At 36.7% G+C, this 288358-nt stretch overlaps 13 protein-coding genes across 28 annotated transcripts in view; 9 read left to right on the top strand and 4 right to left on the bottom strand.

Moving 5' to 3' along the window:
• Positions 1–29641: 29641 nt before the first annotated feature.
• On the bottom strand, positions 29642–36340 carry LOC121735084 (V-type proton ATPase subunit D). Its single transcript, XM_042125767.1, has 6 exons — positions 36204–36340; positions 35998–36115; positions 35605–35752; positions 34985–35200; positions 31728–31858; positions 29642–30427 (listed from the first exon to the last, which is right to left on the bottom strand). Exons 1-6 carry the CDS (start codon positions 36242–36244, stop codon positions 30335–30337), a joined length of 747 nt encoding a protein of 248 aa, XP_041981701.1. The 5' UTR covers positions 36245–36340; the 3' UTR covers positions 29642–30334.
• Positions 36341–39357: 3017 nt separating this feature from the next.
• Positions 39358–42862, top strand: LOC121735081 (zinc finger protein 626-like). 2 transcript variants are annotated; one of them, XM_042125765.1, is made up of 4 exons: positions 39358–39759; positions 39956–40386; positions 41186–41637; positions 42004–42862. In XM_042125765.1, the coding sequence occupies exons 1-4, from the start codon at positions 39640–39642 to the stop codon at positions 42237–42239; spliced, it is 1239 nt and encodes a 412-aa protein (XP_041981699.1). In that variant the 5' UTR covers positions 39358–39639; the 3' UTR covers positions 42240–42862. The 2 variants fall into 2 exon arrangements, with proteins under 2 accessions (XP_041981699.1, XP_041981698.1); XM_042125764.1 differs by having other exon boundaries at positions 39956–40389.
• A 5156-nt stretch (positions 42863–48018) lies between these two features.
• Positions 48019–55636, top strand: LOC121735079. Its single transcript, XM_042125763.1, has 5 exons — positions 48019–48032; positions 48408–48781; positions 52189–52252; positions 52658–52801; positions 54579–55636. The coding sequence occupies exons 2-5, from the start codon at positions 48510–48512 to the stop codon at positions 55443–55445; spliced, it is 1347 nt and encodes a 448-aa protein (XP_041981697.1). The 5' UTR covers positions 48019–48032; positions 48408–48509; the 3' UTR covers positions 55446–55636.
• A 1014-nt stretch (positions 55637–56650) lies between these two features.
• Positions 56651–58136, top strand: LOC121735043 (gastrula zinc finger protein XlCGF62.1-like; the record flags this gene model as incomplete). The annotated part of the gene is made up of 2 exons (XM_042125710.1): positions 56651–57113; positions 57642–58136. Coding segments are annotated over 2 exons (699 nt in total), but the record flags the coding sequence as incomplete, so codon positions are not given.
• A 3742-nt stretch (positions 58137–61878) lies between these two features.
• LOC121735082 (zinc finger protein 502-like) lies at positions 61879–64619 on the top strand. The gene is made up of 4 exons (XM_042125766.1): positions 61879–62118; positions 62278–62645; positions 62943–63394; positions 64366–64619. Exons 1-4 carry the CDS (start codon positions 61996–61998, stop codon positions 64599–64601), a joined length of 1179 nt encoding a protein of 392 aa, XP_041981700.1. The 5' UTR covers positions 61879–61995; the 3' UTR covers positions 64602–64619.
• Positions 64620–65440: 821 nt separating this feature from the next.
• LOC121735085 (heme transporter hrg1-B-like) lies at positions 65441–67736 on the top strand. The gene is made up of 3 exons (XM_042125768.1): positions 65441–65638; positions 65830–66003; positions 66096–67736. Exons 1-3 carry the CDS (start codon positions 65515–65517, stop codon positions 66251–66253), a joined length of 456 nt encoding a protein of 151 aa, XP_041981702.1. The 5' UTR covers positions 65441–65514; the 3' UTR covers positions 66254–67736.
• A 3019-nt stretch (positions 67737–70755) lies between these two features.
• On the top strand, positions 70756–117919 carry LOC121735078. Of its 3 annotated transcripts, XM_042125760.1 has the most exons (7): positions 70756–70881; positions 114314–114489; positions 114873–115041; positions 115823–115927; positions 116196–116365; positions 116640–117137; positions 117436–117919. In XM_042125760.1, exons 2-7 carry the CDS (start codon positions 114321–114323, stop codon positions 117783–117785), a joined length of 1461 nt encoding a protein of 486 aa, XP_041981694.1. In that variant the 5' UTR covers positions 70756–70881; positions 114314–114320; the 3' UTR covers positions 117786–117919. The 3 variants fall into 3 exon arrangements, with proteins under 3 accessions (XP_041981694.1, XP_041981695.1, XP_041981696.1); XM_042125761.1 differs by lacking the exons at positions 70756–70881; positions 114314–114489; positions 114873–115041 and adding an exon at positions 115106–115191; XM_042125762.1 differs by lacking the exons at positions 70756–70881; positions 114314–114489; positions 114873–115041 and adding an exon at positions 115231–115341.
• A 1363-nt stretch (positions 117920–119282) lies between these two features.
• On the top strand, positions 119283–197467 carry LOC121734854 (spectrin beta chain). 11 transcript variants are annotated; one of them, XM_042125485.1, is made up of 38 exons: positions 119283–119570; positions 160432–160592; positions 167431–167582; positions 168343–168516; positions 168802–169090; positions 169757–169928; positions 170605–170733; positions 171149–171361; positions 171707–171904; positions 173378–173657; positions 173965–174104; positions 174431–174555; positions 174690–174820; positions 175202–175347; positions 175624–175747; positions 176027–176277; positions 176558–176717; positions 177118–177256; positions 177899–178080; positions 178599–178713; positions 179437–179561; positions 179919–180109; positions 180306–181468; positions 181775–182036; positions 182356–182560; positions 182999–183193; positions 183936–184115; positions 184483–184727; positions 185115–185338; positions 185691–185887; positions 187822–187954; positions 189494–189556; positions 191226–191321; positions 192514–192654; positions 194382–194475; positions 194909–195088; positions 195458–195625; positions 196166–197467. In XM_042125485.1, exons 2-38 carry the CDS (start codon positions 160454–160456, stop codon positions 196167–196169), a joined length of 7125 nt encoding a protein of 2374 aa, XP_041981419.1. In that variant the 5' UTR covers positions 119283–119570; positions 160432–160453; the 3' UTR covers positions 196170–197467. The 11 variants fall into 11 exon arrangements, with proteins under 11 accessions (XP_041981419.1, XP_041981421.1, XP_041981422.1 ...); XM_042125487.1 differs by lacking the exon at positions 191226–191321; XM_042125488.1 differs by lacking the exon at positions 192514–192654.
• A 336-nt stretch (positions 197468–197803) lies between these two features.
• On the top strand, positions 197804–210185 carry LOC121735042 (brachyurin-like). Its single transcript, XM_042125709.1, has 7 exons — positions 197804–197920; positions 199003–199134; positions 200464–200617; positions 203494–203592; positions 208851–208987; positions 209620–209676; positions 210066–210185. The coding sequence occupies exons 1-7, from the start codon at positions 197804–197806 to the stop codon at positions 210183–210185; spliced, it is 816 nt and encodes a 271-aa protein (XP_041981643.1).
• A 1053-nt stretch (positions 210186–211238) lies between these two features.
• Positions 211239–262232, bottom strand: LOC121734690 (fasciculation and elongation protein zeta-2). Its single transcript, XM_042125289.1, has 8 exons — positions 261765–262232; positions 223495–223603; positions 219166–219297; positions 217824–217944; positions 216190–216314; positions 215605–215736; positions 214041–214116; positions 211239–213780 (listed from the first exon to the last, which is right to left on the bottom strand). Exons 1-8 carry the CDS (start codon positions 262172–262174, stop codon positions 213698–213700), a joined length of 1188 nt encoding a protein of 395 aa, XP_041981223.1. The 5' UTR covers positions 262175–262232; the 3' UTR covers positions 211239–213697.
• A 7037-nt stretch (positions 262233–269269) lies between these two features.
• LOC121734643 (dnaJ-like protein 60) lies at positions 269270–272553 on the top strand. The gene is made up of 6 exons (XM_042125232.1): positions 269270–269432; positions 269511–269604; positions 270350–270531; positions 270845–271018; positions 271968–272070; positions 272484–272553. Exons 1-6 carry the CDS (start codon positions 269371–269373, stop codon positions 272544–272546), a joined length of 678 nt encoding a protein of 225 aa, XP_041981166.1. The 5' UTR covers positions 269270–269370; the 3' UTR covers positions 272547–272553.
• A 2194-nt stretch (positions 272554–274747) lies between these two features.
• LOC121734644 lies at positions 274748–281432 on the bottom strand. 3 transcript variants are annotated; one of them, XM_042125233.1, is made up of 5 exons: positions 281249–281432; positions 278896–278967; positions 277829–278012; positions 277335–277546; positions 274748–275234 (listed from the first exon to the last, which is right to left on the bottom strand). In XM_042125233.1, exons 2-5 carry the CDS (start codon positions 278964–278966, stop codon positions 275030–275032), a joined length of 672 nt encoding a protein of 223 aa, XP_041981167.1. In that variant the 5' UTR covers position 278967; positions 281249–281432; the 3' UTR covers positions 274748–275029. The 3 variants fall into 3 exon arrangements, with proteins under 3 accessions (XP_041981167.1, XP_041981169.1, XP_041981168.1); XM_042125235.1 differs by lacking the exon at positions 281249–281432 and adding an exon at positions 279937–279955; XM_042125234.1 differs by lacking the exon at positions 281249–281432 and having other exon boundaries at positions 274748–274938; positions 274986–275234; positions 278896–279087.
• A 5118-nt stretch (positions 281433–286550) lies between these two features.
• LOC121734642 (arylalkylamine N-acetyltransferase 1) overlaps positions 286551–288358 on the bottom strand; it is a 37939-nt gene continuing 36131 nt past the window's right edge. Inside the window, exon 5 of the mRNA XM_042125231.1 lies at positions 286551–287273. Within this exon, the coding sequence (XP_041981165.1) occupies positions 287090–287273 (184 nt within the window). The 3' untranslated portion in view covers positions 286551–287089. The remainder of the gene's footprint in view (positions 287274–288358) is intronic.

Here is a 288358-nt window from a genome sequence, read left to right as displayed (position 1 = left end):
GAGAAAGACCTGGTGACTCTCTTGAAGACTTTATTAACACTGCACTAAACACTAGGTCACAACACTTAGCACTAAGTCCAAACACTAATCACTAGGTCCAATCACTAAGCACTATCACTGTCCTAGGTCGTAGCCAAGTCGCAGGTTTCACTGGTTCACTCACTATTGATCACTTGATGTCGCCTTGAAGATCGCTCTGATTGAACTGACTCGCCGGGTCTGCCTGCGGCTCTTTTTATATGGCGAGACGAATTCCAGAAATTTCCCGATTTCACGTAAACAAGTAAACAACCGTGGGAAATTTCTAGTAGGCTCGGGAATGTGCCGCAATAAAACTGCCGTCCTTGCGATAAGTGCAGTAAGTTGAATTTAATTTAGACCTTATGGACTCAGTCATAAGGTCTAAATTCAAACACGCTAACAAATAAAGGGTAAATACGTAAACAAACATTGGACCTTTTTAGAAGGTTCGAGTATGTACTTGCGCACCACGTGTCCGTATACCATGTACCGTAACAATATTTTGTTAACAGCCATTGTACGACTTTTAAAGTAAATAAATGATGATTGACATCCATGGACTTCTTAGAAAACAAGATTTCCAAACCGCTGTCTTTCATTTCATACGATATTATATTATCTAATATATAAAAATAAGTCGGGTTTTCCTTCCTGACGCTATAACTCCAAAACGCACGAACCGATTTCCGCGGCTTTGCATTCGTTGGAAAGATCTCGGGCTCCGTGAGGTCTATAGAAAAAAAATCTGAAAAAACTTCAAGAGAAAAGCAGGAAAACAGGGAAAATCGTTTTTAAATGGCAAAACAACTTTTGCCGGGACAGCTAGTTATTAATAGAATTAACGTAGCAGGATAAGTAAATTTCTCTTTAGCAGACAGCATTCAGCAGTACACCTAATTTTTTTATGTCGGGTAACTCCTAATACATTATAAACATGCAACGATGCTTACAAATTATAACTTTAAACCTTAAACAATTTTCTTTTAAATCAACAAAACAGCTCAACAAAATATAAATCCATGATACGAATGCAATGAGCCCTTTGATAAACGTCTGATTGGATTCCGCTCATCACGCATGGATGATGTATCGGTTATGAGTTCCCTTTAGCAACACTTGAATTATTATGTATTACAAAATACGTCTGGCACTCGGGAACTGCCGCGGATAAGCTATTGTAGTAGCTAGTCTACACGCACACAAACACAGTGCCGAAGTCTGCCAAACTGAAACGACGTTACACGAGTGTTAGGTATCTGAGCAAAACCGCGGACAGACAGACAGACCGAAACTATAAGGGTTCCTTGTTGACTACGGAACCCTAAAAATGCTATAAATTATAATAATATTATACATCTTTACTTTCTAGATTTCATGAAACGATTATACTCGTAATATAGTGGTATTAATCCTCAGTTTTGCTTTGGCCTCATATTTTAAATCTGTTTCTTGTTAACTCTCAATTCTGTAGAAACGATTCACTGGCAAGGCGCCATCGCAGCATTCGCAGCTTGTGATATTTTCACAATATTTTACTCATTATCACCGAATTCAATTAGGTAAATGCAGTCGCTTGAGATTAAATGTTTCAGAAATATTCAATTATAATAAACGTTATATTAAAAATACTAGATGACGCCCGCAACTCCGTTGCGCCAAAATTCGTTTATCGCGTGGGAACCGTACGTTTTACCAGCATAAAAAGTATCCTATATCCTTTCCCGAGACTCAAAGTATGTCCATGCCAAATTTCAGCAAAATCGGTTGAGCGGTTTGAGCGTGAAGAGGAAACAGACAGAGAGACAGACAGATACACAAAACCGAATACCTGCTGTATTCGATGGATTGTTATCCTTTTATTTATTTATTTATTTTAAAAACTTTATGCACATATACTATACAAAGGTGGACTTAATGCCTTATGGCATTATCTACCAGTCAACCTTTGGGCGATACAAGGACAAAGTTGTATAGGTGCCAGTCGAATTCAAAGAGGATAAAAGACCTTTTACTGTCGCTTTTGATTGGCTGCCGTCAAAAATAACGAACTCTATTAAATAGAGTTGTTGATTGGAGACTTACTCAAAAATGCATCAGAATCCGAGAATAAACAATACCTAATGCTCGGATTCTGAGGTATTTTTCTCGTATTCTGAGGTAAGAAGGAAATATCCTCTTCTGGAAGTGTGGTGTGGTGAAGAAAAATATCCAAAAACGTCAGTTCAGTTTTTAGTGCAACATCAATAAAACATTCGGACCCTGAGTTTTATTAAGTTCATTGACAAAATATTATAAACCTTCAGTCAAGTACAACACAAGCACGACTTTATCATACCTACTAATCACCGTAGCGTTATATTACTTTGAAGAACATCAAATTGTTGAAGCTCTAAATAGTCCACGCTTAGTTAACACCTGGCTCTTCCCTATTCCAAAGGAACAAGGTATGTTTTAGTGCAGCTAAGGCTCTACTTAACCCGGCGATGACTGCTTCGAGGTGGCCAAGTGAGTCACATTTGATCGGCACGCATTCTCCAGTGCCGTATCCGTTACAAGTTTTTTTTTTCTATTGCATTTGTTTCAACTCACTTAGGAAACATTTAAACGCCTTTTAACAATACAAAGAGAAAAACGTAACTGATGGAACTGCTTTGCCATAGACAATCTTATAAGTTTTAACTTTTTCTATTGGTCTATACTCTATGGTATCAAAAAGGATGGTAGTTTAGCCACTTTTTTCATAAAATTCAGCATTTTGGCCCAAGATGGACGCATTGGACATTGCAATTGGTTCATCAAGGGCCAAAATACTTCCAACGCTGTGGCAAGTGGCAATCATGGTAATTCATTAAGGAACGTGACAAAGTTTCTTCCCATTTGTGATATATCATATTATTATTATTTTACATCTTATATATAAAATTCTCGTGTCACAATTGTAGGCCGCGTACTCCTCCGAAACGGCTTAACTGATTTTAACCAAATTTTATATGCATATTCAGTGGGTCTGAAAATCGGCTACTGGGTACTTTTTATATTGATAAGTGCATTTGTTGAATAAATAATAGTAAATACTAAATTATTACAACTCGAGACTGACGGCGACCATTGTTTGTGCGACGGGATAGCGATGGACGTTACCATGGTGACATACTTATTTAGTCACTTCAATAAAATAATGCGGGCGAAATACTTTATATGGCAAAGAAACGTTTGCCGGGACAGCTAGTACTTATATTATAGAAATTATTATTATTCATAAATATTTAGAACTTAGAAGGTAAGCAGTAAGTACTCGATTTACACTCGCGCGCGAGTCACGACTCACGAGGCGAGCTGCGAGACGCGCCGCGAGCCCTGAGTGTAAACTCGAGCTCGCGGCTCGTCTCGCGGCGCGGCTCGCGGCTCGCAGGGCTCGCGTAGGGAGCGGTTTCCAAAGGAGCTCGAGGGGGACGCGAGCTTTGTGTTTACACTCGTGCTTCGACGCGAGCTGCGAGACGCGCCGCGAGCCGAGCCACGAGGCGCGAGTATAAATCTCGTATCAGTACTTACTTACTTAACTTTTATTTTTAAAGTTTCTGTGACAAAAAATAGCACAAGGCTTCAAAACGCACAATTTTGATGTAACTGTCATAATATAAACATAGTCTCATGCATTTTATTAGTCACTTAGCGTAGGAGTACTCGAAATTAAGGTAAAAATGTCATTGCTATGATCTTGTGACTAATGGCTAATGGGGTCAGAATATTCATTACCAGGACACACTTTTATATGATTTAAATTAAAACAAAAGCATTAAATTAACGCAAAATATATCTGAAGCGGCCTCTTCATGTTAGCTCATAATAATCTAAAGCCCGCTCGCTGTACACATAGGCACAGAATATATTATACATAGGGCCAACGCATTATGCCAGGATAGGGCCAACGCATTATGCCAGGATAGGGCCGACGCGTATAGAGTACGGAATATCACTCCGAACTTATCGCAAACTATCACGAACATGGTGTCTATTGTGTATGATATACAAATACTATGGTCGCAATCATAGCCATCAATCAATCCCCAACGTGAACATACCTGAGAAAATAGGGTTCGTCAAGTTATAAAAGCTCAATAAAGCTATACAGTGTGTAACAAAAATAAGTGATAATACTTGAGGGTGTGTACGTGTTCCTTGTAGAGAGTTCACTGTGAAAGTGGCAGCTCTGAAAGACGAATTTTTTTTTTACTTTTGTATGGGCAAGAGCCCGAGCGTCACGAATTTCCCCATACAAAAGTGAAAAAATTTTTTGGTCTTTCAGCGCTGCTACTTTCACAGTGAACTCTCTACAAGGAACACGTACACACCCTAAAGTATTATCACTTATTTTTGATACACCCTGTATAGTACATCTCAGATCTCCCCAATATTATATTTATTATATAATATTGGGGAGATCTGGGATATATTTTTTTAGAAACGATTCAAAATTCTTTTACCTTTAATAACAATTTTATGCTTAGGATAAAACAAAACTAAAAGTCGGAACGGACCAAGTAGCTTTGAGAATTTCGCAGTGTGAAACCAGTAACGCCATCTGTTAGGTAATGCGAAAACTAAACATAATTTGCTTAATTATTTATTTACCAGACAATAACTAATAAGTTATAATTACTTATGTACATTTTTAATGCTTATTCTAAAGAATTAAATTAATTAATTTTATTTTTGTTATATTAAAATATAAAAAGCCTTACTAGAAATGTAGAGTTATCGAATCACTTCCGTGAACAGGTTGATAAAGTTTAATGTACTTAATTGACAATAAACAAACTTTCACGAAATTTAACTTAACAAAGATCGTTAAATTCATAAGCATCTTGCACCCCAATTTTTTCAATTTGTTATCAATACCGTCCTCAGCTGTTATCTTCGTCGTAAATTCCGTGAACCGCTGGCACCAAATCTTTATTATTTGTTCTGTTATTTTATAATGTGTTCTGTCCTGTGTATGTGTATAATATTATGCTTTTAAAGTAAGAAAATATATTTCTGATTGTGTGTAACCCGCAAGCGAAGTGTAGCTTTTTTTCTTTGATAGCGCAAGCTTGCAACTTTTATTTTTAAAGGAAAATAACTAACATAAAATAATACGTCCTTTCCCGGGTCTCAAAATTTCTCTATAGCAATTACAAAACGTCATCTAAATCGATTTAGTCGTGAAAAGGGAAAAGACAGACAGATAGAAAGATGACTATCGCATTTATATTATTATCATAAATATAATCTTAGAGAATATAGACAAAATATATATACAATATGTATGTCTAGTCTCTGCTATAATAAATATGACTAAGGATATCTATAGAGAGATTTCTTGTTTAGCTAAAACTATCTACAATTAAGATGGTCGTCTACTAGGCATTAGTAGTTCCTTTGTAAGATAAAATGTCTAGCTAATGACTAAACAGGTGTTTCCTAATCATCAAAAATCCCCCAATATTCTATCAAAACTCAACTCAGTAGTCAAGTAAAATTACGGCATCCAAAATTGTACCCTGCGGAAGCAGTTATAGAATTTATTTTAGCATAATGAGATTACCCCAATAAAATAGAGGCTGCAGAGCCCTATTGTTGCTTACGAGATGTAATCTCTTATTTTATTATTACCTGACTGCTACCCCTGTTATTCGATATTGAATTCTATCCAACAGAAGCAAAGTAAATTTTCCTTTGAGGCTAGCATTGTGGTCTATAAACACATGGTCAGTAGCCAGTATATTTACGAGGACTGTGCGCACGCATTGTATGCAAACCTTTTGTTTCGAGAAAATTACACCGCCAAGATATTGTTTGCGAAGAAAGGCAACTTTTCAATTTGTCAACTGTTAATCAAGGGTTAATCATCATCATCACAAGGGGACGAGAAGTCAAAGCACATGCTGGAATATTGTCCAAAATCCTTTTTCATGTTATAATATCATTGCCAAATTCAAAATAATTACACTTAAGTATACTTATTTGCGACAAAAATTGCCCAGACAAAGAATGTCAGACACTTTAATCTTAATAAATGTAGACAAGTGGTTGGTCTATAATACTACTATTTTTTTAAAACATACGTCTTACGATGCAAAGAAAAAACCAATGGCTCATTCAGTAGTAGAGCTGCAGTTGATGAGTGAGTACAGTTTTTTTTTTTGCATAATAAATATTAAGGTGACGCCGCGTTAAAGTAAAAAACCGTGTTGGATATGTTTTAGATTGCTTGTTTCTCATAGAAAACAAGCAATGAAACTGCAAAAAATGGAAAGGCGTAAGCGACAAAATGGTTTTTGTCGCGTAATTTAAAAACAATAAATGCATTTCATGTAAGCTATAGGCAAAAATTAAGTGTATGCTTGAACCAATTTATGTACAAATTTTGGAAGCTTAAGTCACTCTCCTCTGTTGGCAAAATAGGAATCCCTTTTTTTACAGAGGTATTTTTGATTGATTATTCTGTGTTATAAAAATTGACCAATCGTGTTATTTCGTATTAATTCAAAGACAAAGACATGATAAATACTGACAATGAACTTTAATTTCTTAGCTTTAGTAATTGCTGAGAAAAATCGATATCGCTACAGCCAAATTATCAAGGCGTCGCCTTAAGTGTCTTTAACGCCATGTAAAATAATAATCATCACTTAGGTAAGATTATCTAAGTAGGTACTTTTTTGTCCTAAACTAGAACTTTAAAAGATAATATTGACTACTACAAATGCTATTTGGGGTAAAACGGTTTCCTTTAAGAATATTCACCCTTCGCAAGCTAATGGGAGTTGGAAACAATATTGTCACCCCGAGATCTAAAGCTAGGGACAGAATATACCGTATAATTTACATTCGACTTTGATCCTTATGCGGTTACAATAAAGTTGACATAAAACGTGAAATTCGAACTGCGCTTCAATTTATTTTGGATTAAAGCTTGACCAAAATGTGACCTAATATAATATTAAAATTTTGTTTTTTTATTATTTTTAGCAATATTCCACGAAATAAAGTACATATTTCACGGAATATTGCTAAAAATAATAACAAACTAAATGGATCTCCGCAAAGTAACGCCTGATTCCATTAACTATCTAATATAATATTATAAAATTCTCGTGTCACAGAGTGCGTGCTTGAATTCCTCTGAAACGGCTCGACTGGGCTCGACCGATTTTCGTGAATCTTAGCGAGCATATTGGCTAGGGTTGAGAATCGGACATCTACTTTTTATATTAATAAGTACATTTGTCTTAATTTTATATTATTTATTCAAATAATATAAAATTATTACAACTCGCGACTGACGACCATTTCTGCGACGGGATAGCGATGGACGTTGCCATGGTCATGGCCATACTTATTTAGTCACTTTAATATAATAATATGGGCGAAATAATATTTGCATGAACTTTATATGGCAAAACAACATTTGCCGGAACAGCTAGTTTATATTGTTATATAATATATATGTATTAGAAGCATAATAGCATACTTTATGTATTTCGTTTACAATTAGTACAAAATTAATTTACATAATCTATTTACTCATTTCATACCATTTTAATGTGCAACAGTACCGCCATAGGAATTGATAATAATATTATGTAGGCAGCAGACCTACGTTATTTTGTCGGGTTATGTCAATGGGCTATTGTCTAACTAGCTGAGCTTGACTATTGTTACGTGCTAGGGTTCGAGGATTTGGAGAGAAAGACCTGGTGACTCTCTTGAAGACTTTATTAACACTGCACTAAACACTAGGTCACAACACTTAGCACTAAATCCAAACACTAATCACTAGGTCCAATCACTAAGCACTATCACTGTCCTAGGTCGTAGCCAAGTCGCAGGTTTCACTGGTTCACTCACTATTGATCACTTGATGTCGCCTTGACGATCGTTCGAACTGAACTGACTTGCCGGGCCTGCCTGCGGCTCTTTTTATATGGCGAGACGAATTCCAGAAATTTCCCGATTCACGTAAACAAGTAAACAACCGTGGGAAATTTCTAGTAGGCTCGGGCATGTGCCACAATAAAACTGCCGTCCTTGCGATAAGTGCAGTAAGTTGAATTTAATTTAGACCTTATGGACTCAGTCATAAGGTCTAAATTCAAACACGCTAACAAATAAAGGGTAAACACGTAAACAAACATTGGACCTTTTTAGAAGGTTCGAGTATGTACTTGCGCACCACGTGTCCGTATACCATGTACCGTAACACTACTCCCCTCTTAGAGATGCTCGTCCCGAGCATCATTGTTACTGCCATGGTAACGCGCCACGCTGTTTCTACGACTACTCCTGGTCTGTGGTCCCCTTTACAGCAGCGCAAGTAATACATCTGTGGCACCAATCCTGCAGATCATCTCTCCAATGCAACCAGAAGAATCGTTCTCGCACTTTCCTTAGCATCCTCTTGACACCTAGATGACTCCCTGATACGCCCTCATGTATCTCGCGGAGAACATCTGGTACTCTTGCCCTTGGGACAATTATCTGAAAATGGAACTCTCTGCCGTTGGTCTTCTCCCATTTCCGGTAGAGTATTCCGTTTTGAAGTATCAGACTGTCCCATTGCACCCAGTACGCCTTAGTGACAGCGCCAGTGGGTGCAACCTCACTCCAGATTGGTTTTTCATCACCCCGTTTCTTCCATGTGATGATATGCCGAAGGTCGTCATCTGTTTCTTGAGCCTCCCTCATAGCATCATTCTCCCATGGGCCCAAAGGACTTGTTCTCTTTGTTCCGCTCCGTGCCTGGGAGGTAACAGTTACCGGGGCTTTCTCCGCGTCATCCAGTACTCGCCACTTAGTTCTGGATTCTATTCGTTTCCCATGATCCCGGGTAGGTGACGAAACTGCTTGCTTCTTTAACACCTCCATTTGTTCCTCAATCCTTTTCATCCTTGCCATCTGGGTCTTCTTTTGCGGGCAGTTTAGCTGAAGATGGCCCCTCTCACCACACCTATAACACATGCCTTCAAATCTTTTCCTCGTAGGAGCCTTAACTTCCTTGACTTCTTCAGAGACCTTGTGGATCTTATGGGTCTGCCGTATGTCATGGCGCACAGCCTCGACTTCCAAAGCATGCGCTAATGCTTCCTTTAGCGAGGTATGGTGACCAAGTCTTACTGCAGCCCTGACCTCCAAGTCTTTGATTCCGTCGACAAATCCTTGAACAATATTTGTGTCGACCATCTTGGTTTCGGCTCCTGGATATGCCTTCCTGACGAGTTTTTCAATTTCCAACGCCCATTGTTGAAGTCCTTCTCCTGAACGTTGGACTCTGTCACGCAGTTGGGCACGGAACACGTGCTCCAGGTGTCGCTCCCCGTATCTGGATTCCAGTGCCTCCATCAGGTCTTGGAAACCATTTCCCGTATGTGGCAGTGCCTCCAGAACCGACACAGCTTGCCCTCTGAGTGCAACAGTGAGAGCGGTCAAGCATTGCTCCTCCGTCCATCCGTTTGCGGTAGCAACAGTCTGAAATTGCCGACGATAAGCATTCCAAGAAGTAGTGCCGTCGTACGGTGGCACCTTTACTCTTGGTCCTTGCGCCACACCAGTTACTCCACTAGACACCGCAACTCCCGTAGTTTCTAGGCGCACTACTCTCTTCTGTAGTTCTGTGAATCCGGTTTTCAAATTTTCCACAACCGTCTCTAACCCAGTAACTCGTTCTTTCATTACGTCGACATCTTTACGAAGCTTAGTCACCGTGTCACTAACATCCTTTATAGCTCCAAGTGCTTTTTCTTGGAGGTCTTTTTGCTGCTCTTGTGATTCTCGAATCGCTCTGATTTCAGCCTTCTGAAATTCTTGCAAAGCGCCGAGCTTGCGGTCTTGTGACTCCATCATTGCCCTTTGAGAATCTTGCAAAGCGCTGAGTTTGCGGTCTTGGGCATCTTGCAAAGCCTGAATTAACTCAATTATGCTTTCTAATTGAGGAGCCATTTGAGGGGCCGTAGAAACAACGGGTGTGGCTGGATGGATGGAGCTGGTCGACGGGGCCTGAGCAGGCAGGACTTGAGTAGGTGGAGCCTGGTGGGCGGGGCCAGTGGGCGTGGTCTGAGTGGGCGTGGCCTGGTGGGCGGAGTCAGTGGGTGTGGCCAGAGTGGGCGTGGCCTGGTGGGTGGAGCCAGTGGGCGGGGCTTCGCCCAAAGTGGGCGGAGCCTGGTGGGCGTGGTCAGTGGGCGGAGCCTGGTGGGCGGGGCCAGTAGGTGGGGCCTGTCCCTCAGTGGGCGGAGCTTGGTCCCCAGTGGGTGTGGCCTCCGCAACTCCTCTCTCGGAGTCAATGGCAGCAGCTCGCTGCGCCCTTGTCCTGACACTCCCCTTGAAGTCCTCTCTCGGAGTCAATGGCATCTCCAAATCCCACTTCTGACACCAGTGGTTACGTGCTAGGGTTCGAGGATTTGGAGAGAAAGACCTGGTGACTCTCTTGAAGACTTTATTAACACTGCACTAAACACTAGGTCACAACACTTAGCACTAAATCCAAACACTAATCACTAGGTCCAATCACTAAGCACTATCACTGTCCTAGGTCGTAGCCAAGTCGCAGGTTTCACTGGTTCACTCACTATTGATCACTTGATGTCGCCTTGACGATCGTTCGAACTGAACTGACTTGCCGGGCCTGCCTGCGGCTCTTTTTATATGGCGAGACGAATTCCAGAAATTTCCCGATTCACGTAAACAAGTAAACAACCGTGGGAAATTTCTAGTAGGCTCGGGCATGTGCCACAATAAAACTGCCGTCCTTGCGATAAGTGCAGTAAGTTGAATTTAATTTAGACCTTATGGACTCAGTCATAAGGTCTAAATTCAAACACGCTAACAAATAAAGGGTAAACACGTAAACAAACATTGGACCTTTTTAGAAGGTTCGAGTATGTACTTGCGCACCACGTGTCCGTATACCATGTACCGTAACACTATTAACCCGACCAAATCACGTAGATTCGCCATCTGCCTGTAAATCAATTTCAGATAGTACAAAATTCGATTGGGAAACGAAAATAGCTTATCATTTACCCAAAGATCGATACGCACGCAAGCCTCTGCCCAAGACTTGCTGCTTCCCTCTTTGTATTAAAACAATCGAATTTGCATACTGATATCATGAAAAGTTATCTCGATAAGCTTTAGATTAATTAATTATACAAATTAGTCATTAAGAAGGTACTTAAGGAAAGTTAAATATACTTAATTATAGTACTTGACTATTTAGTAGGTACATTTCGTTAAAAAAAACAATAAACTAGACTACGTTGTATTGTATCCAGATTCCAGATGCAATCTAACCACTGATATTAAACTTTAAATGTTATCTCTTGCTCAAATCTGATAAGTCGTTAATAGTTTCTATGACCAAATACTCAGAGACGTTTAATGATGATTTAACCACAATTAATTAATGATGAGTTTGACTGAATATAATGTACATATAATATGTATGGCGCTTTTGTCAAAATCTGAATTTAATAACAGTTAAGTAATTAATGTTGGTCTCTAAACTGGCTGACTTAAAAATGACTAAAGAAAAACTGAGATAAAACTGACTTCTACCATCTAACAAAATATTATATTTACCTACCATTATAAAAGTATGTAGTTGTATTAATAACTCCCACACCGGTTTCGGTGACGGTGGCCAGTTTCATTGAAACCAGGTCAGTTACGCAGGAGTAATTTTATAGTGCCCAAGTGTTTGCGCAGTACACAAGAGCACTCTCTATTCCTTTTTCTCTCATAACCCAGTGGGACAGAAGACCGACACGACTGGCAAGATATCAGGCGCGGGACCGACTTTTTATATGCCCATCTGACGCATGGATCATCTTACTTGTCAGACAATCAGGTGATCAGCCTGCATTGTCCTAACCAAACTTGGAAGTAACATGTTTCCAACGCGGGAATCGAACCCACGACCTCCGAGTCAAGAGCCACGCTCTATACCACTAGACCACGGAGGCGTTCAAAATATGTTCCTGTAGTAGCTGTATAAAAACTTCAACGCATTTCGTAGCAGCTCTACGCGCTCCTAGACGCTTAAAATTGCTATCAATAATCTGTTATTAATTATCATAATATTATAACTATTATAGCACAGTCTATGGAACTTATTACGCTGTGATTATAATAGTGCAAAATCAATCATTGGAATAAGAATATCTTTATTTTTATTCAAATTAAAGAGGCTTTAAAACTAACGAACAAACCAACCATGTTAGAGTAACATAGAGTAAGCCACGGAGATAGAAATCTACCCCGGAAATAATTTAAAAATGTTAGTAATCGAAAATTCAAGATACCACATGGCACATCATCTTCATGTTTTTTTTTCTGTATATTGCGAATTGTATAATAAAATGTATAACAATATACAGGGTGTAACAAAAATAAGTGATAATACTTTAGGGTGTGTACGTGTTCCTAGTAGAGAGTTCACTGTGAAAGTAGCATCGCTGAAAGACCAAAAATTTTTTCACTTTTGTATGGGGAAACTCGTGACGCTCGGGGCCCTTACCCATACAAAAGTGAAAAAAATGTTTGGTCGTTCAGCGCTGCTACTTTCACAGTGAACTCTCTACAAGGAACACGTATACACCCTAAAGTATTATCACTTATTTTTGTTACACTCTGTATATTTCTTTATTTCTCTAGGTCAAGGGACCAAGTCAACATTTTGGTCCAGTGACCACGTAATTGTTATCATAAGGGCTCCTATGTAATACACACTAACTAAACAAGTAAATTATTATTCTGTCCCTCTTTACGTACACTGCACAGTCGATGACACACAAAGTTCATCAATTTCCACTATATGACTAAGGCATTAAGGATCAAAAAGTGTACAACGCCAATGCTCGCGACTGTGCGCTCACAATATATGACTTTTGTTTTTATAGAGTCCTCGTACAGACTACAATTACTCCCTTACATAAAACCTACGAATCTGCTATCTTTACGACCTACATAATTAAGCGTAGGTAGTTGTTTTATGAAACGTTACTTAAGGAATCTTGAATACAGCATGTCTTAACGCAGTATCTATGCTGTGGTTTCAGCGAAAACCATCATATAATTTTCACAATAAATAAAGGAAAAAAAACTTGAGAAGTGTCAAGGGACACCCGAATGGAACGAAGCTATTTCCTGTGTTCAAAAAACCTGTATACATAAATACACTCAAAAAAATTATTAAAAAACGCCCAGGAATACTAACAACGGGTCGCTGTTTTTTCTCAAAAAACGCCATCTAGTTACAGCACAGGAATACTATCAACGCCCTCTGCCCCTACCATGCAGGTACTAATAAAAAAGTGTCGTAACAACTTTTTCGGTCAAGCCCCAGCCCCTGATCTAGGGGGGGGCAAGCCGGGGTCTGTGCCCGGGCGGCAAATTCAAGGGGCGGCCAAATTCATACTTCACGGACCAATGGACAACTCATCATTGACCACGTAATAAAATATAATATAATCCATACTATAATATTATAAATGCGAAAGTATCTCTGTCTGTCTGTCTGTCTGTCTGTCTGTCTCGCTTTCACGCCAAAACTACTGAACCGATTGCAATGAAATTTTGTACACAGTTATTCTAGAGTCTGAGAAAGGACATAGGCTACATTTTGATGTGGGAAAATATCTTATTTCCATGAAAATATCGATGAAAATTAATTCGCATTGCGCGTGGGCAGCGCTCATCCCGGGGTCCTGGGTTCGAGTCCCGCAGGCGGAACAAAAAGTTTTCAATGTTCCTGGGTCTTGGATGTGTATTAAAATAATATTTCAAAAATCTCAAATGTATTAATTTATGTATAATACTAGCTGTTGCCCGCGACTTCGTCCGCGTGAACTTCAGTTTATAGCGCGCGATGTCAACAAAATTGGTGTCAAAAGCTTTTATAAAAAAACCCTGGTACCCCTTAAATCAATACAGCTGTGCAGTGTGCACACAATAAGTATTTCATTTTTTTATATTAAACTTTATATTTTATGCCAAATTTTAAAGCTTATTTAGCCCTCCAATTACACCACTTTACCCATAAACTATTTATCATTGATAGATTTAAGGTTACGTCACTGCACAGATAAAGTACTGAGTTATTTAATACCGTAGAATAGATATAACAATCGAAAAAAATCGAAACTTAAAAAGATGATACCACGTCTTATAGAAAGACTTTTAAGCAAGCGTCAGCGCGATGTAGAAGACGCACGGCGCCATCTATTATGAATTGTTGGAACTAACTTAATTTGAACAAATTTACGCATTTTCACCCCCTTACAACCCTTTTTTCCAGTAAAAAAGTAGCCTATGTCCTTTCTCAGGCTTTAGACTATCTGTATACAAAATTTCATTACAATCGGTTCGGAAGTTTTGGCGTTTGGCGTGAAAGCGAGACTGACAGACAGACAGAGATACTTTTGGCGTTTGGCGTGAAAGCGAGACTGACAGACAGACAGACAGACAGAGATACTTTCGCATTTATAATATTAGTATAGATTATGTGCACACTGCACAGCTGTTTTTGGGTATTTTGATTAATTAAGGGCCGCGCTACACCGGAATGGCAGCGGCGAGGCGAGCACTTTCAGCGCTGCCATTCCGGTGTAGCGCGGCCCTAAGAGGGGTACCACTTACCAGGGTTTTAAAAAGTTTTTAAATTTGACACAAATTTTATTGACACCTCGCGCTATAAACTAAAGTCCACGCGGACGAAGTCGCGGGCAACAGCTAGTATGTATATATAATAGCACAAGTACAGCAATTTCATGCACAAGTACAGCAAGTTCATGGCCATATCAACTTGACCGATACCCTGAGCGGGGACTGCGGAGTGAGACGTGCTTCACGAACATTTATTATTCGCGAGGCGCGTAGGCATAGTTCAAAATACGGGCCCGGGCGGCGGGGCTAAAATGGTCGCTTTGGAGAATCATATAATTAATCATAATATGATTAATTTTTAAACTCCACGTTGCGTGCAATTCATATAGTGATTCGCTTACATCAATGATTGGTCTCTCGCGCGCGGCGACCAATTATTAATCGAAGCGAATCACTATATGAATTGCACGCAAAGTGGTGTTTTAAAATGAATCATATTACGATTCAATATATGATTCTCCAAAGCGACCATTTTAACCCCGCGGCCCTCGCACGCTTTTATACCCTACCCTGTTAATTATATTAGTATATCCTACATAATATTGATAGCTGATATTATATGGATGATAAAGTCGTTATGTCTATTGTGATAAAGGTGAAAATAAACATAAGTAGGTAGGGGGGGCGGCATGGGCGTATATAGGTCCGGACCCCCCCACTTTACTATCCATCTTACTTGTCCAATCGACAATATAATATTATTGTCATCGATTGTCATCGGCGAGGTACATATTGTATTTTTTTTCTATTTATAAAAAATTATACTGTGGAGCGTGTCCGTAGGCAGAGTAGGTATTTAGGCTGCTGCAGAACCCTTCATGGGCGAGTGCACTTGGCCGCTTTTTTACGTTAGGGAAAATAAGATTGTCACATTATGAATGTGAAATATGAACAAAATATCTATCGTTTATCGAAGGGTAAGCGAGTAAATAGACAAACATGATTTGTTTCGTTTGGAAATCGAAAGTTGTGTCGATATTTCGATATTGGATCCGAAATCGAATAATATTGTTTATGGCTGAGGGTGACAAAGCCTCTATTTTGGGCACACTATGCTACAGCTTTAGTATTATAAGGGCCTGTATTCACTTTGATTAGTGCGAGTGCAGGTGATTAGTGCTGGTGATAAGTGCCAGTCCTGTAATTCTTTTAAGTCACGATAATCAATAATCATTAATCAGTAAACATCAAATCAAATCAAATCAATCATGTTTCCTATAATTGTAAATGAATAAAAATGAAAAGTTGCTAAATGCTAACTTATTAATATAAAATTATAAATTTTAACTGTGAAAATTATTGTTACGAAAATATTTGAAGAATGTCAGATGCATGAAATGGAACTTATGCCAATAGAGATTGACACTGTTGAATCGAAATCAAATCGATAACAAGGGCGGCCATTTTAAATCGCCGGCGCCACTCTAAAACGTCAGTACGAAATCGATAATTTCGATTGCAATTCCTTTACGAAGTGATTCGATATTTTTAAATTATCGATTAATTTTCTTAGGTAACTTCCCTTCTATTGTCAATTATAATGTGTCACCCAATCTGTCTGCCCTTCAACCCGTCACTCTTTAACCACTGCAACGATTTTGATGAAATTGTAAGTAATTGTAGTACAAATTGAGACTCCAAAAAAGACAGGATGATTACTACTTATACCTAGTAATCATTACTATCTCGGAAAAAATACAGAAAAAAATAAATTTACTAAATTCCTAATTCTTATACATTTTCTCACAAAAACTAACCGAGTTAGGTGCCTTCATTAGCCCAGTAAATTGTGTTTGTCTACACTACTATTATAAAGAGGAAAGATTTGATTTTTTGTTTGTTTGTTTGTTTGTTTGTTTGTTTGAGTCGAATAGGCTCCGAAACTACTGGACCGATTTGAAAAATTCTTTTACCATTGGAATCCTGCATTATTTCTGCTGAACATAGGCTAATTTTTATTTTGGAAAAATGTAAGGTTCCGTAAGATATTTGGGATTTTCGGACGCAAGGTTTAAAAAATCAACCAGAAAAGTTACTTATTTTGCGTACGCTGCCTAAACTATAAAAGATAGAGGCATAAAATGTTCTAAGTAATTATAGATCTTTTAAATATCTACAAAAAAGTCCGCGACACACTATACCTATCTATGTTGAGTGAGGCACAATAACCATTTTTTTATTAAAAAATCTAGATTTTTTTTTGGACTATATTTAAATGCGTTTATTTAAATCATGCTATTGACCCTTATCAAAATAAATTATTTCATCACTAAGTACAGTTAATGTAGATAATATTTGGTCTTTGAATGATTAAAATTGGACGTTTGGTTTTAATGTTATGGCGAAATTAAAATATTACGATTTCTGCTGCACGTTGCGAATTGGGCGTCAAGGCGCGATGCGCGGGTGTGCGTGCGGTAGGGGAGAGATTTAATTATCAGTGCCACAGACTCGCCCGGAGAGTCCACGTAAATATTACCTCGATCGTGGGAATCGCAGACACAATAGATTTTCAATAGTTATGCGACAGCCGGGTGCTGCTTTATTGATTTGATATAGACTATCGTGCTTCATTATTATAATCCTAATTTCAAAAAAGCTTTAAAAGTTATGACTACGAAAGTAATATTTTTAGAACTTTTTAAAATAAGTTTTGAATGACTATTATTTTTGATTGCTATTATAATTAATTAATTTCTTTAACTATAAATCTCCAATAGCGGCAGCCGGCTGCCAGCATAACAATTGAAGATCTATTGTGTCTGCGATACCCACGATGCCGATGCACGATGGAAGTATTAATGCATATTTTTTAATCCACACTATTTCTGCTGAATATAGGCTATATTTAATGAGAGAAAAAAGGGAACCGTATTAAGTGTTAATAATTGTGTGAAAAATCTACCAAAATATTCCTTCTTGCTTATGCTTTATAAATTATAGACTATACTTACTTATCGCAAAGTGATGTACTATAGTCTTATAGAGGACATTAATATCAACGTAAAAGTCCGCGATATCGTATGTCTGACTACTACAATTATTATTATCTTACAATAACTACTTTTTAATCTAAAAATATGCAATAGTAACGTTGCGCTGGTACAAACCATGCCAAACTACTTATCAGCAGGTATTAGTACTTACCAGAGGAGTTTTTAAATTCGCTGAATCCTTCTGGACTTCCACCACACGAACTGACGTTAAAAATCGGAATTCCAATCATGCTTTTGAGAAATTTATGCCCACCAAATATGTGCAATGGGACAAGGCTGCTTATTAAAGAATTAAAGGACAATTTAATTGTAGCTACCATTATCACCGGCCCAGCAGCTGGTCAACTAGCTCATATACCGAGGATACCGATGATTCCAACTGATCTGCCAATCCCATTTAAACGGCTTCAATTTCCGGTAAAAATATCTTTCGCATTGACTATTAACAAGTCCCAAGGTCAAACTTTCAAATTAGTAGGCATCGACCTACGAAAAGAATGTTTTACTCATGGTCAACTATACGTTGGCCTATCCCGAGTTGGAGCTGCTGATAATCAATTTATTTTGCTGCCACAAAATAAAACAACATCAAATATCGTTTACAGGGAAGCTTTAACCCAATTTTAATGGAATCTTTTACGCAAAAAGAAGTATGGTGTAAAAAAACATAAAGCGCAAAAGTACAACAAAAATACTTTATACAAAAACAAATAGAAAATTTCAAAATGTATATAATAGTAGATGTAGGTAAGCATAAAATAATAAAGCATAAAACTACAAAAAAAAACATAAAATATTTTAAACGAAAAAAAAAACATGAAGAAATTGCAAAATATTATAAATAATAGTATCTTCTGCAGGTAAGGATAAAATAATCAAACATAACACTTAAAATATAAAAATATAAAAAAAAATACAATAAAAATGTGTTATATGTACATAATAATTATAATATAGTAGTTGCAGGCTAAATAATGTAAACTATTTTTATGTTCTGCTTAACTTAAAGATTGACTACCTTTATTTAAAAAAAAATAATTTAAAAACCAATGTCCACCCGTGCGAAGCCGGGCCGGGCCGCTAGTATCTAATAAACTGAATCAACCCATTAATAATATAACGCTAATAAACTATTCATGTACACTTCAAAGGAGACGCTAGACCTGGGGGGTAAATAAGGTTTATAACAGGTTTAAAATAAACTTCATATTTTGTTTTGTGTGACTTTTAGATTAGGTATACTAAGTAGGTATATAATGTTTTTTTTTTAAAGATTTTCATAAAAGGCCTAGCCTTGACTATATTATACTAGATACTTGGTAACTTTCAGAATTTTGAACTTATTTGGTTCATTAATAATCGGCCAAGTGCGAGTCGGACTCGCGCACGAAGGGTTCCGTACCGATACAGAGCAAAAATAGGCTAAAAATTGTGTTTTTTGTATGGGAGTCCTCCATAAATATAAATTTTATTTTAATATTATTATTTAATATAAAAGTGCACATATAACGAAAGAATGTGTGAATAATTCAAGGGCCTACCTCTTGCCATTATTGATATAGAGCGAAAAAGGCCGAAAAATTACGTTTGTTGTATGGCAGCCCCCCTTAAATATTTATTTTATTTTTAGTATTTTGTTGTTAAAGCGGCAAAAGATATACACAATGTGTAAAAATTTCAGAAGCCTAGCTATAGCGGGTCTTGAGATACAGCCTGGAGACAGACAGACCGACAGACAGCGAAGTCTTAGTAATAGGGTCCCGTTTTTACCCTTTAGGTACGGAACCCTAATAAAAAGGCAGCCAAATTGTCTCTTAGCAAGTGCAGATTCCTCTACACAGACTGCTCCCGTAACGCCAGGCTAATCAAATTACTTTCAAGCTATTCTTGAAACATCTAGTCGAATAATAGCTATGCCCACACTATGCAATTTCATCTTCAATTTTCGTCGTCATCTTTTTATCAAAGACTTCTAGAAGTTTTTTTTTTTTTTTTTTTTAATTATGATATAAGGGGGCAAACGAGCAAACGGGTCACCTGATGGAAAGCAACTTCCGTCGCCCATGGACACTCGCAGCATCAGAAGAGCTGCAGGTGCGTTGCCGGCCTTTTAAGAGGGAATAGGGTAATAGGGGAGGGTAGGGATGGAAAGTGAAGGGTTATGGGGGAGGATAGGCAAGGGAATTGGGCCTCCGGTAAACTCACTCACTCGGCGAAACACAGCGCAAGCGCTGTTTCACGCCGGTTTTCTGTGAGAACGTGGTATTTCTCCGGTCGAGCCGGCCCATTCGTGCCGAAGCATGGCTCTCCCACGTATTTTTTTTTATTCAACTTTCGTTTGGCATATTCAATAATTGAATGCGTCAAAATCCACCTGCGTTGGAACGAAAAGTGTCATAGCGTCACGGGCATGCCTCACGTGCGATGTTACTGATGCGTGACTGCGCTATAACGCATGCCCTTGATGAACAATAAAAGGCACAGTGTGGACAAAGCTAATTCACTATTAATACTTTTGATTTAGGCAAGCAAAATATAAACCAATCAACAATGCAGTTCAAATATATCCCAAAAACGAGGCACTAGTCGACCGATTAGTCTAGCGACCCGTCGAGAGATTCTTTGCTCGCAGCTTCCCTAGTCAAGTCGAGATATTGTAGCTTGTGGGCTCGGGATCCTTAAAAGGTTAGAATAATAAATTTGCATTGTGTGTTTTGATATTATGATGGTATTGTATTATTTGGGTTGCAATTTTTCACTAATGGGTATAATAGGAGACGATTTTTGATTTACACAACTTGTAAAGTTCGCTGCTTTTAGATCACTGGTCAGAGTTTCTTTGTTTTTCATGGAGTCCCTCTTAAAAGTAATAGATAAGTACTTTTTAAACATGTATACCTATTGCATATAAGTACACATGTAATGGGCGCCGGCAGAAATATTTCCCAAGGGGTGCAGATTTTAGTTTTCTTTCTTTTCTTTTTACTTTTCTCGATCAACAGTGACTGTCTATTTACGTCAACAGAATACATTTATTAGTTTTTTATTAGTGCCGAAACATTACGAACTATCTTTGCACGGCATGGTTATTACCATTTACAGACGGCTTTTTATTTCAATAATTCCTGTTTATCCCGAGATTCGCAAGGGGTGCAAGTGCTCCATACATTGTACATTAGAAAGAAAGAGGCTACTGACTTTCTTATATATACTTTTATTTATTATAATATATTACTGACCTAGGATACCTACTATAAAAATGTCAGGAGCTTCTATCTTTAAATCAATTCCCTACTACACAATTCTCCATAATAAAAGTACGATTTTTGTTCACGTTTAGATCAAATGAGCTTCAACATATTATAGTGATCGGTCACTAAAGTAGCCAAACAGTAAACACCCCAAGGAATTCCGTGGACCGTGATCCGCCCTAAAACCTCCAAAGTGAATTTTTGATGAGACACAGAGGGTGCGATTTTAAGTTTCCCCATCATTTAAAACGCCGGTCATAAACATTTTTTTGCTTCGCCGCTGAATGTTTACAATGCTCGCCACATTCTTCACGAATTATTAATCTGAGAGTCAAATCAGGCGCGGTCGCAGCCTGAAGTTTTGGAGGGGTTCACTCACTAGTCACTACACAAAAAATTTATCGCTGTTATAGGATAACTAGAAAACTATTATTTTGGAAGATTTTGAGATTTTTCAATTTGACCTTAGATTTGGGGGGGGGTCATGATAATTTTTTTTCGAAATATTGAGAAAATTGTACTAAAAGATTCCATTACATACATACAGCCCAAGCTTATAAAAGTTATATGTATTAATTTTGTCGCCTCCTAAACGGCTCCTGATATTCGACACAAAGTAGCCAGCAGCTGAAAAAGTTCGCTCAGCTTCCAAGCTGGTTGGTACAATTATTATCATTGAAAGTGAAATATAGGTGAATTGACTGTAAATTGTTTAGTGGGCTGCCTGTAGCAAGTTCTCGCATCCCCTCGCGCAGAGTTACACGTATGAATCACACTTCTTTGTAATTCCGCCAGTCCCGCGGGATCCCGCTAAATTTTCGAACGGGATTAGTCCCGCAAAATACATGCGGGATCCGGGAGTATTTCGGGATCACCGTATCCCGGTATTGCATTCCCTAGATTGAAGTGATCATCAGCTATCGTACCTACGCACACCAAATATAACACTGACCCACTGTAGGTATTAACAGCAAATCAGAATTAACGAAAAACGATTTTCTCATACCTATAATATGGGTACTTACGAGGGCTGCTATTTATGTATCCGGAATTAAAAAAAGAAACAAACATATATCATTTAATATGATTTTATTGCTTTTCAAAATATTCGCCGCGATGATCGACACACTTTTGCATACGCTGGAACCAATTTTCATAGCACTTTTTCCATTCTGATTGAGGTATCTCCAAAACGTGCATTTTGAACGCATCAACAGCCTCTTCGCGGCTCGAAAAACGTTGACCACGTAATTTGTTCTTCGCGTATGGAAATAAAAAGAAATCGTTAGGTGCCAAATCAGGGCTGTACGGCGGATGACCAGTCAATTCGATCTTTTGACCCTCCAAAAACTGAGTTGTTTCAGCTGAGGTGTGACAGCTAGCATTGTCGTGATGTAATATGATTCTGCGTTGTCGGTTGTCCTTTCTTATTTCTTCAAAGACTTCTGGTAAACAAATGGTCGTATACCATTCAGAATTAACCGTTTTACGATTCTCTAATGGCACTGTAGCCACATGTCCATTAATTCCAAAAAAACAGGCGACCATTTGCTTCAAAGTACTTTTTGCACGAGTAACTTTTGTTGGTTTCGGCTCATCTTGGAACACCCACACCGTTGACTGTTGTTTAGTTTCGGGGTCATATGCATAGATCCAAGATTCATCACCTGTGTAGATATTATAAACGGCTTTTGACGTACCACGGTTGTATTTTTTTATCATTTTTTTGCACCAATCGACACGAGCCCGTTTTTGATCGATTGTCAAGTTGTGCGGAATCCAACGCGAACATATTTTTTTTACAGCCAAATGTTCGTGTAATATCTTATGTATGCTCGTCATACTTATGCCTAAGGACGCCTCTATCTCACGATATGTAACATGACGATCACGCATTATTAGTTCCCGCACAGCATCTATATTTTGTGGGACAACAGCTGTTTTTGGGCGACCTTCTTTATTTTCATCCGTGAGCATAGACCGCCCACGATTAAACTCACTGTACCAGTGATAAACAGTGGTTTTTGATGGTGCTTCATCTCCAAAAGTTGCGGTGAGTTGAATAAAGCACTGTTGTTGATTTAGCCCACGCCGAAAATCGTAGTAAATCATTGCACGAAAATGTTCACGCGTTAAATCCATGGCAAATGAAGACACGCAATTTTCAAAATGACGCCACAATGGAAAAATAATTGACAGTCACATGAAACAAAATGTATTCATCAACCAAAGAGTTCTATTTTCAAATGTTGTAATTACTTTTTAAATATTGTTCTTGTAAGTGGCCAGTTCCGGATACATAAATAGCAGCCCTCGTATTACTAATCATATTAGTACGATTATTACCTTGTTACATCAACAATCATAACTCCACAAAGGACAATTATTATTTCAATCGAGACAGGGAAAACCTCGCGCGGATATAGCTCGAGTTCCCTGATCGCACTTGACGTTTACAGCGAACAACACTTGGGGGGAGTGGGGGCCCCATCCCCATTCCCCCCCTCACGGCGAAAATGCGGCAGATATCCTGCATTGCTTGAACACAAAAAATGCTTTTTCCACTATTCTTATCTTGAAAGCGTACCTACGCGTAGGAAGTTTTGAATATTCTGTGAGGTTTTTTAAACGTTGTGTCATTCGATCAACATAGTTTCGCTGATTGAAGTTTGTGTTTGGTAAAACATAATGACTTTTAAGTAGGTAGGTACTTCAATTATTATCCATACTACTCTACGAATAATAAAAACCATAGACATAATATTTATTTATTTATTTATAAATTCTTTATTTGCATTATAAACAATATAAAATAACAAAAAACAACATTAGGCAAGGAACATAGCAAATAGGCGGCCTTACCGCTTTCAGCGGTTTCTTCCAGGCAACCAAAATATGGTGGCAGAAAATAATGTTAAAGTGCTAAACTTAAACAAAGAAAAAAAAATATCCTCATATAGGTATTTATAAAATATATATAGTAATATATTTATATATTTTATTATATTATGTGTAATACATCACATTCAACACATATACATACACACACACATACATACATACATACACATACATATAATATATATAAATATACATACATACACACATACATATATACATATATACATTAAAAACCTACATTATAAATAAAGGAACATTAAAATAATTTTACAAAAAAACACCAAGAGTTCTACAAGGACTGAGCCTGATCTAGGTAGTGAGCTTTCAAACGTTTCTTAAAGATGTTAATTGATTCCGATTTTTTTATAAAATCGGGCAAGGAATTCCAGAGACGAATAGCGGAGATGGTGAAAGAAGAATCGTAGAATGAAGTATTGTGAGAAGGAAACGCTATAGTCAGTTTGTTTGCAGAGCGAAGTATAGGATTGTCATGACCGAGGAAATTGAATTTTACTTTGAGGTAGTTAGGAGTAGAAGGACTAAAAAGGATGTTATACAGTAAGTGAAGTATGTGAGAGTTTCGACGCAACTTGATCGGGAGCCATTCGAGCTGAGATCGATAATTAGAAACATGGTCAAACTTTCGAAGGCCAAAAATAAAACGAATACATAAGTTTTGAAGGCGTTGAAGGGAAGAAAGAAGATTTTCATTTATGTCACAGTAGCAGACATCAGCGTAGTCGAGAATAGGGAAAAGTAAAGTAGTAGCAAGTTTTATTTTTGTTGCGATTGGCAAAAAGTTGCTCAGTCGTCTAAGGGAAGCAGTGGCAGCGTTCATCTTTTTGCGGAGTTGTTGGATCTGGATATTCCAAGAGAGAGTGCGGTCAAAATAGACTCCAAGATTACGCACTGAGGAGCCGTAGGAAATGGTAATCCCATCAAGGACAATATTGGACAAGGTATTCCAGTCCACCTTCGCAATTAGCTGTCGGCTGCCAATGATTATACATTGTGTTTTGTTAGGATTTAGGACTAAGCCATAGGCATAGCTCCACCTCAAAATTTCATTCAAATCAGCATTTGTTTGAGCAATACCGTTGGATAGTAAGGGAAGTAGGACATGGATATAGATCTGTAAGTCGTCAGCAAATAAATGATAGGAAGAGGAAATATGGCGAGAAATAGAATTAATGAAAATTTAAAACAAGAGAGGAGATAAGACACCGGCGAAAATATCGCACCAAGTTGACGATGTGTTGTCAACTTTGATACGCTGCCGGCGTCCCTGAAGGAAACTACGGAACCAGTTGAGCACGATAGGAGATAGGTTGAGTGAGCTGAGAAGAAGTAATAGTATATCGTGATCTACGGAGTTGAAGGCATTGCTAAAGTCTAAGAGCGTGAGTATAGTTAAATGATGACTATCCATCCCCAGACGAATGTCATCTGTGATTTTCACCAGGGCTGTGGAGGTACTATGTCCGAAACGAAATCCAGATTGTAGCGGGTTTAATAAATTATGCAAGTTAAGGAAGGTCTGATGTTGAATATATAGCATGATAGGTTTATGATAAAAACTAAGTAAAAGTAACTCCGTCAAATAACATGCTCCACAAAAAATATATATCGCACACCCAATACAACACTGCTCTATGACACTAAGTCAAAAAAGCTCATTTTTCAGAAACGACGAAAACCCATTAACTTTTATAGTTTAAAAGTTTTTGCAAATTAATTTAATAAAATATGTAAAGACTTAAGTTCATTTTAGAAATATGTAGTTTAGTTTATTCAGTATTCATCAATAAAGCAAAAAAAATGCTTTTTTTGACTTAATCCGCTATTGGTGAATGAGCGTATTAAGCAAAATAAAATTATTTTGAGTTAATTGCTTTTTGCTGATTGATTTTGAAATAATGCGCTATGGAAAAAAAATGTGGAATAACCACAATTTTTTTACTTAGTTGTAATATACATTAACGATCTATTTTATTTTATTAGGGAATAGGATTAACATTATACGTGGGAGAGCCATGATTCGGCACGAATGGGCCGGCTCGACCGGAGAAATACCACGTTCTCACAGAAAACCGGCGTGAAACAGCGTTTGCGCTGTGTTTCGCCGAGTGAGTGAGTTTACCGGAGGCCCAATTCCCTTCCCTATCCTCCCCTATTCCCTTCCCTTCCCATCCCTACCCTCCACTATTACCCTATTCCTATTACCCTATACTATTACCCTATACCTCTTAAAAGGCCGGCAACGCACCTGCAGCTCTTCTGATGCTGCGAGTGTCCATGGGTGACGGAAGTTGCTTTCCATCAGGTGACCCGTTTGCTCGTTTGCCCCCTTATTTCATAAAAAAAAAAAAAAAAAAAAAATAACAAAATTGAGACAAAACACAATGTTTTAAAATATCCAGTAGGTTTTTATGTTCAAATTCAAAATTATTACTTACTTGAATACTTAAGCACATAATTAGGTAAGTAGATATATTATATAAAATTAAAAAATTCTTCCAAAATAAGTAGGCACTTAATCAACATTACAAAAGTAGCATCACTTTTAAATTAATGCTTACAAATAATTATTAAAATAACAAAAAAAGGTATTAAAACAATGGCACATTGTTATGTAACATTGCTTTAATATCTTTTTTGTTATTTTGCATGTTTGCAATGCCTACTTTAATAAAAATAAAATCTTTTTAAATAAACATAAAATAATATAAGATTTTATAAAACCATCCTCTGTCTTCTTCGAAATTACTGTATTTATGTACCTATCACAAATACTCAGTGTAGCCTTAAAAATTCTTTGCAAACTCTAATTTTTTCTTTTTCTAGTTTAAGAAATAAGCAGAATTCAAAGCCCTCAGTTTTTTATTTTGGTTTGATCCCGTGAGTATGTCTTACAATATATTCTCTTTGCTTTTCCAAATCACCCATCAGTGCCAAATTTTTAAAAAAAATTTTTAGTCTCATTGTTTCATTTATATTTTAGTTTTACAGTTCATCCTGTATTTATCACCACAAGGCGGACGAATTTTACATTCAGGTATGAATTTTGTAGGGTTTTTTAAAGAAACATAAGATTTTCCTGTATTCCGCAAAATTTTACCAACCTTAGACTTCCAACCAGCAGAATTTCGTACTCGTTTTCTACTATTTTATGGGTTTAATCACTGATGACACAGCTGCAGCGACAGAAGTAGAGGCTACGTTAGTCGGAGTAGTATTAGACTTCCTTTGAGTATCTGCTATAGAAGGCTTATGTCTATAGGATTCATCAACAGATGTACTACTCGAGCTGTTGGAGCTTAACGATGATGTGCTAGAGTCTGACGACGAACTCGACGAGGAAGAACATACTCTTCTAAGAATGACTGGAGGTCGACTGACATTTTTAGCAGGTAAAATAAACGTTGGATCCGTGTTAGGATGATGTATAAATTCATCGCTACGATATTATAGAAACGGGTACCTCCCTTTTTGATGTTTCATAAGATGCTGATACTTGCACTGATGCAGCAACAACTGACGAAACGTCAGTTGTTGCTGCAACGGCTGTGTTTTCGATATCCTCTTCCATGCTTCCTAAATGCAGAAGATGGTGTAGGTTCGTCCTGAGGTTCTTCTGTGGCCCTTTTAAGTATTAAAAGAGCACGATTCCTAGACATCTGGAAAATGGCAATAAAGAATTTGGATGATTCAACAATAGTGTATTATTTTAAAAGAAGTTTTTAATCTCAGTATCAATAACTTTAATTTCAATTTAAATTCGTTGTACTAACAATATGTAATGTAAGCAATAATCCTTACAACTGAAAATTTATTAATTATGATTAAAAAGATAATTAGGGCCTAATTTGTAACTACCATCAATAGTGCATTATTTCATAGATTTTCATCTTTTTCGGACAATAATGAAACATTTTTGAATAATACAAAAAATAATACATACCTTCGTCAACAACACAGAACTATTTCGAAATAGTATCAAACACCTCGTATTACTGCAGTCATCAACACAGAATTAAAATGAAATAATTTAATAAAGTTTAAGCAACTATTTGAATAACACCGTATTATCTCCAAATAATTCACTGTTGCGTGAAGGCGTGGAGTACCGGACAAGTTGCAACTCGAAATAGTTGCATGTTCGTGGTATGGCCTTGGCAGTGCGTCTCGACCAACACAGACTTACAACGCCATCTGTCTGGCAGTTTTTAAAATATAAATACGCCTGTTTTCGTGGTATATGCGGCACATTGTGGGCTATTTAAATATGTAGATAAGTCAATTTTGCGGTTTTTTTACTTAATACAGTGTTGTTCTGGGTGTGCGATATATCCACAGCCGAATATATAACCTCCTCGTTTTCTGGAAGTCGGTTAAAAAGTGTACCTTAGGTACACATTTCAATACATTTGCAATATTTACGTGACCTTGAGCGGTACTAAGCTGACGTTACATGACAGATCAAAAGGAACTAAATTTAAAACTGTAATAGTATGGGAGTTACGATTCCTAAAGCGGGGAATTGACTATCGAGCCGCCCGCTACGGGCCGTCTAACGGGCTCGTCAATTCCTAGGTACGGGCACAGACTCTGTGCCCGTACCTAGGAATTGACGAGCAGACATGCGACAGACCTGCCCGTGACGGGCGGCCCGTAGCGGGCGGCCCGATAGTCAATTCCCCGCTTTAGTTTTTATTATTCGTAGATACTACTTAATATTAAAAATGTCTGTCTGTTATCTCTTCTCGCCCAAACAACTGAACCGATTTTTTTGAAAATTATGGATATAGTTCGAGTCCAGGGTAGGACTAAGGATACTTTTAATCCCGGAAAAATGTACGGTTTATGCGCGGTAAACGTATTTTGGCGCAACGGAGTAGCGGGCGTCATTTAGTTCCTTATACTTAAATTCAGTTTCATAAGAATATAGCTTCAATACAGTTTTCTGGTCGCAATACATACAAACATTTATTTATTCATTTACCATTTATTTACCAGCTATCATTGCGTCTTTTTCACTCATAGGCCATAGGCCATAGCCCATTGGATTTATCACGTTGTTATCGTTTTAAGCGAATTGCGAATGCGAATACAACAACTCTGTCGATTCAATGTAGGTATAATAGGCATGATGACTATTTTTTTTTTCTTATCGGTAATTGAAAGACACTTAAAAAATAGAAACATCGTTGAAAGAATTACTCTGATAGCTTAAAAATTCACCAAGATATGACAATTCAAATATCTCATAAAAAAGACCTGCCCGAAACGCTCCATACAAAGTGCTACGAAAGTATGACGTCAGTCTTTCGTAGTTTCGGGAGACAACTTTGTTCGACAAGTATATCAAATATTGCGTTTATGAAAGTGGTTTCATAACAAAAGTTGCTTTTAATTGCATAAGTTATCGAATTGTATACCAATATTAAGAAATTTAATTGAAAAAGAATTCGACTTGAATATCCAACTTTGAAGGTGCATAACAAAAAAAAATACAAATACTATCAAGCTGAAATTTTGGGAACACTTAATTTTTTACCGTGATTTCTTTATTTTATTAACAAAATTCGCTAATCTTTGACCTTGTCATCATCCCTATTCTCGTGTAGTAAATAAAGTTCAGATTTGAATGGCTCATTAAAAATGCATCACATTGCAACGACGCGTCACATCACGTAGTTATGTGAAGTGACCCATAATTTATCAGTTATCATGATTATTGATATACTTAATACAATAAAACCAAGGATATCAATAATAATAATTATATTTCATTTCACAAACTTGTATTTACATGGATTCACTCTTAAATAATGCGATATTTAACAGTTCAAAACTTCATTAATACTCTTGCTTTGTTGTTATTTATTCTTAAATAATATGGCCAAAACCAAACTAAATAATATGGTCTGACCAAATTTGTCCTCAGGTTTTATTTAAAGTGTTGTAGTCAACAAAATGAAATCAGGAATAATTATTGTATATTATTATGTTGGTACTTGTGCGTCGCAGAACAGTACTACCAACATTTAAAAAGTTTGAGGTTATGTTTTTTTTTTAAATAAAACCCGATTCACACTAAGGACTTGTTGGAATGCTTGCATACAACTACAATAATGCAATACCCAATAAATTTTACCATTTATTGAAAACGGTAAATATACTTTCAACAACTATATGTATGTACAGATTTAACAACACTGTAATATCAATTATATAGTCAAAGTTAGATGTGGAATTCGCTTACAATAGCCCCAAATGTACCGAAAAGAAAATCAACTTAGCTTACGACGTAAGAATGAATATCAGTAACATAAATTATCTTCAATTCTTTTCATAACGTCACATCGACTTAATATTTCTTGGCTGGATTCGATGTCTAAGCGTGGACCAACTTTGACTATAACTACGAGCAAATTAAAAAATCTAAGCTGTACATGAAGTTTAGAATAGCAAATCTTCGTCTCCTTCGTCCAACAAGTTTGCCGAGTCTGCCGCCTCTGCCAGAAGACCCTCCGCCTTGAGTTTTGCTTTCAGCTGAAATTTAAAAAAAAAATTAACCCACTTGCTGATACAATAGTCATTCTTGTGCTTATTAGTAGTAGTAAAATTGATGCACTAAAAAATAATAATATAATGGAACTAGATGTTCCGCGCGGCTTCGCCCGCGTAATTTTGAAATTACGCGGAAACCGTACATTTTCCGCAAAAAAATAGCCTATATCCCTTCACGTGGTCTATTCTTCGTGTGTGCCAAAAAACATAAAAGTTGCTCTGGCAGTAGTTCTCAAGATAATACATTATCTTAAGAACTAATTTCATATAATTTTTTCCTCATTTTCCTCTGTTTCTTCGCTCCAATTTATCTTAGCTTAATAATATATAGCCTTCCCAAATAAATGGGCCATCTAACACTGATAGAATTTTTCAAATCGGACCAGTAGTTCCTGAGATTAGCACGTTCAAACAAAGAACGCTCGCGGAGCGTCTCGCGGCTCGCGTCGAAGCTCGTGAGTTCGTCGAGTTCGCGAGCTTGTGTTTACACTTTACATTCTCGTGGCGTGTTCTTCTTTTCGAATTATCAGCGACGGAGGACGTCGAAGTATTGGTGGCATCAACTCTATGTTTACTGAGTTTTTACAGCTATACTTGAACTAGTTTAGGGTTCCAAATTATAGGCTCTTGTTGCAAAAGTTCTTTGGACTTTATTATGTTTTCTCGAGACCAATCCATTTTTAGGGTTCCGTACACAAAGGGTAAAAACGGGACCCTATTACTAAGACTTCGTTGTCTGTCTGTCTCCAGGCTTTATCTCAAAAACCGCTATAGCTAGACTTCTGAAATTTTCACACATTGTGTATATCTATTGCCGCTTTAACAACAAAATACTAAAAATAAAATAAATATTTAAGGGGGCTACCATACAAAAAACACAACTTTTTGCCTACTTTCGCTCTATAGCGGTACAGAGTCGAAGCAATTCCACAAAAACGGGCAGTCAAAAACACAACCGGCACGGACTAGCGTTTGTAACCGAATGAAGTGTAAACAAAAAGCTCGCGTCCTTGGCGTCCACCGCGAGCTCCTTTGACTCGTGCCCAAAAACCGCTCCCGACGCGAGCCCTGCGAGACGAACCTCGAGCTCGAGTTTACACTCTCTTTAAATCGTGTATGAGACAGGCTGAGGCGAGTGTGTACAAGGCGCTCTCGTCCTCGTCTCTTTCGAGCTCTCGCGAGGAATAACCAGAGCAAGCATGTACGGCCGAGGGTCTCGGAGAGAGGCTCTCGTCGAGTGTGTACAGCCGCCATTAGTGTGATAGTTGAACAATGCACATACCGCCTCAGCCTTATCCTTGATAATCTTCTTCTTGTCCTGGATCTTCTTGAGCCGGTAGAACTCCTCTCTCTCCAGCTCATCAAGCTCCGAGATAATGTAGGCCAGCGTCCGCTCCAGGCGGGGGATGATCACTGAAACACCATGATCACTGATCACCAAATTGCATAAGGCTTCTTCTACTTTTAAGTTATTGCATAGCTCTCTCTCATCTCGGGCTTTGAGTGCGCCGACCAAATTCCGTAGCGAAAATAAACCTAACACATTGTTTAATGATTTCGAGTATCACTCATGATATTATAAGGTTGAAACCTCAGGTTGAAACATTTACGGATTTTAATAAGGGAACAAATATGTATAATGACCACCAAAAAATGCACTGATACCCTAAACTTGTTTACCAAAAAAAGATAATTAACACCAAAAAAATAAAGTCTAAAATTGCAATACTACCAGCTATTTTAGTCATGACAACACTTCAAATTGTAATCGAACACCAAATATAGTAAATGATCACCAAATAAAGTAAATGATCACCTAATATAGTAAATGACCACCAAATATAGTAAATGATCACCAAATATAGTAAATGATCACTAAATATAGTAAATGATCACCAAATATAGTAAATGATCACTAAATCCTTGTGAGCAAATCAATGCGATATTTCTGTCCAAATAAATCACTACGATTGATAAAACATGTAAGCATAATATTATTAACAAAATAGTCGGCTAAGTGTGAGTCGGACATGGAGGGTTATATTAAGGACCGTACCGTTATAGAACAAAATTAGACCTAAAATTGTATTTTTGTATGGGAGCCCCTTTTAAATTATTTTTTATTATTATTACCTAATTATTGAAGTTAACATAATATAATAAAGGCCTTTGCGAAAATATCACGTGCCTACCATCATTATTGCCATTATTGATATCGAGCAAAAAAGGCCAATAAAATAACGTTTATTGTATGGGAGCCCCTCTTAAATCATTATTTTATTTTGTTTTAGTACTGGTTGTTATAGCGGCAACAGATATACACATTACACAATCTGTGAAATTTTTAGAAGTCTAGCTGGAGCGGTTCTTGAGATACAGCCTAGGCCCTAGAGAAAGACAGACGGACGGACAGACGGACAGACATCGAAGTCTCAGTAATAGAGTCCCGTGTTTAGGGTTCCGTACCCAAAGGGTACAAACGGGACTCTTTTACTAAGACTTCGATGTCTGTCTATCCGTCTGTCCGTCTATCTGTCTTCTTCTCTTTAATAGGATATTTGCTAAATAAAAATATATTTGGTTAAAATTTTACATTAAAATGCTAACATATAATGTTGCTGATCGTTTACTACTTTTGGTTTAAATAACAATGATTTATTTGGAGTCATTTTGCATAAACAGGATAGCGAGATAATAAATCTTTGGTGATCATTTTACATTAAAATGCTAGTGTAATGTTGGTGATCACTTACTAATTTTGGTGACCATTTTTCTTTAAAATGCTAGTATAATGTTGGTGATCATTTACTTATTTTGGTGATCATTTACTATTTTTGGCGTTAAGATGTTAAATCTTTGGTTATCATTTTACATTAAAATGGTGGTCTGTATTTTGGTGATCGTTTACTATTTTAAATTTTTGTCTGTGAAATGTTACTATTTCTGGTGATCAGTTAATTATAAGCCTTTTAATAACACATTGTTGTTTCAATTCGGCAGACTTCGGCGCGGTGTTAGTGTGCGTGCTATTAGACTGTGTAGATTATTAGCTTTGCCACACCTATTTTTTTAATAAAGCAGCGTCTTTTTAGACATGATGTTTTTTTTTGGCAAAGCATTGTATAGATTACGGCCTAGGGCGACGCGACGCGCGTGAAACCCTAACATAAGCTTAGGAAGATTTAAACAGTGTTGCCAATATTGGACAGAGGTAATCTGCAGTTCTCAACAGATATCTTTTGCCTGTTTCATACTAACATACAAAATAGTCCCAAGTATAATGAATAAGGCATTCTAACAACAATCTATCTCTTTTCAATTACAAAACCCCAAATAAAAGATCAACACTACATACAAAATGATACATAATATTCAATGTTTTATCCTTGTTAAGCATTTTTCTAATTTCTCCAAGACATAAGTACAAAACATTGTTTTATCATCATCACTACATATTATAAAACAAAGTCGCATTTTTTCCCTCATGTCCCTTTGTTCCCTTTAATCTTTAAAACTACGCAACGGATTTTGATGCGGTTTTCTTAAATAGATAGAGTGATTCAAGAGGAAGGTTTATAAGTATAATAACATTCATGAAATAGTGAAGAAACACTGTTAATTTTGGGGTTTCTAATGTGATGTCGCAAATAATTATATTTTTTCCGCTTACATTGCAAACGCAGGCTGGACCCTACGACATTTATCAAAATAATGTACCAAGTATATTACACATTGAAAAGGTCTACAGAAAACTCCGCGATGGTAATGTCCCACAATAAAATTTTTTTGTCATTTACTTTTTATGACAAATAATGGCTAATTTTCGAAGCAATTTTAATAAATACAGCATTAATCCTTATCCAATTAAATATCTAAAATACATTGTTGATTTAATGTAGATCTATATGGCCTTTTACAGCATATGATTTAAATATTTTGGAAGATATTACAAATTAAAAAATTGCGAGACATAGCTTTTGCGGTGGTACCAACCAATCTGTGCCACGGGTATAGTATAAACCACAAACCAGTAATCTATAATATAAAAATGAGTTGCTGAATGTGTTGCTAAGCGCAAAAATCGAGAACGGTTGGAACGATTTCGCTAATTCTTTTTTAAAAATATTCCTTGAAGTACGAGGAGGGTTCTTACAGAGAGAAAAATTCTAAAAAAAAAAAAATTAAATTTCCTGAAAAAGTCTAAAAACAACACTTTTCTATACTCCCATACAAAAGATTTGTGATAATACTTAAAAGTCAAATATATAAAAATGGAAAACGGCTGAACGGGTTGGGCTAATTTTAGTCTTAAAATATTCGTAGAAGGCCAGGGAAGGTTTTAAAGTGACACGAAGTTCACTGGGACAGCTAGTAATGAATATAAATTAAAACTGGGGAATCGATTTTAATCATTTTTTCAGTGGCTATATATTATTTTATACCCATGCAAAGCCTGGGCGGGTCGCTAGTGTTAAAATAAAGTAATAAATAGCTCCTGTTACTGTTATACAATAAAATAACTTGAAACTTATAACTGACCATGCTCAATAGCGTTGACACGTCTGTTGGTGATCTTGATGACTTCATCCAGGGTCACGAATGACGTCTGCAGCGAAGCAAGCTCTACGAGCAGCTTTACAGCGCTCTGGAAGTTCTTCTTCAGCTTGGACAGCTGTTGACCACCACGAGCCAGACCCGCTAGCTCGTATGTGTCTGAACCGTCCTGGTATGACTCGAAGATTGGGAGTGTTACACCTGAAAATTAGTAACAGAATATCTTTAAACATTTTAATCATATCTAAACAAGTAATTACATTTAAACAATATTAGCTGTGAATTTACTAAAATGTAGTTAGGTATTAAAATTTTATATCTGTAGGATAGCATGACATAGAAAATCAGGAAAAGTATACATTTCATGTTTTTTAACATACAAAACTTTCTATATCTAGATTATACATCAAATTAAATAGTAACAAACAAAATTTTATCATGAATGTCATGGCATAATTTGGTTTTTTTCCAATTTTCTAACAATATTTTAATTAATATTTAAATTTTTTTATTCAAAGTAAAGTCAGAAACATATCTAGAATAAAGTTAATGACAGTAAATACAGTCATAATATAAACTGAAGAGTTATTTAAAGTTATTCTTACCAGCAACATTGTCTTTCTTGGAACGGATTTTAATCTGAGCCTTTGTTACGTTCTGCAGCACAACTTGATTGAAATCACCAGTAGTGAATTTAGCTTCAGCCAAGGAAAAAGCAGCTTCTTTCATCACTTCACCCATAAGAGTTTTGGTCTGAAATCACAATGTGTTGATAAGATATTGATGAACATTGTCTATGACCAAAGGTTTTGTTTCCATAAACTTTGAACAACAATTATAATCAAAATTATTTGTAGAAATAACTTAATATGTAAGTAAAGCTGTAATTGGCTTTATGTAAAATAAAATATAATACTTAACCATTTGTGAAGTTACTGAACACTGCTTTTTAATTTTTTACATCAGCTGATTGGTGCCATTTTCTTAGACAAACTTACCTCAATAATTTTGCTCAGGATCATACGGAACCTAACTTGTAAAGCATCAGCTTTTTTCTTTAAAAGTCCATGGCCTTTTTGTGCTCCAGCCAATCGACTCTTCATCAACATTTGAGCACTGAAATTGAATTAGTTTCATACTGAGTCAATATATTGAACCGACAAGATATGTGACAGGCAAAGACATATATTCACTGAAAACTTACCCCCGAGACGGGAAAATAGCTAGTTTTTCCTTTCCAGACATGTTTACTTATTGATTTTACACGCACAATCCTTTTTCAGGATTTTTACTCCCTATTCGATCACCTGATGACAGAAGACAAGTGGATAATAGAACTTGTCTATGGTTGGTCTTGTGATCTACCAACTCCGACAGCAAGTTTTTGTCAAAAAATTCTCAAATTTTATTTCGCATAAAGTGGCCCTTTCAATATCCGCCGTGCCGCACGCTGGCTTAAGTGGCCCATTCATTATCCTGCATTGCAGTCCATCGCGTGCAGTCCGCCGGCTTATGCCTTATTAGGCCTGCAGGACAATCGCGTTATTTTTAAACGTTTCAATTCAGGTTCACATTTGCTTTGGTTGTGGTTCAGTTACGGTTTGGTTCCGCTGCGTCTGAACAAATTTCAGTATCGTGCTAACGTTCCAACCGTAACTCAACCTTAGATGGAACTCGAACGAAGCACAACGTTTGACCTTTAGACAGACATTGCAGCGGACCAATCAGCGCCCTTCTGATTTAATTTTGATTGGCTTAAATATGAACAAATTTTTTCCGATGCGTTAATTGGTCAATTGACAAATAATTGTTTATTTACATATGGATTATGGAGGGTAGATGGACTCTATAATTGTTTTGGTACCTAGTTATGAAATATGAATGTTATTTGGAGTTTTTAATTTACGTAGGTGAATTCATAATATTGTTTTACTATATTTAACAAACGCCATACTTAAGTGTTAATAGTGACTTACGTATGTGACTTGTGACAAAAGTTTTTTGTTGCGCGGAAAACATTTACGTAAAGAAGTAATGTCAAAATTCAATTTACTTTTGAACGAACTTAAATAGTCCGTAGTGTTATTTTACAGCTTTGAAGTAAAATAGCGTTATATTTTTCCATTAATTTTTGTCAATTTAACACACCCAAATAAGAAACGTTTCATAAACGTGCGAGTAGAAGTAGCACTGTATCAACTTTTTGTTTTGACAGCGTTTGCGCTTGGGCTGAAGTTCAGTAACGTCTCAACTAGCTGTCAAAACGTAAGCGCGATACCGAATCGTACCATAAGTCTATCAATGTCCGAGTTTCATTTGCGCTTCAGTTGAAAAAATGTATCGCGATTGCCCTGCTGCATCATGCATGGCGGCCGGCCTGCGAGTTGCGACTTGCGACACCATTCACTATCCTACATAAGCCGGCTGACTGCACGGCGGACTGCCGTGAATGGGCCCTTTTATGGTGTCGCAGGCCTGCATGGCGGCCGGCCTATGACAATTGACAGTCGACAGCCGAGTGCCGATACCATTCACAATCCTGAATGGTATCGGCACTCGGCTGTCGACTGTCAATTGTCATAGGCCGGCCGCCATGCAGGCCTGCGACACCATTCACTATCCTGCATAAGCCGGCGGACGGCAAGGCGCAAATTAAAAATTTAAATGTTTCCTTTATTCATAATATAGGTAATGTATCATAGATTAAGGATATAAGTAGATGGATTCTTAGCTCGCCAGCGCGTGGCCATTTTATGCTTGTGTGCAATTGTCATAGTGTGCGTGTAGGGATGGGCGTATATCGATAAAAATAAAAAATTAGACTACAGCCATCGACCAATAGTTGATCATAATTTTATGTTATAGATTTTTATCACGTTATAGATTTTTAGGACATCAAAAAAAGAAGGCTATCAATTCGACCCGCATGTTCAAAAGTATATGAAAAATGAAAATACTTTTATATATATAAAATATTTAATTATATAATTACACAAATTGTTAAAAATATACATAATATGTATACTCCATAAGCCACGAAGGCTTGTCCGGAGTGTAATATCAATAAAATCAACAGTTTTTATAAGAAAACAACAGAAGAACAAAAATACTTTATTATACTTAATTACTATTAAACAGCAATTTTGTAGAATAACAATTAATATGTATTATCGAAGAAATAAAGACGTTAAAGCATTGGATACTCGTGACGGGACACATAAAAATATAATATATCCACTGTCCCAACACCAATGTCCGATCTTTCAGTCAATACAATATGCCATACATCATAACATGTAAGGATCGGACACCGGTGTTAGGACACATTGTATAATGTTACACAGTACACAACTACACACATAATAAAAATTAGAAATTAAATGAAAATGAAAAATATTCAAACATAAGGTTTAATTGAATATGTTCTTAGTCGCAGCTTTTGAAGTAAATATAATATTAACTTCCATGTAGGTTCCCAATTGTCATCATCATCACATTGACCTCTTCTCTAGGAGCATATCTTTAAGCTAAAAATAATTTGTTTATTAGTATCAATATTCAAGAAGTATTTATTCCATTTTTTGCACATTATAAAATTTGGACATGTCAAGATTTAAATGAAAAAATATGAAATTAGCAATTTTTTAATTTGCTTTATAATTATTGGACTCTGTTTAATGACTGCATTTGTGTATCATGCTACAAAAAATTACGTATTGCGATATGAATGCAGTCATGTTCTTTAGATCATTTAAAATGGCATCCATAACTTAAAAAATATGGGTTGATCCACAATTAATGACTGCGAGTACATACGAGTATTGAATACTTAAATCCATATTATAAAAATATAAACTTTAGCTAACCTTAGTATGCCTCGAGAATTATACTGAAAACAGTTGACAAAAGTCTCCTTAACGGGGGGGGGGGTCTCCTGAGGGAAGTAGTGATAAGGGGGATTTTCTTCACTTAAACCATCCCTTGTCTCTATGTACTATAATACATAGAGACAAATAGGCAAAAATGATATATTTTTTTATATAATATAAAAAAAACATTTTTGATATCAATATAATATATAATATAACAGGACGCTCATTTATAACATGTTAGTTTATCGATGTCCTCGACAAATATCAACCGAGTGTCCCATCACTATAGACCGCCATGTTTAGTTCTTGGCAATATGGCGCCGGCCACACTTTTTTGTAGTTAAGTCGCCTCCATCTGTTTTCTTATTCATTGGTCGAAAAGCTGTCAAAAATTTTTGTCAAGACTCAAGTCAAAAATTATAGAAATAGAAATTATAAAAATGTCAATTGTCACATCTGTAAAACTAAAACAGGAAAAATTTTACAATTTTTCTCTAATTTTATCTACTTGATTCACATGTGGATCCTATTTACTTTATTTACAAATGTGTGTCAACTTCTGAAAGTAGCAAGGTTATGTTAAATTAGACAACTTAATAATTATTGTTGCTTGTTGCTTACTTGTGATATTAGATCTAAAACATACAAATAAATTAGTTATGTTCGTATATCTAGGACATATCTTATAATTACTGTGCACGAATATCAAACATTATTACAACTTTTTCATACAGTTAAATACGTAATAAGATTACTTTATTATTTACAATGGAAGAAAAGCCATCTACTTTATGTCGAATATGCTTACAAGATGGAGCAAAATATCCCATTTTTGAAAAAGGTGAAGGTAGCATCCTCAAGAAACTTTCTATGTGCTTAAATGAAAAGGCAAGTATACAATTTTCAAAACAAATTAAAGGCAACATTTTCAAATCTTTTCATGATTTCTGTAAAACTCACTTATTTATTGATAAATGTTTCCTTAACTGTTATCTATTTAATGTTGATCGCGAGGAATTAGAGCAACCAACTTCTTTAGCTATACTATTGTATGTACCAGTAGTTTGACTAAACTTTTTTTCAGTTTGAAGATGTTGAAGGATATCCAAGGAATATTTGTGATGACTGCAACAACATTTTGGATACAATATGCAATTTTATCAACAAATACAAAAGCACAAACACAATATTACAAACTGGCTTGCACTTGCAAAGTGGTTTGAATATAAAAAAGATAAAACAAGAAACTGAATACTTTAGCGGAGATGAACAGACGGAGGAGTTAGAAATTAACTTTGAGAATGTGAAATATGAGGCTGACAATGACTATGGCTCAGATTTTAGTGACAATGATATTGAAAGGGAAACATTGCAATTAATAAACATGAGAAAGAAGCCTAGCGCATCTAAATCAACAAAAGGCAACATAGGGGCAAAAAGGAAAGGAAATATGGCAACAAATAAAGTAGCTAGCTCTATGTTAGAAGGTGAATTTGTATGGAATGGCAGATATTGGTGGTGAGTGTTAGACATAATTATTTATCTTTTTTTCAAGTTCAATAATTGTCAATCATCATCAATGAATCTTTTATTGTTACAGAGGAACACACTTTGCTTTATTTTGGGGATACCATGATAAGCATAAACCATCTCATTCATTGTGGTTGTGTAAAAGTCCAAAAAGCTTTGTCCATTTTAATACTTGTTTTGTGTTTGGTGGGTATGAGAATAGGTTAATATCAGTACTAGGTACACTGAGGTTTGTAGAACTACTTTCATTTATATTCTGTTAAAAACATATGCATGTTTAAATATTAAAAGTTCATAGAAAAAGCTTACAATTTTTGCCTGTTTGCCTAAATCACTAAATATTCTACCATTTCTACCAAGAAAAAGTAGAATACAAGAAATAGTAGAATATTTTTGTTGGTATGTGTATGAAGAATTCTTCTGGCTGTTTCTTTAATTCTCTGGATAAGAATTAAGAATTCCTGTCATATTTAAAATTATGTTAAAACATAATTTCTTTTTATTTTCTAATGCATGCTGCATGAAAAATAAAAAGCAATTTTTTTTTACATAACCTGTTCTCATGCTTACCAAAAAAAACAATCTTGGTTTAGGGCTACCTACCATTTTATCATCATGTTTTCAGAGTTCATGATTACATTCACTGTGAGAAAAATAATAGTCAAACCACCATAAAAATATCAAGAAAAAAAACATTTAAACCAGTACTACATTAATCAGAAGCTTAATAATTTCCATATTTTTTTTTGTATATTTACACTTTTTCACTATAAGAAAATTTCAGCTTTAAACAATACAAGGATAACCCTGACATACCTGTGTATAAAAAAACGAAAGGACGACAACCTGCTCTGAAGGTCAAAGTTGAGAAGGTCAAAGAACCACTTCCTCCTAAATTGTGCGACCTCTGTGGAGAAGTGTTCAAAACCCAAGAGAAACTGTCAACCCACAAAAGAAAGAAACACATCCAAAGAGAAATAAAATGTCCCCACTGCCCAAAAATTCTGGCCTCCAACTTCTATCTAGTACGGCATGTAAAGAGGAAACATGATGGATCAAAAGATTTTGTGTGTTCTGCATGCGGCAAAGCATTCGCTTTTAGAGGGGAATTAACGACGCACATCCGAAAGGTCCACGATAAGACAATCAAGAAAAAGAAATACACATGTAAAATATGCAATAAAGATTACAATTGCCAAAAATCTGTGACTATACATGAGAGATCAGTTCACACAGGTATGTCATATCACAGTATGCTGCACATTGTTGTTGTTTGATGTTTTTTTCTATATTTTTATAGGCAAGCTAAAGACGAGACAGCACTAAGCGACACTATGCTGCAGTGTAGCGACGCGACACTTCACATTCACTTCTGCGTTTTGTGGCACAACCACAGAGTACTTTATTATATATAGGAAGGCACGACTCACGTAGCTTCGCCGCTCATACGATTTTATACTCTTTGGCTGTAACGCAGCACATTACCTGCTAGCTGCTGCAGCGTAGTTACGCCTAGTGGGGTCTCACCTTAATTGTAAAATGAGCCGAAAGTAGCACTGAGAAAAATAATACATAGTAAATTTTCGATTTAACCTATTTCAGGTGACCGACCGGCCGTGTGTAATGTTTGCGGGACCAGTTTCTACCACGAGGACTATTTGAAGGAGCATATGAGACTCCATACAGGGGAAACGCCATTCAAATGTCCAGTGTGCGGCAGAGGGTACGCCCAGCGAGGCAATATGAAGAGCCACTTGAGAATACATCGAATATCAGAGCTAGATAGTGTTACGTTAAGTAAAATTAAACCAAATTATTTAAAACTTCTCAAACCTTAGGCTAGGTTTGGTATTTTTAAGTGTTAGGTTAATTAAAGTTACATCTTCTTGTTATATAAAGGCCTACTTGCAAATTTCGATGTTTCCCGAAGCCGAAACATCGACATGCCTACGCTGTGTTTAAGAAGTTTGTCACGTGACTATGATAGACATAAGGTGCGCGTCCACCGCATCGGAATCGGAGCGGACGGATTTGTTGTTTTGTATTTATTTTATATGGTACTTCGTGCATTTCTACGCTTGACAAATTATAAATGACGACGCATTGTCCGCACCGTACGCTCCGATTCCGACCGGGTAGACTCGCAGCTTAAAGGAAGCCCGATACATGTTACTTCAGGGTAAGGTCATATCTAAACTTCGGATGGCTTTCGGACCGATCGGAAGATTGACGTTGCCGTTTCGAAGTAGGCTTTCTGGTTTGTGATAGCGGATGAGGCTCGAATCACAGGTTGCCTCCAACGCGCGTGGATTCCTGTGATTCTCATCCGCTATCACGCGCGTGGACGCAGTTTTTGAATATCGAAATGTTCACTCCCAAACTAGTGAGGCGATGCAAACATTGCGTAAGGATCAATTTATACTAGCGAAGCGAATTTCCAAAAACTGAACACAGAAAATTCAACATTAACTCCAGAGCGTAACGCATACATTACTTCTGCGAGGCCAGTCAACGTTGGTCGGGCGCATTCAAGCGCATTCGCGCGAATGCGCGCGCCTTTTTAAATTTTCAGAAGTAATAAAGTGCGTTAACGCTTTGGAGTTAAGGTTGAATTTGTTATGTTCAGTTTTAATAATTCACTTCAATGCGCTTCGACTCTGCTAGTATAAATTGACCCTAAATGTTTGCATCACCTTAGGCTCGGACTACATCATCCGAAATCTCTCCGACATGAATAAAAAGCTATGATGAAAGTAGAGTTGTACTCGCGAAAGAAAATTATCACCAAATAATATTTAAGATTCGTCATACCTGTTTATTTTTTGATTTGTTTTTAATGTTTTTTCGTCGATTTTGGTGTGGTACGATGCCCAATGTGATTATTATAGTATACATAGATGAGTTTAAATTGCTACCTGATTGCTACCATGTTACCGGAGTATACAGAAGTCAGAACTAAGGTGTACCTCGACTTCAAACCAGCGAATCTACGCGAAGCTCGAGTGGCACTTTCGGCATGCTTCACCATGCTGAGTAAGGCTTCTTACAGACGAACGGTACGTGTCGGCGCCCGGCGGCAGTCGACGGCACGTGTCGGCGGCAGTCGATGGCAGCCGTTGACAGACGCATGCAGGGGGCCTACCACGACCTTCCCTAAAACTATCACGTTTCCATAACACTTTGTTGTAAGATTACAATAACATTACCGTACTCACTTTTTAAATATAATTTTACTAAAAAACAGTAAAAAATGCAAAACATTGTTAAATCCGCTGTGAAATATCAACCTTTTTAAGATCGCTAGCTTGACTTTAAAGTAATATTGCTTATATGTCAAACGGTGTCGCTTAGTAGAGGTGGTGGTAGGCCCCCAGTTGTGACGCACCGCCTAAAGGTAAGCGTCGACGGGTCGGTATCGTACGCAACGGACGTCTCGCATCAAACGGATAATTTTTTCACAGGACGTCCTCTAAATTGGCAGCGTACGGATTACCGACTAGCCTAGTAAATGAATAGCCTAATGGGGGTGTGGATGGAAAAGTCGAAAGCAAAATTTTGATTTAGGAACTTTGTTTGGACTATTTTGAAGATAAACATACTGGCTAGTCGGTAATCCGTCCGCTGCCGATACGGTGGACGTACTGTAAAAAAAAATCCGTTTGATGCGAAACGTCCGTTGCGTACAATACCGAACTGTAGTCGCTTACCTTTACGCGGTACGTCATAACTGCAAGCGTGATAAACTGTCGACGGCTGCCGTCGACTGCCGCCGACACGTGCCGTCGTCTGCCGTCGACACATGCCGTTCGTATGTTGGCGCTCTAACGAATTAGTACGGCGCGCATCGGCCAATATTAGGTATGAGTTATGACCACAGAAATAAATCAAGATAGAACGGCGACGCGCGTGCGTTGCTCGTGTAAATTTTTGCTTTGCTTTTAGTTAGAACAAATAACTTACCCGTGGAAAGAAATACCTCCTTTTGACCGATTCACTTTCGTACTTCTGTTTTTACAATTAGACACTGCACAATGAGGCATTTTTGCACAACTGCTCCGGTGTAATCAAGTCGAGACGTGCGCGCTGACTCAATGAACGTTTAACAAATCTTGCTCACTTGTGCAAAATTGAAACACGCGTACTCCACTCGCTTAGCCGTTCTATCTTGATTTATTTATGTAGTTATGATATACTACGTCAAACGCTTACCTAAGCGAGATCTCTTCTGAGTCGGCCTACTCGTTACTTCTGTTTACTCTGATGTTATTATGTAGTATAAATTAGTAGTATGTACACTGTTGTAACTTCAACTGTTTTGATTAAGTGAAGTACTTTAGAATTCGATTTTTAGCTGCTTTTTCCGTCGCCTCGGAGAGATTTTGATGAAAAATATCCTGCATGTACTCTGTAGGATTTTGATGCAATTATCCTACCTGTACTTTCTTTGAATATAATTATTTTGGACGGTTGTGTATGCTAAGTGATTTCAGAATTTATAGCAGTTGGTTGTTAGTGGTCACATCTTTATATTTTTAAATTTATTTAAGTATTTATTAGATATATAAAAATAATACTTACTTTTAGTTGAAATTGTAAAAGTTTAAAAGAGTTATTTTTCAAGTTTCGATTGTTACTGTGTCTTTCGTTAATTTATTCAAACACAAGGTTGATTTTTGTTACCGGATTTTTATGAAAGTTTAATATTTTTTATATCGGATCGTAAGAAATAAAGAAAATTAACTTCATCTTACTTTGGTTTTCCATTATTTCATAGCCTTTACTAACTGACTAGTGACTACTACCTTTAATTTCCGCCTATGGTTTGTTGCTTGCTCTCCAAAAATATAGAAAATCTAGACGTTCCACGCGACTTCATCTGTACAGAGTAGGTACCTACTAAATACCCAGCGGGCGTACAGGCTTCAATATTTAAAATGCAAGTGATCTTCAGTATTCGCTGTTCGCTCGCAGGCCGCAGCCAAAGAATTACTTCCGAGTGATGGTGATGAATTACGGCCTGTCATCATCTCCACGTCCGCGTCACGACGTCGTGGATATGCCATAAGGCGCGTTCTGTTGTCGTCGTAATGACGGTAACAGAGAAAATAGTAATATGTACATAATATTTTAAAAATAGAAATACGACTTAAAAATTGTACAGCTATGTAAGGCGGGCGCCAGACATGTGATCAAATACGCAAATTCGCCAAGTGTGGCACTGACATTTGCCTATTTGTGCAAAGTTAATTGCTGGCATTTTCCTATTTGTGCAAAGTTTGCTCAAACTTTAAAGCCCATGTCTGGCGCCGGCTTAATAGTAATAAGAATTGAAACTTTCAGTATTCCCTAAGTTAAGCAATACAACAACAAAAAAAGAATTACTAAAATCGGACTTCAAGTACATTTTTCAAATTTGGCATAAGTAGGGTAAATGACTAGTAGATTGGACAGTACTAGTCATTGGAAAAAGCACAAAAACACCATATTTATTAATGTTGATTTAATGTTGTTCAAAGAAATAATGACTCATGCTTACAATACTATAAAGTTCAAATTCCGACCGCGCAGTACTAAGTGCCTACAATTATATTCACCTCAGAATACTTCTAAAATCTGTGATATTCACCTACATGTCCGCTCTCTGTCTATCGCATAACTCGTAAGTACCTTTTCTGACGAAATCAAGGTTTTCGCCTTTTAGAAAACAAAATAATATTTTTTTTTATTACTATTGGTACGAATAGCAAACCTTTTTATAGTAATACTAGCTGTCCCGGCAAACGTTGTTTTGCCATATAAGTAAATCATTTTTGGTATAAAAAATAGATGTTGGCCGATTCTCAGACCTACTCAATATGCTCACAAAATTTCATGAGAATCGGTCAAGCCGTTTCGGAGGAGTATGGCAACGAAAACTGTGACACGAGAATTTTATATATTATACGATGGAGATAAGTTCAAACATGGAATTAATATGTACTACGTAGTACATATTCATTCCATAAGTTCAAAACACACCCAATTTGTCATTTGTGTTTTTGTACTGGGCAGTGTTGCCAACTATGAGGATTTCCCACTAAATTTAGTGGGAAAAAATACTTTTAGGGGGTAAAATATTTTGGGGATATTTTTGGGGGTAAAATTTTTGAAGAATGGAACTTTTTTTTAATAACAACCTTAAATGGCTTTCGTATCTTTGTCGCGAGCGACCGCGACGGACGAAAATTCAAACGAAATGCCATTTTATGATATAGGCTATAGGTTTCATTTTACTCCGCCACTAGCTTATACGCCGCCCGCCCCGCCGGCGGCAGTATGGGTCGCTACGTAAATGTCAGTAGAAAATTATACCTATATTCTATGTAGTAAAGTAGCGTTTTATTTGAATTTTTACCGGTCGCGGTCGCTTGCGGCAAAGATCCGAAAGCCACCTTTAAAATGGAACTGCCGCACAAAGCACAATATGTCTCTATAGTATTTTGAGTCGTACCAGCTGACAGTAGGCTGACAGATAGATATTATATTAATTATTGTCGTTGTAAGTAATGAAAAAAAATATTGAAGTATTTAAAAACTGCTGGCCTGTTTGTTTGTTTGGCCTGTTGAAGGTGTATTTCAGCGTTTTGAGCGCTTAGTAGAACACACCCCAAGTAATTTTAAATATTTTGATTTTTTGGGGAGTTTTGGTTGAAATTTAGTGGGTTTTGAAGTTGCTTTAGGGGAAAAACGTTTTGAATAGTTGGCAACACCGGTACTGGGCAGTGGGCACCATATACAGGTTGCCAGATTGGGGGTTTTTTTCGCAATTCTGGGGAAAATTTTGACTCTAGGCGAAAATTTGGGGAAACAGTATCTTTGGGGAAATGTTTGGGGAAAATAAATACACTATGGGGATTTTTTGGGGTTAGCACTTCTAAAAAATATAACAAACAAATGAAACCAACGTCCTTTTCATTCGATTAACTTCCTGGTAAATTAGTTGTTTGTTTGTTTTGGTTTGTTTGGTCGAGTGCGTAAAAGGCCTGACAGACGTACGAACTTAAATTACGCGGATTTTAAGTTCGCGAACTTACTCGGCTCGCGTCGGTGACACACGAGAATCGCTCACACTGGATTACCATGCCCCCAGGCTCGCGGCTCGCGGCTCTTTGCTGACACACAGGCGATTAAGGCTGGTATAAATATTAAATAGTCAGTACTCAAGATGCATCTCGGTCTAAATTTTGACAGCCAACCAATCACAGAGCCTGAACCGTGTCTTGAGACCGGGTCGCATCTTAAATACTGACCATTTATACCAGCCTAACTCCTAAGCTCGTCGAGCCATAGTCCGCGTACTTACACGCACGTCTGTCATCCTCTTAAAAAAGTTGTCTCTTTGGTCGAGCGAGCGACCATGTGTTGTGTATCTGTTTAACTGTCGAGTGATTGAAACTACTAAATCGAATAAAAGTAGTTTCAATTTTATATTCGGTTTTTTTTCTGTAACAAAGCGATTGGGGATTTTTTTTTGAAAACGTATCATTTTGGGGAAATATAAAAATCATTTTGGGGGAAATCGTAAAATTGCATCTGGCAACCCTGACCATATATTATATTATTATAATTTGTGTGGGCACGTACCGTACTGGGTATAAAAACATTTATTTTTCCTTTTTTTAAATTATATAAGTTTTAGGGCATTTACTAACTAAAGTTTATAGAAGTAGTTTGCATTTTACAATAAATTACCAATGGAACAAAATCCATTGTTTCTATGTAGAATATGCCTAAAAGTTGGGGCAATACACCCCTTATTTGAAGTAGGGGAAACCTGTTTATTGAATAAACTTTGTATGTGTTTGAATGAAAAGGCAGGTATTTTATTAAATTTTCATTAAATGTAATATTTACAATCAAATAACATCTACGTAAGTAATAATATTAACTAATCTGGGGCATGGGAGTGCCCCCGCCAAGATGATCTTATCAGTACGGCAACTAACCAGACACCGGTTTTGTTTCAGCTAGAAGATGTAGATGGCTATCCAAGGTACATTTGCGAAGAGTGTAAAGAAAATTTAGATTTAGTATGCAGTTTTATAAACAAATTTAAAAGCACAAACATTATGTTGCAAAATGACTTACATTTACAAAAGTTGGATTTTGAAACAGAAAATTTAAACTGTATAAGTGAAGAAGAAGACCCAACAAAAATAGAAGTTGAATATGTAGGATATGAAGTAGACAATGACCATATTTCAGATGTTAGCTACCATGAATACGAGGAATCTTTGCTCAATCGAAAAAAGCCTATGAAATCAAAATCATTGACAAAAAATAGTAAAGGAACAATAAAGAAACCAAATACCGCTGCTATTAAAATAATTAAATCTAGTTGGTAAGTTTAATAAATTGTATTCTCAACTAGCAAAATTAGTCGTATTAAAAACTGCAGCATATTTCAGCTATATATTTTAAATGCAGGGTAAGCAATCTCCACATTCTCTCGACGCGATTTGGGCGCACATCTCTTTGCTTCAAATGCTATTCAGAATACTATAAAATCATCACTCAAACAACCAAATAGTTGAAAGAATATTGAGAAATCGCAACTTGAACATATTAATAAATTCTATGAATTGATATCAGACTGCCATCATGCCACTCATCATCTTTTTACAAGCCGGTAAACTTCTCTCATTTGACTTATTTATAGTAAAACAGCAGCCCAATTGCTATCACTCGACTTTTTAATCACATAAAAATTATCAAGCAACATTTTTTAATACAACATTTTATTTTGTGAATTGTGAGTGAAGTGAGTAAAAAAGTAAACTTATTAAAATTAAAGTAAGTATTAACTGCCATTAATAAATTTTGATAAAAGGACTATGCCCAAAAAAAACCCGTAGTCGATTCTCTCTACATCCTCTATCGGTTGTATTATGTGGAGTGTTCTAAGAAATTGTTTGGAATCGACCAAACTAAAATTCTATACTGTCAGATATAAAAGTGGTAAATAATAATTAAATATGAAATCCATGAATATGATAATACTAGACATCTACACTTGCGTGCAAAAAAATCGATCCACCTCTCTCCTTATGATTCAAACTGGTAATAACTCAAGAAATATAATTAGTATTAAATAAATGTTGGTATCGTTTTAAAGGTTGTACAATAAGGATTTAATTAATGCTATAGTTATTGTAACTCTAAATTGTTTACTAATTCTACAGCCTTAAAACAAAAACCGGTCAGTTTGGCATAACATTTCAGTAGGCGATTAACAACATCTTTCTCGTAAAAAACACTAACAAATTGATTTCAATAGCTCGTAGTGCCACCCATTACCCTAATTTAGGTTTCCATCCGGGTTTTCCTTGACCTTATCAAAGTTATGATCAACTCCTGAGCCATACTATGCCGATCTTCTTGTACAGCCACCCGGAGGTCCTGAAGGGTATCTGCGGCAAGAGTCCAGGCCCTGACCCTCCTTTTGAGTTCTCCCCTTGGGTGCTCAATAGGATTAAGGTTAGGACTCCTTGCTGGGCAGTCCAAACCCGAAATTTCTACGTCGGAGAAATATTGACGAACTTTCGTAGAAACGTGCGGTCGAGCATTGTTCTACATCAATATGAAACCTTCATCAATAAAACCAGCACATGGCACCGCATGTTGTCCCAGTATGTAGCGATAGGTACTCAAAGTGCCAAGGCGCGGCCCGGTTACGAACTCAGGATTGGTTTATGCATCAAAAGAAATCTCGCCCCATACAGTCCCCGAACACCTACCAAATGGAAGCCTTTCGTCAATGCACGCCTGCTTAAATCATTCTCCTTATCTACGGTATGCTTTTCTGCGACCATCGTTACCATAAAGACTGATTTAGCTTTCATCAGAAAAGAGCACGACCCGCCATTGCTCCAATGAAAAATCAACATGAGAACGTGCGAAACTAAGCAGCGCTTGACTGTGTGCTGGGGCTAATTTTGGACCCTTAGCGAGTTTTTGTGAAGTCAAATAGCTGCCTGCAAGTCTTCGTCGTACAGTCTACTCAATTACTGTAACTCATTGGAGTTCTCTTGGCCTACGTTGCACTTGAACTGAGATGAGATGTCGATTCCGCAAGGACGTTGACACCTTAAAACGGTCATCACGTTCAAATGTAGCCCAATGTCTTCCTGAACATGGTTGCATGGTAAAGTTTAGAGTCTCTAGAATACTTAGGTATACTCTTGTAACCGAAGTTCGACTTAAATTAAGACTTCTAGCTACAACTCGTTGTCTAAGGCCCGTATTTTTGGTCAGTACTTAAGATGCGACCCGGTCTTAAGACGCGGTTCGGCTCTGTGATTGGTCCAAATTTTGACAGCCAACCAGTCACAGAGCCTGAACAGTGTCTTGAGACCGAGATGCATCTTGATGAAATCATTGACCTAATATTAGGCTTTGGCACACAATTGTTCTTTGACAACTTTTTATTTATTAGTAAAGAATTCGAAAATATTTTAAATAACTGCTCCAAAAATTTGTTCCCTATATTTTATACCCCTGCAAAGCCGTGCGAGGTCGCTAGTAAATAATAAAATTGAAATAAAAATATTTAAGACCATACCTATAAAAAACACGATAGTCCGACTCGCACTTGGCCGATTATTTTAAACTATTATTTATTAATTATTATTAGTGATATTTTGTATTTCACCATATAATAACATTATAATATTATGTAGGTATTTTGTTTCCAACCTAAACACATATTACATATTATAATAAGTATATTAATTGAATAAGGTTACTACATAACAGTAGGGCCTCGATAGTCCGAACACCCAAAATATAATGTACCCTGTTATGTTCGGATGTACGCAGCGTTCGGATTATAGTATGTAATTATTTTTAGTAAAAACGGGACCCTATTACTAAGACTTCGTTGTCTGTCCATCTATCTGTCTGTCTGTCTGTCTGTCCCCAGGCTGTAACTCAAGAACGGCTATAGCTAGACTTCTGAAATTTTCACAGATTATGTATATCTGTTGCCGCTATAACAACAAATACTAGAAAAAAAATAAAGTTAATATTTAAGGAGGTATCTACAAGAAACGTGACTTTTTTGGTCTTTCTAGCTCGTAATCAATATATAATGGTAACAGCTAGGCACTTGAAATTTTCACAAAAAACTTAATTATATTGTTACTTTAATAATTAAATTAAATAAAAGTAAATATTTAAGGGGGGCTCTCATACAAAAAACACAAATTTTTGTCTACTTTCGCTATATACCGGTACGAAACCCTTCGTGCGCGAGTATGACTCGCACTTGGCCGATTATTAAAGGCATTTTTGGCAATAAAACAACCCTATTAAGTGATTTTAAAAAAACTATTTATGTTAATCATGCAAAACTTACATAAACAAAACTAAGGCCGGTATAAATAGTCAGTACCCAAGATGCATCTCGGTCTCAAGACACGGTTCAGGCACTGTGATTGGTTGGCTGTCAAAATTTGGACCAATCATAGAGGCGAACCGCGTCTTGAGACCGAGATGCAATCTTGAGTACTGACTATTTATACCGGCCCAAAAGTACGATGGTACGGTATTTCATTTTAAACTTTCTTAAAGAATTCCAGTATAGTACTTTGACGACCAGTTTATTTTAGTGACATTGAAAACGCTTTATCCCTTAATTTACGCAAAAACAAGAGGGAGGTCGTTCGGATTATAGAGGTATTCGGATTACCCGGGGTTCGGACTATCGAGGCCCTACTGTAGTAATAATTAACAGGAATTTGTTTTCAGCATGCCACAAAGAAAACCCAAAAATAATGAATTAGCTCGCCAATATGCGGAAACGCCGGCTCAGGTATTTTTTTTATAATTAAATACTAGCTTTGAACTTGCATTGCATGTATTAATCGATAATATGTGTTGCAGTAGAGATCGATATTTATCTACTTTCCCCCTTACTAATAAACGCTGTATAAGCTTTGAATAGTTATACAGTGTTTTGTGTTCTTCGATCCAATTAAAAATGTCACTTGTGTGACAGGAACAAAACACTGTATAACTATTTAAAGCTCATACAACGTTTATTAGTAAGGGGGTAAATGTTTTATTTAAGTACCTTCGTGGTGTTAACGGTTTCGATTCCCTGTGATGATAATGGGGATCATCATCACAGGGAATCGTCAAGACTCGAGCTTTAATAATTTTACGCTAAAAATTATATCCGTTTTTGAACTTTCACGACATTTTACTATTGTTTTAGATACATTGCTTCCCGCCTGCTTCAAATATTATGTCGGAGAACTCATCATTACATGCAGCTTTGGATAGCAATAAAACCCGCAAGCGCCTCGTTCCTTTGCCAATAAATATTAAACAGGAAACTGTGCAGCCAGTGCAAGTTCAGGTAATGATAAATTTCATGAAATAAGTACCATTATTTCAAAACTAATTTTAGTGAAATGAACCTTTTTCCAATACCTAACGTATTTTTGTTGTAAGCATTAATATTATTCTTATCGTGATTTGTACAAAAGTTCAGCGTTTAATATGTCGCAGCCAGCTGGTTTAAATAGTCGTTCAATGAAACAGCTAGCCCTTTGACTGAACAACGCCATTCAGTCACACGTCTAGCTTTTTAATTGAATATTTAAGTCGCTCAAAACACTCATCACCGCGGTGCTAGGTGCGTTTTGTATAATATAATATGTCATCAACTAACCGGCTACCTTATCACGTAAAAATAGCGATCAACAATCCACTAGCAATAATCGCGCGAGCGATTGCTGGGTGTCATGAATGTCACAAACGATGGTGTCATGTATTATAGTGATCGATTGCAATCGTATTGTTTTGGCTGATACGTGATACGAAATTACAATTTTGGAGCAATTATCGCGCAACAATTGCTATCGCATTTCTCTTGCAAGATACGTGATGCGGGGGGCCGTGTTTTGTGGTTGTATTAAGGTTGGGTGGCACCTTATTTTCCTGTTCTGAGGGTTGCACCTACTAACTTTAACTATAACTACGGTCAGTGCAAAATGTCAAATCTCTGGTTAAAGTTAAATATGGCGTCCAAGGACGTCATATATAACCTCCGCTCATACGTATATCTAAATTTTTCGTGAAAATTTACTGTTTTACTATATTTTTCCTGTCGATTTTACGGGTAATTCAATTTTTTATACCATCAATACCCTCGCCCTTAAAATTTAAACCAACATTATCTGATGCAGCGATCTAGAAGCGCCATCTAGTGCTCAGTATATCGAAACTTTTCAAAATTCGAAACTAAAGCTGTTTCGTTTTCTTAAATTCGGTAAAAGTACTGTAGTTTTATGTATTGCACTTATATAAATATTATTTGTTTCTTCATAGGATGGAGGATTGAAATTTGAAATAATTAAGCTTCTCGAAAACAATTTTTTCAAGTTGAATAATCACTTACTGTAAATTCTCGTCTTTGAGCACTAGATGGCGCTTTTAGGACTTTCTCCGGTTTAAGTTAAAGCTAAAGGACGCTATATTTAACTATAACCATAACTTTAACCTTAACATTAACCACGCCTCTGGTGCAACCCAACCTAAGGTATTCTTTCGTAAATATTATATAGTCTAGAAATTAAAAAGTGGCAACATCGTAGTGTCATCCCTTTCAAATCAATCTAAGGGAAAAGAAAAAAGGGATGTCACTACGATGTTGCCACGTTTTAATTTCTTCACTTTTTTGACAGACTATATGTTTCAAGTATTTTTAAAGTGACAGAAATTATGGGGGCACATACGAGTGAATCAAAATTTAAACTAATATTCGAGGAGAAATTACGGGATTATGAAATGCATAACCGAGGTATTTATTGCAATTGTGTTCAAAAACGAATAATCTGCTTGTTATCATTACGCGTGTGTAATAATAGCACTAAACTAATAGTCACCTTAGTTAATTTACCACTAGCTATTTGACCGAGCTTTGCTCGGTATTCGATAAAACACGAATAAAGTAACAATTCTTAAAAATTATTCCTAGCTAGATCGCCCCCAAAACCCTTTATAATACGTTAAACGACGTATAGCCGTTTGATAGAATGGCTTTTTTTCAGTCGACTGCGACATCTAATATATACTTCGGCTTTGATATATTTTTATCATATTATAATGGTTTATTTGTAAATTCATTTCAGGATAAAAATATGTATGAAAATAGAGGAAATGCACCGGGAAAAGACATTGTTAATTCTAATGTGCTAACTACACACACTCACAAGGAACCCGGCAAGGAATATGGAGAGCAACAAGTGGCTAAGACAAACACGGACATTTTGATGGCAACTTTAAACAATTTAACTTCAAAATTATCATCTCTAGAATCCAAAGTTGACAACTACGCTGCTCACAATTCTAAAAATCAAATAATTGTCACCCTGAACCAAGAACAGATTATGCAAAAACTATCTGAAATAACAGCCCAATTTGATGAATTCATCAAACGTTCGTCAACTGTTAACTTGTCCCGGACAGAAGATAAAGGTATAAAAAATATACACAATGAAGAAAGTCTCAACGCCTTTGAAGAGTTATTGAAAGATAAACAACAACTAGAAAAGATGAAAAACATTTATTCAGTAGTATGCGGCAAAGGTAAAGGCAGGGCGATCAATAATGCGTACGCATTATGCGATGCGATGTTTGATCGAAAGTTTTTGAAACAATGTTCTTGGGCTGGGGGGTCTCGCGGGGAGACCGCAAAAATTTGTTTTAAAAGTTACAGACGTGTCATTGATTTCTTTTTTTATTTGATCCACACATCAGACAATCAGTTTACAATAATGGAATGTGAAACCTTTCTTAAGAACATACTTAAAAATTCTACGAAAAGGTGTGAATCTCAACATTTGAGAAGGTCAGCTCAAAAAATAAGACAAAAGAAGAAAGAGTTGAAACCTGAAGAAAACGGATCACCAGAACTCGAAAATGAACAAATAGAAGAACAGGAATATTATGTCATAAATAACATTCCAGAAGCAGCATTTGAGATCAGCAGCGATTAAAATTTACTTTTCTTGGAAAAAGATGTATAGAAGATAAAGAAACGTCATGACTAGTAGTAGTAGTAGTATACAGATGGATAACGGAAACAAAACAAGTGCGTTTTGGGCCACGCGACTGTACTCCGGAAGTAGTACTGCTACTTTTTGATAATTTTTGTAAGGTCAATGAATGTATACCCGAAGAAATTGATTCCTAGGCAGTTGACAGACCAACGTCAATTCAATGTTAATTGTGATCTGTCAGCTGGGTTTGACTTAACTCGACCAATTTACTTAGGTCCACCATCTGAATAGGAATCAACTTCTATGATAGTATATTTATAACGTGTTTTACTATACTAACAACATCATCTCAGTTACTTAATACGTTCAAAGGAATTTGAACAAAAAAAAAATTTATATATTTTCTCCGACTATATTTTTTTTAGTTACTCGATAACTTATGAAGTCTTCTTTGCCTCGATAGTTTTCCTTTAAATTCAGCATATTTCCTACTCCCGTGAATTTTTTCACATTTCCAGAAGCAACCGTTTCTCTCTTGTAACTGATTTTAGACTACCTTCAATCATATATGAGACAATTTTGAAGCCTTTTCTCAACTTCGAAATTCAAGTCAAATAAAAGCCTTCTAGAAAGTTATCATACAACAATTGAGTGCTGAAATGGCAACTGTCATGCTGTCAAATAAAAGCCTTCTAGAAAGTTATCAATTATATCATACAACAATTGAGTGCTGAAATGGTAACTGCCATGCTGTTTTGCTATTTAATTAAATTATTATTCAACAATTATGTTCTTGGATATTTGTCGAATAATAGTGTTGTAGAAGATGGTTTGACAATTGACTATAATATGGCAATTTATTTGCTCTCAAAGAATTTTTAAAAGAGTTATGGTAATATTTAAACGTCTTTGAAAAAAATATGTATTTATAGAATTATCGAGAGAATGCAATATAGGTAAATCTGCCGTGTAAACGTTTACTAGACATCTAGAAAGATGTGTTTATACTTACGTCTTTTTAAAATAATGGGACCTTTTATGTTTTATACTAGTGTTTTTCGATCCATAGTCGGGAGAGTAATTGCTGCGATCTTTTTGCTAGTTGGGTTCATTTCAAATACTTTTAAAGACATCAATTTACTTTATACATAATATTACTATATACATATTCAAGTAATTACATTTAAAAAATTTTAGCCTGAAAAAAAAACAAAAAACCTGCTAAACTCACAGATAAGAGGGCAAATGGATTTCAGAAGGAAAAAGTGGTGGTAGCTAAACTACCAAAAGGCAAATTACCAACGCCCCCAAAACTATGCCATGTTTGTGGAAAAGTATACAAAAATAATACAGATCTGGTACTTCATGAACAGACAAAACACAATCAAGTTTCAAACCTCAAGGCAAAATGCCCCCAATGTCAGAAATATTTTGTCTCAAAATATAATCTCAAGAAGCATTTAAAAAGAGTACATGCTAAACAAAAAGAATTTGTATGTACCATATGTAGCAAAGCATTTGCATTTAATAATGAATTAGGTAAACACATGTCTTCAGTCCATTATAAAAATTATGGAGGCAAAAAAACTTTCAGCTGCCAACTATGCAAAAGAGTTTTCAGTATTGAAAAATCTCTGATAATTCATGTGAGATCAGTGCACACAGGTATGTGAACACATTAAACAATTTATTTTTAATGCAAAAATAATATTACAGTGTTTTACAACAAAAGGTTTATAAATTTTAGTTACAAACCTTTTGTTTTATTACTTACTTATATAAATACGATGATTGTTTAGTTATAGGCAAGAGCTCTATAGACCGACAAGGCTTTATATCAGTGTATCCCAAAGTGGGCGACAAAGCTCCTTTGTAGGCTCTAAAGGTTTAAAGTGGGACCCAGAAAAAATGGAGGCGTTGTGTGTGTGTTTAAGTTGAAACAATGGGGGCGCTAAAACATAATTTCTTCTCAAAGTGGGCAGTAGACAAAATAAGTTTGTAAACTTCTGCTTTAAATGAACGTGGCGAAAAAAGGAACTAACGCCGCCATCATACAAAAATCCCATTTTTTATAATTATGTTTTTGACAGTTCTCCTTTACCGGCAGCGCCCCCGCCCACGTTAATTTAAACTTCATAGCCTTGTCGTTCTAATTCTTCAATTTCATTTTTCATAAAATAAAATATATTTCAGGGGAGAGACCAGCCGTATGCAGCGTGTGCGATAGTAGTTTCTATCACGAAGAGTATCTTAAAAAACATATGAGACTTCACACAGGTGAAACACCATTCAAATGTCCAGTATGTGGCAGAGGCTACGCCCAAAGGGGCAATATGAAGAGTCACTTAAGAAATCATAGAAGATCAGAGCTGGACAGTGAAACATTAAGTAAAATGAGACCAAATTATTTAAGATTTCTAAAACCTTAGGTTCAGAATTTTAATAGTAATACCAAGAAAATAATGTGTGTATGTGTGTGTGAAAATAATGTGTTTTAAGCTGTTGCTATTCCATCTGCATCGAGACATACCAAACTAAAGCGACCTACAAAAGTAGGTGTTATCAGTTTTTACAAGACGGTGATGGATTTTACACGCAATACCATACAAATTGATACAAAGCAAACAAATGCTGACGTTCCGTATGGCTCTGTTGTGCAATACATTATCATTTATATTGGATCATTTCTATGATCATATATAGGATCCAATATATATGATCATTTGATCATATCCGCGTATTACATTATCATATTTCATTGATCCTATTTTACGTCATATGTGGTTTCAATAGCCAATGGAGAGCGCTAACGCTGACAGGTATTGACGTCAGGGTTACTAGATCTCAGATAATTCGATTTGTCAAAAGACATGGTCATTTTTAATATGGCTTGTTTTTTGTTATTTCAGCAAGATTGTCCAAGTATATAATTAGAAAAATAATTACATTACATTATTTGAAACATATTAACGAACAAGAAATTAAAAACTCTTTTTTATATTAAATAACTTTTTTTTTGTTAGCCTATAGTGTCCCACTGCTGGGCAAAGGCCTCACCCAGGATCTTCCACTGTTCTCGCTCCTGCGCCACCGATAGCCAGCCTGGCTGGTATGCCTCCAGCTCGTCACGCCACCTTTTTCTAGGCCGGCCTCGGCGGCGGTGTCCATCTTCGGTTGCCCACTCTGTTGAGACCCTTGTCCAGCGGTTGCCCATTAAATAACTGGCAACACCTATTTCTAGGACCGTATTGGATCCAATCTCTCAGCAAATGTCAAAAATCTATGATCAAGGAAGAAATGAATCATATTATGTCTATATTACATTATCCAATATAATTGACTCAATGATCTCGGATCCCCCTTAGGCAATCCAACATTGCCCTGCTCTACTGAGCTAAGGGCCCCCGCGCATTAGGCGGCCAGGTCGCTGCGGCCAACTAATTCTTCTATGATATATGTAGGTGCGCGTATTACGCGACCAGCGGCCACGCTCTGGCCGCGCGACCAACGAAAACATCGCGACACACACGCGGCCACTTGGCCGCCGCGGTCAACGAGATACGGGAATTTGTATGAAAATACTCAATGTGCGCGCACTGGTCGCCGCGGCCACACGTTTTTTGTATCCAGTATTCAGTAATATAATGGTAATATGGGGTTTTTTAGACATTCTCTAACATTTTCTTCAATGTCCATTTTGGAACACGAAGTGAATCCGACTGACTGTGGTCGCAGACGTGGCCGCAATGTTGGCCGCAAAGTGCGCGGGCTGGCCGCAGCGACAGGCCGCGCGACCTGGCCGCCTAATCGCGGGGGCCCCAAGTGAAGGAGTGAGAACTGAGCGAGCAAAAGAGAAACACTTATTTCTTTTGCTCGCGCACGGTTTACGAATTATAGCTATGTATATAGTTAATTTTGATACTTATTACAATAAAGCGTTGACGAAAAGCATATTATTGTTTAGAGTTTATTATTATTTTTACTATCCAAACTTGTCACGAGGACTAGACGGCCGTCTCCGACGTCTCATTAGTTTAAGAAAATAGAAATAGGTGCCTCGGGAGTACAAGATTTTAGTAAAGCACTTTTCTACTGATACACTCTGACTGTATTATGTCGAATATATTATATAGTTAAGTTTTAGAGCGCGTTCAGACGTGCGCGTGTTCTGCCGCAGAACACGCGCACGTCTGAAAGCGCTCTAAAACGCACGCGCTGAACCCGCGTAAAACCTGCGCGCAGGCCGCGCGTGTGTTTTCCCATACGCTATAGTAGATAACGCGCACGTCTGAACGCGCCCTTACACCGGTGGTACACGGTGAGACCGCACTGTGATTGGTTGGCTGTCAAAATTTGGACCAATCACAGAGCCAACCGCGACTTGAGACCGGGTCGTATCTTAAGTAGGTACTGACTAAATATACGGGCCTAAAGTCGCGAGTAGTGCGGCTCGCGACTTAATGTGAAGGCAGCCTAATCGAAACCACGCTACAGCCTACAGCGGATCGACACGACAAGACACGAGTCACGACGCAATTTGGACGCAATATTTACTCGACAGTAAATTTCGTTCCACAATATGGTTTCATTATAATATAGGTTCAATACAATTCCATATTATATGGATAAAAATATACTAAAAGCTCAACTAAAAGCGAGACCGTACAAGGCGACACAATACGTCAGTGGGTAGCCACTGACGTATTGTGTCGCCTTGTGCGGTCTCGCTTTTAGTTGAGCTTTTAGTCTTCACTGCTGATGAAAGAGTTGTCTACTGTCTGGTCGTATGGGCCGTAAGCACTGGCATACTGTAATATCTAGAATAGAAAACAATTTAAATATGTTCTAAATTATTTTTTTATGCTGGTAATTGGCAATGTCTTTATTTTTCTTATTAAGGCACGTCGGCTTAAAAACCATGGCCAGTGTCGAGTAAATTGCGGGAAACAATTTTCTTGGCATCATTTCATATATCGTCAGGCAATTCGTCAGGTCTAAAGGAAAAACACAGGCAAGGAATCAAGGAATTTAGAAGTCCTAGCTAGGATTCTACATAGGAGACTAATTAGTTCGCTTCTTATTCCACTTGTCCTAATTTAGTGACTAAATCAGTTGTAATTTTGGTCAGACATCTTCTTAATGGCTCCAGTTCTATCAAAGCAACAAAAAATTGGTCTTCTCATAAGCTTAGCTGTTGGCTCAATGAAAATAAATAAAAGGTGAAAAAGATGGTTGAAAGAATTTTTGCTTCACGTAAAATTATGAATTATGAACTTTCTGAACTACTTGGAACCAGCAGACTTAAGAAATTACCTACGAATGGATTCCCGATCTTATAACATTAATATAAATTGACTTTAATACAGATTTAGCAGTTCCCACTACACAATGATATTCTACTTATACAGATATGTTACGTCCATACTATTTTCCGGCTTAAATCTCTTCCGAACAATTTTCAAATTCAAAATTGCAGACATTGACAAATTTGACAGATAAGTGAAACAAAAGATACGAAAAACCATTTACATAAAAGAGACAGTTCTATTTTTAAACGTCGAATCGTATCGCTGTCTCTTTCTTCGCCTGAGCTATGACGAAAATTCGATTTTTCAAGATTGTTCGAAAAAATAATTGAAAATGTAAATAATCGAGGTATTTATTGCAATCAAGACATGTGGTAAGAGATTCCATGTGTTTTGTTTACTTTCGAGTCATAATTGGTACATTTTCGAAACACACACGACGTCATTTTCAATTTATTTAGGTAAGACAAGACGTGGCAAGTTCGTGACTGCGCTCGATGCAGACTAAACAACAGACGGCCCAATTAGGCCGTATTTGAAGCTTCACAACGCGCGCGGTGGTAACATATCTGGTTTGAGTATTTCATCAGTGCCACTACAGATAAAAGGTTGAAACCATCTGGCAACAATGATTTAGTCATTCAGGAGCCACAATTTTTTTCCGATTTAGGATCCTAGCTAGGATCATAGCTTTCTAAATGTTATTCCACTTGACTAAATTTTTTAGGATCCTAGCTAGGACTTCCTAAATAGGACAAGTGGAATAAGCGCTTAAAGTGGTAGACGCTTTACTGAAACTTTCGATGTTGTTTTGGAGGGAACACAAAATAGCACGTTTCTGGTTATTAGTTATTACATCACTTTCCTACACTTGTGCATGAAACGTATGTCTAATGGTTAATATCCTACCAATATTACACATTAAAAACCCAGTTAACACAAGTTAAGGAAAATAATACAAAAACACAATATCAGTCATCACTCTGCCACATTTCCACATTCCCGGCAAAACTCTGGCAATGTCTTAAAGTTGACACTTGACAGTAATTGTGAGTTGACACTTGACATCGTAAATCGTAATTCGTATTGACATTGAGTATTGACAGAAAAGCTTTAAGCAGAAAAGTAATTTTTGTAAAATATTAAAAACTCAATTTTAAATAATAAAGGGTTTTATGTTTGTGATACTCAACAAAATGTTAATTCAACAATAAAAGAAAAGCAAATATTACGCAACAAAAATGGAACAAAAGCAATCTTTTCTATGTAGAATATGCCTCAAAGTTGGGGCAACACACCCTATATTTGAAGGTGATGGGGAAAGCTGTGTTTTGAATAAACTTAAAATGTGTTTAAATGAAAAGGCCAGTATTTTATTACGAATCTTACTATTTTATTAGATTTAGAAACAGTCTTAAATAGTCGGGTGAAAAGTAAATAACATGTTTATTTCTTCTTTTGCTACTAGCTATAAGTAATATTTGCTTTTGTGCCAAATAATAGTAAAGGAATATACTTTTTAGCTAGAAGATATAGATGGTTATCCAAGGAACATTTGCATGGAATGTAATGAAATTTTAGATACATTATGCAGTTTTGTTAAAAAGTTTAAAAGTACAAACACAATTTTACAAAATGGTTTATGCATAAAACGCATTAAGAAAGAACCAGAAGAATGTAACAGAAGTGAAGAAGACTTGTATAATGTAGAAATTAAACTAGAAGATGTGAAATATGAGCTAGAAAGTGGTAAAGATTCAGATTTTAGCGACAATGACAATATCAGTTACGAACCCCCGAAACCACTTACCTCAAAAAAAAGGCCTGTGAAATCAAAATCATTAGTAGATAGTAAAAATGAGCCAAAAAATAAAATATCTAAATCTAGTTGGTAAGTTTAGTTTAAATTATTTAAATTGTCTGTCACCAGAGGTATTTCTGGACCATTTCCACAACCCTCAAGAAAAGTGTGCACCTAAAAGCCTTTGCTGTATGAGATTGAAGAGGCACCACCTTTGCTAGTAATCTTTTCTTTATGGCCAGGAAAGTACTAGCAAACCTATCTGGTTGTATGTTCATAGATAAAAAATAGATGGCTTGTTTGCCTTTTATATCCTTAGAAAATATATAAATAAAATAATTTAAGTTCCCTTTGTCCTACATGAATTTTAATATAAGAAAATTTCAGCTCAAGAGAAACCAAGAACACTAATAAAACAACCAGTAAAGAAACAAAGTGTAGTCAAAAAAAGACAGTGGTAAAGTCACATGAAGAAAAAGCACCGCCTGGTCCAAGACTGTGTCATTTGTGTGGAGATGTGTTCCAAACGCCCAAAGAGTTTTCGTCTCATAATCAGAAGAAACATAATCAATCTGAGGTTAAATGTCCACACTGTGAGAAAACACTGGTCTCAAACTATTATCTCTTGAAGCATATAAAAAGATTACATGGGGGGCCGAGGGATTTTTCTTGCACAAAATGTGGCAAAGCCTTTGCTTTTCAAAATTGCTTAACCAGTCACATGAGACAGGTCCATAATAAGAAAGTTGTAGAAAAGAAATCTTTCACTTGTAAAATATGTAACAAAGTATATACTTGTGAAAAATCTGTGATTATACATGAGAGATCAGTACACACAGGTATGGAAATGATAGTATTTTAATATCCCGTAACTAATATCATAAATGTAAAAATGTTGATCTGTCTGTTTTCTAATAATATATTTTGAAGTTAAACACAGTTTGACTGCACTAAATATTTTCCTACTAGGCGTTCCGCGTGGCTTTGCCCGCGTAAATTAGATATTTCACAGACAAATTAGTCCACAAAAAATAGCCTATGAACTATGATCCTTTACGTGGTCTACTTCTTATTTGTGCCAAATAACAGAAAAATTGCACCAGTAGTTCGTGAGATAAGCCCTTTCAAATAATTTCCCCTGTTTTTTCCACATTTTCATCTAAGCGTGATAAAATATAGCCTATAGTCTTCCTCGATAAATGGGTTATCTAACACTGAAAGAATTTTTCAAATCTGACCAGTAGTTCTTGAGATTAGCATATTCAAACAAGCAAACAAACAAACAAACTCTTCGGACTTATAATATTAGTATAGTATAGTCAGTGGTCCCCAACCTTTTTTTCATACAGGCCACAAACATGTTTAAGTCTGGGTATCGCGGGCCACAACAAACATTTGTTATATAAAAATAATGTTCCTCAAAATTAACAATTTAAAAGTCGAGAAAATTTCACGGCTTTCACGAAGACTTTACATTATTTGACCGGTGGGTGTGAATTTCAAAATTGTTTAACATTATGCGGGCAACAAATAAAGTCTTCTTCTTTTTATTTATGGCTCCTTTGTGAATCGTAAAGCCCCGGGCGGGCCGCGGTTTGGGGATAGCTGGTATAATGGGTTTTGTTTCAATCTTATTGATTCTGTCCAAACACTAAAAAATACCTGTAGTGCAGTTGTAATGAGAAACAATAAACACAGTGGTATTACGTCTTATTAGTTATTACATTACACCACAGAAACTGCTAGAAGTGGGATAACTCTGCCTTTTACCTGTGGCAATAATAATATTACTTGTTATTATTTATTTCAGGGGAAAGACCAGCAGTTTGCAAGGTGTGCGGAAGTAGTTTCTTCCACAATGAATATCTTATACAGCATATGAGACTCCACACAGGGGCGACACCATTCAAATGTCCCGTATGCGACAGAGGCTATGCCCAGAAAGGCAACATGAAGAGCCACTTAAGAAATCATCGAAAATCAGAGCTAGATAGTGATAAATTAAGTAAAATAAAACCCAATCTTTTGAAATTCTTCAAACCATAGGGAAATATATTAATTTTTTATAGATAGTATTTTAATTTTGACCAGATCCATAGGCCCTAGCACCTATCCTAGAGTCATAGCTGGGCACCGTTAATCAAATAGTTAACTTCGTTAATCGTTAATCCGTTAAAAAAAATGTTAGCTTCGTTAAACGTTAAAGCGTTAAATTTCGGACGAATTAACGCAAGTTAACGTTAATTCGTTAATGTGTGTAGGCCTTGTTGTAACTTAATATTTTAACATTGCGTTAGTGTACATACAAAACCTGTTGGTAGGTATAGGCTTTTGAAAGTTAACATGCTAGGGACCAAACAAAATACTTCTATAATTATTGTATTCTACCTAACTACATGCAAATGATTTATAATAACAATAAACAAATCACTCTCTCTATAAGCACCAGCGTTGAGTAATGAAATGATAAAACGAAACAAATCTCTTCTCACTCGCATGCGCCTGAAAATGTATCTAGTATTGTTTTTGTTTCGTCTGAACCTGTTTTCGCGCCGCGCCCCGGTGCCGTGCGGTAAATTTAGTAGGCATTGGATTAACGATTAACGGACTTCTGCATATTAACGGAAGTTAACGAGTCCGTTAATATTTTAAAAATTTAACTTAAAATTTAATCCGTTAATCAAAATGTTAACTTCGTTAATTAACGATCAAAGTTTGTTTATCGTGCGGGAACCGTACATTTTTCCGAGAAAAAATTTATCGTCATATTTTATTTATAAGTCCGCGTAGTTTAATGTTACAGCCTAAAGAGATGATAAATAAAAAAAACTTACAGCTGTAAGTGACATTGACAGATGACGTTGTCATCCAGAATTGAAATTTCGTTGAGGATTGTTGTTTTCATGACGAGAATATAAATACAATTTTATTTTCTTTCGATAACTGATAAGCATTAAACATGTTGCGTACTAAAATTCATATAGCTCTCAGTGCGTTGGGGGTGTTTTTCGGGCTATCGGCATTTATTTGTTTTTGCATCGTTTATGCAAATATTGAAGCTGGCGTGTGGGCGTTACTTTCAGGTAAATGTTTTGTAACCTTAGTCCAATTACTCTTCTAAACAGCCTTCATAATATTATATGTAATAATATAATAAGATTATAATACATCGTCGTATATTAGCCATCAATAACGTATGATGCTTCTTTGTATTTTAAATGGCAAAATCATTAAAGATATGAATTTTCTTGAACAATGAGCATTCCTTTTGCAGGTATTCACGCATCGCTAACTCTGATGTTACACTGTCATTACCTGAAGCAATCCTTGCATGTTAACTTCTCGAGAAAAGCTCTACAGTATTTTGGTGACTTTGGCATGGTCGGATTCGTGTCTGGGCTCGCTCTGACACTATTCTATGCATTCCTAGAAATATATTACAAAGCTGGTAAGTTATTTACATTTTATAAGTAGTAGTAAATTACACTTGGTAACAATTAAACAAATTAAACGATTAAAATTTTGCATTTTCTTTTCTAGACATTGTTCCAATAAAAACGAGTATTGTCATCCGCCTTATATGGTCGTTTATGATGATGAAGTGGGGTCTACTGCTGTATATGTTCACCAAGAAGTATCTTAAGACTTACAATGATCACCAGCTGTTTGCAGAGAACCCAAATGTTGAGGAGACATGAATGTAGGAGGTAGTTCGCTGTATATTTAGTTAAGATTACTTTAAGACTTAAACATAAATGCAGATTTAGCTACATTGCAGTCTTTTGCTTCAAGACATGCAGATAGAGAGCAAAGCAAAGTTTTATTATGGTACCTACTCTTAATGTTATTAAAATACAGTGCATGTGTATTTATTTATTTATTTTGATTCACCAACAGAATATCATCTCACTTTGAACCTGACATAAAAATGTCCTTGAGTGGAAAGCTTACATGCACTTTGCTTAAAGAATTTACAGACAATTTTTAAATGCTTTAATAAAATTCTCTCTGCTTTGCTTCTCTGTCTGTACTAACTCTTATTGTACAGAACTAAAATGTGTTAAGTTACATAAAGCTTCTTATAAAGAATACAGCATGCAATGTGGCACAACTCTGTGTTACCTCTACAGTCTACTATCTTTTCAATTTAGTATCTATTAACTGTATTACTTAATTTTTTGTGATATTTATTATTCATGTTACAAAATTAGACTGAAAATTGAAATGGTGAAGGTATTAGATAGTATTTAGAATTTATTTTTTAGTTTTACATTGATACATAGTTTCAGATTTAAGTTGTATCACAAGTCTTAAGTTTTATAATTTTACAATATAAAATATGTTATTGTTACTCACTAAAGGCTATCCAGTTAAGTCTATTGGTATTTAACTGTTATTATTTCATATTTGTAACAAAATAATTGGAGTTTAATCACAAACTATTAACATAATAATTATTTTGTTATATATCAGTGTTTTTGTAAAGGTAAATGGGTTTATGTACATTTTATCATTCACAATGACAATAATGTTTGTATAGCTCTAAAATAGATTTATATATTACTATTATTATTACATTTATACTTCACTGTGTATTTAATCTATACTAATATTATAGGGAAAGCTTTGTTTCCACTGAATGGGAATGAATAATACTGGACTAGTTTTGATAAAATTGACAGAAACACAGATTCGACTGGGGAAGAACATGGGCCAGTTTTTATAGCTTTTCAATGTAAGGTTCCCATGGGACGTTTTTCTGGGTGTGAGGATTTTATAAAATTAAGAATGAATTTCTAACTCAGGGCCTCTAAATGCTTAAGTTAGTATATTTAGTTTATATATAAACACTTTTATGTTGTTTAGTAAATGCTTACAAAAACTTAATCCATGAAATTGCAAAATATAAAAGTAAAAGTTTTGTATAACAATTTCATTTATGGTCAAGTGGTAATAGTTATGAATTGATACTTTTTCAAATGCTCTTTGGTATCTTTTCTTGTATAATATGAATTATAATTTATAATCAAACCTGCCCTAGTTTAATGTTTCAAATTATATCACAATACTTTTGTGTATTAAATCTTACACATAAAAAAATAAGCAGATAACTTCAACAAGGCCTTTCATACATTAAAATGTTACATAACAGAAAAAGACAACTTTACTAATTATTGAGTTTTAGTATGCATGCTATCTAATGCTTTTCGTGTAAAGTGTAAATATTTGATTTATGAAGATTATGATAATAATTATTAATTATTAATACAAGTATAATATGTATCATTCATATAATAACTTATAAGCACCAAATGATTTATAATTGTAGTATCTCGTCAAATATTATAGATTATTTTAATAGTAAGTACATACAATTATTTGAATAATAATAATAATTTTTGTTCCAATTAGTAATATTATGTATATTGTATGTACATTAGGAATTCAGTATTAGTCAATATGATATTATGATATGAATTCTAAAAATATCAAAATTAGTGATAAATGTAAGACTTGAGTGAATTTGTTTGTTTTTTTTTTATCAAATAATATTATGAATATTTTTATAATAATTGTAGTTTTATTAAAATATATTAGTATAGGACATCAGGGGGAGTTTCATCCTTGGTCCAATCAACATATTATAAGAACAGGCAAAAGACAAGTTTACACACTCGTGCTTGTATTTTATTATTATAAGTATGCCAGAGCAGCCAGACTAACAATAATTATTATAAGTATACCAGATGCCCGCAACGCCGTTTCGTTTTTTGCGCGAGAACCGTACGTTTTTCCGCGATACAAAGTATCCTACGTCCTTTCCCGGGACTCAAAATATCTTCATACCAAATTTCAGCAAAATCGGTTCAGTAGTTTGGGCGTGGAGCGGTAACAGACAGACACACTTTCGCATTTATAATATTCGTGATGTTATTGATGACCACGGAGCTTAACCGATTCGTGGCCACTGCCGCGCTCAGCGCGTCATTTAAAAAGATTCAGTGAGGCCGATGACGCGCCAGGCGCGGCATACAAGGATTGTTAAAAAACACGTTACAACTAATTTATTATACTGTAATTACAATTCCTTAGTCTAAATGTGCATAAAACACAACCAGTGGCCAATGCCGCACGTGGGGCGTCATCGTTTAGCAGGGTCGATGACGCTTATGGCGCGTCATCGAACAAACTGCTTGGACTGTGGTAAGAATTCGTGAAAATGAAGGTGGCAACGAATCGGTTAAGGGGGAGCCCCTTAAGCTCCGTGGTGCTCCCCCTTAACTTCTCTGACTTTCGGTCATTGCAATTTGCAACTTTGTGCTATCTCCCGCTTTGTATGGGGAGGGAAATTGGAATTCTTCCTACTCCTCCTATTTTCTTCTGATAAACTTCGTTGCGGGTCCCAAGACGCTTTACCATGTCTCTCGGGCTCCCTGAGATCATGTCAAAGGGTTTTCGTGGTTGGATACCGCTGTCGATTTTGGCGACACAGGAGATACAGTGGTGGGAATGTGTGGTGGGCCAAATCCCGTTAAAAAATTATTATAATATTAGTATGGAAGTATGGATTAAGTAGATTCTACATGCTTTATTCAACTCCCAAGCGCCCCAAGCGGCGATAACAATAGATAAGCTATCGTGTCCGGTTTTTCCACGATCGAGGGATTAATCCATACTTCCATACTAGTAATAAATGTAATTAGTAGAAAAGCTCTGCTAATATTTTATGTTAGATTAACCACCAAGGTTAGATTTACGCAGGCAGATGACAAACATTTAATTTACTTACTGTAACCACTGGCTAAGGACAAGAATTAAGTACTAGTTTGGATTCAGAGGAACTGTTATAATAATCTGTGACTCAGTGTTAGGATATTATTCTGGGTGCGCATAATATTATAGCTACTATAAGAAGTTAGTGACATTGAGGATAAGAAGACCTAACTATTCAATTATGTTATTAAGTACAGTCTGTCAAAAAAGTGAAGAAATTAAAAAAAGTCATCCCTTTTTTCTTAGATTGATTTGAAAGGGATGACACTACGATGTTGCCACTTTTTAATTTCTTCACTTTCTTGACAGACTGTACGTATTTATTATTTAGGCACAGATTCCGACAGGGTAGTTGTAGAGGGTTAAAGTCTCCGCAGTTCAGGGGTTTTAAACTTGGTTCGTAATTCGGAAGTCGTGTTTTCGATTCCCACTGTGGAATAGCAAAATATTAAGTCGTTCCCTGGTAGCTGTAGAATGCAGATCGATCATCTGATTGTCCTCAACTCCTCACATAAATTATATTGTGTTTAATATAGGTACAGAGGATGGGCAACTTAGTCGGTTAAGTTCTACTACTTCTATGGGTTTCTAGTAGGAGTCTATGATCTTTCGTCATCCTTGTCAGAGACGTCTCACTAAGTTGCGAGAGTAAAGGCAGAGAATGATCTGAGACACATTTGGACGTAATATTCTGCTATAAAACAACTCCTTTTAGTCTAGTATTAAGTAGGTACTGGTAAGTACATGCATGGGCGTAGCCAGGCTTGGGCTCAGGGTGGGGCAGCAGTCAACTTACCAAAGCGGCGGGAGCGCTGCTGGTAAATGAGAACTGTCAAAAATGACATTTTTGTATGATGACAGCGTTTCTGCCACGTTCATTTAAAGCCTTGTCGAGCTGTACGATATTATAATTTTAGTTACTTAGTTGAAAAAAAATGTTTTGTTTAGTTAGGCACCTTATAGGTCAGAGCCAGGGTGGGGCAAGCCCCAGCTTGCCCCAGTGTGGCTACGCCCATGGGTACATTGTATTTTGAAATACTGGTTCCATTGAACAACGGTTTTAACAAAACCGGCCAACGACACCGTAACTAACGTTGGAACTTGGAGTATTGGTAGAATATCGTCACTAGTCGCGAACCATCAAGCAACTTGCATTAGGTTGTTACAACAATTCGTGAAAATATTCATCATAGCGTCGCGTTGTCTGCGAAAGTTTGCCAAAAATTGTAGCGTCATATTCTGTATTCATTATCGCTATTAATGCATTAAATTAAAGATGCAAATTACGTGAAGGCATGTAACAAAAAGTAGCTCATAGCACCGTAGACGTAGCGTAAATGACGCCATGGCTGATGGCTAGACCATCCAAGACCATCTTGAACTTTTCAAGTCAGTTGAGTTTAGAACGCGCGCAGAGTGGTTGCGTTCGTTTTCGCGCGCGCAACGCGGGAAAAATATCGCGGAAAAAGTAATGTTTGATAATAATTATTGATTATAGTGAAGTGAAATATGCTGACAATAAGAAGAATTTCAAGGAAATAAATACATAAAGGTAGGTTTTATTTTATAAAAATACAATAAGGTTTATATTAGGTTCTATAGATACTATTTAGTGGGTGCTCGAAAATATTTTCTTGGGAATTTAACGTATTTTAACGTAACGGAACCATTTCCGTAGCCAAATGGCAAAAAACGGAACCCTTATAGATTCGTCATGTCTGTCTGTCTGTCTGACCGTCCGTATGTCACAGCCACTTTTCTCCGAAACTATAAGAGCTATAATATTGAAACTTGGTAAGTAGATGTAGTCTGTGAACCGCATTAAGAGGATTCCACACCGCCATTTTTTCCATACAAACGTTGTCCCCTGTTTCCTCCCTGGATAATGCTAGTAGAGTTATAATTTTTTTCCTGAATATCTACGGCCACTAATACAATGTCCCTATGTTTTCTTTTTTTCATAATTTAATTATTAAATAAGATATGAACGTTCAAAAACCCAAAAAAATGGCCAGATTTTCCACTGTGTTCAAACGTCCAGAAAACAGATTTGGCTAGATTATACAAAAAAAGCAAAACATAGGAACACAGCTCAAGCCTTTTTTTAATCTTTAATGAAAAAAGTACTTAAATCGGTTAAGTTTTGGAGAAGGAATCAGGGGACAACGAATCGTTGATTTTCTGGATTTTCTGCAGTTGTCTCTATCGCGTTCTGCGGTATAGGCTTGAGGTAAGGGAGACAGCTATAGATATTACACGTACTTTTTTTCATTTCTCTAGCCGCTGTGGTATCCTCTTAAGATTTTGATACAAAAATGGAAAAATTACAAAAAAATTAAGGGTCTCCATAAAAATTTTTCATCTAACCTATGCGTGTGGGGCACTAAGGGAGTAAGGGGGCACTGATCTCCAGCGTACTTGTATAATGGAGGTCAGTGGTGTGGGGTATCTATGGATAGGTCTTCAAAAATCATATTGAGGTTCCTAATATCATTTTTTTGCAACTTGAATAGTATGCGAGAGAGACTCTTCCAAAGTGTGGTAACACTTTAGAAGAGAGAAGATTTCTTAAGAAGAGTCTCTCTCGCATATGATTTTTGAAGACCTATCCATAGATACCCCACACCACTGACCTCCATTATCACGGTAAAATGTGTGTAGTAAATCATCAATGTTTATAATCGGTCAAGTGCGAGTAAGACTCGCGCACGAAGGCTTCCGTACCGTTAAAGAGCAAAAATAGGCCAAAAGTTTTTTGGCCCCTTAAATTTTTATTTTATTTAAATATTATTATTAATTATTGAAGTCAACATATTATTAAGGCCTTTGTTGTGTTGGAGCCCGGAGCCCCCCTTAAATATTAATTAATAATTATATTTTGTTTATAATATTTGTTGTTATAGCGGCAATAGATATACACAATCTGTAAAAAAATTCAGAAGTCTAGCTATAGCGGTTCTTGAGATACAGCCTGGAGACAGACAGACGGAAAGACGGACAGACAACGAAGTCTTAATAATAGGGTCCTGATTTTACCCTTTGGGTACGGAACCCTAAAAAGTAAATTGCTAAATGTGAAGTGTGAACACGGACTATTCCCTGTTTCTGAGTTGTCACCAACGACGCTCTTAAATAGATAATCTCCTGTCAAAATGAAACTTAACCAACCATTAGCCGGTCCTCAATCACATAAGTACAGATAGATGGTCCTGTGCAAACTTAACGAGCCCACATCTCACAAGGTCAGTGGTCAGTGTTGTAAGAACAATGTGTGGTGCACAGCACAATGGAGATCGATACAATGGACAGGATCTGGTGCAACAGGCAAGGCTCAATAGCTTCTGAGCACTATGGCGAAGCCAAGTCGAAGATTTTGGTGGATAGAGTTCTTATAAATTACTACTAATACTAGATATTCTTCGAGATTCCGTATATTTTACCATGCATAGGCATAAAGCGTGATCCACACCATATCTGTGCAAAATTTCATTAGTATTATATAAATATATTTGCTCAGTGTCCGATGTAAACAATACATAACTAATTAAATTAGTTAACAGTTTATAGAAATACTTACATTTAATTAGGTAGGTACTTACGTACTTACTTACTAACAAAAAGTATGTTGGTAAGAATAACTCCCAACTCCCAAGACGTAGTAAAGAATTTTACAAAAAAGTAAATACATGGATACCTACTACATAATTATTATGTACGTCTTTATTATATTATTTTATATTGGGGTGAGGAATGCAGGGAGGGTCATTGAACTCGCACATGTTATTAATGATAAATGGATACAAAAAAACACTAATGAACTATAAACAAGGTAGGTAGGCAAATCGCAGGCATTCATGCAATCAATCAAAACTGATTCCATTATAAAATACCATGGTCAGTTCCTGTTCCTGCATCTCCGCCATTACCGTGGAACGGAACGTACACGCTTCATTACACCGCAGATGTTCTATTATAAATGTATTAGCACCTTCCTAGAATATTCTGGAACTAAGAAGCCGCTAGCCCACCTAGACACTAGAGTTAGCTCGAGGGACAGGCAAAATTTCCAAACAACCACGCATTTTCCGATCTTGACACAAAAAGACATACATACATATAACCAATGTTAAAAATGCTATCATACCAGCTAAAAGCCGAGCTTTGTGAGGGCTCGCGTCGTCACACCTTGGCTTACTGATGAAAACACATCTAGGTACATATAAAAAACCTTCACTTACCTATACTATTAACTAGCTGTTGCCCGCGACTTCGTCCGCGTGGACTTCAGTTTATAGCGCGTGATGTCAACAAAATTGGTGTCAAAAGCTTTTATAAAAAAACCCTGGTACCCCTTAAATCAATACAGCTGTGCAGTGTGCAAACAATAAGTACTTCATTTTTGTATGTTAAACTTTATATATTATGCCAAATTTTAAAGCTTATTTACACAACTTTACCCAAAAACTATTTATCATTGATAGGTTTAGCCCCAATTTCACCAACGTCTGTTAGTGTTAACAGCTTGTTAAAATATCCTGTCTTCTCTTTCATTCATATGAAAAACAAAACAGCTAACGTGATACTAATTCGAGCATTAACTTTAACAGTCGTTGGTGAAATTTGGTCTTAAGGTTACGTCACTGCCTGCACAGATAAAGTACTGAGTTATTTAATACCGTAGAATAGATATAACAATCGAAAAAAATCGAGACTTAAATGTAAGATGATACCACCTCTTATAGAAAGACTTTTGAGCAAGCGTCAGCGCGATGTAGAAGACGCACGGCGCCATCTATTATGAATTTTTTGAACAAATTTACGACCCTTACAACCCTTTTTTCCAGTAAAAAAGTAGCCTATGTCCTTTCTCAGGCTTTAGACTATCAGTAAACAAAATTTCATTACAATCGGTTCGGTAGTTTTGGCGTTTGGCGTGAAAGCGAGACTGACAGACAGACAGACAGACAGAGATACTTTCGCATTCATAATATTAGTACAGATTATGTGCACACTGCACAGCTGTTTTTGGGTATTTTGATTAATTAAGGGCCGCGCTACACCGGAATGGCAGCGGCGAGGCGAGCACTTTCAGCGCTGCCATTCCGGTGTAGCGCGGCCCTAAGAGGGGTACCACTTACCAGGGTTTTAAAAAGTTTTTAAATTTGACACTAATTTTGTTGACACCGCGCGCTATAAACTAAAGTCCACGCGGACGAAGTCGCGGGCAACAGCTAGTTATGAATAAAAACAATAATATATAATAAAGTAGGTATGATTAGTTCTGTTATAATAATGAAGTAAAACATAAAGCGCCATCTGTTTTCATATATTAGAATTAAAATGTTGATTGCATTGATATATTTTCTGGATGGAATATAGGCCAACACAACACACTCGAACTCCTTACAAATGCAGTAGGAGTTCTATAAGATAAGATAGATTGATTATTATTATAGCAAGTGATAATATTATTAAACATAATATTCTAACGTATTAAAAACTATAAACAAAAAGTAAAAACATAATAACTAATAAGTATGATTAGTTCTATGTTCCAACGAAGTAAAAAAAAGCGCCATCTGTTGAATCGTATTAGAACTAAAATGTTCATTGCATCGCGTCGATATATTTCTGGATTTTTTATAATATTATACATAAAATATATTTAAGATTTTTGAAATATTATTTTAATACACATCCAAGACCCAGGAACATTGAAAACTTTTTGTTCCGCCTGCGGGACTCGAACCCAGGACCCCCGGGATGAGCGCTGGCCACGCGCAATGCGAAGTAATTTTCATCGATATTTTCATGGAAATAAGATATTTTCCCACATCAAAATGTAGCCTATGTCCTTTCTCAGACTCTAGAATAACTGTGTACAAAATTTCATTGCAATCGGTTAAGTAGTTTTGGCGTGAAAGCGAGACAGACAGACAGACAGACAGACAGACAGACAGACAGACAGACAGAGATACTTTCGCATTTATAATATTAGTATAGATTACACATCTACATATAAATTAAATTCACTATGTCACTCACTATATCACACAAATCAAAGGCCTGATAGTTTTTCCGTAAACCACTAATGTAAAGGCTGGTTTTATAGTTAAGCGTTTCGGCAGCGCCGTTGGAGCGCCGCGCGTTCGAAGATGTATGGGGGTAGTAGTTGCGTTTCTAAGTCGCGCGCTTGAGCAGCGCCGTTCGCCCGTGGGCATTTTCAAAAAAATGTGTACCCCTGGTTTTTACCTTGTCCCTTGACTTCGCTACAGATTATTTGTAAAAAATTACATACTAACATTTTGTAATTTTAATGTAGGAGCATAAACAAGTTTTCTTTTATTAAAATACATTCACGTTTGTATATAATTTTATTTAGTATGAGATTTATAAGGGTTTTTAAGTACCGAAACCTATTAAATTCACCTGTCCCCTTCCCAGAAGTTGTAACAAAATCTTTAATAACTATTTTTTTTCTTAAAGTAAGTTACTTAAAAAACATATGTTAGATTCTTAAATACTTAATGTATCAATTGAATGTCTTGTTATTGAAAAATCTAACATAATTTAACTACAAATTAATTAAAATTATAATCATGAAAAAACAACCCGGCCGGAATGTTCGGTTTAGTGACCGTTTTTTTTAGTTTTATAAACATACTACAAAAATATTTTCGGCACTAAATGATAGCACTATATTTCATTGTACATCGAGAAACTTCAATTTAAATTTAGTAGTTAAAAATCTGCTACAAGACGCGGACGCAGGTTGGATGGTTCTTCAGGAACGGTTTATTTGTTCAGATAAGTGACCATATTTTGTAAGCATTATTATACTTTCTCCAACTGTTTTTACTGTTGACACGTTGCAAAATTAGTTTAGTATTTAGTATAAAAAATGAAATTGTGATAACTATTATCGGTTATTTACAAACACTTTAAAAGTAAAAGAAAGTAATATTACGTGACTTCCGACTTGTGACTTTTCGTATGGTCACATATAATGGAACGGACAAGTCACAACAGGCGGAAAGCATAAGGCTTAGTTCACATTTTAAATAAATTATTTTTTTATTCACAGATTTTATTAAGAAAATTGGAGATTTTTAAACTGGTACGATTAACGTACAAATATATTTTTTATTACTTATGTGTTAAGGTGACGCCGCGTTAAAGTAAAAAACCGTTTTGGATATGTTTTAGATTGCTATTTTTGCTTGTTTTCTGTGAGAGGCCGGCCCGGCCTCTCACAGAAAACAAGCAATGGAACAGCAAAAAATGGAAAGGGCGTAAGCGACAAAATAGTTTTGTCGCGTAATTTAAAAACCATAAATACATTTCATATAAGCTATGGGCAAATTAAAGTGTATGCTTGAAACAATCCATGTACATTTTTGGAAGCTTAAATCACTCTCTGTAGGGAAAAATAGGAATCCTTTTTTTTTACACAGGTCTATTTGATTGATTATTCTGTGTTATAAAAGTTGACCAATCGTGTTATGCTATGGGTAAATCAAAGACAAAGACATGATAAATACTGACAATGAACTTTAATTTCTTAGCTTTAGTTATTGCTGAGAAAAATCGATATCGCTACAGCCAAATCATAAAGGCGTCGACTTTACTTAACAATAACAAATATACTATTTAAAATTTAAGTACCTAAAAGTTTTATGTTTTTTAAAAATTTTGATTTTATTTCCACTACTTTTCTATCAGTAAAGTTGAAAATCATTTTGTGTCGTTGATATTTGCAGATTTATAATAACTAGACATCAGATTATATGCATTTGCATACTTGCATATGCAAATGCATATAATGTCACTTTTTAGGCGATAGTGCATATTTTGGCAATTTTTCGTTGATAGTGCATATTTCGGTAGTTTAACTTCCATGGGCATTAAGATTGCAATCGGAAAATGTTGGTAGAAAATTATTATTGGCGTATAATAAATAAATAAAAAGTCTTTATTTCAAGAAATTAAAAATCCTGGATTTTATGAAATTATAAAAATTGGCGCTTTTATTAATGTCACTACCGGAAAAGTCTTCAAAAAAATAATAAATTTTAATATTAAGTGACTTTTGATTGTGCATATTTTGTGCATATTTCGACCATTTTTCGTGCATATTTGCATGGATATTTCGGCACTTTGATCGTGCATATAATCCGATGTCATTAATAACTTAGGAATTCGTAGACATGTGAACACATCTTTATGATTATGAGATGTTCGTCCCTCTAATTATTGAAGTTAAATCTATGAAATCAAAGAATTTTTTACTTTTATAAGTAGTGCAACAATAAAAATGTTTAAATAAAAGGTTTTTGTGTTATAAAAACTCCTTTAAATATGTTAAATATTACTTACTCATGTAAAAAAATGAAAAATAACCTAGTGGTTGGGTTACATAGTCACACTATGGATTAAAAATAATTGCTACTCTTGTTGATCCTTGAAATTATCTAAATTTTTTTTAATAAACAATTAAATATGCATTTCACTAGATTAAATTAACGAAGAAATCCATTTATTGCTGTATTTTTTTGTATTAAATTATATTTTACATTTAGTCGCACAACGGAATCTGTTTCGTCGAAAATTCGATTTTGTTTCAATAATATCAGAATAATATAACGTTTTCAGCGTTCTTTTTAACTTATTCCATTAGTTCAATATTTTTCCTTGTATATGACATTCAAAAAAAGGTAAATAAATGACCTTAAAAAATATAGACATATTTTTGCAAGGGTACACGTTTTTTTGAAAATGCCCCCGTATGTTCGTTACAGCTTCGAACGCGCGCGCTCCTACGGCGCTGCGAAACGCGTGACTGTAAAACCAGCCAAAGACTGTGGGATATACTAGAGCGTCTAGAGCTCGCTTCGCTCACCCTGATTATTAATAATTATTATTATACCCTGAGATTATACCCCAAGTCCACTTATACTCCAAGACAGTGTCTATTAATGCTTAAACCCTAGTTCATAATATTTAATCAATAATCATGTTTTTAATCGACTTTAAAAAAGGAGGAGGTTTTATGTTCGGCTGTGGAAGTGGAAGCAACCATAATAAATGTAGTTTTTTTGTGCTTTGTCCAATGACTAGTACTGTCCAATCACTAGTCATGTTCACCCTATATTAGCCTAGCCCACTTTCTGCTAGCCTAAGCCTTTCCATCCTAATAGCTAGTACGCGTACGTGTGACGTATTGAGTAAGAGGAGGGTTTAACAAAAAGTCGTGTAACAACCATCAACAAAGCACCGAAGAAGATACATTCCCTTGCGTAAGTGTAGGCTGTAGCGGACGCGAGGGTCATATGGCTTAAGTCTTACTTAACTAATTTGCATGGATATCTCAGTAATTAATGCAAAAACTGCAATCTTAGTTAAAGTTGACCTACTTCTGATAAAGGTGATGGCAGTTCACTCGAAAGATTAACGATATTTAGTCGGATGTAGACTTTAATTCTGGAATTACATTCAGAGGTAGGCCGTACTTAATTATTTTTGGAGTAACGCTTAATTTTTTGTGAAATATGCGAAAAAAAAATACTTTTCTGATAATATTTTAATAAGCATTCATTTTAAAGTTTTAAATTTCATTCAAAAGGAAAAGGCTCTACATTCCAGAAGTTTGGAGGCTCTTCGAAAAGGCGTCTAATGCATCTAAAAGTCTTTGTTCGTAAAGAAAGGAAAATATCATCAATAAAATATAATATAGTTTATTTAATACTATGTTGTTATTGAGAATTTGTTATTATGTAATTTATTTTTAAACATGACTTTAGAGAATACAGAGTGTAATTTAAACTAGAAAACAGCATAATTACTGTGTCCCGTTAGGTTCATTTACGTTATATAATTAAAACTCTTACATCTGATAAAAATAATTAATTTGGGAAGTGCGATTAGTGATTACTAAGATTTTGCGGGAGGATGAGACTTAGATGAGTAGGAATATCTTTGACAGCTACGTAATCGCAGTTATCCCATTATAAATGTTCTTGATTTTAAAATTTTATGTGTACACAATAAAGAATATTTATCATTATTATTATTATATTGTTGCACACGTCATATCAGGATATTGACATAACGTTGTCAAACGTCGAACAAAACATTTTGTTTGCTATCTGTGCTGGTGCTGCCGTCTAGATTGAAAACAATGCAGTATATCCTAGTATATCCTACTCTGATGACAAGGGCGTCGCCAAGGGGGGGCAAAGAAAAAGTTGCCAAATATAATGCAAACAACGACCACTATAAATTAAAATCTGATAATTAAAAAAAAATACAATGTTATTAAGTATAACTTATTTACAAGTTTTTTAATTGCATAGTCAAGAGCTCGTGCTCGTACCTATATATTTATATATATAGTACTAAGATACTGTTTTTACAATCGCTGTAGATGTAAGGCTCGTAGTACAAGTGAAAACCTTCATGTGCTGTCGACTTTACCTACAATTCATACCTACTTTTCTCATTCGTAGAGAATGAGAAAAGTATGAATTGTAGTAGGTAAAGTCAAGTCGCCAGCCGATAGCGCAGGGGGGGGGCACCCCCTGCGCTATCGGCTGGCGACGCCCTTGTCTGATGACGCCCGCTGTCCCCGCAACAGCGTTGCGCTTCGTTTATCGCGAGAGAACTGTACATTTTTTCGGGATACAAATTATCCTGTGTCCTTTCTCGGGAGTCGGGACTCAAAGTATCTCCATGCCAAATTTCAGCAAAATGGGTTTTGCGGTTTGAGCGTAAAGAGGTACAGACGGACGGACAGACAGATAAATTTTCACATTTGTATTAGTATGGAAGTATGGATTTCCAATGTATGGAAGCTGTAATAGTATTTAACATTTTTACGTACCTATATGCCCTATCTAAACTCATGCTCTGTAGTTTGTACGAGTAGGTACATTCGTTATACAACCTTCCCCGGTCACCCCTCTGTATACCGTACTCTTGGTGTTACGTTATAAAAAATGTTACGGTGTCTCACTCGGCTCGTGGAATACAAAAATCTTACGTATTTCGACGAAAATCCGAGATTAGCATGTTCGCATCGATTACTATCTGTTACACAACGACGCTTTCTCGCGAAGAAGATACGTGAGTGCTCTTCAAATTATTACTCTAAATTAACAATTTAAAACTTTGCAGCTGCTGTCCGCATAAGCAAAGTAGAAAACACCAATAATGTACACAATATAAAGATAGAAAACTGTACTTTAATCAAAATAAGGAGTTAGGAGACAAATAATTTCATACTTTGACAACACAAATGCCTTGAAATCTCAAATCAATACGCCGCGCCGCTTGGACTTTAACTTTTTTCGAGCGACGTTAATTATTACGGAAACACATTTTAGGATAAGATTATTTTTTTTATGAAATAAGGGGGCAAACGAGCAAACGGGTCACCTGATGGAAAGCAACTTCCGTCGCTGTCCCATGGACACTCGCAGCATCAGAAGAGCTGCAAGTGCGTTGCCGGTCTTTTAAGAGGGAATAGGGTAATAGGGGAGGGTAGGGATGGGAAGGGAAGTGAAAAGGGGAGGATAGGGAAAGGAATTGGGCCTCCGGTAGACTCACTCACTCGGCGAAACACAGCGCTGACTAACAAAATTGTAAGTTCATTGTCATTTCTGTAGGATATTTGCCAAAATATTTTATTTAGTAAGATTGGGGAACCTCTAGCGAATTTCAAGCGATTTACTCTAGGGCTCTTAAGACCGACTTTCCACCACATAAGGCAATCAATTTGATCTCCATTAAACTGAGGTTACTTACAATAAATCCGAGTGAATGATGAAAGGAAATGCGGACACGCTCTGTTGCCTGCTTTCATGCGTTATATAATTCGCTGATATGTGGCCCTACCAGGGAAAGGTTTCTTCAAGTCTCTGGAAAAGCAAACCAATAAAATTTGAAGTTACAGGACCAGCAACGCACTTGCAAGTCGTCCAATAACGCAGGCATCGGTACTCGTGTTGTCCCATGCATCTGTATATCAAAATATGAACGTGGTTAAGCAAATGGTAGCTCAAACTGGAGTCGCGGGTTCGAATCCCGCCGTCGGAAAAAAATCTTAAACGATTGTCGAAAAAAGCTTTTGTTATCCTTAGATTGCTCTACCGTTCTCTATCTTACAATTTATAATCTGGTAAATCAGATCTTTTGTCGCAAGATTAAGTACAATTTGCAAATCAATAGCCCTTAACTCAGTTTTTTAAAAGTGGTCCAGGTGGACCCCTCGTTGCTTCGTAGCTGCAAGGGATCCATCGGATCCAAAAAAAAATTAAAAAAGGTCTGTGAAACAAAAAAATGGGAACCTCCGTTCTAAATTCATGTAGCGTTCGACGGCCAATTAAATTAGTCAGGAAGCAACACATAATCAGTAATTAATCGACACTCGATAACGCACTAACCCAATTATTTCAGCGCATCACTAGCATTTCCTTTTACAAAACATACATCAATGATCAATTAGTAATTGCAAAAGATGTGGGATTAGAACCAAGCGCAGTTCCGCCTATAGAACCTTACCTCGTTTCTATAATGGTACTTATATCATTGAAATAAAGTTCTTATTACAATTAATATACTCGTATCTCTCCTGGATAGGGTTGCCAGGCGTCCGGATAAAGCCGAACACAGTCAGGCTTTTCTTTGCGTGTCTGGCCTAAATTAAAGGGAATTCGGCTTTTGTGTACCTTTTTCGTACAGATTCACTATAATTTTATTATGAGAATCCTATAGAATGCATCCTAATTGTTGACAGTTTTATATTATAAGATGTAAAATTTTATCTATTAGATGTTAAATTATAACAGATAGTTAAATTATAACAGATAGTACACGCGATGCCGAACGTATTTGCTATTCTGAGAATGCTCACACTTGGGCACTATAAAATTACTCCTGCGTAACTGGCCTGGTTTCATTGAAACCGGCCACCTTCTCCGAAACCGGTGTGGGAGTTATTATTATTATACTGAGAATTTAGATAGACATACTAAAAAATTCCGGCTTTTTTATAAATGTCCGGCTACGCTGACTGCTTTGTCCGGCTTTTCGGTTTAGATACCTGGCAACCCTGCTTCTATAGAACCTGGTTCTATCTAGGCTAGTGTTGTACTTGCACAAGTTCATCGATTATGCTAAAACACGTCCTAGAGTGCTCCATTTTCCTACCGGTTAGTATTAATGACGCCTAACCGTACATAGTCCTACATTCTATGTATACTGTATAGTTACTTGTACTGATATGTATCCTGTGGTATAGTTCAATTTAAAACTGGATCCTGCCAGCAACTTAGTCAGCCCGGAAAATGTGTTTTTCATACGGGAACCGCATATTTTGGGATAAAAATTGTCTTTGCCTGATAATCAAAGTACCTCTCCACTAAATTTCATTCACATCCGCTCAGCAGTTTGAGCTTGAAATGTAACAAACAGACAGACAGCCGACAGGAACAATTTCCTATTCAGAACTCTACAAAGGTAGAGACTGCTTTTAACTTGGACTTATCAAAATCTTTTTAACCTAGTTCAGAGATTACTACACAAAGAACAACGAAAAATCTTTTGCAATGATTTGGTCGTCATGACGTCACATATTTTATTCTCTTGGTTTAACTATAGAATCAAAGTGCATGTGCCAAGGTGATAGGTAAGCAGGACATTTTTTTGTATAAGTAATTAGTAATTACAAACATTTGCGTGCAACGACAAAGTATACAGTGTTACATGATTTACTGCTCATTAAAAATACTACTTAATAATAATTGGTTAAGTTACTACTTTGTCATTAAAATATCGCACCGCCTTGGGAAAATTGTAAGAGACCTCTAGTAATTTTATGAGGTAGGAAGGGCCTAATAATAAATGTAGTAAACTTATGAAAGGCAACGCGTATTTAATCTCGTTTTTATCTCAGACTTTTAACTTCCTTTATTACAAAAAAATATATATATCCACAGCCGAACATATAACCTCCTCGTTTTTAGGAAGTCAGTTAAAAAACAGTCGTCTTGAGTTTTTTTTATCAATTAAACAAATTGATCCAAAGTAGAAAATATGTTTATCATCTCAAGAATTCATACTTTATAATATTATAAATGTGAAAGTGTGTCTGGCTGTTATCTCATCACGCCTAAACCGCTAAACCGCTTTTGCTGCAATTTAGTATGGAGATATTTTGAGTCGTGGGAAAGGACATAGGATACTTTTTACCCTGGAAAAATGTACGGTTCCCGCGCGATAAACGAATTTTGACGCAACGGAGTTGCGGGCGTCATCTAGTAAGTAGTAGTTATGACGTCGTGACTCGTGGGAGAGCCATGCTTCGGCACGAATGGGCCGGCTCCACCGGAGAAATACCCCGGGCTCACAGAATACCGGCGTGAAACAGCGTTTGCGCTGTGTTTCGCCGAGTGAGTGAGTTTACCGGAGGCCCAATCCCCTACCCTTTTCCCTTCCCTACCCTCTCCTATTTCCTTCCCTACCCTCCCCTATTACCCTATTCCCTCTGAAAAGGCCGGCAACGCACCTGCAGCTCTTCTGATGCTGCGAGTGTCCATGGGCGACGGAAGTTGCTTTCCATGAGGTGACCCGTTTGCTCGTTTGCCACTTATTTCATAACCTAGTTTACAACAATCAAATTATAGCGTTGAACGTTTCACTTGAATACGTGTTGTCTGGTGAAATGTCAAGTATGTTGATGATATAATTCCAACCAGGCCATGATGTATCATTGATATACCTAACGGTGAACCACCGCTACCACAGTCTCGGCATGTGACATTAAAATGCAGTAGTACGATACTAGAATTGAGAAGCGAATAGAATGCAGAGCAAAAAGATAACAACCAGTAATGCTACTGTGAACCGAGCAGCGTTGCCAGACGTCCCGATTCTGGCGGGGCGTCCCAATTTTTTCATTAAAATTAAATGTCCCGCGCGGGATAGGCTCAGTCCCACTTTTCGTGTAAAGCCCGAACGTACGTGCAGCGTGCTGAGAAAGAAAGGTGCGTATTGAAGATATTGAGTGTGGGAGGTAGAGGGTGGATTTTCTTTGGCTACTTTTGCTATCTATTGTCATGCAAACGTAATTTGACGGCAATTTATAGATAAAAATTCAAAATACTTTTGGTTTTATACCTTTTTTACGTTGTCCCGCTTTTGACTGAAAAATCCCGCTTTTTCACTAAAAAAGTTTCAAAGTCACTTGGCACAAAAAATCTGGCAACGCTGGGACCGAGCCACGAGACTAGACAAAACTTAATTATAAATTAATAATGAATGCCAAAAGTATCAGTATTTAAGTCAATCGTCCCTTAAATGTTCGTCCCAGTGGGATAAAACCAGTAGGAGTTTAACTTGAAAGACACAAAAGTTAACATGGGACGAAACGCAGGATTTAAAATATATACAAATAAAATTCGGTGGTTATATTCATCTTATGCAATATGATAACAATCGTGATGACTGATTAGTAATCATCACTTATAGTTTTGCTCGATCGAGCAATAACGTCGAGCAAAACCCGCGGCTCGGGCTTTTGTCCTCACATTCAGCATTGCTCGATAGTTTTATTCTAAATCGATATATTTAATTCCATCAAGCCGGCTCGATGCCTTCGAGCTGTCAGTTTTGCGGCCCACACAGTAATTATTACTCGATTTGGAGTAAAACTATCGAGCAAAACCGCATGTGAGTACTTAGCATTAATGGTTTCAAAACCTAGAAACTAAATTCGAGTTTCCCTCTTGGTGTCTTTCTGGGTGTATTTTTTTTTGCAACATCTTTTACTGTTATATCAATCTTTGCAGTTAAACAAATCGCTAGATGCTAATTTTTGCTTTTTCTTAGTTACATAATATGAGGTACTCGACCGTCCAAGACGCAGAGTGCATAACCTGTAAAAACTGCATGAATATTGATGTAGAATAACACAGGTGTGAAGCGCTGGGTACATAAAATTACTTATTTAATAACTACGGAGCAAATAATATAGAATGTAATTTATGTTAAAAAATTTTGCTCATAAAGTAGAGCTTACTATTTAGTATTCTGTGGTAGAGCCATGTTAGTTAAGCCCACAGTTAAGCCATTCCACAGCGAAATTAGAAAGTAAAAATAAGTATATTGGGAATTGGGATTTGACTCAGAGCATCCTAAGCGCCATTAAGTCATCCAGTGACACGTTATTTTAAATATCAAATATTATGATACCTATCATTCGCTTTTGAGGCTTTTTGGAATTACTTTAAGCAAGTACCTGGTGTTTTTTTTAATAATATATCTACATATTATCCCTTCATAAGTTTCTAACTACAGTGATATAAAAAAACATCTCGGATTAGGCAATCCAAAAAAAAAAAGACTACGAATTTGCCAAATAATTCTAAGATTTATTTTGTATTCACTGTACGCGTATAGGTGTATAATTACAATAATCTTCATCAATCAATATGTATTACGTTCATTGATGTAATCATCATAACAGTGTGACCTCAATTGACCCCACATGCTCACGGCCTTAACCGATCGGCCTTAGAACCTGCCTCAATCATTTTCGATACTTCGCTTGCGTGCCTTAAGATATAGCGGTTATTTCGGTAGCCAAATAGGTTGAATCCATACTTTTAATAATATTATAAATGCGAAAGTGTGTCTGTGTGTAACCTCTTCACGCCCAAACCGCTGAAGCCAACCGTATGGACCGTAAATATCTCCATAATTTGAGTCCCCGGAAAGGATATATGATACTTTTTATGCCGGAAAAATGTACGGTTCACAAATTTTGTCGCAATGGAGTTGCGGGCAGGTAGTTTGATTATAAAATAAGTGAATGCATTTTGACTAAAACTCAGTCTCTCCAAGACTCGTAGAGTAGTCCAGCGGTGCTCGAATTTGCTCTATGTCTTTATTCGACCTACGACCTATCGGCCCCATAAATTGCGACCCCCAGCCGACCTCGCGAACATACGTGTAGACCCATCGGCCGTTAAACCTGCATCACAGTATAAAATATATAAGGTAGAGCAACTAAGCAACTCCTTGAACACATTAACATTGCAGCCATCATCTTGAAATCTAACTTACTTTACATGTCATGTCCTGTAAAGTGTTATTTAAAGTCACTCAATACAGTGACAAGTTAGACGTGCGAGCCATTTAATTCTCAGTTCATATTGTATTTTGCAACTTCAAGTTATCTGAAATCACGTCAATGTGTGCGTGCATCACCCTAACCTAATAGTGATGATTCAGTGGTTTACAGCGTAGCTCTTATCTCGAAAATCATGTACGCACACACTTGGGAACTATAAAACATCTATTGCAGGTTGTATAGGTTTAAATAAATTATTGCATGATAGATTATTGCATGAATACTTTCTACCTAGTATTCATGCAATAATCTGTACATTTGCTTTTTACTGAATGTATTGTCTCATTATTAAATCTAGTAATATGTAGTTAAAGTAGTTGGTACCATAGTTATTAAGATTAATCTGTATGTAACTCTTTTTGGTAATATATACTTTGGTTACTGTTTGTTGACTCAAATAAACTTAAAAAAAAAAAAAAAACCGGCCACTGTCACCGAAACCCGTATGAAGATGGTCGACTGTGTATTATGTAGTGGTCGGTGCTCGCGTGTTAACTCGCGGAAGTGTAAGGCCTTGGGCGCACTATTCATTGGTTATGGAGTATGGACTATGCCTCTAGGGCTGCCACTGTCTAGATTCTAAACTGGAATGTTATCCATAGAAGTTTGTATTGAAAGAGTTTCTATATATCTCAACTAATCTTTTTGGTTTATTCTAGTGTTCTTAGATTTATTCTAGACTGGAATGTTACCGTCTATCGACAAAGAATTGAAAGAGTTTCTACAAATATCTACTTCCTTTTGGCTTATTTTGGTGATTTTGACTTTCTTCTTAAAACTATAAATATTTAAGGCCTCATAACATTAAAGGCCACACCATTGATACTTATTTATCGTACCTTTTGCATGTGTTACGTGCAAAAGTAACACACAAAGGTAGTTTGTTTTAGGTAGAAACTCTATTAAAGCTTGTCAAAAAAGAGTAGACACTGTACACAATTTTGAAATCACATTAAAAATATTAAAAAATCTTATTATATCGAGATAAAAATGTGCAAGGTGATAAAATTTAAAGTGTATTAACGGTTATCTGTGGAAATACAAAGAAAAAACTATCTTTTGAATGTGATTACGTTTAGAAAATGTTGTACTGCGTTTACTCTTCTTGACTGTAAATTGAGCTTATAAAAATGTAAGGTACCTCGTGTAATTTTTTTCTTTCTTGCTGTTTCTAATAGGTATATTTTGTAACAAATTTTAGTTTTCAGTAACTCTCAGTAGGCGGCCCTAGGCATAGTCAAGTGCGATCAACCTGAACCTTTGTTCTGAGATAAACGGCCTACTCCTCCCAGAAGAAATGTAACAATAGGGTAACTAACCTCGCCCCTCGGATAATATCAGTGTGCAATGTTTTAACACTTTCCACACGCCCAAGAAAAATATGTGACGACTTGGCTAGAAAAAACGTCCGAAAGACAACCTAGTCTTCCGGACGTTTTTTCTAGCCAAGTCGTCGTAAAAAAGTACGTAAGTAAATAAGTGTGGGTACCCTACTCTACTTCATGCCTATTAGCGAATTTATAGGACACATTCCGGTAGTAAGTATCTTTAATTGTTTTTATTGATTAAAACTCATAAAAATACCATTAAAAACCCTGTTAAGTCAATTACTTAATAATTGCCGTAGGTCGTTTATTTTATTACTTTACCAATGTAAGTTATTTGAAACCGCTTGTTCAAAGAAATATTTTTTTCATCTATATTAGTAAAGAAAGTTAAATGATTTTTCAACCAAATGTCTATAATTGTTTTTAAGTGCTCGAAATTTTTGTTATAATACACAGAAATTAACTTGGCATCTGCTTGTTTCCTTAGAATGGGATGCCTACCTAATTTCTGCATATTATAATGTTAATACACAAATTTTATAAAATCTCTATATATATAGCTATACAGTGTTTTGTTCCTGTCACACAAGTGACATTTTTAATTGGATTGAAGAAGACAAAACACTGTATAACTATTCAAAGCTTATACAGCGTTTATTAGTAAGGGGGAAAGTATTATCATCCACTTAAATATTAAAAATAAACTGTTTTATTTAACGATCTTGTACCCACATAAATTATACTAAACGTAACCCTGGCTTATCAATTTGCCGATAAAAGAAAGTTTGTTACCGTTAATTAAGCATTAAATGTTTAGATATCCAACAAATTGTTTAATTCCTGAGAATAAATTCTAAAATCTAAGCTAGGTGGATGCACGAACTAGATAGCAGGTAGTTTATTGGCGTAAGTTACTGTAATGGCGAGCCAAGTTCCTGGCTCGCCATCTAAATGCAGACCATTTGAGTCTATTTGTATAATAAACACATATATTTATATTCAATGGTAGATGCTAGTAATGTTTTAAATTATTGTAGAATTTAAATGTTTAAATCAGTGGTTTTTCAAACTTATTTATGACGCGACCTGACATGACAAAATATTTCACGACCCTCCCCCCCCATTGGCTTTTTTTTATCATGTATGTATTTTTGAAGATTTCCTTCTGTTAAATTGCATCCTTAATCTTTTTTTTTTTAATAAAATAGTCCTTTTAACCTTTGGCGACCTTTTTACAGAAGCTTCGCGACCCCCCTGGGGGTCGGGACCCAAAGTTTGAAAAACACTGTTTTAGATTGTAGATGTTCTGCTATTTTGGATACAGTATGTGATTACATGCAAGAATGCAGATAATTATGATGAAAAAATAAAAATTAAATATCATAAACTCTTCATTGCAAAAGAATTTTCTGGACCAAAAATCGTATCAATTATACGACGTAGCCTATCCTAAGTTTTGAAATCTTTTGAGACGACCCCATTAGAAATATTAAAAATTATTTCATATCTAAGCAATGCAAAATAAAACATTTTATTATTCTCATTCCGGAATGTTTTTCTTCACTGCGCGCTCGGCTCATTATACCAAGTACCAACCATATTACAGCAAGTGGTATATTAAGGTCCAGAATGCAGGGCTGTTCTAAGGTCTAACGGTAGGGCCTGGTGTTGTACAGTTACACCTAATTTCCTTTCACCGGCAGGCGATTGTACCTTAATAAGGTTTCAGAACCTTATTAAGGTACAATCAAACAATTTCTTAGGGTGCTTTGCTTTGAACTTTAAAGCTAAGGCGTGGTAAGAAGTGAGTCAATATTATAGAAATAGGAGCATTAATTAATTGCATTGCATTAACAGTAAAACAACGTTAAATGCTTTTTATACGTGGGAGAGACATGCTTCGGCACGAATGGGCCGGCTCGACCGGAGCAATAACACGTTCTCACAGAAAACCGGCGTGAAATAGCGCTAGCGCTGTGTTTCGCCGAGTGAGTGAGTTTACCGGAGGCCCAATCCCCTACCCTATTCCCTTCCCTTCCCTACCCTCCCCTATTACCCTTTTCCCTCTTAAAAGGCCGGCAACGCACTTGCAGCTGTTCTGATGCTGCGAGTGTACATGGGCGACGGAAGTTGCTTTCCATCAGGTGACCCGTTTGCTCGTTTGCCCCCTTATTTCATAAAAAAAAATATTAATACAGTTAGTCGAAACAACATTTAATTTTTCTTTTGAAAGTGATAGAAGATGTATGCAATCCTTGTACAAAGATAATGTCAAAATGTCGCCAAAATATTTCTAAAACCGGGGATTTTCTTTTATCATGTAATTGCATCGTCATCGCTATAACGTGCCCATTAAATATATGCAAATAAATGAAATATAATATTAAAAATAAATAAATGAAAAAAAAAGAAAGATAATGTTTGTCCTGTTTATTGCATGCTATACGACAGAAAAAACTAAACATTATGTTTATCCTAATTCCAAACAGGCGCGGTCGCAGCCTGAAATTTCGGGGGGGGGGGAGGTCACTCACTAGTCACTACACTAAAATATTTTTTTTATTCAACCCAAGGTCGGACGCAGTGGTGGTTAGGGGATAGCTAAAAATTTTCTTTTATTATTTGGCAAGATTTTGAGATTTTTCAATTTGACCTTAGACCCTTCGGACCGCGCCTGTTTCCAAATTAGCTAGACAGAAATATGCAAAAGCAATAACTTTGGTATAAAGCGCGCAATTTGAAGGCAACTCTAGTTTAGGCGTGGGAATGGGTTAGATTTACCCGTAGACCGTAGTACCCATTACCGCGGGTAACGGTGTGGTTGCTAACGAGCGACAACCATAACTCTGGTTGTTACAAGGAAATTATAACCAGTAACCATCTCAGCTATTTTTAACACCTGTTTCAGAATAACCGAGGTAATGACGAAAAACTTGTACCCTTTTTTTTATATATTAAGTAACTTTATTACAAGGCGCGAGGATCGGAAGTTTTTTTTTTCATCTTAGTTCGACAATCAAAGTCCAATTACTGGTCAACAAAAGTTTAGAAAAAGGACCTCTTTCAGCGCTGCTACTTTTACAGTGAACTCTATACAGGGGACTCATACACACCCTGAAGCATGTGGGGTGCCAGGGGGTGCACTTGCACCCCTTGGGAATCTCGGGATCAACAGGAATTTGATTGAATTTTGAATTCAATTCAGAGTTTTTGACCGAATTTATTAATGACGTTTTCTATAAAGTTATCTTTATTATCCTCGGTTATCTTCCTTCGGTGGACACTTAATCCAGACATGTTGTTCGTAAAAAGGAAAAAAGAAAAGAAAGAAAACTAAAATCTGTACCCCTTGGAAATTATTTCTGCCGGCGCCTATGCCCTGAAGTATTTTCTCTTAGTTTTGTAGTTTTGTAACAAGCTACTGCAGCTGTTATTTATTTATTTTTATTAATCATGTTAAAGAAAATATGTTCTCTATTGGTTATGATTTAAAACAAATATAATGTTATGGATATTACATAATCCACATAATTTATGTATTTTATGTTTTAAAGAAAGTTGTAAGTTGTAGTTACAAGTTATTTAAATTTTAACCACGGAGGTAAAACTTTGTTTATATCGTATTTTTAACCAACAGGTTAAGAGGATACACCCGGGGCTAGAGAAATAAAAAAAAATTACGTGTAATATCTAATGTCTCCCTTACCTCAAGCCTATACCGCAGAACGCGATAGAGACAACTGCAGAAAATCAACGATTCGTTGTCCCGGATTCCTTCTCGAAAACTTAACCTATTTAAGTACTTTTTTCATTAAAGATTAAAGAAAAGCTTGAGCTGCGTTCCTATGTTTTATTTTTTTTGTATAATCTAGCCAAATCTGTTTACTGGATGTTTGAACACAGCGGAAAATCTAGCCATTTTTTTGGATTTTTGAACGTTCATATCTTTTTAATAATTAAATTATGAAAAAAAGAAAACATAGGAACATTTTATTAGTGGCCGTAGATATTCAGGAAAAAAATCATAACTCTATCGGCATTATCCAGGGAGGAAACAGGGGACAACGTTTGTATGGAAAAAAGGGCGGTGTGGACTCCTCTTAAAACTCTTTCCACTTCTTCCACACTAAAAAGCATTTTCCTATTGTGTTGTGTGATTATAAAATACTAAGGAACATTGTTAGTTTTTCTCTGATAGAAAATATTAGATTATCCAGAAATAAAAAAAATACTATTCGCCACTGCTTCAAAAAAAGTAAAAAAAAACTTACTTAAATTAAATGCTTTCTATGCGTTTTCTGCGCCAGCGCATCTCAAACTTTAGTGCTAATCTGTGACATGACGTATGTTTACATCACAATTCACACGTCATGACGTTATATGACATTCACATTCCATCGTTGCATTATACACTCATTATAGTGAACATAAGGTGCATTTTACCTTGAAGTGCAGTCACCGTTCAATGACTCGGTCAGGGTCAAGTAACGGCGCCCTGCCCTAGTAAAGGGATCGGTGAACTTTACCGATTTCTGATAATAAGGTGCTAGCCGGCAGCCTAGCCGCTAGGAATTCCCTAACAATTGGGCTTTCTTCTAAGGTCCGTCCGTCTGTCATCGTAATTCGCAATTTATTTTATCCTTACAAAATTCCATTAAAGGAAGTTAAAAAATATTACTTTACCAAGAGCGTGTCAAATAATATTCAAAATAGCCCCAAAACTCCGCCATAGGCAATTCATATGAGTTAGATATTATTATTTATGAGTTTTGAGTTTTTACTGAGCTTTTTACTTTTACCTCGACGTGCCAAGTCTACATAATAATATATCTTACGTCTGTGGATTGCGCTCACTCAAAAAAAAAAAAAACCACAGCCAAACATTTAACCTCGTTTTTTGGAAGTCGGTTAAAAAGTACGTAATATTGATTAAATGAAAATTCAATAGTGATTCAAGGAAAATTTCCCAAAATTTCCATTTCCTCGAGAAATTTCTAATTTCAACGCTTAACATTAGTAACTTGAAACTTTTAAATTGAGGAAAAAGAGAATTCGTATTAATTTATTGAAATATATTCCGCGTTTGATTCCGGTGGGCTCATAATTCGTATTTGTGACTTCGTAATAAAATTGGATAACAGAGATTTCACCGGTTAAAATGCAGCTCTTTACATCACCCTAGTTATATGTAAGTATTGGATTAAACTTGATGCCTGATTAACTATGCTTATTCAAAGAACAAAAAGTACTTACAACATTTTGTCAAAATCATGATTATCCATGTGGCCCAACTTATAGCTCAGATAAGCATATTCAACTTTATATGATTTTATCAAAGTGCTTAAGGCGGGGATTAATCTCAATCCAAAACGATAACCTTGCACAAAACCAAAGACCAAGCGTATACGATAATAAGATTCATTTTAGCTTAGCACAAAACTCCAGTTACTCGGGCGGATCTTCTCTATTTTTCATGTTTTTTTTTAAATATCTTTGGAAATAAACATTAAGAAACAAAATTGTTCGGTTAAGGGCATTTTAATATAGATTTACTAACAATTTATTCAAATAAAATGTATAATTATCCTAGTAATACTTATATTTCGATGAAATAGATTTTTATCGGAGGTATTACGATTTGTCAAAATGTTTATGGTTTAAGGTATTTTAAATATTGTTCTTTATATCTCATATTTTTTAACACTTCGTTATTATATTGGAACTAGGTAAACCGGGAGTCACGGAATAACAAATTGGGGTTTATCCTCGCCTTAAATATAAAGTAATTAACCGTTTAAGCTGGTAATAAAAGAGGATTTGTTTGTACGTCATTTAAAACACGCTCTACATCAAACAACTATTATAAATAAAACATTGATTGCTTGTAGACAGTTACGAAGGCGTTTAGAAAATGCGTGTAAAAAGCTATTACCCGTCTCTACAGCTGTCTTTGGTTGAAATCTTAATCGGACACTTTTTGTTCGAAATCCTATGGGTACGACATTCTGTACAGCTTTGATTTTTTAAAATAACAGTAGATTGGATAGTTCGAATGTTTTTAAAAATGTATATAGATTTTTTAAATAATTATTTTGTTGTCGTAAAGAAATTTAGTCCACTTATTTTTCTACGGAAGTTAGGCTTCCGTGCCCAAAAAGTTTGTGTAACGGACACCTTTTATTTATTAATAATTTGTGCCTAAATTCTACATTATGTCCTGCTTATAAGTTATACTTAAAAGAATTAGACTATTGAGACTTAATTAGATGCAAATCTATTTTTTTAAATATAATTAATAATACAAAATGTGGGTTAAAACTTAAAACGTAAGCTCTACTTTTGTGAATGGTCTCAAATTTCGATTAATTTTTATTGCGGAAATGAACGGAACTAGTATGCGGAATGAATCCTCTTGAAATCAGTTTACTATGCCAAAGTTATGTAGGTTAATTATGTTTTGGTAATTTGGCATGTTTGTATTTCCGATTAAAAATCTTTTTTTAATAACTTTTTAAATGAAGTTGATTCCTATGCAATTGACAGACCAACGTTATTTGGTCGAATATGTCAATTCTTTTTTTTTTTTTAATGAAATAAGGGGGCAAACGAGCAAACGGGTCACCTGATGGAAAGCAACTTCCGTCGCCCATGGACACTCGCAGCATCAGAAGAGCTGCAAGATCGTTGCCGGCCTTTTAAGAGGGAATAGGTTAATATAGTAAGGAAGGGAAAGGAATAGGGGAGGGAAGAGGGGAATAGGGTAGGGGATTGGGCCTCCGGTAAACTCACTCACTCGACGAAACACAGCGCAAGTGCTGTTTCACGCCGGTTTTCTGTGAGAACGTGGTATTTCGCCGGTCGAGCCGGCCCATTCGTGCCGAAGCATGGCTCTCCCACGTATTATTACGTAATTCAATGTTAATTGTGATCTGTCAGCTGGTTTTGAAGTAATGCAACCAAACTACTTAGGTCCCCGATTTGCATAGGAATCAACTTCTCTGATAGTCCCTACGTTTTGCATGTTAGGCTGTCAGCTGTAGACTAGTTGCTATTTTGTTAGCTTCAAAACTCCATAGGAACTTTCAAAATAGCGTCTACTCTACCACTACTAGTTTAATCAATCATCAATCGTCATAAACTTAACTCATTGACTTCACTGATTTTTGGAAAGTTTTACGAACATTTGATTTTCTCGCCTCTTTATATAGCCAAAGGTTATCAGCATATTCCTTAAAATGTATAATATCTATTATCTAAGTAAGTTTAAGCTTCAATGAGAAGGGAAGGGAATGTAACCCGTGGACCCGATTTTCTAATCTCCAACTTTCACAGACCCAAAGTCAAGGTTCTGTGGGTCACAGGCACGACCACCGGAGACCCATACTGATCCTGATCTACTTATCCGCCATGCAAATCGAACTTTTATTCTCGAAGTAATAAATCACATTTTCCCCTGCCCATTGAAGTGACCAGCGAGACACGAGTACGTGATAAGTGTGTAAAATGGCTTATTTCAAGTAGCGGGATTCTAAAATTAAAATACTTAATTATAATTTCTAGAACTCCATTTTCAAACATGGCGGTCAACTTTTTGCAGATGATACTCGTTCATAAAATATGTATAACTAGCGACCCGCCCCGGCTTCGCACGGGTATAAAATATATTATTATTATAGCCTACGTCACTAAAAAATGATTAAAATCGATTCAGTAGTTTTGATTTTAAATAATTTATATTCATTACTACCCGTGGCCCGCATTGGTCGGTACTGCCGCAAAAGCTACGTTCCGCAATTTTTTAATCTGTAATACCTTCGAAAATCTGTATACATATAAAACTCAAAACTGATTGGCATAGTGATCTATCAACGCACAGCCCAAACCACTGGACGGATCGGGCTGAAATGACACGCAGGTAGATGTTATGACGTAGGCATCCGCTAAGAAAGGATTTTGATAAATTCCAACCCTAAGGGGTTCAAATAGGGGATGAAAGTTCGTATATTATAATTCCTCTTAACGCAGCTTCGCTCGCGTTGTGGCTTTGTAAGAACATTAAAAATGAGTTTCGACTTCATAATAATTATTATTTTACGTACAAAAGGAAAAATTGTGTTAACAAAGTAAACAATGGAACTATGATAATTAAATTTGATTAAAATATAAATGAAATCAGAACTGCGAATTACGATGTACACTCCCATACTCGCTCGATAGATGGTGTAGCACTCCCTTTATATCGCGGTATCGCTTGTTTGCGGAGTATAATAATTATTATGGCTTTAAAAATCCGGGATAGGTCGTAATACTCAATCGAAAGTAACATCGGTGCACGAATAACCTCCTGAAAGTTCAAAAGTTGTTGGGCTATCGTCATAGAATTTGTACTTTGTAGAAGTACCTACCTGTTATTATCAATTAATTTTACGACCTAGAATATATACCTAGAGATAGAGAATGGGTGCTAAGCTAAGTACAGAAAAGTTTTAACGTGACCTGAAAAGAAAAGAAACCTTAAAAAAAGAAATGAAATTCCACCAAAACATTAAATGTAAAAAGGAGCCAAGCAAAATATTGCATAGCTATGCAATATATCTATCGTAAAAAGTTTTCAGATCACATTCAAGCCAAGCCTTCAACTTATTTTGTAATTTAAATCAACATTCAGTGAATTTATCAATAGTTTTCTTTATTTTATAATTATTATAGTGGCTTGGCAATGAGCACAAGAAAAACAAACGTAAAACTTCATATTTGGGGTAGTTCATACTTACACAAACGGCACGGGTTTGTTGTTGTAAAAAAGACCGACTTTTATGGGTCTTTCACCCTTTATATTAAAACTCTTGTGTTGTAACTTGTAGCCTGTAGGGTGCTGTAGGCACTAGGGCCTAGGCAATATGCATGTAGTTTATCCATTACCTGCAACTTATAAAAAACCTTTATTAGTTTATGAAAGGGATCTAAAGAATTCTTAATCATATTATATTAATCTTTGCGAGTTTTTACATGTAACGTAGGTAACTAAGGGTGGATTGCACCAGAGGCGTGGTTATAGTTACAATTATGGTCAAATATGGCGTCCATATTGACTTTAACCAACGATTTCACATTTTGCATTGTAGTTATAGTTAAAGTTACAGTTATAGTAAGTTGGTGCAACCCACCTTTACAATACCTTAGTTAGAAGTTAGACTAATTACTTTTAGATAAATTAGACTACTACACCTTCCAATAGCTTATTCAGTCAAATGATTCCGAATCTAATCCCGTTATTTTACCTCAAACGTATTCCTTAGCGCGGTGTTGCGTAATTAGCCGATTGTTAAACTACAGTTACTGTCCGCTCTGTTTCCCCGTATCACAAGAAAACGGTATATTTTCGGTTTTATTATGATGTAAATATTAACATACTACTCGTATAATACCTGCAGTTGGTACTTTGGTACTTTCAAAACATGAAGGTTAAAATTATTTTGAAACTCTTGTTTTACAATACAATTTTACAATTCTTCAGAATTAGTAAGAAATTCAGTTCTTATTGTAAGAACTTTATACAGAATTGTAATAACTTCAGTTCTTACAATTTCAGGAGTCGGGGTTAGGACCTAATGTTACCAATGATAATTCTTCCCAAAATTAATATGTCGCACATTACTTTCAGTAGTGGAACTCTACCTACCTCTACCTACTCTACCCTGAGAGTAGAAAATAATGAATTTGTTACTATATGTAGTCAGTATATTTTGCGAGTTCCAAGCTAGATCAAAACTTCATAAGAGCAAGAAAGTTAGAATTTTTAGTTTAAAACTTAAAAAGTAATATTTTAGAAATCTTTGCTCTTACCTAATTTATCGCACTTTTAACTTCCTTTCCCATTGCGTCCAGAAGCGTATACCTACAATTAAATTATTTCCAAGGCTTAATATAAATATGATCTCCACATATCATATAATGAGAACCACAGGTTAGGTAACAATACCACAGGCGAGAGTGAAAGCCCTGAGGCTGATGCGCTTCGACGCGTTGGTACATACGCATTTAAAAAAATAATTAGTTCTTTGACTCTTATTTCAAATTCTTAAAAAGTTTTAGCAGTGCTAAGGGTTTACGTCCAAGAAATTAAGTTATGAATTTAATATTCCCCGCTTTTCATTTAGCGTTAAAAACGATTAAAACGTTCAAAACGCCTCCTGTTTTGAGCGCTTTAATCGTTTTTACCGCTAATAGAACGCGGGGCTTATGTTCTTGATTACATATAATATTGTGATATGACCATGTAATTTAAATAAGTCAAGTAAAGAACGAGAGAGTACTTAAAATAAGTCAAGTTATTTAAAGTAAATAACTAATTATATTTTTCAAAGCTTGTGTACCAACGCGTAAAACGCTAACTCAAAAGCGCAATAAAATCGTTAATGAATAATAATATAATAATAATATGTATGGACGCTTCACACCACGTCAGTCTGGCGCCGTGCTAAGTACCTGAAGGACTTGTGCTACAGGTACCAATAATAAGGTAATACTTTTTATACTATACATATATTTAAGATTTTTATTGATACACATATTTAATACATATCCATGACCCAGGAACTTTGAAAATCTTTTTGTTCCGTCGGCGGGATTCGAACCCGCGACCCCCGGCTTGAGCTACCAACGCGCTCACCACTGAGCCACAGAGGTCGTCGAATAGATAAACTAATGCTTGACTCATTACCGAAACCTGTCAAAAATCGCGTACTTACAGCAAGTCACATTCTAAGTATTATTTAACTACTTTTAAAATATGTATATTATCGTTTTAAGGTTTTAGATCAATGCATGTTGAATACACGTATGAACTATGCATAAAATAGGAAAAAAACGCAAGTAATTTTTTTATATTGAAAAACTATTATTTAAATTATTACTCAGCACTTAAAGTTAAGTCGCAATTAAGTTAAAAGAAAATAACTTGAGAGTGTAGTAAAAGGTGTAATGGCGGGGTGCGTTTTGTAGGAAGTCATATTAAGAATACTTTCTTTTCAATTATGAAGTTTATTGCTTAGGAGATTACTATCATTATCGTCCCATTTTTTATATCCTTTTGTTATAAAGAATATGCATAATTTTGTGATGAGAGAACGATTAATAACATGCAGGTACCCACTTCCCGCATAAAAAGTAATTAGTTTCATAGTAACATATGTTTTTCCGGGACTCAAGAGTATCTCCATACCAAACAACCAAATCGGTTCAGCGGTTTGGGCGTGAAAAGGTGACAGACAGACACAATTTTGCATTAATAATATTTGTATAGATATCTCATAACACTGGACTTAATGAAAAAATGTTTGTCGTCATCTGTCGGCTTGGCAGTGGGCTTGACATTACAATATTATGGCCAAATTACGTAGCTCTACCATCGGCATATGAATCAACTTTTCCGATAGTACCCACAGACCCACTATTCAGACGAGCAACTGTATTGTCAATATTACGCTTCAATTTTATTAAACTTTTTTTTGTTTATTTGACAATTAGATTGAAGGCGCTCGATGTTCAATATCAACCCTAGACGGTCAATAATATTACGCAATACGTGATATAGACAACAAAATTGCTCGTCTAGGAGGCCGGTAATGAGTAGTGGCAAAAGCCAGTATTGCCAGCACAGTACCGCTAAGGTGATCAAATCGTGTGAATTTCCATAACTGTATCTGGTAATCACAACGGTGGTAAGTGGTAAGCGGGGAAAATGTGTCCCACGATATGTCATGTATGATGATTATGTTTATATCTGTTAATATCATGGGCGAGGTGCCCCCAGGTAGGGGGCAGAAGATAAAATAAACGTCAATTTTCCTGGCAAGTGGAAATTAAAAATATTTTTCCGACCCAAATATCGACCAATAGAATTGCACCATTCGACGTCACGTGGTACAACCTACATGGTATTATACTGATAATTTTTTGAAAATTTTCTCTGGTAGTTGCTATATATAAAAAACAAATTCTAATTCTATTGGCCGACATTTGGGACGGAAAAATAATCCCCCGAATACCACACGAGCTTCAAAATTATCTGGCATTTCCCTCAAGGTTCCCTGCAAACAAATAAACGAACCTATCGGGAAATACCCGATAATTTTGAAGCTCTTGTGGTATTATAAGTGAATGTTTATTTCGATATCAATTCCGGCCGATATGACATACTACGTCAAACGTATTTTCGAGATCTCTTCTGAGTCGGCCTACTCGTTAGTTGATTCTGTTATAAGTGTTTATAATAGCTGGCCTATTCTGTATCGTACATTTTGTGAGGTTGGCGAGACATTTGACGAACTCTGTGGCTCAGCGCGTCAAAGCTCAAGCCGAAGATCGCAGGTTCAAAAGTCTTAGACGATCCTGAGTCATTAAATCCATACTAATGTAATAAATGCGAAGGTGTGTCTGTCTTTCTGTCTGCTACCTCTTCTGAGCCCGGCCCAAACCACTGAACCGATTTTGTTGATATTTGGAATGGAGTTACTTTGAGTCCCGATTCCCGGGAAAAGACATACCTACAATACTTTACATCCCGAAAAAATTGAGGGCATCAGCTATTATTTGATAACCACTAGGCACTTGGGCCGGTATAAATAGTACTCAAGATGCATCTCGGTCTCAAGACGCGATTCGGCTTTATGTTTGGTCCATGACAGCCAACTAATCACAGAGCCTGAACCGTGTCTTTAGACCGAGATGCATCTTGATTACTGACTATTTATACCAGCCTTAGTCTGACGGTTTAGAGATAGCTGTTTTGAACAAAGCTTTAAACTTAGCGCTGGCAAGTATTTTCAAATTTTTCCTGATTTAAATGTTCTCTTCATTTTCAAAAACCTAAAAAAATGCTTAAAATGAAGCAATTTATCCTTAGGTCAAATCTCAACGTTTTTTTCTTGAATCAAAATTTTGATTTGAATTTTGATTCAAGAAAAAAAAAACGCGGAGTTTTTTTTTTGCAAAAGTTGCTTAGCTTCCGTCCAATTCCAATAATTTTTGACTTTCCAAGTTTAAAGAGTAGACGTACCTAATCTGTAATCCATCAATATTATGGCTATTTACTCCATCGTGTATAAACCGTGTACAACGGTACAGAATTCCCCGGTACTGTTAGAATTCCTCACAATATGGGTTAATGACGCTGTGGCAAAATGCTTGTACTTTCTGCTATAGAGAAATTCTCGAGGGGGTTTTGTTTTTCTGCGCTTTTATTATTACGCAAACTATACTATGATTTTAACGGACCTACGCGACGGTGCTACCTCGTCCTACTTATAATAAATCAATCCTTTTTTAATTTTCGCGAAAATTCGGAATGTGTTAGTTTAGTCAAGTAGTAGCTGTAGTAGCCAAACTGAAATAAAATAGTATCATTATTTTAAGGCGACGCCTTGATAATTTGGCTGTGCGATATCGATTTTTTTCAGCAATTACTAAAGCTAAAAATTCAAGTTCATTGTCAGTATTCATCATGTCTTCTTTGAATTACCCATAACATAACACGGTGGGTCAACTTTTATAACACTGAATAATCAATCAAAAAGACTTCTGTAAAAAAGGGATTCTAATTTTGCCAACAGAGGAGAGTGATTTAAGCTTCCAAAATTTGTACATAGCTTGGTTCAAGCATACACTTTAATTTGCCCATAGCTTATATGAAATATATTTATGGTTTTTAAATTACGCGACAAAAACCATTTTGTCGCTTACGCCCTTTCCATTTCTTGCTGTTCCATATTATATGAAACACCCGCCGCAGCTAGCGACACGAAGCCAGCGGCGCTTATTCATAGAAATATGTACATAATAGTGTCGCGAAGACACGTCGTCTGCTGCTGCTTCATGTAGCCGGCTTCCAACTTGTACCTTAAAGGCGCTAAAATCTAGATCTGGCACAATCCTAGATTTATTGCTTTAGATTCTAGATATCCAGTCGATGGCTAAACAGTAGAGCCGTGATAGTGATCTAACTAGATGGTCTATCTCAGACGCATTGCCCGATGTTTATGGCCTAGTCCTAGCCTGGCTCAGGGCTTTTATGGTTATATATCGCTCTATTATATCATTTATCGTTAATACTTTACAGGTTTTATAGGTGTACCATATATAAATAATATATAGTAGAATAAGTAAGCTATTCTATACGCACACATAAGCGTGATTTCAGTTAATTTGTTTTCAAACAAAAACTTTTCAATGTTCCTGGGTCTTGAACGTGTATTAAATAATATGTGTATGATATAATAAACATCCTTAATAAATAATGTATAAACAAAGAACCTACATAAACTTAATACTTTTATACTATACATAATATATTTAAGATGTTTATTATATCATACACATATTTAATACACATCCAAGACCCAGGAACATTGAAAACGTTTTGTTCAAGTCCTTCAGGTTCTTAGCACGGGGCCAGACTGACGTGGTGTGAAGCGTCCATAGATAGATATATATTATTATATTATAATATTTTAATGACTCATACTTTTGAAATGAAACGCACCCCATCGCTTCGACAGGCTTCCATGTCCATGTGAACTTAGTTCAAGTACATGTCTGAGTTATTCTACTGTTGTATAATATAAATACTTACTGTGGTTGTAATTTGTTCCGAGCAGTGCTCGGCGAGCACCTCAAATTATAATTAGTGTCTTATTCCATTGGCATAAATGTCCTGTCAGATGTAAAATAACTCCGAATCGTACCAACAATATGAATTTTTATGTTCCATCTTAATAGGACCACGGGCCACCCAGAGCGAAATGGTCCACAAGGTTTTATTAGACAATTTAATAAGGATAGTAATTTACTTGTGGCGAACCTTATGTTTATGATCTTTCTAGACACATGAGCAATTCTCTTGAATAACTTTTTCCCACCATCACCTTAAAAATACAACACGCAATATAAAATACCAGCTTTTGCCCGCGGCTTCGCTCGCGTTAAGAGGAATTATAATATACGAACTTTCATCCCCTATTTGAACCCCTTAGGGTTGGAATTTATCAAAATCCTTTCTTAGCGGATGCCTACGTCATAACATCTACCTGCGTGTCATTTCAGCCCGATCCGTCCAGTGGTTTGGGCTGTGAGTGGATAGATCACTATGTCAATCAGTCAGTCAGTCACCTTTGAGTTATATTGTTACGTTCAAAGACCGAAATCGTTCAATGAGCGAAATAATGGCTCATAACGCGTTGTGGTCACAGTGAAACAGCCACGACGCGAAATTCGCAAGTTCTGGCAATCACAAAAAGACCATAACGCGAAATTCGTGTCGTGGCTGATATGCTATTCGTTAATCGTTTTTCTTCTTTATTCGTTCTTGATTGATTAATCGTCCATAGGTATGGAAGATTATATTTGAATTACCACGCGTACTACAAAATATTTTTTCTTTTACTAAATCACTGCATAACGTGTTTTTCATTATTATTTGAAAATATCCATGGTTCCATAATATCCGTGCTAATAATTAAGGCCTTTGTGAAAATATTAAGGCCAAAAAAATGTTTGTTGTATGGGAGCCCCCTTTAAATATTAATTTTATTTTGTTTTTAGTATTTGTTGTTATAGCGGCAACAGATATACACAATCTGTGAAAATTTCAACTCTCTAGCTATTACCGTTCTTGAGTTACAGCCTGGAGACAGACAGACAGACATCGAAGTCTCAGTAATAGGGTCCCGTTTTTACCCTTTGGGTACGGAACCCTAAAAAAGAATAATTTAGCTCAAACAGAGTTTCCTTTGTCAGTGTCTATTCTATAGTAGGAGACCCCTATACCTCTATTATGTGGTAGTCATAAGAACCGTGCTGACTGCTTTAGTTGGCCAGCTATGAACCTGAGAGGATTTCATTCATTCATCAATAATTTCTACATAATGACATCCATAATTTCAACAAAAGATGCGCAAAGGTATACAATGCGATCTCCAATCACATGTAGTTTCCATTGAGGCATAAAAAGCAAAAAAGGTGAAAATCATCGATAATCATTATGTGAAGGGAACTCCGGTCACAATGGCGTGGGACTCACTTGTACACTCCACTGCGAGTATACTGGAAATTTTAGAAAAAAAATAAAACGCATGGCACTCGGGGACTGCCGAGGTAAAGCTAATGGATAACATTTTTGGAACGAAGTTCCTTATCGCGCGTTCGGCGTAAATCTGAAGGCTAGACAGAACGATATGTGACCTTGATTCGACATCGAAACTTTTTTATTAGTACCTGCATGTTAGGGGCAGAGGGCGTTGATAGTAAGGGCCTGTTTCACCACTTTCTGATAAAGTGCCTAATAGGCTATTCACAACTTTTTTGACAGATTCTCCATACTTCATGTGTCAAGTTAAGTGGTGGATAGCCTTATCAGGAAGTGGTGAAACAGGCCCTAAGTATTCCTGTGCGTCAACTAGGCTAGGTTTTTTTTTAAATAAGCAGCGACGCGTTGTTAGTATTCCTAGGCAATAGATGGCATATTTTTAAAATAATTTATTTGAGTGTATATTATGTAAGTCAAAGACTTCTATGCTGTGCTGAGTGCTGACCGTATAACTTTCATAATGTAAACGATCCTGTAGCCTTTTTGGAATTCAAGGTAGGTAAGTACATATCTTTATCAAAATATCACAAACGATTCCACGGTGAAGAAGTGACAACCAACAGACAAAGTATTATAGGAAGGGGTCCGCGCCTTCTGTCTATGTTTTTTATACAACATAGTAATTATAATTTCTTGCTTTATTCTATAAGTTTGATGTTTAAGGGCCCCCACACAAAACTGCGAATTCGCATCGCATCGCAAATTACTAATCTGTGGACTGCGACTTCGCATTTATGTGTGGGAGCCCTTGGTCCTTACTCTTATTCTTCTCAAATGAAGAATTGATTGTCAATAATAATATTATGTAGCATAGACCTCTAATTTTTAATTAATTTAATCTGAATATGTATTTATATCAATTTTATGTGTATTATGAAAGGCTAAAGTTGTTTTTGCATCTGGCTGTACTTGCGTTAGCAGTGAACTTTCATTACCATGCAATTATTTGTCTGCGTGTTCCGTTATAAAATATTTTATTTTATTGCTAAAAGCTTGGCTGGGAATTTTTATTGATATCCGCTAAAACTTTAGCAATTAATCTATTTTAGCCTAAAGTAAATTACTATAGTTAAGATTATATGTTACGATTTTTTGGTTCCTTTTGAACACGTATTTTGCCTCGACATACTTACCTGCATGTCTTTAAGGTATGCCTAAATTGTCGTCTTATGTAAAAAAATAATATTTAAGGCGGACGCATCATGTGACATTAAGGTTATACCATAATATACCGTGCAAATTAGATTATTCAGATATACATTGTAATGTCGGTCAGTCGTGCTGTCTGTCTGTGCTTAATGTCTGTCTGTATATTAGCACTGACCCACAAAACTAATGTCGGAAAATTATCCTTTGCAGAAATGCAACAATTTATTGTGGCCTACATAATATTATAATCGTATTTTTTTTGGCCTGACTTTAGTCTTTACTTACTTATATTAAGTACTAGACGACGTCCTCAACTCCGTTGCGCCTAAACCCCTTTACCACGTGGAAACTGTACATTTTACAAAAGTATTCTATGTCCTTTCCCGGGACTCAAAGTATCTCCATAACACATCAAAATCGGTTCAGCGGTTTGGACGTGAAAAGGTAACAGACAGACAGACAGACACACATACAGACAGACAGACGGACAGACGGACACACTTTCGCATTTATAATACTAGTATGGAAGTATGGATTAAGGCTGCGCAAGTTGAACAGTTAATGTTGTTAAAGACATGTAAGTTTAAAATATAGGTACCGTCGAAAAATGGATACACAGGCAGTTGACGGATCTATGTTATTTGGTGGGATTATGTGGCCACTGGCCTGTGATCTAGGGTTGCTGAGGATTCCTCTTCCGCTTCCTCACAATGCGGAAGTTCCGCAATATTTTGGGTTCCTCAACCGTTATCGCATCCTCATAAATAAAAATAAAAAAATCCTCTTCCGCTATCGCTTCCTCAAAATTTAAGAGGAATTTATGAGGAATTTCACTGCGCATGCACGTCGCGTATCCAATCATGGCAACGCGCAACGCACACGCCAGAGTACCATTTTTTGCCAATTGTATCATTCACTCATCTTTTTTTGTGTGTTGTGTATGTTACTTAACTCCTCCTTAACTGCTGGACCGATTTTGATGATTCTGTATTGTGTGTGTTTTGAGAATGGTTTAGATTCATAATTTGGTCCACTGGAAAATGCCCTTTTAATTATTTTGTATTGTGTGATGTATGTATCTAGTTATGTACAGACAGGACAAAGGCTTTTGGGTTGGGTCCGCTAGTATTTATAATTTCCTATCATCCTATTCCTCATCCGCTTCCTCATCCGCATCTTCTTCCTCAAAAAATATCCTCTTCCTCATCCTCTAAATTTGCGCGTGACAATTCCTCTTCCTCCTCCTCTTCCTCATAATCACTTCCTCAACAACCCTACTGTGATCTGTCGGTTGACAGAACTTAACCAAACTAATCTATAGGTCCGCTATCTGGCTATGAGTCAACTTCTTTGATAGCTGTACATTGATATAGGTTTATAGGTATTATTATGTGAGAATTTAATACTTACACATTGTATTAAATTCTCACGTCGCGATGCTTAATCCCCCCAAACTCCTCCGAAGTGACTGGACCGGCTTTTGTGAGTAGGTGGCATTTTATATGATCATTTGTAGTTGACGTCCCGGTAACGGCGACAGTGGATAACCTCAGAATGGTGTAGTTAGTTACCGGTACTAATCCAGGACGATTTACTTAACTGTTCTAAAGCAGCAGTTGTACAAGATTCCTGACTGTTGCGGCACTTAAGTAAATAATACAGGGGCACTGAGAGGTAATGTTTAGGTTCATTCAAGACTTCTTGCGAAGTTTTCATTTTAATATCAATAAAATACTCAGTATTTTATCTAAATTGAATTGTAGATTATAAAGGAATAATTTAATAATAGCAGTCAAGCCTTTACTTAAGCTAGAGAGTAAACATAGTACACTAAACAAACTACTTTTGTAAACGCAGTCGTTTACGGATAACATGTTTTAGTAATACATATAATACTCGTATTATCTTTGAAAACACCGAAGTTAAGTCATTTTGATATTAAGGCGGGGATTCATCTCAATAAAAAACGATAACCTTGCACACAACCAAAGACCAAGCGTATACGCATCGCAATAAGATTCATTTTAGCTTAGCATAATACTGTAACTACTCGGGCGGATCCTCTCTATTTTTCATGTTTTTTTTTTAATATCTTTGGAAATAAATATTAAGAACCAAAATTGTTCGGTTAAAGCGATTTTAATATAGATTTGCTAACAATTTATTCAAATAAAATGTATAATTATCCTAGTTAATACTTATATTTCGAAGAAATAGAGTTTTTTCGGATTTGAGTTTGTAAATTAATTACAGCCAAAGTATTACGTTTTATTAAAACGTTTATGGTTTAAGGTATTTTAAATATTGTGCTTTATATCTCATATTTTTTAACACTTGGTTATTATATTGGAACTAGGTAAACCGAGAGTCACGGAATAACAAATTGGGGTTTATCCTCGCCTTAAAGAGAAATAGTCTGTAGAATATTACTAAGTAGATGTATACATCATAGTTATAAACAAAATATTTTACGACACATTGTCTATCATCCTCATAGATTCATAGATCAAAACCTTTTTTCTGTGGCAATAGAACAATGCTGACTAAGCGATTTGATAACCTCTTTTAAACTGGGCTAAGCAATCGTTATCATCGATTTTATCAATGTATGTACTTTCTCTCACCCAATTCTAATCCATAACGGAATACAATGAAAGTAAGGTACCAAAACATTGCACCCATAAGAATCGAGACGTGATCGAATTGTGCCCGATTGTTATAAGAATCGATTGTGATTCGTGATACAAGTTTTTTTTTTAATTTCATAGAAGAAATTAATGCCAGGTTCTCGCAATTTTATTAAGTAGTGAAAATACTAACTTAAATCTAATCAAAACCTACTATAAGTACTATTTAACAAAATCTAAGTATACTATAATGGATATTAATAAAAATCAATATAAAATTTTGTTAGTGTCGCTAAAAATCAAGAACGGCTGAGCTGATTTGGCTAATTTTAGTCTTGAAAATAAATTAATGCTCGTGGATGTCCAGGGAAGGTTTATGAGGAGTAAAGTGATACAAAGTTCGCCGGGTCATCTAACCTGTGATATTACTTAATAATAAAGATTATGATGAGCAAAATTTTGTAGGATTAACTCAGTGGCCATTATAGACCTTGTTCAATACCTCTCCATATATGGCCTTTTTCATACAATTAGGGGGCAAACGAGCAAACGGGTCACCTGATGGAAAGCAACTACCATCGCTCATGGCACTCGCCGGCCTTTTAAGAGGGAATACGCGTTTATATCTGACGACTATTAATTTTCGCGATGATATCTCCAGTTCTTTGTTAGTGTAACATTCTCAGTTCACGTGATATTACTGTTATAATTGTCTGTATTTTGCCACTGTAACTGTACATTACTACACAACTCGTCACTCGCTCTACCTATTATAAGTATAAGTACGTAAAGCATCTATACTTTAAGGCGAGGATAAACCCCAATTTGTTATTCCGTGACTCCCGGTTTACCTAGTTCCAATATAATAACGAAGTGTTAAAAATATGAGATATAAAGCACAATATTTAAAATACCTTAAACTATAAACATTTTAATAAAACGTAATACTTTGGCAATTGGCTGTAATTAATTTACAGACTCACCTCCGAAAAAACTCTATTTCATCGAAATATAAGTATTAACTAGTATAATTATACATTTTATTTGAATAAATTGTTAGTGAATATATATTAAAATCTCTTTAACCGAACAATTTTGTTTTTTAATATTTATTTTCAAAGATATTAAAAAAAACATGAAAAATAGAGAAGATCCGCCCGAGTAGTTACAGTTTTATGCTAAGCTAAAATGAATCTTATTGCGATGCGTATACGCTTGGTCTTTGGTTGTGTGCAAGGTTATCATTTTTGATTAAGATTAATCCCCGCATTAAGCTCAAAACTGCATGTTTTAAAAATAAGTATGTACTTGGAAAACTTACGCAATAGATATTCTAAAGTTTTACTACCGTCTACTAGGCAGGGCCGGATCTACCATATTATGGCTATTTGGGCCAAGCCCAGGGCCCCATGAGTTCAAGGGCCTCCGCCCCCCAGCTAAGTCAAGTCAAAAATAGACGATAATGCGAAAGAATTTAAAATTTTATTAAATTTTTGTTGGTACCCCTGAGAATCCTACGATCAAGATTTATTATACAATTTGGTGTTGGTACTACGAACTGACAGTTAAAATATTGTGGCCCTAAGTAGTTTCAGCCCAGGGCCTCGTAAGCTCACGGTCCGGCCCTGCTACAATTTACAAGGAAATACCAGTAGCACGTAAGTTCGGTATCCCATATTTTCGTCACTTACTTAGCCAAACTCTGCTACCATGGAATAATAATATGAAATAACAACTCTCCTAATACCATTTTTTACTACTTTATAAAATACTTAATAAATAATATTAATCAAATAACAATCAACTCTAAAAATATAATATTATGTTACTCAAACATCGGAGAACGCGCTAAAACTTATATTAACAAAAATCAAAAAAATCAAAATTGTTTTATTTCTGAATAAATTTAAAATAAATGTTTTCAGAATGTCCTACATGATGCCTACCACCGGTTCGGGAACTAACCCGGCGAGAAGAACCGGCGTAAGAAACTCGCACGGGGCCCACTTTTTTACCAAAAAAAGTGAGAAAAAAATTAATCTTTTAAAATAAAGTTTACAATTTTGTAACTAAATATTATATACAATATCCACATACATAATTGTAAGTACTATAATAATGAAGAAGTAGCCTTGCAAGAAGCCATCCTACTCCCAAGGTGTGCCATCGTTTATGAAATCATTGACCTTATAATAGGCTTTGGCACACAAACGTTCTTTAACTACTTTTTTAAATTTATTAATGGAAAGATTTTGAACGTTTTCTGGGATTTTATTGTAAAGGCGTATACATTGACCTTTAAAAGATTTACAGACTTTACTAAGTCTGATCACCGGCATATCTAGCTTGTGCTTATTTCTAGTATTCCTAGAGTGAATGTCACTTTTAACTTTAAATTTACTTATATTTTTTCTAACATATATTACATTATCCAAAATGTATTGAGAAGCAACAGTTAGAATACCAATTTCTTTAAATTTATCTCTCAGAGATTCTAAAGCAGACATTTTATAAATAGAACGTATGGCTCGCTTCTGTAGCACAAATATTGTATTAATGTCGGCAGCGTTTCCCCATAAAAGGACTTCATACGACATCCTACAATGAAAATAACTAAAATATACTAATCGTGCCGTGTCCTCGTCAGAAATTTCCCTAATTTTTCTGACTGCATATGCTGCAGAACTGAGCCTACCTGCAAGATTAACAATGTGAGGACCCCACTGTAATTTACTATCAAGTGTAATACCTAAGAATACAGTGTTGTCTACTAAATTCATCTTCTCATCATTTAATACTACATTGGTTTGGACTTGCCCAACATTGGGCAAAGTAAACTTTATACATTTAGTTTTACTAGAATTTAAAAGTAAGTTATTAACATTAAACCAATGTACTATTTTTGAGAGAGCACTGTTTACCTCGTCGTAGTTCGACTGTTGTCGCTTCACTTTAAAAATAAGTGAAGTGTCATCAGCAAAAAGCACTATCTCATTATTATTACCCTTAACTAGATAAGGTAAGTCATTTATATAGATGAGAAAAAGAAATGGGCCTAATATAGATCCCTGTGGGACACCTAATTCTATTTTGGTTCCTTTGGACCTTTTTCTATTTACCTCAACCCTTTGAGTCCTATTTTTAAGGTAAGAAGTCAAAAGGCTGAGAGCAGAGTCTTTAATTCCGTAGTGGCGCAATTTCCTGATCAATGTAGCAAGCTCAACACAATCGAAGGCTTTGGAGAGATCGCAAAACACACCTAAGGCATCCTGCGACTCCCCCCATGCCTCAAAAATACTGCAAAGAAGTCCTATACCAGCATCCGTTGTGGATCGACCCTTAGTAAATCCGTATTGATTATCATGTAGTAAATTATTTGAATTAAAATGTACTAGTAATTGTTTTAAAATATTTTTTTCAAATATTTTACTAAAGGTCGGTAGAATTGATATAGGCCTGAAATTCGTGGAATCCGATTTAGTTCCGGCTTTGAATAAAGGAACAATCTTGCTATGCTTCATTAAGTCAGGAAAATCACCATTTTTTATACAGTCATTGAAAATCATTTAGCTTTAGCAGCTTTACAAACTTTTCTGAAGGTTTTTGAGTAGTTTTTAACATATGCTTTAAATACTTCACTATTGTTAATATGCCTTTCATCATATAAGTCATATAATCTTTTCCTACTTATTTTTATTCCTTTTGTTGCCCTATTAATAAATTTAGTTTTTTTATTACTGTTTCTAACCGTTTTAGAAGTAAATATTGAATTAAATTGAGTTCTTATCACCTTAAATAATTTATTAAAAGCTTCGTCAGAGTTATGTGACCTATCCAATAAATGGATATTTGAATTTAATTTACTTCTAAATTGCTCAATACGTTTTGTGGTCACAGGAATAAACACAAGATTTTTCTTCGCGTCACTGTCACATTTCATATTAAAAGAAGCTATTTGTCCACAGTGATCAGAACTTAGCTTATTAATTATTTCTTTTTTATCAGGAATAAGATAGTAAATATGTTGTCAATACAAGTGGCTGTAGTAGGTATCACAGTCCCTTGTAGGTTCCTGAAACAAACTGTGAAGGTTATACGATTGAAATAAAGATGTGAACCTAACAGTAGTGGAGGTTAAATCTAATAAATTAATCTTAAAATCACCACATATAATAACCTTTTTGTTAGATGCATATACTTTTGACAAAATTTGTTCCATTGTTACTTCAAAAACAATATATAACAATACAACAATATATAATAAGATGTTAAGACCACACATTAAACAAAATAATAAGTCATTACACAAATAACGCATTTAATATCTAGTTCAAAATAACAAAAGAAAGTTGTTATTGTTGTATTTTTCACTGAAATGCATAATACGAATAATAGTATGTAACAACAAAGAAAGTATAGTTTATGGTGTGAAAATAAGTAGGGCGACGATACCGCTACATTACGGGTCTTAAGATGGCGTTTTGATTAGCTGCAATCAGAACTTCCATCACTCATTACTTGATTGGCTGTGGTCTTGGTGGTCCAGAAATAAAAAAAAAAAGTCCAAAAAACATTTGCGCACTGACTTTAGTCGGTAAGGTGTGGAATGTAGAGCAAAGCGTTCTTTTGGTTACCTATTCTATTTCAGGCGCGGTCGCAGCCTGAAATTGGGGGGGGGGGGGGTCATTTCGGTTTCGGTTCTGGGTTGAGAGCTGTCTAAGGTTGGGTGAAGTGGTTAGGGGATAGCTAGAAATTTCCTTTTACTATTTGGCAAGATTTTGAGATTTTTCAACTTTACCTTAGATTTTGACATGACCCCATGTCCCCTGTGACCCCCCCTTTGGACCGCGCCTGCTCTATTTTTACATTATGTACAGTACTCTATACTTCTATAGACTAATTATTGTCGTAATCACGAAAACACCCGAATCTATGAAACGTAAGAGCTCCAAACAATGCACTTGCATTTTGCACCTTGTTCAAAGGAAATAGAAGTAAATATCATATAGCAGGTGGCTGTCCGCTGTCGCCGATCCTGACAATATTATGTGCTATTCACCGGGAAGCCATCGCGGCGTTACCATGGTAACGTCCAAGCAACGTCAGGCGCCTCTACGTCGCTGCAAAGCGCTGTTTTTCTTAAAGTTAAGTTTAAAATAGCGCTTGCAGTGACGTCTTCCGACGCTCGGGAAATACGATCGTTGCCGAAAAGTTACGAAAATTTCTATGCGCATTATCAACTTATTTTGCTATAATATTTTTTCATGAGCCATGAAACGAGCAGACAAATTTGCTAATGTAACTGTAATAACTCGGTTATAATTTTAGTAATATGGGATAACGGAAGATTTTCCGACCGATCGCGGTCAGCTCAGCCAGGCCGAAACCCGCTGTAGACATTTAAGCTGGCCTCACACAGCCGGAATTTCATAATCGGAAATTCATATTATTAATTCAGAAAGACCGGAATACCATACAATATCAGTACGCTCCACACACATTCTGATTTTTTCAGATTATGAATTTCATAGATCGATCTGTAAGAATATGAATTTCTGATTATGAAATTCCGGCTGTGTGAGGCCAGCCTTATGTTGGGGCAAACGTAACAATTTCAGAAACCTCGAAGGCAGAGTAGACAGAAAAGGCGCAAATTAGGGTTGTGCGTTGTTTAGTCTACAAACTTTTAAGTACTCAAGTTTTTGACGCGTTGAACTCTTTTGTATAGAACTTGACAAAGGGATAACTTGATTGATGGGACTTGATCCGTTGCGCCAAAATAAGTTGATCGTGCGGGAACAGTACAAGTTTCGATGAAAAGTATCCTATATGTCCTTTTCCTGGACTCAAAGTATACCCTGGATACCAAATTTAAATTTTCAGCAAAAACATTTCAGCTGTTTAGGCGTAAAGAGGTAACAGACAGACACACTTTCTCATTAATAATATTAGTATGGATATGTTCTGCGAGGTGTTATGTTAATGAGTTTCATTTTTCAAGCTACTTATAATATCGAGGGCGTATAAAAATGTCGTAAGAAAATTTAAACTAGATGTTAGTGCAATATTGGGAGTTTTGGAATAGAAAATATACAGTGTGTTAGTGTAAACACCGTTATCCTTGAAACCATCAAATGAGCCCGTCAAAATGAACAAATTTTTCTATGAGAACAATGTTGGGAACTCAAAAAAATGCCGTCTTCATACCCATACGGATGCCCGCATCGGCAATTTGTATGGGTATGAAGACGGATTTTTTTGAGTTCCCAGCATTGTTCCCATAGAAAAAGTTGTTCATTTTGTCAGGCTCATTTGATGGTTTCAGGGATAATGGTTCAAGTACACTAACATCTTGTATACAAAAGATCATTTCACGCAATTAAGGAAGTACTTTCATAGACACATGCAAATTTTCAGTTGTAGAGACGAATTAAACAAAAACTAAAAAAGTTTTTGTTGCTTCCTGAAAAGTAGCGCTTATACGCCCTTCTGGATTGAAGTCCACGATAAGTATTCTTTTTGCTCATCAACTGTTTCATCGATTCCAGGCCGAGCATGTGGCTGATACTCATCGCGCTGGTGTGCGGTTGTGAGGCGGCCAACCGGGTTACCGACGTCGCCACCACCTGTGACAGGAGTTCTGTGACCGTGACCGTCACCATGCAGGAGCCCTTCAAGGGCCTGGTGTTCAGCAAGGACTTCGCTAGGGAGTGTCATGCTAGAGGTCAGTAGTCTATGTGTATAAGTCGATTATGTAAAAAAAAATCTTATGGCTAAGAAGTAGTTTTTGAAAGAAGCTTTACCGTTATCAGCCCAAGGTATAAAAGTCTGTAATAAAGTAGGTAATTTGATTGAATTGGTAATGAGTGTCAAAGGGATATTGCAGATGGTTGCTATAGAATTTAAAGGTTTTTCTTAGATAATATTATGCAGTAACAAGTTTTCGCTAAGCTTACTCGACGAAACACGTCAATGCTAGCATTATTTTGCGCATATTTTCAGAATACTGTCTCAGAAGTCAGATCTATTAAATCATTATGTCTCATTAATATATAAGTATAAACCAAAATGTAATTCTCACTATGCATATCATCGTTAACTTTCCAGGGCAATCCACCAACAACATAACTCTACACCTGCCGTCCAACGCGTGCGGGGTCCGCACCTCCCCGCTCAACAACAGCATGGCTGAGGATGAACTGTACTACAGTTTGCAGCTAGTGGTGCAGATGGACAGGCAGCTGCAGCAGGCTACGGACCTGGAGCTGCTTGTGAGGTGAGAGAGTGAGACAGAGAGATGTTGCGGGGTTAGGTTTTCCCCGCTCAACAACAGCATGGCTGACGACGAGCTGTACTATAGCTTGCAGCTAGTGGTGCAGATGGACAGGCTGCTGCAGCAGGCTACGGACCTGGAGCTGCTTGTGAGGTGAGAGAATGAGACAGAGAGATGTTGCGGGGTTAGCTTCTCCCCGCTCAACAACAGCATGGCTGAGGACGAACCGTACTATAGCTTACAGCTAGTGGTGTAGATGGACAGGCAGCTGCAGCAGGCTACGGACCTGGAGCTGTTTGTGAGGTGATAGAGTGAGACAGGGAGATATTGCGGGGTTAGCTTCTCCCCGCTCAACGGCCGAAGTTACGCGGCGGACATTCAGCATGATTACGCCCGCAATTGACCCGCAATGTCAAACGCGTACAATATACGGACGGAAATAGTGTGTCATCGGTAATTTAAAATACATTGCGGGTAGTAATCATGCGGAATTCACGCCGCGTAACTTTGGCCTACTGTGTTTAGACCACGGAGCTAATACAAAGTAGCTCCGTGGTTTAGACACTTACATGGTAGTTCAAACAGGAACCTTGTTTCTGCATTCCCTAAACAGTGAAGATTAGCCTAAACTGAAGCTTGTGGCACGATATACATGAATGAAAGAATTCGTGAAGGTATTAGAAACACCAGGTACAAACGTCAAGGAGAATTGACACTTATGCCTTGGTGATGCTGAATATCGGATGTGACGTGTAGGTAATAGTGATGTGGTTGCAACTTGCAGGTGCAAGCTGCAGCGGCGCGCGATCCGCATCAACAGCTCGGCGCTGGAGGGGGTCATCAAGTCCAAGCTGAGAGAGATTTCCGGACATGACGGAAAGAGAGCGAGGTACGGGTGAACTTGAAATGACGATAAATATAGCATTTTTCTTTGGTTCCTACCTTGGGCTTCCACGAATATATCTTGACTAAAATTTTTAATTAGCCAATTCGGTTCAGACGTTTTAGAGTTTTAGTGAGACTAACAAAATGTTTAATTCATTTGATCTATGTAGGTGATGATAAAAATAAAGATAATTCATCTAGATTTATGTCAGTTTTGGTACGTTACAACATAAACAATAACCAATAAAGTATTTTAAACATTAACCTTCTAGGACTGGCCGCAACCGTCACGTGGAGGACATAGCTGACGTGGAACAGAGGGAGCTACTGCTGGAGTCGGCGCGCGCGTGGATGAGGCTCGGCCCCGCGGCACCCAGCGCGGAACCCACCACCGTCGACGTGGGGCAGCCCACCAAGCTCGTTATACAGGCTACACTGCCAGGTAGGCTATTAGAGTAGGTATACGATGAAATTGCGGACACAGGAGTTAATTGCTCCTGCGTAAATAGTATTACATCGCGTTAGCAGCTGTTGTGGTCACATTTAAACATAATATTAGAATGGTAAAGCAAAAACTTTGTCTTCATTTTATTTTGCACTTCGGTGTACCTAAGTCAATAAAAAAAATTAAGCTTAAAATTAAGAAATTATGTGAAGATTCTTCAAAGAACCTTTCTAACGAGCTAAATGATGACCAATCTTTCTGTAATTTTCAGTTGGCGTCGGCCTACGCGTAACGAACTGCATCGCCCATGACGGTCTAGGCGAGGCCTCTCAGAAACTCCTCGACGAAGCCGGCTGTCCCATAGACGAGAGCATATTCAGCAAGCCCATCATACACCGGCACAAGCAGAAAGACGAAATAGACTTCAGCGACGAGAAGATTCGAATGGAGAAACTGAGATCGAAAGATCCAGAAACGATTTACAAAAGTATGATGACGTACCAACACGCTGTCACCACTTTTGCGGCATTCAAGTTCCCCGATAGAGCGAAGCTTCACCTGTCCTGCGGTTTGGAACTCTGTAAGGGACCATGTCCAGTAGTCAACTGCAAAGCGCTGCAGAGACCCCAGCAGACTAAGGACGGTTTGGTGCGGAAGGCGCGTTTGGATAAGGAGGCCAAAGGCGTCGTGATAGACCGACTCGAAGTGTACAACAGTATCGAGGTTTTGGCACCCAATATTGAGTTGGAGGATGAGGCTTCCATAAAAGGTGGGTTTGATATTATTTTGTTAAATATTTTTTTACAAAAATGGTACGATGTTATCGAATACACGTCATAACAAACCTAAAAAAATATCCACAGCCGAGTAGTACACTGTTCACATGTGGCTACTTGTCTCTTTAACTCACGCATAAAATATATCACTGTCTCCTTTACACATCTATTTTATAGACACAGGAGCATAACAGAGAAATCAAGTAGCGACAGATGCAAATTGCGACTGTCTCTACCTAACTCCGCTCTCTACCTAACGCTTTTCTAACTCTTCGTTATTATTTATTTCAGATTCGAGAAGAATCCAAGGTGAAGAAGATTTGATCAGACGGTTTTCACCGGGCGATAAGACAATTTGCTTATCCCCCGGCAAGATGGCGCTAGCGTTCTGCGTTCTCGGCGTCATATTCATCTGCGGAATCGCTGTAGCTTTCGCATCACTAGTGCGAGCGAGACGACGAGTACCGCACGACCCGATGCATACATCCCTCTCTTTCTACACGGGAACCAAGAGTCTGTTCTCTTCAAACGAAAGCAGCAGCTCTGGTCTCAGTGGAAGCAAACTTTTACTCACCGATAGTCCCTATTTAGACCACCACTCGTCATCCAGTAATAATTGGCCATACAATAGAGCGTATTAAGTTAAAATATGTAGTTTTGTAAGACATCGAAGTTTGATCGAATTTATTGGTGAATTCACTAAAATTACAATAATATAGGCCGCGATTACATCTAATTTCTTATTCTATTCTGTTGAGAAGGTGTGATTTGTAAACGCAGCTTACTTGTGAAAGCCGAAAAGGTTCTCTCTTCATAAATATCCCAAGACGATAGGAAAGAAAAATAAATATAAGTAGCCTATTCCTAGGGAAAATAATCTTCTTTTCCCTAGGACTAATTTTATAACTGCAAATATTTATTTGAAGTTATAATAATTATTATTCCTCTGATAAACTAAATATTGAAATATAATATTATGCTCTGTCTAGTATTATTAGTAAGTAACATAATGTTTTGAGGCAATGCTTTTGGATTAGATAAAGGTGTTGGTGATAGAGGTTTTTAATTTTTATTCACATTAGCATTTCCTCGAAGTTAAATTTGTAAGTTATTATTATGTGATATAATTATTAATAAGATTATTTAATATTTATACGTTTATAATAAATGATTCAATCAAATTAATGATTTTTATTTATCCTTTGCGGCCTCGAGCCTCCACAAATTATCCCACAAGTATACAGTTCCTACACTTATGACGTAAAATTATACACTCATAATATTTTAATAGCATTTTAAACATTATTAAAATATACTATTATTATTATAATTTAATTACTTAATATTTTTTTATAAAACTCAAAAATAATCTTGTGATTTTAAATAAACAGCGCCATCTTTTGCGCATTTTCAAAATCTTTTCCAGGTATATAACCTTTTCTCACGTCTAGATGGCGCTGTAAGGCCTAATTCCTAACTCAGCCTGATTCATGAAGTATGTAAAGTACCTGACAGTATTTATTATTTAATCATTTAACAATTTTGTAATTTTCAAGCGTTTCTGCTAAAATATTGTTATCTTCTAAAATTATTTTTTTATTGTCAAAAATTTATTTGATCATAGACAATAAGTTCATAGACACAGTAGATGTCACTCTGTATTGTCTATGGTTGGAGGATGACATCATTTTGACAAAGAGTATACATAATTTTCAGAAGATCATTATGGAATAAATATTCTATTTAGTACCTATTAAAAAACATAAACTTTCAAACAAGGAATAATAATTATTTTAAAGTTTTGTATTTTGTACATTGTTTTTTTTTTATAAACTAGACTGAAGTGTTGACTATCAGTCTATCAAGTTATAAAAAATAAAAAGGTGAAATAACAAACATTTCAAATTAAAATGTTTGTTATTTCACAAAAGAAACTTGAGTAAAATATTATTTTATTTATTTTCACACAACAGGTGAGTTTAATAATAGTTAAAATATTTCGAAAATTACAATTTTAAATAAAGTAAATTTAATATAATTTTAAATAAAGTAAATAATTTAAAAAGTAGGCACCGTTTCAATTTTGACACTTCTGTACGGTCGAGTTGTTTACATCACTTGCATAATCTATGACTAGGGCGGTAAAGTGATGCTTTCGCGGTGATCTTTTGCCTCGCCTGCGACGCCGTGTTCGTACTCAGTTACGGACGATTTTGACGAAATTTATGAGAGAATACAAGCCGTGTTGATGTAGTGTGATAAATTGTGATTTTGGGCATGACTTCGGTACAAAAGACCGTTTGATAGACATTTCTGTGTTTGTGTACAAGTTGACCTGGGAACCGCAAAACTCCTGGAAACTGTGGTTTGTGAGTGTATGTGTGTCAACTGTGCTCTTTAGCATTGCGGTGTATTTTAAATAAGAGGTAAGATGTATTTTAAATATCTAATTTGCACGTAAAACCGTTGTGGCTACTGAAAATCTTGAGGAATGCAACCACGCCGATATCCCGACTTTGTGAACAGTGTAGGTACGGTACTTCTCGGGATTCAAAATTCGAACACACCTAGGCACTACCAACTACCTAATACCAATTTCACCCCTATTTCCAAAAATTGCAAAATTTATAATACATATTACTGTAAATATTTTTATCACCACACCCAAAATCGACCTTCAAAAGATTAAATCATCGTTCTAAAATACATTGCTTAAGTAAATAACGAGAATGCATCATATCTTGGTGTGAAAAAACCGACTTGCCGTTTTTGTAAACTCAGTTTCTTTGTAAGGAATGAGTTTAAAATTAAATGTACGAAATTGTGTACATTGATAACTCATATATTACAGATAAGTGATAAGTACAAATTACTGTAGGTATGTTACATTTATTAAGAATCTTATGACATGATAAAAAGTGCACTGACGTACCTAACAAAAACGAAAGAAAGATAAAAACATGCCTTTATAGTTGTAGTATTCTGTAAGAAATAAGAAGCACTAGTAGTTATTCTTGTAAGAAAGAAAAAATTACCCAGCCTTGTGGGTAATATCGCATGGCACTGCTTGGTATGCATAGGTTCTGGATTTGCCACCCAGGTAAAGGAAGGATTAAACACGTAAAATACAATTTCCACTTTGCAATTTAATCTCTTGTGATTGTGGATTCGTGGAAATCTATTGCTATCGCGGTCAAATGTGCCGCCGCTTGGGACAGCTTGGGAGTTGAAGCATTAATATTATAAAGGTAAAAGTTTAAGTGTGGTGTGTTTTTAAGCTTAGATTTGCTAGTTATATGTATAGTAGACTACTTTTGTATTCATATTCTTAAAAATGTACAATGATCCCATAGGATCTGGTCAATATTAGGTTAAATACTACTTAGAATACTAATAAAAAAGTAAATGTTAATAAAAATATGAGTTACATCTTAAAACATATTAATATAGGTTAAAGGTAATAAAAAATCTGGTTTGTTTTGAAACTTCTGAGATAATTTCTAAGGCACTGTTTTTGTTCTTGTTTCCGACAACTTATTATTATTATTATTAAATTAAATACTATATGTATGTTATTAAATATACATATAGTATTTATGCATTATAGGCAAATTATTTTGTATTTATTTCAAATAGTATGGTATTATAAATTATTTATTTTGGTAATAATACTGTTTTATTATTAGTTATTATTTTTTTAGTATGTAAGTAGATCTAAAAGACATTTTTTTTTTGTGTGATTGTGCACGCTCTGTCCATTTTCTTATATCGTATTTTCTCTCCGTAGGGCTGCTGTAAGAAATTTCTGTAGAAATAAGCAGTTCCTTTGTGTCGTCTTTCCATGTCAATTGTGTTAGAATAAGTTTCTTGTGTACAATAAATGTTAAATAAATAAATTATTCATTTTCTCTTATTTTTGTGTTTTGTATTAAAATTGAGTCTGACGCAATTTTTTAGTACTTATTTAATCAGCATTTGTTAGTAAGCACACTACCTTGAAGTTCCTGGGAAAATGATTAAGAATTTAACAAATTCATAAAGAGACTTACACATTAAGATTTTTAATTTGCGTAAAAATCTTCAATATTGAAGGTTTACATCTACATATTATATTGACTGTCTTATAAAGAAGTTGATTTAGAGATGGTAAGTAATAAAGTTGTGATTTTGTGATTTATTTATTATTTATTTGTAGTCCAATTTAAAAGGAATGACTCAAAGGATTTCCTCCCTTGAGTCATTCCTTTTGCTCCAACACATCGTTTTTAGTTATTAGCCAAAAACCAAAAATTGAGACTTTTGTCACCCTCCCCTCACTCCGGCTCACCACCTACACTTCAGGACTTTTAGTATGTTTAGTCCCTAAGCACCCTGAATAAGTTCCAGTAGAAATCTCTTAGGTTCCCGCTCACACATTCTACAACAGCTACTTTATTTACTGTACTATTGTAATAAATAATAATTTCTTTATTATTTCACAAATAACAATAATTAGACCAATCAATCATTATTTGTTTTGCTCAACTAGATCGACCCTAGACTAATAAATAAAATAAACAAACGCTTAAAATTAAGTGATTTATTAAGAAATTAATGTTTATTGTATTTGACAGTGACTCCCAGCGGCCTTAGTATACACAACCGCTCTGTCACTTTCTCACAACTCACTCAGTCTTTCGTAACAGTTTGTTCAATTTCGACGGTTGCTCGGACCTTCAAATCGGCTGAAGCCGAAGCTGAAGCTTCGGTCGGACACTATACTAGTAGACATCATACAAATATCCGAATAATACCGAGCCTAAAAATTAAAGACAGAGAATTTTTTTTTTTTTTAATTTCCAATTTGTTTAAAAATCGTATTGATTATGAGTAGGGGTCTCCACAGGAGGTTTAAAAAACAAAGGAATATGACATCTGTGCCTACAACTTATAAAGGTGCTCTAACATGATTGTCAAAGAAGGGGGTTTTTTCTTGCATTCAAAGATCATGCAGCCTGAATGGTTTTATTGGTTTACCTTTTCACTCAAGTAATTAAACTTCTAATGCCATATTTTGTGTATTAAAAGTAACAGTATTTTGTAGATGTTTAACTTTATTCCAAAATTCATTGCCTCAAAATCTACTGGCATGACAGTCTCATATTGTCCCGATACAATTTTTCTGGTGCCTGAAATAAAGTTTTTAATCAATTTGCTAATAAAATATAGATTAAGCTTATAAATACAAAATTAATGCACATAAACATGAATTGTTATAGAGCTACAAGGTTGATAAAAATTCTTTTGCACGATAATAAACACGACACTTTTTCGAGTCAAACACTTTTATTTAAAAAGTAAATGACAGCCCAGTTACGTAACACCAATATGCAGCAAAGGTAAAATATTGCTAAATAGTAAATACTAAATAAAGTCTAAAAACGTATAAAAGTGTATTTTTTCCTTGAGATGCGTTCAAGGAAATGTAGCACATCCATCGTGGCCCGTGGGTATCAAAGACACGATAATTGTTATGAGGCAGCCGGCTAGCTTGGGGATTGATTGGTTAAATTTATTTTGCAAAATCGAATGTTTCGTCAGTCAGTATTTTTCGTAAAGTTGGCATAATTTGTTAAAACAGTTAAAACCTCCGAGAATTACTTTACGCTGTTTTAATAAGTAAACCTGCAGGAAGGTTGTTACTTGTTGTATTGACGGCACCACACGTATCAGCAACCTGCTTGCCGTACGCGTGTAGTCGTTCTCGAGGGTTGACGAAGTGGGCGGGGCCTGCGTGAGGGATATGCGGCGCCGGGGTTTCGCTGATCGATACCGGCGAGCCACTGGCGACGACTCGTATCGAGTCGGGAGTATACTCTCCTCTGTGGCGCGCGTGTGTTGTGTTGTGCAGTGTTTTGGATATTGGGATGAGATCCGATTTGTCGTAGGTATGTAGTGGACCTTTTGTATTGCTAAATTTTCGTTCGTTCGGTGATCGTAAGGTATGAACTAGTTACTAGGTGATAATATCATATATAATTGCCGCAGCAATACGCTTATCGTATTTCCCTCTCTTCCCAATGACCTAGAAATCTAGATTTGTGTACAGAGCAGGCGCGGACCTACAGTTTATTTTAACTTCCGACAGGACCTTTATTAAGGTTACATAAGAATCAAAATCCTAAACATCCAGGTAAAATAATTCTGAATCCAGGCTAAGTGCTGACATGAGAGCTCCTCGTTTTAGCTCAGCAAAGGAACCCTCATTTGATCCCAGGCATGATGTCAATTAATATGACCTCATCGAGGCGTGCTCATGATAAAAATTCTAGACTAAATTATGTCTAGACCTTTAAACGTCTGGATTATACCAAGTGACTTAATTTCAACACTGGCATACTTTACTGAGAATTCCTACATAATTAATTTATCGTCGTAAAAATATGTGAGTGTTGTGTAGGTTTTAAGCTAGTAATTTAAAATATATCTAACGATTCATTTAGGAATTAGGATCTTGTTTATTCATTATGATAATTTCAATCGCAAAACTAGTTTTTAAATTAAATACTATGTGCTCTAAACAGAGATACAGACTAAACTTTAAATACACTAAACTTTCCGCAAGTTTTCGGGTTTAAAGTCTAACTAAAAATGACTTGAAAAAATATTGCCATCATGATGAATTCTAAATGTAACCTAATGTTAACTTGAATTCCAAGAGCCGAGTATGTCTTATTGTAAACTCAAAGTTTAATTAACATGCACTCAAGTTGAACTAAGATGAACAGTTCGTTCATTGCGTCAAGTATTGGGGTCAAGCCACAGTACTCCCACCGGATGTCATTGAAGTGTACCTTTGAATCTTATGGCTATAGTATTAAGGTTGAAATGTGGTAAATGCCGTATAATAAAATGGTGTACCGAAATGTGCTGGTCTTTCCTGCGTGTACGCTAGTGCTTCATTCAATATTGTGGGCTTATACTTGGGCAATATCTGGGTTGAGATTTGTAATTTAAGAGTATATTGTTACTCAGACATTTGTGTTAAGAATACCGCTGTAAACGTAAATTTTATCAGTCCGTGCCAAATTTTAACAAAATCGACCGAATAGAAGTTTTGGAACATGTTTTCATATATAATAATATTTATAATTATATTTTATCACGCAAATTAACAATCTTTTTTTTATGAAATAAGGGGGCAAACGAGCAAACGGGTCACCTGATGGAAAGCAACATCCGTCGCCCATGGACACTCGCAGCATCAGAAGAGCTGCCGGCCTTTTAAGAGGGAATATAGGGTAATAGGGGAGGGTAGGGAAGGGAAGGCAATAGGGGAAGGTAGGGAAGGGAAGGGAATAGTGTAGGGGATTGGGCCTCCCGGTAAACTCACTCGGCGAAACACAGCGCAAGCGCTGTTTCACGCCGGTTTTCTGTGAGAACGTGGTATTTATTCGGTCGAGCCGGCCCATGCGTGCCGAAGCATGGCTCTCCCACGTATAAATCTTTACTAATATCACTAGTTTCAAACGGCAAGGCTAAACACAAAATTTGGAAATCTGACTGATTGGTCTTTACCTCTTTTGTAAAGTATTGTGTAGAAAACTGCATTGCTTTGCTATCCGTGTTCAGGCGGTCATATTGTGCGTGGGAAATATATACATAATTTTAATTTAAAGAAACTGGGTGTGGCAGACTCGAAGCAGACTGTATGTTTTGCAATGTTCATGAAATTATAAAGACATCTTTATTTTGAGCAGACTAAACAACTCACAATTTTCAATGTCTCGTTTATATGACGTCAACGTGCAAATTAACGTCAGAAAACATGGCTTGCATATTTCGTCTCGTCCAAAACGCACAAAACGACTTTAGAATGGCACTCTGGCAGAATATGCTAGACTGTGTAGGATGGCCTAAGGCGGGAAGGAGGTGCAGCATTGTGTTTATGTAAAGAAACATACTGTAACAACCTACAGTGCCTGTTGAAGAGTATGGAAGGACACTAGGAAGAACTTAAGAGGAGTCCACACCGCCCTTTTTTCCATACAAACGTTGTCCCCTGTTTCCTCCCTGGATAATGCTAGTAGAGTTATAATTTTTTTCCTGAATATCTACGGCCACTAATACAATGTCCCTATGTTTTCTTTTTTTTCATAATTTAATTATTAAATAAGATATGAACGTTCAAAAACCCAAAAAAATGGCCAGATTTTCCGCTGTGTTCAAACATCCAGAAAACAGATTTGGCTAGATTATACAAAAAAAAATAAAACATAGGAACACAGTTCAAGCCTTTATTTAATCTTTAATGAAAAAAGTACTTAAATCGGTTAAGTTTTGGAGAAGGAATCAGGGGACAACGAATCGTTGATTTTCTAGATTTTCTGCAGTTGTCTCTATCGCGTTCTGCGGTATAAGCTTGGGGTAAGGGAGACAGCTATAGATATTACACGTACTTTTTTTTCATTTTTCTAGCCCCTGGTGTATCCTCTTAAGGTCTAATTGTAGACTTATTATCGCTTCATCACGCTATCAAACTTTTTTTAGCGAGTAACTTTACCTTGCTTAACTTTTAAGATACTAGGATCCGGCCTGAACTAGCATGTGGTATGCTCGGTCGATCAGTATTCAGTAGATCTTCCTTTGGGGCCTTCACTCATTCCCAGAAAAGAGTAAAAAATTCGCGATTTAATAAGAAATCAAGGTATAAGACATCAGCTCCTAAAAGGATGCTAAATGACTCCGTTGGCCTTGAAATCCTCAGATTACGTAATGTCGGTAAAAAGTGTGGCAAAAATCGTTAGTCACAGTAACTGTTGTGTTAGTGATAGATGGTCGTACAGCAGTATAATGATTTGATTGTAAATGATAATATTATGATACATATTCGCAATACGTTGATCATTAATCGACTGAAGTATATCATATTCTAATAGATCATACTATCGGCAGCGTGGGCACCCAGCGTGGAAAAGATCCAAAAAAGGCTCAACTCCGTTCAACGGGGTTTTGCCCTAAAGATCTGCAAAGCAACAACCGTCTCCCTGAACTCTGCGCTGCTGTTGGCTGGGATACTCCCTCTTGATCTTAGAATACTCGAAGCATCAAGACTTTATGAGATCAAGAAGGGAGTGTTATACCCGGCAGTGAGGGTCAGGGAGGTGGAACGAATGGCTTCCGCGATTGAGGACCCACATCCGGCAGCTGAGGTTCGGGATGGTAGATGAGGACTCGTATGCTGATGTGGTTAGCAGCCACATCCATAGGATCTATACGGATGGCAGCAAGATTGAGGGTCGAGTCGGAGCCGCACTCTCCGTATGGAAGGGTGAAGCCGAGACTAAGGCCGTCAAGCTTGCTTTGTCGCCGTATTGCACCGTCTACCAAGCCGAACGTCTAGCGCTCGACTCCAAAGAGCAGTAAGTATAGCCTGCAAGAGTGGAATGGCGAAGGTCGGTATCCTTAGCGATTCCAGGTCGGTTCTCCAGGCTGTTTGAAGAGTGATTTGTTTCTCTCTTTCTGTAAGAGAATAGTGTGTGATACAAATAAGAGAAATTCGAGTATGTTATTGTGATTCTTAAGCTGTGACATTAGGGTAGTTAATTAATGTTGTGCTGTATTTTTATTGTTTTTAATTATGACATTAATTATTATTTTTAATCGGAACTTTATTTACTTGAATTGTTGATCATTAATCGTTAGTTAGTTTAGTTGGAATTATTTTATAAGAATTTTATGTATTAAATTTGGAATATTTTAATATAATTTACTTAACTTTTAATGTAAATTGAAATTTTTATATTGTATACAAAACTTAATTATCATAACAACAAGCCCTGACACCGTTAGGGGATGAGAAATAATTAAAAAAAATCACAATATTTATTTGTCTTGAGTGGTTTTTGTTATACTCTATCTAATAGAGTATAACAAAAACCACTTCAATCCACAAATTTAGAAGAACTATTAATTAAAGCGAATAGCAAAATAGATCTTCGTCCAGGCACGTTTTTCACTGTGAAAACGCCAACACTTTTCAAGATCCAAAGTGTTTCTTTACCAGATGTCAACCAAAATTTAATTAAAAATTATCTCAAATATGCTTGTCAAGAGCTACAAGCTGTACAATCTGTTTTTCTTCTATCTTCTTCACTTTTCTTTTCTATTCAGTTAATACCTCGATCGTGGAAAACCCAGACACAATAGCCTATCTATTGTTATCGCGGCCTCATGTGGCCGCTTGGGAGTTAAAGCAAAGTGCGTTCTTTGATTAAAATCGATGCTGCACCCATTATATCGGTCTAAATTTCATATTACATATTTACAAATTTTTCAAATGATTTACATTAATCTATTGCACAACGAATTATTTATCCTTATCTCATGTACTGAATACATAACAGGCATTTATCAAGTTGTAAGTCAAGTAACCATATACGGGACTGGGCCAGGGCGAGACCAAATTAGGGACTGGACTGGTCGGGTATTCGGTTACATAGTATTATCGAACGCAGAATATTATGTTTCGCGTTGGCTGGGAGAAAATTCTCGATGCATGGATTGAAATAAAATACTATTTAGTTAGGCCTTTTCAATAGGTCTAGAAATGGTTGAGAGAAATGGTTGGTTGAGGCTGGAGAGAATTTCAATAAAAACACTCGTTATTGGATATAAGGCGTTTTTTGTAGCTGTCGTGAATAGCATCGTATCTGTGGCGATGAATTGTACTCTCGGAGAAGTTTTGTGACAAGTCTGTTTAAGGACAAAACAACTGATGAGTGAGGACTGATGCGACACTGCTATCCACTTGTCCAGTCCACGTCCACTTTTGGTTATACTCTGCAAGAGGCGGGCCGCGGGACCATAATATGAGAGATAGAATAATCTCCTATCGCTCTACAAGACGTCAGAAGATCACCAGATTCTTGTAGGTCTGTGTATAAACTGCTACTTTCAACTCCTCCTATTTTCTTTCGATTAATTTCGTTGCGGGTCCCAAGACAGCTTTAGCATGTCTCTCGGGCTCTGAGGCTTGAGATCATATCAAAGGGTTTTCGTGGTTGGAAACCGCTGTCTATCCTGGCAACACAGGAGTTGCACTAGTTGGTATGTCTGGACTCCGGAGGGCCGAAGCACGATGTAGGTCTGTAGCTTCTTAAATTGCATCACCTGCTTATATTACTGTAAAGGAGAAAAACATGACTAAGCGATACTGAATTTCAATGGCTCTTACTCGCAGAACCCTTCCAAGAATTGATGCTAATGGACTTACATTAATTCTGGACGGTTGACTCCCGAACAAACAAGGGAAATATTATGTACCATCGCCGAATTCACCCCTGTACCACATTTCAACCTTATCACGTTGTATTAGGGTTCAAAAGTGGCATACTAATTGATATGTAGTTAAAATAGTAGTGACTACATAAGTCACTTTAACGTTGTTTTAGCAAGAATAATATCTTATAGAATAATGTTTTAATTTGCATTTCTAATTCTTATATTCGCTCAATACAGGTTTTTGTAGTTTTTATTATTTGTAAGGTTTATGTATAAAATATAAAGGGAAAATAATATCGGCCAGACAAGTTTATTTTTAAGCAGAATTTGATTTTATAATATTGCGTAGAAATAAGTAGCAAAGCTTATATTACATGGCATTCAAAATCATTAAGTTTGCAGAAAATGTATCAAACGCAGACCGCTGGTATCGTTAGATTATGATATTATGCTACGTAATAATAATATTATGTATTATTCTAACTGAAAATGTGTGTGAAAATTATTCAAACTGAAAAAAAAAGTAATAAGTAAAAAGATCGTTGAAAATGTTCTTGATTTCGTTGTTATTTGTTTGTTTTCGAAAATTTGTCAAATCTTTCTTATTTAGTCTCGGTAGAAAGTAGATTTACTACGTCATCAGCGCACTACTAAACTACTAGGAACTGACCCGCAAATGATGTAACTTTGTCACAACTCTCGCTTTTGTTTCAGCGTTATCACTTACTCAACTGATAAGAGATGTAACTTTTGCTTAACGCGCCCCTTATCTAATTAAGTAACGATTACATTGTTTACATGGACGTGACCTTAATTTGTAGGACTCTGTGAAACTTGGAAATTAGGGCCACTAAAATATATGTTTTCTCAGGTCACTATACAAACAGAAAGGCAATAGAGAATATAACACAAAATGGAGCAGAGGGCGCTACTTGCACCTACAGTAAATAATCCGTCCAAAATCATACACGTTTCACACCGCACTCGTCATATCAGAATTCAGAATATTGACAGAAACGGTGTCAAAATATGTATGTCGAACAAAACTTTTGTTGACTGTCTATGCTAGTGCTGCCGTCTAGTTTGAAAATATTGCAGTAATATAATATCCTATTCGACTTCATAAATAAAAATATTTACAAAAATTAAATAGGCTATTTAGCGCAATGTCTTACCAACTCTCTAATTACGGTAGATATATCTCTAGGTGTAGAGTAAAGACATTAGACATAGAGAGTAGATGTTATCTAGTAATTTGTTAACATCACCGGTTACTCAACTGTGAATTGCGTAACATAATGAGTTCCATTGTTAGTACTATATTTTGTTACTGTACTTGAGTTATCAGCTCGATATTCGGCTGTCGGCTATAGTTTGACCCACTAATTGACCTTAGTCTTGATGACATAATATTGTGTGTTTGTCTTGTTTTTTTAGTGTGCTCCTAAGAGCTTGGGTGAAATGATTAGTTTCTTAACTCATGAGTAGACATCGGATTATATGCATTTGCATATTTGCATATGCAAATGCATATAATGGCACTTTTTAGGCGATAGTGCATATTTTGGCAATTTTGCGTTGATAGTGCATATTTCGGTGGTTTTATCGTAGCCTCCAAACTAGTTATCATGGCACACACTAAGGCCACAAAACAGAGGTACGATAGATCAAAACACTTAAAATAGGTACAATATCTTTCTAGACACAAAATTTTTCTTTGTAGTTGGCAACATTAGTAAAAAATTTGAATAAAGTAGTTACCGATTTATTGAACTTCCATGGGCATATTAAGATTGCAATCGGAAATTGTTGGTAGAAAATTGGTGCTGTATAAAAAACGAAAAATCCTGGATTTTATGAAATTATTAAAAAAAAATGACGCTTTTATTAACGGCACCACCGGAAAGCTCTTCAAAAAATAATAAATTTTAATAATAAGTGACTTTTGATTGTGCATATTTTGTGCACATTTCGGCCATTTATCGTGCATACTTGCATGCATATTTCGGCACTTTGATCGTGCATATAATCCGATGTCTACTCATAAGAATTCACATTTATTTTAGGAAGGAGGTCGATTTTATCTGCTCGAGTGATAGTTAATACGAACCATCAGATAATAAATTTGATATTTTAATCATGTTATTTAAAACTGAATTAAATGCTTAATTCAACATTAACAGTACACAATGTTAATAATCGCTTTTCTTTATTTCAGGTAAGATGTATTCATTTACAACCTAATGAGAGTTTACAAAGTATCGGTAAGTGCTGTGCAAATACTTAATCCCGTAAATATTCTAGCCAAATATGCATAGGCGGGTATAAATAGTACTCAAGATGCATCTCGGTCCCAAGAGGCGGTTCGGCTCTATGATTGGTCCAATTTTTTTTTTAAAATGAAATAAGGGGACAAACGAGCAAACGGGTCACCTGATGGAAAGATCATCAGAAGAGCTGCAGGTGCGTTGCCGGCCTTTTAAGGGGGTAATAGGGGAGGGTACGGAAGGGAATAGGAGAGGGTACGGAAGGAAATAGGGGAGGGTAGGGAAAGGAAAAGGGTAGGGGATTGGGCGTCCGGTAAACTCACTCACTCGGCGAAACACAGCGGAAGCGCTGTTTCACGCCGGTTTTCTGTGAGGACGTGGTATTTCTCCGGTTGAGCCGGCCCATTCTTGCCGAAGCATGGCTCTCCCACGTCAAATTTTGACAGCCAACCAATCACAGATCCTGAACCGTGTCTTGAGACCGAGATGCATCTTGCGTACTGACTATTTATACCGGCTTTAGAGCTATAATTCAGAAACTTCCGCTCCCTAGTTCCTCTTAGAACGGAGTCATCTACTGAAAAGGAATATTTTCAAAATTCCACTCATAAAGGGCTCAAATAGGGGATCAAATTTTGTATGCCAGGAATATTATTTCAGGCAGACTAAACTGCAAGAAATTTTAAAAATGAAACAATGCAATATCAGCCATCTAACTCTACAACTTGAGATTCGTCATAATTTGTTTTATGGGTCATTGCTTCTGGAATCTTCTTTTTATAGCGGCCTAAATATAGACAATCGGCCAGCCGGACGCGTGAAATACTCGCCTAACGGGATCGTGTTTGAAGTGTTCGGTTTTATGGACTCAGGCCCACTTGCGCCAACGTTAAACTCTGGTTAAATATCGTTTTGTCCCTTTCGCTCTTATAGGTTTATGAAAGAGAAGGAACTTTGTAACAAACGATTTGGAATGCTGTGGGAATTTGGCCTAAAGTATTAATCTGTGGCTGGATTTTGATATGCTTGTAAGAATTTCCTTTGAAGATATAGTGTTGGAACCTTTATAGCGGTTCATATTATAGTAGCGTCTTTCGACATATTATGGCGAACAGTTGCACATTCGTCATCTAGATCACAATTCACGACTAACATTGTATTGACATAACCCGACGAAATGACGTAGGCTCGCCAACTGCCTACGAACCAATTTCACTGATACTACTTCTTAGATTTGTACTACAACTTGTGACACTACAAAACCGAACTATAGGCCTACGCCCTACAGCCTACTCTTGCGCAATACTCCGTATAAATCATAAAGTTAATATACCTAGCGGAATAGAGAAACAAAGGCCTGAGCAAGAGAGATGTCATTATCAGTAACACTGCGTGGTAAAAAGAGACGTGTGATACATAACAGCAGCGCTTGACGTCCAGTCGGCACGTGCCGCACGTTGACAATTTAATCTCATAGAATTCATGTTCAATCATGCTTGTGTAAGTGTATACGTACACATATTTTTCACACAGATGAAAACCAATTTCGGTTTCGTTTGATAGCTCGAGATTGTTGCTCTATTCCGCTGGTATATAAACTTTATGGTATAAATCTGTAAAGTGTCAAGTATCAGCCACACTTTCCACTCATTCCAGTGGTCAGACAATGGGGCCCTTTCACGTGATGCTAATTGCCCTAACAAAAGGTTTCGTGATGGAGGGGCCTTTCTAAACGTAACTTCACGTTCAGACTTATTGAACCTGGTTTTCCATGGATAGTGGTCCTTATGACATTGGAGTAAGGTTTCTGGCAGAGGTAAAAAGCTACTGAACGGTTTGTTTAATCGATCACACGTAGGAAATGAGATAGGTGGCGTTTCGTTCTTTGCGAGAATTCCTATTGTTTTATTTCCTCGTATGCTCGTCTAAAAGGATATATTGCGGTATTTTTCTGTTGTTTCTAGCAAGAAACTCGTTAAAAATGTTATGAATGGTAAAGAATAAGCAATTTTCTTTACATTTTTAACGAGAGAATAATGAAAATTGGTTTTCGGCTCTAATTTATATTTTTAGATGCCTAATGCAAGGCTTTACTAGTAAGCAAGGTCCTCTTTTTCTGACCCCTTAATAGGTAGACACATAATATTACATTTACACTTTACACAACCTACTGAACTATCTTTCACGTTATGTAGAGACTCGTCTGTTTGTTTTGATTTTCTGTAGCATTAACCTTAAAATAGTACAGAATCGAAGTCCTGAATCCTGCGGCGGCGGGGTCAATGCCCCACAATCCAGTCCGTCTTGCTCACGTAATAACCGTATACAAAAGTAACAGACCGCGTCTATACAATCGTCATATAACTCGTATAGTGTATACTGTATAGTTGTATACCACCGGTGACAGTGCCCGTTATATTTCCTAGACTGTTTTAGTACTACGATGTCTATTATCCTACCGACTGCGCCAAATACGCATGCAACACATGCGAGGTTGTAAAGGCGCAAAAATTAGTATACCGCCCTAAGGCAATAGGTAACATTCAAATATAATATATATGAATTTTTTTCTATTAAAATGTTAAAAAAACATATAAAAGAAGGAATAAGTTTGAATATTATACTAAGCATATTATGTTTAATATAGCTTTTCCTAGAATTTCTTGCTTAAGAAATTATGATATTATAGCTCGGTATGTTTTAAACCCAGCAAAAGGTTAAAGTTTAAAAATCCTTATGCGTTTTGTTTTGCCTGTTTACATGATTAAGTTAATTTTGTTATTCCTATACTTAAACGGATGTAACCAATTTTAGTAGTAAAATATCAATTTTACCGCAATAGAATGCGAGAAGAGTAGATTAATTGAGTGGAATTAGGTGATTTGTATGCAAATTGTGTAATATTAGTATTTTTAGTATCGATCGTTCACTAAACATCATAATGTTTACTTAATTGGCTTACATACTCGTATCTCTATTTAAGCAACTACTAGCAAAATTTTATGTCTTCCTAGAAAATTTAAGTGCCATGCTAAGTTAGAAAACGTTGCATTTACATATATCCTGTTTATATTTTATATATTTTGCGAAGATATAAAAAGATTTTGAACCCACGTCGCTGTTTTTGGGGATTTTGGTCCTTTATCTTCGTCCACTCAGAAGTTTTCATGCGTCAAGTTTTAGTAATTTACTTGTCATCTCGGACTTGGTTTACAATTTACATTAACCTTAGCAAAAACTTTCCCTAAACTGAAAATATCCTTACTTCGTCGAAATTAGTTTAGCAAATAGCGATATAAGCCCGAAGAGATAGAGTAACAAATTGAATGGATAATATGAGCTTGAATTTATAACAACTCACACACAAAGTCTTTTAAATCACATGCTCACATCAATTATGTCAGCAATTTACCGACTGACACAGCGACAGCAATTTGCTGGTGGTTAGGCAGCAATTGCGGCAATCGTAGCAACTAGCAAGCAGTCTCCTTCCCGTAGCGTAATACCGAACTATGAATGAACACTGATGTAATACTATGACTGAATTCAGAGACATTAAACTTTAATGAAGAATTATATAATTGTTGCCCGCAACTTTGTTGTGTGGAGATTCGTTTATCGCGCGGTTTATATGTTTTATTTTTTATTTTTAGGGATAAACTGAATTTTGTTATTCTCCGAGATTCCAAAGTTTCTCCATATCCTATAATCTAAATAAGTTCAGCTGTTTGAAGGTCAACATTTTCACATTCGTATATATACATATAACATAATATATTTAAAATAATTTTAAAATAAAAATAATAATTTAAAATATCTTTATTAAACACACATGGGACAAAACACAGCCAGACATTAAAAAAAAACATGGTTGTCGGTTGTATTTGTTGAGCTCAAATTGTGATTTGGTAAATATAGAGCTAGCAACCTAGATTTAGCATGGACAAAGCAGTCTGGATTTTAATTTAAATGCTGTTTTTCAATAGAAAATGTATTTTGATGTGACTCATACAAGCTGATAGTAAAACGTTTTACACAAAACTATTTTGGTATTCTTCTCATTATATTTTTATCCGACTGCAAGACAAGATTTTAAATGTAATTTAATGAAAATATATATAATAAACTAAATATAATAATATACATTTTAATTTAATGTTATGTAATATAATGTAAATACATGTAAAGTCTCATAGTTTAATGTATCCAACAACCAACTAGTAACAAAATACGTTTATTTCATAGTTTTGATGGACAAGCGTTAAATAATGATTTGTCTTACTAACGGCGGATTGTTTTTGCCTCTTTACTGTTATTCAAATCTTTAAAAAACTCACCAAGGCTATAAGAAGAGCCCGATGATTGACATTTCATACTCCAGTAGGCGCTTAAGTTTTTATTAAGGTTAAATCTTTGTTAAGGATCAAGGATCTTCATTATGAGAGATTTTGAAAAATGTTTCCAAGGATAAGGTCTACACTTTTGCTAGGTAGAGTCACAAGGTAGCTTGAGAGTTTGTCAAAGTCGATAAGAATATCCCATAACATATTCTTTTATATAACCTTCTTCGTTGTTGAACCTAATATCTATAGATTGCAATTTGTCGTGCTTGCAATTTGATTTGATTGCTGAGTCAAAATGCATTCGCTAGTTTAGAAGTCAGATGTCAAATCCCTTAGATTTAATATAACTAATTCCTAGCGCCATTGCTTAGCCACTAGCCAGCGATGCGTTATCTGCCCTAGTAGAGAAGTGGCAAGCGATTATCGTAAACGCTAACAAAATGTACCTATGCGATTTGACATAAGTCATCGCTTCGCTAGCGAATACTAATGTCTAATCCCATACATTTTGTGGCGTTGGCGTTTACGATAATCGCTTGCCGCTTGTCTAGGCCCTCTTAAGAGCTCACCTGACTCTAAAAATCAAACATCGTCCTTCTCTCTTCACACTCACGCCCGTCTTTCATATGCCAGGTGAATAAAATAAAATTAAGAAATTTAAAAAAAACCCCGCCAAACAACTTTAAAAAGTAATGAAATAATATATTTTACTGACTTTAAGTTTAAATAATTCCTAAGTGTAAAGTGATATTTCAGTCCATAATTGTTGTCACGGTGTGACGGGGGACCGCCAACAGTGTCTTTTGCATTTTGTATCGCCTTGTCACTGATTGTCTCGATTCGGTTCGTAATTGTGAACTGACCCTTAAACTATAATGTTATGTGAAATCAAACATCTACATTAGCGGTCCCCCGACACACCTTGACAACAATTATGGACTAAAATATCACTTTACACTTAGGAATTATTTAAACTTAAAGTCAGTAAAATATATTATTTCATTACTTTTTAAAGTTGTTTGGCGGGGGTTTTTTTAAATTTCTTAATTTAATTTTATTTCATGCTTTTTAAACTTGTGTTGGTTATAGTGCAGAATAATTCCTATCAACGGGATCATATTATATCCCAATGAATACCATCTAGGAATGTCCTTTTGGATGAGGCCGTCAATATGAGTCCAAACATGAAACCTCCACTTTGGGTTCATATGGAGCTCGGTCCTATAGAATCCAAGTGATGCTGCAACAGCAGCATGCAAAAATTTACTGTTTATCTACGTCTTACTAGTTGTCGCAATTAAAATGAGCCCAAACACGATACCATTGCTCTAAGTTGGTGAGGAGTTGGGTATCCTATTGATTACCAGGTGATGCTGCAGCACCAGGTCAACTTTACATTAATGTAAATATTCATAAATGTCACGAACTAGATTGCAAAATATAAAGCCCACCAAACGACTGAAAGTTGCTAATCGGCCCTTCACGAACCAGATGAACCGCGATTGTCCAGCACGGAGCAGGCTGATGATGATGAACTATGGCTAAGAACACTCTCGGTTAAGTCAGCTTTCAAACAAAAAAACTAGATCAAAATCGGTCTACCCGTTTGGATGCTACGATGCCACAGACAGACAGACAGACAGACAGACAGACAGACAGACAGACAGACAGACAGACAGACAGACCGACAGACAGACACGTCAAACTCATAACACCCCTCTTTTTTGTCGGGGGTTAAAAAGGACGGCGCGGAATCATCGCCGAGTTAGTTTTACTTGAATAAAAGACGAACTATAATGATTATGAAAAAAGTGTTTTGAGCAAATTTAGGTTTTATCAATACCTTTTTAGATATTAAAAAATATTAAGGCGAGGATAAACCCCAATTTGTTATTCCGCGACTTCCGGTTTACCTAGTTCCAATATAATAACGAAGCGTTAAAAAATATGAGATATAAAGCACAATATTTAAAATACCTTAAACCGTAAACATTTTAATAAAACGTAATACTTTGGCTGTAATTAATTTACAAACTCACCTCCGAAAAAACTCTATTTCATCGAAATATAAGTATTAACTAGGATAATCATACATTTTATTTGAATAAATTGTTAGTAAATGTATATTAAAATTTCTTTAACCGAACAATTTTGTTTCATAATATTTATTTCCAAAGATATTTAAAAAAAACATGAAAAATAGAGAAGATCCGCCCTTATTGTTACAATTTTATGCTAAGCTAAAATGAATCTTATTGCGATGCGTATACGCTTGGTCTTTGGTTGTGTGCAAGGTTATCGTTTTTGATTGAGATTGATCCCTGCCTTAAAGAAAAGACAGCAAACTTCGAAGATCCAAGCAAAAATGTGTCTAAAACAAGGTTTTTTTGTAAAAAAGAAACTATCGAGCATTTTTTGAGTAATCGTGTTTTCGTCTTGAGCATTTAATCTTTATGAACTGAAGTTACTTGTGTCAAAAAATCAGTTTTTTAGACCTTACAGATTTTGAGATCTAGGTTAAAGTATGTAGTCAAGTTAGGGTCATATGGGCTCTTAAATCCCATAATAAATTTTGACTTCTAACTCCGCTGTCAAATCTATCGACAGCAATTTGACTAACTATCCAGGCCCCTTAGTCAAAATGCATTCGCCAATTCAGATTTTTTACTAAGCACTTGTCTTATTTAAGCGGTTTCATGCGCTTGAGCTGTTCAGCCAAGCCCAAAATGCATACAAGGTTACCTATCCATATGAATATAGTCACATTATTGTTCGTAACAAAGCGAGAGGCCATATCTATTAGAACTGACCTACGTAATTCGGATGACGGAATCATTTAGAAATAAATTTTTGCACATATAACGCCATCGGTTATTTTGGGATAGAAATCATCAGAATGCAATTTTGGTGATGACAGGGACACGTTTTTTGAAGGCACAGTTATGCAAAATGTCTGCTTCTTGATAGACATAGTTTAAATACATAGACCTCTTTATTGTAATGTAGCCAAATATCCATTTTGCGCGGAAAATTCATGAGGAATGTCTACTAAAGTCTAAATGTAATTACAATTATTTTAATAGCATTTTTTGAGTATGTCACAGAGACTTGCAACAATACTCATACAAATTATCACGTACTTAAATTTGAAGTTTTGTGACTCGTCTCTAGGCTTAGACCATACCCCTTATAAGTTATAACTAGGGTTGCCAGATGTTCCGTATTTCCCGAGACGTCCCGTATTTTAGGCATAGTTTAAAATGTCCCGGCGGGACTGACTCTGTCCCGTATTTGAACCGTACTTCGTTTTTCATTATGAAATCGATCCAAATATTCACACATGCAAAGTTCGTAAATCGTACTGTTTATGACCGTTTTTAATTACGATTATAATTGTATTGATTTTTACAAATAATATGTTAAAGTATATTAGTGATCGAAGGTTAAAACGAATAAAAATATGTTAAAACTGACTCGATCCTCGGAAAAATATAAAAAAAGGCACTAAATAATTTTGTTTTTCATTTGTCCCGGGTAAAAAAACTGAAATCCCGTATTTTTGCCCGTTTAACCATTTGTAACTTATAGGCTGAAAAAAATCTGGCAACCCTAGTTATGAAAGTCTTCAGGATTGAACATTTGCGTAACGAGAATTGAGGGCACACTCACATGTAGTGGAACTAAAGGAAGCAATCAAAAGAATCGATTTCGATCGCATTCAGATTTCAGAGTGACTCGTTGGCAAGGAAAACGCATAACCCATTTATGATATCTCCATCAGCTAATTTATAAGTGTCAAAGCGTATAACGCGAATTAGGGTTTATTTAGGTTATTCATAGGCTTCTTTTGAATATTATGTAGTGTAATGAATGCTTTATTTATAGAATATGATAATGCGTGTTTTGACTAGTGGCTTCTTTTTCTGATAACTATTATGTAAATTGTTATAATTGGATAAAATAATTAAGCACCTTTGCTTGTAAGGTCTACAAGCACACTGACTATGAAACAACCCGACGGCTGCAACCGCGACAACGGCCCACCAAAACGTAGCTCTGGGACAATAAAGCCCGCAATCAGTTTCGAGTAAACAGCACTGAATAATTCAGCGGCGACGTCAACGTAAAGCCACGGTTTTCATATAATAACAATGCTTTTTTTGTAATTTTAATTCTCTTGAACCCGGGCATTAACAATTATTACAAGGGTACTTTATATTGCGCGCCTTTGTTCTAACTTTCAAAGAACGCCAGAGCATAAAATATAAAGTAATATAAGATATTATAACAAGGTGCCTGTAATGTAGGTACTTTGAAAGATTAAATGTGTTTCAGAAAGTCTTTAAATACTTACTAAAAATTCTTAGAAATAAAAAATTACAATTTTATTTCATGTCAGTATTCCGGGCGATAAACGTCATTTTTTACTAAGGAGTGTGACATAAAGTTGTTTTTTGGTATGTCCTGCAAAATGCTGTTCTAAAATTATATCTACAATTTGAAACCTATATATACATACCTTTATAAACTACAGTTTTTAAGCAATCGCACGAGTCGTCAAAAGTTTTAACCAGTCATCAAAATATACTTGACGTCTGTGCACTTTTACTCACTGCACCTGCAGATGGAGGGTTATTTTGGCAGTTTGAAGCTACCAGCCCTTCTGGTAATTACGTCTGCGTGACACCCCTGTTCTCGGTAAAGGGCTTCAAGGGTCGCTGGTTCCACACAAATTGACGTGGTGTTAGCTGACTGCTCAGTCAATGAGATTATAATTGCGTGCGAATGCTTTTAAACTAGTGGTAAAAGATGGACAAATATAGGCGATTACCTGTAAAGGGGCTTGTTGGACTGTTGGTATTTGATTGATCATGTTCGACGTTGATTGTGTAAAATGCAGATAGCTACGCAATCATGGTTATCATAGATATCATGACCTAACCTGAAAAAGGACCTTCAAAGTTTTGTGCGTTCAGAAAGAACAACACAACACAATTTCTCCAACATGTGCCAATGAAAAATTTACCCAGCTATTATAAAAAGTCAAGTAACTAATTAACAAAGAGCAAGGCTAGGCAAAAACAATCGCTAATTTTCACCTGACTAACCCGGTTAAAGAAAAATTATGACAAATTAGGCCGCACACGTATAGGTTTTAACTGGAGTATTTTACGGTTGTAGGCACATAAGACCAGTCAGTCGTAGGGCTTCGGGCTTCTCATTAGGAACTCGTACAAAGGGCCTCCTTTATGCGTTATGCGAGAGTCATTTCTACACCTGCCGTATAAAACATGCTTGTATATTCCTAGGGAGTAGTTCCTAGGGCTCCTAGGCTATACCTACCAACAAGAAGACTAACAGAGTCCATTTTATGGAACAAACACCTACGGCAAAACTAGTTTTGGTATCCAGATATCTGTAAAAGTAACCGCGACCTAAACTCCATAGTCCATGGCTGTTGGTTGTTCTTAACTTTATACACTACACTCTAAAGAGCACTGCACATAATATACAGGAAGACTTTCAGCGATTGTAATATAACGACAGTCTGGCTGACGCGGACGCTGGCTCTTACTCTACTAGGTTGGCATTCTATCAACGCCAGCCTCACTATATTTATACGTGGGAGAGCCATGCTTCGGCACGAATGGGCCGGCTTGACCGGAGAAACACCACATTCTCACAGAAAACCGGCGTGAAACAGCGCTTGCGCTGTGTTTCGCCGAGTGAGTGAGTTTACCGGAGGCCCAATCCCCTTCCCCATTCCCTTCCCTACCCTCCCCTATTCCCTTCCCTTCCCTTCCCTACCCTCTCCTACCCTATGCCCTTTTAAAAGGCCGGCAACGCACTTGCAGCTCTTCTGATGCTGCGAGTGTCCATGGGCGACGGAAGTTGCTTTCCATCAGGTGACCCGTTAGCTCGTTTGCCCCCTTATTTCATAAAAAAAAAAGTGATCATTGTTATAATATCCAATCCGATGTAAGAAAGTTTTATATTCTACCTAGAAACATGACAGTTAATCAATAAATGGGAAATTAGCACATAAATTCAAATTAGCGTGTAACGGAAATGACTGGTGACCACGAGGAAAATGGCCAAACATTTGTTATCGACCAATATAATTAATCCACTAATTAATTAGTGACAGATTACCCACAAAATGTACACGTTTGAAACACAAAAATATCACCACTGAAAAATGAAACCCATTTTGAAATCGTGAGTTAAGCGATCCTCTGATATCTCTAGTTTGAGTCTCGTTTGAACTGAAGGAAAAGAGAAAATCTTAATACTCCTAATTTTATGTATAGGTATGAGGTATCTAGTTTATGATGTTTGTTTGTGTGAATATTCTGTATTTTTTTTAGGTAACGCCACTTCAATACTAAGGAGAGATCCTAATACTTAAATAAGTACCTATTATAAATACGAAAGTTTTTCTTTTAGATGCTTCAGTCTTTACGCTTAAACTAAAGCTTTAAACTAAAAAATTTAGATAATACTTATTTGGTATTGAGTTGAGAGGAAGAACATAGGTTATAAGTTTAAATGGGGGAAAATTTTCGGCAACATCTAGGTCCTAGGACATAATATCAAAATCAAAAATATTAATTTGTATTTTTACATGTAACACTACAATAATATAATATAAATAATCTATGTTTAGTAGTAGTGTACTGTTTACATAATATAGAAATATAAGTTTTAACGGCGTGTTGTTGTATTAACCTACATAGGCGATAGCGTCATCTGTTTGAGTAACACTTGCACTGGGCGTGGTCGGTGCACCGCCATCATTGTTTCTCCACACCTAACGGGATTGCTATAAAACTTATAAGAATATTTTCATAATGAGGAGGAGGGCTCTGGGATTAAGAAATTTAGGGCCTTATTAAAGTTTGAGGGTCGATAGTCTGTGCTCATTTAAATGCGATCCGAAATCGTAAATTTCATGGTGACTCTACATTATGTTAACGTTAGGAATGTGAAAGATGTTCATTTGTATTTTGTATTGCCTATGTCCTATGACATAGGCAATACAAAATACACGAATGACATAGGCCCTATGTCATTCTGCAAACAGTATAAAAAAATTTGTCTCCGCTTTTGGTAAATCTCTTTAATTGTGAAAGGTGTATGCATATGTAGAGCCTATGTTAAACATGTTATTAATTAAGTTAAGTTGTAATGTTTTCGTATTTTAATTTTTTTTTCGACGACGTTAAAGGTAGGTCAAGGTAATATTTTGTCAGTCTATGAATTTGTTTTGTTTGTTCCGTTGGCGTTGTAGAGTTAAATTCACTCCCCGTAGTTTAAAGAATAAGGTAGAAGACCACTTCAAAAATTTAAAATTACTTAAAGGCGTTCATAGTCTATCCCACCAATAAGAAACTGATGATCGTTAGAAATTAGCATTCCATTAAACTGGTTCGTGTTTTTTCGGCGTATTGATTTCAATTATACAGTAGAGTTGTTCTTGCACGAGTACACTATGTAAGGCAAGTTGAGAATAATTGGTTTTTGCTTGGTTGTTTTTTGTGGAATAAGACTTTATTACTTACCGTCCAAGGACGTGAGCAAAGTGCAGAGGAAAATTTTCGTATAGTGCTAGTATGAAGTTATGAATCTCCCTTGGGATACTCAGGTTCTCAAACGCACGATATTATGCATATAAGTGTGCAATCGGACTTCAGAGATAAGAGAATAAGATTGTACATTTGCCGAAACGGCCGAATCTACCAAAATAATAGGTTGCTCGTTTGTATTTGAATTGTAAGTTTTCGGATTGAAATATGGGCGTTTCCCCAAGTGCAATATTAAGTATTCGAAGAATTGATAAAGTTATAGAGACAAGAGATGATAGAGACAAGTAGGTTTATCACCTGAGCACCTTTAACGACTGATAATATGACCTCGAATGAGTACCTATTAGTAAATCGAGTATAAACGTCAATGTAAGATCATCAAACAGCCAACACACAGCCAATTATGAAGGTTAGTGCTGATTCATCTGATCAAATATAAAAAAATACCTTCTATATTTGAATGTGTCGGACAATAAAGCATTAAAAGTATTAGCTGCAGCAACCGGTCAGTCGGCCTTCGCCACTTGCCGGCAGACGACGCCCGCTGACGTAAGCGCTTATGTCATCGCATCATCATAATACAACTACAGATGATACTAGTAGTCAATTACATGTAGAATATAGTGCTGTTACAGATGAGTTATATAACTGGGGATGAAATTGGGTAGAGAGTACATAATTAATCTTTGGTTGTTTTTCACAAAGCGAATGTTTGTTTGTAGCGCTGCCTATAATAATGCTAAGTACTCACATACGGTTTTGCTCCTTCAAGCAATAATGTCGAGCAAAGCCCGCGGCTCGGGCTTTCGTCCACACATTCAGCATTGCTCGATAGTTTTATCGATATATTTAATTCTATCGAGCCGGCTCGATGCGTGCCTTCGAGCTGTGAGTTTTGCAGTCCACACAGTAATTATTACTCGATTTGGAGTAAAACCATCGAGCAAAACCGTATGTGAGTACTTAGCATAATAAACACTTTCGATTCATACAGTATACTTCAATTAAATTTGTTGTCTTAAGTGGCAATACTTCTGTTGTAACGTTTCATTTGTTTTGTTTCTTCATTCAGTTTTTTCAATTTCAACTGGCTAGAACTATTCTTTCGTAATATAATAACTTGTTAACAATGAGAAAATCATCGTTTTCATAATAAATTATAATAGGTGGCTGGTAGAGTTCTGTGGTAGAGTTATCACTCTTCAACTCTCCACAGTATCTCTGTAACGCGTCGCTAGGTAATATTCTGTAAATGGAAATGGCGATTCGTTCTGCACGAACAGCTAGTTGAATTGATTATATTGTAAGAAAGTATACTGTTGTTGACGTTGGATGTTTTCGCGAATCAATGAGAGGCTACGCGAGAATCTGGGACCATTGCCAGATGAAAATAGCCCGTAATTTCTATTTCAAAAGACCTTTAATCCGGTGATAATGAACTTTTGGACTACTTGGCAAATTCTTTCCCATCTTTTGTATTCGAAACAAAGCGTTTCTGTTAGTTCAGTAGAGAGCAAATCATTAAGGCGACATTAAGTTTTTCTTCATTTGAGGGTCTGTTTTGAGATCTTTAAACAAAGATTACTTTCTTATTTTCATATCCCAAGGGACAGAAAAAGCAACATTTTTTAGACTCTACTTCGTTCTGAAGATAAAACTAGCTTCTTATATCTCAAGGGACAGAGAGAATACGTCTTGTGAACTTAGTTATCTGATGGATCAGACGATACGATCTTTAAAGCCTACTTGCGCCTAACTGGTTTAAAGTGAATCAGCCGGATTTTATAATCCGCTATATTACTTTATGGCTAGCCGTTTCAAAATACAGCAGTTTAATGACTACCTGGATTGTTATTAATACAATCTTCAATAAGGCGGGGCCTACGCTTAGCCCTATTGCAATTTGCACTATTTGAGTTGTATATTCAGCTAGTCGTTCAACTTGTTTTGGAAAACTCCTGTTGTGACAGGTGTATCTCCTTCCTTTTTCTTATTTTTATATAAGAGAAGTGATATCAAAAACTTTTACCCTACACTGGCGCTGGCGCATTTATTTTTAACCTTTCAATTGTTTATGTGTTTTGTAATCGATCTACATTTTAACTCCGGCGCTCTACATAGCTCTCGTGCTTGGCAACTAATGGGAGCCATCCTGCCCGCCTACGTTCATACAACTACATGTAGTTGCCGTGTGAGATCATAGTAAATATGAGTACCGTGATGAGCTCTTATTGCTCTTGATTGCTCAAAGTGGTGAAATAAAATTTGGCCATGAGTAACGCCCGTTTGTACCTTATGTTCTGTTAAGCTTTGCACACAAGTTTTAATACCGTGTGGGTGATGGGTCATAAAATTTATATGAAAATGCGGCCCGCCCCACTGCGCGAATATGCGCGAATCTGCTTCAACTCCCAAGCGGCCACATGCGGCCGCGATAACAATAGATAAGCTATTGTATGGTTTTTTCACGATCGAAGGATTAATCGTCCAAGCCACGAGACGAATCAAACAATCTCATATTTAATGTCATTTGCATGAAACTTTGTAAACTTACTTTGGAACCTGAAGTTTTATAGTTTCTTTTTTGGATAGAACGACAATTTATACTACCTTAATTAACTACTACTAAAATAAAAATGTTAAAAATGTAGGGAGGATATCGAATTTTCCATTCTAAAACAAAATAACTTGCTCCTAAACAAGTGACATTATCTCTTCCTAAAAGATATATAATGTGTATATTATGTTAACATTTAATATCATAGTAGGATGTTTAGTCATCATATTTTGTTGAACTCGTATTTATCCGTCTTATACCATAAATATTTAAGAGGCTGATATACCACCAGCTAATAGCTATACCTTCTTATTAAAATAAGTACTGATAAAGTGTAACTGGTTCTTGTTTTAACCAAACTAAAAAGGGTAAATTTGATAAAGTTTTATTTTATTAACCATTACCGCTTTAAGTTCGGATTCTTATAGGTACCTCGAATGTCGATCGCAGGCTTTGTTATTCGAGCCCAAAGACGAGGAATAAGATCGAAATGGCTTTCGTCAACCAAGAGAATCGATTCCCAGATCGAATGTAAATAAAATTGTATAAAACTCGCCAAAATATCGAATATTTATCACTCTTTTTAAAGCATTTTTAGTGAATCTGGGCCAGTATTTATCGTCTGTGGAGTGGCACCAGTGTTACAACACATCGTTTACCGGGTGAAGGCTGAAGTAAGGTCAATGGTATCGCGCTTGCGAACTTAAAACAGATGGCGCCGAAATATCTCGTTAATGTTGATTTTATAATTCGCCTCTACTTCTATAAAAATACATTTACTCTATAGACTATAGTGCTAGTTGCTACATCTATGTAGAGACTCTAGACTCTAGGCTCTATGGTGTCAAGGATTTGCGACTTGGTATCAGAACCAGTAGGCCTACTATGAAACCGTTTTGAGACTCAAACAATCGAACGAGAATGCAGCGTCCTGCTCTAACAACGACATTACACGTTTGTTAGAGTAGGAGGCGGCATTCTCGTACGATTATTTGAGTCTCAAAATAATTTCGTGGTACGGCCCCTGATTGTGGGGTATATCCAAGGAGAGACCGAATCTTACGATAGTCCAATAGGTTTTGAACTACGTGTGTATTCAATTATAAAGAGCCCCGTCAAATATCTGTAGACGTCTTCACTTCGTGCCTTGCATTGCTGACGCATGCCAGTCGTTATTTTTATAGATATTTTCGCTTACTCTCCAGAGTTGTTAGCAAGGACGAATTGAGTAGCAAGTACCAAACGCTCACAAGCAATCGAAAATAACAAAATTGTTGCTTTGTTGCTCAAAACCAAAACAATTTCGTATAATTCCAAGTCGAACAATCGCTACGTACGAACCGTGAGAATTGGTGGCCTCGTTTCAGCGTTTAGTACCGAGAACGTACCTACGCGAATTTAAAAATAACTACGTATGATATCGCGAAAATCATCAACCGAAATACGGTTCATGAATCAAGAGTTCGATGATTCGATAACATAGCGCCATTGTTTTCATTTCTATTGTGTGCTAGCTAGTTCTAGTCAGTAGTCGAGTCTAGCCTACATGAAGACGCGGCACAGGACACTACAAAAACTTATCTCGCCTACGTTTGGCGTCAATATAGTTTTTAAAAGAATCTGTGGCGGTTTTGGCAGACCAATCTGTCGTAACTGGCACTTCTAGAGTGTCTTAATTGGTTTTGGTGTATTAATCTCTTATTATGTCTTAAAGCTTCTAGACTTTGCCTTTATGGAGTAGGACACAGGTGTGTATAACAGTGTAGTTCATCATGCTAATACATGCATGCAAGAGTGAGCAACCAGCATAACAATTACCAGCACGTGTACTATGTAGCTTCCACTTGTAAGACCCATTCATGAAGGCCAATGATGACTAAGCGATTGTAATAGTAATGATGATATAATTATTATGTTTGTGCTTAGCTAAATGAAATAATAATATTAAGCACTTAATACTCATATTTAACTAAGTAGTCTTAATTACTTTTTTCTATGCGGGTTTAAAAGGAAAATTAATCTTCTTTCAACGCTTGTCGCATTGTACAATGTGTGCTGCTTGGAGCATTTAAAGTCAAAAGCACATTAAAAAATCCAACACGCATTTAATACATTTTTAATGCTTTCCAACAATTTGCCAAGCGTGCCAACTGCCAAGATGTAGAGTTAATGAACACCAGTCATGAAATTGTGCGGAACTTGACTCATGGGTTTACAAGAACGGGGATGATGCATTACGTTTTTCTCCTGTGTGCTAAAACTTACATGCAGCGTTCAAGAAAATCTAGCAGCTGGACACTCTTCTTAGCCGTTTCCTAATTTACGTACAGTCGGATCTCCTGATACATTTGCGCCAAGAAATTCTATCTTGGGTTGTAGATTTAGACTATTTATTTATAGCTAGTGCTTTGGCCATACTGGTCCACCATGCTGCTAGTTCTTGAATTGGGGACGCTCGCTTAAGACTTATCTAAGCGGCTTTTAAGACTTGGTCTATAATAATTAGTCTCTATAACTTATATGAAAAAGGCGACTTAAAATTGACGTGGCATTTAGAATTATTAATTTGTCTATAGCTTACAGATCGTGCTGATGATGGAATTCTTTGTTTTAAATATTCGGTTGGAAAGGAATCCGTTTAGTACAAACATTTTCGAGGTAAGGCGGTTGTGCATTAGCCGGAAATCCGTGTTTCTGGTTAGCATCAAATTTCAAGCCAGTGTCTGTGTATTAGACCAGGTGCACTCCATAATTTTGTGAAAGGATGAGGGTTCATTCCAACCGAAATGGCATTTTTAAGTTGCATTCACAATACCTTCGATTTGAAACATATTTTCAAAAATAATTTTTCTGCAAAGTTATTATCTTTTGTAGCAGTGAAAAAATATCTTTTGCTTTTAAAGCAAAGCTCAAAATGCCTTTACCGAAGCATATTGTTCACCCTTTCAAGGGCCTTTCCATATAAAAGTCGTCTAGGGGTTAGCGTATAAATATTTCAGTGAAGGTCATCTAAGCTCGCCCCTATAACTGCTTATTCAGGCATTTTGCCGTCTGACGACTATATTATTGTGCCATTACTACTATCTAGTCTGAAATAAACGGCTTTCTTTTAACCAAGGCTGTCTATTGGCGTGCGGAGGTCAATGTCATAGAATGGTTGTCTCTTTCTAGCCTACTTTGGTTCATGATATGTGAAAAGGACGGAGTGGTTCACGAACCACAAGGCTTCGGGCGCGGTCTATATTTGGGTTAATGGATACATCCGCAGAGCGCTGGCATAGGAAGTACCTGCTCGTCCGCTAATTCACCTCAACCTCTGTATTTAGGTCTACAATCTAGATTTGTCTAGAATTAGGTTTCTCACTAAATCCGTCAGGTACTTTGGCTTCTATACTTCTGATTATAAAGAGAGCTAAAGAAAACTTGTTTGATTGCATGAAATAGGCTCTGAAACTACTGGGCCGCTTTTGAAGAAAGGCATAGACAATTAGACATGCAAGTATGGAAGGGCGTAGGATTATATTGCGGGAAAATGTAATTTTAATGTTTTTTTTTTTTAACTGAACTAAACCAGAGCATCAGCGTTAAAAGTCCATGGACCGATAGAGGTGTGACGTCCAGTATGGAATTTTTAAAATCCAAGCTCAGAATGTATGCTTTCCCCTAGTTTAGTTGGCGTGATGCCATAAAGAATCCTCAAGGGAAAAGCATTTTATGACAGTAAAATATGTCCATATAAATTGTATTGCTCTACTCTGTCACGTTACAAGTTAGAACACTGTGCGTGCGAAATAAGTCATTAAGGTTATGAGTTATGACTTATGTTAAATTGCGGAAGTTCGTAGCTTACGTAATGTCATACGTCATTTCCTCTATATTTCGATGCAACGTTACAATTTCATATATGGAATAACTGTAAATCATTTCCGGTCTCTAGTAAGAAGGGGTACAAAGAGTTAGCAGCAAAAAACCTACACTACAATCCGAAATGTGGTTGGTTAAAACTTGAAGGTGTTTAAAGTATATTTATACCTCATAAATTTTTTGTAACACTATAGATAGTCCCTAATAGTAAATACTTTCAGCTATTGCCTATTATGGATAACAGCTGACAACTGTAATTACCCCCCACGCCGGTTTCGGTGACGGTGGCCAGTTTCATTGAAACCAGGCCAGGTACGCAGGAGTAATTTTATAGTGCCCAAATGTGTGTGCAGTACACAAGAGCACTCTCTATTTCTTTTACTCATAACCCAGTGGGACGTACGCGGTACGACCGACACGACTGGCGAGAGATCAGGCGCAGGACCGACTTTTAACATGCCCATCCGACGCATGGATCATCTTACTTGTCACTCTTGTCAGACAAGCAGGTGATCAGCCTGCATTGTCCAGGCCAAACTTAGAAATAACATGTTTCCAACGCGGGAATCGAACCCACGTCCTCCGAGTCAAGAGCCACGCTCTAACCATTGGACCATGGAGGCGTAACTATAAAAAAAGAGCTTTGGTAGAGCCTTGAAAATGATGCAGCATTTTGCAAACTCTAACTAGGTACCTTTTGTATGACAATGAGTTCTAGCCAGCCAGTAATTAAAAAAAAACAATAAGCAGCCATCAGTGCGTTTTGTGTGTTGAAAAGAGCAGGAAGCGTGATTTTAATCTGTGGTAGTTTTGGGGTAAGCCCTGTTACCGGGAAATAGGGTACATTTTAACCGGTCTCGTGAATGCAGAGGATACGGTGGTCGGTGCTCACTATTCGTCACAGTACGGTAGTCAGTCTGTAATTTGAACGAGCCAGGGTCAGTTATACTCATGCGATCTAGAAAATAAATGGCTCGTGGCTTACCCAAATTTGAATGTTTCGAATTGTATCTTCCGTCTAGTTTTATTAGGCAACAAGTAGCAACATGAGTAGTAATAATAATATTTTTCATCTGTGTATATTTGTGTAAGTGCTGAATCCTCTAAATGAAATACATCTGTTGTCTATTTCCACTGTAAGTTGCCAGCGACTTTAATTGCCCAGGAGAAAATGGTATTTTGTGTGTGCTCTACATTTTTCACTGCTACAAAATGTGTCTAACTCACGGAGCTAATACTAAGAGGAGGTGTTGTAATCAAGTTTCCTTATGAAACGACGCGTGACAATTTGCGGGGTGAGGGGGTGTCAAGCTCCGCCCAATTCTCAATATTTCATCTATCGGCTAAAAGCCAAACTACTAGCTTAGGTCGATGTTGATCTTACTACGTAGTTCAACTATCTTACACTAGATGTCATTTTGTCTTGAATATTATGGGACGTACTACGGCCCTGGATATTATTTACGTTTCAAATAGTTATCATAGGTGACGACAGCTGGCGGTTTATAAGTAATATCATAATAAAAGCTATATAATCACGGTTTTAGCTATTAAATGTGTTTAAGACTAAGTGTATAACGGTTTTCAGTATTCAAGTATGATTATTGTAATAAACTTATACAAAATTATACGCATTTACGTCTGTATTATCTTTCAAAGGTTTGGCCACCTAGTGTCAAGTAGTATAATTAACGCTGAAAGCTGAAATGTTCTAGAACTTTTATATTTAAATTACATTTAAAATTATTTGCAAATGAAATGTGATGGTATTTATATTATCAGAATGTCTGTATGAGTGTTTTCGACATTGTAAAACACAATACTTCATCCTTTCCTTGTTAAATACGCAGAAAACACCAATTTATTGGGAGTCTCGTTACGTGTGCACCTGACAAACGCTCAAAGTGTACTGACTTAAGCCCCGCCCACAATGATAACGTCAGGACCTAGTTGAAAATCACAGTGCACAGTTGCTTAGGCCAGCTCCTCTTTATATGAGCTCCGTGGTCTAACTTCAGTTCCATATTCTTTCACCACTTACCTCGCCAATCACAAACATAACTAACTTCCTGAACATCGTATAAGTTTAATTGAACCTTAACTCGTCAGTCAACAGCTCTCGCTTGTCTATTGTTTGTTTTCGTAGTAGGTGTTGATGGTATTTATAGATACGGTGCTTTCGCGCTGACTACCGAGTGTGGCGTAAAACATTACTTGCATTCATTACTGGAAGTTGGAAGTTAGTAGGTGTTCCATCATCAATCAATAGCTTTGTCCACACTGTGCCTTTTTCTGTTCGTCTAGGGCATGCATTATAGCGCAGTCAACAGCGAACGTGAGGCATGCCCGCGACGCATGCCCTCTGACCGTATCCAAAACTTCAAAAATGACAATATTGGCGTTGCGTTATTTTGACGCATCCAATTATTGAATGCACCAATATGAAAGTTGATGACGAAAATTGAAGATGGAAGTGCACAGTGTGGAGTGGTGTGGACATAGATTGTACTATAACAAACCAGATGACGCCAAAATTCGTTTATCGCGCGAAAACTGTACATTCTTATTGATAAAAACTAAAAAAGTATCCGATGTCCCATCCCGGGATTCTAAAGATTCTCCATACCAAATTTTAGAAAAATCGGTCCAACAGTTTGGGCGTTAGCAGGTAACCATACAGACAGTCAAACAAATATACTTAGCCTCTTACCATTTCCGACATTGGAAGGGTTTCATAAAATAAAATACAGTGCTCGGTGCTCCCAAAGTGATAATGCGCATAGAAATTTTCGTAACTTTTCGGCAACGATCGTATTTCCCGAGTGTCGGAAGACGTTGCTGCAAGCGCTGTTTTAAAACTTAACTTACAGCGCATTGCAGCGACGTAGAGAGTAGAGTGACGCTGCTTGGACGTTATCATGGTCATGCCGCGATGGCTTCCCGGTGAGTTAACGACAGCAGACGGCCACCGGCTATAATATGATATTTACTTCTATTTCTTTTGAACAAGGTGCAAAATGCAAGTTTCATAGATTCGGGTGTTTTCGTGATTACGACAATGGGGATTGTCCATTTTTTTAATTTTGCTCATTACAAAAACATTTCGAGGAATAAGGTCAGTGATCGTTTTTTTGTATAAACGAAAAAAATACCCATTAGTTACTTATATTTTTGAAGAAATATGTTTAACCTTTGTTTGACCTTCAATGGCGTTAAATTAGCAATAAATTCGACCAACATGAACTTGCATTTGACGAACCAGCCATTATAAATAAGATTGAAAGGAAATTTAATACTGCAGAGGTCAATTGACCGCCGATGATGTCAGAGCGAAACTTTAAAAATTTATTGAGAAAAAACTAGCCAATGAATTTCAAAATTATTTAATTTATATTCTTAAAATACCCTATTTTAACGTAAAAAAATATAAAAAGTACATGTGATTTTTTGGACAATGCCCATTAGCGAAGATTTCCATGCCATTATTAATTTGGGAGTACTGTACATATTACTTGCCCAATCAATAACTGTATTTTTTCTTTCACAACCGTGAACAAGCCAGTTACAGAACTGACGATTTCGAAATATAAAACGGCTGTTCAAATTAGATTTAATCATACAACGTTGTCGATTGTTTGTATCAAATAATTTATCTCTTAAGAGGCTAATGCTTTAGATATTTCATAATTGGTTTTGAAATCTACTAATCAAGAGCCTTTAAACTGTTATAAATTTAATATTCTATGCAACTTTTATGTAATTTTTTTTCAACCGCGACCGAAATTCCGTAAAACTTTGATTTAAAAAAAAACGAAAGCCCAGCTGTCGCTGGCTCTTGGGCCAATCATATAGCAAAATAGTTTTTGAAAATACATCGAGCAGACTTTATTAACCTCTTGAACCCCACCGACCGCGACACCTTAACGTGCCACCCGTAAAAATACCTCTGTGTACCACCGGCTCGTTAATGCGCCACCTGATGCACTCGACCTCACACTGTTTTGTAACTTATTTTAGTGTGTTTAAGATTTAATTTCGTTTGTTCTATACATTATTTTTAAGAGTATGAAGTTGGCTACAAAAAGAATGCACTAAATTAGTTCCTGATTGGCGCAAATTTTGTAAAACTTGAAAAAAAAATCGAAAAAAATGAATGGCGCCATAGAACGCGGTATTTGAGGCTCAATAGAATTTGAACATCCCGGTATTCGAGAGGTTAATGTTGTTTTGACATTGGGAATTGGATCGAGCAAAGAATATTTATAATTATTTACTTATAAAAAAAGGAAAAATAGCTGCTTAGTGCTGTTTATCGCGGTTTACAGAGTTGCAGTAAACAGTAAAATATACTAAATAGGGACTTGTCACTCGAATCCGCGGTAACAATTTCCTTTTGACGGGAAATCGGTTAAGGGCAGGAAGTCAACGCCGGTAGAGACGTCAGAAAAAAGCGGTTTACCAATCTTCATGTCGACTTTTTGCTATAGTCTATCTACGATGTTTTGGCGCATCGGTGATACGTTGGACGTGGATGTAAACAGCTGTCTCTTTAGTGACATTTTGTGTTATTGTGGCGTTATAACGCCTTAGTTGACATTTTGGCAGTCGTAACAGTTTTATCCTAACAGGACTGCTATCTGTCTGAAGTTCGATTACTGGGACGCTGCATTATATCCACAAAACTATGCTTCAAGTCAAAAATAGTTATGGATGGATTGAGCAGTGCTTACATACTGCTCAATCCATCCATTCTTCCAAGTACTAATATCCATACTTTTAATATTATAAATGCGAAAGTGTGTCTGTTTGTCTGTCGTTTACCTCTTCACGCCCAAACCGTTTAACCGATTTTGCTGTTTGGTACGGTGATACTTCCCGGAAAAGGACATATTTTTTATCCCTAAAAAATGTACGGTTCGCGCGCGATAGACGATTTTTGGCGCATCGGAGTTGCGGGCGTCATCTAGTTCTCTACAGTTCGACAAGGCTTTATAATGAATGTGTCAATGATGTCAATGGGCACTGCTGGTAAATGAGAACTGTCAAACACATGTCAAAATGACGTTTTTGTATGATAGAGGCCTTTTTTTTTAGTTTAGTTCCTTTTCTCGCCACGTTCATATATAGAGCCTTGTCGAACTGTATCTTATATATAAAATTCTCGTGTCACAATGTTCGTTCCCGTACTCCTCCGAAACGGCTTGACCGATTCTCACGAAATTTTGTGAGCATTTTGAGTAGGTCTGAGAATCGGCCAACATCTATTTTTCATACCCCTAAGTAAAAAGGGTTGTTCTCATTATTAAAAATTATTTATATGGCAAAAGAACGTTTGCCGGGTCAGCTAGTAATGTATATCCATGGGCATTCTGTCTAGTTACCGTGTTGCGTACCGCGAAATAATTTATATCTCGTTCAACGGAAGGGGACAGACTAGCGTGACGTCCCCATAATGACGGTGCAGGAATGGGGAGACTTCGCCCCCCACTCCCTATGCAATTACGATTATGGTACTGTATGACTGTAGGTGGTTGTGGCCTTATTTGTATACTGTTGTTATTTATGATATATTTGTCATAATTTAAGTATCTGTATTATTAATAGTTTAATGCATTGCATAAATCAAGTGAACTTGCTGATTATGGAAAAATAGTTTGGTTCGCTCTCAATATTTTCTAGGAGCTCTGCTAGTGTTGGCGTTGGATCATTGAGTATTTTATTTGGTGCATAAAGTTTTACTTTATAGTTTATTTATACATGACTATTTAGTATAATATCAGTTAATATTTAATAGCAGTTACACGCTTTGTTTACGATTCCGAGCTCCTCTCTTCGTCATACATTTAAAATCCGTTTTTAATAACATAATTTAGTTAATAAATATAATTACAAGTTTTTCAATTACATAAATGTAAGATTTTTATAATCTTGGGGTTAACGTACTGTCAAGGTGATTAATTTCCCAACGTTGATATTATATAATGGAAAATAAGAGGATGTACGGTTTTCCCAGACAAATTAAATTGAAAATTGTTGTACGTGTTTAACATTTTCAACGACAAAATTCTCGGAAACCCATAATCTAATTTTGCTCTAAAACTACATCTTATACATATTTTATGTAGTAATTTATTTTACTATTAAGTAATCAGTGATCCTAAGGTGCTTATATGCTTTCTTAAGGTTATGTACTAAACAGTTCACATTCTTGTCAACAAATGATGTAAGTAGGTACTGTACCCTGAAGCTTTCGAGATTTTACTCACTATCGGTATTACTCAATAGTTTTACAATGGTACCTAATGAAGTAAGAGGATGTACAAATAGACAAACATCTAAAAAAAACATTTTTTTGATCCTTACATATTTCTTTGTCTACTTCATAGATACAATGATAATGAAGTACTTAACACTAGAAGTAGAGGGGTCTCTATGAACCAATTTAGTCTGATTACACAAGCGAGACGATGTTAACCCTTGACCTGAAATTCGTCGCGATATTAGTGATGCACGATGGGAACAAAAGGACCCCGTCATATAATAGTTTGTCTCATGCCTGTGTTAATATAGTTATAGTTATGGTCTTGGTTAACTACGATAATTAGGGTCTCGACTCTCAACTCTAGAGTCTGTGACTTAAAATTAAATAACAAAGTATGTTTCTTGGGATATAGGAATCTGGAATTGGAAGTAGAATTTGCGATAAACAAAGATTGGCGCGAGTGTATTTGGGAAATATATATTTTTTGGCTTCAACATAATAAGATACTTAAGACACGTATTGCGTAAAAAACTTGACAAACGTAAATCTGGGACTATAAAAACCGTTGATACTGGAAAAGATAGTTTGGCCGCATTATATAACTTGGCCGCTGCCGTGGACTAGGCTAAAGAAGTTTTATAACACTACAAAGTGCCAATTTAAGAGTAAAATAAATTCGGTTCAACAGAATATTTGGGTCTAAATGTGGTAAACGTATACGCAAACACAAATGCATAAGCAAATTGAAAAAAAAAAACAAGAAAAGAAGGAAGCTTATCTTGTGGCCCACTGAAATCCAAATAGGAATTTGCTTTATAAATGTCTTCTACTAAGTAATACGTCACAGACCTCCAATTCCATTACTCTGTATGTATATGTAATGGCATTCTATGGGGCGTCCAATTAGATTCTTCTTTGAACCCAATTACTCTTGTCTATGTCACTATGGAGTCTATGGGGTGTAGTCGATACTCCGCGGTCAACGTCCTCACCACGACAGCTCGATAGTCTGTCTCGACTCTCGAGTGACGCCAATGTGGCCTTGTATTACTATTAAACGCTTGACTTGTAAATGTTTGAGATTTCAAGATTTTCGCAGTTGAAATTCGGAATCAACGTACTTATGGAATTGGACATAGGGCATTGAAGGGCTATAGTGATCCGCCTATTGCAATGGCTTGTGTCGAATATATTTTGGTAATCGACAGTAAAATAAACGAAAGCACTTTGTCTAAAAATACTTACTTTACATTTTTTATCTTCCTGTAAGTTTCAAGTCTCTACTACGTCTCTATCTCTGTCATTACAGAAAATAAACCAATTATGAAACGAATCTGTAATGAACAACCCATTAAAGTCGGGATTCCATGTTGAAATGGTGCCAAAATATTTTTAAACCTTGGTTTTGTAGCAGCAATGCAGTTTCTTGAGTCACATCACTCAAAACTACTGAAAATTTTTGTTTATTATTTTGTTGCTTATTTTGTCATAAGTTCTTCACTTTATACTTTACACCAACATCGAAGTGACATCATTCTAACATCTTTAAAAAATATAGCGAATCAGTATTATAATATGATGCAACGTCCTAGACGTAGGTTACTCTTAGTGGGAGTAGTGTGCCTAAAACTTGGAGTCGAAGGCCAAGAATGTTATGCGCTAAGATCTGATGTTTACTGAAAACAATAAACTGAATCACGGTTTCGGTTTCCTTTTTGGCATTGATACAAAATATTGTGGCGATTACTATGTGTGAAGAACGCTTGGTTAGTGGTCTGTTAAACTGATGAAACATCTACCAAACATATCTACCTACTACATATTTTATGACTTTTTTTTATACATATTTGTATTTGATTATTAGATTTATTTTGATATTAATGTAGAGTCCATTAGCTGTGTTATGTGTAACAATTCATGTCACGAAAATTGGGTGAAACGTATGTAGAGCGTATGGAGGAATAAAATAAGTGTGTCATACGTTTTTGTTGGAAATGTCTTTTCTAAGTGGGTCGGAAATCATAATACGTAGCACATGCAATAATCACAGTAGAATTTTGACATTTAAATGTCGCAAAAGGCTGCATTTGTGCCTATTTATAGCTAAGCCACCTAGTAAAGTATCAGCTAACAATTTTACAAGTTCCCGAACTGGTGGTAGGCAACGTAGTTTCTTCGTTCGACTTTCAAAAAGTGTATCATGATATCCATTTTGAATAAAAAGATATTTTATTTATTATTTTACAATAAAAAAATTGTGACTCATGTTTATTACAAAGGTATGGAAGTAAGTTAGGCAACTAATACAAATATACCATTATTAATCGATTATGACGACTGTGTTTTACCTTATGCTGAACCAAGTGACGGAATGTAACGTTTTCATTATGTTAATTAATATATTTTACACGTACACGCCGAGGGAGTTGGAGTGGGGTAGGATTTGAGGACGGCTAGTCCTAATTAAATCTAATGAACTCGTGGAGTTATAGTTTTTATGATAATTAAGTAACGCCTGCTTTTTATATGAAGTAGGTTTTTAGAGTTAGAGTTTCTAGATACTGGATTAGTATTTTTTTCTGGATTAGTATATTTTTCCACAACAAAAACTATGCTGTGTCTTCCCCCCCCCCCCCTCTCAGTGTATCTCCATACCAAATTCATCTAAATCGCTTCAGTCGTTAAAGCGTGAAGCGGCAACAAACAGACAGACAAACACAATTTCGCATTTGAAATATTAGTAAGGATAGAACAAGCATGCTGCATGCGTCATTCCAGAATACGTGTATTTTGAAATCCGCACAGGTAGATCCGAATTTTGTCACACAGTTGAAATATCTTTTACAAAATTAACAACATGGCGATTAGGGTCGGTGATAGTACTTGGACTGTGCGACTGTATCTTATCTTATCACTGGTGACGTCACCACGCTTATATTTCTCAAAATTCGTTTATCGCCCGGGTACCGTACATTCTTTCGGGATAAAAATTATCCAATGTCCTTTCTCGGGACTAAGTATCTCTGTACCAAATTTCAGCAGAATCGGTTCAGCGGTTTGGGCGTGAAGAAATAACAGACAGACTTTACTTTATATTAGTATCGATATGGATGCAGCGCCGTCTAGTCGCGAATTAAGGTGATTTTTGTTCGTCTCCCGGAAGCAATGATATGTTTTGTGCCATCGATTGAGTTAGCTGTGACCTAAATAGTGTTAGGTGTTTACGGAGCGACGCCCGGTAGGTATTGATCGAAGGACACGTTTGGCAATAATATGAGTTATGACGAGTTTTTAATATGTCGGGTAAATTGTTCCCTGATTTTTACCCGACTACGGCGAAGCAAAAAGGAGGGTTATGATTTTGGCCTGTATGTATGTATGTATGTGGATATGGATGTTCATCTGTACCCTCGTAACTTTAAAACTACTTAACGCATTTGGACAAATGAGGTGTCGTTAGAAGCCTCTTGAATGTCCGCTGGTTATAGGCTACATGACATCACGTTAAATTGACTGTAGCACCATCTAGGGGACTGAAAGTAAAGAACAAAAAAAATATTTTTCCTGACAATTTCGTGTGGGGTATCAAAAGATACCCACTAGACACAGATAAGGCTGCGTCCCCCCAGTAAAAAGTAAGTAGTATATATTTTATTACTCTACGGTAGTATACAGTAATATATTATTATTACGTGCTAGGGTTCGAGGATTTGGAGATAAAGACCTGGTGACTCTCTTGAAGACTTTATTAACACTGCACTAAACACTAAGTCACAACACTTAGCACTAAGTCCAAACACAAATCACTAGGTCCAATCACTAAGCACTATCACTGTCCTAGGTCGTAGCCAAGTCGCAGGTTTCACTGGTTCACTCACTATTGATCACTTGTTGTCGCCTCGAAGATCGCTCGAACTGAACTGACTCGCCGGGCCTGCCTGCGACTTTTTATATGGCGAGACGAATTCCAGAAAGTTCCCGATTCACGTAAACAAGTAAACAACCGTGGGAACTTTCTAGGAGGCTCGAGCATGTACCACAATAAAACTGCCGTCCTTACGATAAGTGCAGTAAGTTAATTTAGACCTTATGGACTCAGTCATAAGGTCTAAATTAAAACACGTAAACACGCAAACAAATAAACGGTAAACACGTAAACAAACATTGGACCTTTCTAGAAGGTTCGAGTATGTACTTACGCACCTCATACCATCTAGTATTGAGTAGGGGATTTATGTTGCCTGTGTTCCCTCGGTAAGCTTCGCTGGTTTGTCGCTAGATGGCACCACGTGTCCGTATACCATGTACCGTAACAATATATACAAGAATTGCTCGTTTAAAGGTATAAGATAATAAAGGGCATACATACGACCACGGCTATCCTTTAAACATTTCCATATCCCTATAAACTGTTTTCTTGTTTCGTACTTTTTAGAGCGTGTTTTAGTAGTCGGGTTTTAGTTTTTTAAACTTTATTTTTATTCATGTAGTGTTTCTGAAGAAAACTTGATAGATATATTTTAATAGAAAAATACACTAGATATTCTGTCGATAGAAAAAAAATGTTGAAGCAGGGATAAATTTCTTACAGGTTTTATGAAATCTAGCGTTAGAAACGAGCCGGATTTTTATAGCCGAAGCCATATTTTTATAGCCGGATGTTTATAGCGAATAACGTCTTAAGTATGCCTGAATAATAGGCAAGATAAATCTGTTCATTAAATGCCTGGTACAGTTTTTGGTAAGTCATTTCAAAATACGGCTTAATTTAGTATTGTGTCTTCACTCTTCAAAGATTACAACACCTCGTAGAGTCTTACGTCAGTGAATGCCGCCAAACAGTACCATAGTGCCCCAATTTTCTGGCCATGGCTTTTGCCTGGACATTCAATGTCCATGATACGTCTATGGGTACTTTTAAATTGCAGCAAATTTAACCTATTTTTAACGGGCTTTGGCCCACCACACATTCCAGCCGCTGATCTCCTGTGTCGCCAAGATAGACAGCGGTATCCAACCACGAAAACCCTTTGATATGATCTCAGGGAGTCCGACGGACATCCTAAAGATGTCTTAGGAGTTGGGACCCACAAAGAAGATAGGAGGACTAAGAAGTAAAAACTAACGTTTGTCATTTTGTTCGCAGTAATCGTGCGCGCGGGTGAGGCATGACGACCGACATCTCGGTGTCCCGCTGGGACCCCTCCGTGGGTCACGGCCAGGAGACCATCATCGACGAGATAGAATACGACGGCGGCAACTCCTCGTCGCGCCTCTACGAACGATCGCGCATCAAGGCGCTAGCAGGTAACTAGTTCGCACCTTGTACATATTATGACGTGACACCGCAGTGTCCCGCTGGGACCCCTCCGTGACCCACGGCCAGGAGACCACCATCGCGATGGTGGTCTCCTGGCCGTAAGTCACGGAGAGATAGACGCCTCTACGAACGATCGCGCATCAAGGCGCTAGTAGGTGAGAAATAACTTGTTACCGCAGCCTTGGCTTGCCGAGAGTGTGACACTTCACGCTGGGTTACGGGGAGCTATGATGCTCATTAGTCATTACTGAGTTCAATGTTAAGGTGGTGTCTCTGTGGTTCAGTGTCTGACGCTTAGGTTCTTCTTGCCACACCATCTTACGTTATGTCCTATCAGAGTCCAGAGAAGTTGATTCCTAGGCAGAATAGGGGACGTCTACGTAGTTTGGTCGCGTTATGTCAAACCCAGCCGACAGATTATTGGCATGATCCGACCAAATGACGTGGGTCTGTCAACTGCCTATGAATCTATTTCCTGATGGTACATAATATAAGAAGTATGTGGTCAGAATTATGACTGAGGCAGGTCTCAGTATTTTTACACTCTGAAGTTTTGTGGCTCGCCTTGTAGTTGGGACTGCAGTTTGTATATTATATTTGTATATTCCAATGTGAGAGACTGACGAAATATTCGCGTATAGTGTTCACGAATAAGTCAAACACAACTCTCTCCGGATTTCGCAGCAGTTGGACTGTTAATAATTATTCCTTTTTGAGGTCAAAAACAACCAAATTTCTTATTATTTAAGTACTTAAAAAGTCCAGTCGCATAGCTGCAATTAAAATTGATTTATTTCGCAAAGCCCACTATAAATTTACATAAGTTGGTATAATTAAATTTTAATGCAATATAATATCAAAATATTAAGAAACGCATTTGTATTTGCCTAAAATCTAAATTATGCAAAGTTGCATTAGCTGCTTATTTTAATTGCTTCAGTCTTTGGAAGAAATTTTGGTCAGGTTCAAATACATAATAAGCTAAGGTTTTTATTTTTAGTATTATTAGTTCTATTTCAATATTCTGTAGGGACTAAATAATTTACAAGGAAATCAGGTGTCCCTAGGGCCTAGACTCTAGAGAAAATGTAACATACATAATTGTTGTCTAGTTGGAACCAATTGATATGCATCTTTAGGGACTGGCAGACCTAATTTTCTGTTGCTTAATACGTCTAGCCAATTTTAATGGATTTACAATACAATGATGTCCAATATTAAAATATAATTGATTGTAGAGCATAAAATTTTAATGCCTGCTCTATTTTCCAACTTTAAAATATCTGCTTAGATTTAACACAAACTTAAGTTGACATTAAACGAGAATCCGAGCCAAATCCTTCTATCTTAAAACAATTTGAATGTCCCGTTAATACTTGTAATCATACAAGTATTAAGGGGTAATAAGTATCAACTTACCTCCTTCATATGAAATACAGTGGTCTTTACTTCCCCAAGAATAACACTAGTCTTGTTGTCTACGACTATACTCTCAATGTCTACATGACAGTACATACTGCATTAGTAATGCAAGCCTCCGAGACCGCTTCCTACGGACGGCGTTATTCAGTAGAGACCAATGTGGGTAAATAGACTAGCATTAACATTCACACTGTGTCGCTAATTGGAAACTATTTATAGTGATGAGTTATGCGGGTATGCTAGGTATAGATATGTGGACTTTTACTCCCTTCATAATAAAAATACTATGCACAATGAGTAAAATAACATTTTTGCCTAACACTTTTTGAGTCTTCTAAATGAGAGACCGAAAGAGTAATTGTTTTTTGTCAAACAATGACAAAGATGATACTCATTCCATGTTCCGTAGCATAAATTAAGATACCAAAAGGTACAAATAGTATTTTTTTTAAACTACGATGAAGAAAACATCCATCTTTTACACAGAAGAAGTTTGGCTTGCCAAACATCGATAAAGATAATACTTATTATCCCTTTTTAAGGTTCCGAAGTTTAAAGAAAGAGACCAAAGGGTACAAATACTACGATGAAGAAAACATCCACCTTTTACACAGAAGATTGTTTCTTCTCGTACAAATTACAATACATCAAAATCATTTGCTGGCGGATTTTTCACTCAACGATACTTCTACACTGATAGCTCCCACACCGGTTTCGGTGACGGTGGCCGGTTTCATTGAAACCAGGCCAGCTACGCAGGAGTAATTTTATAGTGCCCAAGTGTGTGCGCAGTACACAAGAGCACTCTCTGTTCCTTTACTCTCATAACCCAGTGGGACGGAAGACCGACACGACTGGCGAGAGATCAGGCGCAGGACCGACTTTTTACATGCCCATCCGACGCATGGATCATCTTACTTGTCAGACAATCAGGTGATCAGCCTGCATCGTCCTAACCAAACTTGGAAATAACATGTTTCCAACGCGGGAATCGAACCCACGACCTCCGAGTCAAGAGCCGCGCTCTATACCACTAGACCACGGAGGCGTTTAAAAACTTCTACACTACTGAAGTTATTGCAACGAGCCTCTTAATAGTCTGCGGCAGCGTGCTTAATAACCCCGCGGGCGCAAAGTGCCTGCTGGAGTATTGATTTTTCGCTGACATAATAAATGGTCAGTGACATTTCGCTAATCAGGTAAACCTGGCTCATGGCTGAGAGTTCACTGACTCGGAGACAATTGGAAGCTTTACGTAATGATAGAGGTTAGTGTCTTTCAGGGCCTCTGCCCATTGAGCACTGATAAGTATCCATGATCATACCATCGATTGTGGTGGAATATTGGTGGCAATCTTTGTAGCAATGATGGTTGCATAACCTCATAGATGGTCCTAAATATTCTATTATGAAGATAATTCCAAACATTCAAAAAGGGAATAGGAGAAAAGGGATTCGATGGTCCAGCTCACGAAGCTCGTTACATTTCTATACAAATGTTGACTTTTTATGGGAAGTTTTGTGATTCGTCTCGTAGCATGGACAAAAGAAAGTTTTATTTGTCTATTGTGTGGTTTTTTTTCTGGTCGGCATGGCAAATTAAGGAAAATAAGTTACTGATTCGCTCTTTTAAGCTACTTTTATAGTCTTCGAAGTTGTAAGTTACATAATACGACCACTGTGGACCGTTTTTAATAGTTTTGTTGTTTTTTACCAACTTAATGGCCTGTTCGCCGTGGTAATGGTCCCATAACGCATTACGCCGATTTTATTGGATCTTGTGGCGATACTTTTTTGTCAGGCAAGTTTTTTGTGGCGTTAAAGGAGATCGCAGACGACAGACTTTTTGTGCGATCGAGTCTGCGGCGCTCATACAGATCGCACAAAAAGTCTGTCGTCTGAGATCTCCCTAATAATTATGGCCATTGAAATCGTATGATGATCTGGTCGCTGGATAAAGGAAAATCGGTCACTGACCAGTAGTAGCTTGTCCCTTTCACGCACGTATAAAAATATCGGTGTCCTGTTCTATAATGTGTACGTAGAAGCGAGATACCAATGTTTTCGTGCGCGAGTGAAAGAGACAAGCACATTTAGGTCAACAGTCGAAATTCTCTCTATCCGGCGGCCGAACTTTCTGCTAATTTCTATTTAAATTTTTACGACTACAGTAGTTTTAATAGATATATGTTTTATTTATATGTAAATCTATAAGAATTACGAAATAACCTGATTGATAGTACCTGATAATGAGAGACCTATATATTGTCCTGCGGTGACCGGACCCATATCTTGTTTATCTATAGAGATACAACAAGTGTATGTATTTGATAAACTTATTTAAAGCAATACGTGTTTAAACAAGAATTAAATAATTATTTCAATTTCTTAGTAGAGTCTGTGATCTGTATTGTTTTCGTTTTTGACAATTTTTACTGCAATTTACTTCGTCCTTAGAATATGTAGAAACATAAAATACAGACCTCGATATTAAAAAATATATTATATGCGATGAATACGCTTATAATATATATATATGTAATTTATATGTTTTATCCTTGTCTATCAAGTGCCTTTTCCATTTTTTTACTGACAAAGACAAAACATGGGAAAGCTTAGTTTTATCAGTAAGGGAGAGTTATTAATTTAAGTTTTAACTAAACCTAACCCTATACTTCGTTATACTTTCTTGTGTTTTCTTTATAACTCCACAGTTACCTACAGTTATTTTAAGCAAATGACCACATATTTATATATTTAGCTTATTATGACAATATAATCGCGGTTGTCCTGTGAACCCATAGCTTCCGTTTTCCTTCAGTACGAAGATATTCTAAACATTTTGACGGACGTTGCTCTTTTGAGTAATCTTTGAATCATTTGATACACCTTATCAGCGGTTCAAGATATCTGATAGTTCAGTTTCTGTTCCTACACACTAAGAGACATGCGTCTAGTTTAGATTTTACTAATATAAGGTGTGATAATATCAAGAGACCATTCAGGAAAATATTATGATAGAGTGATTATGTACAAAGACGTTTTGGCAAAAAATATAGTTATCATACTTCTTAAAATTTTCCCCTACTACTACTACAAAATATATAGTAGTTTGTGGCGAGCGAAAGGCACAAAAACGAGTTCTTTACTTTGGAGTATGATGATAATATTTTTGTCTTAGCGTTTACAGACAATAGTTCAAATGCCCAAGGTATCAATATTACCACACCTTATATTCTAATTTCTAAGTAAATGTGTGCCAAATGTTGAGGGCCTCTGGGGCGTGTAGAGCGTGCGAGGACTTGGTCTGATTCCTCAGTGTGGTGTTGTGATATGACTTCGACGGACTGCTACGATCTGATCAAGCGTGGTGTGGACATTGAGGTGCCGGGGTTAGAGCAGTACTATGATAAAGTGGTGTGCGAGCTCAGAGGTATGTGTGTGTGTGTGTGTGTGCAGGGGTTGACAAACTTTTTTTGAGGTTGTAAAGTGTTCGTAAGGTAAATTAAGTTTAGAGGTATGTGTGAGTGCAGGGGTTGATAACTTTTTTTTTGTGATTATGAAGTGAAGTGAGGTAGTGATTACTGGTTTAAATATTAGACCTAGGAAATGTTATTATAGGTAAGGTGTTTCACCTAGCTATTAGCAATCTAAGATCCTTACTACCAGAAAATCATATTGGCATTAAAAGTATTTTCAAACGAATAAGGTGCCAACTGCCAACAATAAGCTGATGCAGATTAATGATGGGCTCGTTTTCCTCAACATGTAATGATATTATAATTTAAGGAAAACATCACAAAATCATAAGTTACTTGAATATTTTCATATTCAGCTGAAAATTAATATACACATATTATAAATTATTGTAGACGCTGACTACATTGCCCAGTTTGTGGAGTACATAGCCTTCAGAAGGTCTGTGATAAGAAGCAATTAATGTAAACATCCTTCTAACAAATATGTTAATTGATAACCAAAGGAAAATGTGAAAAATGACACAATAATAAGTTAGAACAAGTGTTGCACTTTTGTATAAACAGCTTAAAAAAAGTAAACTCCCTTAGAAGTGTAAAGCCCTTAGAAGTAAAAGCCCTATACTGTTGTATTTCATGAGCCTATTCTTCCTTTTTTGGTCCCGACTTTATGCAATTGCAACTTGTAACTTTTGTGGTTACGAGTTGACAATAGATGCTAGATACACTCATAGGGGGTATAACACCTGCTGTCAAACGTCTGCTCCATTGCTATCTCAAAATACGTAGGACATCTCTATAGGGACCTTTTGAAGTGGTGTGGTGATATAGTATCTCTATGTATACATAACTCATAATATGTCAAGTACCTCTTAAAATGTAAAAGGGATTGGCATCATTTCGCATAACCTCCGTTTCCGCTCTGCTTAATCACGGGTGTTGGGTTACGATATCGGTTACGGTAACCAATAGTTGGTGACACAGTACACAGTGATGGCGTTGCCGAAGCAGGCCGGTCGTCGGAGCCGGTCGCTGCCCCGCGTCGGCCTGCCCCATTGGCGGTTAATGTGTTAATTTTTATTTTCTTTAATTTAGTCCCAGTCATCAAAAGCCCATTTAAGTGCATTCCCGGTTTAAAATTAAAATATTACCCCTTTTCTTGATTCGTTTGGGGAACCTTAGCAATATCATAATTCATAACACTTAATTTTAACCCAGCGTGGTGCAACTGGCCCTTTGTTGGACATTAATGAAAGTGATGATATCCTATATTCCAAAGGCCCATTTGTCCAGATCTGGGTTAACGTCATGGGGCATCTCTGCCGTTCCTTGTATTGATGAAAGACTGATAACATGATCTGAGATCTGTGCAAGTGGGCTAATATCTATAGCTAGTTTTGTACTTGTTCTTCTTAAGTTGTACTTGTTTATCTTAGATTTTGTTATTAATTTTGAATTAACGCGCTTTGTTTTACTATTACCTTTATTTAACTGCTATTCTGTAAAAATTCAAATGTATTGTATTTATAAAGTTTTAAACTAGTACCTAATAACTATTACTTGGTGTATTGGATGCGTTAACATAATATTATATATGTTATTCATTTAATATTCCGACTGCGAGCGATTATTTTACGATATTTCCTTATTGTGTTGCATTATATTAATATAGACCACACATTGTGTGGTACTTACAAAACTTATTATTAAAATATGTACGCTTCTGCGAAATTGTAAGAGAGTTTTGAATGAAAATCTACATCCATAGACGTATTTACTGTCATGGTTGTAACAGTGTTCTCGGAGAACAACCCACAATTAATTGGCTTCAAAGATTCGGCTGCATTGACACAATCTTTGAAAATTGACCTGCATACGCCAATGCTCACATCTTAATCCTCTTTAACCATCTGCCTTTACCCTTCCAGACGAACGAGAGAGCGTCCAGAAGAAGACGTTCCAGAAATGGGTGAACTCCCACCTGGTGCGGGTGGGGTGCCGCATCAGCGACCTCTACGTCGATATGCGCGACGGCAAGATGCTCATCAAGCTGCTGGAGGTTCTGTCCGGGGAGAGGCTGGTGAGTACTGTTTGTGATATTGAAGTAGCCATTTATAGTGACGACGACCTCTGTGGCTCAGTGGGTGGGCTGTCGGTAGCTCAAGCCGGTGGTCGCGGGTTCGAATCCCGCCGCGACGGAACAAAAAAAAAAGTTTTCAAAGTTCCTGGGTCATGGATGTTGTATAAAATATGTGTATAATATTATAAAAATCTTAAATATATGTATACTATAAAAGTATTAAATATATTTCCGTTGGCTGGTACCCGTAACATAAGTCCTTCAGGTACTTACCACGGGGCCAGACAGACGTGCTGAAGCGTCCATAGATATTATTATTATTATTATAGTGGTGATGTGAGTAAATAGTAATTATTACCCCATACCATAGGAAAACAATCGTTCAATGTCGATGGTGTTTTAGCTAATTTAGCAGATTCAAGTTAGTCCTCAATGTAGAGATGTAGTTCTCAAGAATGTAGTTGTAATATAGTCATGATTAGATATACATTCGTGATTTACCTCACTTACTTACATAACCTACTTCAAACTATTTTCAATGTATGTATCTCATCAATTTTAAAATTAAATTTCTTGATTCTCATTCAATTGTTTATTCGTCTTCGTTTTCAAAAACCCACCAAGACCCATAAGCTCACCGGTGAGCGAGACAATAGAATAACAATAGATTTCCAAGAATCCACGTTCGAAGGATTAATATTTCGTTATCTTTTTACCCTTTCCCTGTCACCAATTTATTCCCCTTTCTCTCCTATTCCAGCCTCGTCCCACCAAAGGCAAGATGCGTATCCACTGCCTCGAGAATGTTGACAAGGCGCTGCAGTTCCTGCGCGAACAACGAGTCCACCTGGAGAACATGGGTTCACATGACATAGTCGACGGCAACGCTCGACTCAACCTTGGGCTGATCTGGACGATTATTCTGCGGTTCCAGGTGAGATATTGCTTTTGTTTAAAATGCTATAACGAAGATGATGTTGTTGGATTACAATATAATACCTGTGTAGTCTGAATCTGGTTACCAATGTATTATGGATGACAGTGATAATAATGTTATGATAGTAATTAAAAATGTGCAGATGGCTATTATTGGGGAAACCCGTACTATAATATCAACGATTTATAATAATTATTGATATTGTTAATAATGTCTATTATTGTTGTCATTGCAAGGCCACTATATGAAATTAACTTGTTTTTACCTTTCTACCCCTTACAGATCCAAGACATTACCATTGAAGAGACAGACAACAAAGAGACAAAGTCTGCCAAGGACGCTTTACTCCTGTGGTGTCAAATGAAGACAGCCGGCTACAACAACGTCAATGTTCGCAATTTCACCACCTCTTGGCGTGATGGTCTGGCTTTCAATGCCATCATCCACAAACATAGACCTGACCTCATCCAGTTTGAGAGACTGCACCGGGGCAATCACATCCATAACCTCAACAATGCCTTCAACGTGGCCGAAGAGAAGCTCGGCTTGACGAAGCTTTTAGATGCTGAAGGTAATTAATATACTTATAACTGCTAAAATGTTTATCTGTTTATATCCTTAAATCACAAAGCTCTGAACCGATGTATGTGCGTACTGAAAGGATACTTAAAGTCCTGGGAAATTTTATATTACAGTAAAATTAACTGTTCCAGTGCTATAAACAATTTTTTGTATAATGTGTTCAGTGCAAGAATTAGTTTTAAATAAACGAAAATCTCCACCCACCTTTTCATGTGACTAACACGGGTAGAATGCTTGGTATAGAATTTCTAATTAGGGTTCTGTTGTAATTAGCAATTGCTTATCTTGGTAGTTGGTATTACCCTCTATACAGTGTGTAACAAAAATAAGTGATAATACTTTAGGGTGTGTACGTGTTCCTTATAGAGAGTTCACTGTGAAAGTGCAGCTCTGAAAGACGAAAAATTTTTTTCACTTTTGTATGGGCAAGGGCCCGAGCGTCACGTGTTTCCCCATACAAAAGTGAAAAAAATTGTTGGTCTTTCAGCGCTGCTACTTTCACAGTGAACTCTCTACAAGGAACACGTACACACCCTAAAGTATTATCACTTATTTTTGTTACACCCTGTATACATACATTACTTTGTGTCAAAAACTTAATGAAGGAAAGAAAGCTTCCAATATACTCATAATAACAATGACCATCATCTTTCAGACATCGCCGTAGACCACCCCGACGAGAAGTCGATCATCACGTACGTGGTGACATACTACCACTACTTCAGCAAGATGAAGCAGGAGACGGTGCAGGGCAAGAGGATCGGCAAAGTGGTCGGCATCGCCATGGAGAATGAGAAGATGATGAATGAGTATGAGAGTCTCACCAGGTACGTCTTTACTCTATATTATAGTTTGAGCCAAACAATCCATAGGTTAATGGTTCAAATCCGGATCCAAGGATCATGAACAGAGTCAATAACTGCCCACTAACTTAATTTACCAACTACCTATCTACTTAATGAAACTGGAATTGATTTCAATAGGCACTACAAATCAAAAACACGAGATGACTTTTTAAAATTATTTCCTGTTTTAACATTGCTACTGGTCAGGAACTAAGTAACCAGGCACCGCATAATATTTAAAATCTTAGTTGAGGTATTTGGCTGTTTCGTTTTGATTTAATAAGAATGATCAGTGATGCTGCCGCTGATCACTTTTGTGGTCCAACAAACGTGGTTTCTAACATTTTCATAAGTTCATGATATTATTCTACTTTTTTGTTAGACTTCCTAGGCTAACAAAAAAGAAATAAAGAAAGAAATTAAGAATGTCTTAATGCACTGTTAGCAATTAAGTATATTTAAAATAATGAAGTAAGTATAAGTACTGTTTTTTCCTAGTAATAAGTGAAAACATAGTGGAGTATACTACTGTTTATGTAATTTCTTTTTTGATTTCTTAGTATACTTATTTGTTTTCCTAATAAAATAAAAATAAAATAGGCAAACACAAACCTGAGCCCCTTATTCTGTATAATAAACCTGTTTAATTTTCCCCCAGTGACCTGCTGCAGTGGATCGAGCGAACGATCGAGGCGCTCGGCGACCGCACGTTCGCCAACTCGCTCGAGGGTGTTCGCCAGCAGCTCATACAGTTCTCCAACTACCGCACTGTGGAGAAACCGCCCAAGTGAGTATTTTAACTTTATGAGGAAGCTAGGAATAATAAGGAAAAGCTGGAATTTATGATTTACTTTGCTGGCTTAGAAGGCCCACAGAGCAATAATTGGGGATAGAAATAATGACAATTTAAAAACTAATGACAATTTTTTTGTCAATATTCCAATAATTTAGCTAAGAACAAGTATTTAAATAAATAACAGTCAGGGACACCCTAAAAGAAACAACAGATTGATATTGATATCTTCGTTGAAACATCAACTTTTAAAATATTATTTTCTTACACAAATTACACAGACACTTAAAGCATAACTTTATCCTAAAAATCTTTACTTCAAAATGCTTCAACATGGTTCATGTAGGACATTTTCTAGGAGCTATAGAAACATTTCTGTAGAATGTTCTAATCTCTCTTCTTTCATCAGGTTCGTGGAGAAGGGCAACCTGGAGGTGCTGTTGTTCACGCTGCAGTCACGCATGCGCGCCGCCAACCAGAAACCGTACACGCCGCGCGAGGGCCACATGATCAGCGACATCAACCGCGCCTGGGAGCGCCTCGAGAAGGCCGAGCACGAGCGCGAGCTGGCGCTGCGCGAGGAGCTCATCCGCCAGGAGAAGCTGGAGCAGCTGGCCGCCAGGTGAGTGACGAGGATGATGACGGGGAGTGCCACATAATCAGTGAGTCTCTTAACGCTGCATCGACATACTTTGAGACCAGCAGCATACTTGAATCGCCCATTCACGATTCCCGTTCAATACGGATTCGGAAATTTTACCGTGCAGTCATTGACTAATGCCGAGTGCGGGCGCTTATTACATGTCGCGCGATGAAGTTTCCGAATCCGAGTCGAATTCGGCATTGTGAATCAGGGCCGGAAAGGAAAAATGGTTTTATCTCTAAAAGCTAACAGCTCCTTCAAATAACAAACGTCGACGCAATGAAATTACGTATATCAACTTTACATTGTTTACGTATATTCCAGATTCAACCGCAAAGCTCAGATGCGTGAGACGTGGCTGTCGGAGAACCAACGTCTGGTCAGCCAGGACAACTTCGGCTTCGACCTCGCCGCGGTGGAGGCGGCGGCTAAGAAGCACGAGGCTATTGAAACTGACATCTTCGCGTATGAGGAGCGCGTGCAAGCTGTGGTGGCGGTGTGCTCCGAGTTGCAGGCTGAGAGGTTTGTATTCGGTGTAAAATCCATACTAATATTCTAAATGCCAAAGTGTGCCCAAACTGATGCACCGATTTGGGTATTGATATATACTTTGAGTTCCGGGAAAGGACGTAGGATACTTTTTATGCCGGATAAATGTACGGTTCCTGCACGATAAACGAGTTTTGACGCAACGGAGTTGCAGGCGTCATCTAGTATTGTTATAAGTGTGTATTTATGATGTCGAGAAGGTATCAGGAATAATAATCGGGAAATAATGTGTTTCCTCTCTCGATTTTTGTAAAGTTGTAAGAAATTATTTTATGAGGTGCACAATTAACCCTCCGTGTACTAGGTGACTAATCTCACCATGGTGGGGTATGACATACCCCAACAATGAAAGGCAGTTAAATTCGAAAAATGGTTCCTTGTGATTGTAAAATAATAAGTAATATATTTAAATATCTAATAATGAATTGGTTTAAGTAAAGTAAATTCAATTTTACATTATAAATTACATTTTATAAGCAAAAGTCCAAAAACTTGACTTTTTCTTCAAACTGTAAACTATGAAATCTTTTCTTCAGTACAAAAATCAAATGGAACCTATTACAATCAAATTCTTCTCAATTTCTAAGACTATAGTATATCAAGTTTTAACCTATTTATAATATCAATTTAAAATAAACAATATGAAATAGATCTTGGTCACTTAAGTTTCCGTAATATTGACAGTTATTTAGACAGAAAAAATAGTATGTAAAATACATAATATGGACATATTATATTTTTTTCAAATGTGCCCAGTATTCCTATATATTAGTATAGGCCATATCCGGTATCCCTGATTTGATCTTCATTACCAGCCGATTCTTGTTCGACACTCATTACCTCAGTGTCACAGTCATCATCTTCTTCAGTCAGTGCTCGTAAAATATTTTTTTTTCGATAACCGAGACATTTTTAGCAAAAGTTATACCAGAAAATAATATTTCATCAAGTTAAACACCAAATTAAACATATAAATAAATAAAAACAAAAGAAGTTACACTTACTTTTTTAGCTACGTGCTGTACTAGGTGGGGTATGTGATACCCCAGCGCACTTTAATCACATTTAACAGAATTGGTGATAAACGTAGGACTGAATATTTGGTAGGAATTAAAACAGCAACGTCTTATTTGCAGCTATTGAGTAAACCAACTCGCATACTTTTTTCGTTTAAAAATGCTATCAATTCTTTTAGCGCTGGGGTATGTCATACCCCACCTCGTACACGGAGGGTTAAATGTGTTACAACCAATATCAAATCTTTTGAAATAGCACGAGACACGTAAGGAAGAATAAAATTAGCGTAGCGTAACACAACTCCAAATTACGTCGTATCCCAACAGCATTTGGATCTGATAATAACAAGCCAACATTAATTGTAATTTTGATATTGCTTGAATAACAATATAGCAGTAAAAGTGTCTAATTTGTATTTTTATCCTCCAGATACCACGATATGGAGCGCGTGATCGCACGTCGCGAGAACGTGCTACGTCTATGGGCGTATCTACTCGAGTTGCTTCGCGCTAGACGCGCTCGTCTGGAACTATCGCTGCAGCTGCAACAGAACTTCCAGGAGATGCTGTATATCCTGGACTCCATGGAAGAGATCAAGATGAGACTCCTGACTGACGACTACGGCAAACATCTGATGGGCGTCGAGGATCTACTCCAGAAACACGCGCTCGTCGAAGCTGATATCAACGTGCTTGGTGAACGTGTTAAGGTTTGTGCTGTTAGAAATTTAATTTGGATGGAAGTGAAACCGTAGTGAAATTGGAATGTTGCGGGAATGACAAAAATCCCTACGCCACATTCTTTAAATTTCCTTTATTAAATGGACAGAAATCCAGCTAACTTTAGCCATCGAAGTAAAAAAACCTATACTAAGTAAAAAACTCTTAGATATAGGGTATATTATAGGGTTTTTTACTTTTTATTTTGTTAGTCGAAAGCTACAGTACTTGTAAGTTAAGATATATAACTGCTCTGTTATGTTACGTAATTGTTTACCCAACTGTCGTCTTCCTTAGGTTGTCGTCGGTCAATCTCAGAGATTCCTCGAACAAGAGGAGGGCGGGTACCGGCCGTGCGACCCCGCCGTCACCGTCGAGCGTATACAGCAGCTGGAGAACGCGTACGCCGAGCTCGTACATCTTGCTGTGGAACGCAGGTACGTGCAAGCGTGCGTGTGTGCGCAACTTTTATAAAGTATTTTTTGCTGTTATTTTTTATTGCATCCGTGGACGTATATGAATCTTACATGCAATGACGTTGTTGTGTGTATGTTCAGCGTGTGTGTTGAGCGTACGCATACGCAAATTACGTTTAATCGTGCGTTTAACTTTGGGCCTTTTTGTTTTATACTAAATAATAATTTTAATTAGCCTATCAGCATTAATTAACATGATTTTATATTTAAAAAATGTAAATATTTATTTAAATTCATTGACATATTTTATTGTAATTTTATAACTACATTGACATGTTATCGTATAGAAAGCGTCTGGAGGACAGCCGCAAGCTATGGCAGTTCTACTGGGACATGGCGGACGAGGAGAACTGGATCAAGGAGAAGGAGCAGATCGTATCTGTCGACGATATCGGACACGATCTCACTACCGGTGAGTCATTGTTGTCAAAATTTCGTTCTAGTTAGATGTAAACAAACTATTTCTGTTATCTCTAACTGCAAATAGCTTGTCCTTCTGAATTTGATTTATTATGAATGTGCCCTTCATGATGTTTCTTTTCACAGTGTATCTGCTGATCTCGAAGCACAAGGCTCTGGAGGCGGACGTACAGGCGCACGAGGTGCAGCTGATGAGTGTGGCCGCCGTCGGCGACGAGCTCATCTCGCAGGGACACTTCGGGGCTGATCGTATTCAGGTATGTGCGTCTCTGTCTCGCACCTTACGTGAGACAGGGATAGAACACTGTCGCCGCGAAATATGTATGATGCTTACGTCTGTATATGAATGATGTTATTAACATAACATGCTAGTTACGTATACAAAACGCAAGTTTAGGAATAGAGAATTATCCCATCTGTTGTCTCGTTATATAATGACGGTTACCATAAAACTGAAAACCGTTTGATAATAATTCAGCTAGCGAGACAAACTAGAACATGGTCATTTTGCGGATAGCTAGTTACTCGCTAATCTAGCACCTAGGAAGTTACATTACAATCTATATCCCGGTATTTACAATTTTACGGTAACAAATACAATGAGGGTAACTTGAAAGAACTGACTAAACTGTTTACAGGAGCGTCTCCGTGACATCCTATCCCAATGGAACCATCTACTAGACGTGGTCTCTCTACGCAAGGACCGTTTGGACGCGGCCGTGCGTTACCACCAACTGTTCGCGGATGCCGATGACATCGACGCATGGATGTTAGACACGCTCAGGTGAGAGAATTAGTTAATTTATAGTTAAGCGAAGCATGTGGAAAATAATGGGTTGGCCTATCGTCTTTACTTGTACTCGCAGACGAGTTAATGATACTAAAAGGACTTTGTTTATTAGCCGTTTACTGTTGAACGAACTTTCATTTAATTTCATCTACAGTTAATTCTATAATATTATGATTGTTTGAATGTTAAAACACTGTCCATATTAGAAAAAAATATACTTCTAATAAAACACACATTCAAGTTATACTAACCATAAAACTTCGTTCACAGACTGGTATCTTCAGAAGATACAGGTGTGGACGAAGCCCAAGTACAGAGTCTGCTGAAGAAACACAAGGATGTGACCGACGAGCTGAAACACTACGCCAACGTTATCCAGCAGCTCAAACAACAGGTAAAGTTTATAAGAATAAAGTTTAAAATGGCTGATATGAATTTAAATATAGGCATTAGGCATACATAATTTTGGACATGGAACTTGTTAACTCACAAACAGGGAACGTACCCTTAAATCCTAATTTATTAAAGAGAGAGAAGATTAATAAAAATATAATATGAGGTAGTGAAACTTTTGTGACACTCAAAAAGTCCTGAACATAGACCTATTATGCCTTTTATTTTAAGGTAACCCTACTAAAAAACGTGTATGGCTTAAATATCTATTTATCGTTAGGCGAGCGCGCTCAGTCCCGAAGACGCGGGCTCGACAGAAGTGACGTCACGCCTCGGTGCTATGGACGCGCGCTTAGCCGAGCTCGGCGAGCTGGCTAGACTCCGCAAGCAGCGTCTGCTAGATGCCCTGTCCCTACACAAGCTGTTGGCTGAGGCTGATGCTGCCGATCAATGGATACAGGAGAAGGACCGCATGTTGGACACCATGACAACACCGAAGGACATCGACGATGTTGAGATTATGAAACACAGGTTTGTTATATTATGCTGTAATCAATGGTTATAAATGCGCGTCTGTATGTCTCTTATATCCCCACACTTAAACAGCTAAATACATTTTGATTAATGGAAAACGACATAGGATAGATTTTATTCTGTTGAAATGTAGCCGTAAACGAATGTTGGCGCAACGAAGTTGCGGTTATCCTCTCGTTTGTCTATATTCATTGATGTTGGAGGTTATAGTTTACATAATAACTTTACACTTTACATAATAACGCCGATCAGCTATATAACACCATCTTTGTTACAGATACGACGGTTTCGACAAGGAGATGAACGCTAACGCGTCGCGCGTGGCCGTCGTCAACCAGTTGGCTCGCCAGCTGATTCATGTGGAACATCCGCAGGCGCCCGCCATTCAGGAGCGTCAGGCCGCACTCAACTCCGCCTGGAGCACGCTGCGAGAGAAGGTAAGACGAATGGGCCAGCCTGATATTTCGTAGGGAACTGTAAGTGGAATTTGACAGCAGATATTGCACAATGTATGCTGTCAAACGCCGGTGGTTTACCTGTCCCAAGACACGTAATCGCTCTACCAGAGTGAAATAGAGGGGCTTAACCTTAAAGTGATTGAAGGTATAATTTTATTAAGATATGGAGCTTAAGAATGTGGTTAAATTACGATTCATAAAAGTCTGCAGTGAATATGTAGATTCAACTCTGACAATAGGTAAAATATGGGATTTACTTCCAAATGAAAATATACACTAAAATTTAGACAGCTCCCGTATATTAACTCAGTCCACATGAATTTATAGTTGGTGTGATCATCTGTTCTGAAGTTGATTTTTAATGTTTTTTTTTCTCCAGGCCGAGGCGAAGAAGGACGAGCTGAAGTCCGCCCAGGGCGTCCAGACATTCCACATTGAGTGTCGCGAGACCGTGTCCTGGATCGAGGACAAGAAACGTATCCTGCAGCAGACGGACAACTTGGAGATGGATCTCAACGGTAGGGATTATTTGTGTAGGCACATCAAATCCCGGTATGTCCACCATAAGCGAAACTTAGCAAATGAGAGAAATATTTTTTTTTTAACTTTATTCTCGGCATTTTTTTTTTTAACTTTTGACACGGACATCTTTTCTCTTTCAGGATTCACCACACTAATTTGTATATACTGCGTTGTTCCATTTTTCTCACAAAATTCAATAAAATCGACAAGAGTTCAGTTTCGAGTATGGGTGTGACTTGCCGGGTGTTGATATTCACCTACACATTTCCTTCCAATGGAAGGGCTTAATTCTCATATTTCAAATAATTAATTGGTTGTTAAGAAGCTTTGTTAGCCTTATAAGTAAGGCAAGTGTGGTCTCGTAATGGAATCGAAACTTAACTGTTGTTGGAGTGGTTACTGAGACGAATGTGTCCATATGTATACTTATTTCGCTTTGCAAGCTTATCAAGTATTACCTGATCTTCAAACCTTTCAAACGTCCAGTCCAGATGCAGTGGCAGTATTGTGATTCACGCATAAGCCACGCCCCTTTACCTATCTAGGTATAGGGGTTGGTTCTCCAACGCCAATTTTGGGAGGGTGTGGCTTAAGCGTGAATCACGTGAAACAATTTGTATTACAGATTTTTTTTACAGGTGTTATGACACTCCAACGTCGTCTATCCGGCATGGAGCGGGATCTAGCCGCGATACAGGCGCGCATCTCGTCGCTCGAGGCGGAGGCGAGCGCCATCGAAAACGAGCACCCAGACGAGGCGAGACTCATCCGCGAGCGCATACACACCATCACGGATAACTGGGAACAGCTTACTCATATGGTGAGTGAATAAAATATACTTTCTAAATTAAAATAAGCGTAAACACCTCACTTCGCCTATCATATTTTCACTATATATTTTTTTATTCTTTTAAATTACGTTATCAAATTAAAATCGGGTCACTGAGACAATTAATATAATATCAAATTTTAATCGGGATATAACCCTTCAGACGATATTTGTATGGTATTCTAATATTATACGCAACAGTTCTATGAATGTTGCTAAAGAAGCAAAACTTTTACTCCAAAATCAAATGTTAAAATCCCGAAAAAGCAGCCAATTGACAATCTTACAAATCTTTTTACATAGTAGCATCACTAGCACCTGGTATTACACTAAATGCCACAGTGAAACAACATATCACACAAAATCATACAAAGATCACCAAAATCATTCGTCATTACTCTTTAGTAATGAGTTCATTTTAATAACTCAGAAAGTGGCATATAATTGCCACCGCTTGGCTTTATTTATACTTATTCATGTTCACTCCAACCTAACTTATATATTTTCAGCTCAAAGAGCGCGATGCTAAGCTGGAGGAGGCCGGTGACCTGCACCGGTTCCTGCGCTCCGTGGACCACTTCCAAGCCTGGCTCACCAAGACGCAGACCGACGTCGCTTCCGAAGGTATGTAAATCAGCGTAGAGGGATTTGTCTTGATTTGAGAGTGGTAGATGGGTTAAATGTTATAAATTACTAGCTGATCCAATAAACACAGTTCGACAATATACAGTTTGGGTTCATGCTTTTTGTCATGAACGTATGTCGTATCTTACCCCGATCCTACGAACAATAAAAACTACACCGATCTCTGAAAATTGATCTGGAAATAGGGTTACCATCACCCAAATTCCCTTCGCCAGTCAGGCACGACAAAATTCCCGGACATTTGGCCGAAATGTGGTTATTTCCCCGGACACCTCTTAAACAGTATTTACGATAATGTCTTGCCAGTTTTGCTTTTCCAACAAGAATTTGTAAAAATCTGACTAACTCAAGTCCGTGTGTATACTTAGCGAGTTTTTATCTTTCGTTTATTGCTGCATGACTTAAAAGTTAAATTTCTCTGATCAAAAGTGTCTGGATTTTAACCGGACACTTTTCAAAAACCCGGTCGGACGCCCTTCAAACTAGGACAAATCCGGGGAAATCCGGACGGATGGCAACCCTATCTGGAAACTATAACAAAATCGGTCAGCCGTTTTGGGAGACTTCTTTAACAAACACTGTGACTAAAGAATTTTATACAATAATATAATTGATAAGATTCCATAAAGTTAACAAATTAATTGAATAGGAAATCTTTAGTTCTTGTTCCGTTAAAATAATTAAGAGTTTTGTTATTTGAAGATATTCCTGCGAGTCTGCCCGAAGCGGAGAAGCTACTGTCTCAGCACCAGACTATCAAGGAGGAGATAGACAACTACAAGGACGAGTATGCCAAGATGATGGAGTACGGAGAGAAGATCACTGCCGTAAGTTTCTTGTCATTTACGAGATAATGGGTTGGCCAGTCCAGTACCAGTCTGTAGAAACATGATAGGATTAGTAATATAACATTATAAAGTATAATATATACCTAGGGATATATTAAGCTGTTTGTAAATAAAGCATTGTAGGTTTATTAGTTAGGGACATAAAATCTAAGGCTCAGGCCCGACAAAATGCTGCAAGAAAATTAACTTCAAAGCGACCATGTGCGCTTCGCTTGACTTTATATTTTGAATTGTCATAGGTTATTACTTAATCTATAATGTTATCTTCATGCAAAAATGTTGGTAATAAAGTGTTTTTCGTTTTTTCGAGACTTCAAAAATTATTTGTTTCCTCAGGAGCCGTCCACCCAGGACGACCCGCAGTACATGTTCTTGCGCGAGCGGCTGAAGGCACTGCGCGAGGGCTGGGCCGAGCTGCAGCAGATGTGGGAGAACCGCCAGCAGCTGCTCACACAGAGCCTCGAGCTGCAGCTGCTGCAGCGTGACGCGAGACAGGCCGAGGTGCTGCTGGCTCACCAGGAGCACAGGTATACTGACGTACATACACACTTATTAAAAAAAATACCATATACAATGTTGTTTGTCAAGCCAATTTCTAAAATATCTGATGTGGGCAAAATATTATGTAACTATAATGTCCGTGTACACAGTGTTAATAAAGCTGGCTTATTGATTATACATTTCACTTGTTATAAATGAATTCTAATCACTTTTCTCTTTCAGACTCGCCAAGACCGAGCCGCCAACGAACCTCGAGCAAGCCGAGAACCTTATCAAGGAGCACGAGGCGTTCCTCACGACCATGGAGGCCAACGACGACAAGATCAACTCGGTGGTGCAGTTCGCCAACCGCCTGGTCGAGGAGAGGCACTTCGACGCCGACAAGATCCAGCGCAAGGCCGAGAGCATCCGCGGCCGCCGCGACGCCAACAAGGAGAAGGCGCTCCAGCAGATGGAAAAGCTTCAGGACCAGCTCCAGCTGCACCAGTTCCTGCAGGACTGCAACGAGCTCGGCGAGTGGGTGCAGGAGAAGAACGTCACGGCCCAGGACGACACCTACCGCTCCGCCAAGACCATCCACTCCAAGTGGACGCGCCACCAGGCCTTCGAGGCCGAGATCGCTGCCAACAAGGAGCGCCTCTTCGCCGTCCAGAACGCGGCCGAGGAACTCATGAAGCAGAAGCCCGAGTTCGTCGAGATCATCTCGCCCAAGATGCACGAGCTCCAGGACCAGTTCGAGAACCTCCAGACCACCACCAAGGAGAAGGGCGAGCGCCTCTTCGACGCCAACCGCGAGGTGCTCCTGCACCAGACCGTCGACGACATCGACAGCTGGATGAACGAGCTGGAGAAGCAGATCGAGAACACCGACACCGGCACCGACCTCGCCTCCGTCAACATCCTCATGCAGAAGCAGCAGATGATCGAGACCCAGATGGCGGTGAAGGCCAAGCAGGTCACCGAGCTAGAGACCCAAGCGGAGTACCTGCAGAAGACCGTGCCCGACAAGATGGACGAGATCAAGGAGAAGAAGAAGACGGTCGAGCAGCGCTTCGAGCAGCTCAAGGCGCCGCTGCTGGAGCGGCAGCGCCAGCTCGCCAAGAAGAAGGAGGCGTTCCAATTCCGTCGCGACGTCGAGGATGAGAAGCTATGGATTCACGAGAAGATGCCCCTGGCTACCAGCCAGGAGTACGGCAACTCGCTCTTCAACGTCCAGATGCTGCAGAAGAAGAACCAGTCCCTCAAGACCGAGACTGATAACCACGAGCCGAGGATCCTGACTGTCATCTCCAACGGCCAGAAGTTGATTGACGAGGGCCACGAAGACACACCCGAATTCAAGAACCTCATTGACGAGCTATCCGCAAGGTGGCGAGAACTTAAAGGTAAATAACAACATCGCATATGTACGCAAGTTTACAACATTTGAAAGTTTTTGGAAAATATTTTCTTCATAAAACAACAAGTTAATAACTGATGAAGATATTTCTTTATCTTTATATACGTTGTTAAGATGCAATTTAATCTTACCCAAACAACTTACCATTACAAACAAAATCAGTACTAATACAAAATAATTATATTATGACCTTCGACGTCGGTTAAAATTTATTGTTTAACCTACAATTTAATGATTTACTTTTGAGCTATGTCAACAAGTACCAATATTAAACACATTCCTTTACCTCTAGATGCCATTGACCAACGCAAGAGCAATCTGGCTCAATGGGAGAAAGCGCAGCAGTACCTGTTTGACGCCAACGAGGCAGAGGCGTGGATGAGCGAACAGGAGTTGTACATGATGGTAGAAGACAGAGGCAAGGACGAGATCTCCACGCAGAATCTGATGAAGAAACACGAAATTCTGGAGCAAGCGGTCGACGATTACGCCCAGACTATCCGCCAGCTCGGCGAGACGGTCAGACAGCTTACCAGCGAGGAACATCCACTTAGGTAATTGATATAAATAAAGAAATTACAATTAAAGAATATTAAAATTTAATGGAACTTAAACTAGATGGGACCTGTCATTTGGGGAGTTAAAAGAATACAAGAGAAATATATATTATAGATAACAACAAACAAACTAAAATATACAAGACATTGAAGGAAAAATATATACATTTGAAACCATTTTTTGTGTATATTTGCGAATTTTTTAAAAGAGGGTTAGGGAGTAAAACAAGCATTTAAGTAGTTTTTACATAACTCCAAATGTTATTTAGTAAACGATTTTCAACATCAAATCATATAATTTTTATTTCATCTACAGTGAACAGATCTCAGTGAAGCAGTCGCAGGTGGACAAACTCTATGCAGGTCTTAAAGACCTGGCGGGCGAGCGGCGCGCCAAGCTGGACGAGTCGCAGAGACTATTCCAGCTGTCGCGTGAAGTCGACGACCTGGAGCAGTGGATCACCGAGCGCGAGCTCGTCGCCTCCAGCCAGGAGCTGGGCCAGGACTACGACCATGTCACTGTGAGTACTGGCAACTGGTTTAACACCTTACTTTAGGTAGCTTATATTCGGTTCAATAACGAAGTGAGGAATCAAAATCACATGGGCTTCGTGAGCGCATTATCATCTTGCAACGCGTTTTGTGAAATCCCACTTTTTGAACCAAGTACGATGGCAGCCTAGTGTGTGAAGAAAAGCAAAGGAAAGTTCTTCGTCAATACGAAATCATTAATTTCGTATTGACGAAGAACTTGCCTTTGCTTTTCTTCGAGTAGTGGTGGTTTTAGTTTCTAATCTATATTGTGTTATCGTTAGTCATGACGAACTTACGAACTTAGAAGTCTGTGAAGTGATAGATTTGTTAGGCACATATTTGTCGCAATCGCAAAATATTCTATATGAATTTTTATATTTCAAAAAACCATTCAAGTTTTATATGAACTTTCCTTTTCCTCGCAGCTTCTCTGGGAGCGCTTCAAGGAGTTCGCGCGCGAGACGCAAGCCGTGGGCTCGGAGCGCGTGGCCACGGCGGAGCGTATCGCCGACCAGATGATAGCCATGGGCCACTCAGACAACGCCACCATCGCGCAGTGGAAGGAGGGACTCAAGGAGACCTGGCAGGACCTGCTCGAGCTCATCGAGACAAGGACACAGGTATGAGTGTGAGTGAGACAGAGAGGCAGAGATCTAGGAAGAGAAAGAGAGACAAACCATGAGGCGTATCAGTAAAATTTGATTAAGCTTGAGTGAGACGGAGATACGAGAGAGTGATAAAGAATGATAACGAGAGCCCGTCACTGAACTTATTGCCTGTAACTTCGTTAGGCTGCATTTCCACCATGTATGTGTTGCGAGGAATATGTTTTTTAAGAACTAATAGAATCGCTTCATTGACGTGACCTCGCTCAGAGCAGCGATTCTATTGGATCTTAAAAACACACTTCTCGCAACACATCTCAGCTTTACGCTGTAACTCGTAAATCATGAGGGATCATCTTTTGACGTGACATAAACTATAGTCTGTCAAAAAAGTGAAGAAATTAAAAAGTGGCAACATCTTAGTGTCGTCCCTTTCAAATCAATCTAGAAAAAAGGGATGACACTACGATGTTGCCACTCTTTAATTTCTTCCCTTTTTTGATAGACTATATATAATATTATGTTGTATATTTTTCCAAGACTTGAAAGTAATCACCATAATATTCTCGAATTTCATTAAAATTGGGTGCGAACTAACACATAGACATTGTGTCTGTCTATGCGTTATGACTTATGTGTCTATGTTTGTCCATGTATTTCTTCCCGAATCCCGAACAAGTACAACAGTGTGAAAGTTACTTTAAAAAAAGCGGTGTTAGTGTGAGTAAGAGTTCATATTGTGTCATTTGTTCTTTAGATGTTAGCTGCGTCGCGCGAGCTGCACAAATACTTCCACGACTGCAAGGACACGCTGCAACGCGTCAACGAGAAGGCGCGTGGCGTCAGCGACGAACTCGGCCGCGACGCGATCAGCGTCGGCGCGTTACAACGCAAACACCACAACTTCACGCAGGACCTTACTACATTGCACCAGCAGGTACATTCCAGACAGACTGCTCTGGGTTGGGGGTTTGAAGACTGAGATATACTGATAATAATTATTACTAAATAATAGTGAGGTGATATGATATAATGATACACGTGTTCAGTAGGAACTAGGAACTCATGAACTGACGTTAACATTTACAGAAACGCACCTTGCGTGATTGCAACTGATCCTAGGTAGCTTGTGTTGTACAGGTGTTGACCAGCACACAGACATACAGCAATTTTGGCTAATTTATTTTACTCTATGACTTATTTTAATGCGCTTAGTTGTCAGATCCAGGTTGTTTCCAGTCATTGGTGATACATACATCTCGACTCAATCACACTTAAAAACATTCTAAACACCCATTTTTTAGGTGGAGTCCATAGGCGCGGAATGCAACCGCCTCGGCGCGTCGTACGCGGGCGACAAGGCGGCGGAGATCACGCGTCGTGCTGCCGAGGTGGCGGACGCATGGGCGGCGCTACAGGCCGCGTGCGCCGCGCGACGCACCCGCCTCGAGGACGCGGACGACCTGTACCGCTTCCTCAACCAGGTCCGCAACCTCACGCTGTGGATGGACGACGTAGTGCGCTCCATGAACACCGGCGAGAAACCCAGGTGTGTATTACTTGCTTGATAGATAAAGTATGGAGAATCTGTCAAAAAAGTTGTGAATAGCCTATTCGGCACTTTATCAGAAAGTGAAACAGGCCCTTAATGTCTTCAACTCGTAACCGAGTTGTGTAGACCATATACAGCAGTTAAACATAGTGATTAAAGACTTTCCTGCTACAAAGAAGAAGATCTATATGGGCTACATGATTCTTCTTTTTAATAGGTAGGCTTATAAAAACCCCGCTTAGAAGTCTTCCAACAGCTAAAGATAATAATTATCATAATGTTCTATTAACTATTGCCATATTGCTTTCCGTTTTAAAATTAAAAATAATTAAACCTACTTTTATTGGTTACTATTGTCATATTTCCCGACATTTTGCATTACAGAGACGTGAGCGGCGTGGAGCTCCTCATGAACAACCACCAATCCCTCAAGGCCGAGATCGAGACTCGCGAGGACAACTTCACAGCTTGCATCGGTCTGGGTCGAGAGCTGCTAGCGAGACAGCACTACGCGTCACCCGACATCAAGGACAAGCTGCAGTCGCTCACCAACCAGAGGAACGCACTGCTCAGACGGTGGGAGGAGCGCTGGGAGAACCTGCAGCTCAGTGAGTATATCATATTGTAGATGTATATAAGCTGCTAGCGAGCCTATTCAAGGTCTGCTGTTGTCCTTGTTATGTGACGTTTCCTATATTCCAGAAACACATACGGCATAATTTCTTACCTGTAAAGACAAACTTACTTTGTATTTTTTTATGCAAAACTTCATTAAAAAATGTGTTACTGTGAAGTTTTGTGCCGCGTCATGCGGTCGGAATCATAAAATCATAAAAAAATCACTTTACTAATAATTCTGAAACTGTAATACTTTAGTACCACTCTCTCACAGTTCTGAGAGTATACCAGTCTACTAAACACTTACGTGCGATTAGCTAACACTTTCGTTTCCTCCTATAGTTCTGGAAGTGTACCAGTTCGCTCGCGACGCGGCGGTGGCTGAAGCGTGGCTGATCGCCCAGGAACCGTACCTAATGTCTCAGGAGCTCGGACACACTATCGACGAGGTTGAAAGCCTTATCAAGAAGCACGAGGCCTTTGAGAAGTCGGCGGCAGCGCAGGAGGACAGGTTCAGCGCGCTCCAGAGGCTCACCACGGTATGTGTTGCTTGTGTGGTGGGGATAATGCGTAAAATGGAAGATTTTGTTCTTGAGTATGACAAATTTTTAACCGACTTCCAAAAAGGAGGAGGTTATATGTTTACTTGGAAGATGTTTACATGTATGGTGGGGTAAGATATGTATAGGGGCTAAGACAAGAAAACCCACATGTCTGTTGAATGTTAAGTTAAAAATCTATGATGCTGCAATAGCTATATCCACACTGTGCCTTTTTTTGTTCATCAAGGGTATGCATTATAGCGCAGTCAACAGCGCACGTGAGGTATGCCAGCGACGCATGCGGTCTGACCGTAACCAAAACTTAAGCTTTGTTCTTTTTTTTGGAATTTTTTATGACCAAACGAGCTTTTGCCCGCGGCTTCGCTCGCGTTAAGAAGCATTATTATATACAAACTTTCATCCCCTATTTGAACCCCTTGGGGTTGGAATTTATCAAAATCCTTTCTTAGCGGATGCCTACGTTATAACATCTACCTGCATGCCAAATTTCAACCCAATCCGTCCAGTGGTTTGGGCTGTGCGTTGATAGATCACTATGTCAATTAGTCAGTCACCTTTGAGTTTTATTTATATAGATATGTTCCACCCAGTAAAATGTTCTCGTCGCACATGTTACAAGAAGCTGAAAGACACTGCAACTGAACAAAAATGACAATGTTGGCGTTGCGGTCGTTGACGCATCCAATTATTGAATGCGCCAAAACGAAAGTTCAAAAATATATTGAAATATTAGTTAGGAACTTTGTTATCGTTTGACATTGATTCTTGTCTTAGCCCCAGGCTTGGTAGTTGGTAGCACAAAAAGCATGAATTCAAGATGATAGTTGTATAATTAAATGCAATACAATATAAATTTTTCTACTGAAACTTCTAATTTCTTTTTTATGTTGCACTTTAAATTGCACTTGTCTTGTTATTTTGTTTGTTTTTTTTTTTGCACTAATGTGGTGATTGGTTTCTTATGTAGCTTGAACTGAAAGCGGCGAAACTATGGCCTCCCGTACAACCGTGGGACAAACCTGACGATTCCTACTTTACCTTTATACCCCCACCCTCAGATCATTCACCAAAACAATCCACAACAGCCGAAATACACGAAAATAGACCTAAACCCTTGGACTTACAAGTCAATTCGCCGAAAAACGATTCGTTTCTTTGGTCAAGTAGAAACACTGCGTCTGTATCAAGCAGTCCCTTATCTCCTCAATCCAAAAATGGTTCAGTTTTCTTCGACAATACGGACAATTCCAAGTCAGGATTTTTGTCGAAAATTAGACGATTGTCGAGAAGAATGTCGTCAGATAAGGGAAGAAGGGCTAGTGCTGTAGAGAGTAATGATGGAAACATTCCTTTGACTCCTTCCTCCTCTCAGACTCCTAGTCTGGTATTTGAATTTGACGCCAATGAGTTTGTAAGTGAGGGTTGGTTATTGCATGAGGCTTGTTTGTGCACGCCGCTTTGATTAATGCGTTATTTATTGTTTTTATGATTTCCTAGAATATTTTGGAGGTGTATTTTAAGTCTATGAAACTTAATGTAAGTATATTGGTATTTAAATAAAAATTGTAAATTTATTTTACAACAACAGCTTTAGAAATATTTGAATGGACAAGAGCATAGCTAAAATAAAATAAAGACAAATAAGATTATAAAATTACAAAAATATAATTTTGTAATAGTTTACAGAATAAAATTAGCTATACAAGTGTTAGTGATATAAGAATGATGGCTGTTGTTGTTCCGAATAATAAATAAATAAATATACACCCAAAATGATTGAGTTACCTTATAGATCTGCGTACAAAATAATTTGGTTTCGATAAACATGTAACTAACGCCTCACGCTCACGCTACAGCTACATACATTTACAACCATCAACAATCTAAAATCTTCTATCTCACAATTCCAGTTCGAAGTGAAAGAGATGAAGCGACGACAGGAAGCAGCTGAGGCGGCAGAGCGTGAACGTCTCGAAAGAGAAGCGGCCGAGGCTGCCGCTCGCGACGCCACAGATACGGCGGAACCCGAACCGCAACCGCAAGGTATGAGACCTAGGTCTTGGAGATCTCTTATGAGATCTTGGAGACCACGTATGAGGTTTTGGAGACCACATTGAGATCTCGGAGACCACGTATGAGGGCTTGGAGACCACGTATGAGGTCTCGGAGACCTCCATGAGGTCTTTGATGTGCCTCCTATGAGGTTTTTAAGAATACGTACTAGGCGTTTCGACCCTTTGAAATCTTTAACAGATAGTGGCTTTTAATACAAATTTTTTAATTTCACCCCGAATGAGCCCCTAAACTGCGCCCGTTTTTGTAGTCGTAAGACAAAACAGGACGGTAGAAATACTGACATTGTTTTTGTGATTATAACTTTTTTTTTCAATAAAGTAAAGTCAAGGTTTAAAATACAAACCGGTCATATTTTGTCTCACGAGATGGGCCAGAATTTTAATCATCTTTTTACTGAGTAATAGATTTATACTTATATTAAATAATCTACTATACGAACCGATGCTCGAAACTTTTATCTGAACAATTTTAATAATTTTATCAATAACGAATCAACGCTGAATTTAGAATAATAAATAAATAGTTAGAAAATATGATAATTATTTTAAAATGATGGTAACTTGAAAATGTCTTGATTCGTTGTTGTAGTAAATTATATTTAAAAGCTTCTAAAATAAGATACAATAATAATCATTATTGTAGCACCTCCACCGTGGGAATCGCAGACACAATAGATTTTCAATTGTTATGCGGCAGCCGGCTGCTGCTTAAGATTGATGGGTTAATAAAACTACATTGAGATATTGTCGAAATAATATCTTATTTTAGAAGAATTCTACTGTAAAAACGTTTAAAAAAAATATAGACAGTTTCGAATGAGAAATAGCGGACTTTTTCAAAATTTTAACCCCCCACTTGGAACCACAGACTGCATCGAGCACGCATGAGATCTAGCACAAAACGAACCTTTCGATAATACAAATAATATTTCCACTAATTTCACCGATTAACTGGTGAATGTTGCCTGCTATTTTAACATTTTGAACTCTAGTGTTACCAGTACAGAAAATAATAAGGTTTAAAAAAAAAAAAGACTTAGCACGTTCGCACTGCGATAGCGCCTAGTCTTACGGCATCGCTTGCCGCTTTACATGTCGATTACTCCTTATTATCGCTTGCTCGGTTCACAAACGATAGTCGACTGTGTACACGTGTAAACAACGTTGAAACTCGCTTGGCACTCGTGTCTACTAAACGATATTCAACTTTATCCCTATAAACATATAGTTGAATACGTTTGGCCATTTGGCTCGATGCACAAGCGACTAAGGATACGTTTCCACCGAAGCTGAGCTAAGCTGTTGTTTTTAAGATCCAATAGAATTTCTTCGTTGAGCGAGGCTAGCCAAACGTAACGATTCTATTGGTTCTTAAACCAGTTGTAGCTAGGCTCAGCTTCGAAGGAATCGCATCCTAATGCCCGTGTACATAGAGTCGACATTCGTTTGTGTGCCGAGCGTCGTGACGTTACTTACCGATGTGTTGTCCACACATGCACTCGCGTAGTCGTAAGGAGAACGTCCACTAAAGCGGCCGAGAAGGCCCAGGACCGACCGCATTCGCAGCCAGGTAACCGGAGCGCTTATACCTATGTACGTTACCCGGCATCACGCATGTGCCGAAGACAGGGCTTTCCAACCTTTCTCATACCTTTCCAAGGTTTTAAAAACTTCGAAAAAGCACTTTCCATTATAGGTGTATTCAATGGACATTTCCTTTACTCACATGGGTACAATTGGTCCATATACTTAAATCTTTTTTAGAAAAATTTCATATTCACCCCAGGTTGAGAAGCCCTGTCATACAGTCGGGTACCACTGCGCTCTAACTAGCCACGCGGGGTAGACAGGATTGGGCTAGATTACTAGATTCTAGACTTAGTCTTCAAACACTATTTTCAGTATTGCACTCTCTAAATTTTCTTACGTAGGTGATGGATTCTATGTCGTTATTTATGTATTACAAAATATATGCACAGTCATCATACATACAACTACAGTGGTAAAATGCACTATATTTATATGTAGGCCTGTTTTTCAGTCAAAGAGCACAGATAATTTCACACACTTTGTCTCTGTCATTTCGAATAAGTGTGAAGGTGACAACTGACAATCTTGTGAAGGTCTGTTCTCTGAAGTATAAAGCAGGCTTTACACTGATATAATATGCCTCGTCTAATTCACGCTTTATATGTTCATATGAATCGTCATTATCATGTGTTCTTCGTATCATAATATCATCAGGTTTTGGGAAATTATCATTAAAAAAATTGACAAACATTTTTATCAGCCTAACACCATAACCAAAAAGTAACGTTTAAAATATGAGGTTTGGATGAATCAAATAAGTGTATTTAGGCTTATAATCTACTTATAATACTTTCTATCATGCTTATAAACTGTCAAATCAAAAGTAAAAGAATCATCATAAGTATCTTTTTTTTTGGAATGACAGTATAGTTGTTTTTTGCAAAACAAAAACTATACATAAGCAGTGGATTAAAAGCACAAAATATACTTAATTCCATTTACCAAACCATACAAAGCCGTCGAGTCCGCTGGAACTAAAATGCGTTAAATATGCTATTTACATGCGCTACAAAAACCTGATGCTATTAAAATTCAAAATATCTTATTGTCGTCTCATAATTGTTACCGATGTTACGCAAGGTGATGGTTTGATACTTTTCAATTCTATATACACAAAATGTATATTGTATATACTATACACGTCTGCAATGTATTAGTGTAGTGTTTTCAATTTCCGTTGTGTATTCTACTCAAGGTAGGTAAAGCTTTCTACCACTCGCCTAATATATTGCTTTATATACGCATGGCTTAACTTTTGCTTTCATATATTATACTCCAGGCTTATATACTTTACATTAGCTTTTACATAATCCGTGTTTTAGAAATAGACGTTTAATCTCGTTGTCGTGAGAGTAGTATGTTAGGTAGGTTAGTTTTTAGTTAGTAGCTACTAATTTTAGTTGAATTTGATGTTAGCACGTTGTATTGTCAGTGTTGTGTGTAGTGAAAATTGTTCTTGACCATTACCAAAAACTTTTCGATGAAAAAGACTTTAATGAATATCTTTTTTGATAAAATAGATGTGCCAAAATTGTTAACGCTATTAACGTCAATATTCACTACACAAGTAAACGTAGCATGATATGCTAACCTGGCATGAGTGCGTACGCACGTAGATAGACGTAACTAGCACGTAGTTGTGCATGCAGCGAGCCCCGCCCCGTCCCCGAGTCGCGAGTCGCCGTCGCCCGCGACCGAGTCGCCTCGCACCAAACCGACGCCGGCTAAACCCGCACGCATGTCCAGTGAGTACCGTAGTATTGTAGACTTACTGATAAAGATGTTTACGCAGCTTATGACTATTCAAGGGGGTAAGCCAAGATCTTTACATTATCGCTTCTTTATAGTATCGCCGATCAAAATGTATGGAAATTGACATAAGAGAAGTCAAACGTCAACGTCATATTAACGAACGCTTATGTCAATTCCATACATTTTGATGGTCGATTCTATAACGAAGTGATATTTAAGTCTTGACTAAATGGCCTGGTTAGTTTTCGTTAAGGAATTTTCGTTCATTGATTATGTGAGGCTTAAAAGGGTTTGACAAAAATCACCAAAGGGGTATTTTTAACCTTATCTTAAAAAAATGCTAAAAAAAGATCACGTGATTAATGGACGGCCCCAAAGGACTTTTCCGATGATGCCAAGAAAGGCAAGTAGACCTTATATTATGTTCGCTGCGTAAATATTTTTATGAGTAAGGTAGTATAAACTGATTCAAAGTTGTAAGGTTGTGATCACGTGGCGGTGCTTTTGAGCACTTACAATCATAAAAATCTTTTCTCCTAACTAAGAGAAACGATCTATATTGTTGTAACAGGCGTTAGTTATTCAATATCATCGTCCATGTCTGAAAGACTTCTAATATATCAGTCAAAATATTTTGTAACTATAACATCGGTGCACACAGTGTAGATATTTTTAGTAAGTTAGTGAATGTTTAGAAACTTTGAATCAGTTTATTCTAAACCTAATAACGTAACAGAGTAACAGTTGTTTAGTACACTAATAGTGCGCAGTGTCCCAGTAGCATGTGTGTTAAATGTTTAGAATTAAGATGTTTTACTATAAGGCATGGTTCGCTTTTGTTGTTTTGCTGCGACGCCATATTGTTTTTATGTTGCTTTGAATTATTCGTTTTCTTTTTTTTCTCATCCTATTCCATTCCCTCCGACCTCCATATGCACATTGTTAATATCTGTCAACTGTAAATTTCCATTTCGACTCATTCTTGTCTCAATCTTTTATCGTCCGGCTTTACTTCCTCTCTACCGTAAATTCCTCCAACATTCTTTCTACTACCTACACCTCAATTTTATTAAATTACCACAACTACCTCTGCCTAAACACATTTTCCTCAACTTTACCACTTATTTCACTTTACCACAACTTCCTCCCTTTTCTCCCCAATTTCCTCCAACTTTCCCCCACTAGTGGCCGGTACGAGCTCGAGCCCCGCCACCCCGTCACCCGGTAAGCTGAAGACGAGGTCCCGAAGCAAGTCACCGTTCCGAAGCTTCCGTTGGCGCACCGCGAAGAAACTCCTCACGGGCTCCCCTCATAGCGACGATGAAGGTAACGGTTTTGGAAATATGTGGACGGAAACCTCAAACACAAGAAAATATAATACGTTGTACATGAAAATCGTTGTTAATTAAAATCTGGATCAAAATTCTTATACGTGAAAGGTAACTATTTGAATGAAAGACAAAAAGGATTTAAAATTTTAATTTAAAGTTTTTTATTGGAATATCACTAATAAATAATGTTATTTTCAGTTTCAAAATATTTGTAACAAGAATATCTATAAAAGAAAACCTTGCAAATTCTTAAAGTGTTATTTTTATTGGTGTAAATATTCTTTTCTTATCATTTTCCTTTTATCTAATTTAATCGCTTACCTACATTCCTGTCACATATTTTCAAAATCATGGTAGTGTTTACAAACTAAGTTGGAATAAAGATTTCTCCAGTTCTACTTAAAATGTTACATGTTGTTTCATCACACAGCAAGAAAGTATTATCATATAACAAATATGATTTGTTTGATAGAAATCGGCAATAGAATTGATAGAATTCAACAAGAAAACGACATTGCAATGATATTGCATTAAGAGCGGGCTGTAAAATTTTGCTGTGTTTTCTAATAAGTATGACGATCCCGGAAGACGATTGACTTAAATGAAATTGATATTTATTTAATAATTGTCAATATTTACCTGATATTTACCTAGCGGAAACATGATTCACTTATTTTGACTCGATAGTTATATTTTTCGAAATTATGAATCTTCCTGGACTTTTCAACAAATATCTGTTACACTTATTGAGTTACTATCATTAAAATATAACTTGCACTACTACAATCACACACTTTATAAAGTAATGGCTAAAGCTACGGCTAAAGGAAATCTTAGTATTGTATTTAATTTTTAAGTAATCATTAAAAAACATTTTTGGGACTTGCGACCTTTACTTTCGTGCTTTAATGCGGGAACCGTTGTTACACGATATTGTTCACTATTAGGTGCAGCGCAAAGCACGATGCCCGGGGTCACGATTTTGGAATGTTTGAATGGCGGGGCTAGCGTGCTTTGATATTTCTGACAGCCCGTTCTTGAAGTCGTAGAATTAGAATACTTGTGCTAGTATTTACTACCATGCAATAAAAAAGATATCATGTAAATAATAGCTTACTTAGTTAACTTATTTGCAGGCAATCTTTATTCCAACATAATGCGATGTATGCTTTGTGTGTGCTATACTGTGTTTTTGTGTCGAGCGCATGATTTTTAAAATGTTTTTTGTTGTATAAATAAAGTGTACCCGTATATTGCATTTTAAGTATCAAACCTATCACAATTTAGGTTAGTTGTATCATGGTTGTATCAGAGAAGTTGATTCATAGGCAGATGGCGGAACTGTGTAACTTGGTAGCGTTACGTCAAACTCAGTCGATAGATTACGACTAAAGTGCTCCAAGGCTTTAAATGAACGCGGACGGGGCGCTGCTGGTAAAGGAGAACTGTCAAAAAATGACGTAAGACGTTTTTATATGATAGCAGCGTTAGTTCCTTTTCTCGCCACGTTCATTTAAATCCTTGTCGAGCTCTAATATTGAATTGACATAATCCGACTAAATGGACTAGGCGCCCGTCAACTGCCTAAGAATAATTATCTCTTATGCTACGTTATCTAAATGATTTTAGCGAATGAAAACAATCATGATATTGTAGTATAGTAGCTGCTAGGTATTTTAAGTGTTTTTGTGAATTTATGCTAATATTTTTTTTATAATACAGAGGGCGCCAGTCCGGTGGGCGAAGATGAAGGTGTAGAGGGAACGCTGGTCCGCAAACACGAGTGGGAATCCGCAGCTAAACGTGCCTCGAATAGGTAATATTTTACACTTTAACGACTATAACGATTATTTAATTTTGCCGACACTCTGTAAGAACTCTGCCGCCGCCCTAGGACGCCATAGGACGCTGTCCCCCATAGGCCATGGCCTATACTGCCTGTACATAAATCCAGAGCTGCCTAGTAGGACAGTAAAATAGTCCACAGGTAAACTGTACGTTCGGAATAAAAACTACGCGCCATTCTTTTAAAAGAATAAACAATACAATATTGTAATAAAAAGTTCTAACTGACATTGAGTTAGATTTTATTATAAAACTAACTGAATGTCAGTTGTAGCTTTTTTTGCTTTAATTAAAACCTTTTAACTTGATTATTGGTAGGCAATAAAACTAGTACAACGATTTCGCAAGATTATCGTCATCGTTATTTTTAAAAAATGCATAAAACTTCCTCTTATTTTCTCCAGATCGTGGGACAAAGTGTACGTGGTCGCGCGCGACGGTCGCATGTCGTTCTACAAGGACCAAAAGTCGTACCGCGCGGCGCCCGAGCAGGGCTACCGGGGCGAAGCGCCGCTCGACCTCAACGGCGCCGTCGTAGAGGTCGCCGCCAACTACACCAAGAAGAAGCATGTCTTCCGCGTCAGGTATGTCTCGCTCATACACTTCTAATAGGGATAATGATGAGAGAGAAAACTTTAACTACCTTTTTCCGTGTCTTTCTTCCTATGTTTCGGGTTGCTTTATGCTTAACACCGATTAAGATTGTGTCAAAAATAAACGTACTTACATTTCTTTTTTTGAAAAAAAAAAAGTGTACGCAACACTATTTTTTCGGAATAAAAAGTATCCTATGTCAGGGCCTAGTTACCATGCCTGTTAATCTGTTTAGTAGTAATTTTAGCGAACGGGATTATAATGTTAAGAAAAGTAAGTTTCTTAACATTATACTTGCTTTCAAAATACTAGTGTTCATGATGACATTTGTTTCATAACACAATGTTTTTATATTTCAGACTCAGCAACGGCGCAGAATGGCTGCTGCAGGCCCACGACGAGGCCGAGATGGGGGCGTGGCTTGACGCGCTGCGGGCGCGCACGCACGCGCCGGCGCCGCGCCCGCACACGCTGCCCGCACAGCACGCGGAGCCCAAGCGTCGCTCCTTCTTCACGCTCAAGAAGAAGTCAGTCCGCACGCTAACATTCCTATACTCGCCCTAACATGCACGTATGAATCACTGATCACTGACAATGGAGGCCCCTGCCATGTGTAGTCTCGCTTTGACAATCTTCTGTCTGTTTCATGCTCAAGAAGAGTTATTTCGTATTCTTATTCCTTTCCCTAACTTTGCACGTATGTATCACAGATCACAATGGACGACGCCTACTAATTCGTCTCTGTGTATGTCGGTCCCCGACTTGTATGTCCCAGAATATTACAGTGATGAAAGCACAGTAAAAAAATGCTGCCCATTGTCCAAATTCGCCCCCATATTACATTGAAAGATTTTTATTTACATTATTACCACACATATGTTTTATTGTTTACTAATAATATAAGAATTGTTATGATTATTAAAAATGTTCATGTTTTAACAAACTGCCTGCCCTTTCACCGTCATTGCTAGTGAATGTACGCATGATCCTACTAACATAAATAATAAAGAAACTTATTATCTTTTCATTTGACAGCAATTTAAACGTATTTCGTTTTCTGTTTCCAGCTAATTCCACCGGCGATGGACAGCCGCTCTCGAGTTCCGTCATCACATTTCTCATTAAGCCGGGTATCCACCGGCGTACCGTAACCGCAACTGAACGAGTAACCCCGTAGTTACATAGTATACACAAGTATACAGGTCGATTACAGTCCACTAACCAGATCCCCTAGCCGACACGTTCTCTTTACCGCTTCTTTTTGAATCGATCAAAATGTATGGAATTGACTCGACAAGTCGAATGTCGACTATATTATCGAACGCTTACGTCAATTTGATACATTTAAGCTAGGGGCGGGGTTTCGGTTGCGGTTACGGCCGCGGTGGGTGGGGCTCCCGCCGCGTCCCCCCGTACTCAGTGCGCCGCACGCCACAGTACGCGCCGGAGTGACGCCGCATATTTCTCTCGACGCTTGCTCGTGTAAGCTTTGCCAATGATGAAATAGTGTCAGCGCGGCCCGACCGACGTCTGTCGACTTGTTATTATTTTGTTGCGTACAAACGTTATTTAAGACTGTTCTATTGAGTGTTTGGATCGTTTGCCTTCGTCTGAAACTGTATTTATTGTGCGGGGCCCGCCCCCGAGTAAAGATTATATCCGTACGGTATGAGCCCACCCTTATTGTAATTGTTGTAACGATATAAAGAACATATAAAAATTCTAAATGCGACGCTATTTATGAGTAGAATAGTTAACTGAGATGAGAATATATATTATTTATTTATATACTTATAATCCGAAGCTGATTTAGTTCAGTTGGAACGTTCGATATATAAGATGAGAACTTAGATGTTTTATTAGAGTAACTATTGACCAATCGTCTGCTGCGAATGGAGTTTGGACTTCGTATGATAATCGCATTTATCACGTTTCCCATGATTTTTTTTATCGATTGACATCCGAGTGTAATTACTATTAGATACGTATCGCTAGTGACTCCGCGTCCCGTACTCGACGTCGCTGTATGCGCCGCTTTTGGATTTTATATCAGACTTCTTAGACACGTAATATTAAGGGGGTAGGTGTTAGTTTGGTGCGGCGATGTCGTAGTATAACCGAGATGTAAGTACGCTTGACGCTTGTATTTTTCATATGAATAATAATTTTACTGCCAACTCTTCACAAATTGTTACTTTCGTAATGTGTACCCTCACTTGCTAGATGTTAGGGCGCCGGCGCGACGGCGGCCATTTTCATTCGGGTCGTCCGTCTCGCTCCCGCATGTATAACTTATGTTTTATTTCAATATTTTATTTCTAAAATTTTACTTTTTTGAGAAAGAATAAAATAAACGATGTTTTCAAATACATTTTGTTTTTATTTAAAAATTTAACCCTGAACGAGAAATGCTAATGGATTTCGACTATCCGATTACGCAAATATCTACAAAATATTATATAATGAATAAAGTCTTTTCCCAGAAAAAAAGCAAAATATTAACCACTTACTACACTTGATACTTTTTCTGCTCCACATTATACAAAATTACATTCAAGTCTTATCGAGGCGTAAGAAAGTAGGTTCAAGTATACTTTCAAGATATATCTAAGATAAAAATTGACGATATAGATAAAATATTTTCTCACGAATTTGTGACTAAGATACAGTTTCCGTGAACTTATCAACAGAATAACTGCTCAACAATGATCAAAATTATATTTTATTTCTTCTGTATATTTAGTTATTGCTCTGTGAGTGTTGCTCAAAATGCTAGGGTTGCCGGAGGAGCTATCAGTGAAAGGGAGACTAGACCATTTCAGGTAATATAAAAACTTTGCTTATTCACAATATCATACTTACTTATGTTCAGGGCTCGGAAACCTGGTTAATTGTCGCGATCCTGTTCGTGAGAAGCGCCATACATTTTCAAAAGAGCGTTTCCATTTCGATTCTGCTCTGAACGGACCGAAATTATTTCTGGTTTTGTTCTAAGAGCAAAATAAAATCGCTCACTGCTCAAAATACCGGTTAGAACCGTTCGCGATATCGCTCGCCCCGCCCACTCACACACACCACAATCCTCACCCATTCCTTTTAAAAACTAGCTTTTTAGTTGAATTTATTCTTTCCTAAGATTAAAGCCGTCCCCTGAGCAAACGACCGTACATTTGCCGCGTTGCCGAGGTCGCACCAAAACCCTATTTTTGTTTTATTATAGTTTTATAGTTTTAACTTTTAATTAACCCTATTATAGTTCAAAATTGACCTAAAAAAATTAAAACGTGAAATATGTAGCACATATGTAGTTTATGATATTGTCGATCTATTGGCGTGTGTTTCAAATAAAAGTCATTTGTAAATACTACGAGATGCTGAATGTTTTATGCTTGAATTTCAATAAATTCGTTTTACTTTGGAAGCAAGCGAATCATATCAACAAAAATAGAAAATTTAAAACGTGGAAAGGAATGTTGATATATACTGGAGATTATTGCTGTATTTTTGTTATAACTTTGTAGCTTTCAATTTATGAGTTTATAAGGCTCTAAATATGGTAAATTATGGAATCTCCGTAGGGGAAGGGCCTTAAAGTCAAGCAGGACGTTAATTTTCAAACGATACCCAAGAACATTATAGTGTCGCCACTCCATCGAAATACAGAAAGATTTCGAAATGAATATGAATAAAAATAGAGGTAAGAAAGTGTATTGATATTAAAGAGTACACCGCGTTGATGGCTATAAGTGACTTCAGTACTAATTTTAAAGAGGAAGGGTTTGTTTGCATGTATGAGACTTCAATAAGTACCGTTACATCGAGAGCAAAATGGATGGTTCTCGCGAGAGACATTATTATGCTAGTACAATAGTATGCCTCTGATCCGCGTCATGAACTAACACAGGTAGCCCTATACCTCCGTGTGGGGACGACAGGTGAGCTAGGGTTCTGCGGCGGCGCGCTGGTGCACCCCGAGTGGGTGCTTACCGCCGCGCACTGCTGCTACCACGCCGGACAGAAGGTGGACCACGGACAGGTGAGGAGAGGTTTAATTTAAGTATGTTATTATTTTTAGCAATATTCCGCGAACTCTACGAACGTCGTTCGTAGAGTCAACAATCTGAGGATGCTCCGGTGTTGGGGCGAAACGCGCGTCGAAGATTTCAACTTGCATGGTGGTGAGAGGCCTTGCACGAATTTGCAGGTTCTTGCATGCGAGTGTACGCATAGGCAGTGTGGGAGAGGAGGGAGGTGCTGTACGCTGTACGCATGCCTATGCGTACACTCACTCATTTACTTGCATTACAGGTTGAGGTTTATTTCGCGGAATATTGCTAAAAATAATAACATACTAAATTTAAAGTTATGGATTTCCGCAAAGTAACGCCTGATTCTATTAACTTGAGGTTTAATTTTAAATACATGAAAGGGTCAGTTCAGGATTTACCTATGCCATGGCCTATAAGCGGCAGCGTCCTATGGCGTCCTAGGGCGGGTGGCGGCGTCTTAGGATGGCGGCAGAGTTCGTACATAGGGACGGCAAAATTAAAGTGGCATTAAAAATATAAATCCGGCACTGGTTAGGATACTGTTGCCCAATGCATTGCACCATCCAACACGATTTTGTTAGAAAACATCTTTAGTTAGATACATTTATAAAGTGAAAAAATAAAAAACTTTAAAATTAGGTTGAGTAATTATAGGTAAGTACTTAAATAAAAATAATCTCCATAAGATTATATTTGTTGTGTTTTAAATAGTAATTAATTGGAACGAAGTTTTTTATTATTATAGTCATTAGCCGCCCGTACTGACGTTTAGATTTAGATCCAAATGAACGTGAGTTTGAGTATTTAGAAAGTGTGCGAATTTTTTACACAACAACCTAGTAAGTTAGGTAGTTGAGACTTGAGGCATGTTACTGATATCTACACTGTAGAGTACTGTTACCCCCTGTAGAGTGTAGAGTCTACAGGGTGTAACAAACCTAAGTGATAATACTTTAGGGTGTGTATGTGTTACTTGTAGAGAGTTCACTGTGAAAGTAGCAGCGCTGAAAGCAAAATTTTTTAATCACCTTTGTATGGGCAAGCGCTCCAGCGTCCACGACTCACGAGTTTTCATACAAAAGTGAAAAAAAAATTGGTCGTTCAGCGCTGCTACTTTCACAGTGAACTCTCTACAAGGAACACGTACACACCCTTAAGTATTATCACTTAGTTTTGTTATACCCTGTAGAGTTCACTGTGAAAATAGCAGCGCTGAATGTCTTAACTTTTTTTTATATTTGTACACTTCCTAAAGTATTTTCACATAGTTTTGTTGCACCATGCATAAGTATTTAAAATTTTTAAACCCTAATCAGGCGATCCTTGGCGCTCATTCCCTCTACGACCGCTACGAGAACGGTCGTCGCATCGTCAACGTGGAGCACATAGAGGTGCACCCGCAGTACGACCCTGCGACCTTCGTAGCAGACCTCGCCCTGCTCAAGCTGGCTAACATTGTGCAGCTTACTGGTAAGTATATTACTAGCTTAAGTCCTATAGGCTATATATTTATACTCTACAATTTGCATGGATAACCGCTCAGTCTAAGCTTAGCGGTTATCCATTTATATCAGCCCTAGTAGACAAGTGGCAAGCGATTATCGTAAACGCTAACAAAATGTATGCGATTTGACATATTTTAAGTCGTTGCTTCGCTAGCGAATACCTACTATATAATTGGATGCTGTTAAGCATTGGTGTGTCATCCACTCATCCCACATCGGACTAGTTTTGAGTAATCGGCTTTTAAGTTTTTTTTGGATAATCTTTATTCTCTGCTTATTTTAGGCAAAAAAATGTTATTGTGCGATATTATTTTTTTTGTTAAAATGCGCAGATTATGCTTATGAAAAAAGAAATTTATTTTACATTCGGTTTTAAGAGAAAAAGTATAAAAATAGGGCTTTTTACATATAACATTAATGTCCCATTATATAAAATTACCTCGTCACGTCCACACCGCTGAACCGATTTTTCCGAAATTTGCTATGGAGATACTTTGAGTCCCTGAAAAGGTCATAGAATCCTTTTTATTCCGAAAAAATGTACGGTTCCCAGGCATTCAATAAAAATTATTTCTGCTTATACCGCTAGATGGATTTCAATGATATTTGGTATGTAGGTACGTTATGTGTCGGGAAAGGACATAGGATACTTTACATCCGGGAAAAAGGTACGATACCCGTATGATAACCAAAAATGATTTGCGCCTAAGCCGCTGAACCGATTTTGATGAAAATTGGTGTGCACATACTTTGACTCTCATGAAAGGACATAAGATAATTATTATCTTGAAAAATGTACGTTACCGCGTTATAAGGTTTCCTATTTTGCGCCTCCTGAACAGATTTTGATGAAACTTGGTATGGAGATACTTTGAGTCCCGGAAAAGGCCATAGGATCCTTTTTATCTCGGAAAAATGTACGGTTCCCAGGCGTTAAACAAAATTATTTCTGCTTATACCGCTACAATGGATTTTGATGATATTTGGTATGCAGATACGTTATGTCTCGGGAAAGGACAGAGAGTTCCTGCTTCTTCTTCCCTTCCCGCAGAGTACTCTTGTGTATTGCGCACACACTTGGGCACTATAAAATTACTCCTACATAACTGGCCTGTTTTCATTGAAACCAGAGTGCTCTTGTGTATTGCGCACACACTTGTGCACTATAAAATTATTCCTACATAACTGGCCTGTTTTCATTGAAACCAGAGTGCTCTTGTGTATTGCGCACAAACTTGGGCACTATTAAACTATTCCTTCTTAACTGGCCAGTTTTCATTGAAACCAGAGTGCTCTTGTGTATTGTGCACACACTTGGGCACTATAAAATTACTCCTTCTTAACTGGCCTGTTTTCATTGAAACCAGAGTGCTCTCGTGTATTGCACATACACTTGGGCACTATAAAATTACTCCTGCGTAGCTGGCCTGCTTTCAGTAAAACCAGAGTGCTCTTGTGTATTGCGCACACACTTGAGCACTATGATATTACTCCTGCGTAACTGGCCTGGTTTTATTGAAACCGCGCGGCCACCGCCACCGAAACCGGTGTGGGAGTTTTTTTGTTTATTATAAATACCAGCATTGGACATTAGGCATAATTATTCAAATACTCGTTAGTCTAATTAAATTATTAATCTAATTGCAAACTAAAATTAGAATACATTTTATACATATTATTAATTAATCAACTTACGGGTAATTTCAGATGCACAATAATTACTTCATCAATCTGATTAATTTGTAATCTGATTAAAATTACTAATTACTTTTTGCCCAACTCTGCACGTGATAAGCTAATTATTTCTACATTAACTAAATTTAATCAAAATCAGTTCAGCAGCTTAAACGCAAATTAATAAAGTTTATTGCGTGAAAACCGAACATTTTCCAAATTTCAGCCAAATCGGTTCAGCGGTTTGAGCGTGAAGAGGTATCAGACAGACAGACAGACGGACAGACAGACAGACAGACAGACGGACAGACGGACAGACGGACAGACAGACAGACAGACAGACAGACACACTTTCGCATTTATAATATTAGTATGGATATCCTTCTCCAAAACCTTACGCAATATCTACATGTACTCAATATCGATATCATAAGCCAATTTCATTTTTGTTGACTGCGCGGGAACCGTACATTTTCCGGGACAAAAAGTATCTAATGTCATTTTAATTGATTCAAAGTATCTGCATACAAAATTTTAGCAAAATTGGTTCAGCGGTTTAAGCGCAAATCATTTTAGAAACATTGTACATAAATGCTATAAACAAAACTTCACTTACAGGAATAAGCATTAACCATTTTTGTACTCTAGAATATGCTACGGTTGGTTTTCAAAAAAATGGATTCCACTGTCGTAAACCTTATGTTATAGAGAACAAAACTGCATTATTAACTCAAAACCCGATTTTATGTGGGATGAAACACCAATGCTTAACAGCAGCCATATATAATGTCTAATCCCAATCATTTTGTGGCATCGTGTTGGCGTTAGCGTTTATAAACGATACTGTGGTCTGATTTTGTATGGAATGTGTAGCCTTTTCTAGCCATCGAAAGAACGACAAAATACGGGCATTTCTGTCAGTCTCTAGAATTAATTTATTCGGTTGAAGATAGATGACGCCCGCTACTCCGTTGTGCCAAAAGTCGTTTATCGCGCGAGAACCGTACATTTTTCCGAGTTAAAAGTACCCTATGTCTTTTCCCAGGACTCAAAGTATCTCCATACCAAATTTCAGCAAAAATGGTTGAGCTCTTTGGGCGTGAAGAGGTCACAGACAGACAGACACACTTTCGCATTTATAGTATGTAAGTATGGATTATGTTTCAGACACGATAGACGTGGTTCGACTGCCGTACCTCGACATATCGTCGTTCAACTTCGCGGGTCAGGGCGGCCTCGTGTCCGGCTGGGGAATCGCCGCTCCAGGTAAAATCGATTTTATTTCTCGGGAATAAGGTTTATGAATCATGAGTCTTTGATTGTACAATCACTGTAATGCCAGGGCCGCACCTGCGTAGTGCTTTGTGCCTAAAACGATACTATTGGACGATCTGCGTGTATCAAATACTTCTATCAGTTTGAATAGAAGTCTTTGGTGTATCGTTCAATGGTATCGTCTCATAGCACGAAGCTTCGTACGTCAGGCGCATGTGCGGCTGCGGCATAAGTTTAAGTATTTTTCAAAAAAGTCCGTTTATTGCCTTTTGTTGTAAGTACCTATCTCTTTTTAGGGTTCCGTACCCATAGGGTAAAAACGGGACCCTATTACTGAGACTTCGATGTCTGTCCGTCTGTCTGTCCGTCTGTCTGTCCGTCTGTCTGTCCGTCTGTCTGTCCGTCTGTCTGTCTGTCTCCTGCAGGCTGTAACTCAAGAACCGCTATAGCTAGACTTCTGAAATTTTCACAGATTATGTATTTCTGGTGCCGCTATAACAACAAATACTAAAACAAAATAAAGTTGTTATTTAAGGGGGGCTCTAATACAACAAACGTTATTTTTTGTGTCTTTTTGACTAGTAATCCATAATGTCAACACAATAGATACTTAAAATTTTCACGAAATCCTCAATTATATGTGAACTTTAATAGTAAATATTAAAATTAAAATGAAATAACTAATTAAGGGGGGCTCCCATACAAAAACACATTTTTTTCCAGTAGTTTCGCTGTATAACGGTACGGAACCCTTCGTGCGCGAGGCCGACTCGCACTTGGCCGATTTTTTGTAATCAGCCTCTGGTATGTTTGTTTAAAATACGATGTTTATACGTTTTATTATAGAATTTGAATTGCTCTATCCATTTTAATAAAAAAATTGCAATGTAAAAATTATGAGTCGTGAAAATATAAGTAATTAAATGGTTAATAATGAAAAACTTAAAATGTGTTTTTCTATAAGGGATACATAAAAAAAATCTAGATTGGAAGTCTGTTTGCAGATGAGCTTAAAACATCTCCATTTTGTCAGAGCAGCTATCCAAAAAGGCAATTTCAATTTTCTATGCAAAAATGCATAACATTAGGTATACGATAGCATCAAACCTCATATAAAAACTTAGCTAAAAGGCCCCCAGGTAGCAAAAAATCCGGTTTCTTTGTTAAGTGTCCTTGTTTGAAATGGGATACGTGCGAGCGAGATGTTATACGTTTTGTATATGTGGGAGCAAGAAAAAGAATACATAGTTTGAGTGTACTACTAATATATATTCTGTGGTTGAGTTACTATGGATGACCAAACGAATGATAAATGATTTCACATTCAAATGTTTTGCTTAGCTCATGCTATACGTCCGTGGTAGATGCGATTCTTGCTCTGTGCTCTGTTTTTTTGGACTCGGCTTGTATTTCTGGACTTTCTTCTTCGTGACTACCTGTGCTCGTTTTGTGGACTTGGTTTTGTGCCGCTGATTTGGAACAAATGGCGACCTATACGAACGAGGAATATGCTGATATGATAATGTGTTACGGATATTGCGATGGCGTGTCATCTAGAGCTCGTGCGGAATACACACGACGGTATCCCAACCGCCGCGTCCCAGGTGTCAGTGTGTTTGATGCGGTTTACCGACGAGTCAGAGAGACTGGCTCAGTTTCAAAAAGACGGTCTGACCTGGGTCGTCCACGTGTAAATAGTGACGACGAACAAACAACGACTTAGATCGGATCATCTTCGATGGATCTTCGGTACTTAAATGTTGTTGGAAAATTGGAACCAGATATTCAACACGACCATAACACGACGGCTGTCCGGCCTGTCCGACAATCGCTAGATACGACGTAAAAGTTTTGATTGTTATTTAAGTATAACGTATTTTGTGTAACGTAAATAAATAAATTACCATTTTAATATTGTTTTGTTTTTTACTTCCAAGTTTAAATGATATTCTAAAAAGTTTTGCTAGAGTTAATACTTACCTCGTCACTGTTAATATTTGCAATATGCCACCGAAACGGGGCAAGTTATAATCGCTGACTTTTTTTAAAAAAGATGCGACTCCATTCGAACTCAAGTAATGAGGGATTTTCCTATATTTTTAATTTGATTGTCAAACAGTTTCCATTTTAGTAACTAGATGGCGTATGGGTAGACAACTATCGGTAATACCAGGGAATACCATCAATAATTGCTACAAAACTGGGTAAAAGAATGTAAAACTTGATACATTTCAACTTGAAAAAGACGCAATAATATTCCAATGAATAGGATAATAAAATTATTATATCGATGTTTTAGCTAAAATACACGGAAGAAATAGCCCTATTCACCGATATTCACACCAAATGTCACAGGAGTTATACATTTTGGTTTTGACAACATCTTACCTGCACTTGTGCAAGATAACGGAAATTTAATGGCTAATATTTTACCAATAATGAATATCAAAAGCCCAAAAACCACAATTTGGGAAAAAATAATAAAAACCACACCAACAATAAAAAGTAGAAGAAGTTTGAAAGTGACATGCCCGCCAAAACTCTTTCAGTTGTCAAGTTTCAGTTTGACAAGTTTTTATTATGTCAGCGTGTTCCTAAACTATTACCAGTGTACTGGCCTAATCGCTTAGGCCAATGATCACTTAGGTTTAAGATATTTTGATTTATGTCACACTTGACAGTACACTGATATTTTTTGGAAACACAACCCATATGTAGTCAGTGATGCCAACCTGCAGATAATTTCAGATCGGTGAGGAACCAATAGAAAATCTAGAAGTGTCTATCCTTACGCCATCTAGTTAAAATTGTTAAAATTAAAATTAAAAAATATAAATGAAAATCCCTCATTTAGATGAATTTTTAGCTCAGTATATGCAAGTCATATAAATTTTCGTTACTCGGGTATAAAAATAATAACATAAAGTTTTCAAATTAAGAAGATAAATGACAATATTTAAAATCTGTTAGAACCTCCCCCCTACAATAGCTTAATTATTTTTTTAACAAAAAAATTAACCCTATACTTACAACAACAAAAGAATTTTCGAAATCGGTCCAAAACAGCGGAATAATGATCAAAGCTATCTGTCTCGATGTAAAAACTATGAAAAACACTAATAATATTAAACTTAAAATAATAAAGTCATAATCAATAATGTGATGTTGCAAGATGTGCCCTCAATATTGCCCGACTAGAATGTCACACGTGTGACTTTAGGGGAGGGGGCCAGGCCCCCCTCATTGTTTATTTCCAAACCAACTAGCAACAGACTAGTTATAATAATAATAATAATAATAATAATCATTTATTGCAGGCAATAAACCCATATAAAATATATAAAATTAAATTAAATTAAAAGTTAAAATTAAATAGTACATAAACATTGTGAATTTTAAATAATAATACAATAGCCACGATTAAACTACCATGGTCTTAACCAGACCAGTAGCTTAGATCCTTTCGAAAAAAAAAAGCAAGATGTGGGCAGAGACAATGATGAAGATTAATCTAATGTATCATTAGCATAAAACAACGTCGAAACCCCCAAACAAGGAGGCCGGAGCTGTTCACCACCTTCGAACCATGGTATATCTTGGAGAAAAATCTGACTTTTTGGTAAGATTTACTTGGAATTTAATAAATATCCAAAATCACTATAAGTTTCCTTCTTCGGATGAATCGAAATCTGAACGATCTGACGACCTCTGTGGCTCAGTTGGTGGGCTGTTGGTAGCTCAAGCCGGGGTCGCGGGTTCGAATCCCGCTGACAGAACAAAAAGTTTTCAAAGTTCCTGGGTCATGGATGTGTATTAAATATGTGTATCATATTATAATAAAAATCTATATATTATATAAAACTCAAAAGGTGACTGACTGACTGATTGACATAGTGATCTATCAACCCACAGCCCAAACCACTGGACGGATCGGGCTGAAATTTGGCATGCAGGTAGATGTTATAACGTAGGCATCCGCTGAGAAAGGATTTTGATAAATTCCAACCCCAAGGGGTTCAAATAGGGGATGAAAGTTTGTATATAATAATACTTCTTAACGCGAGCGAAGCCGCGGGCAAAAGCTCGTCTTAAATATATGTATAGTATAAATCCGTTGTCTACACAAGTCCTTCGGGTACTTACCACGGGGCCAGTGGTGTGAAGGTGGTGTGAAGCGTCTATAGATATTATTATTATTATTATAATCACAATATTATCCAGATAAATCGGTTTTTCATTAGAAATGGCGAGGAATTTCCTCGATTACTTATGGATCCCATCATCAAGTGATATTTTTATCAACATGGTACCAAATTCGGATTAAACCCGATACAAGAGCGAGAGCGAAAAAATCTTGAAAATCAGCCCACAAACAGCGAAGTGATCGTTGAACATACAAAAAAACAGACGAACATAATATAACCTCCCCCTTTTTGGAAGTCGGTTAAAAATTATGGTCTACTCAGATACATGATATTTACAACATCATGTCTCTGGGTCTAATCTAAGTACACATTCTACACATCAGCCGCTAGAATTGGAGCACCATACATGATCCTCGTATATTATATTTAGTTACATGACATTCTTAAGAGGATTCCACACCGCCATTTTTTCCATACAAACGTTGTCCCCTGTTTCCTCCCTGGATAATGCTAGTAGAGTTATAATTTTTTTCCTGAATATCTACGGCCACTAATACAATGTCCCTATGTTTTCTTTTTTTTCATAATTTAATTATTAAATAAGATATGAACGTTCAAAAACCCAAAAAAATGGCCAGATTTTCCACTGTGTTCAAACGTCCAGAAAACAGATTTGGATAGATTATACAAAAAAAGCAAAACATAGGAACACAGCTCAAGCCTTTTTTTAATCTTTAATGAAAAAAGTACTTAAATCGGTTAAGTTTTGGAGAAGGAATCAGGGGACAACGAATCGTTGATTTTCTGGATTTTCTGCAGTTGTCTCTATCGCGTTCTGCGGTATAGGCTTGAGGTAAGGGAGACAGCTATAGATATTACACGTACTTTTTTTTCATTTCTATAGCCGCTGTTGTATCCTCTTAAATCTAATAGTGAGTGTGGCAAAGTGCGCCATGCCGGCAAGTGCGCCAAATAGCTATAATTCCATACTGCTTATTGGAAATTTCCAATCAGTAACATGGAATATGGCGCACTTTGTCACACTCACTGTATAATAAGAAATTGTATATTAATGACATATGATCTTCTTTCTCTCTCTGTTAGGCGTGACGTTCGTGTCTCCGACGCTGCGCGAGCGGCTGATGACTGTGATGACAGATCCGCTGTGCAACACCAGCTACTACAATCTGCTGCCCCCACACACCGTTTGCGGGTTCAGCATAGACGCCGGCACGTGCAAGGTAAGTGGAAAGGCAAGTAGGTAGGGAAGCAAGAAGGTAGCAGGTAGGTTGAGAAAATTAACGAGACTTGGAGGTGGGTGCTTGTCCCGAATGTCCTCTGTACAAATGTACTATCAGAGAAGTTGATTCCTATGCAAATCGGGGACCTAAGTAGTTTGGTTGCGTTACGTCAAACCCAGCTGACAGATCACAATTAACATTGAATTGACATATTCGACCAAATAATGTTGGTCTGCCAATTGCATAGGAATCAACTTCCTCGATGGTACTATCAGGAAGTTGATTCCTAGGCAGATGGCGTCAAACACATCCGACCGATCACAGCTCACGTTGAATTGGCATAAGCCGACCAAATGACGTTGGTCCGTCAACTGCCTAGGAATCAATTTCCTCGATGTTCTCTACACATTGTACAACTTATAATAATCTGCTAAGTTGTCTACTGGGAAAATCCAATGGTTAATCTCCATCCATCCAATCAATGATTGATCTGAATACTACAATACTTTGTTATTATTTGTCTTTTGTTGCGATTCTCAACAGTAAAAAATGTTAAAGCTTAGGTTATTGCTGCTGATAAGTGATAACGGTAAATAATTATTAAGTATAAGTAATTGTTATGGTTGTTACAGGGTGATAACGGCGGACCAATGACGATATTTTACAACACAACGGAGGAGAATATTTTGGTAATTATATCACAATTCACAGACTTACGCTGAAGCTTAATAACCCTCAAGCTAATAACATACATTATTTGCTTGTAAGTTGTTACGCATACTTTTACTTTGCTTACACATAGGGTGAACATGACTAGTGATTGGACACTACTATTTATTGGACAGAGCACAAAAACACTATATTCATTAAGGTTGCTGTTTTTCTTTAAAATCAGGTGTTCTTTTACTTTAAAAACAGGCAGATTTTAAAGCAACATTAATAAGTATTGTGTTTTTGTGCTTTGTCCAATGACTGGTACTGTCCAATCTAATAGTCATTTACCGTATTTATTATCTTCTTCGATGATGATAATAATATAGGTATCTATTATCTGCATAATTCAACTTTTTAATTACAGATCGGTATAGCATCGTTCGTGGACGCGAGCGGCTGTAACGTGGACACACCGTCCGTCTTCACGCGAGTACAGCGGTTTCTCGACTGGATCAGCGAAATTACTGGTATCCCGTTAATCTGATGCATATTCTCTGATTAAAATGTTATGTATTTGATTATTATAATATTCACTTTGTTTAAGAAAATAATATATTTAATTTTAAAAAATGCACTAAAACTTTATAATATTTTTTGAATGTGCCCACTCTTTGGTACTATGCCGGACAATTTGACTATATAAAATATTTAGACAATCCTTTCAAAAATATTTAAACAGCGAATATTCAAGATCTGCTTGTCTCTGTCTAACACATTGGAAAAGTCACTTGACAGACAAAGGCAGCGGTATATTATAAATAGGTATCCGCTAATAATAAAAATATATCTTTATTAGTAAAGGGGTCGATGTCAGAGATCAGAGAAGTTGATTCCTAGGCCGTTGGCACTTTGCATGGTAGACCTAAGTATGTATTTATAATTTGGTCGCGCGTCAAACCCATCCGACCGAAAACAGCTAACATTGAATTGACATAAGCCGAGTGCCGACCACATAACTTAGGTCCGTCAACTGCCTAGGAATCGATTTCCTCGATGGTACATTGCACATGTGCAAAAATTATACAGAATACACGCCCAATTACAAACATAAGTTTTTTAGGTAGTTTAAATCCTCTTCGTAAGTTTTATTCAAATTAATTAACATAAACATAGATATAATTTATATTTATAATAACAGTCGTTGTCAGTGAGAGTGAAAAGTAAAATATATTTATTTGCACTGTCACTTTCTTTTAGCATTTTGGAGATTTATATTGTAATTCGCAAAACACTTTATATTGCGTATTTTTATAAGAATATACTTTCCACGTTCAATAGTTCAGCCATCTATAAAATGAAAATTGTTTACACAAATCCATACTAATCCTTCCTACTAATATTATAAATGCGGAAGTGTGTCTGTCTGTTACCTCTTCACGCCCAAACTGCTGAACCGATTTTGCTGAAATTTGGTATGGAGATCCTTGGAGTTCCCGGAAAGGATATAGGATACTTTTTATCCCGGAAAAATTCTACGGTACCCGCGCGATAAATGAATTTTATCGCAACGGAGGGCGTCATCTAGTAAAACAATAAATTTACTTCAAGCTCTTTATTTCGACCATTAACCACACGTCGCATTAACCACACGTCGCTTAGACAACACTTAGTGCTCCGAGGTCTAAACAGTCTTCGTCCTGAAATTCGTCCTACATTACAAATGGTGTTGCTACATGAAAATTTAAAATGTGCGACAAAAGCTTCACATCGACTCTAACGGAGTATATAAATGTGTCATTTAAAATCGATTTATACGACCAACATATCCATGCAATTTAAATTTATAATACACTTTTTGTTAAAATAATTTTAATTATAGATAATAATTAAATTCACGCACATCACGATACTAAAGCACGACTTCATACGCGCGTTAATTCATTTGATATATTTACATTTATTAAATTAATGATTTTATTTGTAACTGGCAACACACAGCTGTATGTCACATTGACAGACGCGCGCAAAATACTCGCTTAGCTTTGGTATGATATTATTACCCTTGTTTTGATTGGTCAATTTATATTTAGGGAGATCATAATTCATAAATTATTATTTTAAATGGCCAACAAGTAACAATACTTTGTACAACATTTTAAGAATTACAGCTGTGTGAAGCCATAATAATAACTAAAATAGTTTAATAGTTAATTTTATTAGTCGAATTATCTGACATTTTTGAACTTACAAATAAAATTACTTAAAATGTAAGACTAGAAATAAAACTTACATTTAATTTACGTCTATCTATCGTTAAATATGATTTACTAGTGCTGTGACAAGAAGAAGCCGAAAGTAGACACGACACGGCAGTGAAGTTCGCGCTAGTGAGTTGCGATTGCACCGTACACAACTTCACAGCGTCAATTCTAGTAAGGATGCTATGCACATTCGCGTGTAGAACAAGACACAAATAGCAGCTCTCTCTCTCGCGCTATTGTTAGCATGGCTATGTCATACGATGTACCTATGTCATATTATACATCCTGTTTATCGACAAATGTATTTAGCATCCCTTTACAAAACTTATCGTAACACTATTGCACGAATATAATAATTTTTAACAAAATGTCATATTTAATTTTTTATATAATTCTTCAGGCACTATAGAAGGTGTGTGAGGAATAGGTAATTTACTATTTTTATAATATTTTTAAAGTTTTAAACACTGAAGAGATATAATGATCGATTATACTAGATCCTACCGCTACATGAATTCGTTATTGAGTGAATATCTAAAGCCCTGCATAAAGAATCATAAAATAAGAAGCGCATATTTACAAAAATCTTTAGCACTTTTTATGTAAATATTTTTGTGACAATTCCATTTTATTTCGCTATTTACATCAAATCGATCGAAGCCAGAATCGCTAAAGAATAATATTAAAATAAACATCTACTTAAATTTGTTTACAGCAAAAAAATCTTAAAGGAAGTAATAATAATTAACAAAGTACATTTACATGATATCACAGTTCATTTATGCAAAAGTATTATAATAAAGAACGCCAAAGAATGCCTACAGATAATAATTTAAAAGGGGTTAAACATTTTACATTACATAAGAATTATTGGCTGATAAATACTTAGGAATTTATCCCTTTTGTATGTTCAAAATAATTTAATCTTCAATTAGAATACTTTAAAAAAATGTTTACCCCAAAATTTCTAAAACATTAAAAATATCGATATGGCATCGCAACAGGACATCACTAACTTTTGTAATGGCAACACAGTACGAATTTTCTAAAATGGCGCTTAGTCAAAAATTTAGCGTGCACGATTTATGATTTGTATTTAAACAATGATTTGATATAAAACTACGTACTTAATTTTAGCCAATTTGATTCGATTTTGCAAAATGATTTATCTTATTCAAATATACTTGGCGCTTAGGTTTTTCACCAATGTTGAAATTAAACCGGTGATTATGACAAAATATATTCGAATAAGTTTTACATCACTAATTCTAAAATGAAAGGTCCCTTCTGCTATATCCATAAACTTTTAGAATGTAACATTATTGGAAAAAGCAGGTTAGTCCCCAAAAACCTAATATATTTTTATTTAAAAATCGCTGTTCTTTCAATCAATAATTTAAACTTGAATTAACGTAACAATCTCCTGTTTTAGAATTAAGAAATAGCTAACTGTTCTTTAACAAATTAACAATTACTGTTTAAAACACTCTTATAGACAATTAATTAAAAACCGGCGCTTAGAATAACTTAAAACATCAGGAACTTGATTTGAATGCCCAAAAACATAGCAACACTGATATAGCTGTCTCTGTCTAAATGAATATGGAAGACAGAGAGAAAAGGTATACGTACCAATTTTCTTTTTGCAACCAGCCAAAGCTTAATTCTGCCAAGTGTCATCCATATCTCTATTATTTATTTGAAATTCGTACGTTTGAAGTTATTCTAAGCGCCCAATGTTTAATTACAGTATAATGTAGTGACGCGTGTATTTAGCTAGGTTATATTAAATAGTTTATGTTGGACAGAGGACTTTGAGTATGTAATCCGTCAGTAGTGTAGGTACGGTGGGACTGTCTTCGTTGATGGCCTTCAGAACTGAAAATTGGGAAAAATATTTATAAAGACGAAATAAGAATTAAAAATCTTAATAAGAATAACGAATAAAACGGTAACATACTTTATAAGTATGCATTTATATAATTGTCTCTGATCTAACAATATAAAATAAATTATTGTTTTTGAAATAGTTACAAAAACTCCGGATAGATGGCGCTATTTGTTTTTTTGCATCGCGCTGACATAATATTTTAGTGAAAATGGCGCTTGATGCTTTCTGTATAAAATAATGTACTTACTCTTAATGAGCACTTGTAGCGACTGATTGTCTGGCGGGCCGTTCTCCAGGTGGAAAGGAATCACCGTGGTCAGATACTGGAAGAGATTCAAAAGACGACATCTTATAAATAGAACGAATAGCTCGCTTCTGCAGCACAAATATTGTATTAAGAGGATTCCACACCGCCATTTTTTCCATACAAACGCTGTCCCCTGTTTCCTCCCTGGATAATGCTAGTAGAGTTATAATTTTTTTCCTGAATATCTAAGGCTACTAATACAATGTCCCTATGTTTTCTTTTTTTTCATAATTTAATTATTAAATAAGATATGAACGTTCAAAAACCCAAAAAAATGGCCAGATTTTCCACTGTGTTCAAACGTCCAGAAAACAGATTTGGATAGATTATACAAAAAAAGCAAAACATAGGAACACAGCTCAAGCCTTTTTTTAATATTTAATGAAAAAAGTACTTAAATCGGTTAGGTTTTGGAGAAGGAATCAGGGGACAACGAATCGTTGATTTTCTGGATTTTCTGCAGTTGTCTCTATCGCGTTCTGCGGTATAGGCTTGAGGTAAGGGAGACAGCTATAGATATTACACGTACTTTTTTTTCATTTCTCTAGCCGCTGTGGTATCCTCTTAATGTCCGCCGCGTTTCCCCACTAGAGGATGCCGTAAGACATTATGCGAGTTTCTTACGCCGGTTCTTCTCGGCGGGGTCGTTCCCGAACCGGTGGTAGGCAACGTAGTTTCTTCGTTCGACTTTCAAAAAGTGTATCATGATACCCATTTTGAATAAAAAGATAAATTTTATTTATTTTAGTATCATTAAATTGTTATTATTGCTTAAATAAATAAAATAAAAAATTCTTTATTCAAACAAACAAAACAGATCAATTTACACATGTTACAAAAACAGAAATAGTTTGAATTGGCGGCCTTACTGCTGGAAGCAGTCTCTACCAGGCAACCATAAAATATAACTAAAAATATTTAAAATAAGATAAGATACTATTAGTATATAAATAAATAAATATAATACACAAATAAATATAATAGATACCTTATACCGAATAAAATAAATACATATAAGTAATATAATAATATGAATCGCTATCGCTATGCTTAATAGGTAGATATTTTGGCAAATATTATACACGTATTATATAAGCAACATATTTTGAACTTGGTTTCGGGATTCGAGAGATGGTGCGGATTTTTTAAAGTACTTATAATTAAATTATTCAAGATTTTTTATGTACTTAAGTAAATAATACTGGCAACATAAAGGAAAAGTTTAGTTAGTCACCAAAAAGGTTTTACCGTAGACTCATTACGGCAACATAAAAACATATATGAATAAATGACTAGTGATCGGACTGTTATACCAGTCATTGGACAAAGCACAAAAACACAACATTTATTAAGATTGCTTTAAACCTGCCTCTTTTTAAAGTAATAGAATGCCTGATTTTAAAGAAAAACCAGGTAGTTTTTAAAGCAACCTTACCTCTGTCCAATGACTAGTAATGTCCAATCACTAGTCATATTCACGCTATAGCTACCAAAAAGGTTTTACCTTAGACTCGTTATGGCTATGATTGAGGTTGGGGGAGCGCGGCGGGGCGGGTCTCTTCTTCCTCTCTATGTGGTACTGCCGCCGCTTGTTCTGGACGGCCAGCAGCAGCGAGATGAACGTGTTCTTCAGCTCCTGTTTTTTAAAACATAAGACACATTTTAAACAAGCTTTAGCTCACCACACATTCCCACCAGCTCTGGATTTATGTATAGGCAGTATAGGCCATGGCCTAGGAGATCGTACATAGAGGCAGCAAAATAAATAAGGCCACTTTATTTATTTTGCATACACATACATATACTTACACACAAAAAATATAAATCCCGCCCTGATTCCCACCACTGCATCTCCTCTCCATGTGTTGTGTGGTGAGAAAATAAAAATGTTCTTATTCTTATTCTTATTCCTGTGTCGCTTGGAGACCGCTGTCAATTCTGACGACATCGGAGATACAGTGGTGGGAATGTGTGGTGAGTTTAAAATAATAGGTACACAAAAACATCATAACACCAGCAGCAGCACCGTTAAACCCGACAAGGGTTTTCCTGCTATGTTTATACAAAGCACTATTAGTCACAAACGTACCTTCTCATACTCCAGCTCATCTCGCAGCGCCAGTTCCGCTATGAGCGTCTCCGAGAACTCCCGGATGAGGACCTCCAGCTCCATGAAGATCTCGTTCAGTTGGGACAGAGACAATTGACGTAGTTCTGAAAGATTTGAAGTAGAGTGGGTAATGGAGGGAATATTATTAAGATTGTGTCTTAGTCTTTTTTATTTTATTTTTATTAAATAAGGGGGCAAACGAGCACACGGGTCACCTGATGGTAAGCAACTACCGTTGCCCATGGACACTCGCAACTTCAGAAGATCTGCAGGTGCGTTGCCGGCCTTTTAAGAGGGAATACGCTCTCATCTTGAAGGTTTGCCGGTCGTATCGGTCCGGAAATACTGCTGGTGACAGTTCGTTCCAGAGTTTTGCAGTGCGCGGCAAAAAGTAACGCGAAAAACGCACGGTGGAAGACTGCCACTCATAAAGATGATGACGGTATGTTTTTCGCGTGGGACGATAGCGAAAAGTTGCAGGTGGTATGATTCCGAACAATTCCTCAGAGCACAACCGATAGAGGAAGAATCTAATCCATACTAGTTTTAGATAGTGGGTAATTTATGTTTCACTTGTTTTGCAAAGCAAGTACAACCATCTGTATGAATTAAGCTTCTAAAGACTGCAGTTTGAGAAATCCGCTTAGATGGCATGGAACCGCTCTCAACTGGCAAAACCTGGCAAAACTCTTTGTAATTCCCTAGAATTCACGCGCCAGAGCATAAGTACCGTATCTGATATTGCATGAAAAATAGTTTGAAGTAAACTCATATTGCTTATAATTCCTAAGAGCTCACGCGAACTATATATATTTAATACGTCACAAAAAATAGTTATAGATTTTTTATAAAAAAACCCAAAAAGTAGATTCATTCGAGGAAATACGTCCCATTCAGCTATTTTCTTTTAAAAATACACCGCGCTGCGACAGTTAAAAATAGTCGAGATTGTATAACAAGTGTGCAGTCACTCGTGTGAAGATAAATTTCGGGATGCTCCGAGTTCTGATAATGACGACGGAGAAATATGGCCGCTTGAAGAATTGTGACAAATTGGGTGAGTGCTAACGAATTTATTGTTACGCTGCGCCATGCTAAGTGATTTTATGGGCGTAAGTGACATTTCGTAAGTGCGATGTATAGGGCACTTCAATTAGGGGCAAATTCACAACGTCTCATACTTTTCTATTTAGAAATTTATAAGTACAGGTCACTACATCATTAAGTTCAATTTGCGAAACTGAAGGGGGCAAAAGGCGCATGTGTACAATAGTTACCAATATCGTGTCACCGTCTGATCACGGTCTAACAATCACGACTGAAATCATTAACTTAATCCTTGATATACCAATAGCGTGAAGTTTGCTGCCCTCCACCCACCAAAGACCATCATGATATTATGGAACGTTTGTGGTGTATGGCCATACGGCGACCCATACTGTCACAGCAGCCGCGCCAGCTCGAGCCACGCGCCGTGTGAAGGTAATGGCTCGAGGTGGCGCGGGCTGGCTCCAGCAGGCGCGTCCGATCCATAATTGAAGTCGGTAACTTCTAAGGAACCGCTCATGATATTACGCGCCGTGAGAAGCCAGACATCAGAGTAAGGCACTTACTGTCCTCATAGAGCGGTGAGCTGAGCACCTCCTTGCCCTTCTCCAGCGCCTCATTGTACTCCAGCAGGTCGCCCTCCGACGACGGCGTCTCCTGCATCATGTCGTCGATCTCCTGGATCACCTGGAACCATACATTATCATGTTAACCAGGTGTTGTCCGCAGCCTCTGCCGCCCTCTATGCCCATGCAAAATCGGTTCAGCGGTTATTTCGAATTACAGACAGAAAAAAAAAGACAGACAGATTACACTCTCGCATTTGTAATTTTAGTCAGGTAAATTAATTCTCAGCTAGACAGATTCCGCGGACAGTTTTGCAGATATTTTTTTTATGTAGAGTTGTAAACCTATTCGTAATTAAACAGATTTTGATGTCGATAGCTTCGTACGACATAAATTGATTTGAATATATTATACTAAATAAAATTACATTATATTTTTACTTGGCTGAACAGTCTTCAATGAACACCAAGCGCGTAAAGATTGCACTTAAGTTAAGTGTAAGTTTTAAGTTACCATGAGTTGGTTATCTTCAATGAATCTGAAGATTATTAAGTATCATTGCAATAGCTTTGTAATTATTAAGCGAATTAAAAGTTAACGGTTATGTTCAATTGCTCTATTATACAGTGTGTAACAAAAAATAGTGATAATACTTTAGGGTGTGTACATGTTCCTTGTAGAGAGTTCACTGTGAAAGTAGCAGCTCTGAAAGACGAACATTTTTTTTCACTTTTGTATGGGCAAGGGCCCGAGCGTCACGAGTTTCCCCATACAAAAATGAAAAAATAAATTGGTCTTTCAGCGCTGCTACTTTCACAGTGAACTCCCTACAAGGAACACGTACACACCCTAAAGTATTATCACTTGTTTTTGTTACACCCTGTATAAGTCAGATGAATATTGAGTACGTTGACCATATTATAAGCATTAAAACTTTCAAGTTTTTGTTTTGAATTATGATTTATCATATTACTAGTAGAGCGAGATAAGTGGAAGACCCTGGCCCTTTGCCCAGCAGGGGCCAACAAAAAAATCTAGTGTGAAGACTGAAGTGCCATATATTTTGTGGACCGTTTAGAAACTTAAGATTTGGTGGTTATTACTAAGCTACGAGTTTCCCTCTAAAGTACCTATAATGTTCTATACCCACGTAATTTACTCATAAAAAAAATAAAATGTCAAATTTTGACATAACTTTTTAAATTGTGAGAAAAGTTCTTACGTCAAATTCACGATAACGCGAACGGTCATGCATTTCAAAAAGTTACTACTTCTGGTACACTAGTTTTGTCTGTGTTTGACGTTACCCCTGGTATAGCGGTTTAATTATCATCACATTACCTCGTCAGCAGTCTTGACAGGACACTCGTGGTCCTGGTGCAGTCCGCCCAGGATGAGTGCGTGCATGTCCAGGTCGGACGCCACGGCCTCGTCCTCCGAGCTGTGGATCTCGTCGTCGGGGGTCATCGCACCCTGGAAGAAGGATTCGACTGATTAGAGAGTGTAAAGACCCTTAAAATGCTTAAGTATAAAAATAATAATGGTGGATTACAAAAAGTTTCATACACGTACATAATACCTCTCTGGGCTGATTAGAAGTATTGATGGCGTCTATCCATACTAATATTATAAATTCGAAAGTGCATCTGTCTGTCTGTTACCTCTTCGTGCCCAAACCGCTGAACCGATTTTGCTGAAATTTGGTATGGAGATACTTCCGTATCCCGTAAGTATCCCGGGAAAGGACATAGGATACGGTACTATATATTAACTCAGAATAGCGCAATATACCCCCTTGCATGGGCGTATATAAGGGGGGGGGGGGGCCTGGGGGTCCGGACCCCCCATTACTATCCATCTTACTTGTCCAATCGACAATATAGGTATTATGTACCCACCGATTTTCATCGGCGAGGTACATGTATTTTTTTTTTCTATTTACAATATTATAATAATAATTATTATACTGTGGAGCGTGTCCATAGGCAGAGTAGGTATTTAGGCTGCTGCAGAACCCTTCATGGGCGAGTCAAACTCGCACACTTGGCCGCTTTTTTACGTTAGGGACCCCCCCCCCCCTTATCAAAGCCATATAATTATACGCCCGTTCCTCCTTGTACCAATTAGGGCTCATGTTAACCGTGAATAAACAAAAGAGACAAATAAAAACCCAGACTTCTCTTTAACTTTTACGATCTACCCTCCATACTTTTACGCCAGTGGGCCTCAGACGTGCAATTTTCATGTAACTTTCATTGTATCGTAAATCTTAATGGTTTTCAACAATTACGTGACGTCACTCGACCGTAGCGTTTACTATCTTGATTGATACAATCTTGTGCTCGATAAATATTATGTGTAATTATAGCGACACATTTCCCATCACTCATGAGTCATGGCTAATGACTAGGGTTTCCAACCCCACCGGATTGCCCGGGAGACTCCGGTAATAATGCTTAACCTCCCGTCCTCCCGGAGAACGATAATTTCTCCGGTTTTTCAAAAACTACTTATTATTGCAGAACAATTGCCTTAGTGAAAAATTGTAAGATGAAGTTGGATTAGACAATCATATTATCTGTTCGAAGAAAATCGCTTGGATTAACTCTTGGCTTACTAATGACTTCTTTACGAAATTGAAAGAGAGAAATGGTCCTGAGACTGTGTTCTTTCTCATCCCTACACAAAAATTCTCCCGGGTTGGTCCTTTCGAGAATTGGCAACGCTACTAATGACCCAGCTTGATTTGAATGTCAATATTCGACAAAGCGTTTTGGCATGAAGGTAACCACGGAGGGCAGGGACTAACCAAAAACCAGTGTAAAATAAGTAATAACTGAATTGTTTCTATTTGATCATCATGAACATTTTGGAACAAAAAGACACACGGACTAATAGATAAGTATCTAAATTATCTAACCGACGTAAAAAATCGATCTGAAGGTTTTGACTTCAGCATGCTTTATTTTTTTTCAGTCGGCCATTCTTCCAATCTGACCATACCCGTGTGTTCCTTTATATCCACAAAAATGTCGATAAAATAATAAGTACAGTTTATATAGCCTTCCAAGCAATATGATTAACTTTTAACACATCTTCGCAATACTCACAAATTTTATAGCCGAGAGCGGAGAATAAAATATTTTATTGTAGCCAGACAATGGTAATCTCGACATGGTTATTCTCATTTTGAAGCGTCTTTGTGTTGAAACAAAGACTGACCGAGTTTTTTGTTCCACTGGCCCTTAAACTGGTCCATTATATACGTGGGAGAGGCATGCTTCGGCACGAATGTGCCGGCTCGACCGGATAAACACCACGTTCTCACAGAAAACCGGCGTGAAACAGCGCTTGCGCTGTGTTTCGCCGAGTGAGTGAGTTTACCGGAGGCCCAATCCCCTACCCTATTCTCTTTCCTACCCTCCCCTAGTCCCTTCCCTTCCCTACCCTCCCCTATTACCCTATTCCCTCTTAAAAGGCCGGCAACGCACATGCAGCTCTTCTGATGCTGCGAGTGTCCATGGGCGACGGAAGTTGCTTTCCATCAGGTGACCCGTTTGCTCGTTTGCCCCCTAATAAAAAAAATAACATTCGGTTGTATAAATAAAGGAAGAAATGGAACATGCGAAGGAAAAGGATATTATTTTTTTAAATCGAATTTCCCAATGTTCTTTTTTCATAGATATACCATCATTTAAATTTTAAACGACTACGTAAAATAGTGTTATAAAATACATAACAATAACACTATATCAACTGCCCGCAATTTCCTTTAACGCGCTGGAACCGTACTTTGTTTTTTTCTGCAATAGGTCCTGGGACTCAAAGTATCTCCTAGGCGCCGGCAGGGGGGTGCCAGGTGGTGCACTTGCACCCCTTGGGAATCTCGGGATGAAATAAAAAGGAGTCTATTGGAAATCATTTTACCATGCCGTACAAAGATAGCACGTAACGTTTCGGCACTAAATGTATTCTGTTGACATAAATAGACAGTCACTGTTGTTCGTAAAAAGTAAAAAGAATAGAAAGAAAACTTAAATCTACACCCCTTGGAAAGTATTTCTGCCGGCGCCCATGTCTGATGTCTCCATCTAAATTTTATTATAATCGGGTCTGCGGTTTAAGCACACAGAACTAATATAGACTTCATATCGATACATATATAAAGGAGTAATATCTATATAAATAAAAACGAAACTCGAGAACGGCTTGAAATTTGTGGAAGTCCAGGGAATGTGTGAAATCAAAAATGAATAAATATTTCTTGCTTATAGTTCTACAATCTGCTAGAACAGACAGACAGACATAATAATATATAAATGAGCCAATATTTCAATACTCTAGTTATTGATATTCAGGGTCGAACTGATATAGTGTGCAGTTGATAAACGCCGACCCTCATACGACCTTTTGATAACGAAGTTTCGACCTACAGGTTACTTATCTATTTGCACTCTTTTAGTACCTACTTACTGCGTTACGAGATATATTTTGTACGTTTTCTTTTTAAATTCATGTATTACTTAGCTATTGAATGGTTGGCTTTTCATGATAAAAAAATAGTACGAAAATTAGATTTGCTTGTCCATGTTTTTAAACATGGGGTATAGTTTATACAGTAATTATAGACTATACATATAATATACACGTATCTAATGTAATTTTGTTTTAATCTAATATACGGCACGAAACAGGTTTTTCCAGGAAAATTTTAATTGTCTCTTTATTATAAAAGCTTTTAATGTCGCTTCAGGATTTTAATGCATAATAAAATTATTTACAACACGAAAGTTTGGTGACCCCTGGTACTATCGAGTAAATCAGCGAGACAAAAGATTGGTGACCCCAGGTTTATTGCTTTTTTATGGTTTTTGACAGTTCATATTTACACTAGCGTTTTTGAGTGTATGCTTTTGACGCTGGCCAATGAAAAGCGATAGTGAATAATAAATTAGTAGTGTTAAAAAAACTCACAAACTGTTCATTAGTGACATAAAAGTTTGGCGATATTATCAAGTAAATCATTGGCAAAAGTTTGACGACCCCTGACTTTATTGAGTAAATTAGTGACATTAAGGTTTGGCGACCCCTGTCATCGAGTAAATTGGCACCACGAAAGTTTGGCGACCTCTGGCGTATTCATACACACGTCAGTAATGATTGATCGACGGGAAAGGCATAATATCCTGTTTTTTCTGAGTCTCAGATTATGGGAGAACGGTCGAACATTCTAGAAAGCTAATGACTTTTATGAAAGACGTTTCTGAGAAAAATTGTGGGCGCGGTGTGCCGTGTGGCCTGGGATAGGTAAAAGAAAACCGTTTTCTTTTACCTATCCCAGAAAACCGTTTACTTTTATCTCTGTCAGATAAAAGTAAACGGTTTTTTGTTATTGTTCAAAAAGTTAATATATTATATAGATAATGTTTTCAGTGACAATTTCTAGTATTTATAAATTATTATTATCACCGCTTATAAGTACTTACATAATATTTATACTAACATTAATTTTACTCAAAAATTTTTAGCAAAGTTTTATTTAGGTACTTAATGAAAAACATTTTTCATTAATTTCTTTCGTTCGTTTGATTATCAATTTTATCGCCATTTAGTCATGAAACAAATGTACTTATGTGCTACCGTACGGTTAGAATAATAATACTTACTTACCTTTTTGTCACTCAAGCTGAGCGTAGGGATGTGCATTTTCCGTGAGAAGGATTTGGTCCAGTCGATGGGCAGAATGTTGCCAAAGTTGCCTGTGATTGTCCACCACATTCTGTAACAATAAAAAAATAAAATTTAATACCTAGTACAATGTACAGCTTTTTAATAATTACTTAACTACAAAATAGAAAAAACCTAAATTATTAGACGCCAAACATCTATACTTAGGTACATAATATTATAAAACAAAGTCGCTTTTTTCCCTCATGTCCCTTTGTTCCCTTTAATCTTTAAAACTACGCAACGGATTTTGATGATTCTTTCAGTGTTAGATAGCCCATTTATCGAGGAAGGTTATAGGCTATATTTTATCACGCTAAGGCTAATAGGAGCGAAGAAATAGAGGATAATGTGAAAAACAATGTTCCGCGATTATCATTGGCAAATTGTACTTGTTGCTATTATGTTTACGAAGTTTCAGTAATAACAACATTACTCTTATTAAAAGTACGTCAGACGCCAGTAAGAAGTTTATAACGGAGTTCTCAAGTCAAAGAAACGCGAAAGTACGTTTGAGATGTTAATCTCGTTAGCGGGCTCCTGTACTATGTAGTGCCGGAAGTCAAGTCACTTACACACAACACAGAAACTACCTTTACTTTTGAGTTAAATTCGAGGGATAAGGGAATAATTTACCTTTAAGTATGTAGTTTATAAGCACTTAAAACTAAAAAGTACGTAATACTTAACTTATAATAATTATGATGTACTTAATTAAATATATTTTTTTTAGGTTTTTGTTACTTACCGATAAAAATGAAACAACAATATCAAGGTTAAAAGTTATAACTACCAACCACGAGTTATGTTTTGTTTTTAATTTATGATCGAGTTCTATTCATAATTCAACCTTTTTTATCTCATCAATTTGGGTCAAGTGTACCCTATCAACCCGTGGCCTTGTATGAACTCCCTGTGTTCCCTACTGCGTACTAGATCCATCACTAGAACTAGTGGGAAAACATTACGTCATTCACTCCCGATTACCGCAAGGCCAGCACTATAAATATGGCCTGTACTTGAGCTTGAGAACGGCCTCAATCTTCATCAACACACGTCGGAATTATCAGCAATCGCACTGATTTACAATGGAAACAGTAATCGACTTTAACGTCTTTATTTTTACAAGATGAAACCAGAAACATAGCTGTTCCATCCATGTTGTCTTTGTCTTATAACTTATAAGTTATACGTTGAAAAAGCTATAAGATTTGACCATATTATTATTCTTAACTAAATAAGTGTTTAGTTCATAATCGAACTGAAAAACAATCTAATATTGCACATCCAGAGTAGACAGAATCATCACTACGCCGCTGAAATTTTGAAAATAGAACGCGGGAGTATCCACTGTCCACGCAAGTTATGACGTCAATAATTATGCATGTATTGACCTTCTTATTTTGAATTTCAAACATTGGCACACTATTCTTTTAATCCCGCGTTTTTCGCGCGTCAAGCTTTTATGAGGTAAAAACTGCAATAATAAAAACTAAGGAAAAGTACTTAACTCTGTCAAAAAACTTGTTCTACAATACTTGTCAAAAATGTGTACACATTTTCAATATATTTGCACTAGCGACCCGCCCCGGCGTCGCACGGGTATAAAATATATAGCCACTGAAAAAATGATTAGAATCGATAGCCTATTGTCTGTCAGTAGTGGTCTACTTATTATCTGTGCCAAATAACATAAAAATTGCTCCAGTAGTTCCCAAGATAAGCCCTTTCAAATAATTTCCCCCGTTTTTTCCACATTCTCTAGTCTTAGCGTGATAAAATGTAGCCTATAGCCTTCCTCAATAAGTAGGCTATCTAACACTGAAAGATTTTTTAAAATCTGACCAGTAGTTCCTAAGACATAGTAAATACCTAAGATTAGTGCGTTCAAGTTAGCCCTTTCAAATAATTTTCTCCGTTTCTTCCACATTTTCCTCTATTTCTTCGCTTCTATTAGTCTTAGCGTGATAAAATATAGCCTATAACCTTCCTCGATAAATGGGCTATCTAACACTGAAAGAATCATCAAAATCCGTTGCGTAGTTTTAAAGATTAAAGGGAACAAAGGGACATGTGGGAAAAAAAGCGACTTTGTTTTATAATAATATGTATAGAAGATATTTAGGTGGCCTTCAGCGGTAGATATCAAATAATCAGGCCGAAGTTACATGACAGTTCGAAAGGAACCAAAACGGTAATATGGGAGTTACGTTTCCTAAATTTTTATTATTCGCAGGGTAAAAAACTAGGAGACTCGTCTCTATCTTTTATTATTGCCCAATGATATTATTATTTTAATGCCTCCACACACACACAAGGTGCCTCGCTATCAGGCGGGATGACATGTAAACGGGTCGTGTGAGTCAGCCGGAGACGCAAATTGCCGTCAATTTGACTCCGCGTTCCGGCCCAATTGAGGAATACAGTGTCACTTATTGCCGGAGTGTCCTTAGCATTGCTGGTAGATCGTAGAATGTTAGAAGATGAGAGACTGTAAGACATAATAGAGCATAATAATAATGGTAGATTTTCATAAAGATGAGTCTCAATTCAATTTACTTACATTAAAGGAGTTAGGTACTCTGTTAACAAGAAAGTAGAGTAAGGATTATTTTACTATCAGAACAGAATTTAATTATTTTATTCATATCAACTATATATATGACTATTATCATGTAAAGATAAAAACTAAAATATAATAATTAGGTATTCAGAAGTCAAGTAACACAGGTCTAAGGTACTAAATAAATCTAGGCAAACCGCAGTACGCAGTTTTATAATTTAAAGTATTTTATCGCAGAACAGTATTTATCGGAACTCAGACAATAAATACAGCGCAGATATGAATCGCTTGTTTATTGTTGTGCGTTGTTTACTACTCGTCATCTCATAAACGGGACAAAATGATGCGACAAATTGTTCAATATCACGATTTTATAGCCGACATCTTGACGGAACTACAGCGAAGAATCATAAGGAAATGTTCGAAGTTCATTTGTGACTTGTGACTTATGTATGGGAAAATGTAAGACGAGAATTATCGGGTAAAATTACGGGTTTGTTAAATGTACATGCGCGAGAAAGAGAGCACGATCTGGTATCTCTCTCTATTAAAAATTGCAATAGACAGTGGACAGTAGACTGTCTTCTATGATAGTCCAGGTCTCTTAGCGCAACCACACAAAGGTTTTCTTTCCACAGAAGAATAGTCTCTATAGAAGTAACTCATTGACAAAACAAATCTACCATGTTGTCCACAAAACATCTCTACTGGGACCTTCCTAAGGCCGCTCATCTACTATCATTGCCGGTTTATCGCAAAAGAAAGAATAGAAATAATAATTACCCATATTGCTTACCACTAGTCAGTAACACCTACCTAAAATAGCTTACATTAATGAAATCATTAACCAAGTGGGCGTTTTGTTTTTGCAACATACCATGTGATCATATTGTTATTTGTTACTAAAACGGCGTGCAATAACGCAGATTGCGCTCAGCGTGTGGTCATTATCTACCGTAGAAGGAACAGATGGCCTGAGTCTGTACCTAAATTGGTGTTTTAAAACCTCTGCCTACAACCTTGCGGCTACATTTTTAGGAAAGAATAAGCTTGTTTAATAATTGTAAGGCATTTTAGCTTTTTTTTACTTACATATTTTTAAACAAGATTTATATCAATAAAGTGAAATTGGAGTAGAAAAACTTTAAGCCATATTTGCACTTTAGCACAAGGGTTACATTGTTTTGGTTGTCTGATTAAACTGTAAGCTAAACAGCCTATTTTCCTAAATACTAGAAACAGTTTAGCGTCCAAAAACCTATATCATTTGTTTTACAACTTGTATAATGGCCTTTATCTTCTGTGGTATACTTTCTGATCTCTACTATTAACAGAAAAAATTAGATATTGTATTTCTACAAATACACTTTCAATAAAATATGTTAGCTTCTAAACATAGCTAATATGGCTGGCCCAGAAGTGGTGAAACTCGAGCCAATATGGTCATCGCTGTACCGTTACCCCCGTGCGACGGTGGCGAGAAATTATTTGACCCACTCACTGTGTTAGCTGATTGCAGGCCTACTGCAGTTATTAAAATGTAGTAAATTAAATTAAATTTATTATTTTTACAGATATATTACGAATAAGGCATTTAAACATAATTATTTCATTAACTACCTCTAGTCTCTACCTAGTCTCTATCTCAGTTTCTTGATCTTGAGCGGTTCTATACTCTTACAAGTTCATTTTCATCTAATTTTTTATTTTAATTAGAATGTTGCGTTATACACGGTATTAACCATGAAATAAAGAAGTACAATGGCACATTAGTTTATAGTTTATGTTTTTATAGTCTTTAAATGAATTTAAACATTATAAATATTTAGTAGACTAGCTTTGAAATAGAGACCAACAGTAGACACGCCATCAATATTTTATCACTTTGTATATTTTTTAATCCTTTTCTCTTCTAAATTGTTACGACACTAATTTTTAAACTGACCAACCAAAATTACCTTCCCAAAGTTTCCTGTAAGCGAAGACCCATAAAAACGCTCCAAAGGGGTTATCTTATGTAATTCTTGGAACTGGATTTCGGTGCAGCATTCCATCTCGTCGTATAAGGACTTGCCATACAACCTTTTTCGTGTCTCGTAAGATTTCTGTTCTCATATAAAAGTTCAATTTAATTTTAAGAATAGAAAAGAAAGAGTGTCTATTAAGTTATAATTACTTTTTTTATATTTTACTAAGGACAGTCATTGTAAACCTGAGAACGTTATTACGATAAACGAGATTTTAAGACATTTCACTAAATAGGTAGGACAAAACCATAGAGTTGATATTACCTACCGATAGGTAATATTAAATCTATGGACAAAACACGAATTAGAAATAGATTCTTAGAATTCATAAAGTAGAGAGTAAAGACAAGAGAGCTGTGCTAGAGAGTCTAGACTACAGTCAACAGTGTACTTTACTTTTGTTCCTACATATTATTATCTAGTTTACAAATTTTCGCCTCTAATTAATGAAGGGTAACTTTTACGGTAAGTATATTATCATATTTCTAAAAGACTGTAATTTTATGACGCTCGTGATACGAAAAGGCACTGAAATCAGTAACAAATAACAATACAATAAGAGCTAATTTAGCGTGCCCTATATAGGTAACGAACATAATATTGTGTGGGAGTGTGTAGTGTGTAGGTCAACCAAATTAGGGTACGACGTATATGTGTGACCTTATTAATGTCTGCAACTTACATATATTACTATGTAGGACTATATAAAAGCTCTTTAGAACACTTTATATGATATATTTTACGAGATTGGGTTGTTTCACCACTTCCTGATAAGTGTCTATTCGACTATCCACCACTTAACTTGACAGATGAAGTATGGAGAATCTGTCAAAAAAGCTGTGAAATGTGAATAGCCTATTCGGCACTTTATCAGAAAGCGGTGAAACAGGCCCAAGATGTATGACAAGGAAATTTATTGTATTCATATTAAATAAATAATAAAATAAATAAATAAAAATTGTTTTATTTCTGAATAGATTTTAACTTGTGACTCGTAACTCGCGAGGCCAAAAAACACATTTTTTTGTTGTTCGCATGTTTACGTATTTTTTGCCTTATCGTTATCTCAGTTATCTGTTACCATATGGTGAACGTCCTCGACCTCGCTAAATGAAGAAATGCCCGTTTCGGTGTCAGGTATAGCAAGCAAAAAATACCGACACTGGGAGTGTTTTTAAAAATAAAATATATTGTAGAGTTCACAACTTTTGCTCAACCTAACACAGGCGCGGTCGCAGTCTGAAATTTGGTCGGACGCAGTGGTGGTTAGGGAATAGCTAGAAATTTCCTTTTAGATTTTGATTTTGACTTTAGATTTTGGTGACCGAGCCTGACCTAACATACAATTACTGATGTTTCTCGCAACTTTGCTTGCCTGCAGTTAGTTTATCGTGCGGAAATGGCACATTTTCCCGGGATAAAATTATTATTCTTACTTTTTCTGGGCTTATTAAGGCATCTGCATATAATATCGAAGTTGGTTCAGCGATTTTAAGCGTAGAAACGGATAGGCACTCTTTGAAAAATTACTAGTATCAATTGAAGAAATTTTATTTTGACTGCCACGCAAAAAAATCACGCAAACCTACATGAGAAAAATCTAAGTTCTCCCGTTGCTCTCCTATTCTTTAAATTATTTATGACTAGATGTTCCACGCGGCTTTGCCCGCGTAATTTAGAAATTTCACGGAAACCGTACATTTTTCGCCTATGTCCCTTCACGTGGTCTATTCTTCATATATGCTATTATAATACTCCCCCACACCGGTTTCGGTGACGGTGGCCGGTTTCATTGAAACCAGACCAGGTACGCAGGAGTACTTTTATAGTGCCCAAGTGTGTGCGCAGTACACAAGAGCACTCTCTATTCCTTTACTCTCATAACCCAGTGGGACGGAAGACCGACACGACCGGCGAGAGATCAGGCGCAGGACCGACTTTTTACATGCCCATCCGACGCATGGATCATCTTACTTGTCAGACAATCAGGTGATCAGCCTACATTGTCCTAACCAAACTTGGAAATAACATGTTTCCAACGCGGGATTCGAACCCACGACCTCCGGAGTCGAGAGCGACGCTCTAACCACTAGACCACGGAGGCGTTATTTATAAACAATATATATATTATAAACAATATAGGTAATAAGCAATTTCAAATAATTTCCCCCGTTTTTTCCACATCTTCCTCTATTTCTTCGCTTCTATTAGTATTAGCGTGATAAAATATAGCTTACAGCCTTCCTTGATGAAAGTACGTAACTAACACTGAAATAATTTTTCAAATCGGACCAGTAATTCCTGAAATTTGCGCGTTTAAACAAACAAACTAACAAACTCTTCCGCTTTATAATATTAGTATAGATTTCGGTACACAGTTCCAAGAACTCTACATTATGTCTATAACTGCAATGATTTTAAAATTAACCTATTGACCTTTGACAAGTATGTAGTGAGTAAATTATACTACATGTACACAAGATGTATTACGTAAGCACTGTATTGACCGCAAACAGTTCCCTACAAGGACACATTTAACTGTGTTATTTAAAAACAATCATCACTATTCACTAAGTTTCTGAGTTTTTTGACAGAAGTTTATCTATTTATTGTCGTTTTTGATTCGCTAGCGTCAAAGAATTAATCAATCAGCAACGCTAGTGAGAACTAAATAAAAATCTCAGAAACTGAGCAAAACTCTAGGATGCTAGGAGCTAACTAAAGGACAAGGGGCTAATTCTCATGCATTGAATCCCCAAATTACAATGAAAAAAAGATGAACTTTACAATTTTACGATACGAGAAATTTCACTAACGAATCAGACAAGTACAAAACATTGTATATTACTTACAAGTTACAACTATAACTAGTGGACTACACAGTCTGAATCTCCTTAAGTATGTCTAAGTTAATACTTGAAGCTATATAATATTACGTCAAGCTGCACTAGATAGTAGGTCAGCATTGGCCTTATTGCATCCTCAGATTCGCTATTGATCCGCGGGGTCAATGACCTCCTGTCCCACTTTACCCTGCACCCTCCGTGCAATAAATTACATACAATATCGCAATTCGTGGGGTCCAATAGTCTCAATTTAGTTACCAAAAATGCATAATTTCTCTGAAATCATCATGTAAGCATGAAAAGAAAAACACGGTTTCTGAAATTTTTAAGAGAAGTTTATCTATTCTCTACCTGTTTTGATCAGCTAATGTTGGTGAATCAAAAACTCTGTTGAAAAGATGAAATTCCAGACAAAAAACTTGAGTCGGGCATAAATGTAAAGAACTTGGTCTGGCTTTCTTAGACATTTTCAAAACTAGAAAGATCTTCAATCCTGAAAAACACGTCTTGTTTTTATAAGCTGCTCTGACGCAAGAATAAATTTTATTTTTAAAACAGCAGATAATATGACTGGGAAACCGCGCTGTGTGACATAAGGCGTCCCATTAAAAAGCGGGAGAGATTTAAATTTAGAACACCGGTGAATGTTTTTAATTTTTGTTTGTGTAAAAAGCTAAGAAATCATCTTTGTAAGATCAGGTTTTTCCAAAACTAAATTATGAAAGCAAAAAATTGTGACTTGTAAGCATTACAAATGGAAAAATAACTTTTTAAATAGAGTTTAATTTTGAAATAAATAATTAACTATTTATTGTTTGTATGTATGTAATTTTGTTTTCGAACTATAAGAATCCTATTAACCTATTTATAGAAAACTTCGTAGATGATAATGGGTTTTAAAATAGTTGGGTTTGTGTATATTTTTTGTAAACAGCAGGTGTAGACGTGGCAGGTAGCCGGTCCGGACTCGGGCTAACACTTCCTTGTTATGTTACAATACTTTTTTTTTATCTTGGTCAGCTTTTAGATGCTTATACCATTTATTTGAGTAATATCATCTGACAGAAAACATTAATTTAATCTTAACCTTTTTCTCTATTTTTATGTAGAGTTGAAGTAAAATGGCTTCGGAGTTTGTTGAGTTGATAATTAATATCGTGTTATTATTTTGAAAGTGTTGTGATAGTGATGGTACTACGTCTATAAAATACGTTAATCTGATAAGTAAGTACTCGTATAAAAGAAAAGAATAGTAATAAATAAGGAAGGCGTAATAGATAGTGCTATTAGTTCCAGAAACCCCGCTGTTTTTCGAGAATCCTGTCGTACTTTATCGAGCCGGCTTATATTACGATTATTTCTTATTTCTTCACACCGATAAAATAACAGTATCATGTTTGAAATACCTGTTTCGCTTGGCTTGCTTATGTTGAGTAAAATTATTTTGAGCTAGTGCATTGGCACTTTTTTGTTGATTTCAGATTTTTTTAATAAAAAAGCACTCTGTTGGTGGGCCTTTGCTTGTTTAGATCCTTAAAAATAATATTATATCCGTCATATTACTTCCCGTGGTCGCGCGACTGGTGTTCGATGTTTAAAAACTTTTAAGATGGCCGCTTAAAAACTATTTTAAGCGTTCATTTTGTTTATGTTATATTAATTTATGAATAGGAAGCTGTTCACACCTTGATGAATGACTGTGTAACGTTAAGTCTTTGATTCCATCACGCGATTAAGTGTAATTGATGACTCGGTGTATTTTAAATTGGATGTAGCGAAAGGAAGACATAATTGATTAATGCATGAAAGATTTCGTAAAATCTTCTCTACCTATATGTATGTGTCAGATTTAAGTACGGTGTTTCATAAGTCATAACAGTAGTCTTTAAATTCTGATAATAGCATGTCTAATAATTGGAATTTGAGGTAATCTACCGTCTACGTCTCTACGATATCTTTGGACTGCTTTCCAAGACTTTTTAAGACTAATTGATTGTTTCTTTGCATAATTAATTTATAGTGTAAACTTTAAGTGGGAGTTTATCGATCGTAAATCACCGTTTGCCTGATATTGGATCGTTTTAAAGATGTAATGGAAAGTAATAGTGTCGTAATAATTGTCAAGTCAAACAACCGATCGAGTTATCATACGGCCTTTGCCGCGCCCGACCACCTAGTAAGTAAATAACAAGTACGCTTTGTTTACAAACTTTGATCTTGACATACAATTAGACACAGACTTTGATGTATTGTAAAAGGTAGAATTGAATTTGGGCATTCTAAAAGCTTTATAGAGGCTAGAGAGTAGAGACGTGTGGAATGCTTTTCTCGCCTTGACGCTAGTAACTTTTGTGCCCTTTGTTGGATCATAGGCGAGATGAAAAGAAAGAAATTACTAATTAGAAACTCGAATATGACCAGTGATCATAAATTAGTAACTGGAAATTTATAGGTCTTTTGTATAAAGCCAGACCCTACCGCCCTCACAACTCTTAAGAACTGCTTAACCCTCGTAGGCATTAGGATGCATATCCCCTACCCTACATCTTCAACAGTACTCATCATGACTTGCCGACTGCCATCACGAAGCACGAGAGTTTTCAAGATTGAAAATCTTGCAGGGGAATTAAGAAATTTCTAGATAGAAATCAATAACAATTATTAATTCAGACTTGTCAACCTTACGTTTTCAGCTAATAATAATCCTTGAACTTGCATTACAATGGTGCGTTATCTTAATCGCTGTTTATATTTAGTAATACTGACGTTACAGAGTGACGCGGCTTCGCGTTTAATTGCATTATGTCTGTCTGTCTTGTAATTGATAGAATGTATCAAGTAAATTAACAGTGGGCAAGCGATTATCGTAAACGCCTTTGTAGGACAATGTTACTCTTAAATTATATAACTAATAGCCTATCAATGTTCAAGAAATCAGCTGGTTAGGGTAGGGTTCTGTAATCAACAAAACTTGGTTGACTACGGAACCCTAAAACGGAACGCACTGATGTGCTACAGAGAAAATAATTTTGCCAAAATACAGTGACCTGCCCCCGGTATTTTGGCAAAATTATGTAACTCGCAAAATGCTGTATGTAGTATGTACCAGATACTACATTAAGATTTCAGCCTAATTAGTCAACTGACCCTCAGTTATGTCACTCGACCTACACCTCCCACTGTGCGCCCACTTAGCGACCTACAGAATATATTAGACGAACCACAGACCTGACATTAAATATTTAATTTTAACTTTGTAATAGAGGAGTGGCCAATGACACTGTATGTAAATATTACAGAAGTTTTGCTTAGTTACTTATATTTAATACTTGACAAAGATGCTAAGTTTTAATGTAATGCCTTATGCCAGGAAGAAGGACGAAGCACAAAAGTTAAACCTACATTCGTTTTTTTTAATTATTTATTCAGAGTAAATTAACATTTTACAATAAACAATAAAATTTGCCAAAGTGCGCAGCAGTTTGTTGGCGACAAATTACAAATTCGCTAAACATATATTTTTTTAATTATTCTGGATGTTGATGTGATAAAACTTAGAATTAATGGTGATCAGTGATCACTGATCACACGAATGTACCTACCTTATGTACCCAAGCTATTCCCTATTTGCCTGACTTACAATTTGTATACCAGGTTTCATTGAAATACTACTAGTTTGTAAGTTATAACTTATAAGCGACTAAGTAATGAAGCAACCTTGAAGCAACATTAAACAGGATCTCAATTTTAAAAAAGCAAAAAACAAAGCTTGCGAGCAGCTATATTACATGTAACCTAGAACTATGTGGTAAGATTTTCAGTTAAGTACTTATAATATTAACTGTCTTAAAGCTACACGAATATGTAGCGAAAATCCACGTTGAAATAATATACCTAGCGTATGACGTTGCGGATTTTTAAACCTTTTATCCTTAATTAATTACGTAAGTGCTGCAGTGGCCTGTTTCATGCATGTAGGTCGACATCGCGACGCCATATTTATTTTATTACAGCGAGGAAACAACGACTGGTAAAATCTTGTGACAAATTAGAATCATGGCGGCTATAAACTATTTTATGGGTCCCATCAAAGCCACTTAATTTAAAAGTATCGAAAGAACAGTTATCGGTGTTTTCAAAAGGCATCAAAATTAGAAAAGCTGTTCTACTTATGAATGTACAATACTTTTTATCATAGTGATTAGTGACCCCCACATCGAGAGTGGATTAGTGATTTTAAATGGGAGCTATTTGCTCTGTATGTCTATGGCTAGGGCCTTATTCAGTAGCTCTAACCAGCGAATAGAACCATCCCTATCGGGATTGCTACAATTGGCATGAGCGCAGTTGCAGTACTGTACTTTCATGTGATTATCCCCATGCATCTTTTGAATGTAGGCATTTATAAGTAGGCCTACCTACTATAGCGTTATATGAAGCATTCACATTATAATCATACGATTTTAATATGAATGCTTTCTATAAATAGGTGACAATAAGTATGCTCATTGCCGACACGTCTGTCACGATTCAGGATATTGATAGCCATCGATGAATGACGTTAACGGGTACCATAACTGGATCCAGTTAAGTTGTCCTAAGATTTAAGTAAATGCAAATTATACAATCGTCTAATTGTATAATTTGGAAATATCATATATTGGGAAGATTAGTAGATTAGATTATTATTTGGAATATTTTTTTTCATTAAATACTTTCTACCAGCCTAAAGGCTGGCTAAAGCCCAGAGCCCAAAGTAACACCGTTATGCCACCCACTATTTTAAAAAGTAAAAACCAAAAAGGAAACATCTAAATACGGTTTGTTTGGACTTTAACGTATCGACACACGATATATCTTGCTTTCCCCATCACTAGATTTACAATCTGTTGACTTTCTCCGTCAATGTTTACGCTAATTGACAATTTGACGAGACATCAAATAATTTGCTTTTTAAACACGCTAATGAGCCGAAACTTGAGTAACAACAAACAAAACTAGGGTTGTGCAATCTATCGACATAATTATTATTGACTATAAAATAAATCGATTTACAGCTTTTTAATTTTGTTCATTGTTTTAGGCAAGTAGGTACTTATACTAATATTTCTTATACTATGCAATATGACAATACAACAGCATCAGAAACTTCGATTTTGTTCTAAACGTAGTACCTATTAATCGCAAATCGGTACATATTATTCGTAGGCATTTCGAAATACTTTGATGAAATCACAACTGTTGGTCTGAACTCTGGCCACACGGCTTGTATCGGGTAAGCCGACATGTTATCGCTAATTACACTGACAAGCCTTCAAATGTGTTTAATCAATTAAGTCAAGCGGACACGCCGCCGCGTGACGCGCTGATAGAAAGTTATATCGATATCGATATAACTTTCTGTCAGTGTCATGTTTAATAAAAATGTTATACATCTTGCAAGATTTACTCCATAATGGGTATATGAAAAATAACATCATTAGTTAAGTAGGAATCTATATAACTTGTTTATAGAACACCCATCACTCTCCGAGGGCTCAAGTTGAGAGAGAATAGTACAAGTCATGAAAGAAATATTAAATTTTTCTTCAAGTATTACTTGAATTAAATTACTCCCCAGTCCCCTATAAGCACTATAGTTACCCCTCGAACAGTAAAGAATTTATGTATATATTAATAATTTATATTACTACATCTAAAAAGTTACCGGCAGAAAAAGGTGTGTGTTTTTTTTAAGTTTATCGATACTGCCATAGGTTATTTACTATGTAACTCGGGTATTTGTCGTGTCCACAATTATTTATCAATCTAAGCTTACTGCACAGTTCATATTACATAATCTAAGCAGTAAGCACTTACTTCACCTACTTACGTTTCTAAGCTTTTACAATCATAAATAAGCTTAAAACTTTCAGTAATTACAGAACCTATTTATTTATTGCACTATATGACTATTTAGAAAGTAATAGGCCGAGTTTATTTAGATTTTAAAAAAAATTGCACGGTTACCTAAAGTTAAGACTACTTAGTACAGACTTACGTCTTAATATTTTTCTCTTAAATTTTTTTTCCAGCTGTTGCCGAGAAACCAATTATACATTTTAGGAATTTATGTACAAAATTGTCTCGTTTAAAGCATTGTCAATACATACTTTCACATAACGCCATATTAAATATCGAAACTTTAGCACAGAATATTATATTAGTTGTACCAAACTTTAGTCATGTTTGTCACGAAAAACCTTTGCAGAAAGAGTAGGTACATAACACGTAGAGTAGGTCTCATACAAACCAAAAGCTGGCATCAATATCTATATTCTATAATAATAATATAATATAGGTACGTCAATCTGTCGATGTTAACACGTGCTTATAGGGCTTCGTGTTCGTACGTGAGGATATGGATGTTTGTGAGATTAACACGGTCTGACCAACCTACTTTGCACAAAGCCTTAGTTATTCGAGACAAAGTAAGCCTTTCGTTTTCAATATTTACATTCTGTAGAGCAGCCAATCTCAAAGTGTACATATTTTTTTACAAATGTCATCCAGACACCAGTAAGAAGACAATTCTTTAAATATAAGTAAACATTATCGGTCTTACAACAAAATATTTAAACACCTGTTGAACAGTTGATTAGACAAAAATTCAGTACAAATTTTTCTCAAAAAAACTGTTCAATAGATGTTTAATCTGTTGTGGTAAGACCGTAATTTTCTTACTCCTACTCTCGAAATTTGGCAGAAGTGTTTCTTGTATCAGAAAAATTTATGTTTTAAGCGCGATATACATATTTTCGCGCTAATAAGTTGTTAAGATGAGATTGGTTAAAATTAAAATAATATGGTTTTACCACAAAAGATTTAAACATCTATTGAACATTTGTTTTCAGGCCATTTTGAACTGAATTTTTTTCTAATCAACTGCTCAAAAGGTGTGTAAATCTTTTGTAGTAAGACCGGTAAAGTTTTGGCATTCTATGGTAAAGGCAACTAATATGTATTCTGTGGTAAAGGTTTTAGAGTTCGACAAGGCTGTTTATGAACGTGGCGAGAAAAGGAACTAACGATTCTATCATACAAAAACGTCATTTTTGACAGTTCTCCTTTACCAGCAGCGCACATTGACTGACATTGACACATTCAATTAAAGCCTTGTCGAACTGTAGGGCTTTAGGTAATTGATTAATGGTAAGTGGTAACTGGTAACCGAATGATAGTTGGATAGAAACGTCGTATGCATCAGCAATGAGAGTAGCAATCAGAAGGGACACACGCAATAACTTGCATCACGTTAATGAGGTGCAGTCGGTAGGATATTAGTTTAAATATTAGCCTCGTCCATAGTCCATACTAATATTACAAATGCGAAAGTGTGCTGTCTGTCTGTTACCTCTTCAAGTCCAAACCGCTGAAACCATTTTGCTGTTTGGTATAGACTATAGAGATACTTTGAGTACCTGCAGGCGTAGCATGGTCACCATAGAAACGGTTTCTTTCTACGGAAGAACACTACGAAAGACAAAGTGACAGTTAGACAATGGAAATCTGCCATTTTGTGCATAAATCCTGTCAGTGTGTCGATTCTTTCCCATGTCTACTGTTGTTATGCTAGCCTTGCAGGAAAGGATATAATATATATATATTTTTTTTTAAAGAAAGAAGGGGGCAAACAAGCAAACGGGTCACCTGATGGAAAGCAACTTCCGTCGCCCATGGACACTCGCAGCATCAGAAGAGCTGCAGGTGCGTTGCCGGCCTCTTAAGAGGGAATAGGGTAATAGGGGAGGGTAGGGATGGGAAAGGAAGGGAATAGGGAAGTATAGGGAAGGGAATTGGGTCTCCGGTAAACTCACTCACTCGGCGAAACACAGCGCAAGCGCTGTTTCACGCCGGTTTTCTGTGAGAACGTGGTATTTCTCCGGTCGAGCCGGCCCATTCGTGCCGAAGCATGGCTCTCCCACGTATATACTTTTTATTCCGGAAAAATGTGCGTATACCTAAGTACTGATGTAATATTGTGATTTGTGATGCATTTTTTACAACTCTTTTGATATTTCTTTTTATTAATTTTGTTTTTTTTAGAACTGTGACTCACTATTTTCTCATAGTCCGAATTCCGATTTTTTATATTTTTTATTTTTCTATTTCTGGCAATTTAGTTGCGAAAAAAGTGCAAAATGTTTGTTTACAAAATAAACGTTTTCTTTTTTACTTGACTGACCGCACATCAATTAGACAAGTGTTAATGTACCACATCTTACTAATGTTTTGTGAAAGTTTCGTTGGCTTTGTATTTAAATAAAGGATGGGAGATCAACATTAGTGATTTTGATATAATATGTATATATGTCACCGTAAGATTGTAAACACCGCGAGATTGTAATATGACGAAGTGATCGATTGTAAACAAACAGTTTTCCGGTGTTTACAATCTTACGGTGACATATACAATACTACTTACTTACTTTTTACAAGACGCTACTTAATACAAGATTTGTTGTAAAGTCATTACACATTAACAATTGTATAATACTTCAGTCTTATGAAGTTTGTTTTATAAGTAGGTACATATTTCTCTGGTGTTATTAAATCAAAGAAAGTTAAGTTAGGTCATGAATCATGATAAACAAAGTTTTTTTTCTCCATTTTGAACGTTGTAATTTAATTATGATATGTCATTAAGGGGACGACTAACCCTAAAGTGTCGATTTTATAATTTATTTTTATACTTGAAAATAAGCCCCGAATTTTTTCATTTTCTAAAATTAGATACTACATTATATTTCCGAGAATTCGATCTGAGCAAAAACACGACATCTTCTTCGATAGAAAAAAATCACAAAGATGCATCTGATTCTGATTTTCACGAATTTTTCATTTATTGCCATAACCGTGCATTGAACTAAGTTAATATTTTAACACATTGTATAAAAATCTATCATTGAGAGATCGACCTAGCGGATTTTTAAAATGTTGTATATTAATTATCGAGTTATTGAGAAAAAACTAATTTGGCGATGAATCCGCGTACTTCTTTTTCACGGTATATGAAAGACGAGAAGAGAGAAGGACGATGTTTGATTTTTGGGGTTAGTCGCCCTCTTAATCATTATAGGAAATTCCTAATTGCCTTGGAATATCTTTGAGCTTTTGCCATAAACTTTTCTAATTTTTTAATATTCTAACGTCTGCATACTAGCAAATGGCTTCGGATCTACATAATGGATTTCTAGATATGACATTGAATATTAAACGTATTACACATTTTTCTTTTTATATATTACATTTCTACGATTGTACTTTGTTTAATAATTTCAATGATGAAAAATATGATATGACTATGAATTTCGTAATGACAGTCATCTTAAGAAAGCAGTGAATCAAGTATTACAATGATAATATGTATATAGAATTAAGAATATAATAATTTGTAATAACTACATATATTCGAAATAATAATAATATAGCGTCGTGGTCTTTTGTTTGGGCGATAGGTTGTCATAACTTAAGTTTTCTTTTGAACTTTATCAAGATTCTTTTTCAATCCAAAGGATTGCAGATGAATCACGTACACGTTTATAAATAGTAGTCGTGTATATGGTAAAACGTTAGAAAACTTGTTTCTCCGTTTCTTACCTTATACATTGTAGCTACAAGAAAAGGCCGATACCTCATAGACCTCATAGTTTCTTAGCTGTATATCTGAGAATAAGATACTCATTAAAAATCACAATGTTAGAAAATAGGGTAAATGACTAGTGATTGGACAGTACCAGTCGTTGGACAAATCACAAAAAACACAAAATTTATTAAGGTTGCTTTAAAAACTGCCTGGTTTTAGAACGCTTGATTTTAAAGGAATAAATACATAATATAGTGTTTTAGTGCTCTGCCCAATGTACTGTCCAATCAATAGTCATGTTTACCCCATACGAAAACAAGACTTTAGACCTTGTCATTCTAACTTGGCGAAAGTTCTTGACCGTTTGATACTTCTTTAGATAAAAAGTACTGAGCGGATTTGGCCTGGTTATTAGATTAGGCTCTAATTCATAGGCTACTGTTTAGCCGAAACACTGTTTTATGGCATGCAACGTAGCATGCAACAAACTGAAATTAAGACAAAAATCAATATGCATTGACGATTAAGTATTTAAATTAGCAGCTTGACGTAGCAACTGGTCTTAAGCAAATTAGTCTAATAGGTCTAGGATTTTAAAGCAATCAATATAATATTACATATATCAATTTTACGGACATCTTGCAATAGCAGCATAATCCTTGTATACCACCTGCTGATTGCTAATTAATATTAATAAGATATTAATGAATATTGAACAGTGATTAATATTACATCACCTTTCATAATTTAACTGACTACTTTCTGCCAATATTAGGAGACTAGTTTTGTGTTTGTGTGGCAGAGGAATGTAGAGGTTACATAATTTTTAACACTTTCGTTGGCTACCGTGTGAAATATTTTAAATACAGTTTGAAATTAGAACTAATTAATTATATTTTAAGAAAACACGTATCATGAGAATATCTCTCTGAAACTGTTAGTTAAGTTATATACCCAAACCCAACATTTTAAAGAAATAAGGCATCAGCTAGCTGATTACAATAATTTACTTATAATATTCTGTCTATTGTTTTAGCTCAATCAAACAAAACAAGCTTCCGTTTCCATCACGGACTAAAAAGTATTTTTTCAAGGTTTATTCGAAATAATTTTTCGGTTACTGAGGCTGCCAAGTTAGAAGTGAAAAATGAAAATAAGATTTTTTAAATAACTCAAGTTTAACGGTTTTTGATGCGGCATGTCACCAGCACAATATAAATATGTACAGTAGTGTAAAATATAAAATTTCTTATTTGTACTAAACTAACTACTAACTTTTGAAAAAGTTAAAACCAACATATTACAGGGGGACAAACAGGCGGTCTATATAACAGATAATCTTCCAGACAACTTTTTTAGGTAACGCAACGTAACTGTAAGTAACGAAAACAGTCGCAAATTCTGCCTGATACTGCATTGTTCTGCTCTAGAGTTATCTAAAAGCATGCGTGCATTGGCTGCAAACAAAGTCATGAAGGTGTACTGTATACTACTAATACTGTGTTACCAGTTTGAAATAACGTAAATCTGTGGGGCGGCGGCGTACGCAGGATCGCCGCCGGTCAAACCGGTCCAGATTGTACGACCTGACTTTCTTTGGCTAATGTCTCCCCAGAATAAGTTAAAAGTCGCGCCTAGTCTGGCCTCTCAGGTTTTTTGGCAATATTCTATTCACTAGCGCCTTAATTGATTGGCTTGTCAAAATATTAACCAATCAACAACTCTGTTGAATAGGTAAACTTTAGTCAAAAAACTTCAGACGTCCTGAGTCCTGAGTCCTGACTGTTAAATTATATAGTACAAGGGTTGCGCGTGGTTCTGCCCGAGTAAAAACAGCAGCTGCTGTGGTCGTACATTTTTCAGCTATAAAAAGAAAACTATGTCGACCTAGACGTAGTTTCAGAGTCTATTCGATGGAAACAAACAAGCAAGACGTGTTTCCTCTAAAATTTGTATAGATGTAGTCTGTAGATTACATAAAATGACCTATAACTAATGTTTTTTGGATACGTAAAATGGACCGCCAAAAAAACAAAGCACGGAAGCATCCGAAAAATTTAATTAGCGTGAAATTAGTATTTTGTTCCTAACTCCCATGACGGAATAACCCGAATTTCAGTACTTACACACTTCGCAATTTCTTTATTGGATCGACATTTTATTTTTGAACGAAGTCCCTTATCGCGCGTTCGGCGTAAATCTGAAGGCTAGACAGAACGATATTTGACCTTGATTTGACCTCGACACTTTTTTATTAGTATCTGCATGTTAGGGGCAGAGGGCGTTGATTGTAAGTATTCCTGTGCGTCAACTAGACGGCGTTTTTTTTAATAAACAGCAACGCGTTGTTAGTATTCCTGGGCGTCAATAGATGGCGTTTTTTTTAATAATAGATTGAGTGTTTATGTATACAGGTTTTTTGAACATAAGAAATAACTTCGTTCCATTCGGGTGTCCCTTGACACCTCTCAAGTTTTTTTTTTATTTATATATTCTATATAAATTTTTTTACAAGCTCAAAGTAGACAATATATTTTGTAATGTAGGTGTGTTTATCTCTAGAAGAGATCTCTGTCAGCAGACCTACAACAAGACATTGAGAAATGTAGAGACGCGAGGTTACAAGTTACAACTTACAGATAGAAACTTAATAAAACTAAACTGCACTAAAAATCTATACAAGATACAGGACTAACATGAAGAAAATACGTCTACATGACATAAAATTCTTTAAATATCATTTTTGTATGATATTTAAAGAAATTGACGCCTGACGGCATAAAACTTTAAACTATAATATCGTAGAAACTGGTAGATATTAAAATAAAAAATAAAACGTGCTTAAACAAATAACTTTTTTAATTTTTATTTTAAAACTTTATAACTTAAAGACAGTTATGATACCCACCCTAAGTTTATTGTTAGCAGTTTTAATTACGTTACAAGTTAGAACTAGTTATTAGAAATCGATAAGTCTATGTACTAGCGTTTAGTTTGGAGGTCGAGATGTTATACAACACGTTATTAACCTATATTAAGCTATAAATAATTATAATTAATTATAAGTAATGATTGGACTGAAAACAATACAGATACAAATATATAACTTGAAATTACTAAACACACGCCCATATGAGCGTGAAATAATTCATTTAATAGATTGTTTGAAATAATTGTTCATTTCAAGCCCAATAATAGTGTACACGTGAAAACAGAGGCTAAGTTAAGGCTAGAAGTCACTTTAAAAAAAAAAGAAATTTAAAGCACAATAATGCTCTATTTACTTACAAATTGCTTACGAACCTAAAAAATACATTTTAGTTACTTACTTATTCCTTAGTACGAGTCTAAAGCGTCATATTTGCTATACCTATAGTACTTGTATTAACATAGTCATATTTTTCATGCTAAGTCATCGAGTATCATGGATATCACAATAATCCAAATATACTCTATGTCAGTGGTTCCCAAACTGTGCGCAGCGGCGCCCTGGTGCGCCGTGGAAAGGCAAGAGGGGCGCCGTGAGTCGATCCTTCATCATTATCCGAAACCACAAATATTAGCTGTTTATTTATGTATCTTTTCGTAATAGCTAGGTAAAGAAGGGCGCCGTGACAAAATATTGATCATGCAACTGCGCCACAGGCTGAAAAAGATTGGGAGCCCCTGCTCTATGTCGTTTATGTCCTGAAGTCGGCAGAGGAAATTCCTGTGTATTTTAGCGATGCGTTTCGCTGCGCTATTTCCGTTCAAGGTACTAACCTTTATTGATCTAACTTAACCTATAGTTAACCTTTCGAAAGGTTCACCTCATGAAAAGGGGAAAAGGAAAATCGTGCCTCATGAAAAGGGGAAGATTAAAGTCGTGTCACACACCCTCATGGGTTAAAATTGTAGGGGATGTATTCAGTTATTGCGGCTAAGTAATTAAAATCCATGATAGTGCCATCAGATTTTTATGGAAATGATACACATTAAAGTTTTTTAATGGGTGAATGTGTAGGAGAAGTGATGCAACTTCCGCTATATATCAATAGAAGAAATAAACTAATGAGTAGGTGCTGTTTAACACGTCTGTCGCTATTCCACCGAAAATGTTAAGAGGGGAAAACATACTTGTATCTGCGGAGGTATTATTACCGGTACGTAGAAAATCATAATAAAACTAAACAAAAAAGGATGATTTTGATAATAAAACAATTGTGTTTCGAATCTGATGAACCTTCAATTTAATCCTTCGATCGTGGATTCTTAGAAATCTATTGTAATTCTATTGTGTATCGCTCACCGGTGAGCTTATGGGGCTTGATGGGTTAATGATTACCAAATGTTTTCAAAATATGATACACGATATAAATTAAAGTTACGGAATAATATTAGATTTTACTTTAATCACTACTTATATAAAACAAAGTTGTCTTCCGCTGTCTGTCCCGATATTATGCTTAGATCTTTAAAAACTACGCAATAAATGATGCGGTTTTTTAAATAGTGATTAAAGAGGAAGGTTTAGCTCCAATTTTACCAACGTCTGTTAGTGTTAACAGCTTATTAAAATGTCTAGTCTTCTCTTTGTTAGTATGAAAAATGAGATAAGTAACGTGGTACTAATTCGAGCGCTAACTGTAACAGTCGTTGGTGAAACTGGGCTTAAATGTACAAAATATGCACAATAATATAGTATTAAACAAAAACGGTAAAACAATGTTTGCCGGATCTGCTAGTACAAGATAATGTCGAGAATAAGATGGGATTTTACTAGTCAAAGTTACAAGATGGAAGTTTGCGTCTCGTCTGGTTGTTTGTAAAGGTTTCTACGATATACGCATGCGCAAATTTTAGGCGGGGTGGTCCTTCGAGGCTTTATAACGTGGCCTTGAATGTCTCCCACAAGGACATTGTCTGACGTCTGAACTAAATAATATTACACCCGATAACACAATTTCCTATCATGCTGACATACTTTTAAGATATGATCGGATGTCCGGTCGATTGGTTATCTTAAATGAAATGGGAAACATAATATGTGTATTATTTTGTGATAATAATGTTATGTAACATCATCGTTTAGTGCATGCGTTCCGTACCCAGGCTATAGCATGCTATAGCCTGGTTACTGAACGCGTAGAAATTCAGTCATACACCCATCGCGACTTGTCTCTTTCATGCACACGTGAAAATGTCCCTTTTTCACATTTTCACGACGATGCGATGCGGTAGGGATGAATATTATTTATACTTACTGGTATACCAGTATAAAACTAGCTATTTGACCGAGCTTTGCTCGGTATTCGATAAAACACGAATTAAATGACATTTTCTAAAAATGCTTCCTAGCTAGATCGATTTATCGCTCTCGAAACCCCCTATATACTAAATTTCATGAATTGTTGGAGCCGATTCCGAGATTCCAATTATATATATATATATATATATATATATATATATATATATATATATATATATATATATATATATATATATATATATATATATATATATATATATATATATATATATATATATATATATATATATATATATATATAATATATATATATATAAGATATAATATTCGTGCGAGAGTGACAGAGACTGACGGGTCTATGACTGAATTTCTCCTTGCATACCGGTCTATACTATACATACTGTAAACTTAGTATAGGTGGCAAACATCTCCTACTAATATTATAAATGCGAAAATCCGTTTGTTTGTTACCTTCTCACGCCCAAACCCCTGAACCGAATTTGCCGAAATTTGGTATGGAGATACTATGAGTTTATGGAAAGGACATAGGATACTTTTTATCCCGGAAAATGTACGGTTCCCGCGCAATAAACGAATTTAAGCGCAACGGAGTTGCGGGCTTCATCTAGATCATAATAAACTGTGCAAATGTCTTAAATCTTAGGTTTTAGTTAGGCGTGCCTAGTTCTTTCAGTTTCCAACTCATTGTTACGATTAATAAAAGTAAACATTACTCACGATATGACGGGTCCGCGGTAGTCATACATTCATACCATACCCTCAGGATGACGTGCGCCGCTAAAATAGCCCGCAGTAAACACGGCTGTTGATTAGTGGAAAAATTCCTTACATACATAAATATACAGGATAATGGATATATACTTTGGTTAACCAGACAGGACAAGAAGATCCCATGAGTCAAGATAGCTCAAGAAGAGTATTATGCTCTCTCAAGTGCTCCAGATTTAAAAAAACCGGACAAGTGCGAGTTGGACTCGCCCATGAAGGGTTCCGCAGCAGCAATAAGGTTTATTTCTATGAATTTAAAAGGTTTTTGATTTATTTTCATATTTCAGTTGATGAAAGTTAAATTAAGGTTTACCATTTATGACGTATAAAAAAACTACTTGCTAGATCTCGTTCAAACCAATTTTCTTTGGTAGTTTTTATAGTAATGTAGGTACATCATATATTTTTTTTAGAATTATCATGCCCGTACTTTAGAAGTTAGAGGGGGGACACACATTTTACCACTTTGGAAGAGTCTCTCTCGCAAACTATTCAGGTTAGAAAAAAATGATATTAGAAACTTCAATATGATTTTTAAGACCTATCCATAGATACATACCCCATACGCATAGGTTAGATGAAATATTTTTTTTGTTTCAATTGTACCTATGGGGGCCCCTAAAATTTTCAATAATTTTTCCATTTTTGGATCAAAATCTTAATGCGGTTCACATACTACATCTACTTACCAAGTTTCAATAGTATAGCTCTTATAGTTTCAGAGAAAAGTGGCTGTGACATACGGACGGACAGACAGACAGACAGACATGACGAATCTATAAGGGTTGCGTTTTTGCCATTTGGCTACGGAACCTTAAAAATTATGTTTTAGAGCCTTTATTCCGGTCTACATCGCAAATAAGGTGGCAAAGTTCTGAAACATATTGCAAAAGCTTTTCAACTTCTACCGTCTTAATCTGAACGCAAATGAAGTCAACGACTTCAAAGAAACTCCGCTAATGAGCGTTACTCCTCGTACGTTTCATACGGTGCGTGGCTTTGGACCGCTGCTGGGGTCCTTTTCTAATACTTCGAATGTAGCTTTGGGCAGACTGTCACACTAAATCGTACCTAATGCGTAAGTATATAAGACAGCATGTGCGCGTGAGATGAACGGCTTCGGAGGTTTTTCGACTAAAGATTAAATCTGTCCACTAGCGCTTTTGATTGGGTCAAGAGAAAATTTATTAGATTATTTTTCCGACCCAAATATCGACCAATAGAATTGCACCATTCGACGTCACGTGGTACAACCTACATGGTATTATACTGATAATTTTTTAAAAATTTTCTCTGGTAGTTGCTATATATAAAAGACAAACACGTCAAACTGACAGGTTGAATTCAATTGTGTCTCATGGTGCAATTATATTGGCCGACATTTGGGACGGAAAAATAATCCCCCGAATACCACACGAGCTTCAAAATTATCTGGCATTTCCCTCAAGGTTCCCTGCAAACAAATAAAGTCGTCAAGTTTTTCAGGAAAAATCACTCGCGCTTCGCGCTCGTGATTTTTTAACCTGAAAAACTTGAATCCTTCATTTGTTTGCAACGAACCTATCGGGAAATATCCGATAATTTTGAAGCTCTTGTGGTATTAATGAAGTGAAAATTTATTAAGGGGGCGACTAACCCAAAATTGTCCATTTCATAATTCATTTTGATACTTGAAAATAAGCTCCGAATTGTTTCATTTTAAACATGGATATATACTACATTATATTTTCAAGAATTTGATCTGAGCGAAAACACGATATCTTAAAATTTTCTCAAAAAATCATAAAGATCTTGCATCTAATTTTCACGAATTTTTCATATATTGCCATAACAGTGCATTAAACTAAGTTAATATTTTAACACATTGTATAAAATTCTATCATTGAGACACTGACCTGGAGGATTTTTAAAATGTTGTATATTTATCGAGTTATTAAGAAAAAACTAACTTGGCGATGATTCCGCTTCGTCCTTGTTCACCTGGCATATGAAAGACGGGCGTGAGTGTGAAGGGAGAAGGACGATGTTAGATTTTTTGGGTTAGTCGCCCTCTTAGCCAATTAACTACTTACTACGCTGTTGAATGATGAATTCGACTTGTCAAACCTCAGAAACTGGGCATAAGATAACCAGCGCTCGAAGCATATTCGAGTAATGAGAATAGGCCCCCTGGTTTGTTTTCTACCGTTTACGTTTTTGTCGACACATGACATAACGGGCCACAAGCCGCAAGAATGCTACTCAGTCTCATCAGGCATCGGACACCGCCCTATAGAATCTCAGACAACGAGCAAAACAAGATTTCTTTAAATAACTCTTGAGTATTATCTTAGAAATGGTTTCTTTTTCCGACAAATTGATAGATTTATTACCTTTAATTAATGAACACCGCCAAATTAACTGGGTGGCGCCATCATAATGTCACAAATGGAATATAATATGTAACAAAATTAATTCAATATATAATTTAGACAAGTCAATGTAAAATCATAGTAAAAGAAGGGGAAGTAGGATAACTCCGGCCTAATCCGCGATATAGTTACCTACTGTCTTAGGGTTGTCAATTTTAGGCAGCGCGGAGGCGCGGGCGGCGGGTTGGTGTGGGAGCGGCCGTCCGCGCTTAGTTCGCGCAACCGCATGAACAGCGGCAACGACGTCGCGGTCTCCCGACTTTTAATAAAAAGTAAATCTTTATCGTGCATATTTTGTGCATATATCGGCCATTTTTCGTGCATATTTGCATGCATATTTCGGCACTTTGATCGTGCATATAATCCGATGTCTAAATAAAATTATAAAAATACCCTGTAAAACAACATTAATAATAAAAACTAACGCCTGTCTCTTATACTATAAACAAATCTGTTGTTATGATTCGAACTTTGCTTTATGTGTATTGTGATTTACAATTAGTCAATTACTTATTTTTAATTACGATTTAAAATAAGTAATTGACTGTAAGTAGTTAGTTAATATACGGTCTACAACACAGAGAAATCGGCAAATTACTATTACGTAAACAAAGCAATAGCGGCAAATTAGTTGACGGATCAAAAGTACATAAAACATCTTATTTAAACTATGTTCTAGTGGGAAAGTAGATCTACCTACCTACCTACTTTTACCTTTGTGTCATAGAAAACTAATACAAAGAAAGAAGTAAGTAGGTATCTGATCATCAAGTAAAAATTATATTATGCTAGAATAACAAAGACAATTCTGGAATTGTTGCATTACTATGAAAACACCTAAACACACAGCAATATCTATTACTCCTGCGATTATGATCGGACATTTTTGATTAGTTTAGCCGTGGCGCGGCGCGGCGCGAGCGTGCAGCGTAAAGTGTTAGCCCCGACTGGTTATGCCGAAATATTGTCCGAGATTTTGTTGTGTGCCGTGTGGCGACGCATTTATACTATGGCGCACACATACAAGCCGCGCGCGGTGCCTTTGTATGAAGATAACTTACTTCCCCTCCTTATACTATGGTAAAATGTTCAAGAAGCAGATCTTTAATGATGATAATATGCCTCATTAACTTCTTTGAGTAAGGTGTCAAAACTTTATATTATACATGTATTATTATATAATTAACTATAAATCAAGGTGTCTAAAACAAAAATCAGATCCCATTACACAGTTCAGGACCCTAGCCACTAAACCGGTGGCAAATCGCTTCCCGCCCACCTCATAATCTATTTTAAATGGGAAGGTCAACGCGTGTTCCATACAGTTCACACGTCTACAAACAAACTGACATGTAATTAATTGATTTTTAAGTAGAGCTTAACTTGGGAATGAATATGGTGGAACGGAAATCCTGAGCGGATGTCGTTTTTGTGCGTCGACGTTTTGGTAACCCTTTGCCGCAAATAATTTAGCGAACCGGTAACCACACGCAAATGTAGGATGAATTTTGATTTGTGTGACTTTTTTGATCTGTTTTAAGGTAGAGAATTTTCTTAAATTGCGATTAATATCCCCTAAAAAAGTGTATAATAAGAAGTAGGAATTATTTATATAAACTTCGCTAAAGCAACTTCTATCTAATTTTCTCTTTTAACGTAAGACGTGGACAGGTGGAAACTCGTAATTGAAATAATTCGTGAGGCAAGTAGCATTAAGCCTTAAAATTTTCTCCATCTTCGACCGGACATTTAATCTATTTATTAATTTGGTTTAACTTATTCAGTTGAATTTATTTATGACCTTTAATCAATTTCATTTCATTTAAGTTTATTTTATCATAATTATAATGCATGAACTAGATTATTGGTAATTTTAATTGTGGATTTTTGAATTTTTATGTGATGCTAAATTAATGAAATTTTTACATGTTATGGGTCTTTGATACCTGAAATAAAGACATGTTTTTTTTTATTAGAACGAACCAGATTCGCAAATATGGCAAGGTTTTATAAATGGTTATCAAGGAATTGCTGAGTAATGCAGCATTCGATATGCATGTCCATCTTACTGACACTAACAGACATGCTATCAAGGAGATTGTAAATTCGTCACATCACAGATACTAATTACTGTCTGAGAAAGATTAGTGTGTTTGCATGTCGGTTTTTATTCATGGTCTTGTTGGTTTTTTCTGACGTTTATGGTTTCAAGGTAGCTAGTTTATTGCTTCTTAAACAACGTATTAAAAGTTTAGCGGTTTCATAATAAACAGAACACATTTCGTTAGTAAGAAATTAGGAATAAGTATAAAAAAGAAGGCAAAGAAGGACAAAAAGATTTTTTTTTTATCTTGGGATAATTGGGGTTTCAGCTGCGAGGAATTATAGCTAGTAATAATTAATTGTACAGCATTCAAAGACGAGAATCGTTAACTCAAATAGTGCTCACCCAAGATTATTATTGCGTTATGCTACGACAAATATGTCAGCCGAAACGATGAAGCTTAATGGAGAAAATAACCGAAATAGCCCAGGCTCAGGTAACTGGCTAATAAAAGACACAAGACTTCTTCGCGTATGCAGCTCGTCAGCGAATGTGGAGTGAATGAACCCAGGAATAAGATTGAAATCTTATAATAACAGTCAAAATTTTGGTTACATTGAGGACCAAATATAGGAATCTAGACTTTAGTTTGGAGATGATGTAGACCTTGAAAAGCCTATAGTAAACTAGAAAGACGAATTAATAATTTTATGCGATGATCTAAGATTGACGACGAAATGCCAAAGAAATAACGAAGGAGTAGTATTATAATTATATCTTCCGCAAAATGATCACAATTTCTAATTCATATACCTACCCAAAGGCATTGAATGAGTGTGTAAAACAGGCATTGTTGTCTGCACATCGTAATGCAACTGAATTTATGAATTTACTGTGTATCTGGCATGTATAAAAGCCACACAATTTTCTTCTTCAAAATTCTGATTGCAAGTTTGTGATGGATCCTACGTCCTCGGCTTCTGCTTACAGATTTTTCAATTCTTTGAATGGAAACGATAGTGAAATCAATCCAAACAAATACAACATACACATGAAGGATATTTGAGAGCGCTTGCAGGTAACCAAAAAACACTGAAAGCTGATCAAAAATATGTATAAATCAGAGGAATTGACTTTAGAAATGGGAAGTAGTGATATTTTTAAACAAAATCTCGGTAGACAGTGCAGTTGCAAAATTTATTTACTAGGTGCAGGTTGATGATGATAAAATAGATGTTTTAGCATGTAATGTGGCGTTCTCGTCGGTATCGTGTTGGCGTGTTCAAGGAAACTGCGACATATGGCCGATGCGTCATGTTGTGATATTAAATTCGCCACATGTTGGGAAGATTTTTATTCAAAATTGTTAAGTATACAATGTTGCAAAAAGAACCCGTTATTAATTTATATTAAACAGAATAATATGGGTCGCACACTGTTTTAAAATGTTGCAAGATTTAATAGCTACGTTTTTTCGAAGAGAATATAAAGGAAAATTAACCTTTTTTTTTATGCAAAAAATGTAATTAATAAACCCAGAAGATAATTTCCGAAAATAATTTCAGAAGATAATGCCTCAGGGCTTGGAAGTTAGACCATAAATCTCTATTAACGTTAAAAGCTTAATAATATTAGATGGTTCAGATCAAATGGGATTATCTGCTACAGAAATTATTATTCATGAAGTAAATTGGCGTACTTACCTAAATTAAAATATGCTTTCATCAGGCTTCAGAGTAAAAAGCCATTGGATTTTTCGTGGGCTACGAAAAGAACTTGACCTTATGAACACCCATGCAGTACCTTGACTGTGGCAGTCATTGTCAATCACACCTGTTTGACAATTGATGTCAACGATAAATTATTCCATTTCGAAGGTTCATCCGTGGTTTGATGTTCATTATTCCACTGAACCGTGAAATTGATTTAAAACGACGCTTTGTGTTTGATGACTTATTTAAAGCACTCTGAATTGTTACTAATTATGACGATTTAACATACTAACCGCAGCGTTTTATAATTTATGTCTGTACTGTGTTTTGTTTCCTTACCCGGCTTAGGTTCCTTGACATGTCACATGAGTTTAACTATTCAGTATTGCTTTTGATTGGTTTATGTGAAAATGTAAACCAATCGACAACTCGGTTGAATAGGTGACCCTGTCGAAAACACAGAAGACGGGTGTATTAGAGGCAGCTAAGCAAGTCTTCAATTGAATAGAGATACAGTTCGCATAAGTTTGGTGATAAAAATATTATTGTTTTATAACAAAACTCTAAAGTACTAAATACTACAGAGATCATTGATCTTACATTCTTTATTGATCCTTTTATGTTCTTGTGTAATCTTTAGTCAATTAAAGTACAGCTGATACTTGCAAAGACCGTAGATAGGAGACTGAAGAGTCCATTGAAGTTGTCGCATCATAAACGACCAAGAATAGAAATCTCATATTCTAAGGGCATTCACTAGTGCTTGTGTTTAGCTAACGTCACACAGCTTAACCAACGTAATAGCGTTGTTTGGTTTCTTTCTCGTCATCGTCTTTTCAATAGAAAAGATAAACTTAGATGTCAAAAAGACCTCGAGAACAGGGCATTGATGAAACATTTTTGAGCACTTTTTAATACTCCTTTGATATACTTATTTACTCTCATAATAATTATATTATTGTATCTAAAACAACAAACACCACAGTGCAAGAAGCAAGCAAGCAGTATTTAAACAAATAACAATCAATCATAATGAACCGCTGATGTCATGTTTATATTTGGGACATTAACTGATGACAGTTCTAATTTGTTAAATCAAACAAATAGGACAGTCCAATTCAAAGGGCCAATGATGGAACTAGGGTTGCTGAGGATTCCTCTTCCGCTTCCTCATAATGAGGAAGTTCCGCAATATTTTGGGTTCCTCAACCGTTACCGCATCCTCATAAATAAAAATAAAAAAATCCTCTTCCGCTATCGCTTCCTCAAAATTTAAGAGGAATTTATGAGGAATTTCACTGCGCATGCGCGTCGCGTATCCAATCATGGCAATGCACACGCCAGAGCCACAGAATTGAATTATTTACTCATCTTTTTTTTGTGTGCGTGTGTCATGTATGTTTTTTTTTTATTGCTGAAGGCAGGTCATCTATTGTGACTCCTTCGCATTAGAGTACCGTCCCCAACCCAATGCTGCTCATAAATTGAACGATGTGGTTATGGTTGGTGCCACGAATTTCCTCTGTGGATGAGTATTCATAGCGACCAAGGTGCCTGTTCCTGCTCTGTAGTAGAGCAGGACAGTCAAGGAGAAGGTGTATAGGTGTCTCATCCTCCTCCTCGCAGAATCTGCAAGTCGTTAAGCTACTAACACCTATTCTGTTAAGGTGCTTATTGAGCTTGCAGTGCCCAGTTAGGCTTCTGGTAAGGATTCTTAATTGATTCCTACCCATGGTGAGCACTATTTTTGACAGTTTCTTGTTAAAGCCAGCAATTAGTGCCTTGGAGTGTTCAAGGCCTGGGACTCAACCCATTGCTTTCTGCTTAGTTCGCGAACCCATTCCTCGAGCACTTGCTTTGTAGTACTGGGAGATATTCCGCAGACCGGTTCTGGGCCATATATGAGACTCTCGGCCCTAATCCTAGCCAGTTCGTCTGCGGTTTCGTTGCGGGGACGTTACTGTATTGTCCCTCCCTAGCATGTTCAACGTCTCAATGCATTCCAGAACCAATTTCGATGAAACTTCTGCAGCAGTCAGTGCTTTAAGTGCAGCTTGACTATCAGAGAAGATAAAAAATATTTTTGTTAACTAGTGCCATCTCTAGGCTTTCTAGTAAGCAACCGATGATTGCGAAGACCTCAGCCTGAAACATGGTCGCAAACTCCCCCAAACTGGCATGTTTGCCTCTTGGCGGCTTGCCTCCGGCTCCCGCACGGTTCTTTCCTTGATCCATCCGTGAACCAAACTATATCGCTAGGGCGAATATTAATTGGGATATTTCCTTTCTGGTCCTCCCTGGCAGGTATAAGAACCTGATATTGCTTCGAAAAGCTATGCACCTTGATCATGGCGTCTGATTGCATGTCCATGATGGGTGATTCACGAAGAGACTGTTCCAGCTGTCTAAATGGGGTGGATGCCTAATTTGTCCTGCCCGCCGTCCTGGCCCTGGCCTTTCTGGCCTCCATCTAAACAAGCAGAGGAAGCGGAGTTAGGTTGATCAGGCCCTCGAGGGAAGCGGTGGGTATTGACGAAAGCGCACCCGTGATTATTAGGCATGCCAGTCTCTGGACGGTGTTCAGATTTTTGCGACAGTTTACTTGTTCAGCCTTTTTTGACACACTACGCAGCCATAATATGCTCGGTCTCACTACGGCTGTATAAAGCCATTGTATATGTTACTGAACTCCTCCTTAATTGCTGGACCAATTTTGATGATTCTTTATTGTGTGTGTGAGAATGGTTCAGATTCATAGTTTGGTCCTCTGGAAAATGCCCTTTTAATTAATTTTTGTTATGTACAGACAGAACAAAGACTTTTGGGTTGGGTCCGCTAGTATTTATAATTTCCTATCATCCTCTTCCTCATCCGCTTCCTCTTCCGCTTCCTCATCCGCATCCTCTTCCTAAAAAAATATCCTCTTCCTCATCCGCATCCTCTAAATTTGCGCGTGACAATTCCTCTTCCTCCTCCTCTTCCACATAATCACTTCCTCAACAACCCTAGATGGAACCAAAGATAACATTTAATTATACTACTTATTTGTATTGATACAAAAAAAAAATAAAGATGTTTAATATTATATGTATTATATTATAACACTAAATTCTTTTTGGGATTGAAACGTTGGAAAAAATTTATTTGGATCCTAAAAAAATTTTTTTCTGAGCTGTAATGGATAATATTTAAATTCTATCAAAACTCCAGCTAGTGTATAATCAAGGAACACATAAACAAGCATTATCATTATACCTTTTAAATGATGATTAAACAGTGGTCATAAAATTGGGATTTACATCATCAACTATCTTCTGTAACAGCATTAAGTCGTAATAAACATTACGTTTCATCCGCCGCTGTGACTTTCTAATTCCGACCTTCGTTATGACTTATGAAAATTGAAACCATGGGTCCATAAGGTTATTAATCCATGGGTTATATACCATGGGTTACTAAGGTCAATAACACCATGAGAATGTAGGATTGACAGGTAAGTTGTGGCAATTTGCTGCGGGATCGCGAACGCCCGCATGTGGGCGATTAAGGCATTCGATTAAAGAATCGATTTATTGAGACAGAATTAAACTGTTGCAGTTTTGCGACTTGGGAACTGTTATTATCTCCAGACTTTTTATAGCTATTAACTCCCATTATTATGTCCAGATTTTTTATGCTCTTCAGATTAGATACCACAAGTCCGATTGATAACTTTTATAATTTTAAGCTCTTTTGAAATTAACTAAATTAAATTGTACCTAATATTATAACTTTTTGTCTTGTCAATAAACTAAGAAATAACATTGTTTCTGCAGATTGAAACAAGACATGATTGTATTGCTTATGCAGAGTAATGCTATGTGGGACGCAGTATGTATGTTTTACGTTTCCGTACGATAACCATGCAAATTGTCACAAATTGATAAGGTGTGCTATTAAGATAACAGTCTGCGAGATATTTTATTCAATATTCTTTTTAATAGACGTTAAAGAGTAGTAAGTAGAAGTTTTGAAGCTTATGATAAACAATTTTAGTATATAATCCTTTGGCTACAATAAAAAGAAAATGGTTGTCTAAAGTTTAAGGTCCTCAAACTATTAACTGTTATACAAGTATTATTGTTGAGCTCAAAATTGCAGGTAACTTTTTCTTTATTTATTTATTTACAGTTAATTAAAACGGGTGACCCCAATTACATTAATTAACCTATTTAATCAGTTGATCTATGTAAGTCTTGATCAATGTCTTGATCATAATAATTATCAGTAGAATTTATATTTTCGCTGATGATGAAATTAGGTTTACATTTCATGCAATCATCAATAACAGTAATTTGCAAAGCAGGATGTTAATGTTATAGTTCATTATTTCAAATTATATGAATTATGATTCCAAACGTTAAGTAGACTTCAAGGTTTCGAAATTGTTGATTGCTGAAATGAAACTACGCTTACTGTAAAATAACGATGTACGTCTATCTAAGGCAAGATAATGAAAATCTGAAAATGTTTCTAGACTCTTTTCCATACAAATGTGTGAAGAATGAGGTTTCTCGTGAGGCATAACATCATAGACATTCATTAAACAGTACCTTCTTTAGTAAGAAGTAAGAACATAACCACACTGTAGTTAGGTTCAGACGTAACAGTTAAACAATGATTTGCCCTAGTCTGTTCAGCTATTTTTAACTGACTTCCAAAAAGGAGGAGGTTATATATTCAACGAATCACACAAGGACTAAAAATTGTATAACTATAACATCTAAACTATGTACAGACAGTTAGGAAGAAAATTTAACACAATATAATATAATTAGAGCTGCTGCATTCAAAGAAAAAACCGTCACCTTTCGCAGTTTTTGACAACATGAATCATCATTTAAAAGCCAATTTACAATTGGTTTTAGTATTCACAAGTGTGCGGTACGTGTTGGGTACGTGAGTCGTGTGCTGTCGTTTACCGGGGGTACACCTTGAATAATATATTTTATCGATTTTGTTGCATTGCATAAGCGGTCTTGGAGAAATTGTACTTTCGACCGCCTTTGTTCGTACATCTTTATCTACATATAGATGTTATATATTTGTTAACAGATTACCATAATTCATCTGTTTTTGATCGATTCATATCTTAACCAAATAAATAATTAATTTATTTCCCAAGTTCAGTTTCAGAAAGGTTTAATTCGTAAACCTTCTTTATTTCTCTTAAACCCATCAATCCCCAAGCGGCAGCCGGCTGCTGCATAACAATTGAAGATCTATTGTGTCTGCAATACCCACGACGGAGCTAAATCTTACTTCACTAATAAGAAGAAGCTGTGTTTACAGATGTTATAGTCATAAGCTTGTACAATATTTTGTCCTTATCTGTTAACAACACTTTTCTAACTAACTAAACATTGGAAATGTCACAAAACATTATACAACTTTAAAGGTGTACCGTGTATGTAACACAGTAAATCTTTTTATTAGTAAGGGTTGGAATAAAATTTTTGGCATGCCCTTATTTTATGCAAATGATACCCGGATGGTCAACAAAAAAGGTTTTAATGCAGTTAGACAAGGTGCACTCAAGATGTGTGAACATCTGCGCATGGTGCGTTCGCGAATCACGACCACAATCAGGGCAGGACACCTGTATCCTGCACCTGAAAATACGCCTCCTTAAAAGATGCAAGCGGTTCTTATCATTTAATAAGTAGATGATGATTTAGGTTAGCTATAATAATACCTACCACAAGGATGAGTTTTCTAAAATCTTTCTTTGAAATAAAAATCTATGTTGTAGATCTACCTTTTTTTTAACATGGGGAAATGCTTTACGCATCCCCGGCAAATTGGGGATACCGGCCGGGGTATGTGGGACTCCTGCAGTAGTCTACCCACTGTATGCCACCCCATGGTGCTCCACAGAGTTGCGAGATGTTGTTGTACCTATACTTGTATAATTTATGATACATTCTGTGTCCAAAATCCAAATAATATTTTTAACAAAATAGTGATCAGATATCGGTTTGTTAGTAATCAGCGCTAGCATGACAAATAAAAATAACGTTTGCAATCATAAAACAAAACAATTAATAAATAAGAATTGATATAGAAAGCCACAAGGGAAACAACAAATCGACAATTGTTAACGAATCCTTAGTATCTAGTAAGAATATCATTGGCGGAATTCCAACCCACGACCTCTTGAAATCACATAACCGTGACGTCAAATATTCTTTATTTTCGGCCTTCCATCATAGTTTATCGCTTCAGAATAATCTAGGTTAAAAGTTATCTGATGTAGAAGATATGGATCAGGCTAAAGACAGTCAGTATTAGAATTTTTTAGCCATTCATCACGTTTTTACTGGTGTTAAGTAGTGTAAAGTATTAAAATATAATAGTGTCAGACTTGCGCGTGCGGAATAAGGAATCACACTAATTTCCTCAATTGACTGACTGGACTTCACGCTAGCCTGCACAGCTATCAATTTATGGCACTTGTATTTACACTATTATGCTAGCTAGACATTTTATTATTATGCGTATCTAAGAAATAAACACTCGAAATTATAATATTTGATGCATAAAGGACGTTTTAGGTAAAAGGATGCCACACGTTTTTTAATGCTATTTCAAGATCCTATTTATTAGGCTTTTTGCGTCTGTTTATATTTATTCTAATATCATTATGATCTAACATCCAAATTCCAAATGTACCATCGAGGAAATTGATTCCTAGGCAGTTGACAGACCAACGTCATTTGGTCGGATCGTGTCAATTTAATTTTAATTGTGATTTGTCGGCTGGGTTTGACGTAACGCGACCAAACTACGTAGGTCCCCCATCTGCTTAGAAATCAACTTCTTGATAGTACTTTCAGCTACTGCCACAAAATTTGGAAAGGTATTATAGCTTAGTCTCTGTTATGCAACTTTAATTGTTATTCCAATCCCTTTAGATTCAGGTTAATTGACAAGTAAACGACAGACGTTCAACTGTTCGCGAAATGCAAAATTTATTACCGAGTTTTTTCGCATTTGGGTCATTTGGACACCATCCAAGTGGAGTTTGACAACCAAAAATAAGGTTTTGTTTACACAAAAAGACAACGAACGGATGAATGAAATGTTTTATCAGCGTTCTCAATCCGTTTTGCTTATTCAGTTGGTAATATCAATATCAGAACAGCTATTAATCATAACAATTGAAGATAGGCGATAGCATTTGATTAATGTTGAGAAGCTTACTCCTTATGTCGACTGGGTCTTCCATTTGATGCTAGATCCAATTAAGGTTGATTCACAATCCTACTAATATTATAAAGGCGAAAGTTTGTTTGGATGTATGGATGTGTGGATGTATGGATGTTTGTTACTCTTTCACGCAAAAACTAATGAACGGATTTTAATGAAACTTTACAATAATATAGCCTATACATCAGAATAACACATAGGCTACAATTTAAACCGACTTTCGAAATGGAGGAGGTGTTATGTTCGTTTTTTATCTTCAACGATTGCTCCGCCGTTTGTGAACCGATTTTCAAAATTTTTCTTTTGGTGTATAGGTTATTATTCTAATTTGGTACGATATTCATAAAAAAGGTGACCTGATAAAGAGATCCATAAGTAATCTAGGGAACTCCTCAAAATTTATATGGAAATATGTCGTGACTTCTAAGCATATGCTACCAACAAGTAAGATTTTGCACCAAGGTATACCATGGTTCGGAAGGTGCTGAGAGAACTCCTGATTCTTTATAGATACAAGTTTAGGAGTTTCGATGTTGTTTTAAGAGCGGAAAGCATATGCTATTATGCAAATTACCTTCATCTTAATCATCATCACTACCATAAACCCTTATAGAACCAAGTGTCGTTCCGTTTTGGCCCTATTATTGGTACTTTTCATAGTCACTTAAACCGCGGGTGACACCGCGGGGCACAGCTAGTCTAGTCATAATCACACATATTAATTAGAAAGATATTCTGTGAAATTCAAGTTTAAAAGAACAATGCATCGAATGCAAATCTCCCGTAACGGTATCTATAAGAAAGCTCGATCTATAACAAACAATTGTGGGAACAAATCAACGTGAAAGCAAAAGATAACCAGAAAAACATGAAGAGGAAAAGTTGGAACTATCAGAGGATGTTCGTAGATATCAACTGCAATAAGCTAAAGATAAATATGTATATGAAGCAACCTTTCCAAAAATTCCCATTTTCCTCAAGAAACATTTTGTTGATAATATAACAAATCTGGTATATCGGTCTTTTATTGTATTTAGGGTACCACAATTTACAAGAAGAGCTGAATAAGGAGACGTAAATTATTGTAGGAAATATTGCTATTTACTTAAACATTCAACATTCTTATTTCTTCTTCACATAGATATACATACTCCCATAATTCGTTTTCCTTTGAAAATCTGAATCATTGGGGCTTCCAATAAGAGCATGAGTAATTATGCAATTGAAATATTAAATCACTCCAACATACTACAAAAGTAGATGACACACAAATTCACACATAAATGATCAGCTGAATTTCAGAAGTTCAGGGAATACCGAATCAATATGCCACATAATGCGGTCAGGTGATACAATTCGGTGGTGAATATTGTTTGTGTTTGGGCTGGGTGAGGGGTGCCGGGTGATGCCGTGATGCGTCATCTACCCTCTGACTCCCTCACCCTCGCTAAACGTCGATCGATGAGTACTGCCATGCGCAAAGCCCGCCTTTTTTGTTTATGCTATTTTTTTCGATTTTCAAAATTTTGGCTTTGGACTTTTTACGCAGATTCTTGTTACACTCTCATTAGAAACTCTTTACGTAGATGATTTGTTTTTATTTTTATTAAGTATACCAACTTATACTATGACATCATCGTCATCGATTCCATGTAGATTTTTATTAGATTATATTATTTTTAATGAATTTCGGTACTCACTGGCACTCGTTCATGATCTCCTCCTGCGAGCGAACCTGCACCGGCGCTAGCTTCTCCACACTTTCCTCGTAATTCCCGAAGCACTTGGTTATCTTCTCGTCGAAAGTATTCACCAAATCCTCCAGCGAACCCGAGAAAGTCTCAGTGAAATTGTCACCTTCGCCTTGCTGCAAATTGTCCTGTTTACACTTCACCGGCTTCGGTTCGTCGTTGTCATTAATTTTATTGGAGTCAGTTTTCATTTTGACCATCTCGTTCTTGAGATTGTTGATGTTATTGAGACGGATGTCGTTTCCGTTGATGGTCTTTTGGGGGAAGTCTGAGGTGGTGATGCAGTCGTCCGCCTCCTCGACTTGCGCGAGCGGCGCCTCGAACTCGAGTTCGGCCATTCTTACAGCCGCCTCTCGCATATCCGTACGCCTGTCCGCGCCGAGCACCGCGGGAATACTGCCGAGTGCCGGATTCGCGAAGTGGGGGCGTGCCGCGGCGCGGGCCGCTCGCGCCGGCAGATAGCACGGGATAGGTCGCTGGCTCTGAGACTAGCATAATATTTTACTAGGGACTAGGGGACTTCGGCATAAATCTAGGCATGGCTTGGTTCTACTACCTAATATGTTATTATTAAATATTCTGTGGCATGGCATGGACTGTAAGTTGTAACGAGGATTGTAACTTCAGAGCTAAAGCTATTCATAGCTACAATTTTTAGGGTTCCGTACCCAAAGGGTAAAAACGGGACCCTATTACTGAATTTTTAGGGTTCCGTACCCAAAGGGTAAAAACGGGACCCTATTACTGAGACTTCGATGTCTATCCGTCTGTCTGTCCGTCTGTCTGTCCGTCTGTCTGTCCGTCTGTCCGTCCGTCTGTCCGTCTGTCTGTCTGTCTGTCTATCTATCCGTCTGTCTGTAACTCAATAACCGACTTAGACTTTTAAAATTTTCATAGACTACTATGTAATTCTGTTGCCACTATTACAACAATATATACTAATATTATAATTGGGAAGAGTTTGTTTGTTTGTTTGAACGCGCTAATCTCAGGAAATACTGGTCCGATTTTAAAAATTCTTTCAGAATTAGATAGCCCATTTATCGAGGAAGGCTATAGGATATATTTTATCACTCTAATACTAATAGGAGCGAAGAAATAGAGGAAAGTGTGGAAAAAACGGGAGAAATTATTTGAAATGGCTTATTTGAACGCGCTTATCTCAGGAACTACTGGTCCGATTTGAAAAATTCTTTCAGTGTTAGATAGTCCATTTATCGAGGAAGGCTATAGGCTATATTTTATTAAGAAATAGAGGAAAATGTGGAAAAAAGCGGGGGAAATTATTTGAAAGGGCTTATCTCACGAACTACTAGAGCAATTTTACTGTTATTTGGCACAGATAAGAAGTAGACCACGTGAAGGATCATAGGCTATTTTTTGTGGACTAATTTGTCTGTGAAATATCTAATTTACGCTGGCGAAGCTGCGCGGAACGTTATATTTCGCGTGGTCACGACATCATGCGTAAACGGCTGGACCCATTTTGCTGAAATTTGCTATAAAGATACTTTGAGTAACGAAAAAGGACAAAGAATAATAATTTTGTCCCGGAAAATGTACGGCTCCCGCACAATAAACTTTTATGATTATCGCCTTAACTATTCAATCTATTTTGATGAAATTTGGTATGGCAATACTTTCACTCTCGGGAAAGGACAAGGGATAGATACTTTTTATCCCGGGAAAATATACGGTTCCCACACAATAAACTTTTTATGATTCTAAAAAAACTAAAGTCCACGTGGACGAAGTCGCGGGCAATAGCTAGTTAATAATAAAAACAAAATAAAGTTAATACATAGAGGGGGGCTCCCATACAACAAACCTATTTTTAGGGTTCCGTAGCCAAATGGCAAAAAACAGAACCCTTATAGATTCGTCATGTCTGTCTGTCTGTCTGTCTGTCTGTCTGTCTATCCGTCCGTCCGTATGTCACAGCCACTTTTCTCCGAAACTATAAGAGCTATACTATTGAAACTTGGTAAGTAGATGTAGTCTGTGAACCGCATTAAGATTTTGATACAACAATGGAAAAATTATTAAAAATTTTAGGGGTCCCCGTATTTTTTTTTCATCTAACCTATGCGTGTGGGGTATCTATGGATAGGTCTTCAAAAATCATATTGAGGTTTCTAATATTATTTTTTCTAACCTGAATAGTATCCGAGAGAGACTCTTCCAAAGTGGTAAAATGTGTGTCCCCCCTCTAACTTCTAAAGTATGATAATTCTAAAAAAAATATATGATGTACATTACCATAAAAACTACCAACGAAAATTGGTTTGAACGAGATCGAGCAAGTAGTTTTTTTATACGTCATAAATGGTTAACCTTAAACTAACAAAAAAGAAGTTTTTTCATCTAACCTATGCGTGTGGGGTATCTATGAATAGGTCTTTAAAAATCATATTGAAGTTTCTTTAATAATTTTTTTCTAACTTGAATAGTTTGCGAGAGAGACTCTTCCAAAGTGGTAAAATGTGTGTCCCCTCCCCCTCTTACTCCTAAAGTAGGGGCATGATAAGTCTAAAAAAAATATGTGATATACATTACTAAAAAAACTAACAACGAAAATTGGTTTGAATGAAATGAAACGAAAAAAAAAACGAAACCCTTAATAAACTTTCATTAAATCAACTGAAACATAAAAATAAATCAAAACCCTTTTAATTTCATAAAAATAAACCTTATTGCTGCTGCGGAACCCTTCATGGGCGAGTCCAACTCGCACTTGGCCGGTTTTTTTTTACCTTTTTGGCTCGTAATCAATAATGGCAACTGCTAGGCACTTACACACGTCACATTATCCTTAATTTTATCTGTAGTCTAATTAAATAATTATTAATAAAATTAAAATAAAATAAATTACTTAAATTTTAGGGAGGCTCCCATAAAAAAACACAATTTTTCCCCTATTTTTCCACTAAACCTAACTGTGCGCGAGTCCGACTCGCACTTGGCCGATTATTTTAACAGAACATACCTAATTTATAATTCAAGTTACAAGGGATCAAAGGTTGGTCATGGGAACGTCTCCAACAAAAAGACTCTTTTCTAGAAAATGTTACCGCATGAGGTGACTTCGAAGTTCGAATTTCTATTATCTTCTGGGAGTCGTATTTATTATTTTAATCGGATAATGCAACGTAACCACTTACTGTTTGAACTTTGATGTAGTTACATAGTACATGCCTACTCTCTGTAGCAGGGCCGGATTTATATTTTTTACTAGACACTCCGCGCGGCTTCGCCCGCGTAAATTAGATATTTCATAGACAAATTAGTCCACAAAAAATTGCCCTTGATCCTGCACGTGGTCTACTTCTTATCTGTGCCAAATAACAGAATAATTGCTCCAGTAGTTCGTGAGATAAGCCTCCCGTTTTTTCTACATTTTCCTATATTTCTTCGTTCCTATTGGTCTTAGCGTGCTAAAATATAGCCTATAGCCTACCTCGATAAATGGTATATCTTACACTGAAAGATTTTTTCAAATCGGACCAGTTCCTGAGATTAGCGCGTTCAAACAAACAAAATATTCCGCTTTATAATATTACTAGCTGTTGCCTGCCACTTCGTCCGTGTGGACTTTAGTTTATAGTTGTTCCCGTACATCGATTGAATCGTTTACGCGCAAATCAGAAAAGTATAATATGTGGGAACCGCTTCCGGGACAAAAACATTCCTTGTCCCAGATTCAAATTAGTATCTCCTATCTCCATGCCAAATTTCATTAAAATAGATAAAATAGTTTAGGCGAGAATCATAAAAGTTAATTATACGGGAACCGTATATTTTCCGGGATAAAAAGTATCCCTTGTCCTTTCCCGGGACTGAAACTATTGCCATACCAAATTTCATCAAATAGATTGAATAGTTTACGCGCAAATCATAAAAGTATATTGAAGTGCAGTAACCGTACATTTTCCGGGACAAAATGTATCCTATGTTCTTTTTCGGGACTCAAAGTATCTTTATACCAAATTTCAGCAAAATGGGTCCCGCTCGGCTTCGTCCGCGTAAATTAGATATTTCACAGACAAATTAGTCTGTGGCGGTACCCACAATTCGCCTAACATTCCTGGGGGGTGAGCCAAATCTTTTCGTTTTCGCTTCGTTATAGAATCCCCGATGAAAATGTATGGAACGTTTTCTTCCACATTTACCTCTATTTCTTCGCTCTTATTAGTCTTAGCGTGATAAATTGATATGCCTAGAGATTAGTGCGTTCAAATAAGCCCTTTCAAATAATTTCCCCCGTTTTTTCTACACTTTCTCTATTTCTTCGCTCCAATAAATCTTAGCGTAGTAAAATATATTCTATAGCCTTCCTCAACAAATGGGCTATCTAACACTGAAAGAATTTTTCAAATCAGACCAGTAGTTCCTGACATTAGCGCGTTCAAAATATAAGCCCTTTCAAATAATTTCCTCCCGTTTTTTGCACACTATCCTCTATTTCTTCGCTCCTATTAGTATTAGCGTGATAAAATATAGCCTATAGCCTTCCTCGATTAATGGGGCTATCTAACACTGAAAGATTTTTTCAAATCGGACCAGTAGTTCCTGACATTAGCGCGTTCAAACAAACAAACTAACAAACTCTTCCGCTTTATCTTATCTTATATCTTTAAACGAGCAATTCTTGTATACAGGGTGTAACAAAAATAAGTGATAATACTTTAGGGTTTGTACGTATTCCTCGTAAAGAGTTGACTGTGAAAGTAGCAGCGCTGAAAGACCAAAATTTTTTTTCACCTTTTGTATGGATAAACTCGTGACGCTCGGGCCCTTGCCCATACAAAAGTGGAAAAAAAATTTCGTCTTTCAGCGCTGCTATTTTCACAGTGAACTCTCTACAAGGAACACGTACACACCCTAAAGTATTATCACTTATTTTTGTTACACACTGTATATATGTATATATAATTGGAATCTCGGAATCGGCTCCAACGATTTTCATGAAATTTAGTATATAGGGGGTTTCGGGGGCGATAAATCGATCTAGCTAGGAATCATTTGTAGAAAATGTCATTTTCATCGGATACCGAGCAAAGCTCGGTCAAACAGCTAGTAATATTAATAAGTATATAATATAAAAAGTATAGAAGTATATTAAATAGATGAGTATAGGCAACTCTGAATTTATGTATGGAAGTATTTTTGGCCATGGCCTATGGTCAACAGCATCCTATGGCGTCCTAAGGGGGACGGGGGAGGGAGTGGCAGCGTCATAGGATGGCGGCAGAGTTCGTACATAGGGGCGGCAAAATTAAAGTGGTCTTAGATACTCGTAAAAGATATCAGTTAATCCGGCCCTGAGTACAGGCCACTTTAATTTCGCCGTCCCATGAACGTAATCTGTCGCCATCCTAGGACGCTGCCGTCCCTCCTAGGACGCCAGTCGTCATAGGACGCTGCCGCCTGCCGCCCATAGGCCATGGCCTATACAGTATAGGGAGGTGACAGAGGTCACACACCTCTCGGTTGTAGACTACAGAGCAGCCGGCCTTGATTTATGTATAGAATAGATTCCGGAACTAAATCGGATCCCACGAATTTCAGGCCTATATCAATTCTACCGACCTTTAGTAAAATATTTGAAAAAATGATTTTAAAACAATTACTAGTACATTTTAATTCTAATAATTTATTACATGATAATCAATACGGATTTACTAAGGGTCGATCCACAACGGATGCTGGTATAGGACTCCTTTGCAGTATTTTTGAGGCTTGGGAGGAGTCGCAGGATGCCTTAGGTGTTTTTTGCGATCTCTCCAAAGCCTTCGATTGTGTTGAGCATGCTACATTGATCAGGAAATTGCGCCACTACGGAATTAAAGACTCTGCTCTCAGCCTTTTGACTTCTTACCTTAAAAATAGGACTCAAAGGGTTGAGGTTAATAGTAAAAGGTCCAAAGGAACCAAAATAGAATTAGGTGTCCCACAGGGATCTATATTAGGCCCATTTCTTTTTCTCATCTATATAAATGACTTACCTTATCTAGTTAAGGATAATAATAATGAGATAGTGCTTTTTGCTGATGACACTTCACTTATTTTTAAAGTGAAGCGACAACAGTCGAACTACGACGAGGTAAACAGTGCTCTCTCAAAAATAGTACATTGGTTTAATGTTAATAACTTACTTTTAAATTCTAGTAAAACAAAATGTATAAAGTTTACTTTGCCCAATGTTAGGCAAGTCCAAACCAATGTAGTATTAAATGATGAGAAGATGAATTTGGTAGACAACACTGTATTCTTAGGTATTACACTTGATAGTAAATTACAGTGGGGTCCTCACATTGTTAATCTTGCAGGTAGGCTCAGTTCTGCAGCATATGCAGTCAGAAAAATTAGGGAAATTTCTGACGAAGATACGGCACGATTAGTATATTTTAGTTATTTTCATAGTAGGATGTCATATGGAATCCTTTTATGGGGAAACGCTGCCGACATTAATACAATATTTGTGCTGCAGAAGCGAGCCATACGTTCTATTTATAAAATGTCTGCTTTAGAATCTCTGAGAGATAAATTTAAAGAAATTGGTATTCTAACTGTTGCTTCTCAATACATTTTGGATAATGTAATATATGTTAGAAAAAATATAAGTAAATTTAAAGTTAAAAGTGACATTCACTCTAGGAATACTAGAAATAAGCACAAGCTAGATATGCCGGTGATCAGACTTAGTAAAGTCAGTAAATCTTTTAAAGGTCAATGTATACGCCTTTACAACAAAATCCCAGAAAACGTTCAAAATCTTTCCATTAATAAATTTAAAAAAGTAGTTAAAGAACGTTTGTGTGCCAAAGCCTATTATAAGGTCAATGATTTCATAAACGATGGCACACCTTGGGAGTAGGATGGCTTCTTGCAAGGCTACTTCTTCATTATATTAGGACTTACAATTATGTATGTGGATATTGTATATAATATTTAGTTACAAAATTGTAAACTTTATTTTAAAAGATTAATTTTTTCTCACTTTTTTTGGTAAAAAAGTGGGCCCCGTGCGAGTTTCTTACGCCGGTTCTTCTCGCCGGGTTAGTTCCCGAACCGGTGGTAGGCATCATGTAGGACTTTCTGAAAACATTTATTTTAAATTTATTCAGAAATAAAACAATTTTGATTTGATTTGATTTGATTTGATAGGTAGTATAGGCTATACTGCATATACATAAATCAAGGGCTGCTCTGTAGTCTCTAACCGAGAGCTGTGCGACCTAATATGATATTGTTTTCCCACCAATACTGAACTTAGTTCAGTGGACTCAAAATCTGAAAATACGCGAATATCACTTTGCGGCCTTTTTTCTTATGGCGGCAGAATATACTCGACACTGGCCCATGGTTAAATAGCCGAAGTGCCATATTAAGAAAAAAAACACAAATGTCATCTGTCAATCATTTGACATCTGTAAAAATATGTTTTGGTTTTCATTCTTCATACATCTCAAAATTTTTGGTGATAAATTAAAAATTATAGGATTATCTGACTGCTAAACATGAAAATACAAAAGATATAAAAGATTATGTTATAATGTTTGCATTAAAAAGAAGTCTTCATAAAAAATCATTATGTACTTTTTTTCGATATTCCTCGTAAGTATGGACTACTTTGTTGGTGTTCTAAAAATAAAGTGTTTCGTCTTTTATCTTACACAAACAAAATCTTTACAGTTTTGGGCGAAAGACGCATTATGAGACCCTCAACTTACAGAAAGACTGCAGTGACAAAGACATCAAAGATGCATTTATAAAATTGAGTAAGCAGGTGGGAACTTAGTTTTATTGATTACGAAATACTTGAAAGTAATTCGTATATAATATTATGCATTCAATTACTTGCAAAGAAACGGACAGGTTTTAATATCTGTCAAATTCGTCGGGTTTCACTAGGATTATGAACGGATTGTGCCTTGCGCTGGCTGATATAATTTATTTTTAAATATTTAAAATAAAGATTTCAAAATTGGATTCTGACAATTTTAATCACATGTGCCAAAACACAAACAACAACACGACCAAAGAGGAACACGTCCATCGAATATGTCATATTTTTAAATTCGTAGGTAACAAGTTAACAACCCTATCGACGATTTTCGTCATAATACGTCAAATTTAAAAATTTCAACTCTAAGTCGGCATACTCTATCATTCTGTCTACTCTGGCCTTAGACCTTAGTCTACCGGAGAGGTCACCTGAGCAGGTATGCCTGCGCAGGTGCCAGTCGAAAGAATTGATTTTCGATTTTGCGCCGGTCACTTGCACAGTTCCAAAAAACTGTGCAGGTCAAATCCCACACACATTCCAGCGTACCTGCACTGGTGGATCTCTTCGATAGACCATAGCAAGTATGGCTGCCATTAGTAACAATTTCCTTTACAGATGATGTATTTATGTTGCCGCTGTGATAACAAAATATGCTGAAAAATAGATAGATATACAACAAATATAACTTTTTGTAATTATGTTGATTGTTGCACTTGTTTTAATGTAGCTTTATGTATGTTTTCAGTACCATCCAGATAAAAACAAAGATGCAAAAGCACAAGAGAAGTTTGTTAAAATCCTTGAAGCTTACAATGTTCTCGGAAAACCGGGCAGCCGAGCGGAATATGATAACACATCTTATGTGAGCTATGGTGGCAATGAGTATGTTTACAGAAGCAATAATTATAATAATTACCAATCATACAAGTAAGTTGTTATATTATAAAATTCTATATATCTTGTAATAACTCCTATGAAACTTTGTAAACCATTACAAAAGAGGCTCTTTTCTAACTAAAACAATTTTGTAATAATATTATTGTATATTTTCTCTATGTTATTAGTAGTGTTTTTAAAATATTTTTTTTTTCTGAAGTCTGTGTTACAATGAAAACACTTTTTTTTAAATAAGTACAGACTTCACTGTCTTTTTTTTATTTTTAAACCTCATGTATAATTATTTGGTTTATTTGTGGTAATCAGTACAAGAGAAATTTCAAATTGTGCTTTATCATTTCAGTCAAACAGCGAACCAGCAATATAATTTTTACAACGAACCACGGAGACAGTCTCAGGTAGATCCAGATGCGTACTACGGTTTCAAGGGAATCAAGAAGGTGCCTAACTTTGCCATCATAGCACTTGCCCTCGGAATTGCCGTTATAGGTGTCATCTTGCAGTATGTTGTTATAAAGTATGTACTATTTAATTACTTGAATCTGTTAAATTTGTAGGAATTCTTCAATTCACCTATATACCAGCGGGGCTAAAATGGTCGCTTTGGAGAATCATATTATTAATCATAATATAATTCATTTTTAAACTCCACTTTGCGTGCAATTCATATAGTGATTTGCTTACATCAATGATTGGTCTCGAGCGCCGCTCGCGCGCGTGACCAATCTTTAATCTAAGTGAATCACTATATGAATTGCACGCAAAGTGGAGTTTAAAAATTAATCATATTATGATTAATTATATGATTCTCCAAAGCGACCATTTTAGCCCTGCTGATCTCTAGCACTTTCAGTTGCAAGAAATTATTCGGAATGAGAAACATCATCATAGGTCAATTCTTCATCATTCTTGTCCCTACAAGCTTTGTATAGGCTCAATGCACTCTTACTAGCTATTGCTAAAAACTGAATTTAAAATCTGTAAAAATATCTATGATCAACAGACATTAAAATAAACTTAATTTTATAACATGTAAATATTTAGGTTGGGTTGCACCAACTAACTTTAACTATTACTGTAACTTTAATTTTAAGTATAACTACAGTGCAAAATGTCAAATCTTTGGTTTAAGTTAAATATGGCGTCCAGCCGTCCAAGGACGCCATATTTAACCTCCGCTCATACGTACCAATATCTGAAAATTTACTATGTTTTACATTGTTATATTTTTCCTGTCGATTTGTACGGATAATTAAATTTTTTATACACTCAATCCCGTTACCTGTAGCTTCAATAAAAAAAAACTGCAACAGACATCTGTGAATTTCTCCGGTTAATGTTAAGGTTAAAGTTAAAGCTAAAGGACGCCATATTTAACTATAACCATAACTTTAACCACGCCTTTGATGCAACCCAACCTTAAAAACACTGATACCAAGAGTCATTATTTTTTTTGTTATTTACAGAAAATCATACTTTTTACATCAGAAGCATTTGCAAGAGAAGCAACAGAAAATATCAGAGGAATATAACAGAGTTAGAGCATCTGCACATGGGAAGACCAATGAGGTATTATAGTTTAAGAATAAGAACATAAGAACATTTTTATTTTGTCACCACACAACACAATATGTAAAACACAATACGTACATACTATTGTGTGATGTCAAAATTGGCCCAAGCTCAGCTATACGCAGCAGCCAACAAGCTAGCTCGCTGCACTGGTATTCTGCATACAGTTTAACTACATTTTATAAAATTTCTGCATGTATCCACTTCCACAGTCTCTCTCTCTCTCTCAATGTACTTTGTTTGTCGTTTCATGATAATACCATTATGTAATTTGATAGAAAAGAGAAGTTGCATTAATGTGGACCAAAAATAGTCGAAACTTGTTTAAGTAACCCGAGTACAGTAATAAGATTAATTTCCATACGGCATTTTGTAAATAACTTCCTAAATGGTTAATTTTCTGATTTCAGATGCAAACTCAAATGATGTTAGACAAATTGATAGCTGCAGCTGCTGAGGAGAAAAGAGGATAAATTATGTTTATCCTCTTTTCTCCTCTTTTTTAGGATGTTTATTACTGCTGCTAAGTGAGATAACGTTGCTCAGTTGTGTCGCGTCGTTGCAAACGGAATAAAGCTAAGGCTTAACCTACGCGTGACGCTCCGTCATTGATGCGTAGGTTTGTTCTAAGCTTAACGCATTGTATGCGTTGCGTTGACGCTACGTGGACACAATAAATCGCTCTAGCTAAAATATTAGGCTTCAGTCTCGAAATCAGCGGGCAGCGGGGCGGGAGCGGCGGCGGCGCGTGACAATGTATAGTTGCAGTCTTGTAAGTTGTACGCCGCGTGCTGCTGATTTTGAGACTGAAGCCATAAGGTACAAGTTGGAAGCCGGCTACATGATTCATGAAGCGGCAGCAGACGACGTGTCGTCGAGACTCTACTGGTTTCTATGTATTTGTATGAATAAGTGCCGCTAGCTGCGCTTGAAACCAGTAGTGTCGCGACGACACGTCGTCTGTAGTTGTCGCGTGGCGCTCGGTTCCAACTTGTACCTTTACTGTAACAAAACAGGAGGCCTGCTCCGAAACGGCGCAAAGTTCAGAAATTACCTTACTCCGAACCCCCGAACGAAAGAAGCCCCGATCTTTTGAACTAAAGTAGGAAATGGCTCGACCATTGGAATTTGCACTTCTGAGTAGACCTGAAACGCTGCGTCCGTAGTCAACGCATCCATGTTGTGTCATAAATATTATATTTGTAAAACGAAAAACGATATATTTTCGTTGACGCGTCGCCCTAACGAAAAGCAACGGATTGCGACTTTGCTCTTGGTACAAAAAAGCGAAATGTCAATGATTATTGATTAGTTTTGGAGAAACTATATTTTGTTAAAATATATTTTTGATACTTGTTTACAAAGTTATCCAAAATTAACAACAATTCGAATTTTATTACACAAAACACTTTAGCAAAATATAATTATATTTAACTTTAAATCTTATGAGTCTTGTTTTTTGTTAGACTGTTGATTATAATTATTAATTTATTTGACTTTAAAAATGTTAGTTTACTGTAGATATCAGTCTTTATCTACCTCAAATCTGTACATATACTTGTAAATATTGTGTACATTGAGTGGATGTATAATAATATGTATGTAGGATTTTAAATTAAACGGACAAAATAAATATATTTGTATTTTATCTCGCATTCTTTTTCTAGTTAAGTACACATTTCTTAACTTATTTTAGGGCACGCGTAAGTTATTATTTAGATTTGAACAGGCTAGATTTTCATATATTTTTCATAACCGAAAGGTGCCTTACCACCGAAACTGATATCAACTTGATACGAGTCTGATTTCGATTTCGTTTTTGATGTCATTGTAACGCGTAGGAATTCCGGAACAAAATCGTATCAAAATCGAGATGTTGACATGGCGTCTTGTCAACGTCGTTATGGCAACGTTGTATTGTTATTTAAAATTATTAGAAGGTTACGAAAAATATGAAGTATTATGGTGGTATTATGTAATGTTTGTGTTTTTTCGTCATACCATAAAAATACATTTCTTTAGAAACTTTAGATGCATGTGCCCATTTTCTACTTTAGTGGGTTTAAAACGGTTATTTTCATTTAGGAACATCTTGACATTAAACAAATATGTAAATTCTCTTTTGTAGTTACACTTAACATCAATGAGTTTCTAAAATACTAGAGTAGCAATGTCTTACAAAAGATTCTCAGAAATGCGTAACCACTTTTTTGTTCAAAAGACAATGTCAAGTCATATATTCGTTATGTCATTATGTATGTGAGATATGCCTGCAGGCATCTTCGAAGTGGCAACGCGTTGCTACCGTAAACTTCCAATCTAGTTACGTTAGTAACATAGAATATCATTGCTTAACATTGTCATAAGTACTTATAGGTACATAATATTATATCACATATTCTAGTATTTGCAAAATTTGTATCCCTGCATGCCGACATCAAAAGTTAGTTTTTATTTGGAAAATAATGGTCCGTCCGACGCACCTTACTTATTTATACGTGGGAGAGCCATGCTTCAGCACGAATGGACCGGCTCGACCGCAGAAATACCACGTTCTCACAGAAAACCGGCGTGAAACAGCGCTTGCGCTGTGTTTCGCCGAGTGAGTGAGTTTACCGGAGGCCCAATTCCCTTCCCATCCCTTTCGAAAATCGAAATCGATATCAGTTTCGGGAGTAAGGCCCCTGCTTGGCGATAGATAAAAAAATAATAGAAAACGCGTACACCCCGTCAAAATGTGCGCGTGCATTAAGATTTTCATTATTATCTTCGTAATTATTAAGTAAATTATTAGTTATTAGTTATTACTCATTAAAGCCTATTTCACAACACTTTAATACCTTTAAATAATCTATGTCAAAAGTTTCATTTTTACAGAAATAACAGTACTTTTTTGGAAAACTATATCCAACATTTTGTACACAAACTGCAGTGCATTTTTATGACAATTTTTGCTTCATAACGGGAACAACTCCTTGATAAACACGCAGTCTTCCAAGTGCGGTGGTTCAGGAACTATTAGTGGCTGTCCGTCCATCTTGAGGTCCCTGTACAGAGCTCTGTATTTGCAGGTGTACCCGAGTCGCTCGGCCGACATAGCTGAGTATGCGCTAGACGTGTCCAATCTTATTAATCTGTAGCCCCGTTCTTTGATGACTTTCCTGAAAAAAAAAATAGAGTAACCATTAAAGGGGGGTTGCACCAACTAACTTTAACTATAACTGAATCAATGATTTCTAAAACAACATAAGTAACTAAAAGTAAAATTTTCAGGAGACACAAAAACCTAGATAATTTTTGATAATGCAAGTAATTTATAATTATGTATATTATATTTTATATTTCTGTATATATAGCTCCTAATAATGTATTTTTATACATCTTTTTATTTTATTTTAGTATAAATAAATGGATAATAAAGTTTTTCACTTATGTGCTTTTGACATTAAATCTGTTACTTGTGTTGTTTTGATAACCAAGAAACTATTGTAACATAAAATAATAACTCAAATACTCATATTTATTCAACTTTATTAATCTTAAAATCATAACATAATGTTGCTATTGCCTATGCCTACTTTTCTAGGTATGCATCATCTCCCACTTCATCTACAATTTCTACTGTTGTGGTTGGTCACTCCAAAATTTCATCATAGAAGTCTTTAAAGGTATCAGGAACATAAGAAATTAACTCTTTGATATCTTCAATTTTTTTTATATTTATCGGTACCAAAACTTCGAAACGTAATGTTGGTCGAATTTATTGCTAATTTACGCCATTGAAGGTCAAACAAAGGTTAAACGTATTTGTTCAAAAATATAAGTAACTAATGGGTATTTTTTTCGTTTAAATACAGAAAAACGATCACTGACCTTATTCCTCGAAATGTTTTTGTAATGAGCAAAATTAAAAAAAATGGACAATCCCCGTTGTATGCACTTGTGTTGTTCTAACAATCACCGAAGAGAAATGTCAGTCAGTTATGTTGTTCTAACACTAAGTGGTATTTTCAGTAGTTCAATTTACATAGAAAACGCAAAGCAATTGTGTTGTTTTAATGCACAATTTATTAATGGCCATAGACTAAATCCAAAATCGCTATAAACTCGATTTCGGCAAAAATGTTAGTTACGTTGTTTTAGAAATCATCGATTCAACTGTAACTTTAACTACAGTGCAAAATGTCAAATCTATGGTTAAAGTTAAAAATGAACGCCATCAAGACGCCACATTTAACCATAACCATAGAGCTCGACAAGGCTTTAAATGCATGTGGAGAAAAAAGGAACTAACGCTGTCATCATACAAAAAAGCCATTTTTGACAGTTCTCCTTTACCAGCAGCGCCCCCGCTCACGTTCTTATAAAGCCTTGCCGGACCAGCAAGGTCTTCTGTCAAATTCTGTGGTCAAAGTTAAGGTTAAAGTTAAATTAGCCTTAACTATACTTAACCATAACTTTGACGATAACTTTAACTTTAACCACGCCTCTGATGCAACCCAACCTCTTTGACGATAACTTTAACTTTAACCACGCCTCTGGTGCAACCCAACCTAACACTTATGTTGGTGTACAGATTAATCAACAATTTATAGTAATGCCATCACCGCCAAATTATAATAATAATATTATGTTTTGGATGTTATGTTAATAATTACATTGTTAAAAAATACGTTATTACTGACTAACGGCCATTCCCAATATTTGATCTATCTCTGGTTTTGCCCTACTAGAGATAGGAATAGCTCACAATTGACATAAAATATATGTCTCTAATGTCTAATGTGAGCTATTCATATCTCTAGTAGGGCAAAACCAGAGATAGATCAAATATTGGGAACGGCCGTTAAGCAACTTTCATAGCTACCAGCGCATTTATTGCCTTAAACTAAAGGTACTATAGTTAGAAGCCCGTACCCGTTACATAAAGCGGCAGCAGACGACGTGTCATCGCGACACTACTGGTTTCTATGTATTTCTATGAATAAGTGTCGCTAGCTGCGCAGGTTATTTCATAGAAATACATAGAAACTAGTAGTGTCGCGACGACATGTCGTCTGCAGCTGTCGCGTGTCGCTCGGTTCCAACTTCAAGTAGGTACCTACCTCCAGTTTAGTGGTTGCAGGAGCAAGCTACTCAATTGATTGCTCTCTTGCTCTCTATTAATTCATGAAGCCCTAAGCGGCCGCATCCGGCCGCGATAACAATAGATAAGCTATCGTGTCTCGTTATTCCACGATCGATGGGTTAAAAATACTCACTCTGATGTCTCTATTAAGGCTTTCATGATGCCTTTTCTCCTCCATTTAGTATCTGTGGCTGTCACCTTTACTTCTACCACATGTTTGTCTTCTGGATACTGTTCTGCTAACCTCGCTCCGCTCTCCCGCTTCGCCAGGATGTAAAGAATCTTCTGGAACTTTGGATTCGGGCATTTCTGTGCTTGGCTTAGGAGGTCGTTGCCGTTGGTATCCTGTAATGGTTATAAAAGCACATTAAAAAGTATAACGAATGGTGATCGATGAGTAGTAACTAGTAATGTTGAAACTAGAAAAGTTGGTATTGAATTTTAGGAGTAAGCAAGGATCTATTATTCAATGCTAGTGTCCAAAGTTAAGACCATCTCCAGAAATAAGTATTACGATATCTTTTGTCCATAACGCTTTTTGAGCCAAATTAGTAAAACTGTAAGTAACTTGGATTTTCGCGTTTGGCCTTCACGAGTTATTGTAACTCTAGAAGAATTATTATTTACCTCAGCCAAAGGGTACACTCCGTTTATAATGACGCCAACTATATTTCCCTCGTTGTCAGTCGCTTTAAACGACATTCCCTCGTGTAAGGCGTGTGTGCAGTACTCGTCCAGCTCAGCGCAAGTGTCGGTTTCCGAGCTGATCAGCCCAACAGCTTGATTCAAAGGCTCGTCCACGTAGAATGTCCTGAAATTACAATATTATTTTACTTAGTAAGGCTGTTGTAGTTTAGTGTGTTATGGCTATAGCTAGAGTAACGTTAAGTTTAACGTTAAGTTACGCTATAGCTAGAGTAACGCCTCCGTGGTCAAGTGGTTAGAGCGTCGCTCTCGACTCCGGAGGTCGTGGGTTCGAATCCCGCGTTGGAAACGTGTTGTTTCCAAGTTTGGTTAGGACAATGCAGGCTGATCACCTGATTGTCTGACAAGTAAGATGAGCCATGCGTCGGATGGGCATGTAAAAAGTCGGTCCTGCGCCTCATCTCTCGCCAGTCGTGTCGGTCTTCCGTCCCACTGGGTTACGAGAGTAAAGGAATAGAGAGTGCTCTTGTGTACTGCGCACACACTTGGGCACAATAAAATTACTCCTGCGTACCTGGTCTGGTTTCAATGAAACCGGCCACCGTCACCGAAACCGGAGTGGGGAGTATTATAACGTGAAGTTTTTAGTGGTTGTGTGTAGTTTGATAAGTACTGACAGGAGAGTTGCAAGGGTTATCCACTTTCCACTTATATTATTAATTATTATAAAGTCATAGTGGGCGAGGAAGGTTTTTTTGGAACTCAAATATTCACGAAAAAACACTTACCGATAAAAAACATGCAGCAAAAATTATACAAGAATTAATTTTTCTTTCTCTATCTGGTAGATATATTAAGAAGGTCGAATGAGAGGAAGAGACAGTATATTTGGATAGTTATTCACTGCGTGAATGTACAATAATATATTATATTTTATTAGTAATATTGTGTTATACTTGTCCTAGTCTGATACGTAAAAATATCTCTTGACAGACATGGACAAAACAATTATTCTGTTTGTGTTGTTTTAGAAGATAAATGTAACTTACTTTCTCAGCAGTTTCATGATACTTCCATCGTCTCCCGGCTCTACAGCGGAGATGGTGTACTGCGCACTCATTCTGCAACACCAATTACCAATACACGACTAACTGGTTTGTATTTATTACAACGTGTTTACTATAAAATGCAAGTGCAACGGTCGTACGGTATTCTATCAAGTTGATTCAAATTGGTGGTTTACTCAACCTTTCTTTCATACGGGCCACAAACACGTTTTTGTTCAGATGTAGTGGACCGCAAACTTTTTTTGTATAGAAAAATAACGTTGTTCAAAAGTATCTTCTTTTATTATTATCTATAGCTTTAGCCCGGCCGGACATTATCCGAATTTCTGACTAGAAAAATTCGGACGCCCCGCCCTGCTCATACATTTTGACACGTAAGAAATTCTGATAGTGAGCGGGGTCTACAACAAAATGTATGAACAGAGTGCGTTCCGCCGGGCGTCCGAATTTTTCTGATCAGAAATTCCGGATAATGTGCGGCCGGGCTAAAGCAGGCCTGAGCTGAGGCCACTGATAAGTGATAAAGCCTCGGCGCCCGGCGGGCGGGTTGGTTGGGGAGACTCTAACGGCCGTTCCCAATATTCAATCTATCACTGGTTTGGCATACAACTGATCGCAGGCTCTAACATTGAATTGACATAATATATTATGTCTCTACTGTCTTTATGTGAGCTATTCCAATCTCTAACGGCCGTTCCCAATATTTGATCTATCTTTGGTTTTGCCCTACTAGAGATAGGAATAGCTCAGATTAGACATTAGAGACATATATTTTATGTCAATTGTGAGCTATTTCTATCTCTAGTAGGGCAAAACCAGATATAGATCAAATATTGGGAACGGCCGTAGTAGGGCAAAACCAGAGATATATCAATTATCGGGAACGGCCGTTAGAGTCTTCCACATACGTCACAGGCCACAGTTCTATGGGAAAGAAGTACGAAACGTGACAGTACTATTCTATATATTTTAAAGGCAAGGATTATAGAGCCCGCACTTAGGTTAAACCAGTATCACTTCTACCCGATTTCCTTTTGCCTTAGGTACACACTACACTACACAGAACCATTCTAAATGCCGTAGGTACTCACTTATGGCGACAGTGTTTATTCTGTTCATACGATAAATATGTAAGTAGGTGTGTATTTTTCACATGAACACTCTTTAGAAATGCAAATACGAGTATCTATTGTTAAGTTTTACACACTTCACACGTTTTAAAATTCTGAGATAGAGTGTTTTGTCAATTTAATCTGTGTTGTTGAAAATATCAAGAATTATTATTATGACGACCGCTGTGGCTTAGTTGGTGGGCTGTTGGTAGCTCAAGCCGGGGGTCGCGGGTTCGACTCCCGCCGACGGAACAAAAAGTTTTTCAAAAGTTCCTGGGTCTTGGATGTTTATTAAATATGTGTATCATATCATATAATAAAAATCTTAAATATGTATAGTATACAAGTATTAAATATATTTCCGTTGTCTGGTACCCGTAATACAAGTCCTTCAGGTACTTAGCACGGGGCCAGACTGACGTGGTGTGAAGCGTCAATAGATAAAATTATTATTATTGTTTTGCAAAATGTTCTGATGAGTGCGTTTGCACTTTAGTGATAAGAGCTAAACTCTTAAAATAGTAGTACATAATGGGTATTATGTTTTTGTCTATTATATAAGTATTATGAGTTTGCCTCTAAAGTCTAAAGTGTGTCGTTATTATCTAAGTTGATGTTAGATGAGCCGTAATATCACATCATTACATCAATAGAGAATTGACATTGTAATCTCAATAGTTCCGACTTCCGAGTTACCGGCTCTACCCAATGAGGCCTCTTAAGTCGCGACACAATATTATTATGACGACAATTATACATCATAACTCTACTGTTAACTTTACGATAATTTTTTATGACATTAAAATCTAATAGATAAGTATATTTAACTAGCTGACCCGGCAAACGTTTTGACATATAAATAATTTTTAATAATGTGAACAACCCTTATTACTTAGGGGTATGAAAAATAGATGTTGGCCGATTCTCAGACCTACTCAACATGCTCACAAAATTTCATGAGAATCGCTCAAGCCGTTTCGGAGGAGTACCTACGGGAACGAACATTGTGACACGAGAATATTATATAAGTAAGATATAAATTTCCCATGTTGCGGTGTTTGTTGCCAATGTTGCCACATTCTTCCGACTAGGCTGGACATATTTTGATTAAATTTTATGTGCTACTCGTGACGTATAGCCCAAAAAAGCGTTTGTCCGGTCAGCTAGTATTAAATTTATTCTACTTCATGCAATGTTTAGCATATTCTTAAAACCAAAATTACCTGAAATCCAGTGTGCTTTAAACCATCCGTCGTTTCATTGAGGAATCATTTAAAAATGTTTATTGATAAGATAAGATCTACCTAAAATAGTAAATTGCCAATTCAATCTACACTCATTTTCACTTATTCAACCACTACCTAAGCATTTGACCGGTATTTTATCAAACAAACAAATGCGCACGCGGCACGACCAACCAGATAGCGTGTTTTTAAGTAACTTGCGCATGCGCAACCGTTAGCGATAAAAATAGTATCTGAATATGGTTACGTCATACTGAACCCAACTATGACCATGGCCCTATGTACCCCAAGGTGGTATACCTTGTACATGTAAATGTTTGGTCACCTCTGCCAAGCCTACCAGCTGCCCAACAAAAAATATTTTTTTTAGGTCGCACATAATTTGGGGCCTGGATAGCAATAGGTACAGTACCTAAAATCCATGCTTCATATTATAAATCCCCTACCCTTTTCCCTACCCTACCCTCCCCTATTACCCCTTAAAAGGTTGGCAACGCACCTGTAACTCTTCAGATGCTGCGAGTGTCCATGGGCGACGGAAGTTGCTTTCCATCAAGTGACCCGTTTGCTCGTTTGTCCCCTTAGTTCATAAAAAAAAGAAAAAAAAAAACATGCCGCTGCTTGGCGGCTACATCGCGCTATAGCTAGCACGAAGATTTTTATTATAGGTGATTAACTAATATGTTATATGAAACTATTTCCACTTACACTTATTCTTGGTGTTGTAGAATTATCACGCCAGAGGGATTTAAGTCCCAGAGTGGGATACCCTGGGGGCTGGGACTAAATTCCTATGGCGTGTATTGGTCCTCAAATACTGGTGGCAGTTCATTCCTGACTTTTACAGTGCATGGCAGGATGTTACGCAAAAAATGCACGGTGGAAGACTGCCACTCACCAAGGTGATGAGGATTGATGATGGTATGTTTTTCACGTGGAATGATGACGAAAGCTTGCAAGATGTACGATTCCGAACAATAATAATTGCTCAAAACCTTCCCAGTTCCCCGTGATGCTATACTACTTTTATAATTCATAATAATAATAATTACCTATTATGTTTCCACTCGTACTGGTTTTTTTATTTTTATGAAAGAAGGGGGCAAACGAGCAAACGGGTCACCTGATGAAAAGCAACTTCCGTCCCCCATGGACACTCGCCGCATCAGAAGAGCTGCAGGTGCGTTGCCGGCCTTTAAAGAGGGAATAGGGTAATAGGGGAGGGTAGGGATGGGAAGGGAAGGGAATGGGGGAGGATATGAAAGGGAATTGGGCCTCCGGTAAACTCACTCACTCAGCGAAACACAGCGCATGCGCTGTTTCACGCCGGTTTTCTGTGAGAACGTGGTATTTCTCCGGTCGAGCCGGCCCATTCGTGCCGAAGCATGGCTCTCCCACGTATAAACTGGTGGAAGAATGATGCTTCTGTTCGCGCACAACATCACGAAATCCGTCTGTACGGCTACCCTGGGACTAAAATCGCTCTGGCATGATAAATCTACAACACAAAGAGTGAGTGTGAATGGAAATAATTTCATACTAGTTAACACGTTCGCTGCGTTATAAGGCTTAAACGCCCGATGCATGTACGCGAGCTCTTTGCGGAGGCGAGAAAAGGCGAACTTCCCATGGTGCGGGGGCTGTATAATGAGTATTTTTGTATGTTAAAAGAAGACAAGTATAGGTTTGAGTTTAGGCTACTTGATAAAGCATTAAAATCATGCTAAGGATTTTCGACCTGATAACGCACTGATTGATATTTTTTTCCATTCCTTGCGGGTAACGGGTCGAAAGACCCGTTATAGATCACAGGGTCGATCCACCCCTTTCCGCACTGGTATAGGTAATTGAATTGTTTACTTCATATTAGTGTTGTGACGTAATTATCGGAAGTGGTACGGTAGTGCATTTACACAGTCATTTGTTTACGTTTTGAGATATTTTATTGGTCTTAAATCATTAATAATACCTCGGCCAAATAAACAATGTAGAAAAATGCTTCAATAATTGTTTCAGCAAGGAAGAAATCGTGAAAGTGAACGTTCTGATATAGATTATTTGATAAATGACAAAAAAAATAAGTCACAGCAAAATCCTTACTGACCTGTTATTTTTTCAAAATAACAGGCCAGATATTTTTGTTTCTTCAATAAATTATATTAAAAATAATATGTCGATAACTCATTTCCCATCACTAAAACTCCCTTAAATAAACCTACAATTCAGTGCGGTATCGGGTTACAAGACCTTATATATATTTTTGCATGTATCTCTCAAGTGAATAGTAGGAATCCAGCCTACCTAGCATACGCCAACGAGATATCTCACTCTACATGTTTTCTCGATGTTTGATGGTTTGTCTCTTCATCTCTATTCACTCTAGCATGACAAACATTTTTCTCGCGTAGATCTATCATCGAAATAACACATTTTGTCGAGATAATGTCAAGATATAATATGAGACGAGTAGTTACTCGTCTCATAATGACAAAATTTAATTATCTCGAGAGTGAGATATCTCGTTGGCGTATGCTAGGTAGGCAGGGCGAAGCCAGCACCATGACCACTAACTCTTCTACGATCGATATTGATTGGTGGATTTCCAAATTTTTAAGTTTTCGCATAGTTACAGTCATTTATATCGGTTGATACCTTACTGGGTCAATAAGCCCTATACCGCAGCGGCGGAGAGTTTAAGTATAAGGCGAATCGGCCTGATAACGCACCATATAAAAAACCGTCTCTTTTAGTCCCGCAGCGAAGGTGTTAATATGCGTGTTAAAAAATCGCTTGCGTTGATGTTGTTTACAGGAATCCACCTATCTCAAACGATCCTGAGTTACTTTGGCTTTTCGCATGGGCGTATATAGGGGGAGGGGGGGGGGGGGTCCTGGGGGCCCCCATTACTATCCATCTTATTTGACCAATCGACAATATAATATTATGTACCCTCCGATTGTCATCGGCGAGGTACATGACGTATTTTTTTTCTATTTACAATATACTTAATAATTATTATTACTGTGGAGCGTGTCCGTAGGCAGAATAAGGTATGTAGGCTGCTGCAGAACCCTTCATGGGCGAGTCCAACTTGCACTTGGCCGCTTTTTAAAATCTATCTATCTATCTAATCTATTTTCCTTATCAAAGTTATATACGAGGGCTGCTATTTATGTATCCGGAACTGGCCACTTACAAGAACAATATTTAAAAAGTAATTACAACATTTGAAAATAGAACTCTTTGGTTGAAGAATACATTTTGTTTCATGTGACTGTCAATTATTTTTCCATTGTGGCGTCATTTTGAAAATTGCGTGTCTTCATTTGCCATGGATTTAACGCGTGAACATTTTCGTGCAATGATTTACTACGATTTTCGGCGTGGGCTAAATCAACAACAGTGCTTTATTCAACTCACCGCAACTTTTGGAGATGAAGCACCATCAAAAACCACTGTTTATCACTGGTACAGTGAGTTTAATCGTGGGCGGTCTATGCTCACGGATGAAAATAAAGAAGGTCGCCCAAAAACAGCTGTTGTCCCACAAAATATAGATGCTGTGCGGGAACTAATAATGCGTGATCGTCATGTTACATATCGCGAGATAGAGGCGTCCTTAGGCATAAGTATGACGAGCATACATAAGATATTACACGAACATTTGGCTGTAAAAAAAATATGTTCGCGTTGGATTCCGCACAACTTGACAATCGATCAAAAACGGGCTCGTGTCGATTGGTGCAAAAAAATGATAAAAAAAATACAACCGTGGTACGTCAAAAGCCGTTTATAATATCTACACAGGTGATGAATCTTGGATCTATGCATATGACCCCGAAACTAAACAACAGTCAACGGTGTGGGTGTTCCAAGATGAGCCGAAACCAACAAAAGTTACTCGTGCAAAAAGTACTTTGAAGCAAATGGTCGCCTGTTTTTTTGGAATTAATGGACATGTGGCTACAGTGCCATTAGAGAATCGTAAAACGGTTAATTCTGAATGGTATACGACCATTTGTTTACCAGAAGTCTTTGAAGAAATAAGAAAGGACAACCGACAACGCAGAATCATATTACATCACGACAATGCTAGCTGTCACACCTCAGCTGAAACAACTCAGTTTTTGGAGGGTCAAAAGATCGAATTGACTGGTCATCCGCCGTACAGCCCTGATTTGGCACCTAACGATTTCTTTTTATTTCCATACGCGAAGAACAAATTACGTGGTCAACGTTTTTCGAGCCGCGAAGAGGCTGTTGATGCGTTCAAAATGCACGTTTTGGAGATACCTCAATCAGAATGGAAAAAGTGCTATGAAAATTGGTTCCAGCGTATGCAAATGTGTGTCGATCATCGCGGCGAATATTTTGAAAAGCAATAAAACCATATTAAATGATATATGTTTGTTTCTTTTTTTAATTCCGGATACATAAATAGCAGCCCTCGTATACGCCCGTGGCTATTCGAATGTGCGAAAGGAATCGCCTAAAATCTAAAACAGATTTTTAACTATAATAACGCAATTTTGTAACTGAAATATCTTGTAAAAGTGAAAATAAAAAAAGCAGGGAGATAGTACAACTTTATTATAAATAAATGCTTACTAGGTACATTTATACTGTAAAATTATAAAATCATGATCGATATAACAATAAGAGCTTGTTGGCATTTTATACAGAAAATGTTTTGTGAATAAATTTTATCGATGCCTTAAGTGATATTTTGTATAATATAACGTTTTGCCTTTGCTTTTTAAATAAATCAGGCGCAAACAAAATAAGAATCGAAAATGTTAGATGTTCCAAATAACAATAAAATGGTTTTAATATAGGATAAAATTGATAAATAAGACTATAATAAGTTCCTTTTATTATTTTTTTAAACCTTAGCGCATAGCGCTATTATTTATTACAATTTCAAATAAATTAATATCTGGTGTTTGTACCAAAATTAATTTTAGTCAATAAAATTATAAAAATACGTAATAAATATATCACAAGCCAAAAGTATCACAAGTTTAGCAAAATAATAGTTGAGAGCTAAAAGTAGAGCAAATGTTAGGTATCCTAGATAATAGCTACTTCATGACCTTAATTAGGACTAACATTAATTATTTAGTATTTATAACATGTCTGTATGCATACTTGGACAGATTAACAGAGTAATAGATACAGTTTCATTTTCTTTCTAGTAAATTACATAATATTTTTTTCCTATTTAATGGTAGCTAGATAGTAAATAGGTACCTTTCGAATTTCTGCTCTCGATTTCTACACATTGCATCTTTACTTTCTTAATACACTAAAGTCTTAAACTATTAGCCATCTTGACTCTATACAAAGTAAAAACTTGAAACTTGTCGTCTATTTTAATAAAAATTTTGTCTACATTCTACACGAACAAATATCAACGACAAATTCTAAATTCCTTCCAATTTCCCTTAAAATTATCAACTTAATTATTTTGTGTTTTATTAATACAGCCTGCAAGCAGGAAAACATCTTACGGAGTTTAGAGAGACACCTAATTTATAAACATAGTTGTCGGGATTGCTATGATGAATTAAACAGGCGCTATTTTCGCGTTTTGCTTTTCTTTTCCCGCAGGCGTTCATAATAATTAATCTTAAAAATACTATCAGGAAATTGATTCATGGGCAGTTATCGGACATACGTAATTTAGTCGTGTTATGGCAAACCCAGTCGACCGAATATTACGACTAACTTTGACTAAACTTAACCCGACCAAATGACGTAGGCCCTCCATTTGCCTATAAATTAATTTCTTCTATGGTACATGAGAACATTTTTCTTTGTTTATATCTCTTTGATGTATACTTTGGCATCATAGTGCGGTGGCTCGGGTAGCGGGGCATAGGGCAAATCTGCGTACGGCACTTCGTAGATTTTCTTGTACTTCAGTCGCTCCGCTGCGGCTGCGGAAAACGCAGACGTTGTGTCCATACGCAATGCGTCCGCGCCGATTTCTCGCGCGATCCGTCTGAAAACATTAGGTTTATTTCATTTAAATTTTGCTATGAATTAACTGTGCATGCTTTTTCTCACACAAGGAGAAAATTCTTGCGGAAAATAATGTCTCGAGTCTACGGAAATGAAAAGGAAATGTCTGGAAATGTCGTAGGAAGGGGTCTGTTTCCTCTTCCTCTAATAGTTAACATTATTCCAATCCAGTAATCCAATCCAGCGCTGACTTATTACTGGAATAATGTAAGCAGGTACTGGAATACACCGGATTACAATTCAGTGTATTCCAGTGCACATTAACATTATTTCAATTTTCAGTTGCAATCTAGCACTGGATTGGATCACTGGATTAAAATAATTTAAGCTGGCCATGAAGTCTATCTACTGGATGTAAATTCTGGTTTATGTGCAAATTAGCACTTATGGTCACAGCACACATATTATCAACTCGGAAAGGGATCGTCAACGTATGGCCTTTCGCCTCGCCGTCAACAGGCGTCAACCTAACGTATGCACGTAACCAAAGCGTATCAGTAGCGCATGTACGTCAACTCGGTTACGGCTAGGCGACGCCTCGCTTACGGCTCGGGGAAGGGGAAAGGCACAAGGGTGAACGAAGAAACGTAAGCTTGAGCACGGGGAGACGTAAACACGGGGACGACGAGCCGTAACAGGGTGGACGACGAGTCGTAAGCGGGTGGACGATGAGCCGTAAGCGGGTGGACGACGAGCCGTCCACGCGTCGCATCCCGGTTCGGAGCCAGGGTCCGTACCACGAAACGAACGAACAACGTCATTTCTCGTTTGTTAGAGTAGGACGCAACATTCTCGTACGATTGTTTGAGTCTCAAAACCGTTTCGTGGTACGGGCCCTGTTCCGAGGCGAGGTGATTACGTTACGGTTCCGCTTAGTGTGCGTTGCAGTAGGCAGTTTCATACAAACAATATTGTACGGCTCGAGGCGATACCGTGCCGATCCCTTTCCGAGTTGATATGTGTGCTGTGACCTTTATGTACTTAATAGTAGGTACACGATTCAGTTAATATTAACTAATTACGCATTAAATTAACTATTCGGATCTATTTTCCTCGAAGCGTGAT

This window comes from Aricia agestis, chromosome 16 (genome assembly GCF_905147365.1).
Source record: "Aricia agestis chromosome 16, ilAriAges1.1, whole genome shotgun sequence".
In the NCBI taxonomy this organism is placed as follows: domain Eukaryota; kingdom Metazoa; phylum Arthropoda; class Insecta; order Lepidoptera; family Lycaenidae; genus Aricia; species Aricia agestis.
The sequence above is the reverse complement of the archived record's forward strand: the minus strand, read 5'-3'. Positions and strand labels throughout refer to the sequence as shown.

Bases quoted from the DNA above. Each gene is read 5' to 3' on its own strand.
- LOC121735084 (XM_042125767.1), bottom strand. From the start codon at position 36,244: ATGTCTGGAAAGGAAAAACTAGCTATTTTCCCGTCTCGGGG. The intron at 36,116-36,203 runs GTAAGTTTTCAG...ATTCAATTTCAG, and splicing joins GCTATTTTCCCGTCTCGGGG to TGCTCAAATGTTGATGAAGA. The intron at 31,859-34,984 runs GTCAGTTATAAG...ATGGTGTTTCAG, and splicing joins TGTCAACGCTATTGAGCATG to TGATCATCCCCCGCCTGGAG.
- LOC121735081 (XM_042125764.1), top strand. From the start codon at position 39,640: ATGGAAGAAAAGCCATCTACTTTATGTCGAATATGCTTACAAGATGGA. The intron at 39,760-39,955 runs GCAAGTATACAA...ACTTTTTTTCAG, and splicing joins CTATGTGCTTAAATGAAAAG to TTTGAAGATGTTGAAGGATA. The intron at 41,638-42,003 runs GTATGTCATATC...AACCTATTTCAG, and splicing joins TGAGAGATCAGTTCACACAG to GTGACCGACCGGCCGTGTGT.
- LOC121735079 (XM_042125763.1), top strand. From the start codon at position 48,510: ATGTTGCAAAATGACTTACATTTACAAAAGTTGGATTTTGAAACAGAA. The intron at 48,782-52,188 runs GTAAGTTTAATA...ATTTGTTTTCAG, and splicing joins AAAATAATTAAATCTAGTTG to CATGCCACAAAGAAAACCCA. The intron at 52,802-54,578 runs GTAATGATAAAT...AATTCATTTCAG, and splicing joins TGCAGCCAGTGCAAGTTCAG to GATAAAAATATGTATGAAAA.
- LOC121735082 (XM_042125766.1), top strand. From the start codon at position 61,996: ATGGAACAAAAGCAATCTTTTCTATGTAGAATATGCCTCAAAGTTGGG. The intron at 62,119-62,277 runs GCCAGTATTTTA...TATACTTTTTAG, and splicing joins AAATGTGTTTAAATGAAAAG to CTAGAAGATATAGATGGTTA. The intron at 62,646-62,942 runs GTAAGTTTAGTT...AGAAAATTTCAG, and splicing joins AAAATATCTAAATCTAGTTG to CTCAAGAGAAACCAAGAACA.
- LOC121735085 (XM_042125768.1), top strand. From the start codon at position 65,515: ATGTTGCGTACTAAAATTCATATAGCTCTCAGTGCGTTGGGGGTGTTT. The intron at 65,639-65,829 runs GTAAATGTTTTG...TTCCTTTTGCAG, and splicing joins CGTGTGGGCGTTACTTTCAG to GTATTCACGCATCGCTAACT. The intron at 66,004-66,095 runs GTAAGTTATTTA...TTTCTTTTCTAG, and splicing joins AGAAATATATTACAAAGCTG to ACATTGTTCCAATAAAAACG.
- LOC121735078 (XM_042125760.1), top strand. From the start codon at position 114,321: ATGTGGCTGATACTCATCGCGCTGGTGTGCGGTTGTGAGGCGGCCAAC. The intron at 114,490-114,872 runs GTCAGTAGTCTA...TTAACTTTCCAG, and splicing joins TAGGGAGTGTCATGCTAGAG to GGCAATCCACCAACAACATA. The intron at 115,928-116,195 runs GTACGGGTGAAC...TTAACCTTCTAG, and splicing joins CATGACGGAAAGAGAGCGAG to GACTGGCCGCAACCGTCACG.
- LOC121734854 (XM_042125482.1), top strand. From the start codon at position 160,454: ATGACGACCGACATCTCGGTGTCCCGCTGGGACCCCTCCGTGGGTCAC. The intron at 168,517-168,801 runs GTGAGATATTGC...TACCCCTTACAG, and splicing joins CGATTATTCTGCGGTTCCAG to ATCCAAGACATTACCATTGA. The intron at 174,821-175,201 runs GTATGTGCGTCT...AACTGTTTACAG, and splicing joins TCGGGGCTGATCGTATTCAG to GAGCGTCTCCGTGACATCCT.
- LOC121735042 (XM_042125709.1), top strand. From the start codon at position 197,804: ATGATCAAAATTATATTTTATTTCTTCTGTATATTTAGTTATTGCTCT. The intron at 199,135-200,463 runs GTGAGGAGAGGT...AACCCTAATCAG, and splicing joins AGAAGGTGGACCACGGACAG to GCGATCCTTGGCGCTCATTC. The intron at 200,618-203,493 runs GTAAGTATATTA...ATTATGTTTCAG, and splicing joins TAACATTGTGCAGCTTACTG to ACACGATAGACGTGGTTCGA.
- LOC121734690 (XM_042125289.1), bottom strand. From the start codon at position 262,174: ATGCGAGAGGCGGCTGTAAGAATGGCCGAACTCGAGTTCGAGGCGCCG. The intron at 216,315-217,823 runs GTAAGTGCCTTA...CAAATCTTTCAG, and splicing joins CTCACCGCTCTATGAGGACA to AACTACGTCAATTGTCTCTG. The intron at 214,117-215,604 runs GTAAAACCTTTT...AATCTCTTCCAG, and splicing joins ATAGCCATAACGAGTCTAAG to TATCTGACCACGGTGATTCC.
- LOC121734643 (XM_042125232.1), top strand. From the start codon at position 269,371: ATGTTTGCATTAAAAAGAAGTCTTCATAAAAAATCATTATGTACTTTT. The intron at 269,433-269,510 runs GTAAGTATGGAC...AAATCTTTACAG, and splicing joins ACTTTTTTTCGATATTCCTC to TTTTGGGCGAAAGACGCATT. The intron at 269,605-270,349 runs GTGGGAACTTAG...GTATGTTTTCAG, and splicing joins TTATAAAATTGAGTAAGCAG to TACCATCCAGATAAAAACAA.
- LOC121734644 (XM_042125233.1), bottom strand. From the start codon at position 278,966: ATGAGTGCGCAGTACACCATCTCCGCTGTAGAGCCGGGAGACGATGGA. The intron at 277,547-277,828 runs GTAAATAATAAT...TAACCATTACAG, and splicing joins GAGTGTACCCTTTGGCTGAG to GATACCAACGGCAACGACCT. The intron at 275,235-277,334 runs GTGAGTATTTTT...TTTTTTTTTCAG, and splicing joins GCCTTAATAGAGACATCAGA to GAAAGTCATCAAAGAACGGG.